Below are 288,358 nucleotides of genomic sequence, written 5' to 3' on the forward strand. Positions count from 1 at the left end.
TGAAGCATCCGCGCATGCGCATTGTGCAACCTAAGCTTCGGTTCACTTGTTTCTTGTCAGCTCAGCGAATGAACCAAAGATTCGATTCATGAATCGGTTCATTTGAATGAACTGATTCAAATGAACCGATTCATGTGAAAGATCCGAACTTCCCATCTCTAGTTTACTCACTCGCTGAGCCTGTGCGCACGCGCGGGATCTCAAAGCGGGAGGAGAGAGAGGGAGAGGCGGCAATGAGGAGTAGAAGGCGGCGCTGGGCACGAACCGTGATGTGTACGGCCTGGCACCATGCATCCACAGACCTCCCCTGCTTGGGCACCTTAATTCAATGATTGACAGGTTAGTAAAACCTGTTTTTCCACAGAATAAAGTCACAAATAGCTTTTATAAGGCCACCTTAGAAATCAGAATGCTACCCTGGACATGAGCATATGTTTAGCTCACAGGGCTTATTGGTGGTGACAGAATCCCTTTAATCATGTACATAAATAGGATAATTTGGGGCAGGGTAATGAGCCCAGTCCTCCACACCATAGAGAAAAGTGTGCAGATACTGCATATGTCTGGAAAATGTAATAAAAAGTTTGTGAAAGAAAAAAGAAGAAAACCTCCCTGAAATGAGTTTTTGCAGGTTGGGATATCTGCATTGATTTAACAGCTGTACTGTCTTCTCTTCAGTAGCCATTGCATCGTTTTTTGTTAGTGTTCATATGTGTGCCTACAGTGCCACCTAGTGACCTTTAGCTGTAAGCGCATTGTTGTTTGTTATAAGCTATGAATATTCATTAGGTCACCTGACTTCCTGCTCGCAGGGCTTTGTGGGAAAGATATGAAAGTGTGCCAAACTAGGGGGACTGGTGGGTAATGGTACCATCCCAGTTCTCGCCTGTTCTTGGATAAACCCTTTTTTGTGGGAAATTGACAGGCACCTTCTGCCATTTTCCTTCACCTCTTGGAAGGATCAGCTGCACATTGTGTGTCTCTTTACTCAAGCATCGTCGGTAAGGGATTAATTAATGTTTTCTTATGAGCTTTGTGTACATTGTGCTGTACATTCAGTTCTTTGTATGTTCCTTTTTTCTTATAGTTTACCTTATCTACTGCCGGTTAATAAAACCACAGATTACAGAAACAAGTCTCATCTTATTACCTAGTAGAATGGTGATATCTGCCTGTTGAACTGCATATAGACCCCGAGGGTACATGTTGTGAGAACAGGACAACAGCATAGCATCACACAAAATTAGTTACAATAGGTCAGTAGCACAGGATCACACAGATACGTGCCAGCAACCTAGTACCCCACAGAATTATATATAGGTTCAGCAGCATGTTATGCAGCAGGAGAAGCTGAGAAGATTGATATATATATATATTTATTGAAAAGATTCATTAATATTTGTAATTTATACATTTAAATCTCTGCTCTTTCTGAGCTCATTTGTACATGGGGCCGTATTATCAGTGACTGATACACACTCATTCCCTATGTGTGTATACACAGGTCGCTGCCACACCCAAACATTTTTCTAAATATATAAATGGCAAAAAGAAAATACTGGCCCTTTAAAAGATCATCATGAAAATGCAACGGTAGAGGGCAAAACGGAGGCAGAGATATTAATCTTGTACTTTTCATCTGTGTTCACCAGTGAGCCTTGGCGCCTATTACGTGTTTCTTTTTTCAACGGTTGCAAAGGGTTCTTCCCTTATCTTTCCTTTCCCCTTCTTATTTCCCGCACCGCCTCCTTCACCAGTGAGCTGCCAGTGTCATATCACTATCACAGGGGAATCAGTAATAGTTTCTCCCAAATATCACTACCTTTATGCAAGAAGTACAGCTATGTCTGAGCAAATTAACTATTGATAAGCCCCCAGTTCAGGCATTCGTCTATGGGTATATCATCCCAGCGAACCATCACTGATTTTCGTCCCTTCAAGAGCCCTGTCAAGGGCGCGGCTAGAGTAGAAAAGTGGGGAACAAACCTCATGTAATAGCCCACCATTCCCAGGAATGACTTTATTCGCCTAGTGGTGACAGGTCAGGGCCAATTCCGTATCACCTCTATTTTGTTCACTTGGGGCTTGATGACTCCGCGCCCAATGACATACCCCAGGTACTTAGTCTCTTCTAACCCTATCGCACATTTTTTCGGGTTAGGCTACTTTCACACTAGCGTTGTTTTAATCCGGCGTTCAATTCCGACACCGGAACTGCCCGCCGGATCCGGAAAAACGTGTGAAAACGGATTACATTTGAATCCTGATCAGGATTTTGATCACAATGAAAAAATGCATTGGAAAAAACGGATCCGGCATTTATGGACTTTAACTTTTTTTTCACATTTTTCGGGTTTAACATGCAAAAGCCGGATCCGTTTTGACTGAACACACAGTGCCAGATCAGGCGTTAATGCAAGTCAATGGGAAAAAGGCCTGATCCGGCGTTCAGTCAAAGTGTTCAGGCTTTTTGGCCGGAGGTAAAAATACTGCATGCTACGTTTTTCTGAAAAGCCTGATCAGTCAAAAAGACTGAACTGAAGACATCCTGATGCATCCTGAAGGACTGACTCTCCATTCAGAATGCATGGGGATAAAACTGATCAGTTCTTTTCCGGATTTGAGCCCCTAGGACGGAACTCAGCGCCGGAAAAGAAAAACGCTAGTGTGAAAGTACCCTTAGCGGTTAGGCTAGCTTTCCGAAGGGAGTCCACTACAGCCTGCACTTTGGGTAGGTCACTTTCCCAGTCGGTACTGTGGATGACAATATCATCCAGGTAAGCCGAAGCTTACCAACGATGTGGACAAAGCACAATGTCCATTAGTCGCTGAAAAGTGGCAGGGGCGCCATGCAGACCAAAGGGTAAGACCTTATATTGATAAGGCCCCTCAGGCGTGATGAAGGTAGTTTTCTCTTTGGCAGCCTCCGTTAAGGGCACCTGCCAGTACCCTTTTGTGAGGTCCAAAACAGCAAAATACCGGGCTTGTCCTAACCTCTCGATGGGCTCATCCACCCGTGGCATGGGATAAGCATCGAATTTGGAAACCTCATTAAGTTTTCAAAAGTCGTTACAAAACCGCACCGTCCCGTCCGGCTTGGGTATCAATACTATAGGACTGGCCCACACACTTTTTGACTCCTTAATGACGTCTAGCTGCACCTCATCCGATATGGCTTGTCGCCGAGCCTCGGGTACCCGGTATGGTTTTAATCAGACTTTTGCCTGAGGCTCAGTGACAATGTCATGCTGGATTATGGAAGTGCATCCAGGGAGGTCCGAGAACACATATGTGTTCCGACTAAGGAACTCCCTGGCCTCCTAAGTCTGTTTAGAGGAGAGGCTGTCGGCAATTTTTACTATGACAGCTGCCTCTCTTGCATCAGACAGAGGGGCCGGTACCTCTTCTCCTAGAAAACCCGGCCGCGGGCTGTCTTCTGTACAGGTTTCCCTATATTTCCATGGTTTGAGTAAATTCACATGGTAAACCTGCTCCGGCTTTCGCTGCCCTGGCTGGTGTACCTTGTAGTTTACATCTCCAATTTTCTCGAGTACCTCGTAGGGCCCCTGCCACCTAGCCAGGAACTTACTGTCCACGGTCAGCACCAGAACCAAAACCCGATCATCCGGGTTAAAGATCCGGACCCGAGCCTGCCAATTATAGATCCGACTCTGGGCTCGCTGAGCTGCCTCCATGTGCTCCCTAACAAGAGGCAACACTGTCTCTATCCGATCTTGCATCTGGGTAACGTACTCAATGACACTTTTATGCGGAGTGGGTTGTTGTTCCCACGCCTCTTTGGCCACGTCCAAGAGACCGCGAGGGTGTCTGCCATATAGCAGTTCGAAAGGCGAGAACCCAGTAGAGGCCTAGGGTACCTCTCGCACTGCGAACATGAGATAGGGAAGAAGAAGGTCCCAGTCCTTCCCATCTTTAGACACTACCTTTTTAAACATATTTTTTAATGTTTGGTTAAACCGTTCTACCAGATCGTCCGTTTGCGGATGGTAAACAGACTTCTGTAGTTGTTTTATGTGCAGCAACTTACAGAGTTCCCTTATCACCTTGGACATAAAAGGGGTCCCTTGGTCAGTCAGAACCTCTTTAGGTAGTCCTACTCGGGAAAACATCTCCATTAACTCCTTAGCTATGAGTTTGGCCGAGGTATGTCGCAGTGGCATCGCCTCCGGGTACCGAGTGGCGTAGTCTGGAATGACTAAGATGTGTTGATGCCCTCTGGCGGACTTCGGTACTGGGCCTATTAGGTCCATAGCTATTGGTCAAACGGTACTTTGATAATCGGGAGAGGTACTAGGGGACTACGGAAATGTGGCTAGGGGCTAGATATCTGGCAAGACTTACAAAACTCTTCCACTTCTTTGAATATGCTGGGCCAGTAAAACCGCTGTAGAATACGATCCTGAGTTTTCTGCAGCCCCAGGTGACCCCCGAGAACGTGTTGGTGGGCTAGATCTAACACAAATAAAGAAGTCGGATATCCAATCCAGTATATGTGAAATGCAGTGGAAACTATAAAGAGTAATTCCGAAACTCCACTTGTAAAACCACAGAAAAAAAGAGTAGTTACGCGCAGTCTCTACTTATTGTTAGTCAGTCACTGCAGTCCTCATATACGTCTGTGAGATTGCGCAGTTTTTATTTAGCCCTCGGGGTACTTCAGATCCAAATGTTATAGCCTTTCCTCAATGCCGAGTGATCCTCTAGGTGTTCAATACTTTTCTTCACTTCAGCAAGAGGTCAGGGTTTCGCCCAGTGGCGTATCTATCACGAGGCAAACAAGGCATTTGCCTAGGGCGGCACTTGCCAATGGGGCGGCAAAATGCCTTGTTTGCCCCTTGTCCCATCCGTCTTATACGCCGGTATACTCAGATCCGATGGTATATTCTAACCCCCAGGCGTTCCCATGGTGACGGGGACGCTTGCCTGGGGGTTAGAATATACCATCGGATCTGAGTTTTCACGATCTCAGTGAGATCGTGAAAACTCAAATCCGATGGTATATTCTAACCCCCAGGCGTTCCCATGGTGACAGGAACGCTTGCCTGGGGGTTAGAATATACAGGGCCACGCCGCTCACAGGAGTATATTTATAAACTGTAATCAGTAACTTTAACTTTAATCATCGCTGATCTCTTTACTTGGATACCTTACTCTTAGCTCCGGTAACAGCAGGCAGTGCGGGCGGCGCTCTCTCACTGACGTCATGCGCCTGCTCCTCCCACTAGGCGGTGCAGGCGCGTGACGTCAGTGAGTGAGCGCCGCCCGCACTGCCTGCTGTTACCAGAGCTAAGAGTAAGGTATCCAAGTAAAGAGATCAGCGATGATTAAAGTTACATAAATGTACTCCTGTGAGCGTCGGGGAGGGGGATCTGTGGATGGCACTGTTTAGGGGAGGGGGATCTGTGGATGTCACTGTTTAGGGGGGGATCTGTGGATGGCACTGTTTAGGGGAGGGGGATCAGCGGGTGGCACTGTTTAGGGGAGGAGGATCTGCGGATGGCACTGTTTAGGGGAGGGGGATCTGCGGATGGCACTGTTTAGGGGAGGGGGATCTGCGGATGGCACTGTTTAGGGGAGGGGGATCTGCGGATGGCACTGTTTAGGGGCGGGGGATCTGCGGATGGCACTGTTTAGGGGCGGGGGATCTGTGGATGGCACTGTTTAGGGGAGGGGGATCTGCGGATGGCACTGTTTAGGGGAGGGGGATCTGCGGATGGCACTGTTTAGGGGAGGGGGATCTGTGGATAGCACTGTTTAGGGGAGGGGTATCTGTGGCTGGCACTGTTTATGGGAGGAGGATCTGTGGATGGCATCGTTTAGGGGGGGATCTGTGGATGGCACATAGGAAGGGGTGGGGTTTAGAGAGGAAGGGGTTTGACCTTGACAGGAAGGGGTGGGTCAAATTTATATTAGGGGGGTGCCCGAGTTTAGTCTCGCCTAGGGCAGCACAAAACCAAGATACACCACTGGTTTCGCCCCTGATGAAGCGGTGCGAAACCCGGGTCGGGCTATGAGTTTTTATGAAATTTTATGTGAATGAAGAAAGTCTTAAATCTTGATCTCTTGCTGAAGTAAAGAAAAGTATTGAACACCTAGAGGATCACTCGGCATTGAGGAAAGGCTATAACATTTGGATCTGAAGTACCCGAGGGCATGGGCGTAGGAAGCGGGGGGGGACGGATCCCCCCCAGGAAATAATGCGGGGGGGGACAGGTATGGTCAAATCCCCCCCAGCGGCAGCGAGGCAATGTGTGCGGCAGCAGCTGGGCAGGCACTGAGATGAGCGCTTCCATTGTGGAAGCGAAGCGCTCATCTCCATAGTGATCTGTTTGTATCACCGTCCTCAGGACAGCGATACAAACAGAAGGCTGTGGAGGAGCAGGGCAGGGAGATGTGTCCCTTTCCTGTTCCTCTGATAGGCTGCCGGCAGCCTATCAGAGGCCGGCGTAGGCGGCGCGATGACGTCATCGCACCGCCTGAGCCGTACAGCGATGGAGTCAGGACACAGTGACAGGCCGGAAGAGGCCTGCATCACATCTCTCCAAAGAGGTAAGTATAATGCCTCATTCACACGTCAGTGTTCGGTCAGTGATTTCCATCAGTGATTTTGATCCAAAACCAGCTGCGGCTCTAAACACAGATCAGGTGCAGATCTTTCCCTTATACCTTATGTCTGTGGAGGCTCCAATCCTGGTTTTGGCTCACAGGCACTGATGGGAAAACACTGACGTGTGAATGAGGCTTAAGTGTTAAATTTTTTTTTTTATATATATACAATACTTTGTTTTACTGGCACATGATTGGGGGGGCTATTACTGGCACTTGATTGGGGGGACTATTACTGGCACTTTATTGGGGGGGCTATTACTGGCACTTGATTGGGGGGCTATTACTGGCACATGATTGGGGGCTATTACTGGCACATGATTGGGGGGGCTATTACTGGCACTTGATTGGGGGGGCTATTACTGGAACTTGATTGGGGGGCTATTACTGGCACATGATTGGGGGGGGCTATTGGCACTTGATTGGGGGGGGGGCTATTATTGGCACTTGATTGGGAGGGGCTGTTATTACTGGCACATGATTGGGGGGGCTGTTTTTACTGGCACATGATTGGGGGGCTGTTATTACAGGCACATGATTGGGGGGGGCTGTTATTACTGGCACATGATTGGGGGGAGGCTGTTATTACTGGCACATGATTGGGGGGAGGCTGTTATTACTGGCACATGATTGGGGGGCTGTTATTACTGGCACATGATTGGGGGGGGGCTGTTATTACTGGCAGATGATTGGGGGGGCTGTTATTAGTGGCTGATGAGAGGCACTGGGGGGCTGATGAGAGGCACTGGGGCTCTTATCTGAGGTCTGATTGGGGGTCATTCATATTGGGGTCTGAGCTGAGGTGTGATCTGAGGTCTTATTAACATTGGGGATCTTATTGGGGCTGTTAGCTGAGGTCTGATTAGCATTGGGGGTCTGATTGGTGGTCTGACCTGAGGTGTAATGAAAATTTTTTTTTTCTTATTGTGCCCACTTCCAGCCCGGAGCCCAGCTGCCCAGAGCACTGATCCGGAGCAGCTTGGAGAAAAAGGCCTCACAGTCTCCCACACTCCTTCTGCCCGGCCAAGCCAGCCAGCACCTCAGGCAAGCCAGCCAGCACCCCTGAGTCTTCAGAACTGTAAGTGTGTCACACACACACTTAAAATTTAACAATATAAACAACTCGCAGTTTACTAAATAAGAATATACCCGGCGAGCAAAAATGCTGTCCCCCCCAGATTTTTTGGGGTTCCTACACCCATGCCCGAGGGCTAAAGAAAAACTGCACAATCTCACAGATGTACATGAGGAAGGATTTCTGTGAGATTGCACATCACATGCAATGACTGACTAACCATAAGTAGAGATTGCGCGGAACTACTCTTTTTTTCTGTAGATCTAACACAAGCTTGCAATAAGCCTTGGGAAACACCAACTGTTCAATAGGTTCACCCCGTAGTTGGTTTACCCAATACAACATATCCTGATGAACCGGGCCACTCTGCTAGGGTTACCCCTGTCTCATGGGTATCAGTCACTCTCATAGCAGGCCACAGTGCCGGGAAGTCTCTCCTTATTATAAGTTCGTAGTGTAAATTTGGGGCAACTGCCACTTCGTGAGTCCATCTGCCATCCCCAGTGGTTAGAGACAGCAGGGTGGTGGGATAGTCTTTCAAGTCTCCATGGATGCACATGACCCCAACTTTCCGGCCAGTATACTCTGCTGACCGTACCAGGGGAGCCCTTACTAGGGACACCAGACTCCCTGAGTCCAGCAGAGCCTCCGCTGGAGTGTCTCTTACCTCCACCTGGCACAGGTGGTTTAGAGTTTTTGGGGTACAGTACCTGCTGCACACAGCTTCCTGGCATATAGCGACTGACGGTAGCCATAGTGAGTATCCATGGGTTCCACCTGATGGGGACAGTCAGCTCTTACATGGCCCGTCTCCTGACACCGCCAGCGGACTATCGGAGCCAGGTCCGTAAAGGGTACACCCCAGGTGGGTTTGGTTGGTACAAGTTGCCACGTCTGGGATGGAGATTTATGGGGTTTGACTGCCCCCTCCCAAAAGAACCCCCTGTAGCAGTCTTAGTAGCCTCGTAGCGCTCCACCAGGTCCACTATTTCTAGGGCATTGCCAGGAGACACCTGGCCGATTCAGTGCTGGAGAGGGGGTGGCAGAGCCCTCCAGAACATATCCAATAGTCTATCCAGCATAGCCGTGGGACTCAGCACATCAGGCTGTAGCCACTTTTGCAAGAGGTGGAGTAAGTCATAATACTGGGTCCTCGCAGGCTCAGCCGGCTTAAACCCCCACTGATGTACTCACTGGGCCCAGACCAACACATTCACCCCCAGTCTTGCCAAAATCCCACCCTTTGCTTTTTGGTAGTCGGCCGCTTGATCGTCCGGCAAGACGAAATACACCTGCTGGGAATCGGATGCCAGGAATGGAGCGACGGCCTCAGCCCACTGGTCACGGGGTAGCTTTTCCCTGATGGCCACTTTCTCGTACATCGCCAGGTAGGTTTCGATGTCGTCTGCGGGGGTCATCTTAGGATGGAAGTGCATGTCCATGTCATTATGTAGGCCAAAGGAAGTGCAAGCTAGAGTGAAACAGCTGTTGCCTGTTTGTGCCCCGTGTCCTGCTATCCCTTTTGTTTTTAAAATTATGGAATAAAGCATTGATTTTACATGTGAGTGCTGTATTTATGTTATATGCTCGTTTCTGGTGCTGTATTTACGCTATGTGCTTGGTTATTGTGCTGTATATACACACTTGGACAAAATTGTTGGTACCCTTCCATTAAAGAAAGAAAAAAAACACAAAGATCACTGAAATAACTTTAACTTGACAAAAGTAATAATAAATAAAACTTACTGAAATGCAGTTAATAAAAATCAGACATTGCTTTTGAATTGTGGTTTAACAGAATAATTTTTTAAAACAAACTAATGAAACTGGGCTGGACAAAAATGATGGTACTCTTAGGGCCCATTCACACGACAGTATTTTTCTGTCTGCATTTGTTCCACAATATTTGCGGATTGCATGCAGACCCATTCATTTCAATAGGGCCGCAAAAGATGTGGATAGCACACCGTGTGCCGTCTGCATCCGTACTTCCGTTACGCCGCTCAGCAAAAAAAATAGAACATGTTCGCGTTTTTGCAGACAAGATTAGGCGTTTCTATTATAGGGAAAGACGTTCCAATCTAATTGAAGCAGGAAATTTATTGGGTGATTCATGGATCACCTCTTGTGAATTTTGCTGTTAAGCTCCTTGTTAGAGAACAGCAAGTTGTGCAAAAAGTACTAAAACATTGAACAGCTGGACATGTGCATTGAAAAGTTTAGAGAAGGTCACATTAAGTTCACCTGTAAAGGTTAGAGTGCATTTTAGGTTCATCCTGAATTTTCAACCACAAGCCAAATATCCCTAACTTTTTGTGAGTAGTGTATTTGCAACTATAGTAGCAGGAACATCAAGATGTTTAGAGATGGTCTTATAGCATTTGCCTTTAACATGTTTATCTATTCTATAATTTTCTTTCTAATCTCCTGAGACAACTCTCTTTGGCGCATGTTCAGTGTGGTACACACCATGACACCAAACAGCACATGCCCCTATGGTCAAATTGTTTTCAATAGTTTCTAGGGTTACCATAATTTATGTCCAGGCCAGTTTCATTAGTTTTATAAATTATTTTGTAGAACCACAATTCAAAAGCAATTTCATTAGCTATTTTCAGTAAATTTGTATTATTACTTCTGTCAGTTTCCAGTTATTTCAGTGGCCATTGTAAGTTTTTTGTTCTTTAATGGAAGGGTACCAACAATTTTGTCCCCGTGTGTATGTGCCATGCTTGGATCTTGTGTTTTATTTATGTAATGAGCTTTGTATGGCACCATATTTATGCTATTACTGTATCTTTTTTTTTTTGTAAATTCTTTATTTAAGATTTTCCATTTTCATTTTCAATTACCACGAATCAAAACCAGTCATGAATCAGATATTGAACGGAGTTCACAGAATAAGGCGAAAATATAACAAATGGCAATTGTTAGGCAAAGAAGCACAGTACCCAATGGGATACCACACAGTCATATGTGGAATAATTTGAAGAAACTGGATCACAGACAGACGAATAAAGGAAAAGAAAGAAAGGGAAGGGATGAAAATATTAAAGAGAAAAGGAGGGGGGAGAGGGGAAAGAGGGAGAGGAAAGATAACAACGAACCTCGCTCTCACGTCTGGGATAAAAGTGTTCTACATTCTGCGGAATCATAGAATTCCAACCAATGACTCCAAGTTTTAGTAAACCTCTTCTCAGTGTGCCTTAATGACGAGGTGAGATCTTCCATTCTTATGGTCTCCTGGATTTTGTTGATCCACATGGATACAGAGGGAACAGATGGTTGCCTCCAGAGACACGGGATACAAGCTCTTGCAGCGTTTACTAGATGTCTTACAACTGATCTTTTATAGGAGGAGAGAGGAATCTCGCACTGATGGAGCAGGAAGAAAGCAGGCGTCTTAGGGAGGGTATATGAGGTGAATTTAGATGTAATCGACCACACAGAATCCCAAAAAACCGAAAGATGAGCACAGCTCCAGAATGTGTGTAGGATAGTGCCTCTCTCGGAGCCACAGCGCCAACATAAAGGCGAGGTTTGCGGAAAAATGGAGTGAAGTCTAGTAGGGACCCTATACCAACGGGACATAAGTTTGAATCCAGCTTCCTGGACATTGCTAGCAATAGATGTTTTGTGAATGCATGTATACAATCTTAATCTTTGTTCCGATGAAAGCGTAGTATCTAGATCAGCTTCCCATTGAGTGATATAGTTGGGAGGAGGTTGATTGGTCGGATTGAGTAGTAGGTTGTACATTCGAGAAAGGGTGGGTCTTGACACACCTGATTTGTCACATAGAAACTCAAAGTCTGTCTTGTCACGGACATAAGACTCTGCTGGAGGAAGAGTAGCCATGAAATGTTTAAGTTGACGAGACTGCCAGGGGTTAATGTTAGGGGTACCAGACATCTCTGAGATTTGTTGGGGGGTGAGCCACAAATTCGAGGCGATCAGATCATGGGCCCTGAATTTGTTGCAATTCACCAGAACATGAAAAGGTCCGCGTTCCATCCCAGGAGGGAACATAGGAGAGGGGGACGGAGAGATACTGGGGTGATTCTGAATAGTGGAGAAGACCTTCAGGGAGGGGCCTATGGTCGGGTGTAAACGAGCCTCTAGTGGTATGTGGGCGGCCAACCATGGAGTAGCAGGCAGTGGAGTAGACAGGAAAGATTGTTCGACCGAGATCCATTGTTTATAGGCTTTGTGGCGACACCAGTCTACAATTCTAAGGAGGTGTGATGCTCTGTGGTAGGAAATTAAGTCTGGCAGCCCTAGTCCTCCTTCCAGTTTGGGGCGAAAAAGTGTCGACCTGGCTATTCTGGACGGTTTGCCGGCCCAAATAAAATGAGACAACATTTTCAAAAGATTGTGAAAAAAGAGTCTAGGAATATGAACCGGAAGGGCTTGAAAGAAGTAAAGGATTTTTGTCTAATTTGTTCATTTTAAAAATAGAAATCCTACCAAACCATGAAACGTGTTTTTATGCCACCTGTCTAAGTCTGATTTTATAGTCTGGAGAAGAGGCGGGTAGTTAACCTGGTATAGGTCAGAGAGTGTAGGGGTCAGAAATATTCCAAGGTACTTTAAAGACGAGCGCGCCCATTTAAAGGGGAAGTTCTCTGAAATTGACATGACCGTGGCGGACGGGAGAGTAATGTTTAAGGCTTCAGATTTCTGATAGTTAATCTTAAAGTTTGAAAGGTGGGCATATACTTTAAGTTCCCGCATCAGGTTTGGGAGGGTAACCCTTGGGTTGGTAAGGAAAAATAGGAGATCATCAGCGTAGGCTGCGACTTTGTGTGAGGTCCCATGTACCTGTAATCCAGAAATATCGGTGTTCCCCCTTATGTGACACGGAAGTGGTTCTAGACATATCACAAATATTAGAGGGGAAAGGGGGCAACCCTGTCTCGTTCCATTGCTGATGGATAGGGGCGAGGAAAATTGGCCATTCACTTTGACAACTGCCGTAGGATTGGAATAAAGATTAATAATTCTAGACATCATCTTCTCACCTAGTCCTATATGACGTAGGGTCTCAAACATGAATTTCCAATTGACCCTATAAAATGCCTTTTCGGAGTCAGTTGATAGGAGTAATGTCGGGATCTTAGAGGTAACAGCTTGGTAAATCATGTTTATTGCTCTTGTTGTATTATCTCTGGCTTCTCTCAAGGGTAAGAACCCAGTTTGGTCTAAATGGATTAATTTTTGGAGATGAGGTAGGAGGCGTGTAGCAAGTATTTTAGAGAACAGTTTTAGGTCCACATTAATTAGTGAGATTGTAACGGTCACGTACACACACACACAGGGGGGAGGGAAGTGACCACTGCGCTCCACCCTTACCCCTGGCCCTGCCTACTTGCCTCGCGAGTCCTAATGACAGGGGACAACTGGACGGCAATCCCTTACTTGGAATAAGTGCAGGGATGACAGACAGACAAACAACAGGACGTGAACGGACCGAGTCAATACCAGGAAAGCTACAAAGTACAAATGGAGCAAGCAGAGAATTGTCAGGAGAAGCCGGGGTCATAAATACCAGGAGAGACGTGAAGTACCAAAGGAGTCAGCAGAGAAACGTCAGGAGGAGGCCGGGGTCAGAATACCAGGATAGCAGCAAAGTACACAAGGAGCAGGCAGAGGATCGTCAGGAATTCAGCAGGAGGTAAGTACGCCAGGAAAGACCAAATCACAGGTGGAACCTAAATTAACAGGCAACCTGTGGCCAGCAGGCTGCCTGTATTTATAGTGGGGAGTTAGGGTCATGTGACGTGGCCAGCGTCACATGACCGACAGACCAACCAGTCGAGCACTGAGTGATCAGCTCGGCGCTCAAAGCAGACTAGGAGCAGGGAGCCACCCAGCTAGTAAAGCCGCCCTGGGAATGAGGTCATACACAGATAGATCCTCATTCCCAAAGCTAAGCAACAGGTCTGCGGGTAATGGGGGACCGAGTGCACCTTCGGAACTCCGTTACAGAGATGGGACGGTAGCTTTGGCATTGTGAAAGGTCCTTCCCTTCCTTGGGGACGACCGTAATGTGTGCTTTAAGGGTATCGTTGGGGAGAGTACGGGACGTATCAAATGAGTTAAAGGCAGCTAAAAAATGAATAGATAAAATGTCCCCAAATTGTTTATAGTAGGGTAGCGTGAGTCCATCTGGACCAGGAGCCTTCCCCGTTTGGGAATCTTTAATAGCAGCCTGTAACTCAGATAATGATATGGGCGTCTCTAATACCGAAATCGCCTCTGGGGGGAGAGATGGAAGGCCCGCAGACTCAAGGTAAGTCCTCATTGAGGGCATTGATCCATGGGCAGTGGACTGATGGGAGTCATCTAAGTTATACAGTGTGTGATAGTAGGATCTGAATGCTTCTGTTATTTCCCGTGGAAGGGAGACCTTTGAACCGGAAAGGGTAGACACATGTGGAACATAAGAGCAAAGCCTAGTTTTCCGTAGAGCTCGGGCTAGGGTTCTGCCTGGTTTATTCCCATGTTCATAATAGTGTCTATGGCATTTGACTAAGGTCGCCTTCGCTTTTGAGAGGCAAAGTGAACGAACCTGAGTTGGGTGAGCTCTGCTCCCAGCTGCGAGTCCAGGGTCTGTTTGTGTTGCTGTTCTAATGCGTGAATGCGTGACAGAAGGGAAGTTATTTTTGCCGCTCTTTCTTTTTTCAACTGGGAACGTAATTTTATAAAGGAGCCTCGAATAAAGAATTTATGGGCCTCCCAAATAGTAAGGGGATCACTCTCTGGAGCCACATTAGTCACAAAATATTCAGTCAGGTCTTTCCGGATTTCAGAAGAGACCTGCAGGTCTTGTAGGAGTGAGTCATTTAATTGCCAATGCCAGGCCGTGGAGTGGGGATAAGAAACCTGACCCTTGGAGGAGTCCAAGCGAGGATCTAGAACGATGTTAAAGTCACCTCCAAGAATCAGGAGGCCCTCGGTGAAGTCCTCCAAGGCTCTAAGGGTCTTGGTCAGGAAACTAATCTGTCCCGTGTTAGGGGCATAAACAGACGCCAATGTAACTAAAGTACCAGCTATCCTTCCTTTTGCAAACAGGTACCTGACAGCAGGGCTGGGACAAGGTCCACCACCAACAGAGGCTGAGCTGCCCAAGTGCGCCCCCCCCCCCCCCCCCTTGCCTGCGCCCAGGGCCGGTGCAAGGTTTTTTACCAACACAAGCGAACCTACATTTTGGCGCCCCCGACCCCTTCAGCTCACCTGGGGGAAGGGGGGGGGGGGGGGTGCGCCAAAATGTAGGTTCGTCCCATAAGACGCACCTAGGTTTTAAAGGAGGATAATAGGAAACAATATTTTTCATTCCACCTCAGGTCAGACCAGCCATCAGACCCCAGCTCACAGGCACAGCCCCAATGCCTCAGATCAGACCCCAATGTCAGCCATCAGCCCTCCATGTCATATTTCTCCCCGTCCATGGCACAGACAGACTACAGACATTGTCTCCGGCCCATCATGTAACCCCATCCTCACCCATGTCACATTTCTCCCCCTCCATTTGATTGCTCTGACACCTAAAGAAATTTTTTTTTTTTAAAACCTGATGTTTCTCCAGACGATCTTATGCTAAAAGTCATGGTAATAGAGTCTCAAAGGTCTATAGAAGCAGGTACACTATTTTTACAAACCTTTGAGACTCTATTAACACTACTATCAACATCAGGTCATTTAGAAAAACAGCAGGTTTTTTTAATTATGTTTTTCCTTTAGGTGTTAAAACATAACTTTCATTTGATTGCTGTAACACCTAAAGGAAAAATCTTTTTAAAAACCTGCTGTGTCTCTAGATGACCTTATGTTGATAGTAGTGTTAATAGAGCCTCAAAGGTCTGTAAAAATAGGGTAACTGCTTCTATAGACCTTTCAGACTCTATTACCACTGCTATCGACATAAGGTCATCTTGAGAAACAGCAGGTTTTTAATTTGATTTCCTTTAGGTGTTCAAGCAATCAAATAAGTTAGGTTTTAACACCTAAAGGAAAAAGATAATTTAAAAAACTTGCTCTTTCTCTAGGTGACCTTATGTTTATAGTAGTGGTAATAGAGTCTCAAGGGTCTATATAAGCAGTTACCCTATTTTTACAGACCTTTGAGACTCTATTAACACTACTATCAGCATAAGGTCATCTTCTAGAGAAACAGCAGGCTTTAAAAAAATCCCTTTAGGTGTTAGAGTACACTGCAATCAAATGAACGTTATGTGTTAAGATTAGGGTCAGAAGCAGACAAGCAGGGCTTTGTTTAGCCTCTTGGCTATTAGTTTTTACATTCATAAAGCTCCACATTGAGCTTCCAGCAGCAGACAGATGCCAGGGCACTTCTGTGGTCACCTCACCTGGGCACATGGTCTTTGCTCAGCAGAGTCCTGCCATACATGCTGGGTAGAATCTAGAATGGATTTGTTAGAAGGAGGTCTGTGACATCACTGGTCACATGATCCACTGTGAGAACGCCTGCCTCCTGCTGTGTTCAGCTCCAGAGAGAAGGGGGTGTGAAAGGATGGACCAATGGCAGGGCAGCTAGCTAATACTGGCCAATCAGCAGCCTCCTGCTCAGGGGCGTAACTAGAAGTGACTGGGCCCCACAGCAAATTTTTGTATGGGCCCCCCCCCTTCCCCCAGAAAACTACTGATCGTTAAACAAAAACAAGCCCTCACATAGACCGAAATATAGAAAAGTAATTTTTTAAAGTAATTAAACGAAATAAAAACCATACAAGTTTAGTATCGTATTGAGCCGCAGAATAAAGACGGCATTTTTAGTGAACGCTGTGATGTGAAAACCTCAAAAATCTTGGTGGAATTGTGTGTGTTTTTTTTTTTTTTGTTTTTTTAACCCACAAATATATATTTTTCCTGCTTTCTGATACAAGACATGGTAAACTAATTGGCGGCATTTAAAAAATGCATCTTGTCCCACACAAAATAAGCCCTCATATAACTGTGAATGGAAAAATAAAAAGGTTATGGCTAATGTACAAATGAAAATGGGGCCGGTCTTTAAGGGGTAAAAGGTATCAAACTACAATGTTTTATATTGCTTGCTCTTTTTGAGAGCATCAGGGTTTTTGCACATTTTACATACACAGCTCTGCTACATGCGCACACACACACACAGCTCTGGGTGGCACATTATACATCACTGTATTGCACATTTTACATACACAGCTCCGCTGTGCACATTATACATTCCTCTGTCTCATACAGCTCTGCTACATACACCACACACACTACTGTGCTGGATTCACACTATACACCTATCTTTGCTGCATTATACACATGAAGCACCCTCAGCTCGGCTACATGCACCCCACACACAGCTCTGCTACATACACCACACACACTACTGTTCTGGATTCACACTATACACCTATCTTTGCTGCATTATACACATGAAGCACCCTCAGCTCTGCTACATGCACCCCACACACAGCTGCTCTGGGTAGGCAGACACACACAGCTCTGCTACATGCACCCCACACACAGCTGCTCTGGGTAGGCAGACACACACAGCTCTGCTACATACACCACACACACTACTGTTCTGGATTCACACTATACACCTATCTTTGCTGCATTATACACATGAAGCACCCTCAGCTCTGCTACATGCACCCCACACACAGCTGCTCTGGGTAGGCAGACACACACAGCTCTGCTACAAGCTCGCTGTACATCTTGTTTGCAGATTTGACTAAATCTGCAATGTGTGAATGAGGCCATACACATCATCCCTGCATTAACCCCTAAGTACCCGGAATTGTAAGTGCTAGGGTGCTAACCTCATATGTTCAACAGTTCAAGCCAAAGTCAGAGCAGATGAGGATCATAAAGGCGCTACCAGTCCACAGCCTGGCTCCTCCCACCCACATGACCGGTCACATGGTCATGACATCATCAAAGGTCCTGTAGCTTAGAAGGATCTCGCATCTACACTGAGCTGCAGGGCGCCGAGCCCCTATGTCTGGTATACTGGGAGGGGGGGCGCGGAGCTGAGGGATCCCCATATGTTTAGCTCTGCAGGGATAGACAGGGCACGCTGCCGGGGGAGGGGAGGGGAGGGCAGGGCGCCCGGCAGCAAGTAAGTGATAAAAAAAAAAGTTTGTTTTTCCGCCCACCCCAGGCTGCGCCCTGAGGCTGGAGCCTCCCCAGCCTCTGTGTCGGCCCGACCCTGCCTGACAGCTCCATCAGTGCGAGAATCAACCAGATCCCAGGAGATTGCGTTGGAGATAAGGATTGAGACTCCTTTCGTCTTAGAATCAGGGTCAGAACTGTGGTAGACATGAGGAAAACGTCTATCGGAGAGCCTCGGAGTAGAAGAGAAGCGGAAATGTGTTTCCTGGATAAATGCCACATGTGCTCGTTTTCTCCAGAGGAGACGCAGGAGAGAAGATCTCTTTTCCGGCAAGTTCAAACCCTGTACATTAAGGGAGACCAATAAAACGTCAGACATATTGAACAACAGGAGATAAAAAGTAAATGCGAACAAAGTACCTTTGTGAGAGAGAAGTGTGTTGTCAAGGGGAGGGGGGAGAAAGGGACTAGGGAAGGAGAAGGCGGAAAAGAGAGAAAAGTGGAGGGGGGGTTCTAGCTATAAGCAGGAACAGCTGCAAAAATAAAAGTAACTATGAGTAACCTGTCCAGAAGGGTATTAAGGAAAGGACTCACAGTGCCCTAGTAGGGGAGGTAGAACGGATAGCGTCTAGAAGAGAAGATGGAACCTAATCTCAAGGAGAACGCCTAGTGACCTAAAAGTGAGGTGGAACATTTTTGTATCTGGGAGACCCCTTCCTAAAATGTAGAGTGACATGGACAGTGAAGAGAGGAGAGGATAGATGTAGGGGATTATACCTACAAGACAGGAAAAATGGAGGTAGCACAGGAGGGTAACAGGAAACATAGAGGCTAAAATAAGAACAGAGTCATAAGACCATTAACGTCCTCGTGGGTTGAAGGGACGTGGAGAGAATCTCATCAAAGTCCCCTTCAGGAATGCAGGTGAAGAGTCTCATCAACAGAGACGAGGATGACGAATCAACGGGGAGACGGTGGAAGTCGTCTTGAAGGCTGGTAGTGAGGCCTGGATGAACGGCCACGGGAGAAGCTGAAACGACCAGGAGATGTGCGTCTCGAGGAAGGAGAAGATGATCGTCGAGGGAAATCCGGCCTTTGTGGTAACTCCTGCAGGAGTGGAGGCAATGTCCAATCAGGAACTGCAAATGGTTGGATATCCAGGAACTTGAAAAGATCCGAGAGATCAGCAGGAGAACGGACTAGCATTGACTGCCCGTTAGGATATCGGACAATGATGTGGAACTGATGACCCCAGCGGTAAGATGCTCCTGCTTCTTTAATAGCCTCTAGCAAAGGCCTAACCATTCTCCACATAGATAGGGTTAGGCGGGACACATCTGGCAAGATAGTAATCGGGGTGTCTTCAAAGAAAAGTTCCTTCTTTTCCCAGGCTTTGCGTAGAATTCGCTCTTTCACCGTGTAAAAATGGACTCGGCAGATGACATCACATGGCCTCTCCAAGTCACGATTTCTGGGTCCAGCGGTCCTATGAACTCTGTCCAGCTCAATTTTGGTCAAAGGTGGATTATCAAGGACCGAGTTGAATATTTCGACCACAATGGAATGTAACTGGTCGCTGGGGACAGACTCCGGAATGTTACGGAGCTTAAGGTTGTTCCGGAGGCCTCTATTTTCCACATCGTCAAGATGTAAAGAGAACTCCTGCAATTGAGAGGTATGAGCAGACAGGGTCGCGGAATGAGAATGGACCGTAGATGCTGTGGCCGCGTAATGGTGTTCTAGTGATGATAGCCGGATGTCTAGCTGATGTACATCGTCACGAACCGTCTGGAGAGCCTGGGCCTGTTTGGTCTCAATACGGGCCACTTGTGCCTCCAAATCGGATTTAGTGGGCAATGCTTTCACCATTTCCCAGAGTTCTGCCAGTGTGCGATCAATGGTAGATGGGGGTGGGGGGAGCCCTTGAGATTCCTCAGGGTACTGCGACAGTGAGGAGAAAATGGCAGGTATGCCCTGACTGGGAGAGTGAGCGTCAGGGGCAGGCAGTATGCGGGCCAGAGTAGGAGCAGGGTTCAGCAGGGCCTGCGGCGTCCCCCCAGTGAAACCCCTTGAGGGACTAGCAGTACTTGAGTGGCTCTGAGTTTTATCCCTCCCGGGAGTTTTCTGTGACTCATTTATTGCCAAGTGAGACGAAGAGGCGCAGGCTTGTAGGCCTTCGTTAGGCCCCGATCTCGCCTGAGTAGCGGTACCTGGCAGCTCCGGCTGGTATGGAGCTGTGTGGCGTAGCGGGGGACCCGGTCGGGTGTCCGTCTCGCTCAAGGAGGCTGGGGCTGAGTGGCAGGGATAAAGATCCCCCGGGTGCTGCTCACTTGGAAGCGGAATCTCCAAAGCTGGCGCTGGCAGAAACTGCTGTGCCGCGGGCCGCAATGAGGAGGAAGCGGCGGCCATTATAGGCGACTTTGAGCCTCCTTGCTGGGTGGATCGGAGAAAACGGCCGATGGAGTGCTCTGGAGGGACCGCGGGTTGGCTTTTCGACCTTCTCCCTTTAGTCATGGCCAGAAGGAGGTGAGTAGGAAGGTGGTCTCGCTTGTTTCCCTGAAGCAGGTCATGGAGCTCTCCTTACATGCGTCCTCACGTCGCCATGCCGAAGCCACGCCCCGCTATTACTGTATCTTAAATAGTAGATTAGCCATGCCCTCCCAGGTTGACATCTCTGCATACTGGATCTGCCAGAGCGGAATTCAGAGCATCTCTGTTCTGGCATATAGTGATGTATCCTGAGCAGGGTGAGGTCCATCTAGTACAATAAGGCTGCCTTCACTGCCTTAATGGAGCTTGCAGAAATCCATGTGCCTGCCGTCCCATTCAAACGAATGGAACCGATTTTCAGTCACTGAATTTTCTGCCACAAAATCTGATGCTGCACACCAAGGCATATACAGTCAGGTCCATAAATATTGGGACATCGACACAATTCTAAAATTTTTGGCTCTATACACCACCACAATGGATTTGAAATGAAACAAACAAGATGTACTTTAACTGCAGACTTTCAGCTTTAATTTGAGGGTAATTACATCCAAATCAGGTGAACGGTGTTTCATTTCAAATCCATTGTGGTGGTGTATAGAGCCAAAAATGTGAGAATTGTGTCGATGTCCCAATATTTATTGACCTGACTGTAGATAGTCACCCAGAGACAATCCTACTTGTGGTTTTTATGAAACTGTCAAAAAGAAAAACGGTCTTGGTTTCCCATAGCAACCAATCACAGTGCAGCTTTCATTCTTGGAGAACATAATACAAAATGAAAGTTGCATTGTGATTGGTTGCTGTGGGTAGACATTTTGGGGGTCATGTATTATGGCTGTTGCCTTTAGAATTGTTTTAGACCTGTTTTCTTAGCCTAAGGCCTCATGCACACGACCGTTGTTGTGTTCCGTTCCGCAAAATGGGGTTCCGTTGTTCCGTGATCCGTTTCTGTTTTTGTTTCCGTGTGTCTTCCTTTATTTTTGGAGGATCACCAGACATGAAGGAAAGTAAAAAAAAGTCAAGTCAAGTTTGCCATGCAAATGATAGGAAAAAAACGGACGCGGACGCGGATGACAATCTTGTGTGCCTCCGCGTTTTTTCACGGTCCCATTGACTTGAATGGGTTCGCTAACCGTTTTCAGTGAAAAAAATAGGACAGGTTATATTTTTTTGACGGACTGGAACCACGGATCACAGACGCGGATGACAAACGGTGCATTAGCCGAGTTTTCAACGGACCCATTGAAAGTCAATGGGTCCGCAGAAAATCATAACAAACTGAACAACGGACACGGAATAAAACAACGGTCGTGTGCATGAGGCCTTAGGGGCACATTTATTAAGACCGGCATTTTAGATGCTGGTCCTAATAACCGCCCTGTGCTGGCGGTGGATCCAGCAATGTTATGAAAAGGCGATGGCCTCTACATAACTTCGGCGGATCCACCACTACTTCTAAATGTAAGGCAGCTTGCGCCAAGTATGCGCTTGATTTCGTCAGTCGCAGATAATAAATATAACATTATTTGAGTCTAATCTGGGTTTCAAGGTCTAAACAGAGGTCCCATTATAGTAGTTCTAAAGTGGTTCTTGTGATTATTTTGGCGCAGTAAATGCCACAAAAAAGTGTGACACAAAAGCGCCACAAATAGATCAAAATTAGAACAAAAACAAGGATAATAAATTACCCACTTTGTCTTTTAGACACATTGGGGTAGATTTATCAAAACTGGTGCAAAAGAAAACTGACTGAATTGCCCTTAGCAACCAATCAGATTCCAATTTTCATTTATCAGAGCTCCTTTGGAAAATGAAAGTAGGGATCTGATTGGTTGCTATGGGTAATTAAGCCAGATTTCCTTTGCGTCAGTTTTCATAAATGCACCCAATTGTCAATCACAGTGCAACTTTAATTAGAAAGTAATCAGTAATAATAATGCAACAGGCCGGTCCACAGGGGAGAACGCGTGAGGTTCACGGTTGGCCGACGGCCGCAACAGTTCATCGGTACTCACGGTTAGAAGATGCCTCCCTGGGTCATCAGTGCAGTGAAGGGGAGAACAGCACCAAATTCTCCGGGGCACGCTCTATTACAGGGGACACCGGCCAGGTGGTGATTGAGGTGCCCTTGATGGTGATTGGATTTTCTGGGTGCTTGTGCGGCTGGGCCCCTGAATTAGATAATATTGTGACGCCAGCACCTTGGTGGTGCAAAATGATGAGAGTGGTTGTAGTATGGAGGTGGAAAAATGAGACAGGGTTCGAATCCAACTAAGAACTTTACTGTAAACAGGATCTTGACAGCAATTTACATCCAGCTATAAACAGTCTCTCATGAAGATGGAGGTTGAATGCTGAAAATCCAGGTAACAGGCTATATATGTGGCTATATCTCAGGCTATGGTAGGAGGTTGCGTACTCACTGGTATTTAGCTCCTTGCCTTGTTCTAATCTCAGTAAAGGTAGCTTAGATCCTTATCTTCTACACACAAGTGCTACAACAGATGGCCTGTCTGTCCTTGAAGTAATGGTGAGGCTGCCGGAAGTCTTTTTACATAGAAAATTGTAAAATCCACTTGGCATTCCAGAAGAGTAGACTGTAGAATAAAGATCTCACCTCTGCCAGTTTCTTAGCTTGACACTGAGACAAAGGAATTGGCTCCTCTGGGCCATGGATCCTAAGAGATCACTGAGAGGAGGGGGGTCCTCTTCTTTCCCCTACTCCTTACTCCAGCTACTCCCACTCCACACGACTTTCCCTCTAACTAGGCCTGAACTTTGGTATATATACTGTGGTGCTAAATCTGTGTAGTGCACCTAACAGCCTGTTAACAGGGATCTTTATACAAGTGTGCAATACAACATGATACAACATATAATATAACAACTTTGCAGTACCCATGTACACGAGTGGGACACTGCAGTAAATCTGCCCCGTTGTGTTCTCATCCTGTATGGCCAGAACTTGTAATGCTACATATGCAGGGGTTCACCGCCAATGAGGCAAGGTGATTGCCTCAGGCAGCGCCTGGTAGGGACAAGTGGGGGGCAGCAGAAGGGTCTTGGGCAATGAGCGCTTCCATTGTGGAAGTGCTTATCTCTGCATATCTAATTGCGTCGCTGTAATCAGGCCAGCGATACAGTTGAATGTTGCGGTGGAGCACGGGAGCGATGTCTCCCTGCCCCACCGCTACCTCTAATAGGCTTTAGTCCTAGTTCCTGTGGCCTTTCAGAGGCCAGTGTTATCCTCATCCCGCTGCCTGAGCCAGGCTGCATGACAGCAGAATGATAGTGGGCACAGAAGTTATACTGAATGCCCACCATGGTGCCATTGAGCATTAGTTTAAGGGTTAATTTATTTATGTCTTTACTATTTTCCCGCCTTTTGTATTTTAATATACGATTCCTTTTACATTTTCTGAGGTAATTGCTAAGTGAGGATTCTGATTGGTACCTGGTTGCTTACCTGTTGCTGAGGTACCTGTTTTCTGCCTGTTCCTGATTGGTTGTTGTTATTCTTGGGCGGGAAAATTGAATATTTAAAGAGGATCGCAGCAGGTCCGCAGCCTGTCCGCCGCGGAGCTTGGATGAAGAGGACGTCGTAGCCTGGATGCAGAGGTCGTCGTCTGAAGCCCTGGTATATTGCCGGCGTAGCTGCAAAAGAGCTATTTGCTTCGTCGGCATCTCCATGCAGAAGCGAGCGGCGGCGGGGCAGTAGCCGAATATAGCTGTAAAGAAGCGGTGGATTGAAGAATATAAAATAAAGCGGAGTCAAGTAGCAGTGTGGCGTTTGAAGGAGCGAAGCAGCGCCGAGGCAAGAGCTTCAAGTAGCCGAAGATTCTGAAGGAGAGTCCGCTTACAGTCCAGCTAGAAAGAAAGCCAGAACTCACCGTTCCTGATGGAAGAGCTCCTGCAGAGACTGATTCATCGCGCCGAGTCGAGAGGAGGGGAGGCGTGGCTTCAGCGATGTTTGGCGGACGGCTGTTCGGCTGAGGAAGAAGATGCGCATTCACGTGACGTCGCGCGGCGTGATGACGTCAAGGAAGAAGCGACGGCGTCTGTGATGTCATCAAGAAGCGTGTCCCAGTGCGCTGAATCGCATTCTTCAAAGCGGATCAAGCGGCCGAAGAGGGCTTATTCGCCACCAGAAGCAAGTTCCAGGAAAGGTAGCAGTGTGCGCTCCTCCTCCAGATGTGCGGTATCGCAACCTGGGGTTTTGAGTAGAGCGCAACTGCCGGCCTCCAGCGCTCCCAGCATGGACCAAGGACCGGAGACTGGTGAGGAGATATGTGGGCAGAGTTTTGCTTTGCCTACCAACATATAATGACAGTAAATTGTTAATTAGCTTAGCTAAATTGTTTTCTGAATGGGCTGCAGCTAGTGCGCCTGTTACAGTAGATCAGCCTGCATCAGTGTGGAAGGATATTTCAGCTGATGCAGGTGCTGATATTGTGATCAGTAATAAGTCAGCTAATACTTTAGTTTTAGATAATGGGGCTGGCATAAGTGAGACCTGTTTAAAGGAAGCGTTGACATGTGACGGCTCTCCTTTGGGGTTTCACTTGTCTCAGTCGGTAAAGGAGAAAATTTGGAGGAGGGAGTACATTGATATTTTATCGTTACTCCCTTCTGCAAAGGATTCATTTAAAATTGAGAAGAAATCATTTGAGAAGGAGGAAGATAGGAAGAGGGTTGCGCCAAGATCTTTTAATAATTGGCTGCAGGCCTTTTTATCTATTCTTCAGTATTTTGCGCAAAGCATCCTAATAGTAGTGTTGGTCTGTTTCAGCATATGGACTCTATTTTAGAAGCTTACCATAATTTTGGGGGCTTCGCATGGTTTACATATGATGAAACTTTTCGTCAGAAGTTAGCGGTACATAGTAACATAAGTTGGGGATCTAAGGACATGGGTCTTTGGCTTAGTTTAATGTTGCCGCAAAAAAGTGGTTTTCAGGTTAGGTCTAATTCAATGGTGTCTGGTGCTGTTGCGAAAAAAGGTGTTTGTTTCGCATACAATGAGTCAGCGTGCAGATGGCTGAACAATTGTAGATACAGGCACGAGTGTTCATTTTGCTCGGGCGCACACCCTGTTTTTCGGTGTTTTAAGAAATCTAACCAAACCGCTGTACAAAATCAATCAAACAGAGATTTTTCAAAAAGCGCAGACACCAGTGAAATGGTAAAAAATGCTTCCATGGCTAGATTTGTTTCCAGACCGTCTGAAGGCGGAGCTAATTCATAGAGGTTTTGTTAATGGTTTTTATGTACCTAAATTTACTGGGAAAGGTTGTTTAATAAATGATAATTTGCCATCAGTTAGGAAGCATTTAGATATTGTTGAGGATAAGATTGTGAAAGAGTTGAGAGAGGGTAGGATAGCTGGCCCTTTTAATTCCCCACCTTTTTCTGATTTTAGGGTTTCTCCTTTGGGAATTGTGCCAAAGAAAAATCCTAATGAGTTTAGATTGATCCACCATTTATCATATCCAGCTAAAGAGTCTTTGAATGATTCTTTGGACAAGGATATAGCGTCGGTAGCATATACTTCTTTTGATGATGCTGTTTCTCTTATACGTACAGTTGGAGAAGGGTGTTTTATGGCAAAGGCAGACATTAAGGCTGCTTTTCGTCTTTTGCCAGTAGATCCAATAGGTTTTAATTCGTTAGGTTTTCATTTTAACGGTCAATTTTTCTTTGATAAATGTTTGCCAATGGGGTTTTCTTGGTCTTGTTTTTACTTTGAGTCATTTTCTTCCTTTTTGAACTGGGTTGTTATTAAAGAGTTGGGTTCTATGAATGTTATACATTATTTAGATGTTTTTTTATTTGTTGGTAATTTTAATGATTGTTCTCATTTATGTGAAGGATTTTCACAAATTTGTCAGTATTTTGGTATTCCATTAGCACAAGAGAAATCAGTAGGGCCTGGTCAGGTGATCGAGTTTTTAGGTATTATAATTGATTCCGTTAATATGGAAGTCAGGTTGCCTATGGAGAAAATTGAGAAGGCGAGATTGTTAATTAAGAAAATCGTTTCAGTAAAGAAAGCTCAGCTGAAAGAAGTACAGAGCTTATTAGGTGTACTGGCTTTTGCGTCAAGAGTCATTCCAGTAGGTCGTGTCTTTTCCCGGAGGTTATATATGGCGACGAAAGGGTTAAAATCTCCATATGCTCATGTTAGGATCACCAGAGTTCTTAAAGACGATTTAGCAGTGTGGGATGATTTTCTAGTTCATTTTAATGGTCGTTGTGCTTGGCAAGAAGAATTCCGGGAGGCAGGCTCATTAGGTTTATTTACGGACGCCTCAGGTTCATGGGGGTACGGTGCATTTTTGAATGGCCAGTGGTCTGCTGAACCATGGCCGGATTGGTGGGTTGAGTTAGGTTTGAATAAAAATTTAGTGTTGTTAGAATTGTTCCCTGTAGTGGTTTCATTGGTAATTTGGGGTAATGTGTTTAGGAATAAGAGAGTTTTAATTTTTACTGATAATAAGGGTGTGCTATTTGCAATTAATTGCTTGTCTTCTCATTCAGAAGTAGTTGTTAGATTATTACGTTATTTGGTTTATTGTTGTTTAGAGCTTAATGTTTGGTTGAAAGCTAAATATATTCCTAGTAAAGATAATAAAATAGCTGATTCACTTTCCCGCGCGCAGTGGGAAAGATTCTTTTATCTAGTACCACAGGCAGAGAAAACTGGAATTCCGTGTCCAAAGCGAGTTTGGAATCTTATCCGGACGTAATCAACAGTTTTATTAAGAAGTCTGTAGCTCCGCGTACATGGGAAGTATACTCATTAGCGTGGAAGAGATGGTGTCAGTTTTGTATAGTTAGTAATGTTTCATGTTTTAATTTTGATTTGGATGTATTTTTTCAGTTTCTTTGTTCCCTGTTAGATAAAGGTTTCGGTTATTCAGTTTTACATTCATCAGTTGCAGGTGTGTCATTCTTTTATAAAGTAGCTGGTCATCAGTCGTTTTCGAATCAATTCATAGTGAGACAATTTTTGAAAGGTGTTAGAAGGTCGTTTATAAAAGCTGATGTTAGACGACCAATCACTTTTGAGTTACTCGGGTTTTTAGTGTCAGTATTAGAAGGGTGTACATATTCAATTTTTTAAGCGATTTTATTTAAAACTGCTTTTGTGGTGATATTTTTTGGGGCACTGCGGATAGGAGAGCTAGTAGCAGCCAATAGAAGGTCTGTGTCACCATTAGAGGTTAGCGATGTTAAATTATTTGTTAATTCAGTTGAAATTTTTATTAAAAAATCAAAAATGTATCAGCTGGCGAGAGGCACATGGATTAAGTTAGCTATGTTGAACGAATCACGGCTGTGCCCAGTTAAGGCAGTGGGTGATTTTCTCAGATTTAGACCTCAGAACAAAGGGTAATTTTTGATTCATGAGGATGGGTCAGTGTTAACAATTTATCAATTTAATGCGGTATTAAAGAAATGTTTGGAATTACTGAATCTAGGTAAAGAGAAGTATTCGTCTCATTCTTTCCGAATTGGCGCGGCAACAGTTGCTGCCGGCCTGGGATTAAATGAAGCGATAATTAAGAAAATTGGTCGATGGGAATCTAACAGATTTAAGTTGTATGTTAGGCCTAATCTGGTTCTTTAATGATTTTGATCTTTTTCAGGTCCAAAGGAGATGGTTATCTGGATTCTGGCCCATTCTTTTGTGTTCTGGGCAGAAAGAAGGGCTGCGGAGCGTAATTATTTGAAGAATAATTGTTTTGGTTCTTGTTTTATTTCCATTTTTTGGTTGGGTTTCAGGGGTTTAAAATGGTACCAAATCATTCCGATATTGAGGGGTGAGTTGGTTTCATTACCACATCCAGATGTTTTAATAATTCATGCTGGTGGTAATGATTTAGGCAAAATTAAGACCTTGGATTTGTTAGATCATATGAAATCGGATTTGTTAAGTATTAAATCTATGTTGCCTGATGTAACACTGATATTTTCTGAAATTATACCAAGATTGATTTGGAGAGGGGAGCAGTTTGGTTTTATGGAAAAAATTAGGAAGAGGATTAATAGAAACTTGGAAAAAAAATTTCCTAAACTGAATGGATGGTCTTTAAGACATACTGAACTGGAAGGTTTTGTTACAGGCCTTTATCGGAATGATTTGGTACATTTGTCTGATATAGGAAATGATATTTTTAATTCAGGTTTGCAGGACATGATAGAGAAGGCCGTGGTTTTTAGGGGGGGACATGTGGGATAAATCCCTCATGTCTGGTGGGTTAGTCACCCAGCTTTGCTGGGGGGATAATTTGTGGACTCAATGAATTTTTAAAATGAGTATTTATTTATTGGTTATTTATTTATTTAATTAATTATTATGGTTATGGTATTATATTGATGTAACCCTTAATAAAAGACCACGGACAATTTCTACCACAATTTTGGTTTGTGTTTATTTTATTAGTAAAAGGGTTATTGAGTAATTGTTATATTGAGATATATATATATATATATATATATATATATATATATATATATATACACGAGTATTGCTCATATGGCAACATGATAGTGGGCACAGAAGTTATACTGAATGCCCACCATGGTGTCATTGAGCATTAGTTTAAGGGTTAATTTATTTATGTCTTTACTATTTTCCTGCCTTTTGTATTTTAATATACGATTCCTTTTACATTTTCTGAGGTAATTGCTAAGTGAGGATTCTGATTGGTACCTGGTTGCTTACCTGTTGCTGAGGTACCTGTTTTCTGCCTGTTCCTGATTGGTTGTTGTTATTCTTGGGCGGGAAAATTGAATATTTAAAGAGGATCGCAGCAGGTCCGCAGCCTGTCCGCCGCGGAGCTTGGATGAAGAGGACGTCGTCCCGCCCGCCCTCCCTGTTTTTAAGAAGAAGAAGTCGTGGTCTGATATTGAAGGGGGGTTAGTCACCCAGCTTTGCTGGGGGGATAATTTGTGGACTCAATGAATTTTTAAAATGAGTATTTATTTATTGGTTATTTATTTATTTAATTAATTATTATGGTTATGGTATTATATTGATGTAACCCTTAATAAAAGACCACGGCCAATTTCTACCACAATTTTGGTTTGTGTTTATTTTATTAGTAAAAGAGTTATTGAGTAATTGTTATATTGATATATATATATACACACGAGTATTGCTCATATGGCAACATGAAAGTATTGGAGTTTATATTTATTTGGCAGCATGCTGTTGGGCTACAATGGGGTGATGGTCATTATTTTGTAACTGAGGGAAGCACCATGAGGACATTGGGAGCTCTAAAAAGGGGCCAGGAACTGCCTCTATGCACTGTCCTGAATCTACCTCTTGCTTTTGCTACTCCTTCTGCTAAGTAATGGTAGCCACTGGCTCTGCTCTGCTTTTCAGTGCCGATGAGCTTTGTGAGGACAGTCAGCAGTTACAGGCCACTACAGACTTTAGGTGTGCAATTGCCGATAATGACAGTTGGGTGGGAGCACATGTTACGAGAGGTATGGGACGTGCGCTAGAGACAGGTGAGGGTGACACAAGTGACAAGCAAATATATGTAGATGATGATGTGGCCAAATCGCACTTGGGAGTTGGGTAAAGAAGGGGTATCGTCACCATCAGGGAACGAGGGTGGCAGTGTGTCTGTGAGCCAGCAGGGTGGCAGTGTGCTCGTGAGCCAGCAGGGTGGCAGTGTGCTCATGAGCCAGCAGGGTGGAAGCAATGGGAGATCTGGAGCCAAACGCGGGAAGGGTACACCATCTGCTACTCGGGAGACTACCTGTGAGGAACACACTAGCAGTGCACAGGTTCATAAAAGCAGCGGTAGACAGGCATCACGCAGTGGTGGAGGGAAAATGCCATAGTTGGCAGTGTGAGAATTTTTTACCAAATCAATGGGGGACGTTAGTGTGGGGGTATGCAGGATGTGTTGGCAGAAGGTGATGTGCGGCTAGAGTGCTAATTTTGCCACAATGGCCCTGCGTCAACACATGGAGTGTCACCATAAAGTGGTGTGGAAAACCGTGCCACTCATTTAGTGTTACATCCTGATGCAACAACCACTGCATCTCCCACCGGCCCGCACCCTCTTCCAAGCAGTCAGGGCTCCTCAAAGTCAGCAGAAGGAAGCTGTTGTTCCTTCCCATTTACTTTAATGTCGTTTATTGATTGCTCCTAATGCTTTTCCTCCTCCTACTCCTCGCCACTTATTTTGACAGCAATCCATTACCGAGGAGATTGGAAAAATAAAACAGCAGTATGCATGCAGTCATCCAATGGCACAGAAATCGAACATGCACCTGGCCAAGTTGCTGGTTCTACAGTTCCTGCTCAGCGTCATCAATAAAGAACGGTCTATCTTGTCACCAACTGGAAATAGGAACCGCGGTTACTGATAACGGGAAGAACATTTAGTCTGCTCTGCAACAGGGAGGACTGACCCATGTGTCCTGATGGTACACGTCTTCAATCTCATTGTCACCCGGGTCCTCAAGTCTTCCACTGAACTGAAAGAGTAAAGAGGTGCACACCTCCTAATAAATTTGTGGGATCTTCTGCTGTTCTTGTGCCAGAACTGAAATCTACTCCAGTTTTCTGGTGGACGTTATTAAATCGATTGGTGTTACGCAACGGGTATTTCCCCCACTGTCACTTGAACTGAAGTGATTGGGCTTAGGGCTACTCTCAATGGCATCATCTAAATGCCCCCCCCCCCCCTGATATTCACCCTTTAACCTCTATACAGACACCTGGACTTTGCTGAAGGGGAACTACTAGGCAACTACCTGTTGGACAAATCTCTGTTTAAGATGACTAACAGGGGTCAAGAGACACTGATGCGGAGCACCGAGGGATCAGGCAAAACCATATTTAGAGACAGGCTGGCAAAGTAGATGCAAACCAATTAACAATCCAAGGTCAGGGGGGCATCTCATGGTTAGACTGAAGATTAGGCAGAGGTTAGATGAAGCAGCGAAAGGTCAAATACGGAAAATGGACAGAAGTCGGTACATGGGCAGACAGACGCAGAACAGCACAACTTTGCAGACAGTAGGTATTTAGAAAATCAGATATACTCTTTGGGGTGAATTTAAAACAAAAAAGAAACACATTTTAAAAGCACCACTTATGAAAAAAAAGTGCAACTTTTTGAAGGTTTGTGTATCCCATTTTGTAAAACAAAAGTAGGCAGGGAGGAGAATAGGTGACACAGGGCACCACAATTATTAAAAGGCATGCACCTTTTAATAATTGTGGTGCATCTGACATCAGAGGAACACATGTAAAGATCAGCCACAGTGATATCGTTATACCCCATGTTATTTATTACAGGCCAGCTGTTTATACACTGCTCAAAAAAATAAAGGGAACACTTAAACAACACAATGTAACTCCAAGTCAATCACACTTCTGTGAAATCAAACTGTCCACTTAGGAAGCAACACTGAGTGACAATCAATTTCACATGCTGTTGTGCAAATGGGATAGACAACAGGTGGAAATTATAGGCAATTAGCAAGACACCCCCAATAACGGAGTGGTTCTGCAGGTGGTGAGCACAGACCACTTCTCAGTTCCTATGCTTCCTGGCTGATGTTTTGGTCACTTTTGAATGCTGGCGGTGCTTTCACTCTAGTGGTAGCATGAGACGGAGTCTACAACCCACACAAGTGGCTCAGGTAGTGCAGCTTATCCAGGATGGCACATCAATGCGAGCTGTGGCAAGAAGGTTTGCTGTGTCTGTCAGCGTAGTGTCCAGAGCATGCAGGCGCTACCAGGAGACAGGCCAGTACATCAGGAGACGTGGAGGAGGCCGTAGGAGGGCAACAACCCAGCATCAGGACCACTACCTCCGCCTTTGTGCAAGGAGGAACAGGAGGAGCACTGCCAGAGCCCTGCAAAATGACCTCCAGCAGGCCACAAATGTGCATGTGTCTGCTCAAACGGTCAGAAACAGACTCCATGAGGGTGATATGAGGGCCCGACGTCCACAGGTGGGGGTTGTGCTTACAGCCCAACACCGTGCAGGATGTTTGGCATTTGCCAGAGAACACCAAGATTGGCAAATTCGCCACTGGCACCCTGTGCTCTTCACAGATGAAAGCAGGTTCACACTGAGCACGTGACAGACGTGACAGAGTCTGGAGACGCCGTGGAGAACGTTCTGCTGCCTGCAACATCCTCCAGCATGACCGGTTTGGCATTGGGTCAGTAATGGTGTGGGGTGGCATTTCTTTGGAGGGCCGCACAGCCCTCCATATGCTCGCCAGAGGTAGCCTGACTGCCATTAGGTACCGAGATGAGATCCTCAGACCCCTTGTGAGACCATATGCTGGTGCAGTTGGCCCTGGGTTCCTCCTAATGCAAGACAATGCTAGACCTCATGTGGCTGGAGTGTGTCAGCAGTTCCTGCAAGACGAAGGCATTGATGCTATGGACTGGCCCGCCCGTTCCCCAGACCTGAATCCAATTGAGCACATCTGGGACATCATGTCTCGCTCTATCCACCAACGTCACGTTGCACCACAGACTGTCCAGGAGTTGGCAGATGCTTTAGTCCAGGTCTGGGAGGAGATCCCTCAGGAGACCGTCTGCCACCTCATCAGGAGCAAGCACAGGCGTTGTAGGGAGGTCATACAGACACGTGGAGGCCACACACACTACTGAGCCTCATTTTGACTTGTTTTAAGGACATTACATCAAAGTTGGATCAGCCTGTAGTGTGTTTTTCCACTTTAATTTTGAGTGTGACTCCAAATCCAGACCTCCATGGGTTAAAAAATTTGATCTCCATTTTTTTTATTTTTGTGTGATTTTGTTGTCAGCACATTCAACTATGTAAAGAACAAAGTATTTCAGAATAATATTTAATTAATTCAGATCTAGGATGTGTTATTTTTGTGTTCCCTTTATTTTTTTGAGCAGTGTATATCCCTAATAATTTTTTTGAATCTTTCACAACCCCTTAAAGGGGTGTCCAGCTTTTACTAAGTGATCCGCAGGATAGGCCATCACTAGCTGATTGGCAGGGTTCCAACACCCTGTACCCCAGCTGATCAGCTGTTTAAGTGTAGCGCCGGGGGCAAAAGGTGGAACACAGCGCTGTCGACTGTGTAGTGAATTGAGCTGGTTACTACAGCGCGAATGACGAGCTAAGCCCACTACACAATGCACAGGGCTATGTGCTGACTTCTGGCACCGGAGCATTTGCCAAACAGCTGACTGGCGGGGGTGTCCCCGCTGATTAGCTAGTGTTGGTCTAAACTGAGGATAGGCCATCACTTCATACAAACTGGACAACCCCTCTAAACCTCCTTCAATAGCCCAGACCAAATTTTTTGCATTAACCCCTTCACTGTCCAACACCACTGTTCAGGTACCTATAATTGCGTGTTCCCTAAACGTAGCAGTTACTGACTTACTGTATATTGATAAAATGCATCATTTATTTAGGAATACACCCTATCCCCCCTGCATTGAGGATTTGTGAGCAGGGTCATTTACTGTATGCTCCATTTAATGGTGGGACATGTAAAGTGCAGGTAGCACACTGTACAGGTTCTTTGGATAGCATGGAATTAGATAGGTGGAGGCTTTTGTACACTTATACAAATGAATCTCTCCATCTGAGGTCACAAAACTTCATGTACATAACATATTCAGAGGGTGCACAGGCTCAGTGGCTATGTCACTGGGCATTGTACTCTTCGAGGCTCTTAAAGGGCACATAGACACCACTCTCTGCACTCTTTCTTTGGGTACAGAAGTCTCCATTTTCTCCAGGCTCCGATCCCTGTTCACTAGAGCAGCCGCTGCAGCAGGCCTCTGTTTATATCCCACCCCCAGCAGCTGGGGGAGAACACACCACAGCTCACCCTGCACTCATCTTCAAGATGACGATCTCATAGTGGCTGAACACAGGGGCTTCTGAGGCTGACAGCATGTCTGACAGAAGAGTTGTCCTAATATTTAAGGTGGGCTCTCACCTCATAGAATCATTTATCCAAAGCATGTTCTTTATATCAGCAGATTTCACCCTTAAAACCAGATTAGCGTCACTGAATTCCTGGGGTTTATCCACCACAGAAGTATTGTGTGAATACAGTTACAGCCCCACAGCGGGTTCGTCCACAAGACCCTGTTGATGAATATGGCGCAAGTTGCATGTAGGAGAGGGGGGGGGGGGGCGATCAGCATATACTTTATATATGTAACAATGCTATATGAATAAAACCTTAGTGTGTAAAACTCTTATACCTGCAGTCAGAACAAATTCCGAAATGAGGTGGCAGACCTCCATTTCCTCAGGCACTGGTTGCTAGAATAAAACATTGCGCAACAGAATAAATAGAGAGAAATGAAACCAAGATCCGCCTTCAGCATCTTGGAGAATCGAAAGTAACAGCATCCAGGAGGCAGCGGCTGCACCCAGGACTCCTCTACTACACCTGGGAGAAGAGGCTGCGGCTGCACCCAGGACTCCTCTACTACACCTGGGAGAAGAGGCTGCGGCTGCACCCAGGACTCCTCTACTACACCTGGGAGAAGAGGCTGCGGCTGCACACAGGACTCCTCCACTACACCTGGGAGAAGAGGCTGCGGCTGCACACAGGACTCCTCCACTACACCTGGGAGAAGAGGCTGCGGCTGCACACAGGACTCCTCTACTACACCTGGGAGAAGAGGCTGCGGCTGCACACAGGACTCCTCTACTACACCTGGGAGAAGAGGCTGCGGCTGCACACAGGACTCCTCTACTACACCTGGGAGAAGAGGCTGCGGCTGCACCCAGGACTCCTCTACTACACCTGGGAGAAGAGGCTGCGGCTGCACACAGGACTCCTCTACTACACCTGGGAGAAGAGGCTGCGGCTGCACCCAGGACTCCTCTACTACACCTGGGAGAAGAGGCTGCGGCTGCACACAGGACTCCTCTACTACACCTGGGAGAAGAGGCTGGGACTGCACACAGGACTCCTCAGCCATGTCCCCGCCGGACACCTGTGTCTTCTGCAAAATGTCAGGCGAGGATAAAATTACAGGAGAGATGCAGAGGACTCCGGACGGGACGATAGTGGCGCACTACAACTGCATGGTGAGCACAGGGCGCTGATGACACTGGGAGCTTCTGCTGGTGGGGATAGTGGGGTCCATTAGTACCAACGTTAGGGTATGTGGTAGACATGGCTCAGTAGGGAGCGTTGAGATGAGGGAAGGATCTATGTAGAAGTTTGGGCTGGGATATCTTTAAGTGTATGTCTGCAAATGACTTACTTGTCATCTCTCCCAGAATGTCCAAGAGAGCCCCAGACTCCCATAAGAGCTGACAGATCTCCAGGGTACCCCACTTCATAACCTCTAGCTTAACTTTACCTTGTGGCCAGACAGGACCTGATCTTGTAAAAGGCTCAGAAATGTATGGGTTTGGCACATGAGTTCTAGGGTTGCCACCTGGCCAGTAAACCACAGGACTAGCCAGTATTAGAGTACCAGCGCTGGAATGTCACGCCTGCAACGCGACCACGTAGAGGTCGAGCACTGTGCGATTGTACGAGCAGCAGCAGGCTCTTATTAGTCGGTCTGTATTGTTAATAGCCACGCAGCACCTGAATACCGCATGCCCATTACCAGTACAGACCCACTAAACAGTGCGGTCCTAATTAATTAGAGCCGACTGTGACCGTGCTACAGCAAAGTACTGCATGGCCGTGTCACAACCTCCCCTTCCAGACATAGCCATTTTTCACTTTCCTGACACAACCATTTTGCAAATGTGACTCAGATTACATGGTAATAACTTTGGAATGTTTTTACGTATCCAAGCCATTCTGAGAGTGTTTTCTGGTGACACATTGTACTTGTGGTGAATAGAACTTTTGTGACTTTTTGGGCTCACTTGCACTACAATTTTGCGTCTTTTTGCGTTTTTAGACCACTCACTTTCCCACTTTGAAATATTAGTGGGAAAGTGGGCATTGTTAACTATGTAAATGAGTTTCGCTCCAGATTTATCATTGAGACTTTTTCAAAAAGTGACAAGGTGGTCTCACTCCAGTAGTAGGGTGGAGAAGGAAAACTGGAGGATCTTCTCTAGACCAAAGGGGTTATCCAAAACTATAAAATGCACCCCCATTACGGCCGGGCCCCTCACACTGAATATACTTTCCTGGCTTCCGGCTCCCTGCGCCGCTCCTGGTCCCTGCTCGCCCCCGACCCCCCTCCCTCGCCCATCATTCGCTAAGAACCCCAACCCCCCCTTCCGACACGGATGTTTTCATCCATGCATGGGGAGATGCAGCGGCGGCGGTGTGGGGACCAGGAGCAGCGCGAGGAGACAGGTAAGTATTCTTTATTATTGCATTGTACTCCTTTTGAGCTAAAAATTATTTTTTGCAATTAGTCTTTATTACAAATATAGTGCCCTTTTTTCTGTACAGAGCTGAAATGCTCTAGTAGCACCCTTTGGATTTTCTGTCTTTTCTGTCAGACCAGGAGCGGACGGACTCCTTATCTCTGCTCTCTAACCTATCTTACTGATAAGAATGTGGCTTAAATGTCTACCTATGTGGATAACTATTACACGAGTGTAACCCTTTTTAAGTCTCTGAGTTCTAGAGGTACTGTAGCTTGCGGAACTCTACGCAAAAATCAGAGAGGCTTCCCTAGATTCCTTCTCGGGCAGCCACTCAGAAAGAGGCGAAAACAGGGCTCTCCTCTATGATGGTGGTTAATGACAAGAGGAATGTCTCCTCCAAGACATTCTCTTTTCCCATCTTCTACATTCAGACCAGACCACCATGACAAATTATTTCAGCCGCGTCTCATCTCTGCAGAGTTTGACAAACAAACATCTTAGATTCCTCATCATACTGCTTCTCCTGGTGCCCCATCATTGTCATCTTGCTGCTACCCCAATACTGTGCCCACTGTGTTCCCCGGTGCTCCCAAATACAATACTGCAGAAATAACTGCAATACAGATATTTCCCCCCATAGTAATAGTGCTCCGAGACTGCCCCCAGTAGTAATTGTACCCCCTACAGTACCGCAAATAGCAATCCCATTAGTAGCAATACCCTCCATATTGTGCTCAATAATAATGCTCCCAAAGTACGACCAATATTAATAATGCCCCCATAGGGCCAGTTGTTGAAATATTGCCCCCTATAGTGCCCCCAACAGTAACAAGGTCCCTCTATAAGGCACCACTATAGAGCTCACAGTAGTAATAAAGCCCCCAATAGTGCCCCAGTATTTATAAAGCCCTGCTGCAGTGTTCGCGTTACTTATAATGACCCCTTGTATTATAATACCCCCTGTAGTGCCACTACATATAATGCACTCTCTGTAGTGCCCATATGTATAATGCCCCTTGTAGTTCTAGTATTGTCGGGCAGTAATAATTCAATTAAGAATTATTAATTATGGTCATCAAAATAATGTTTTTATAAAATTTGTCAGAAATTCTTAAAATCATGACCTGGTGAATTGTAGACAACCTAATTGATACAATTCACATCTGAGTCCGACTATTTCCTCAGATAAAAAAGTTATTTTTGACGTGAGATGACGTTAATGATAAAAATGTAGTCCTACATTATACAATAATACACAGGTATTATAAAAATATGCAGATTTATTAGTTACAAGGTTATAAACATATATAAGTAAATAAAAACAATGATACATGCAAATGAATATATATAGCGTTAATATAAAGCATTACAAGCTTATGTAATACATGTGTGTGGAAATAACTTGTCACATTGTTAGGATTGTATATATACATATACACTGCTCAAAAAAATAAAGGGAACACAAAAATAACACATCCTAGATCTGAGTTAATTAAATATTCTTCTGAAATACTTTTTTCTTTACATAGTTGAATGTGCTGACAACACACAAAAATAAAAAAAAAGGAAATCAAATTTTGTCCTTAAAACAAGTCAAAATGAGGCTCAGTTGTGCGTGTGGCCTCCACGTGCCTGTATGACCTCCCTACAACGCCTGTGCATGCTCCTGATGAGGTGGCGGACGGTCTCCTGAGGGATCTCCTCCCAGACCTGGACTAAAGCATCTGCCAACTCCTGGACAGTCTGCGGTGCAACGTTGGTGGATAGAGCGAGACATGATGTCCCAGATGTGCTCAATTGGATTCAGGTCTGGGGAACGGGCGGGCCAGTCCATAGCATCAATGCCTTCGTCTTGCAGGAACTGCTGACACACTCCAGCCACATGAGGTCTAGCATTGTCTTGCATTAGGAGGAACCCAGGGCCAACCGCACCAGCATATGGTCTCACAAGGGGTCTGAGGATCTCATCTCGGTACCTAATGGCAGTCAGGCTACCTCTGGCGAGCACATGGAGGGCTGTGCGGCCCTCCAAAGAAATGCCACCCCACACCATTACTGACCCAATGCCAAATCGGTCATCCTGGAGGATGTTGCAGGCAGCAGAAGATTCTCCACGGCGTCTCAAAACTCTGTCACGTCCGTCACATGTGCTCAGTGTGAACCTGCTTTCATCTGTGAAGAGCACAGGGCGCCAGTGGAGAATTTGCCAATCTTGGTATTCTCTGGCAAATGCCAAACGTCCTGCACGGTGTTGGGCTGTAAGCACAACCCCCACCTGTGGATGTCGGGCCCTCATATCACCCTCATGGAGTCTGTTTCTGACCGTTTGAGCAGACACATGCACATTTGTGGCCTGCTGGAGGTCATTTTGCAGGGCTCTGGCAGTGCTCCTCCTGTTCCTCCTTGCACAAAGGCGGAGATAGCGGTCCTGCTGCTGGGTTGTTGCCCTCCTACGGCCTTCTCCACGTCTCCTGATGTACTGGCCTGTCTCCTGGTAGCGCCTCCATGCTCTGGACACTACGCTGACAGACACAGCAAACCTTCTTGCCACAGTTCGCATTGATGTGCCATCCTGGATAAGCTGCACTACCTGAGCCACTTGTGTGGGTTGTAGACTCCGTCTCATGCTACCACTAGAGTGAAAGCACCGCCAGCATTCAAAAGTGACCAAAACATCAGGCAGGAAGCATAGGAACTGAGAAGTGGTCTGGGGTCACCACCTGCAGAACCACTACTTTATTGGGGGTGTCTTGCTAATTGCCTATAATTTCCACCTGTTGTCTATCCCATTTGCACAACAGCATGTGAAATTGATTGTCACTCAATGTTGCTTCCTAAGTGGACAGTTTGATTTCACAGAAGTGTGATTGACTTGGAGTTACATTGTGTTGTTTAAGTGTTCCCTTTATTTTTTTGAGCAGTGTATATATATATATATATATATATATATATATATAAGCGATGAAAAGAAGGGCAGCACTCTAATAATTAAAAATGAAAAAACTTTATTTACCCATAAGGCTGTAGCGACGTTTCGGCTCTTACACAGGAGCCTTCCTCAAGCAGCTTGAGGAAGGCTCCTGTGTAAGAGCCGAAACGTCGCTACAGCCTTATGGGTAAATAAAGTTTTTTCATTTTTAATTATTGGAGTGCTGCCCTTCTTTTCATCGCTTACAATTGATTGGATTGGCTTATATCCATACTGGGCTTTTTGCACCCTTCATCCATTTTTATCTGTGACGGTGCTGCCATCTCTCTCTTCTCTCTTTTTTCTTTTTATATATATATATATATATATATATATATATATATATATATGCAATCATTTAATGCTTTGCTAGATTATGAGTCTTGATTCTTCTGCAGGGAGAATGAAGCATCACAATATCCTAAGACTACGTTTCAATATGAAGATGATCAATTAATTAATAAATTTCTTTGCCAATCTAGATGGTATAATTTCACCCACACTATCAAATTAGTCTTAATAAAATGAAATATCATTTTCTGTGTCTCTTACCAAGTCCTAGTAGGAATCTCACTTCTGCTCCTAAAGAAAGCTGAGTGGTCCATTATAGCTCATCTCACCATGGCTTTCATCTTGATAGACCCCTCTAGAGAGCTCCACTCTTTTTTTTTCTCCTCTCTCTTTGTGTGGTTTATGACCACAAACTTATCAGTTAGACACACCTTCCTAGTTTGGAACTTTCCAATCATTGTCGGATGGGCGTGACTATTGATAAGAAATGTGACATCATAACCTTACCCAGAACGCACTTTTGCTACTGTTGTAATGTCACCTACTCATACCTAGGTGGCACTGCTGTATAAGCTATTTGCATCATAGTATAAAGGGTTAACTTCTGTAATGCACACATACTTTATCCAGCTCACCTCTCTGGTCTTGTATTGCTCACGACTCCTGAAGCCTTGGGTGAGTCCCAGTTTAAGGCAGCGCAGAAAATATGAAGAAAGACGGCTTCAGATTCAATGAATGTCCTCTAAAACTTCTCCTTTATTTTCATAATGAATAATACAGCAGACACATCCACCTTGTATACAGTGATTGTTAACACGTTTCAGACACCTCGTTCTTAGTCGTAACAAAGTATCACAATGGAGAGCATGTTTTTAAGTGTGCACTAATCCCTCCTCTCCAAAGTCAAGGGGAGGGAAAGGCCTCCACCATTGGTCACTCCATCATGATTTTCACCTGTTACCTAAACACACATAATCAAGTCATAGATGCTTATCACACCATGCTGAGATCTTCTCCCCAGATTAACCCTTATTCGCCTCAGATCATGGGACAAAAACATAGTCTCCACCCCTAGGCTTCCAAATTCTGGCTGGACAGAAACCGCATCGTGTGAATAGCATGCTATCTAATAAAACATTTGGTAACTATCACTTATATGGCCTAAACCCTTCACTATAAAGAACCTCCATATAGAGATCCATATGACCAGCTTGAAAAAGACATCTATTCACTAACCTTCACCACATATTATTGATAGATATACATAAGCTCTTATTTTAGGTTCAGACCCGCAGGAACTCTACTGTTGAGCCTGAATATCCAGTATGCCTCACGCAGGAGGAGTTTTTTACGGTGGTCACCACCTCGCAAAGGTGCAAAGCCCTTTCCACTGCAAAGGCACAAAAGCCCTTTGTCCTGCGGGCATGGACCTGCACAAAATGTCTCGCTACATTTGAGATATTTACAGCATTGGGATTACTGATATAATTAAGATGTTCCAGTAACCTATTTTTAAATTTACGTATGGTACTTCCTATATAAATAAGGTCACATTCCGTGCAGCGAATAATATATACCACGGCAGTGGTATTACAGTATATGTAGCTCTTAATTGGAAAACTGCAAGTGTGGTCAGAATTCTCAAAGGTTTGTATTGGAACAATATAATTGCATGTTTTGCAAGGGCTACCTCCACATTTAGTGAAACCTCTATAGCTGAGCCAGTTATATCTCTTTTTGGCATTTGTGTTGGATGAGAATAATGACGGTGATAGGGAGCTGGACAGTATTGGAGCCCTCCTCGACACTATTTTACATCCAGATTTTAATGCATTATATAATATCTCATCGTAATATAGAATCGGCAAACAGCCATTTACAATATTTCGTATTTTGCTGAATTGTTTGCTATATGTTAGGGTCAAGGTGGGGACACACTCCAGCCCCCCATCACCGTGGTCATTCACATCCTTCACCCGGCTTTCGCCGTTATTTCGGCCATCCTTTGAGCCAAAGAGCATATGCGATCTAGTTTATTGTATTGCTATATTTTTACCTCTCTGGAGCATCCAGTCCAGATAATTCCTTGCCTTTAATCTTTTATCTATCGCAATACATTCATCTGCAAAAGTAAGAGGAGAGCTACAGTTCCTAACGGCTCGTATATATTCACCCACAGGGATCGCTTTAATGACATGCAATGGATGGTGGCTTTTTGCATTCAAGATGGAGTTCCCCGCTATTTCTTTTCTATAATTTCGTGTGTGTATGATCTCATCTGGATAGCCAGTAAGTGTCAAATCCAGAAAATGAATGCTGGATTTTTCCACTATGCACGTGAAGCGTAAGTTTATATGCGTTATCATTTAAATAACCCTGGAGGTCTGTGACGGCAGACACATCGCCCGCCCATATAAGGAGCAGGTCATCGATGTATTTGCCGTACCAGACCAATCCAGGGCCAAATGGGTTATTCAAGCTGGTCATACAGGGAGTGCAGAATTATTAGGCAAGTTGTATTTTTGAGGATTAATTTTATTATTGAACAACAACCATGTTCTCAATGAACCCAAAAAACTCATTAATATCAAAGCTGAATATTTTTGGAAGTAGTTTTTAGTTTGTTTTTAGTTTTAGCTATTTTAGGGGGATATCTGTGTGTGTGCAGGTGACTATTACTGTGCATAATTATTAGGCAACTTAACAAAAAACAAATATATACCCATTTCAATTATTTATTTTTACTAGTGAAACCAATATAACATCTCAACATTCACAAATATACATTTCTGACATTCAAAAACAAAACAAAAACAAATCAGTGACCAATATAGCCACCTTTCTTTGCAAGGACACTCAAAAGCCTGCCATCCATGGATTCTGTCAGTGTTTTGATCTGTTCACCATCAACATTGCGTGCAGCAGCAACCACAGCCTCCCAGACACTGTTCAGAGAGGTGTACTGTTTTCCCTCCTTGTAAATCTCACATTTGATGATGGACCACAGGTTCTCAATGGGGTTCAGATCAGGTGAACAAGGAGGCCATGTCATTAGATTTTCTTCTTTTATACCCTTTCTTGCCAGCCACGCTGTGGAGTACTTGGACGCGTGTGATGGAGCATTGTCCTGCATGAAAATCATGTTTTTCTTGAAGGATGCAGACTTCTTCCTGTACCACTGGTTGAAGAAGGTGTCTTCCAGAAACTGGCAGTAGGACTGGGAGTTGAGCTTGACTCCATCCTCAACCCGAAAAGGCCCCACAAGCTCATCTTTGATGATACCAGCCCAAACCAGTACTCCACCTCCACTTTGCTGGCGTCTGAGTCGGACTGGAGCTCTCTGCCCTTTACCAATCCAGCCACGGGCCCATCCATCTGGCCCATCAAGACTCACTCTCATTTCATCAGTCCATAAAACCTTAGAAAAATCAGTCTTGAGATATTTCTTGGCCCAGTCTTGACGTTTCAGCTTGTGTGTCTTGTTCAGTGGTGGTCGTCTTTCAGCCTTTCTTACCTTGGCCATGTCTCTGAGTATTGCACACCTTGTACTTTTGGGCACTCCAGTGATGTTGCAGCTCTGAAATATGGCCAAACTGGTGGCAAGTGGCATCTTGGCAGCTGCACGCTTGACTTTTCTCAGTTCATGGGCAGTTATTTTGCGCCTTGGTTTTTCCACACGCTTCTTGCGACCCTGTTGACTATTTTGAATGAAACGCTTGATTGTTCGATGATCACGCTTCAGAAGCTTTGCAATTTTAAGAGTGCTGCATCCCTCTGCAAGATATCTCACTATTTTTGACTTTTCTGAGCCTGTCAAGTCCTTCTTTTGACCCATTTTGCCAAAGGAAAGGAAGTTGCCTAATAATTATGCACACCTAATATAGGGTGTTGATGTCATTAGACCACACCCCTTCTCATTACAGAGATGCACATCACCTAATATGCTTAATTGGTAGTAGGCTTTCGAGCCTATACAGCTTGGAGTAAGACAACATGCATAAAGAGGATGATGTGGTCAAAATACTCATTTGCCTAATAATTCTGCACGCAGTGTATAGATCTCTATATGGAGGTTCTTTATAGTGTAAGTTTAGGCCATATAAGTGATAGTTACCAAATGTTTTATTAGATAGCATGCTATTCACACGATGCGGTTTCTGTCCAGACAGAATTTGGAAGCCTAGGGGTGGAGACCATGTTTTTGTCCCATGATCTGAGGCGAATAAGGGTTAATCTGGGGAGAAGATCTCAGCATGGTGTGATAAGCATCTATGACTTGATTATGTGTGTCTAGGCTTCCAAATTCTGGCTGGACAGAAACCGCATCGTGTGAATAGCATGCTATCTAATAAAACATTTGGTAACTATCACTTATATGGCTGCTCCCCCAATGAAAAACACGCTACAGTGTTAGGGGTTGAGCAGCTCCTCCAGTATTGCCACTATATTTCTGTGTTTTTGTCTTGTTTTATATGTAGTGTATGTGCCTTTACCTGGCATTTAAACACTCTTTTGCACCTGGTGACCTCCATCACAGGGTCTGATATGGGTGTGGCTTGCAGCCTGGCTTTGTTCACATTGCACTAGTTGTCCTGCTAGGCGTTTGTGTGGAAGCCTGGCTGCGAGCTGGATTGCATCACCTTCAGACCCTGTTCACACCTTAGTTAGAGTAGTGGTAGGACCCTTTGCCATGCTGAGTGACCCTGACGTGGTGCATGAAGGGCTCCGATATTTTCCTGACAGGAATATATTGGCGAAAGTCTCAGCTTTTAATATCTGTATTTATGACTAGCCAGTATAGTCAGTGGCATATCCGTTTGGTGCATTTTTTGATTTATAAAACTATCACTTATATGGCCTAAACCCTACACTATAAAGAACCTCCATATAGAGATCCATATGACCAGCTTGAAAAAGACATCTATTCACTAACCTTCACCACATATTATTGATAGATATACATAAGCTCCTTTTTTATTTGGTGTGTATTATCTCCAGATACGTGGGGTGTCAATGGGGGCGAAATTCTCGCCCTCATTGGCAAATTTGACCATGGCATATTGGGAGGAAAAATATATTTACAACTTGAATAACCCATTTGGCCCTGGATTGGTCTGGTACGGCAGATACATCGATGACCTGCTCCTTATATGGGCGGGCGATGTGTCTGCCGTCACAGACCTCCAGGGTTATTTAAATGATAACGCATATAAACTTACGCTTCACGTGCATAGTGGAAAAATCCAGCATTCATTTTCTGGATTTGACACTTACTGGCTATCCAGATGAGATCATACACACACGAACTTATTGAAAAGAAATAGCGGGGAACTCCATCTTGAATGCAAAAAGCCACCATCCATTGCATGTCATTAAAGCGATCCCTGTGGGTGAATATATACGAGCCGTTAGGAACTGTAGCTCTCCTCTTACTTTTGCAGATGAATGCATTGCGATAGATAAAAGATTAAAGGCGAGGAATTATCTGGACTGGATGCTCCAGAGAGGTAAGAATATAGCAATACAAAAAACTAGATCGCATATGCTCTTTGGCTCAAAGGATAGCCGAAATAACGGCGAAAGCCGGGTGAAGGATGTGAATGACCACGGTGATGGGGGGCTGGAGTGTGTCCCCACCTTGACCCTAACATATAGCAAACAATTCAGCAAAATACGAAATATTGTAAATGGCTGTTTTCCGATTCTATATGACGATGAGATATTATATAATGCATTCAAATCTGGATGTAAAATAGTGTGAAGGAGGGCTCCAATACTGTCCAGCTCCCTATCACCGTCATTATTCTCATCCAACACAAATGCCAAAAAGAGATATAACTGGCTCAGCTATAGAGGTTTCACTAAATGTGGAGGTAGCCCTTGCAAAACATGCAATTATGTTGTTCCAATACAAACCTTTGAGAATTCTGACCACACTTGCAGTTTTCCAATTAAGAGCTACATCAACTGTAATACCACTGCCGTGGTATATATTATTCGCTGCACGGAATGTGACCTTACTTATATAGGAAGTACCATACGTAAATTAAAAAATAGGTTACTGGAACATCTTAATTATATAAGTAATCCCAATGCTGTAAATATCTCAAATGTAGCGAGACATTTTGTGCAGGTCCATGCCCGCAGGACAAAGGGCTTTTGTGCCTTTGCAGTGGAAAGGGTCTTTGCACCTTTGAGAGGTGGTGACCACCGTAAAAAAAACTCCTCCTGCGTGAGGCATACTGGATATTTAGGCTCAACAGTAGAGTTCCTGCGGGTCTGAACCTAAAATAAGAGCTTATGTATATCTATCAATAATATGTGGTGAAGGTTAGTGAATAGATGTCTTTTTCAAGCTGGTCATATGGATCTCTATATGGAGGTTCTTTATAGTGTAGGGTTTAGGCCATATAAGTGATAGTTACCAAATGTTTTATTAGATAGCATGCTATTCACACGATGAGGTTTCTGTCCAGCCAGAATTTGGAAGCCTAGGGGTGGAGACTATGTTTTTGTCCCATGATCTGAGGCGAATAAGGGTTAATCTGGGGAGAAGATCTCAGCATGGTGTGATAAGCATCTATGACTTGATTATGTGTGTTTAGGTAACAGGTGAAAATCATGATGGAGTGACCAATGGTGGAGGCCTTTCCCTCCCCTTGACTTTGGAGAGGAGGGATTAGTGCACACTTAAAAACATGCTCTCCATTGTGATACTTTGTTACGACTAAGGACGAGGTGTCTGAAATGTGTTAACAATCACTGTATACAAGGTGGATGTGTCTGCTGTACTATTCATTATAAAAATAAAGGAGAAGTTTTAGAGGACATTCATTGAATCTGAAGCCGTCTTTCTTCATATTTCCTTAACTTATGTAAGTCTGAATAAAACGTATTCTATACATTTGACCTTAGAAGCTTTAATTCAAAGCTATAGGGATTAATTCTGACACTTGTAGCAATTAGAGACAGACCTCTAGGCGTCTCTCTGAATGTTTCTCACACTGTTGATCTATGGACCATAATAATATGAATGGCCTTGTATTCTCACAGAGATATCAGTACCTCCTGTCATACCAAAGATGTGATTAATTGTTACAAAACACACATCTTTACAGACACTCTTTTAGGGCTGGTTCAGACCTGAGCGTTTTACAGCACGTTCCTACGCGCTGTAAAACGCTCAACAAGGAGAAACCAATGCTTCCCTATCGGCATGATTCTCACCTGGGCGTTTTACAGCACGTACGATCGCGCTGTAAAACGCCCGACGCCCCAAGAAGTTCAGGAGCTTCTTTGTGGCATAGTGCCGCGCGTTCCCGTACATAGACTTCCGGGAACGCGCGACAATGGGTGTTCGCATACTTCCGGAGCCGCGTATGTCAGACGCCCGGGTCTCAGGTCAGTACGCTCAGGTCTGAACCAGCCCTTAGAGACGAATATTCTCCTAATGAAAAATATATATAATATACTGGATACATGTTGTCTTCATAACATACAACCATATAATATAAACAATATATATATATATGTCCTACTGATTGTCTTATGCTAAGGACTAACTAAGGCTCATTAAATGAATACATGAATATTATATATTTTGCTTCATTAATACCTACAGTTGTGTTCCAAATTATTCAACCCCCAATGCTGTAAAGGGTTTTAGGGAATTTAGTGTACATTTGTAATTGTGTTCAGAATGAAATCTTACAAGGACTTTTTAAAGAACCAAATGCAACTAAAATGACATCAATTGTTTTTGTAATACAGCATTAAATGTTTTTTTTTGTGATTTCTTCATTGACACAATTATTCAACCCCTTAAAGACTACCACTCTTAAGAACAGAGGTTCATTCAAGTGTTTTCGATCAGGTATTGAAAACACCTGTGGATGTCAAGGAGCAGCAATCAAGCATAATAAGCACCAATTAGGCAGATTTAAAGGGAACCTGTCACCAGGATTTTGGGTATAGAGCTGAGGACATGGATTGCTAGATGGCCACTAGCACATCAGCAATATCCAGTCCCCATAGCTCTGTGTGCTTTTATTGTGTAAAAAAAACTTTGATACATATGCAAATTAACATAAAAGAGTCATATCTTACTTGTGTGACCAGAGAAGAGTCATATTTTCAAGCTCTGACTCATCTCAGGTTAATTTGCATATGTATCAAATCTTTTTTTTAAACAATAAAAGCACAAAGAGCTATGAGGACTGGGTATTGCGGATGTGCTAGTGGCCATCTAGCAGCCCATGTCCTCAGCTCTATACCCAAAATCCTGGTGACAGGTTCCCTTTAAAAGGACTGTGATACTCAGCTCCTTCTAGACATTTACTGGTGTGTTTACAAACATGGTGAAGTCAAGAGAATGGTCCAGGAAGACAAGAGAAGAGGTGATTTCTCTTCACAGGAAGGGCAATGGCTATAAGAAGATTGCAAAGTTGTTAAACATACCAAGAGACACCATAGGAAGCATCATTCGCAAATTCAAGGCAAAGGGCACTGTTGAAACGCTACCTGGTCGTGGCAGAAAGAAGATGCGGACTTCGACTGCTGTGCGCTACCTGAAGCGCAAAGTGGAGAAAAGTCCCTGTGTGACTGCTGAGGAACTGAAAAAAGATTTGTCAGATGTGGGTACTGAAGTTTCAGCTCAGACAATAAGGCGCACACTGCGTAATGAAGGCCTCTATGCCAGAACTCCCAGACGCGCACCCCCTTGCTGTCTCCAAAGAATAAGAAGAGTCGACTGCAGTATGCCAAAAGTCATGTGGACAAACCACAAAAGTTTTGGGATAGGGTTCTGTGGACTGATGAAACAAAATTAGAACTGTTTGGGCCCATGGATCAACGCTATGTTTGGAGGAGGAAGAACAAGGCCTATGAAGAAAAGAACACCTTGCCTACTGTGAAGCATGGCGGGGGGTCAATCATGCTTTGGGGCTGTTTTTCTTCTACAGGTACAGGGAAGCTTCAGCGTGTGCAAGGTATCATGAATTCTCTTCAGTACCAGGAGATATTGGATGAAAATGTGATGCAGTCCGTCACAAACCTGAGGCTTGGGAGACGTTGGGCCTTTCACCAGGACAATGATCCCAAGCATACCTCCAAGTCCACTAGAGCATGGTTGCAGATTAAAGGCTGGAACATTTTGAAGTGGCCATCGCAGTCACCAGACTTAAATCCGATTGAGAACCTCTGGTGGGACCTAAAGAAAGCAGTTGCAGCGCACAAGCCTAAGAATGTGACTGAACTGGAGGCTTTTGCCCATGAAGAATGGGCGAAGATACCCGTAGATCGCTGCAAGACACTTGTGTCAAGCTATGCTTCACTTTCAAAAGCTGTTATAACTGGAAAAGGATGTTGTACTAAGTACTAAGATTGAATGTCACTTGGGGGTTGAATAAAACTGATAATGATGTGAGCACAGAAAAGACATTTGTGGTTATTTCATTATAAATGTTATGTTATATTTGTCTGACTTACAAGTGCCTCTTTGATTTAATTGTAAACAAGATGACTGAAATGATCAAAATCAATGTCAAACTGGCCAAAACACTCAATTTCAGTGGGGGTTGAATAATTTTTAACACAACTGTATAGGTAATTATCACCAGCTGCATAGAGCTTATCTTTATCTCCCGTCATAAATTTATAAGTAGACAAGGAGGCCTCTTCTCAGACTGGTACATTCATGAGAAGAACAACACTAAAGAGGGGGGAGGGGTTTGCCTAGGGCACACTGTCCTCTTTATAATAAGCATCAGCAGCAAGCAGAGCAGTTCTGTGTAAGAAGAGACATCCCTCTTGTAGGGAGCTATCTGTTACTGTGGGAGCCGGCACAGGGACGTATGTTTGGTGGAAGGTGGCCCTGGGAAAGCAGGGCCTGCTGGAGCCCCAGGAAGGGACTCAAGACAGGAGTAGCAGAGGTAATAGAAGTAGAACAAACAAGAACAAAGCTGTCTACGCCCTTCTTCAGAAAGTGGCAGCCCTTTATGGAAGCTTTCATGTCAGACGAGGAGATTCAGAAAACTGTAAAACCATTCACAGACACAGAATGGTATCTCAAGGGGTTAGTTTCAAGCTCATTGGGGAGGCTGGATTTGAGAAGAGGAGATAGATAGGGGTACAGCTCGTTGTAAAGTATAACGAGGTTAGTTGCAAACCATGGAGATAAATGACAGTTGCAATATCTGACGCATGCTGAGAGGAAGGGAAATGAGGGAGGGGGGAAATGTTTTGGGGACCCTTTCTAGAAAGATGTTAGTAAACGAATGTGAAGATAAATACCATTCAGACATTGGACAATATCATGATCACAAATGGTAGATGTAATCAATGTCAACTATATTGTTGTATTTTACCTTTTCTTTTATTATGTCAAGACATCTAAAAATGTTTGAAAAGACATGTTATATGATTAATTCTGTATGTTAAACATGCAGTGAAAATTAATAAGCAGATTTTACAAAAAAAAAAGAAAGACAGGAGTAGCGGTGGCTGCACCCCAGCAGACATTGTTGTAATAGTGTAATTAGGGGGCGGAGCCTCTATCCATTCCAGACCCCCCTCCCACGGGCCCCATAGCAACCGGATAGTCTGCCTCTATTGGCGGTACACCACTGCTGGCCGTGCAAATTGTACAGATGGCACTGTTTCATGCTTACTAGTGTTGAGTGAGCATCGCTATGCTCGGCACATGGAGGTACTCGAGCCATCCTCGAGTCTCCTCCCCGCACGTTTCTTGGCTGCTATTCAGCCAATAAACACGCAGGTAAGTACTGCCATCACTGTAATGCTGTAGCCTTGTTGGTTACTGGCATTACAGTAATTGGCTGGCCGGAACACGTGATCGGGTGCTATAGGCTGCTCTGTGCACGCGCAAGCTACCGGCCGGAGCTGCGCTCGCATCACAAAGCAAGCTGAAGACATACCAGGACAAGACAAGAGGATCATCATCAACAAGACTGAACTTCCGGGAACGGACCGAGCGGGGCACATAACAGTAAGTGTACAGTACCACCGCAATACACCGCAACAGTTTCATACTTTGTTGCCACATGTACCGCATGTACCCTTGATAGAAACAAGTTAAACCACCAACAGCAAACAATAACTATATGGTGCTACATGCTACAATTAGGGTGACATTATCAACAAACTTACAGGGAGGAATCTAGTCAGCGCGGGTTCTCCTTCTTTTCTGCTATATAGCGCGTGTTCAGCTCATTTTTAGTCAGGGAGAGCTGCACTTAGGAAGGGACAGATAGTGTAGGTAGTGTGATCGCAATCTATTTAGTTTAAAAACGTTTCAAAGACCCAAAAGTCCTTTTAAGGACTATTGTGTGTGGTGGCAGCAATATAATATAGCCATCAAAAAAATGTTTCCATACTTTTCAATAATTTTTCTAGAGAGGGTGTCTGCAGTGATTTGTGACATCTTTGTAATACCTTTTGTGTGTCAGGGCCCAGATAGGAAAAATATAAGTGAAAACTAGTATATTGTTTTCCATACTTTTTCTATAGAGGGTGTCTGCAGTGACTTGTGACATCTGTGCAATACCTTCTGTGTGTGAGGGCCAGAGATAGGAAAAAAATAAGTGAAAACTAGTATATTTTTTCCATACTTTTTCTAGAGGGTGTCTGCAGTGACTTGTGACATCTGTGCAATACCTTCTGTGTGTCAGGGCCAGAGATAGGAAAAATATAAGTGAAAACTAGTATATTTTTTCCATACTTTTTCTATAGAGTGTGTCTACAGTGACTTGTGACATCTGTGCAATACCTTCTGTGTGTCAGGACACGAGATAGGTAAAATATAAGTGAAAACTAGTATATTTCTTCTATACTTTTCCATACTTTTTCTATAGAGGGTGTCTGCAGTGACTTGTGACATCTGTGCTATACCTTCTGTGTGTCAGGGCCCAGATAGGAAAAATATAAGTGAAAACTAGTATATTTTTTCCATACTTTTTCTACAGAGTGTGTCTGCAGTGACTTGTGACATCTGTGTAATATCTTCTGTGTGTCAGGGCCAGAGATAGGTAAAATATAAGTGAAAACTAGTATATTTTTTCCATACTTTTCCATACTTTTTCTATAGAGGGTGTCTGCAGTGACTTGTGACTTCTGCGCAATACCTTCTGTGTGTCAGGACAAGAGATAGGTAAAATATAAGTGAAACTGAGTATTTTTTTTCCATACTTTTCAATACTTTTTCTATAGAGGGTGTCTGCAGTGACTTGTGACATCTGTGCAATACATTCTGTGTGTCAGGGCCAGAGATAGGAAAAATATAAGTGAAATCTATTTTCCTTTTTCCATACTTTTACGTACTTTTTCCATATACTGTGCTTGCTGTGAACTGTGACATCCGTGCCACATATTGTGTGTCAAGCGTGCATATAACATTTAATATGAAGAAGGCGAGCATTAAGGGACGGGGAAGTGGCCGTGATGCTGATGGTTAATGCAGAGGCCGTTGCCCTGGGCGCATTGAAACTGTGCCTGCTGCCAGAGCACAAGAAAAACAACCATCCATGATACCTAGCTTCATGCCCCAGTTTCCAGGGCGTCGCAGGACAAAACTCTTGAAGTCAGACCAGTGCGACCAGGTGGTTGGTTGGATTTCAGAAGATAATGATTCCAGTCGGTTAACCACCACCCTGTCTTCCACCAAGTCCAGTCTCAGTAGCCAAGAGTCTGGTCAACAGAATCCTCACCCTGATTCTCCTTCCTCCCACCATAGAGAGTCTGGACAAACAAGTGATCCCACACTCGGATATTCCGAGGACCTCTTTTCATCGCCATTACTTGATTTGGCCCTCTCGCCAAGCACGCTTGAAGAGGGACATGAAATCTTGTGCCCCGATTCCCAACCTCTTGAGCATCCAGAGTCACAACAATATGACGGTGGGGAACAGCAATTAGTGTTTAATGAGGTGGATGATGATGAGACACAGTTGCCAATGAGTCAACAGCAATTACTGTCTCAAGAGGTTGATGAAGAGGATGAGACGCAGTTGTCAATCACTGAGGTTGTGATTAGGTCAACAAATCAGGAGGATGATCAAAGTGAGGAAGTCTAAGAGGAGATGATGGACGATAAGGTCACTGACCCAACCTGGGAAGGTGGAAAGCCGAGTGAGGACAGCAGTACAGAGGGGGAGGGATCTGCAGCACCGCAACAGGGTGGAAGAGGCAGTGGGATGGCAAATGGGAGAACCGGGTCACACCAAACAGGCCTGCAACTGTTCCACGGAGCACCCCCTTGCGTAAATCTCCCTTGCCAAGGGGTAGGTGTTCCACAGTATGGCGCTTTTTTAAGGAAAGTGCGGACGACAAAAGAATAGTAGTTTGCAACCTGTGCCACACCAAAATGAGCCGGGGCGTGAACACTAGCAACCTCACCACCACCAGCATGATCCGCCACATGGCATCCAAGCACCGTAATAAGTGAGACGAATGCCTGGGTCCACAATCTGTGTCTGCGGATCACACCAATGCCTCCTCTTCCCCTACGGTACGTGCTGGCCAATCGCCTGTCAAAGGTGCAGGCGAGGATGCCTCCCGCCCTGCACTTGGACCTTCGCAAGCACCATCAGCGACCACATCCACTTCCTTGTCCCAGCGCAGCGTTCAAATGTCCTTACCCCAGGCATTTTAACGACAGCGAAAATACCCAGCGACCCACAAGCCATAGCACTAAATGCGCAGCTTTCAAAATTACTGGCCCTGGAAATGTTACCATTTAGGCTTGTGGACACTGAGGCCTTCCACAGCCTGATGTCGGCGGCCATCCCGCGGTACTCTGTTCCCAGCCGCCACTATTTTTTAAGGTGTGTCGTGCCTGCCTTACACCAACATGTGTCCCGAAACGTCACATGTGCCCTGACCAACGCAGTTACTGGGAAGGTGCACTTAACCACGGACACATGGACAAGTGCCTTCGGGCAGGGACGCTACATTTCCCTGACGACACACTGGGTGAACGATGTGGAGGCCTGGAGCGAGTCATACCCTGGGATGGCACAGGTGCTACCGACGCCGAGGATTGCGGGCCCTACGTCGATCAGGGTTTCCGCCAGCACCTACGTTAGTGGCTCCAACCCCCACTTCTGCTCCGCCTCCTCCTCCACTTCCGAATTATCCGTGTGCAGCACCAGTCAGCCATCAGCTGGAAGCAGTGTAGCACTGCAGTGGGGAAGCGTCAACAGGCCATGCTGAAGCTGATATGCTTATGGGACAAACAGAACACTGCCGCAGAGCTGTTGCAGGGGATAAGAGACCAGACTGCGCTGTGGCTCTCGCCACTCAACCTACAACCAGGCATGGTTGTGTGTGATAATGGGCGTAACTTGGTGGCGGCTTTAGAGCTCGGCAAGCTCACACACATCCCATGCCTAGTCCATGTCTTAAACTTAGTGGTTCAGCTGTTTCTCAAAACCTACCCCAATTTGCCTAAGCTACTGGTGAAGGTGTGCCGCATGTGTGCACATTTCCGCAAGTCATCGACAGTGTCACGACCCTTGGTCATGGTTGTGACTCCTGTGGCCGCATGCAGTTGCCTGCGGTCTTGGTGTTGTTGTCAATCACAGGTGAGGGCTATAGAATGTTGTCTCATCTGTGGTTGCTGCTGGCAACATTGTGTGTGTGGCAGCTGAGCAGCCTGGGCGGTGCTAGGCAGCTTGCTGCAATAGGCATGCGGTTGCACCTGGCAACCTCTCTTTATAGGTGTGCCTTTTATCGGTGTGCACGGGGTGTTATATGCACTTCCCCTTTAAGTTTATGTCTTCCCTTCCCTGGTGTTGGAAGGGTTAACTTCCTTCCTAGTGTGTGTGTGCACTGGGTGTGTCTCACTGTGGGTGTGGCTACTTGGCCCTATAAAGCCTCAGTGAATAGCAGTAGTCAGTGGGGGTGCTTCAGCCATGCTTGCTGGAGACATCTTCCTGGTTACTTACCATCTGCCAGTGAGGGCCACCCTGGTGGTCATAAACATTATGTCTGGTGTTAGTTTATGGTTTATCTGTTATTGCAGCATATGGTTTACTGGGTTCCCGTGTGATGTCTGTTGTGTGCTGTGTCCTTTATGTTGGTTGTTGATAGCAGCACTTGCACGTGGGTTCCAGGTTGTGTGTCTGTGGCAGGTAAGTGTGGAACTATTCTCACTTACCTGTCATTGCCATATGTCTGTTTATGTTCCCCCTTTCTATGTAGCTTGGCCAGTGAGACTCCTGTTCCTCCGTGTCTAGGAGGAACGGGTCGTCTTACCCTGCTCCTAGTCCAGGGCCACCCTGAGGGCGAGCAGGAATATCAGGTTCCGGTGTATGAGCCCTCCTACCTTCAGGGTTGGCTCATACGGATAGGAGACAGGGTCAGAGTTAGGGATGTGTAGGAGGTGACCAGCTCCCTAATTCTCTGTCCTGGCCTTGCAGCGACTCCATCTGCTGATACCGCACGGCTGAGGGTTTTCCCCATCCTCAGCCGTGACAGACAGCTTCAGCCGGTCTGTCAATGCTGCAGCAGAGCTTGAAATTGCCAGCTCACCGGCTGTTGTGGACGTGAGCATACGCTGGAACTCCACGTTCCACATGTTGGCCAGGCTTTGTGAGCAGCAGAGGGCAGTAGTGGAATACCAGTTGCTACATGGTCGTCGCATTTCCAGTCAGCTTCCGGTAATCAGAAGCGAGGAGTGGGCATGGATGTCTGACCTCTGTGAGGTTTTAAGAAATTTTGAGGAATCAAGACAGATGGTGAGCGGCAATAACGCTATTATCAGTGTAACCATCCCACTTCTGTGTCTACTCAAACGCTTGCTGCTCACAATTAAGGCCGACGCTTTGCATGTGGAAGAGGTGGAAATGGGGGAAGAAGACATTACACAGGGTGATAGCCAGACTACCCTCCGTCTGTCTTCTCAGCGCTAATTGGATGATGAAGAGGAGGAGCAGGAGATGGTTGCCTCTGCTACAGAGGGTAGTACCCATGGAAGTTTAATTCCATCTGTTAAGCGTGGGTGAGCAGAAGAGTAGGAAGAGGATGAGGCGATTGAGAGTCATCCTCCTGATGACGACAGTGAAGTCTTGCCTGTTGGTACTCTGGCGCACATGGCTGACTTCATGTTAGGCTGCCTTTCCCGCGACCCGCGTGTTATACGCATTTTAGACAACACGGATTACTGGGTGTTCACCCTTCTTGACCCCCGCTACAAAGAGAACTTGTCATCTCTCATTTCTCAGGTGGAGGATGAGCAAAACGGTGCACTACCAGAAGGTCCTTGTTGAAAAATTGCTTCAAAAATTTCCATCTGACAACGCTGGAGGCAGAGTCTGTACTTCCTTGGGAAACCGAGGAGGGGAGACAAGGGGAACACACAGCAGTTCCAACAGAGGCAGGGCAACACTCTCCAAGGCCTGGGACAGTTTCATGACACCCCGCCAGCACAAGGTGTCACAAGGAGGGAAATGTTTTGGAAGATGGTGAAGGAGTACGCAGCAGACCGTGTCAGCGTCCTTAGTGATCCCTCAGTGCCTTACAACTACTGGGTGTCCAAGCTGGACATGTGGCATGAACTGGCGCTCTACACCTTGGAGGTGCTGGCCTGCCCTGCCGCCATCGTTTTGTCTGAGTGGGTATTTAGTGCTTCTGGTGGCATTATAACAGATAAGCGTATCCACCTGTCAACTGAAAATGCTGACAGGTTGACTCTTATAAAAATGAACAAGGCCTGGATTGCCCCTGACTTCTTAACTCCACCAGAGGAAAGCGGATGAACAAAGGCACTTTAAATGTGTTGTTTAATGTACTCAATACACTGTATTCCCATGCACCCCTTCCACCACAAAAAAGGGTATATGTTTAAATCTTCCTTTTCTCATCCTCCTCCTCCTCTTCCATCATACCAACATGCTTATTCGTCGCATATAATGCCCTCGAATATATGCCTTGGCATATAATGTTTTACAGGGTCAGCTCACCTGCAGGCCCTCGCATATGTTTTACAGGGTCAGCTCAACTGCAGGCCCTCGCATATAATATTTTACAGGGTCATCTTACCTTCAGGCAGTCACCTACAATCTTTTACAGGGTCAGCTCACCTGCAGGCCCTCGCATATAATGTTTTACAGGGTCAGCTCACCTGCAGGCCCTCACCTACAATATTTTACAGGGTCAGCTCACCTTCTGATGATGACAGCGAAGTCTTGCCTGTTGGTACTCTGGCACACATGGCTGACTTCATGTTAGGCTGCCTTTCCCACGACCCGTGCATTATACGCATTTTAGACAACACGGATTACTGGTTGTTCACCCTTCTCGACCTCCGCTACAAAGAGAACTTCTCATCTCTCATTCCTCTGGTGGAGAAGACAAGCAAAACGGTACTATACCAGAAGGTCCTTGTTGAAAAATTGCTCCAAAGTTGATAGGGCAGACATCCAAATGGATCGCCGCCGTCACGGGGACGCGCGATTGCCTAGAAGTTATCTAGAGTCAACAAAGCGGCAGCAGGCCCTCACCTACAAGTCCAGTATCAGTAGTCAAGAGTCTGTTCAACACAATCCTCACCATGACGGCACACTGGGTGAATGTTGTGGAGGCCAGCAGCAAGTCGGCTGCTGGCACCAGATTTCCCTCCAATAGATCCTCGTTAACGGAAAGTGTACTCATTCCAATAACAGGGCCTCTTGTTATTTATCGTCACTACCTCCCCGAGTCAGGAGTGGGTAATTGCTGCGCGCCTGCTGCCTTTCTTGGACGCTTGTGCTTTAATAACTTGACCCACCCTCTCTGGATCGTCGCCGTCATGGGGACGTGCAATCGTCCAGAGGTTATCTAGAGTCACAAATGCGGCAGCAGGCCGTCCCTCCTAATGTTTTAGATGGTCAGATCAGCAGGCCCTTGCGCCAAATGTTTTTGAGAATCACTAGCAGGCCATCAATCATACTTTTTCAAGGGTGTGTATGATGCCCTCTTTTATGTGTAATAAAGGGTGTTTTGGAGTGCCGGTTCCTTGTAATTTTTGGCAGCCCTTTCACTTAGTGCATAGGCTTTATGAGTGTAGGAGTCCCACTACCTGAACCACAATGTGAATTAGGCCCTCCATTATGTGATATACAGGTTGTATCGGATTACCTCTTCCTTGTAACTTCCTGGCAATTTATATATACAAGTAAATATACAAGAAAGAATGTTTCTTAACTTAATTTTATTTATTTTTTGGTTTTGTGCTTATTATTGTCAGTCTGTAAAAGTGGCGTACTACTCGGACAACATGGTTCCCAGCAGCGACCTGGAAGTCCAAGATGCATCGAGACATCCTCTCCATGCTGTTCCTGAACCATTTAGGTGGTGTTTCCATCTTTTTTTGCCCTTTTCCTATGAACCAGGCACCCTCCATTCTTCAGAGCAGGGGGTGCATGGTTTAATGCTCGGGTTCTCCCATTGACTTCCATTATACTCGGGTGCTTTTTGGTGCTCGATCAACACTAATGCTTACGTGTTATTTTGATCTGCAGAGAACATTCCCTGGGAGGGCCCCAGTACTTTTAGAAGTGATGGTGCCCATGTTACCAGGGCAACATATCCCTGGTGAAGTTCCCCATACAGCAAGGAAGGGAAGGATCCCAAAATGAGGCAGTGTGTGTTCCAAGAGGGGGATACGAAAGGACACCATTTATCACTTCGAAACCTGCACTGAAAAACCTGGCCTGTGCATAAAGGATTGCTTCACAGTGTACCACACATCCATGGATGATTAATTTTATCCTTTATGTATCATGTAATTTTGCCACCTTACTACACTCTTATATACTCCCCACATCTTACATATTCACTTTTCACCATGCACTACACAATCAATTCTAGAAAACACCTGTGGGGTCAGAATGTTCACTACACCACTTGAAAAATCACTTGAGGGGGTTAGTTTCTAAAATGGTGTCACTTCATGGCAGTATCTATTCTAGGGATACCTCAGGGTTTTTTCAAATGCGACATGGCACTTGAAAACTATTTTAGCGAAATCTGTTTTCTAAAATCCATATGGCGCTCCTTGTCTTCTGAGTCTGGCGTTGTGCCCATATAGCAGTTTACCGGCACGTATTGGGTGTTGCCATATTCAGAAGAAAATGAGTGACAATTTAATTGAAAAAATTAAATTTTTCATTTTCATGGGCAGGTGTTTCTAAATGCTCTAAAACTCCTGTTTGTTCAACGTTCTCACTACACCCCTTGAAAAATTCTTTGGGGGGTGTAAATTCCAAAACTGGGTCAATTTTTTTATGTTTCCACTGTAGGGGTACATCAGGGTCTCTTCAAATGCCAAAGCAGCAAAATCTGCCCTCCAAGCAACCATGTGACGCTCCCTCCCTTCTAAACCATGCAGTGTGCTCATGCAAAAGTTTATGCCCACATATGGGGTGTTTCTGTAAACTGCAGAATCAGGGGTTTGCTGTAAAATGAGTTAAAATGGAAAATCTGCAAAAAAAATTAAATTTTTACATTTTACCTCGATTTTGCGTTAATTCCTGTGGAACACCTAAAAGGTTACCAAAGCATTTATCAGGTAGTGAAAGTTAATACAAGCCACTTATAAATGCATTGTTATATCCATATTGCTTCCTTTGCTGGCTGGATTCATTTTTCTATTACATTTTACACAGCTTGTTTCCATGGTTACGAACACTCTGCAATCCAGCAGAAGTGCTTGCACACTATGGAAAAAAGGACTAGCCTATGTGAACTTCCACAGACCCTGCCACCAGAGAGGCTGGCACTTAGTGTGCAAGCAGGGCCACTACTGATAGATTGCAGGGTGGTCATAACCATGGAAACGGGCAGTGTATAATATGATGGAAAAATGAATCAAGCCAGCAAAGAAAGCAATATGGACAATCACAATACATTAGTTAGTGGATTCTATTAACTTTCAGTGCATGATAAATGCCATTGGCTGAAGTAACAACCCCTTTATTTTTGAATAACATCATTTATGGGTCGTTTCTATTATGTAAACCCATCAAGGTCACTTAAAATCTGAATTTGTCCTTAAAAAAGTAAGTTTTGGAAATTTTCATGAAAATTTAAAAAATTGCTTTTAAAATTCTAATGTTAAAAAATAATATGACATTTAGACAATGATGCCAACATAAAGTCGACATATGGGGTATGTTAACTATTTTATGAGGTATCACTATTTGTCTTAAAAGCTGAAAGAAATCTAATAAAAGAACAAAAAGAAACCAATGTGGATAAATAGAACTGTAAAGAAAGCAATAAATGACAAAAAGAAAGCATATAAATCACTAAAACAGGAGGGTACCACGGAAGCACTGAAAACTATAAGGAAAAAAATAGAACATGTAAAAAACAAATAAAAGCGGCCAAACTAGAGACCGAGAGATTAATTGCCAAAGAGAGTAAAACTAACCCTAAAATGTTCTTTAATTATATAAATGTTAAAAAGTATAAATCTGAAGGTGTCGGCCCTTTAAAGAGTAATGAGGGGGGAGTCGCAGAGAGCAACGAGTAGAAAGCAAAGCTGTTAAATATTTTTTTCTCCAATGTATTCACTGAGGAAAATAAACTGTCAGATGACATGCAGAATGTAAAAATAAATTCCCCATTAAAAGGGTCCTGTCTGACCCAGGAAGAAGTACATCAGTGACTTAAAAAGATTAAAATAGACAAATCGACCAGGACCGGATGGCATACACCACCGTATCCTAAGGGAATTAAGTAATGTCATAGCCAGACCCTTATTTCTGATATTTGCGGACTGACAGGGAATGTCCCACAGGATTGGCGCATGGCAAATGTGGTGCCAATATTCAAAAACGGTCTAAAAACAGAGCCTGGAAACTATAGGCCGGTAAGTTTAAGATCTGTTGTGGGTAAACTGTTTGAAGGTTTTCTGAGAGATGCTATCTTAGAGCATCTCAACGGAAATAAGCAAATAACGCCATATCAGCATGGCTTCGTGAGGGATCGGTCATGTTAAACTAATTTAATCAGTTTCTATGAGGAGGTAAGTTCTAGACTTGACAGTGGCGAATCAATGGATGTCGTATATCTGGACTTCTCCAAAGCATTTGACACTGTACCACATAAAAGGTTAGTATATAAAATGAGAATGCTTGGACTGGGAGAAAACGTCTGTATGTGGGTAAGTAACTGGCTCAATGATAGAAAACAGAGGGTGGTTATTAACGGTACACACTCAGATTGGGTCACGGTCACTAGTGGGGTACCTCAGGGGTCAGTATTGGGCCCTATTCTCTTCAATATATTTATTAATGATCTTGTAGAAGGCTTGCATAGTAAAGTATAAATTTTCGCAGATGACATTAAACTGTGTAAAGTAATTTACACTGAAGAGGACCGTATACTACTACAGAGGGATCTGGATAGATTGGAGGCTTGGGCAGATAAGTGGCAGATGAGGTTTAACACTGACAAATGTAAAGTTATGCACATGGGAAGGAATAATGCAAGTCACCCGTACATACTAAATGGTAAAACACTCGGTAACACTGACATGGAAAAGGATCTAGGAATTTTAATAAACAGCAAACTAAGCTGCAAAAACCAGTGTCAGGCAGCTGCTGCCAAGGCCAATAAGATAATGGGTTGCATCATAAGGGGCATAGATGCCCGTGATAAGAACATAGTCCTGCCACTTTACAAATCGCTAGTCAGACCACACATGGAGTACTGTGTACAGTTCTGGGCTCCTGTAAACAAGGCAGACATAGCAGAGCTGGAGAAGGTCCAGAGGAGGGCAACTAAAGTAATAACTGGAATGGGGCAACTACAGTACCCTGAAAGATTATCAAAATTAGGGTTATTCACTTTAGAAAAAAGATAATTAATATGTATAAATATATCAGGGGTCAGTACAGAGATCTATCCCATCATCTATTTATCCCCAGGACTGTGACGAGGGGACATCCTCTGCGTCTGGAGGAAAGAAGGTTTGTACACAAACATAGAAAAGGATTCTTTACGGTAAGAGCAGTGAGACTATGGAACTCTCTGCCTGAGGAGGTGGTGATGGTGAGTACAATAAAGGAATTCCAGAGGGGCCTGGATGTATTTCTGGAGCTTAATAATATTACAGGATATAGCTACTAGAGAGGGGTCGTTGATCCAGGGAGTTATTCTGATTGCCTGATTGGAGTCGGGAAGGAATTTTTTATTCCCCTAAAGTGAGGAAAATTGGCTTCTACCTCACAGGGTTTTTTTTTTGCCTTCCTCTGGATCAACTTGCAGGATAACAGGCCGAACTGGATGGACAAATGTCTTTTTTCGGCCTTATGTACTATGTAATAGGGAATTGTGTATTTAAAAAAAAATAATAAAAGGTAAAACATATTGACTCAAATTGTATCACGTGTCACTAGAAAACAGTCTCAGATTCTTTTGCATAAGTGAAAGCACATGTCAGATTAGAAAAAATAGGCTATGTCAGGAAAGTGAAAAATGTCTGTCAGGAAATGAACAGCTCAGAACCAGAGCAAACATGCGCAGAAAAGACACTGCACATAGATAAGTGGGTATTGAAAGAAAGGAAAAGAAGCGATGTGCATCCTGTGCAGGAAGTAACAGCGACTGAATATCAAAACGGATTTGGCACAAGGTACAATGGTAGAGGATACTATATCTCCTTATGGAGAGTGCCTAACTGGCAGGAGAAGTCTTATAGGCCAGGCAATGCTCCTCTGGAATTCTGGGAAGAGGGTATGCAAATCAGCCCTTAGCAAGCTGCCTCTGATGCCACCAGATGTAAGGTAGCTATCCTATAAAATCAGTGTTTTACCTTTCAAACAGGCCTTGAGACATGACTTGGATAACATGACTTGCCTAAGGCTATGTTCACAGTAGCATTTTGAATCCGGTAGCCTGATACGACCGTGTACCACCGGAACCCCCTTGACTATAATGGGATCTGGGGGTAATCCGTCTGCTTTTCAGGCATAAGTGCTGGGTTTTGACCAGACAAAAAAAAACATTTAAAAAGTCATAAAAAGGGGTTTTGAGGCCTTTTTATGACCTCCAGAGTATCCCCATAACAGTGAGCTCCACAGTGTCCCCATAACAGTGATCTCCACAGTGTCCCCATAACAGTGATCTCCACAGTGTCCCCATAACAGTGAGCTCCATAGCGTCCCCATAACACGGCTCTCCACAGCGTTCCCATAACAGTGAGCTCCATAGCGTCCCCATAACAGTGAGTTCCACAGAGTCTTTATAACAGTGAGCTCTGCAGTGCCCCCATAACAGTGACATCCATAGTGCTCCCATTAGAGTGACATCACCAGCACCCCATAACAGTTACATCCACAGTGCCCCTATAACAGTGACATCCACAGCACCCCCATAACAGTGACATCCCTAGTGTTCCCACAAGAATGAAATCCACAGTGTCCCCATAACATTGACATGCATTTGCGGACAAGAATAGGACATGTTCTATTTTTTTCGGGAACAGAATTGCGGACCTGGAAGTGCGGATCCGGAAATGCGGATCCGGACAGCACATAGTGTGTGGCCCCATAGAAATGAATGGGTCCGCTATTTCGTTTCCGCAAAATGCGGAACAGAATTACGGACGTGTGAATGGACCCTAACTGAGAAATAACTGATCAGATAACTGAAGTGTGAACTCAGTTATTAGAGTGAAGGACCTGCGAGCTTCTGTGGTGGCATATTTTGTATTATATGAAGAACGGTTCTAGAGAGAAACCTGGCCTAAAACCTTTATATCTAATTATTAAAAGGGAAAAGCAAAGGAGGAGGGAGAGTTAGGGAGGAACAGAGAATGAGTTAAAAAAAAGGAGGTGAGGAGAAAAGGAGGAGGAGGAGGTGCGGAGAAAAGGAGGAGGAGGTGCGGGGAAGTTGAACTCATTGTTCAAGGTGCTTGTCTCCAGCAGCTAAATCCTGCAGAAAGCTCCATGGAAGCATTGTAGGGATTTGTGGAGAGGGATGGGAGAACTTGAGAGGCCTGTGCTGTAGTGTTCATTAGCTGACAGTTGCAGGAAATGAAGGAGGGAATTGCTTGAGGAACGTATGGAGTTATTTATCAAACTGGTGTAACGTAGAATTGGCTTATATGCAACCAATCAGATTCCACCTTTCATTTTTAACAGCTCCTTTGGGAAATGAAAGGTGTAATCTGATTGGTTGCTATGAGCAACTAAGCCAATTCTACTTTACTCCAGTTTGATAAATGACACCATAGTGATCTTTAGGGAATCTGGCACCCCTACAGTGTGCAAGGGTAATACACCCTGTGACACCGCACACCCTTAGGCCTAATTCACAGTTCAGGGATTTGGTCAGTTATTTCCATAACTGATTGTGAGCCAAAACCAGGTGCTGTCAAAAACGTAGGCTCCACTAGTAGGCTCCACTTCTGCTTTTGGCTCCGAATTACTGATGAAAATAACCGACCAAATCACGGAAATGTGAACTAGGCCTTAAAGGGGTTGTATCATCTTGGACATTGCCGGCATATCGCTAGGAGAACTTTGCGGGCTCCGTTCTAAAGATCGGTGCGGGTCCCAGAGATGGGACCCACACCTATCAGAAATTGGGGGCATGTCCTAGCAATATGTCCCCAATGTCCAAGATGATACAACCCCTTTAAGGCCAGCCCTGTGTGGGGTACGCATGATGGGCCTCAGGTGTCTGATTGAAGAGTTAGGCTACTTTCACACTAGCGTTCGGGGCTCCGCTTGTGAGCTCCGTTTGAAGGGTCTCACAAGCGGCCCCGAACGGATCCGTCCAGCTACCAATGCATTCTGAGTGGATGCGGATCCGCTCAGAATGCATCAGTCTGGCAGCGTTCAGCAGGCGGACACCTGAATGCTGCTTGCAGCGTTCGGGTGTCCGCCTGGCCGCGCGGAGGCAAACGGATCTGTCCAGACTTACAATGTAAGTCAAAGGGGACGGATCCGTTTGAAGATGACACAATATGGCTCAATTTTCAAACGGATCCGTCCCCATTGACTTTCAATGTAATTTTTTCTAAACTATAATGCAGACGGATCCTCTCTGAACGCTAGTGTGAAAGTAGCCTTAGAGTCTGGTCCTTGATATCTCAGTAAGTTCCCTTTAACTTGCACTGCATATCTAAGCACGACTTGTGGCCCCTTTCTTACTAAGGGGCCCTCCGGCAGTGCCCTTCATTCTGCTGCTGCTGTGTTCACCTGTAATTAAAAGGTTACTCCAGCGCTATAATTGTAATTAAAAAAAATGGATAATAAAAAATGCTGCTGTTCAGCCATTGGGACTGGTTTCTAAGCCAATCACCGGACACAGCTGTGACCCGCCTCACCCAATAATTGGCTAAATGGACAGTCCAAGCCATTTCTGGCATGTCAAGCCTGAGAAAAGGAAATAGAGAGGAGCGGGGTTTAGAGCAGTTGCCAAAAAGAAATGACGGGTAAGGTGTGTACTGCCTGTTTATTATTTTACACCACTCTGACCCTATTTTTATTTAAAATGATGCCACCGGAATATCCCTTTAATAATAGGCAACACTTTTTCAGTTGTGTGATAAAGTGATATGGAAGTAAGGGCCACTTTTTGCAACTACAGTTGGGCACAATATTGTTTTGCCATGCTATTTTGAAACACTGTACTTTCACACAATTTTATTTCATTTAATAAAGAATGGTGTAACTAGCAAATTTCAAAATCACTTCATTTAAAAATATGTCTGCATCCACCTAAAAAAAAGCTGTAAAGTCATGGCTACTAGGGGTCTCACTTTCACCTAAGTTGCAGTCCACTGCATGCTGTCAGGCAAGATACATCCCTGGTAACAGTGACTCAGAAGACGGCAAAGAGGAACTGGGGGAGGGGGGTTGTCAGAGCTAGCTGGGATTGTGAGCCTGATTAAAGAACTGCTTCTACAAAGTTTGAACATCACATGAGCCTCCTTATGTGTCTGTAAGTGTGATTTATCCATCCTTATTTTTTCTGTCAGCTCCGGAGCTGAAAACAAACATAGTGGGAAGTAAGGGAAAGGACGTCACAGCCGTACAGTGCTAGCAGACATCCATAGAAGGGATACGGCCCCCGCTTCTGAGTGAAATGCATCTAGCTGTGCAGCTAAAACTTGGAATAATATGACTGAAAAAAAACATTAGGGAAGCCCAAACATAAGTGTTCCTTTCCAGTTATGATTGTACAAAGAAGCAGAGCCATTATGCAAACTTTTTTTTAAAATTCAAGTACACTGAGTATTGAAATACTAATTTCTTACATTAAAAATATGGCTCAGTTTCAGCTGGGTAAAGGCAGAGCCTAGCAGGAGAAGCTACAGATTATACATCAGAGTATGTAGGGTTGGCCAAGCCACAACACCTATCTGTCAAAAATCCAGTTTTTTGAAGGGTGGGGGTTATATAAGTTTGGATAAATGAAAGTTTTCTCAAATGTTTAGGGGTGTTCTTAAGCATCGTTGAGGCCAAAAGTATCCCATGGATTGGGATTCAAATGTTGGGATGTACATTGCATGTACCTGCACCACTACTATTGACCAGGCTAGTAGTCTCACCCTCTGTATTGCTAGACACAATGTGATAAATCATTTATCACTTTGACAAAAGCTCTTTAATGTTGTTTTTTTCTTCAGTTGTATTCCCCTCGGGTCTTGTCGATAGATTCAGAAGAGGATGAAGAAGAATTTGAATTTGATATTGAATCTGTTCAATCGGAAATAGAGAGAGGGAAAAAACTGGTAAGCTTTTACCAATTGCAAATGACATCTACAAATTTATCATTATGTGAAACAGAAAATGAAATAGAAAATGTTGTAAATGTGTACCTACCCTTTACGGCCTGTTTTACACTGCTGGATCCGTAACTACTGTGTGCAACCGTGCACTAGAATGGGTCCGGATGGATTTCAGGCAGTGCACGGTGCAGATGGTAGTTATGGATCCAGCAGGCTGTTCTTCTGCCAGAACCATTAACGCCATGTGGTTCAGCATCTGTCAGTGGAGGGTCAGTAAAGTGCCATAGTACTTTTTACGCTGGTCTTAATTTGCCCCTTGTGCTGCCGTAAGATTTGTCGAATTTATCGTAGGTGCATCTATTGCAGTCTTTGCACCTGGCGAAAAAATTTCACCGGCCCCTGAGTGGTGTAATTTTTTGCCAACATTTACACCTGTCTCCCTACCGCTCAGCTGCCGAAAACTGTGTGACTAAATATTGTGACATTGTTAAAAAGGGACCTGCAACTATTTTAGTCAAAAAAATAGTCACAAGACCCTTAGTAAATGACCCCCACAGACTTCTTCTTGCTACTCTTGTCTCCATTGAGCAGCAATAATTTATCCCACATGTTGAATGCGAGCACCGATGCCTTCTAAAACAGCTGTTCAGCCTTTATCCTGGGTGTCGGAACCCCACCAATCAGATACCGATGACCTATCCAGAGGATTATTGATAAAATATCTAGGACAACCCCTTTAATTACAGATTTTACCCTTTGCAATGCATAGGGTAAAATTCTGAGAAAATCCACAACAAAATCCGCATTCAAAGTGGTGAAGTGAGTCTTTTTGTGCATTAAAAAGTATTTATTGAAAGCTGCACAGCAGTTGATGAATTAGAGTAGGCATATTGTTATTTGTTCATATTCACTTAGACTGGTCTAATTTCTTTGCGCATAAAAAAAGTTGTATGTCTCCAAGAAAGTGCGGCCTTTAACGCACAAAAAGTCGCACTTCACTACAAAAAAAAAGACTAAGGGCTCATGCACACGGCCGTTGCCTGGTCGTGGCTGTATTGCGGCCCGCATACAGCGGGTCCGCAATACACGGGCACCGGCCGTGTGCACCCCTCATCAAGGATGCGTACCCATTCACTTGAATGGGTCCGCAATCCAGGAGATGCGGTACGGAATGGAAGCATGGATCATAAGCCCACGGAAGCACTACACAGTGCATCCGTGGTGTTTCTGTCTGTGCTTCCACACCGCAAAAAAATAGAACATGTTTTATTTTTTTACGGTGCGGACGGATCATGGACCCATTCAAGTTGAATGGGTCTCGATCCGTCCTGGCCGCCGCATGGATGTTGCCCGTGCATTGCAGACCGCAAATTGTGGTCCCCAATGCACAGAACGGCCGCACAACGAAAAGTATGCCAGTCCTGGGGTTGAGTAGAAATTAGACTGTTTTTGTGCAAAAAAAGGCACACCTACATAAATAGGTTGGAAAAAAGTACAAAATTTTGAAAACTTATGAATTAGTCTAAAAAGTCAAAATAGTCGAACGAGGTGCAAAAGCCTCCAAAACAGAAGCAATTTCAGTAGTAAATGCAACAAAAAAATTTTTTGGTCTAAAACGCCATTTATTTTAGACAAAAAACAGGCACAAACACTTTAGTAAATGTGCCCCAGAATTTTTTTTTTGGGCCAATAAAGTTATCACTGCATTATAGTTTTGTCTTTTTTAACACAAAAGTATTTAACATCACTAACATTTTCTGTAATAACAATTGGATTTATTTGCAGCGATGTAACATTTGTAGGAAATCCGGAGCAACTGCCGGCTGTGACGTCAGATCCTGCCCGAGAAGATATCACTATCCATGTGTACAAAAAGCTTACGGTTCTTCTAATCCAAATGGATATGTGTAAGTTATGCTTTTTTAACTGCATATTCATGGATGTGTGCACAGTATGGCAGACTAAGGGCTCATGCACATGACCGTTGGCTGTTTTGCAATCCGCATTTTTGAGAACCGGAACAGTCAGCCCATAATAGCCCGGAACAGTCCTATCATTGTCCATAATGGAGATAATGCAGACAATAATACAACATGATTTTTTTTTTTTGTTTTTTTTTTCGGAACCACCATGGAGACATATGTACACGGAATGCACACAGAGTCATTTCTGGAACGGACACAGAAAAAAAAAAATATAATACATTCATGTGCATGAGCCATAAACGTTTTGATAATGCATATGTTTTAACTAATTGCAATTGTTGCTTATAATCTTGTCAAAATGTATATACTCGTAAAGATTTCGGTGTTATATTTGTGTATTTTGACAATATGGCGCTTAACGATATTTCATTGTTTTGAAAGCTCTATAGTCCTATTGTTCTACTGAATAAACTTTCCTTTAAAAAAAAAACCTTAGATACTTGTACAGAACCACTTTACATCAAAATTCTGATCTCAGACCTGCAGGTTTGCTGAAATCTTTGATTGTAATATCTGCAAATCACAGCACACGAACGTATTATCTTTCCGTGTCCGTTCCGTTTTTTTTGCAGACCGTATACGGAACCATTTGTTTCAATCGGTCCGCAAAAAAAACGGAAGGTACTCCGTGTGCATTCCGTTTCTGTATTTCTGTTCCGCAAAAAAATAGAACATGTCCTATTCTTGTCGGCATTACTGACAAGGATAGTACTGTTCTATTAGGGGCCAGCTCTTCCGTTCCGCAAAATACGGAATGCACACGGATGTCATCTGTATTTTTTGCAGATCTGTTTTTTTGCGGATCGCAAAATACATGCAGTCGTGTGCAAGAGGCGTAAGGGTACACTCACACATTGTGGAATTTACAGCAACAAAATCCGTAGGTGCAGATTTTTTCAAAGTTGCATTTTTTTGTTGCGGATTATGCTGTGATTTGGTGTGAATGATGTTGCGGATCTCTGTGCAGATTACATCTCATTGAGATGAAGGGAGATATTCAGCTACAGGAAATCCGCAACAAAACTTTATTTGCGTTCTGTTCCAAATGTTAGTTCTGCGGCAGAACAGAAGGCAGGTAATGACGCTTTTCATCCCCTTAGGTCTCATGCACACGACCGCTGTGTGTTTTGCAGTCCGCAAAACACGGATGGCGTCCGTGTGCTATCCGCAATTTGCGGAACGGCACGGACAGCCATTAATATAACTTCCTGTTCTTGTCCGCAAAACGCGGACAAGAATAGGACAGGTTATATATTTTTTTGCGGACCATGGAACGGAGCAACGGATGCGGACAGCACATGGAGTGCTCTCCGCATCTTTTGCGGCCCCATTAAAGTGAACGAGTCCGCATCCGAGCCGCCACAACTGCTGCTCGGATGCGGACCAAAACAACGGCCGTGTGCATGAGGCCTTAGGCTAATATGAGGGATGTCTTTATAGTGCGGATTTTGTTGCGGAAAATTCCACAATGTGTGAGTGTGCCGTAAATGTAGTCTAGCAATCAAAAGACCCACAAAAACTTTGGTGCCTCACCTCTGTACCATCAATAGAAATAAAATACAGGTAGGTGGAGGGTAAAGACTAATTGTAAATGACAATTTTTTTTGACTGGGGCAAAATAATACCTGATTCCAACACTACTTGTTATCTCAGTATCTCATACTAACATATTGATGCATACAGATAAAATAAAATAAAATAAAAAATTCACTTTGATTTAACCATGTAAAAAGCCTGAAAAGAGTTAGACCTTGTTCAAATGTATTTTTTTTTCATTCAAAAGTTTTATAATTTTTTTAATATAATGCAATACAGAAAAAAGGAAAGGGGAAAGTAGTACTAGGTACTTCAATCCAAATGTGACATAAAAATATGAAATAGCTAGTCTTCAATCCAAATACATTTAGCTTGGTGAGCACGTATTGATCAGAAAAGATACAATTATGTCAAAAACAATCACAGGTGTGAAGACGTCTTAAAGGGGTTATCCAATTTCACAGCCCCCCCCCATGTGCCAGGCCCCTCACAGGTAGTATACTTATGTGCGGGGACCAGGAGCGGCGCGGGGGGCGGGGTAAGTATATTACCTGTGAGGGGCCTGGCACATGGGGGAACTGTTTGTGAAATTGGATAACCCCTTTAAGGAATATAGTAGAATAAAAGGAAAGAGAGAAACAAATAAAGGGAAAGGGGAGAGAAGAGAGAAAAAGAAAATGAAAGGTCCAAAGTGGTGCATCCCTCAAGTTTGGATGGAGAGATAGCGGGCAAAAGAACGGAATAAATCCCAAGTAGCTCAAGTTCGTATAAAGTTAGAATTGTCTTCATGGGTGTGTGCAATGAGCTCCTTCATCCGCTGAATGAAAGTTATTTCCTCAAACCACTCCTCTAAACGTGGGGGAACTGTTGAGCAGCAGAATGTCTGTTTTAGTTGCCTGCAGTAAGTGACGACATGTTAAAAATAAAGAGCAGGACTGTCTCAGGGTGCTTAGGAATAAGTGCAGTGTTCCAAAAATGTAAGAGACGGGAAACTCCACCCGATGAGAGATGGTGCCTTCTGCTGCGCCAACTTTTTCTGTCAAAGAGATCCGATTGCCTGATCCGGCACAGATGCCGGCTGTCAGCTGAACAAAAAACTTTGTATGCTATGGTTTCTGTTCATCCGAAACTCAGGATTTATGCCGGAAAGCGGCCAGATCACCGCCGGACTTCATTACAGTCAATAGGGATCTGCCAGGCTGCTCTGTGCCGTAGCGGCCAGCAGTATCTGCTTGACAGATGTGAACGAGGCATTAAAGGAATTCTGTCACCGGGATTTTGGATTATTATCTGCAATCATAAATGAGTAGTATTACAGATAGGCCTCTTTCACACTTGCGTTGTTGGGATCTGGCGTGCACTTCCGTTGCCGGAGGTGCCCGCCGGATCCGGAAAAACGCAAGTGTACTGAAAGCATTTGAAGACGGAGCCGTCTTCAAAATGCTTTCAGTGTTACTATGGCACCCAGGACGCTATTAAAGTCCTGGTTGCTATAGTAGGAGCGGGGAGCGGGGGAGCGGTATACTTACAGTCCGTGCGGCTCCCGGGGCGCTCCAGAGTGACGTCAGAGCGCCCCATGCGCATGGATGACGTGTCCAATGCGATCACATGATCCATGCGCTTGGGGCGCCCTGACGTCACTCTGGAGCGCCCGGGGAGCCGCACGGACGCTAAGTATGCTGCTCCCCCGCTCCCCGTTACACTTTACCATGGCTGCCAGGACTTTAGCGTCCCGGCAGCCATGGTAACCACTCTGAAAAAGCTAAATGTCGGGTCCGGCAATGCGCCGAAACGACGTTTAGCTTAAGGCCGGATCCGGATCAATGCCTTTCAATGGGCATTAATTCCGGATCCGGCCTTGCGGCAAGTGTTCCGGATTTTTGGCCGGAGCAAAAAGCGCAGCATGCTGCGGTATTTTCTCCGGCCAAAAAACGTTCCGTTCCGGAACTGAAGACATCCTGATGCATCCTGAACGGATTTCTCTCCATTCAGAATGCATTAGGATAAAACTGATCAGGATTCTTCCGGCATAGAGCCCCGACGACGGAACTCTATGCCGGAAGAAAAGAACGCAGGTGTGAAAGAGCCCTTAAGATGCGAGGATCACAATTTTTTTTTTTTTTCCTACTGGCCCCCAGTCTCCTGCCGTCAGTGTTTTTATAGCTGCACTGAAATACACAGTCCAGACTGCTGCCCCATGCTGACATAATGGAAAGGACTCGTGCGCATGCACAGCAGTCCTGACAACATACAGTATTTTTGCACCTCTTTGGCCATTTTCACGCATGAGTGTTTTGATCAGTGATCCTGAGCCAAAACCAGGAGTGGGGGCTACACAGAGAACAGGTATAATGGAAAGATACTCTCCTGGTTTTGGCTCAAAATCACTGACCGAAAACTGGCTGTGTGATTAAGGCCTCATGCACACGACCGTTATTCAGGTCTGAATCCGAGCCGCAGTTTTTGCGGCTCGGGTGCGGACCCATTCACTTCAACGGGGCCGCAAAAGATGTTGACAGCACTCCGTGTGCTGTCCTCATCCTTTGCTCCATTCCGTGGCCCCGCAAAAAAATATAGCATGTCCTATTCTTGTCCGTTTTGCGGACAAGAATAGGCATTTCTACAATGGGCAGCCCGTTCTGTTCTGCAAATTGCAGAAGGCACACGGGCGTCTTCCGTTTTTTGCGGATCCGCGGTTTGCGGACCGCAAAAATAGGCACGGTCGTGTGCATGAGGCCTAAGTCCTTCAAATGCTGACAGTGGAAGTACAGGGGGCAGTAGGAAAAAAAAAATTGATTTCCTTATCTGCAGTGCTGCTCTTGTATTGCAACAGATAATAACCCAAAATTATGTTGATAATAATACACACTTCAGCTGCTGCAGAACCTCATAATACACACCTTAGCTGCTGCAGAACCGCATAATACACACCTCAGCTGTTGCAAAATCTCAAAATACATGCTTCACCTGCTGCAGAACATAATGCACACCTCAGCTGCTGCAGAACATCATAATTCACACCTCACCTGTGAAGTAACATGATAATGCACACCTCAGCTGCGAAATAATATGATAATCTGAAGCTACAGAACACATAAGGCTCTGATCACATATGCCAGGCTCCATGATGTAAATCCATGAGATCTCATCAAAGTCAAAAGGATCCATCAGATGTTGTCATCAGTGATGTGATAGATTCGGCACCACTGGATCTACTATTATCAGTTACTCTGTGTGCATTCTGTTTCCATATGTCCGTATTTCGGTTCCGCAAAAAAATAGAACTTGTCCTATTATTGTGTCATTCTTTGGTGTGGGAGGGAAACACCACACTGAGCATAAGAGGGAAGGGGGAATCAGGAAATCAGGCCTGAGAACTAGGGAAGGAAGATGGACACCTCCTAGTAAAACCCTAACCAAAATCCTGACTTCACTACCAGTATCAACAGACCCCAGAGGTAGGTGAGTTCATACACAGGAATACCTAAAGTCCTATCTAGCCGTATAGAACCCTGGTACTAATGGCAGGGACGAGACTATCTGTTCCTCCAAAAGGAAGGACGAACAGGAGTCTCCTTCAGGCCTAATACAAACAATAGGAAAATGCAACACATAGAACCCAAACAAAATACAAAAAGGGAAAGGAAAGACTTAACTTCAAAAAAGCAATGGAAGCACCAGGAACTCAGCCGAGATCCACACACCAGCAATGCACAACTGAAACTGAAGCTATAAACCTCAGAGCATTGTGGGAGAAGGAAGAATAAATAAGGATGGTTAAATGACCACATTAGCAACACCTGGAGGCAAGGGGTGTGGCCATTACCAGAAACAACACAGACGCCTATTGATCCACAAGTAAAACCTGTCAGATTAAACCACGTGTTGCCAGTCTCACCGATCTCCTGCCACCTGTCACGGGAACGTCCATGACATATTGTCCGCATTGCGGACAAGGATAGTACAGTTCTATGAAGGGCCAGCTGTTACGTTCCGAAAAATACGGAATGCACATGGATGTCATCTGTATTCTTTGCGGATCTGTTTTTTGCGGACCACAAAACACACATACTGTCGTGTGCATGAGACCTTAAGCTCGACATAAAAAAAAAATGGGAAAAGTTCAAGGGGTATGAATACTTTTTCAAGGCACAGGATAGGGTTCGACCACTGGGACCCTCAACGATCACAAGAACGAGTTTCCCATGTTCGCCTTTCGAATGGAGTGTCAGTTGAGGACAAGCCCTGCTGCACTGTTCAAGTGCTTTGGTACGGCTGGTGGTCTATTAAGTTATCTTTGGCACTCTCATAGCCTTTGAATGGAGAGGGAGTGCACATGCTTGACCACTGATCGATTCAAACTGTGATACAGGACCCCCATTCTCATAATCGGTGAGGTCCCAGCAGAGAGACCCCCACCAATAAAGCACTTATCGCCTATCTTTTGGATAGGTGATAAATCGTCATTCTAGGACCCTTTAATTGACACAAATTTGTCTTAAGACCCTTTAAACACAACAGAGCTATGTAGAGTATGGAGGCTTATGCGTAATAGAGAATAGTAAGGCCTCAGTGCAGCCATAGAGGTTCCATATGGTACCGTATGTATGGAGCTATTATCCCAGCCTCTACAGTGGCACATCGAGTATCCACAAGTTTATACCTAACTCTTAAAAGTAAACTAGCTCTTGCCCATTGATAAATAACTAATAAACAGTGTCATTAATTAATAAAACAAAAGGGTGTGCACTGCTGTTTGCAACAATCTCAGTGTGAACAAGGTGATATATTTCTCACTGGCAGATTTCTGGGTGGGTGGTGGAGCGCTCATAGTGTGAACTCCCTGCAAGACTTTTTTTTTAACCATTTGAGTAATAAATTAGACTCATTACAATAAATCTGTTTTACAGTGTATATTGTAAAGACCATAAAAGTAAGAATACTGCTGATGGTAAGTCATTTTGTTGCAGTTTCTATCTGTCTTTTTGTCTGTTTCTGTATCTGACATTTAGTTACAGTATAAGTGTGTGTTCACACCATATACAAAGTTTATGGTAGGTAAAGTGTATACAGTAAACGGATGCCTTAGGCTCATACCATACAGTGGCATCCATTCACCACAGAGTTCCATTGTAAAAGAAAAAAAATTATATATATATAGTTTTTTTTACCGGACTGTGCAGGATACACGAACGTGGTGTTCTGCGTTTTTAAATCTTTTTTTTTTTCTAACATATACGTCAAACAGAGGCATAATACATGATGTGATCCCCCCCTTATATGTCGGAAAAATCTGTACATCACCCACAACATATGCAGCTGCATGCCAACCATATGCATATATCATCTATAGCCTGCCATGTAGTAAGTTGCACTTACCTATAGAGTAAGAAGAAAAAATATCAATAAGTTCTATTAAGGTCAATGGAGCCAGTCAGAATTTGTGATGGGAGTTTTTACCAGCTCGTATTCTGAATGAACATACGAAATATGGTTCAATAGACCCTAGCTAACCTGCATGTCTTATAACGGATAGATAAGAAGTAGGGTTGTCCCGATACCGATACTAGTATCGGTATCGGGACCGATTCCGAGTTTTCTCGGCGGTACTCAGCCGCCGATACCCCGCCCCGATACATAAATAGAATACTATGGGCGTAACTATGGGCGGGGCCCGGTGCAGTCACTGTACTCTTACACCGGGCCCCGCCGCTCACCGAAGTATTTATAAACGTGAATCCTTATCCTGTTGTTAAGTTGAACTAACGCTGCCCTCTCCCATGTTCCCCTGTATCCCCACAGCACTTACTTAAGCTTCCATAGCAGGCAGAGCAGACGGCAGCAGTAACGTCACTCACTGACGTCGCGCGTCTGCTCCGCCCACTTTATGAGTGAAGCAGGCGGAGCAGGCGCGCGACGTCAGTGAGTGACGTTACTGGTGCCGTCCGCTCTGCCTGCTATGGAAGCTTAAGTAAGTGCTGTGGGGATACAGGGGAACATGGGAGAGGGCAGCGTTAGTTCAACTTAACAACAGGATAAGGATTCACGTTTATAAATACTTCGGTGAGCGGCGGGGCCCGGTGTATTGGGGGACACTGTTATGAGGGGGATCTGTGGATGACATATAGCAGTGTCATCCACAGATCCTCCCCATAACAATGCCATCCTCAGATCCCCCCCCCCATAACAATGCCATCCACAGATATCCCACCCCATAGCAGTACCATCCACAGATCCCCATAACAGTGCCATCCACAGATCCCCCATAACAGTGCCATCCACAGATCCCCCATAACAGTGCCATCCACAGATCCCCATAACAGTGCCATCCACAGATCCCCCATAACAGTGCCATCCACAGATCCCCATAACAGTGCCATCCACAGATCCCCCATAACAGCACCATCCACAGATCCCCATAACAGTGCCATCCACAGATCCCCCATAACAGTGCCATCCACAGATCCCCCATAACAGTGCCATCCACAGATCCCCATAACAGTGCCATCCACAGATCCCCATAACAGTGCCATCCACAGATCCCCCATAACAGCACCATCCACAGATCCCCATAACAGCGCCATCCACAGATCCCCCATAACAGTGCCATCCACAGATCCCCCATAACAGTGCCATCCACAGATCCCCCATAACAGTGCCATCCACAGATCCCCCATAACAGTGCCATCCACAGATCCCCATAACAGTGCCATCCACAGATCCCCCATAACAGTGCCATCCACAGGTCCCCCATAACAGTGCCATCCACAGATCCCCCACATGACAGTGCGTCATCCACAGATCCCCCAAAACGGTCACATGACATTTAAAAAAAGTATCGGTATTCGGTATCGGTGACTACTTGAAAAAAAGTATCGGTACTTGTACTCGGTCCTAAAAAAGTGGTATCGGGACAACCCTAATAAGAAGTATAGCTAACAAAAGGTATGATCACCCATATTACACACAAAGTTACGACCAGGTATAGTACACATATATAAAGATACCATCAGGAATATGACACATATATAAAAGTATTACCAGGCTTGTTATACATATATAAAACTATGGTCTGTCATATTACACAAATATAATTGAACGACCTGCCGCAACAGCCAGGGGCAGTTTACCCCCTTAGATACCTCCATCAGTAGCAGCTACAGCATCTACAGTGTTTGAATGAGGGAGTGGGTGACCTGTATCAGCCCAACAGTGCTGTTGAGTTACCATTGCAGCAGGATACCAGGTCTGCCATCAGTAACTGCCTATTAGGCCAGTTGAATTAAAATAAGACAAAATAGCGCAAATTACGGTATATATATTTTTTCTCCATTTCACTAAATTAAACAGAAAAAAGATACAGCTCTGGAATTGGGAATATAGCTCTTAAATAACTTAACTTTTCAACTACCATTCATTATCCGTTTTGTCACCTACCTGAGCGCTGAACATTAAGTTGTGTTTATATTTTACAGGCTCAAAGGACACGGATGGAAAACCTAAAAAGCGCACATCGGTAAATATAAGAATTCTAATTATTGCATGTCAAACGTCTTGTGAACTTATTCCTCCTTAAAGAGGACCTGTCACAATTCAATGCAGTGTAATCTGCAGGCAGCATGTTATAGAGCAGGAGGAGCTGAGCAGACTGATATATTGTTTAATGGGAAAAGATTCAGTAAAACTTGTGATTTGTATACTGTATTTATATTTCTTACCTTTCTAACTTCAGTTGTAAACATATCACTGACTGATGACATTCCCTGTGTAAGTGTGTACACAGAGACAGCGGATAGTCACTGATGGACACGGGGCAGAGATATAAATGTATAAATTACAGGTTTTATTGGATTTTTTCCCGTACGACTATATACACTGCTCAAAAAAATAAAGGGAACACTTAAACAACACAATGTAACTCCAAGTCAATCACACTTCTGTGAAATCAAACTGTCCACTTAGGAAGCAACACTGAGTGACAATCAATTTCACATGTTGTTGTGCAAATGGGATAGACAACAGGTGGAAATTATAGGCAATTAGCAAGACACCCCCAATAAAGGAGTGGTTCTGCAGGTGGTGACCACAGACCACATCTCAGTTCCTATGCTTCCTGGCTGATGTTTTGGTCACTTTTGAAATCTGGCGGTGCTTTCACTCTAGTGGTAGCATGAGACGGAGTCTACAACCCACACAAGTGGCTCAGGTAGTGCAGCTTATCCAGGATGGCACATCAATGCGAGCTGTGGCAAGAAGGTTTGCTGTGTCTGTCAGCGTAGTGTCCAGAGCATGGAGGCGCTACCAGGAGACAGGCCAGTACATCAGGAGACGTGGAGGAGGCCGTAGGAGGGCAACAACCCAGCAGCAGGACCGCTACCTCTGCCTTTGTGCAAAAAGGAACAGGAGGAGCACTGCCAGAGCCCTGCAAAATGACCTCCAGCAGGCCACAATTGTGCATGTGTCTGCTCAAACGGTCAGAAACAGACTCCATGAGGGTGATATGAGGGCCCGACGTCCACAGGTGGGGGTTGTACTTACAGCCCAACACCGTGCAGGACGTTTGGCATTTGCCAGAGAACACCAAGATTGGCAAATTCGCCACTGGCGCCCTGTGCTCTTCACAGATGAAAGCAGGTTCACACTGAGCACATGTGACAGACGTGACAGAGTCTGGAGACACCGTGGAGAACGTTCTGCTGCCTGCAACATCCTCCAGCATGACCAGTTTGGCATTGGGTCAGTAATGGTGTGGGGTGGCATTTCTTTGGAGGGCCGCACAGCCCTCCATGTGCTCGCCAGAGGTAGCCTGACTGCCATTAGGTACTGAGATGAGATCCTCAGACCCCTTGTGAGGCCATATGCTGGTGCGGTTGGCCCTGGGTTCCTCCTAATGCAAGACAATGCTAGACCTCATGTGGCTGGAGTGTGTCAGCAGTTCCTGCAAGACGAAGGCATTGATGCTATGGACTGGCCCGCCCGTTCCCCAGACCTGAATCCAATTGAGCACATCTGGGACATCATGTCTCGCTCTATCCACCAACGTCACGTTGCACCACAGACTGTCCAGGAGTTGGCAGATGCTTTAGTCCAGGTCTGGGAGGAGATCCCTTCAGGAGACCGTCCACCACCTCATCAGGAGCATGCACAGGCGTTGTAGGGAGGTCATACAGGCACGTGGAGGCCACACACACTACTGAGCCTCATTTTGACTTGTTTTAAGGACATTACATCAAAGTTGGATCAGCCTGTAATGTGTTTTTGCACTTTAATTTTGAGTGTGACTCCAAATCCAGACCTCCATGGGTTGAAAAATTTGATTTCCATTTTCTATGTGTGATTTTGTTGTCAGCACATTCAACTATGTAAAGAACAAAGTATTTCAGAAGAATATTTAATTAACTCAGATTTAGGATGTGTTATTTTTGTGTTCCCTTTATTTTTTTGAGCAGTGTATATATATATATATATATATATATATATATATATATATATTTCCTATGCTAAGGACTAACTAAGGCTCATTAAATGAATACATGAATATTATATATTTTGCTTCATTAATAAATGCCTAATTGTATAGGTAATCATTACCAGCTGCATAGAGCTTATCTTTATCTCCCGTCATAAATTTATAAGTAGACAAGGAGGATTCTTCTCAGACTGGTACATTCATGAGAAGAATAACACTAAAGAGTAGAAACCTTTGTGCGACCTTACTTTGGCTTACTCAAGACATACAAAATTATAACTATAGTCGAGCATGGCTCTTAAAGGCAATGAACATCCATCTTGACTAGAATAATTGGATATCAATGTATATACCTATGAAAAGGCACAACAGCATGAACACTTCTACCTAGGGCCGTCTTTACCAAGGGGCAAAAGGGGCAGCTGCCCCGGGCCCAGTTGCTCCTGGGGGGCCCAAGGCAGCTGCCTCTTGAGCCCTGCTAGCCACTGCCCCGGGTGTCAAGCTGTCAGCTACACAGGGGTGCTGCCATGCCTGCACTGAGTCCAGGCATCATGATCATACTGTGTTAAAGTTGTGATCACTTCAGGACCTTAATGACATCATCACCATGTGACCAGTAACCTAGCAATTACTGGTCACATGGCTATGAGGTCATCACAGGTCCTACCAGGAGTGTTGCTGTGGAGCTTTTTTGTGTGAACATTACATCAGAAAAAGGTGACAGGGGCTGTTATGTTAATATACTGTAAACTACTGTATAGTGGTGGGCTGTATACTGTGTGGTGGGCTGTATACTGTGGGGGGCTGTATACTGTGGGGGGGGGCTGTATAGTGTGGGGTGCTATACTGCTTTACTATATACTGTGGGGTACTGTATACTGTGGGGGGCTGTATACTGTGGGGGGGGCTGTATACTGTGTGGGGGGCTGTATACTGTGTGGGGGGCTGTATACTGTGTGGGGGGCTGTATACTGTGTGGGGGGCCTGTATACTGTGGGGGGCGGTATACTGTGGGGGCTGTATACTGTGTGGGGGCCTGTATACTGTGGGGGGGCCTGTATACTATGGGGGGGGGCCTGTATAGTGTGGGGGGCAGACTGTATAGTGTGGGGGGCCTGTATAGTGGGGGGGCCTATATAGTGTGGGGGGCTATACTGCTGTACTGTATACTGTGGGGGTCTGTATACTGTGGGTGCAGTATAGTGTGGAGTGCTATACTGCTGTACTGTATAGTGTGGGGGGCTGTATCGTATATAGTTTGGGGTGCTGTATACAGTGAGGTGTTGTATACTGTGAGGTGCTGTATACTGTGGGCTGCTATACTGCTCTACTATATACTGTGGGGTACTGTATAGTGTGGGGTGCTATACTGCTCTACTATATACTGTGGGGTACTGTATAGTGTGGGGTGCTATACTGCTCTACTATATACTGTGGTGTACTGTATAGTGTGGGGTGCTATACTGCTCTACTATATACTGTGGTGTACTGTATAGTGTGGGGTGCTATACTGCTCTACTATATACTGTGGGGTACTGTATAGTGTGGGGTGCTAAACTGCATACTGTGTGGTGCTGTATACTATAGGGTGATATACTGCATACTGTAGGTTGCTGTATACTATAGGGTGCTATACTGCATACTGTGGGGTGCTGGGGAGCACTGTAACACTAGGGTGAGCCGAGCCCTGGTCTCCTTCCTACAGAGCGGTGCCCACTTCCAGCCTGAGCCCAGCTGCCCAGAGCACTGATCCTGACCCGCTGGAGTTTTCAGAACTGTGAGTATTTACAGTCATTCACTGTACTCTACCAGATGTGTGGATTTTTTTTGTGTGTGTTGTGGTGGAGGGCGTGATTGCCTAAGGTGTGGGAAGGCGGGATCCAGGGGGCCCAAGTAAATTTTTGCCCAGGGTCCAATCAATATTAAAGACGGCCCTGCTTCTACCATTGGGATTTGTTCATGTTAGCAGTGAGGGAAAGGCTTACGGTTTGTCAGGTGGTGACCATTTCCTGTTTCTTAGCTGTGGGGCCTAGCCTGGTATTTTGTTACCTGTTAGGTGTCTTTGGTTTGCTTTCCTTCCCTCACCTTCCGTGACATTATAACCGCCCATACCGTCTGGAAGCTGTCTGGTTTATCGCATGCAGGAATTATCTTGGGAGGTAGCAGACCTCCGTAATCCAGTTGCATTGTGTCAGAGATATCTGGCGGCTGGCGCCGCTGGTGGGAACCAGGTCAACCTTGAACCAAAGGTCGCTCTCCCAGATAGGTTTTCCAGGGAAAGTGATAACTTTGTTCGGTTCAGGGAGTCCTGTAAATTATATTTTCGTCTGCGTCCGATTTAATCTGGAGACGAAAATCAAAGAGTGGGGATTATCATTTCTCTGCTAAAAGGTGATGCTCAGTCCTGGGCTTTTTCTCTGCCGATCGGTTCGCAGGCCCCTCCGATCGGTGGATGAATTTTTCAGAGCCCTTCGGCTGATTTATGATGACCCAGACTGGGTCTCTTTAGCTGAATGTAAGCTGCGTAGCTTCGGTCAGGGAGAACGTTCTGCTGAGTCATATTGTGCTGAATTCATAAACTGGGCGACTGACTCGGAGTGGAATGATCCTGCACTCCGTAGTCAGTTCTGTCAGGGGCTGTCTGAGAGACTAAAAGACGCCCTCGCGTTTCATGAAAACCCAGATTCATTGGAGACGGCCAGGGAGAGGAGCAAGGTTCCCCTCAGGCAGGAGGCACTGTCGTATGGGGAATCTGTCCCTCGGGGTACAGTGACACTGGAACCAGGGACTGGAGATGAGCCTATGCAGTTAGGTCAGGTCTCTTCTTACCCTGGTTATAGGAATTCTAGAGGGCAGAAAAGACTGTTATTTCTGTGGTAAAGAAGGACATTTCATTAATGTGTGTCCTTTTATTAAGCCTCAAAGTGGTAATAAAAAAAAAAAGGGGGGTTCTTTTAAAGGAAAAACTAGTTCCCTTACTCTTTGTAATGTGAATGGGGAGTCAGAACAGGTACATTTGTATTCTACCTGCAGTACCAGTTTTATCCTGCCTGCCATAGTGGCGCTAGACTCTGAAAATATTGAATGAAAGGATGGACCTCCTTGCGCTCTTAATGTTTAGGTATGTATAATCCCTGACTAAGGAGCCCGATAGGCCCCAAAACGCGTAGGGGGGTTTTTGTTCCACGGAGGCTACGGTATCTTCAGAGGTGACGTCACCGAAGCGGTTTCCCGGGCAACCGAAACAAGCTCCCTCGCACCACGCGTGCTTCCGGCCGGGGCAGCGTTCGTGCTAGTAGGTGAGCCAGGAGGACGTTCTTATTTAAAGATACACATAGGAATAAAGATAAAGAAAAAGAAAAAAGAAAAAACAAGTGACAAGAAAACCAATCAATAAAGAAAGTAAAGCAGAAATATATCAGGTACAGATTGCATTGTTATCACTGAACACTTACCATTTGTGCTTGCAATCACTATATATATATATATATATATATATATATATATATATATATCCTTTTAACAAAGATAGCTGGTTCACATATCACAACATCATACAGCTCTTTGCACCATTCCCTTTTTTTTCTAAATGTCACCTACCTATGCATCCAACAAACTTAGAGGGAAGTAGCCGTTTAGTCTGTTACCCCAGCGCTGATGTCTTACATCACTCACGGGTAATATATTAGTAATCTGAAAATATTGAGTTAGAAGTATTTGTTGACAGTGGCGCAGGGGTTAATCTTATTGATTATCAATTTGTTCAGAGTCATGGTTTTATAACTAGCGCATTAAACAAAGAGATATCAGTGTTTGCTATTGATTCCGCTCCTCTCTCGCAAAAATGTCTAACTCGTGTTGTGCAGGATATTCATTTGAGGGTGGGTGATTCTCATGTTGAATCCATTTCTTGTTTTGTTCTGAAGGGTTTGCCTGCTCCTCTGGTTCTGGGTTTACCATGGTTGATCAAACATAACCCTACCATTGATTGGCAAACTAGACAAATCAGTAATTGGAGTGATTTTTGTATGGACGCATCTATTTCCGTGGTATTTACTAAGGTGTTACCTCCGTTTCTACATGATTTTTCAGACGTATTCTCGTTGGGTGGAGATCAGGAGTTATTCCCGGAGCTAAATTGCCAAAATCTTGGTTATATAATCTTTCCCAACCCGAAAGAGTAGCTATGTGAGAGTATATTGCCGAGAGTTTGACAAAAGGTCATATTAGACCATCTAAATCACCTATGGCAGCGGGCTTCTTTTTGTAAAGAAAAAAAAAGGGTCCCTGAGACAGTGTTTAGATTTCCTGGAACTGAATCTCATTACTGTCCGTGACCCCTATACCCTTCCCTTGATTCCGGATCTATTTGATCAGATTGTTGGTGCCAAGGTGTTTTCTAAGTTGGATTTAAGAGGAGCTTATAATCTGATCAAAATCAAGGAAGGGATGAATGGAAGACGGCCTTCAACACCCCTGAGGGTCACTTTGAAAACCTGGTTATGCCCTTTGGTTTGACTAATGTCCCGGCAGTCTTCCAGCAGTTTATCAATGACATTTTTTATCATTTGGTGGGGAGGTTCGTTGTTATTTACCTCAATGACATACTAATTTACTCACCCGATATGGAGACTCATCAGGATAATTTAAGACAAGTATTATCGATCCTTCGGGAGAATAAATTGTATGCTAAGTTGGAGAAATGTGTGTTTGCTGTCCAGGAGCTGCAGTTTCTGGGTTACTTACTTTCTGCCTCAGGTTTTCGCATGGATCCCGAAAAGGTCCGTGCGGTACTGGAATGGGATCGGCCAGAGAATCATAAAGCTCTAATGCGGTTTTTGGGATTTACTAATTACTACAGAAAGTTCATTCCTGAATTATTCCACGGTTGTCAAACCTTTGACTGATATGACTAGGAAGGGCGCTGACTTCTCTGTCTGGTCGGAAGAGGCATTACAGGCTTTTTCCACCATAAAGGAATCTTTTGCTTCCGCTACCATTCTGACGCAATACGATGTGTCAACCCCTTATTGTGGAGGTTGACGCCTCAGAAGTGGGTGTCGGAGCAGTTTTGGCGCAGGGTCCCTCTCCTAGAAAATGGCGCCCGTGTGCTTTTTTTCTCAAAGAAACTCTTTGCTGCCGAAAGAAATTATGATGTTGGGAATAGAGAGTTGCTGGCCATCAAATTGGCCTTTGAGAAATGGCGTCATTGGCTAGAAGGAGCGGTTCATCCGATTACGGTAATTACTGACCATAAGAATCTGGCTTACCTGCAATCAGCAAAGCGTCTGAACCTTAGGCAGGCCAGGTGGTCATTGTTTTTTACCAGATTTAATTTTGTGGTCACTGGGATCAAAAACGTCAAAGCAGATGCTTTGTCATGTAGCTTTCCTGGGGAGGATCCCGCTTCAATTTTGGCTGATAGGCTGGTGGTATCTGCTCTTTATCCTGAGCTGGAGGCGGAAGTGTTGGAGGCTCAAGGTGAGGCACCCGATTCCTGTCCTCCAGGGAAGTTGTTTATTCCTTCAGAACTGCGACACAAGGTGTTCAAGGAACATCATGATACTGTCCTTGCGGGACACCCTGGGGGTAGATTCACGGGTGGATCTTATTTCCTGGAGATTTTTGTAGCCAGGTTTGCATAAATGTGTTGAGGGCTATGTAGCAGCTTGTGAGACCTGTGCATGCTCTAAGGTGGCTCACACTCGGCCATTAGGATCTCTTCTTCCTTTGTCCATTCCATCTTGTCCTTGGATGCATTTTTCCATGGACTTCATCACTGATTTACCAAGTTCCTCTGGGAAGACTGTGATTTTGGTGGTGGTGGACCGCTTCAGTAAGATGGCTCACTTTGTACCATTATCTGGTTTGCCCAATGCTAAAACTCCCGCTCAGGTGTTTATTGATAACATCGTAAAATTACACGGCATTCCCTCTGATGTGGTGTCTGATAGGTGGACACAACTTGTTTCCAGGTTTTGGAAGGCGTTTTGTACTCATTTGGGTATTCAATTGTCTTTCTCTTCGGCTTTCCATCCTCAGGTCGAATGGACAAAATGAGCGCACTAACCAGAACCTGGAGACTTATTTGAGGTGTTTCGTCGCTGAAAATCAGGAAGAGTGGTCCTCGTTTTTGTCCTTGGCTGAGTTTGCTTTGAATAACCGTAGACAGGAGTTAACTGATAAGTCACCATTTTTTGCCTGCATATGGTTTTCACCCTCAGTTTGGTACTTTTTCTGGGACTGAAGCTTCTGGTCTACCTGAAGAGGATAGATTCTCTTCTTCGTTGTCTTCTATCTGTCGGAAGATTCAAATTAATTTGCGAAAGATATAAATGTATTGCTGACAAGAGACGTATGACGGGTCCGGACCTGTGTGTGGGTGATTTGGTGTGGTTGTCCACTGAGAACATCAAGTTAAAAGTACCCTCTTGGAAGTTGGGCCCAAGATTTATTGGTCCTTACAAAATCTCGGCCATTGTTAATCCGGTTGCGTTTCGTCTGGAACTTCCGCAGGTCTGGAAGATCCATAATGTGTTTCACAGATCCCTGTTGAAGAAGTATGTTGAACCTGTTGAAACATCTCCTTTGCCTCCTCCTCCGGTTTTGGTAGTTTTAAAACAGAACAACGCTAGGCTGCATGTTGCTTGTGCAATTGTGAGCAGCCTGCGTGACCTAAAAGTGCTACCATGGCCTGCGGCATCTTCCCAGACTTGTCTTCCCTTGATCATTTCTGGGAAATCATTGGTCGGCAATTGCAAAGGGAGCTGCCAGCAGCGGATCTTGATGATTTGTGTGCCCAAGTGCATTCAGTGTGGAAGAACATTCCTCAGTCAACCATTAATAACCTCTGTGATAGCATGCCAAGGCATGTCATTGTGTGTGTTTCTGTGTGTGATGCCCATACTCGATACAGAATAAATCTTTTTTTCATATATTTTGTATACTTACCTCTTACTCTAGCACCGTTTTCAGCGCCACTGGTCCGGTTCCCCTGCTGCTGTTTGTTTACAAACTGCAGTTGCGCTTTATACGATACATTGCCGCTGCAGCCAGTCACTGTCCTCAATGGTCTACCACAGAAGACAGTGATTGGCTGCATTACAATTTGTATACCCCATGTCACTATTGCAGTCTTGTATATAAACACCAAGAGGAAGATCGGAGCTAATTCTTTGTTTTACAGCATTTAGTGGCATGGGTCAAATATTTAGCTAAGGCTGAGTTCACATCACCGTTTAGGCTACTTTCACATTAGTGTTTTCAATTCTGCAATTGAGATCCATTATAAAATATGGATAAAGTACTGATATAACTGTTGAGCTCTGTATTTTCAGAATATTTAACAGCTCTTTTGCGCATGAGGCTTTATAACTAGAGGCCTAGGTGCCTTTGTGTCGTCACTCACCACTGTAGCTGCATTTATAATATACCACATACTATTTGTGCTCCGTTGTAGAGGTCATCGGCCAACCAGCCCCTGATCTGGGAAGACTGTCCTGAAGTGGGTGATGGTTGTAAACGAGGGATAGTTATTCGTACCTCCGGGAAATGTATTGGACATAAAGACGTGTATTATTTGAGGTATTATTTAATAACTGTTGCTGGTAGATTTCTTTTATGTATAAATTTGAGGGTAGATTTATCAAAACTGTTGTAAAGGTAAACTGGCTTAGTTGCCCATAGCAACCAATCAGATTCCACCTTTTATTTTTCAGAGCTCCTTTGTAAAATAAGAGGTGGAATCTGATTGGTTGCTATGGGTGACTAAGCCAGTTTTCCTTTACACCAGGTTGATTAATCTGTCCTTTACTGTTGACACACCAGGGGGCAGATTTACTAATACTGTGTAAAAGATTTATCACAGTAACTGATGCTGAAGGATAAATCTGGCGCACCTTTATAGACTGTTTAGTCTATAAAGGTCTGGTCTGGAGGCGCATTGCCACATCACTCTATTTCAAGGGGCTGCAAAAAAAAAAAAAAATGTCGATTTGTGCTTGTTTGTATTTGTCTATTACACAGGCCAATACAAAATGAATGGGGAGGAATGATCGCTACCACTACCAGTCATTCCTCCCACAGTTCCCTCATTATCGGCAGCACACCCCTGATTACACAGGGAGATGTGCTGCTAATAATCGGGCATCTTTCATCCTGATAAAATATGCAGATCAGGCGACAAACGAGTGATTACTAGGGCTGAGGGAACTTGTGTTTTCAAGTTCGGTGTCCAAGGTTCGGGTTATCTAAGGAGTCCATTATGGATTCCGCTACCACGGTAGTAGAATCCATAACGGAATTCTTAGATAACCTGAACCTTGTACGCCTAACTTGAAAACACACGTTCGCTCAACACTAGTGATTGCATATCGGCTGATCAACAGCACGATTATACAGCCAGATATTAGGAATGAGCATCCCTATGAGGACTTGTTCCCAGTAATTGGCTGAATATCATGTAGTGTAATAGGGCTAAGTGATATTTTTTTTTAACAATTTCGTGCAGCATGGCCCCTGAAACAGAAGAATTATACTCACCTGCTCTCCACCACTCTGGTCCTCCACGTTGCCCCCGCTGTCTCCATATTCCGGTCCCTACGCTGTTTACACCTGGCAGTGCATGGACATGGTCACATGTATTGCTTCAGCGGTGATGTGGCCACAAGCAGCATGTCAACACTGAAGCCAGTCATTGGCTGGAGCAATACATGTGACCATGTCCATGCACTGCCAGGTGTAAACAGCGAAGGAACCGAATGCGGAGATAGCGGGGCAGCATGGAGTAGGAAAATATGAATCTTCTGTTTCAGGGGCCATGCTGCAGGAACTTTTTAAAAAATTTTTTTTTTTACCAAAAAGACCCTTTAAATGGCGACATTTCCTTCCATTCTGCCTCCTATTCATAAATCTGAGCTTTCCCCCACTGCAGCGGACGGCGCTCACTGGTTATTACTGCCTCCTGCCCCCCAATTATAGGTGCCCTGCAATAACCAGTAAGCACTTTCCTTTACTAGCGTGGAGGGCGCTTATTGGTTAACTCTTTAATAACCAGACACTTTGTGATTTAGAGCAAATAGTTCAAACTAACAAAATAACTATAGCTCCTAAGGCTACTTTCACATTAGTGGCAAAGAACTCCGGCAGGCTATTCCGGTGGGTGAACAGCCTGTCGGATCCGTGCACGTATGCCCCTAAACTGCCGCTCCGGCCCCATTGACTATAATGAGGGCGGGCCGGAGTTCCAGCGGCAGCACGGCAAATATGCCGAGACGCAGCCGGAATAAAACTACGACAGCACGGTTTCGACAGGCTGTTAACCCACCGGAACAGCCTGCCGGAGTTCCTTGCCGCTAGTGTGAAACTAGCCTTATTCTTAAAATATGCAAACTGACACCAAAATAAATAATTATAATTAGTTCCCTACTTTGTGTCAGTCGTTCTGTTATATAATACATATAGTTTCACTTGAATAGGACGATAATGGGGACGGTTTTGGTTGGTGGCGTCTATGTATTTTATTATTTATTTATTTTTAAATTTAACTTATTTTTTTAATATACAGGGTGAGTCAAAAGTTACAGGACATATTTTTTTTCCAGAAAATAAGGGGAAAATTAAATATCTGAATACCACAGCAATTAATGAGTGAGGGAGCCTATCTTTTAGGCTATGTCTGGAACATGTCCACCATCTTGAAAGCCGCCATATTGGATCAATGGCAAATGTTTCCAATGGGAAGTGAGCCATGTAGCATGTAAAAAAAGACCAAGTTATTAACACAGAGAGTTGCAACATCAAATGGGAACGCTCCCTTTGATGCACACCTATTTGACGTGTTCAATGTGCTGTCCCTGGTGCTGAACACAGAACTTTGGACTCTGAAGTTTTGAACTTTCTTTGTTGACAATTTTTGAACCACAAGAGATATTGCGAATCTGATTGCTGCAAACGATTTCTGAGAAAATTATGGTCTTCTTTGATACTGTATGCTATATTACCCCCCTTCCCATTGGAAAAATTTGCCCCTGGTCCAATATAGCGGCTTTCAATATGACCGCCATGTTCTGGACATAGCTTAAAATATAGGCCCTCTCACCCATTACTTGCTGCAGTATTTTCCTTTTTGTTTCTAAAATAAAAGGGTATCCTGTAACTTTTGACTCGCCATGTATTTCCGCTACATATGACCTCCAAGATGTAATAAAAAGACCTTTGGGGACACTGACACTTTTTTTATTTTTTATTTTTTATTTTATTTGTATTTTATATATATTTTTATTTTATTTTTATTTTTTTATAATTGCTTTATTACTTATTTAGGTGCATCTACCTGAACAGATGCACCACAATTATAAAGAGGTATGCACCTCTTAATAATTTTGGCACATCTGATGCCAGCTTGGGACTCATTAAGACTGGACATAATAAATCTCCCCTTTAATCAGTTTTCATTAGTACATCTTCCCCTTTGTTTTTTTTTACGTTTTAATCAGTTGCTTACAGAAAATCAACATATCCCTTTCTGTTGGGGTTATGATTGTCTTCTTTTTGTAAGTTGATTTTAATTTCTGTTAGTCCGAAAGGAGAAAAGTTCAGAAGCAAGAAAGAATTACAAAGACTTATGGACAAGTCTATGGACCCATCATCATCCAAGTCTAAAGACAGAAGAACACAATCACCAGCTGAAAAGGTGAAACAAATTTACAAAGTGTACCTACCTGAGGTGACTTGGGAGAACATGGGCTTGTTCACATCTGTGTTGACTTTTTTATTATTCTGTTCTGTCAGAGGAACAGAAAAAAACAATCTGTTAGGGCTCATGCATATGAATGTATTTTTTTCCGTGTCTGTTTCGTTTTTTTGCTGCCTATATGCGGAACCATTCACTTCAATGGGGTCGCAAAAACACAGGAAATGACTCTGTGTGTATTCCGTATCTGTATGTCCGTGTGGGCATGCCTCAAAAAAATAGAACACGTCCTATTATTGTCCGCATTACATACAAGGATAGGACTGTTCTGTTATTGGACAAACGTTCCATTTTGCGGAATGCAGAACAGCCAACGGTCTTGTGCATGAGCCCTTAACTGGACTGAATGACTGATACAAATGGAACACTTTTCCATTTCTGTCTGTCATCCATTGTCTACAAAGTTAAAATAAAAAAACAAAATGAAAGAAAAACAGAACACTCCAGTCCATCGTGTATCAGTTATTTATGGTGTAAAGATAAGACTTTTTCTTCCTCGAAAAAACCCCTGAAACCTAGGAAACAAGCTGGAATTAAAATGGACACCTTTTACCCATTTTTCTGTTTCTTTGAAGTAACAGAATAAAGGAAAATTCAACGCAGATGTCAACTCAGGCCAAACTACTGTGTGTGCTTGTATACGGCATTAAAGTTTACCCATCTCTTTTTCTCCCGTCAAAAATAACTGATCAGTGACTGAAGTGATCTGATGCAAACTCATCAGAACTGATGCTCAAAAAAGACGGATCAGTTATTTTTAGTGCAAACTGATGCTAACTGAGCTAGACTCATGCTTAACCCTTTTGCTACCAGCGCAATAATGGCGATCACAGACATTAGAACCTTCAGGTGCCGTGATCAAGTGTGATCACTGCATCTAAACGGTAAAAAACCCAGATGCGTGTCCTTCCGGGTTAATACCAGCATTCCCGATCACTGCACGGGGATGCCGATAATTAATTCTAATAGGCTGGGTCTCACTGAAGAGACCCAGCGTATTAGAGCTGCAATGTCTATGTTGGCAGGCCAACATAAGAAATCAGCAATCTAAGGTTTTCTATATTCCCTGTGTGTGTGTATAGAAATATTCAATAAAAAACAAAGTATTAGAGATTGTAGCCTCCTAAGGAGGCAAAAAAAAAAAGTTAAATAATATATAAAAAATATAAGTCACTGCATCATCATATTTTTTCTAAAATGGCTGCTGCACATGTTAGAAAGATGAAGTAAGAAGCCCGGGAATGAGGGGTCATCCATAATGCCGTGCAGCCAGCTAATCAGCAGATGGCCAGCCCCTGTGATGTCACAGCCCTATAAAAAGTTTCTTCCTGCTCCATTTCCACCATTTTCCAGTGAAATAGTGCAAGGAGAGAAGTGACAGGCACTAGGGACAGTGATTAGTAACCACTTTATTTATAAAATATTACTTTTGAGGAATTCAGGGAATGCTAAATGATTGTATAGGGATATAATAGTGAGGCTTTATCCATACTATAGGTAGAGAGCATGGGTCAATTGAACAGTGTAAAGCCTGGCTAATAGGAGCTATTCCATTACACCTTGCTGCACTAATTGGGGTTAAAACGTGTTCTAATACTTCTAATTTTAGGTTGTTCACATTCTTTTATACGTAAGTAATTCCATTAATCCTTGATTCTGTTATTTGGATGAAATTACAGTCTGATACTACAGATGTTGGGGTGTTCATATTCTTTTATATATAATTAAATCTGTTAATGCTTGATTGTATAATTGGGGTGAAATTGCAGCTTGATACTACAGATTTTAGGGTGTTTATGTTCTTTTATACATAATTCAATCCTCCTTCATTGTGTAATTAGGTTGAAATGGCAGTCGGATACTACACATTTTGGGGTGTTCACGTTCTTTTATAGATAAGTAAATCCGTCAATCCTTAATTGTATAATTGGGGTGAGATGGCGGCTACACATTTTGGGGTGTTCACATTCTTTTATATATAAGTACATCCATTCATCCTTAATTCTGGGGTGAAATTGCAGCCTTATACTAGAGATTTTAGGGTGTTTACATTGTTTTATACATAAGTAAATCCATTAATACTTAATTGTGTAATTGGGGCGTAATTGCGACCTGATACTACAAATTTTGGGGTGTTTATTTTCTTTTATATATAAGTACATCCATTCATCTTTGATTCTGGGGTGAAATTGCGGCCTGATACTACAAGTTTTAAGGTGTTCACATTCTTTTTCATATAATTCAATCCTTTAATCTCTAATTGTCTAATTGAGGCCTGATACTACACATTTTGGGGTATTCACATTCTGTTATCCATTAGTACATTTGTTCATCCTTGTTTCAGGGATGAAATTGCGCCCTGACACTACTGCTATTTTACACTTACAGTGACTGATTGTCACGGCTGTATGTGAGCAACAAGGGCATACATAGTAAATAGAGCTACTGACCGGACCCAAACTAGGGAGGATAAAGAGTGACCCCTGTCAGACCCTCAAAGCTCTCCCTATGCTGCTAAAGCACATGCCCGGATCCAAATGGTGGAACGAGGCATGCCCGCGTACCTAAGACTGTGTAACGCACCTAGTTGATCAGTTAGGATCTCAACTGCGGAAGCAATGGACATCCACTATTATCCCACCGCCCTTGTTTTTGGCTGTGGGATTCGCGGTTACTCAGTATGTACCCCAGGCGTCTCTCTCAGTCTTGGGCGGAGAGTTTGGGGTAACAAAATCATTTACCGCTATCCATCTAATTAGTTACTGCTGGAAAGGAAGGTCCCCCAGTATTACAGGAGTCACAAGTTAGTATAAGCTTGTGCACAGTTCAGAGTTAGTATATAGTATGCCTTCAGTTTAGTATATAGTATGCCATAGGTTCAGGGTTAGTATATAGCATGTCCTCAGTTTAGTATGTAGTATGCAGTAGGTTCAGAGTTAGTATAGCATGTCCTCAGTTTTAGTATATAATATGCAGTAGGTTCAGAGTGAGTATAGCATGTCCTCCGTTTAGTATATAATATGCAGCAGGTTCAGAGTTAGTATAGCATGTCCTCAGTTTACTATATAATATGCAGCAGGTTCAGAGTTAGTATAGCATGTCCTCAGTTTAGTATATAATATGCAGCAGGTTCAGAGTTAGTATAGCATGTCCTCAGTTTAGTATATAATATGCAGCAGGTTCAGAGTTAGTATAGCATGTCCTCAGTTTAGTATATAATATGCAGCAGGTTCAGAGTTAGTATAGCATGTCCTCAGTTTAGTACATAATATGCATCAGGTTCAGAGTTAGTATAGCATGTCCTCAGTTTAGTATATAATATGCAGTAGGTTCAGAGTTTGTATAGCATGTCCTGAGTTCAGAGTTGGTTTGGGAATATCGCCTCACACCAGCAGGAACCACCCCACACTGAGTTCCAGGACCTTGATCAGAGCAGGTAACAGGCATATACTTGCGGTTAGTTGGTCCTGGCTAGGAAGCCAGCAGTGGGGAAGCCAGTGGCAAGAAGGTAGGCAGTCCTTCACAATGTTGTTAGGGATCCAGGTCTGGATATGTGGACAGAGTCCTCAGATGCAATGGAGCTAGCAGGGTGCGCACTCCATTAGTGGAACACCCTGCTTAGCACCTGTCTTCTATTTAAGGCCCGGAGGTAAGTGGGCGGAGTCACAGGGAGCCGCTGCGATCCAGGCTGTACTGTTACAGTACCCCCCCCTTAAGGGACCCCTCCGGGGTACCCCACTAGGAGAGGGTCGGTTGGGAAATCTTCTATGGAACAATCTTTAGAGTCTGGGAGCATGAACGTTTTGCACATCTTCCCAAGAGTCATCCTGGGGACCATACCCCTTCCATCTAACAAGTTACTGGATCTTCCCCCGTCTTCTTCTGGAATCAATGAGCTGCTCAACTACAAATTCTTCTTCTCCTTGGACCTCTATCGGCGGCAAGGGTCGAGGATCATTTGATGGGAACGGCCTAGGTCTAAACGGCTTCAGTAGTGACACGTGGAATGTGGGATGTACCTGTAATCGAGGAGGAAGGGTGAGTCTCACCGTGTTGGGGTTAATAATCTATCGGAAAAGGACCCAGGAATTGTCTTCCCAATTTCTTGGAAGGTACCCCCAACTGAAGGTTTCTTGTTGATAACCAAACCGAGTCTCCGACCTGGTAGGGAGGATTTTCTCTCCTACGACGGTCGTAGTAAAACTTCTGTCTTTCCTTTGCCCGTTGAAGGTTGTCTTTTAGCGTCTTAAGGGTAGTTTGCAAAGTGGTCAGATAATCGTCTGTGGCTGGAACGTTTGTGGGAAGGCTGGTTTGAGGAAGAGACCTAGGGTGAAATCCGTAATTAGCAAAGAATGGAGTATGTAATGTGGAGGAATTCGTAGAATTATTATAGGCGAATTCAGCGAGAGGAAGTAGGCCCTCCCAGTCATCCTGGAGAAAGGAGCAGTGACATCTGAGAAACTGTTCCAGACACTGATTCACCCTTTCAGTCTGCCCATTAGTTTGGGGGTGATAGGCGGTAGACATTCTGTGGTCGATTTGAAGTCTGGAACAAAGTGCTCTCCAGAATTTGGATTTGGATACGAATTGCGAACCCCTGTCTGATATGACCTGGCTAGGAATTCCATGTAACTTAATAATATTAGACAGGAATACCATGGCCGTTTCCTTGGAGGAGGGTAACTTCTTGAGGGGCACGAAGTGTGCCATCTTAGTCAGCAAATCCACTACCACCATGATGGTATTGTTTCCTCTGGAAAGGGGAAGTTCAACTATGAAATCCATCGAGACCCATTCCCAGGGTCTGTTGGCGATGGGAAGACACATTAGGAGACCATAAGGTCGGTTCCTGTCAGTTTTACATGAGGCACAGGTCTCGCACGTGGAAACGTATTCCTCAATTTGTTTGGTCATCTTTGGCCACCAGAAGTTCCTGCGTATCAGGGTTGTGGTTTTAGCAATGCCGGGATGTCCCGCGAGGGGTAAATCATGGCAAAGTTTGATCACCTGATTGGTGAGGGAGGGTGGTATATACAGTTGGCTGTCCTTGTAAAGGAGACCCTGTTGGTTCTGCGAAAGACCAGGGGGGGTATTAGCATGGTCATTAATTAGAGCATCCTTGAGCTGGGTTTCCAACGTTATGGTGGCAAGGACGAGTTTCTTCGGTGGAATGATCCATGTGGGGGCCGTGTCTGAGGTGCGAATTTCAGCCAGTCGTGACAAGGCGTCGGCCTTCCCATTTTTTGAGCCTGGTCGGTATGTAATTTGGAAGTTAAACCTGTCGAAAAAAAAAACTTTACCGTACTTGGCGGCCTGATAGTGTTTTATTGGTTTTCAGGTATTGTAGATTACGGTGATCCGTATAAATTGTGATGGGGTGTATTGATCCTTCAAGTAAATGCCTCCAATTTTCCAGGGAGCATTTTATGGCGAGGAGTTCCTTTTCGCCTATGGGGTAATTGAATTCGGCGGTATTTAGCGTCCGGGAGTAGAACCCGATAGGATGTAACGGAGTTGAAAAAGAGCTTCGCTGGGACAGAACGGCTCCTATGGCTGCCTGGGATGCGTCTACTTCCAGCACGTAGTGATGGCTCGGATTTGGGAGAGTCAGTATCGGTGCCGTAGTGAACCTGTTCTTTAATAACTCAAACGCTGATTGGGCGTCCTTGGACCAAACAAACTTCGTGTTGACACTAGTTAAGCGGGTTAGTGGTTTAGTGGTAGCGGAGAAATCTTTAATACATTTCCTATAGAAGTTTGAGAACCCCAGGAACCGTTGAAGAGCTTTCCTGGAATCCGGGATCGGCCAATTTTGGATGCAAGTGATTTTTGAGTGATCCATCTGGATACCCTTGGGTGAAATTATGTATCCGAGGAAGGGAAGAGAAGTAGTCTCGAACACACATTTTTCCTGTTTGACGTATAAGCGATGAACACTTAACCGTGCAAGAACCCAACGGACATGTTTCCTGTGATCGTGTAAGTTATCGGAATACACTAGTATATCATCAAGATAGATGATTACACATATGTCCAGTAGATCCCTAAAGATGTCGTTAATAAAATTTTGGAATGTGGCAGGGGCGTTGCACAACCCGAAGGGCATCACTGTATACTCGAAGAGTCCATACCGAGTGCGGAAGGCTGTCTTCCATTCATCACCTTTTCTGATCCTAATTAAGTTGTATGCGCCTCTCAAATCCAGCTTGGTGTAGATTGTTGCTGTTTGTAATCTTTCTATGAGTTCGGATATTAGCGGCAAGGGGTACCGATTTTTGATTGTTACTTTGTTCAAGGCTCTGTAATCTATGATGGGCCTTAGGCTTGAGTCTTTGTTTCTCACGAAGAACATCCCTGCTGCTGCCGGGGAGGTTGAAGGCTGAATAAAACCTTTTCGTAAATTCTCTTCTAGGTACTGTTTGAGGTGAACAAGTTCTGGTTGTGCCAATGGATAAATTCTACCCGTGGGTATCTCACTACCCGGCAGCAAGTCTATGGGGCAATCGTAAGATCTATGGGGCGGAAGAGATTCCGCCTTCTTTGCGCTGAATACCTCAGCAAAGTCTGCGTATTGGCTGGGAACCTGGTTCACTCCCACGTGCATGAGAGATTTGAGAGGAAAGCAGGTCTCCATACAATAAGGTGACGTAAACTGAACTCTCCCCTGTTTCCATAGGAGGGTTGGCTGGTGTATTTGCAACCATGGCAACCCAAGAATCACGGGAAACAATGGAGAGTGTATGATATCAAGGGATAAGAATTCTGTGTGGTTATTTTCACATGTCACCATGAGGGGTTGAGTCTGACTGTGGATAGGACTAGAAGTGGTACCATCAATGAAACTCACGGATATCGGAACGTTTTTTCTCATGTGGGGAATTTTATTTCGCTCAACCAGATGCATGTTGATAAAATTCCCCGAAGCTCCCGTGTCCACCATGGCTTCAACGATAATCCGGTTTTGGTCCCACTGTAAGGTGAGAGACGTGTATATGTAACCACCAGTACTATTTTTTGTACTGCCTAAGGTACAAAACGTGCCGCTCTTACCTTCGCACTTCTTACGTATCGCGGGGCATCCGTCAACGGTATGGTCAGCAGACGCACAGTATAAACAGAGGTTGAGGTTACGTCTCCTGGCTTTCTCTCTCGGTCAGAGGTCCTCGGATCGCCCCAATCTCCATCATCTCTACAGCAGGACCCTGGCTGGACGGTCTTGGGTTGGGTGTGAAGCCTGAGACTCTCTCGGCTCTGCGTTCCCTCAGCCGTCTGTCAATGGTGGTGGCCTTCTGCATCAAGGCATTAAGTGTAAGTGGTAATTCTCCTCGGGCTAATTCGTCCTTCAGGGCCTCGGAAAGACCTAGGCGGAACTGATTCCTAAGGGTGAGGTCATTCCATTCAGTCTCCCGGGCCCAGCGAGTGTATTCCGCAATAAAGTCCTCTACAGGTCGTCTCCCTTGTTTAAGGCTGCGTATAGCGGTCTCAACGGTCAGCTGTTTACTATGGTCCTCGTAGAGAAGGGCCATTTTTTCAAGGAACAGAGGGAAGGAATCCAGGACTGGGTCTTCCTTTTCTAAATAAGTATTGGCCCATGCTCTGGGCTCCCCCCTGAGGTAAGAGATCATGGTAAGTACTTTTGTTCTGTCAGTTGGGTAAGTCCGGGGCTGCAGCTCAAACATTAGTTTGCACGCGTTCAGGAAATCCCTGAACTGCCTTCGGTCACCCGAGAATATCTCAGGTGGGCTGACCTTGGGTTCTGGTCCATCACGGGGGTGTCCTGGCCCCTGAGTGACAAGTTGCCGTAGTGCCTGGTTTTCTAGCTGGAGATGTTGTACAGTCACGTTGAGGGTCTCCACCCTCTTAGTGAGGGTGACGAGGTGACCTGCAACCTCCGCTGGATCCATGTGGGTTCCACTAATATGTAACGCACCTAGTTGATCAGTTAGGATCTCAACTGCGGAAGCAATGGACATCCACTATTATCCCACCGCCCTTGTTTTTGGCTGTGGGATTCGCGGTTACTCAGTATGTACCCCAGGCGTCTCTCTCAGTCTTGGGCAGAGAGTTTGGGGTAACAAAATCATTTACCGCTATCCATCTAATTAGTTACTGCTGGAAAGGAAGGTCCCCCAGAATTACAGGAGTCACAAGTTAGTATAAGCTTGTGCACAGTTCAGAGTTAGTATATAGTATGCCCTCAGTTTAGTATATAGTATGCCATAGGTTCAGGGTTAGTATATAGCATGTCCTCAGTGTAGTATGCAGTAGGTTCAGAGTTAGTATAGCATGTCCTCAGTTTTAGTATATAATATGCAGTAGGTTCAGAGTGAGTATAGCATGTCCTCCGTTTAGTATATAATATGCAGCAGGTTCAGAGTTAGTATAGCATGTCCTCAGTTTAGTATATAATATGCAGCAGGTTCAGAGTTAGTATAGCATGTCCTCAGTTTAGTATATAATATGCAGCAGGTTCAGAGTTAGTATAATCAGGGTAAAGGACGGCTCTGCCTCCTGATTTGGGACGGTCAGGTGCACCTATCTGGTGTCGCACTCCAAGCACCGTATAATATTTATAAAAGTAAAGATGGGCACTCTAATATCCGGAACCACCGGGTAATATATTTAATCAAAATAGCATCAATTACATAAATAATATCAATATCATAAAATACAAGCAATAAATCCAATATTTAAAATAGGCCTGCTAACACTAAAATCAATCTAAATATCTAATACATATTAAATAGCCGCTGTGGATAAACGTTAAATAAAGTAGATAGGACTAATAGTAAGCTGCTGGTAAGACAAACTCTGATTGCAATAGTAGAATACGTCGAGTGAATATTCAGTAAGCACCTGCTAATGTTATTCTTAAGTGATGTGTTTCACAAAAAGAAAATATGTATCGTGACAAATCTTTCAAATAGAATATAATCCAAACAAGTCCAAGGATAAATATAAAAATAAAAAATGAAAGAAAAAATAAAATGCTAGTGATCGCTTTGAAATCGTGCAAAAAAGAAAAATCAATTTAGGCTGTGAAGTGTTACTATGTTTCAAGTAGGTGATAGTCAAAGTATATATAGGGGTAATTCCACAACTGTAGCAGATACCTCTGAGTATCAATGTTTGCTCCAATGATAGTCACTTTCCGCGGTCAACCATAGATTTAAAGCAAAAACAGCTAGTTTAGCAGTCACTTCTGTTTATAGTAGTACTCACGCTTGATGCTATGATCCGGTCTGTAGCGTGGCTGCAAGAGAGGCTTACCTCATATATGGAATAGAGAGGACAGCTGATTTAATTATTCCAGCTGGTTTTCTGCTGTCCGTGAGTTCCCAGACTGTGGCCAGTAGATCTGGTATTTATTCGATGGAAGCGCTTTTCCTAGATAACAATCATCATATTGAAAATCTAGTTCTGCCGGTTTTCTGCCAGGATTAGTATCTTATCCGTCCACGCCAGACGCGTTTCGAAGGTTGGGCTACCTTCTTCCTCAGTGGCTTTGATAAGAACTACCTGGATATCCGGCTTTTATACCTCTGGCTATCAGGAGAGTTCTTCATTAACCCTGAAATGGATCTTGTGGATCCGGTAGTCTTTTAATCATATAGCTTTTTTACTGCGGTTCTTATGCGGTTTTATAGTAAATATAACTATCAAGAGAGCTCTAAATTGACCCTGAGATAAATCTTGTAGGTCTGATAGTCTTTTAGTCATATAGTCTTTTATCACAGTCCCCATGCGTTTTTTTGGTGCGGTTTTTTGCTGCGTTTTTTTTTGAGAAATTCATATATTCTTTTATGACCACACTTATTTTACCTTGTCTCTAGTATTTGCAATAGATTGCTTTTATGGGAACTGGTTATATTCTCACATTAACTAGCTTTTCCTTTCACAATAGAAAGTCACTTAGCGGCATCTAGATGATTATTAATAAATTATGAGTATATATATCAATGGTCATGCATACAATAGACCCATATCATACTCTATCATATCACTAAACAGCATGGATTCACTTATAAAGTTTCCATATCTAGTATGGTGGGTTGCTCATAGTATGCAGTACTTGATATCCATCTCATAAAAATATATATAAGCAATATATAAATACAATTTGTTATTTTATTAAATATAAAAAATATTCAATGTAAAATATAGAAAATTTAAAAAGTTTTTTATTCAAGAGAGAGACATTCATATAAATAAATTGAAGAGGTCTGTAGAGATTTATGTAGGGGGATCTCGATTGGAGAACTGGATAAAGGTTTATTAACCCCATATGGTTCATTTATAGTAGGCTCTAATCTAGTGTGTAGTAGTAATCAAGGAGATGGTGAATAATTTCATAACAGGTGAGCACTCATGATGTATTTGGGTTGGGAGCCTCCCGACCAGGGGGGGTCACAGTGCTGATAATCAGCCAGACTGGTACCCCTCGTGATCTGAGGGCATCCAACCCCTTAGAGGAATCCGAAGATCTCGAGTTCGGCATTTAATCCGGCCGGTGCTAGACTGCCGAACTCGAAAATTCTTCTTGACTCGGTCCTTGACATTCGGGCAATGTGGTTGCCTCCCCTCCAATGCCGGTCTAGTTGTTCAAAAGCTGCAAATTTCAGGGTTTTTGGATCCTGGTTATGGACCAGTTTAAAGTGTCTGGACAATACATGTTTGTCATAGCCCTTTTTAATATTATTTACATGTTCCGCTATTCTTACTTTTAATGGTCTTTTAGTTCTACCTATGTATTGTTTGCCACACATACATTCTATTATATATATGACATTCGAACTGTTGCATGTTAAAAGTTGTTTAATCTCAACGGAGAAGGTATTTTGAGTTGAGGTCACTCGTGTGGTTTTTCTAGCAAAGGATGTAGTTTTGCAGTTCACACAGCGTCCACATCTGTGAAATCCGCTGCTTTTAAGCCAATTATTAGTGGGTCCTTTAATTACTGATTTCTGTTTGATTGATGGCGCTATTTTCAAACCCAAATTATGATTGATCCACCAGGCCGCCCGATAATCTCTGGTATAGAGTCGTTGACATCCAACTTATCCCATTACATTGACAGACTGATTCAACCTACTGTCAAGAAGACCCCTACATACATTAAAGACACCACACAAGTTGTCCAATTATTGGAGAACTTGAAAGTGGAGCCACATTGGCGTATGGGGACTTTGGATGTCCAATCGCTCTATACTGCTATTAACCATGACCAGGGCATAAATAATATGAGATTGCAACTTAAAAATCATGGAAATCTTAAGAATAGACAAATAGAATATCTGGCGGAGGGTGTTGAACATATACTCACGCATAATTATTTTTTCTTTGAGGGGGCATACTACCTCCAGACCCGGGGCACTGCCATGGGCACCAGATTCGCCCCCAGCTATGCCAATTTATTTATGGCTCAATGGGAACAAGAAACCATACTACCCAGGCTGGGGTCGGATCTGGTGCTCTGGCAGCGCTTTATTGACGATGTTATTTTTATTTGGCAGGGCGATGAAGGGGAGTTATCTACTTTCCTAGAAGAGATTAATACTAATAATTATAACCTTAAGTTTACATCGAACATTAATCAAGATAGTACTGAATTCCTAGACTTACTGATTACTACTGAAGTGGACCACTATGTGTGTACCACCTATCAGAAAAAAGTGGCGAAAAATAGTTTTATCCTCTACTCCAGTTGTCATCTACCCTCCTGGTTGATGAACATACCGACAGGCCAATTCCGGAGGATTAAGAGGAATTGTACTAGTGAGGGTAAATTTGAAGAAGAAGCCACTATTATGAAGAACCAATTTTTGGCCAAAAATTATCCAGATGAAGTAGTGGATAAAGCTTTGCAAAAAGTCAGAGAAATGGATAGAAATCAGTTTTTTGTGCCTAAACAGACTGACACTGAGATAAAAACCAGTGAAGAAAAATTCCGTATTATTTTACCTTATAATATACAATATAAAAAAATTGAGCGGATTATTAAAAACCACTAGCATTTGATCCAGAAGGACAAAATCATAGGCCCCCTTGTTCCATTAATACCGGAGATAGTATACACGAAAGCATCTAATTTGGGTTTGAAAATAGCGCCATCAATCAAACAGAAATCAGTAATTAAAGGACCCACTAATAATTGGCTTAAAAGCAGCGGATTTCACAGATGTGGACGCTGTGTGAACTGCAAAACTACATCCTTTGCTAGAAAAACCACACGAGTGACCTCAACCCAAAATACCTTCTCCGTTGAGATTAAACAACTTTTAACATGCAACAGTTCGAATGTCATATATATAATAGAATGTATGTGTGGCAAACAATACATAGGTAGAACTAAAAGACCATTAAAAGTAAGAATAGCGGAACATGTAAATAATATTAAAAAGGGCTATGACAAACATGTATTGTCCAGACACTTTAAACTGGTCCATAACCAGGATCCAAAAACCCTGAAATTTGCAGCTTTTGAACAACTAGACCGGCATTGGAGGGGAGGCAACCACATTGCCCGAATGTCAAGGACCGAGTCAAGAAGAATTTTCGAGTTCGGCAGTCTAGCACCGGCCGGATTAAATGCCGAACTCGAGATCTTCGGATTCCTCTAAGGGGTTGGATGCCCTCAGATCACGAGGGGTACCAGTCTGGCTGATTATCAGCACTGTGACCCCCCCTGGTCGGGAGGCTCCCAACCCAAATACATCATGAGTGCTCACCTGTTATGAAATTATTCACCATCTCCTTGATTACTACTACACACTAGATTAGAGCCTACTATAAATGAACCATATGGGGTTAATAAACCTTTATCCAGTTCTCCAATCGAGATCCCCCTACATAAATCTCCTCTACAGACCTCTTCAATTTATTTATATGAATGTCTCTCTCTTGAATAAAAAACTTTTAAAATTTTCTATATTTTACATTGAATATTTTTTATGATATTTAATAAAATAACAAATTGTATTTATATATTGCTTATATATATTTTTATGAGATGGATATCAAGTACTGCATACTATGAGCAACCCACCATACTAGATATGGAAACTTTATAAGTGAATCCATGCTGTTTAGTGATATGATAGAGTATGATATGGGTCTATTGTATGCATGACCATTGATATATATACTCATAATTTATTAATAATCATCTAAATGCCGCTAAGTGACTTTCTATTGTGAAAGGAAAAGCTAGTTAATGTGAGAATATAACCAGTTCCCATAAAAGCAATCTATTGCAAATACTAGAGACAAGGTAAAATAAGTGTGGTCATAAAAGAATATCTGAATTTCTCAAAAAAAAAACGCAGCAAAAAACCGCACCAAAAAAACGCATGGGGACTGTGATAAAAGACTATATGACTAAAAGACTATCAGACCTACAAGATTTATCTCAGGGTCAATTTAGAGCTCTCTTGATAGTTATATTTACTATAAAACCGCATAAGAACCGCAGTAAAAAAGCTATATGATTAAAAGACTACCGGATCCACAAGATCCCTTTCAGGGTTAATGAAGAACTCTCCTGATAGCCAGAGGTATAAAAGCCGGATATCCAGGTAGTTCTTATCAAAGCCACTGAGGAAGAAGGTAGCCCAACCTTCGAAACGCGTCTGGCGTGGACGGATAAGATACTAATCCTGGCAGAAAACCGGCAGAACTAGATTTTCAATATGATGATTGTTAGCGCTTCCATCGAATAAATACCAGATCTACTGGCCACAGTCTGGGAACTCACGGACAGCAGAAAACCAGCTGGAATAATTAAATCAGCTGTCTGGAGCAGGGAGAAAACGCCCATTGCAGACGAATCGAGACTCTGCCTATGATTCAAACAGAGTGAGACCTGTGAACCACGGACGGCTCTGGACAATTGCAGCTAACATTGAAAGCGGACCATAGAGTCTAGGTATACCAGCAAGGCACCTCTCTATTCCATATATGAGGTAAGCCTCTCTTGCAGCCACGCTACAGACCGGATCATAGCATCAAGCGTGAGTACTACTATAAACAGAAGTGACTGCTAAACTAGCTGTTTTTGCTTAAATCTATGGTTGACCGCGGAAAGTGACTATCATTGGAGCAAACATTGATACTCAGAGGTATCTGCTACAGTTGTGGAATTACCACTATATATACTTTGACTATCACCTACTTGAAACATAGTAACACTTCACAGCCTAAATTGATTTTTCTTTTTTGCACGATTTCAAAGCGATCACTAGCATTTTATTTTTTCTTTCATTTTTTATTTTTATATTTATCCTTTTCCTTGGACTTGTTTGGATTATATTCTATTTGAAAGATTTGTCACGATACATATTTTCTTTTTGTGAAACACATCACTTAAGAATAACATTTGCAGGTGCTTATTGAATATTCACTCGACGTATTCTACTATTGCAATCAGAGTTTGTCTTACCAGCAGCTTACTATTAGTCCTATCTACTTTATTTAACGTTTATCCACAGCGGCTATTTAATATGTATTAGATATTTAGATTGATTTTAGTGTTAGCAGGCCTATTTTAAATATTGGATTTATTGCTTGTATTTTATGATATTGATATTATTTATGTAATTGATGCTATTTTGATTAAATATATTACCCGGTGGTTCCGGATATTAGAGTGCCCATCTTTACTTTTATAAATCAGAGTTAGTATAGCATGTCCTCAGTTTAGTATATAATATGCAGCAGGTTCAGAGTTAGTATAGCATGTCCAAAGTTTAGTATATAATATGCAGCAGGTTCAGAGTTAGTATAGCATGTCCTCAGTTTAGTACATAATATGCATCAGGTTCAGAGTTAGTATAGCATGTCCTCAGTTTAGTATATAATATGCAGTAGGTTCAGAGTTTGTATAGAATGTCCTGAGTTCAGAGTTGGTTTGGGAATATCGCCTCACACCAGCAGGAACCACCCCACTCTGAGCTCCAGGACCTTAATCAGAGCAGGTAACAGGCATATACTTGCGGTTAGTTGGTCCTGGCTAGGAAGCCAGCAGTGGGGAAGCCAGTGGCAAGAAGGTAGGCAGTCCTTCATAATGTTGTTAGGGATCCAGGTCTGGATATGTGGACAGAGTCCTCAGATGCAATGGAGCTAGCAGGGTGCGCACTCCATTAAAGGAACACCCTGCTTAGCACCTGTCTTCTATTTAAGGCCCGGAGGTAAGTGGGCGGAGTCACAGGGAGCCGCTGCGATCCAGGCTGTACTGTTACAGACTGATGACCACTGTAACCCCTACAATAGTGGAAGGGGCACGGCCACCGGTGCCCTGCTCAGTATATGGAGGGAACCGTGGTCGCCTCAGATCCAGTCAGAAAATAAACAGATACACTACAATGTCTGCACACTTAGCTGAAGGAGCTGCAGCAGCAGAGAAGACGGATCCAAAGACAGCTGGCAATATCCGGAGTACTTGCTGCAGCAGAACACAGGTCCAGTGAAATTATAGCTTACAAGTGAAGATACTAAAGCAAGAGCTACAACTCAAATGAGAAATATAATCCACACCCTACAAAAGGAGGAGGGGTGATTTAAAGGCAGGGAAATCAAACGCAGGAGGAACAGCTGGGAGGAAGGAAACAGAAAGTAAAAACCTCATCACAGGGGCGGAGAAACAGAGCAGTGAGAACTCCTCCAAGCTCTAGTAGTGACATCATCACAGGGGTGGAGAAACAGAGCTGTGAGAACGTCTCAAAGCTCTGGTAGTGACAGTACCCCCCCCCCCCTCTACGGGTGGACTCCGGACACCCAGGACCCACCTTCTCAGGATGAGCCCTATGAAATGCCCTGATGAGGCGAATGGCTTTAATGTCCGACACCGGAACCCACATCCTCTCCTCAGGACCATAACCCTTCCAATGAACGAGGTACTGAAGAGAACCGCGGACCATGCGAGAGTCCACAATTCTGGAAACCTCAAACTCCAGATTGCCATCAACCAAAATCGGAGGAGGAGGCAAAGAGGAGGGTACCGTGGGCTGGATATATGGTTTTAAGAGAGATCTGTGAAATACATTATGTATCTTCCAAACCCGTGGAAGATCAAGACGGAAGGCAACAGGATTGATGGCTGACAAGATTTTATAAGGCCCAATAAACTTAGGACCCAATTTCCAGGAGGGAACCTTCAGTTTAATAATTCTTGTAGACAACCACACCAGATCACCCACATTCAGGTCCGGACCAGCCACACGCTTATACTTCTCACTCATCTTTCTAAGATTACTCTGAATCTTTTGCCAAATGGTAGACAAAGATGAGGAAAATCTCTCCTCCTCAGGTAAACCAGAAAGAGCCCCTCCCGAGAATGTCCCAAACTGCGGATGGAACCCATATGCACCAAAGAATGGTGACTTATCAGAAGATTCCTGACGACGGTTGTTCAGAGCAAACTCAGCAAGAGGGAGAAAAGTACACCAATCCTCCTGGTTCTCTGCCACAAAACAGCGCAAATATGTCTCCAGATTCTGATTGAGGCGCTCAGTCTGACCATTCGACTGCGGGTGAAAAGCAGAAGAGAAGGACAGCCGAACCCCCAGGCGAGAACAGAAAGCCTTCCAGAACCTGGACACAAACTGCGTGCCTCTATCGGAAACAATATCAGATGGAATGCCATGCATTTTAACAATATGGTCGACAAAAGCTTGCGCCAACGTTTTAGCATTGGGTAAACCAGGGAAAGGTACGAAATGAGCCATCTTGCTAAAACGGTCCACCACCACCAGGATCACCGACTTCCCTGAGGAACGAGGAAGATCCGTGATAAAGTCCATGGACAGGTGTGTCCAAGGACGGGAAGGTATGGGTAACGGGAGAAGGGAACCTGAAGGTCGTGAACGAGGGACCTTAGCGCGAGCGCACGTCTCACAAGCAGCCACAAAACCCTCCACCGACTTACGAAGAGCCGGCCACCAAAATCTCCAAGCAATGAGATCTACCGTGGCTCTACTCCCGGGGTGACCAGCAAGAACAGTATCATGATGCTCCTTGAAGAGTTTGTGACGTAGCTCAGGAGGCACAAACAACTTCCCAGAAGGACAACGGGCAGGTGCCTCAGTCTGGGCAGCCTGGACCTCGGCCTCCAAATCAGAATATAGAGCAGAAACAACTACCCCCTCCGCCAAAATGGGACCCGGGTCCTCGGAGTTTCCTCCTCCCGGAAAACAGCGAGAGAGAGCATCAGCCTTCACATTTTTGATCCCAGGGCGGAATGTAACAACAAAATTGAATCTGGAGAAGAACAGAGACCATCTGGCCTGTCTCGGATTCATACGCCTGGCCGACTCCAAGTATGCCAGATTCTTATGGTCGGTAAAAACGATGATAGGGTGCCTGGCCCCCTCCAACCAATGGCGCCATTCCTCGAAAGCCAACTTGATGGCCAACAACTCCCTATCTCCCACATCATAGTTTTTCTCTGCCGGGGAGAGTTTTTTAGAGAAAAAGGCACAGGGTCGCCATTTGGCAGGAGAAGGGCCCTGGGACAAAACCGCACCCACACCCACCTCGGAAGCATCCACCTCAACAATAAAAGGTAAGGAAACATCGGGATGCACCAAGACGGGAGCAGACGCAAAACTCTCTTTAATCTTAGAAAAAGCTGCAAGCGCCTCCTCCGACCAAGAGGAAAAATCCGCCCCCTTTTTTGTCATGTCAGTGAGGGGTTTGACAACAGAGGAATAATTCAAAATGAACTTTCTGTAATAGTTCGCAAAACCCAGAAAGCGCATCAATGCCTTCTGATTCTCAGGAAGCTCCCACTCAAGTACAGCACGGACCTTCTCCGGATCCATGCGAAAACCAGAAGCAGAGAGGAGAAAACCCAGAAATTGAATCTCCGATACCATAAAAAGACATTTCTCCAGCTTGGCGTACAATTTATTTTCCAGCAGAATCTGCAGAACCTGAAAAAGATGATCCTGATGGGTCTGAACATCAGGGGAAAAAATCAAAATATCATCAAGATACACCAATACAAATTTCCCCATTAAATGGTAGAAAATACTATTAACAAAATGCTGAAAGACGGCCGGAGCATTCATCATGCCGAAAGGCATAACGAGATTCTCGAAATGCCCGTTAGGGGTATTAAAGGCCGTTTTCCATTCATCCCCCTCTCTGACCCTGACCAGGTTGTACGCGCCTCTCAAATCCAATTTGGAAAAAACCTTGGCCCCAACAATTTGGTTGAAGAGGTCCAGGATCAGAGGAAGGGGATAGGGATCGCGAATCGTGATACGGTTCAGCTCCCTAAAATCTAGGCAAGGTCTCAGAGAGCCATCTTTTTTTTTAACAAAAAAAAAACCCTGCGGCAACAGGTGATTTTGAGGGACGAATATGCCCCTTATCGAGACTCTCGGAGATATAGGTTCGCATTGCGATTCTTTCCGGTTGTGAGAGATTGTAGAGGCGTGCTTTTGGCAGCTTGGCGCCGGGAATGAGGTTAATGGGACAGTCAAACTCCCGGTGAGGAGGTAGCTCCTGAACACCGGTCTCAGAAAACACGTCCGAGAAATCAGAGAGAAATGATGGCACAGTTTTAGTAAACACCTCTGCAAAAGTCGCTGTGAGACAATTCTCTCTACAAAAGTCACTCCACTCATTTATTTGCCTTCCTTGCCAATCAATAGTGGGGTTATGTCTAGTGAGCCAGGGTAACCCCAAAACTAGAGGAGAAGGCAATCCGTTAAGGACAAAACAAGATATATCCTCCACATGAGTGTCACCTACAGCTAGCCGGATATTGTGAACAATGCCCTTCAGAGATCTCTGTGAGAGTGGAGCAGAGTCAATAGCAAAAACAGGTATATCCTTTTCTAATGTGCAAACCTGAAAACCATGCATGGCTACAAATTGAGTGTCAATAAGATTGACGGCCGCTCCACTATCGACAAAAATCTCACAAGAAATGACTTTGCTCTCTAGCGCCACCCTGGCAGACAGGAGAAAACAGGAACTGCAGGTCAGAGGAAAAGCATCAATTCCTACATCAACTTTGCCCAAAGTAGCAGATGAAGCAGAATTTGATGATGATTTACCTTTTGAGGTTTTTCTCTTATTATCGCTCTTAGTACAGTTCAAGAATCTCCTAGACGGACAAACATTTGCCAAATGACCTATGCCCCCACAACAAAAACACACTATACTCTGAGGACTAAATCCTCTTTTATCAGGGGCAAGTCGACCTAGCTGCATAGGCTTCTCCTCAGAGGGGAGCGAGACAGGATGAGGCCCCTGCACACTGAAAGAGTCCGCACCACTGCCCCTAGACTGACAATGGCTGAACAGAGAGGTCTCGTTTCTTTCTCTTAGACGCCTGTCAAGGCGTACCGCCAATGACATGGCAGACTCTAAGGACGTTGGTCTCTCATGGAAAGCAAACTCATCTTTCAATCTCTCTGAGAGACCATGACAGAACTGATTCCGGAGTGCAGCATCATTCCAACCTGAATCAGCTGCCCATCTCTGAAATTCAGAACAATAAAGCTCCGCAGACAGTTTGCTCTGGCATAAAAAACGTAAGTTAGATTCGGCCAGAGCAACACGATCCGGGTCATCATATATCTGCCCCAGGGCCACAAAAAATCCTCACCCTCTGCTCCTCATTACCAGAGGAGTGGGGACACAAGCAAAAATGGAGTTTGCATGCCTCTCTGAAGCGAACAAAATTCTCACTGCCCCCGGGGAACGTTTCCGGAAGTGAGACCTTTGGCTCGCAACAGACTCCATGGGCCGGAGCAGAGCCCAATGCTTGAAGCTGAGTCATAGATTGACGGAGATCCGCTACCTCCAAAGAAAGACCCTGCATGCGGTCAACCAGGCCAGAAAGCGGATCCATGTCAAAAAGGACGGTTTTGGTGGATTATAATGTCACGGCTGTATGTGAGCAACAAGGGCATACACAGTAAATAGAGCTACTGACCAGACCCAAACTAGGGAGGATAAAGGGTGACCCCTGTCAGACCCTTAAAGCTCTCCCTATGCTGCTAAAGCACATGCCCGGATCCAAATGGTGGAACGAGGCATGCCCGCGTACCTAAGACTGATGACCACTGTAACCCCTACAATAGTGGAAGGGGCATGGCCACCGGTGCCCTGCTCAGTATATGGAGGGAACCGTGGTCGCCTCAGATCCAGTCAGAAAATAAACAGATACACTACAATGTCTGCACACTTAGCTGAAGGAGCTGCAGCAGCAGAGAAGACGGATCCAAAGACAGCTGGCAATATCCGGAGTACTTGCTGCAGCAGAACACAGGTCCAGTGAAATTATAGCTTACAAGTGAAGATACTAAAGCAAGAGCTACAACTCAAATGAGAAATATAATCCACACCCTACAAAAGGAGGAGGGGTGATTTAAAGGCAGGGAAATCAAACGCAGGAGGAACAGCTGGGAGGAAGGAAACAGAAAGTAAAAACCTCATCACAGGGGCGGAGAAACAGAGCAGTGAGAACTCCTCCAAGCTCTAGTAGTGACATCATCACAGGGGTGGAGAAACAGAGCTGTGAGAACGTCTCAAAGCTCTGGTAGTGACACTGATACAGTACACTATGTCCGACAGACAGGTGCCAGGCCCTTCTAAGGGAACAGGTAGTGGCCAAAATGTTTCTGGAGCTGGCAGAAGTAGCACCAGAAATAGGGAAGGGGGGGTGGTAGCAGTAGTTGCAGTGACAGGCCAGAGCTGCCAGTGTCATCAACGGTTGTGTTTTGACCAGCAACCCAGCTGTCCTTGAATGGTTGACTTGGTCTTCGACATAATCTCAACTGACATTAGACACCCCCAGCCAGGAGTCGGTGGGTTTCTCTGACACCATGCTTAGTTGGCATGGCCCAGAAACAAGCTCTGTGCCCCATCTGTCCTGAACTTGCTTCTCATTTTCTGTTCCTTCTGCTCAGGAAGTATTGTATGCTGTCGGCTCTGCTTTTCAGTGAGGACAAGCTTATTGAGGACAGTCAGCAGCTACTGCCCAGCCAAGATGTGGAGGAGAGATCCGCTTCTTCCTCCGGTAGGCGGGCAAGTAGCAACGATGAGAGTCGCGTGGGAGCAGGTTTTGCGAGTGGTTAGGCATGCGGCCATGAGACTGGTGAGGGTGACATCAGTGACGTGCAGATGTGGTACGCAGACCTGCAGGGTATTGCGATTGTGAGTTCACGGTTACTTAGGCAAACGAGGGTTGCTATGGGTTACTCACAGTTTGTAGGATGACCCTGGGCAGCGTACAGCAGTGATGGATAGGCTGGCACAATAGTCCTCTGGGGCACTCTCTGTATAGGGACCTGGCCTGATGGTGGGTGAGGTGCCCTGGGTGTTGGAGATGTTTAATGTGCCTAGGGCAAGGTCCCTTTAAGGTTCGTGACGCCAGTGCCTGTAACGGTGGCACACCGATTTATAGTTGTAGTAAATGAGGAACACAGTGTTATGGTGAACCAAACTTTGCTTTACTGACAACAGTTCAACTTTGTACAGATGGTAATCAATACAGTTCCACATAGCAGGTTCTCATCACAAGCAGGCTTTCATCAATGGCAGGCAATGTTGTTTGCAAGATACTCAGAGGGTAACAACAACACACACAGACCAGGCTGTACCTTCTCCTCAGAAATAGTGTACACTGTTCCTTAGAACTCCTGTCTGGTTCTATCCCAAGGCCCGAATGCCCTAATACTGGCTTATATCCTTAGTAAACAATCTTCCTCTCGTATTTATCCTTGCTTCACATTAATAATCCTTCTGCCCTTCAGCTTACTTGTACTAGCTGGAAACACTGGCTCTGCTTGGCTTGTGGGAACTGCAGGTTTCTCCCAGGAGGCAAATTCTTCTCTTGGGGTGAATCTTCTGAGCTAACTATGGCTCATGAAACTTCAGGCAGGCTATGCTCCTTCACTAGCCTCCTGGTGGCAACTAGAAGCCTGGACTGTCTAGCTGCATGTCAGGAGGAGGCCCTCAGCTTGTCTCTGGCTGGTGCCCTCTCACTTCTGTCTCCACAGACTCCTGACTACAGACCTAACTCCTCCCTGTCTGGGCCTGAATATATATACTAGGGGCTCCCTATCTCCCTCTAGTGTCTAGGATGTTAAACTACACCATAATAGGCCTGCTGCACATATCACAGGAAAAATACACATTAAATACACATTAAAAATGCATTAAAATGTACTGTGAAATACACTGCCACTGTCCCTCAGGAGTAAGAGTACCACGTGGCCCAATTGACCCTTGTATAGTGCCCACATTTACCTAGTGGGACACTACACAGACAGTAGCGGATGATGATGTAGCCAATGGTACATGGGAGCTGGGTGAAGAGGGAGCTTCATCATCAGGGGATGAGGGTGGCAACTTGCGCTTAAGGCAGTGGCTGAGCGAGCAGGGTGGTAGAGTGGCTGCGAGTCAGCAGGGTGGCAGCATTGTAAGGTCTGGAGCCAAACGTGCCCGGACAGACCGTCTGCTGCTCAGAAGCTTACCTGTCTGGAAAGAAATAGCGGTGCACGGGTTCACGGAAGCACCGTCAGCAGACAGTCAGGAGGGAGTGGTGGGGTGAAAATGCTATACTCACCAGTGTGGGAATTTTTCATCAAGTCGCCGCAGATGTCAGTGTGGCTCCACCACCTTAGCAGAAAGGAGCTAAAGTTTATGGCAGTGCCGACGTGTGGAGCTGTAACTACGGTCAAGGACAATATATCTCTTTTACATCCCACTGAGTAAATATGGTTCCTGCCCAGCCACACCAGAAACTTGGCCAGGTGACGGCACTGCCACCTCCATGTTATCAAGCTGTGAGTCCTGCACCAATGTCCTCCTCAACCTTGTCCTCAGCCTCCTGCAGGCACAATTCGGAGTAGTCCTCCAGCATACCACCTATGCAGAGAACAGCGGTGCCTGAGCGAACAGAGTCACATCAGGGAGGAACTGCTCCATGTCCTTCAAGAGTAAATCGAATCCTGGCATTCTACTCAACAAGGGGAAGAACATCGTGTCAGTGCTGCGTCAAGGAGGGCTGACCCATGCACCCTGCATGTCACACATCTTGTAAAGCGGTTCCTGAAGTCTTCCACCCAACTGCAAGACATCCTAAAAATGGCCAAGAAACTGTGCATTAACTTCAGCCACTCTTACACTGCAAAACACGCCTTCCTTGAGCTGCAAAGGCAGAATAGCGTTCCACAACATCGCCTGATATGCAATGTTTCCACCTGTTGTAACTCCACCCTCCACCTGTTGGACCGACTATATGAGCAGAGGAAAGCCGTAAACGATTTCTTGATGCAGGCAGACAGGAGCACTCCCCTGTGTAACTTTGACATTAGCCAGTGGCAAATCATGTATGACACCTGCCGTTTGCTCAGGCCCTCAGAGGGGGCCACTTTCGCCAGGACTGTGGGATAAACAACGTAATTTCATTCCTTCACGTCCTGGAGCAGATGCTGAAAAATCTCGCTGTAGAAGGAGGGCAGACACGCACAGGCAATGTATACAGAAATGGGTGTTTTTTCTGCACAAGTGACAGGAGAGGAGCAGGAGGAATTAGAGGGCAGATGACCCAGACACACCGTGGCAGTATGCAGTGGAGATGGAAGCAGGGAGTCCCTCCGAGTCCCTTGTGCAAATGGCCAGAGTTGCTTGTGTAGTGACAGCCATATTATCAGGCACTGCGTCACGCGCAAGCTGCCACCCTCATCCCCTGTTGATGATGAAGCCCCCTCTTCACTCGGGTCCCATGTGTGATCGGCTACATCACCATTTATTTTACCCTTCTTCTGATCTGTCAGAAGGACGGAAAAATTATAAACACAACAGATCCTGTCTTTGAAGCATACATAATGCCTCTGTCACACGGTCCCTATTTTGCATCAAGATATGCTCATGATTTGGAAGCCAAAAGCAGGAGTGGGTACAAAACACAGAAGATATGCAAATATTCCCATCACATGTCATCTCTGTTTTGGATCCACTCCTGTTTTTTTGGCCTTAGCAATACTGATGGATTACTGACCAAATGCTGACCGTGTGAAGACGGATGCTCAAAACACAGGATCCATTTTTGGAGGGTTGTTCTTGTGACAGGTCAGAAGCAGGTAAAAATAAAGAGTGACATCAACACAAACTTACTACTGACACCCTTTCCACTCTGTCAGGGGGACACTACTTGTCTCAGCGTGTAACAGAACAGGTTCTGTAGAAATCTATGTGGAATCAGCTGACAACTGGGTAAAAAGAGTGCGCTCTTTCATTCTATAGTAGAATCTTTGGCCTCTGCACGGTTCTTTAAACCTGACGCTAACATTAACCTGTAAGGCTGAGTTCACACTTGAGTTATTTGGTCAGTTGTGGCCCCATAACTGACCAAATAAGTGAAGTGTGAACTGATGCTAAGAGTGACTCTTGTCAATTGCCTGTCATACTGACGCACAGTAACTGTTTTTCTACCTCAGTGAACTACCTTTGCATGTTTCCGCAATGCACAGTGTTGTACACTGATATACAGGCTCTCTGCAGCAAACAAAAAAACTTATGGTATTTTAAGGGTTAAAATAATGGATCAGGTTTTTTTTTCTTTTATATTTATTTTTCTGTTCCTTTGACGGATCAGAAAAACAAAAAGCTAAATGCTAATGTAAAAATAAGCCTAACACGTGATGTTCCACCAATCCACAGGGAGAAGGCATACAGACCAGGAGAAGGATGCTACCTCCCCGTACTGCCTTAAAGGATTCTCGACAGTCAAAAACTCTTATTCATCAGGTAAGCTATAGACTGGTGAGATATCAAGATGCATCCCTTCCTGATTATATGTAAACAGTTAGATATGTACCATAAATAAATAAATAAATAATTGGACACCAGGAAACAATATGTGGGTAAAAGGGGGTCAGACACAGCTTTATTAATAATATCCAATCAGTTAGGGAACCTTGTCAGCAGCATTGAACCATTAATATTACATACATCACCACCTGAATGCCATAACATCGCAGTTGCCTTGAACATGTGGTCCACTATTTTCTGGGTGACATCACAAAATGATCGGGACAATATCATCCTAACCACTGCACTGGCCACCGATGCTTTTAATACTGGGGAGAGAGGGAGGGGGGGGGCCGCACTAGCCACCAATGCATTTAATACTGGGGAGGGAGGGAGGGAGGGGGGGCCGCACTGGCCACCGATGCTTTTAATACTGGGGAGAGAGGGGGGGGGCGCACTGGCCACCAATGCTTTTAATACTGGAGCAGGAGGGGGGCCGCACTGGCCACCAATGCTTTTAATACTGGGGAGAGAGGGAGGGGGGGGCCGCACTTGCCACCAATGCTTTTAATACTGGGGAGGGAGGGAGGGCCGCACTGGCCACCAATGCTTTTAATACTGGGGAGGGAGGGAGGGGGGGGCCGCACTGGCCACCAATGCTTTTAATACTGGGGAAGGAGGGGTACATGGCCCCTGCTGCCTGGCAGCACCCGATCTCTTACAGGGGGCTGAGATCCACACAATTAACCCCTCAGGTGCGGCACCTGAGGGGTTAATTGTGCGGATCACAGCCCCCTGTAAGAGATCGGGTGCTGCCAGGCAGCAGGGGGCAGTTATGTACACAGTTCTTAGTATATTCTAACTTGAAGCGTCCCCATCACCATGGGAATGCCTCTGTGTAGAATATACTGTCGGATCTGAGTTTTAACGATCTAACTCAAATCCGATGGTATATTCTAACATAGAGGCGTTCCCATGGTGACGGGGACGCTTCAAGTTAAAATATACCATCGGATTGGAGAAAACTCCGATCCGATGGTATATTAATAGGGACTCCTGACTTTACATTGAAAGTCAATGGGGGACGGAGCCGTTTACAATTGCACCAATATTGTGTCAATGTAAACGGATCCGTCCCCATTGACTTACATTGTAAGTCAGAACGGATCCGTCCGGCTCCGCACCGCCGGGCGGACACCAAAACGCTGCAAGCAGCGTTTTGGTGTCCGCCTCCAGAGCGGAATGGAAGCGGAACGGAGCCAAACTGATGCATTCTGAATGGATCCGCATCCATTCAGAATGCATTGGGGCTAAACTGATCAGTTTGGGGACGCTTGTGAGAGCCTTGAAACGGATCTCACAGGCGGACCCTGAAACGCCAGTGTGAAAGTAGCCTTAGTGAAGTGCGCATGCGCGGCGCACAAACCAATCAGCACACACTCCACACACACACAGCAGGGACCGCCCAAAGCACCGCGCCGCCGGCCAATAAAAACACGGCGCATCACATGCAGCCCGGACAGCCCACAGCAGCGCGGCCGTCCAATCAAAGTCGCCGCCCAGACCGCCCACAATTGCGCCAGCCAATAAACACACGGCGCACCACACGCTGTACGGACCGCCCACAGCATGGAGCCGTCCAATCACACCATCCCCACAACTGCGCCGCTGGCCAATAACCGCCTCTTATGGTGTGTGGTGTCAGTTGGAGCAGAGTGCATAAGAAGCAGAGTGCATAAGAAGCGCCGCCATTACATGCACAGTGACAGAAATTGCTCTCAGATACACACTGCAGCTGCTGCCAGCAGTATTAGCCAGCACCACCAATCAGTGCCAGCAATAATTGCCAGCCATCAAATATTGCCACCAGTCACAGTAACAGCAGTCAGTGCCAGCCCTATCAGCCACGAGTCACAGTGCCAGTGGTCTCAGCACCACCAGTTAGTGCCAGCTCTATCAGCCACCAGTCACAGTGTCCGCCGTCTCAGCGCCAGCAGTCAGTGCAAGCTGTATCAGCCACCAGTCACAGTGCCAGTGGTCTCAGCACCACCAGTCAGTGCCAGCAGTCAGTGCCAGCCGTATCACCTACCAGTCACAGTGACAGCAGTCTCAGCATCAACAGTCAGTGCCAAGCGTATTAGCCACCAGTCACAGTGACAGTAGTTTCTGCACCATCAGTTAGTGCCAACTCTATCAGCCACCAGTCACAGTGCCCGCTGTATTAGCACCAACAATCAGTGCCAGCTGTATCAGCCACCAGTCACAGTGCCAGTGGTCTCAGCACCACCAGTCAGTTCCAGCCGTCTCTGCCACCAGTCACAGTGCAAGTGGTCTCAGCACTACCAGTCAGTGGCAGTCATATCAGCCACCAGTCACAGTGCCTGCAGTCTCAGCCAAAAGTCAGTGCCAGAGACGCATATTACAGATACATATAAGTCAGTATTACAGTAAGAGAAAATATTATAAAATTATAAAAGTACAAGCCTATATTACTTGGACTTTTTACTAACATGCCACCCAAAAAAAAGGACACATCAAGTAGGACAAAAGACACAGACAATGAAACCCTACATAACTAAATTCTCCTGGAGAAACAGTCAAGTCAGCAAGTAAAAATCAAAAAAAGAAAGGCTGAAAAACAAAGAAAAAAACAAGCAAATAGATCAATTCAAGAAAAAGAAAATGAGTGTCACAAAAATGCTAAAAGAGAAAGATTCAGAAGAGCAAATAGATCTATAGAAGAACAGGAAAATCAGCGTAAAAAACAATCTCTAAGAGAAAGACAAAGACGAGCAAATAGATCTATTGAAGAAAAGGAAAACGAGCGTCAGAAAAATGTGAAAGCACACAGAGCTAGGAGAGCAACACTACGTCAGCAACAAGCAATAAAAAGAGGCAGGATAACAGATCTACAAACAGACACAACACATTTATCAGCAGCCACACAGGAGAGGATAAATGATATAAGAGAAAGACAAAAACGTAAGAGACATGCTGAAAGAGAAAAAGCTAGGAGAGCAAGTATTACATAAGAAGAACGACAATTACAATGTTTGCGGCAAGCACAATTACAGAGACTGTCCCGAAGTAAACGAGTGGAAAATAACGAATCCCGGGCAACAATAGAAAGAATGGCAATGATATAGTTAATATTAATGAGGGTAACATTATACCCCACACATGTGGAGATGTAAATCAGATATGCAATTTTTGTCAAGCAAAACATTTTGAACAAACCATTTTGAAAGACCATCTGATCAAAAATTTAGACAGTGTTGCTCAAAAGGAAAAGTAAATCTTCAACCAATTCGAACAAATCCATTTATACAGCAGCTCATGATGGGTCAGCATCATTACAGCAAAAATTTCATGCAAAATATAAGGTCAATAAATAGTGCTCTAGCATTTGCATCTATGGGAGCTAACATTAGTCCGCCTTCTGGCAATGGGCCATACTGTTTTCGAATCCATGGTTCGATTTGTCACAGAGCAGGAACACTGCATCCTCAACAGGGTGAAAACAGACAGTTTGCACAATTATACATTTTAGATCCCTCTGAAGCTGCAGAACAAAGAATGCAAATTTCTGCCAACTCAGGAATAAATACAGAGCTTATGCAAACATTAAGTACATTCATGGCACAATTCAATCCTTTTGCCGAGGCCTGCAAAATGTTGTACCAAGTTGAAAAAGAATATGAAGAGAATGCCGCCAAAAATGACAATGTTATTAAGGAAGTGTCCATGACAATAGTACAAGATCGCAAAAATGACCAAAGGCGCTGTAACGCACCAAAATATAATGAGGTTGCTTTTATTTTTCAAAATGATGATGTAGAACCACCACTTGAAAGAGATCTTCTTATACACTGCAAACCAAGTGAAGATTATACAAATAAAAAAACAACACAAAGAATTAGTGTCCTTGATCCTAATTTGGAACCCATGGTTTATCCATTGTTATTCCCCTATGGGGATCAAAGCTGGGGAATTGACATTCCATTGCAAAACAGACCACAAGCTTTAATAAATTTACCAAACCAGTCACACAATCCTAGAGTTAGAGTCACTCAAATGCAATACTACGGTTATCGTCTTTCCATTAGAGAGGATTTTAATCCCTTTTTAAATGCAGGCCGCCTTACACAGCAATATTTAGTTGATGCATATGTAAAAACAGAATCCAACAGACTCAATTATATACGTCAAAATCAGCCTAAATTGCGTGTAGAAAAATACTCTGGATTAATAGATCATTTGTTTAATGAAGCCAATGAAGCAGGCCTGAGTCCTGGAAAAATTTATATTTTGCCTTCTTCATTTGCAGGGAGCCCCAGAAACCTGCAACAAAATTATCAAGATGCTATGGCAATTGTCAGAAAATATGGAAAACCAGATCTTTTTATTACAATGACATGCAATCCCAAATGGGAAGAGATTGTACATAACCTACAACATGGACAAACTGTTGATGGACAACCACATTTAGTTGCAAGAGTATTTCACCTAAAACTCAAAGCTCTAATTGATGACATCAGTAAAAAACATATTTTTGGAGTCCCAAAAGCAATGGTCTACGTGATAGAATTTCAAAAGAGAGTTTTACCACATGCTCACATACTTCTCATTCTTAAAGAAAGCTGTAAACCAAAAAATGAAGAACTGATAGATAAAATTGTCTCCCTGAAATCCCTAACATAGAAATCACTCCTCGCTTACATGCAATTGTAACAAAGCATATGATTCATGGACCATGCGGAGCACTCAATCCTAATTCTCCATGTATGACAAATGACAAATGCTGTAAGGATTTTCCGAAGGAATTCCAACAAAAAACTATTGCTAATAGCAATGGCTATCCAAAGTACAAGAGAAGAAATACAGGCCAAATTATAATTCTTAACGGAAAGAATATTGATAATTCTTGGGTTGTACCATATAATCCTTACTTAGCGTTGAAGTACAATTGCCACATTAATGTGGAAGTTTGTGCATCAGTCAAAAGTGTCAAATACCTTTTTAAATATGTGTACAAAGGTCATGATTGTGCAAATGTTGTCATTCAAGAACAAGGTACTTTGAATCATGATGAAATAAACACCTTTATTAATTCTAGGTATGTCAGTGCTCCAGAAGCAGCATGGCGTTTGCATGGGTTTGAAATGCATTATCAATCCCATACCATCCATAGATTAGCGGTGCATCTGCCTGAAGAACAATCTTTTTTTTTTCAACCCAAATTACATTACCACAGCGGTACAGAGAGCTTTAAACCGTGATACTCAATTGACAGCTTGGTTCAAATTGAATCAACAAAAAGAGGAAGCAAAGAATATATTATATTCGGACATTCCTTTGCATTATGTGCTTGACTCTCAAAATTGTTGTTGGAAATTGCGTCAACGTGGTGCAGAAAAAATTATTGGACGAATGTATTCTGTCAACTTAATATCAGATGCAGAGTGTTACTGTCTGCGTCTACTATTGCTGCATGTGGCTGGTGCAGTATCCTTTGAAGATCTGAGGACAGTACATGGTAATGTCTATCCCACTTTCCAAGAGGCTGCAAAAGCAAAAGGACTTATTAATGATGACGATGTGTGGGAGAACACTCTGGAATATGCTGTCCACTTTACAATGCCTAAACAACTTAGGGAATTATTTGCATATATCTGCGTTTTTGCATCATTACAAAATATGAATGCACTTTTTCTAAAATATGAGCAATATCTCATTGAAAATTTAGTTCACAAACATAAACAACACAATGATTGTACAATTTGTCGTAAGATCGCACTTAAAGAAATAGCCAACATTCTGGTACTACATGGCAAAAACTGTGATTTTGGATTGCCTTCCACAATGCCAAATACTGATCAACTTTGGAATATGTATGATAAGGAATTACAAAAATACAGAGCTGAAGAAATGGAGAAAACATTAAACAGAGAACAAAAAAGAGCTTCATAAAAAAATATTTTCTGCAAGCAAAAATGACAACCTTTGCAACCGTTGTTTTTTTTTGGATGGTTCAGGAGGTAGTGGTAAAACGTATCTTTACAAATCCCTTCTCAGCACAGTTCGTGAAGAAGGTAACATTGCACTCCCTGTAGCCTCAACAGGTATAGCAGCCAATCTTCTTGAGGGTGGAAGAACATACCACTCAGTTCAAATTACCTGTTCCGATAGTTGAGAACTCAATATCAAATATGCGTCTCAATTCTGCTGATGCTGAAAATTTGAGATCATCTACAGTGCTCATTTGGGATGAGTGTACAATGGCCCCGTCTATTGCTCTTACAGTGGTTGACAAACTACTAAAAGAAATAATGGATAACCAGAAACCCTTTGGAGGAAAAGTTTTATTACTTGGTGGAGATTTTCGGCAAACACTTCCAGTGGTTCCTCATGGTGACCGGACAAAAATTGTTGAAGCATGTATAAAGTATAATAAACTGTGGCAGAACTTCCAAATACTTAACCTTACAAACAATATCCGTTCAGTTGATACTGAATTCAGCAATTGGTTGATCCAAGTTGGCAATGGTGATACACCACACATTGACGGTTTGCCTGAAGACATAATTGAAATCCCTTCAAAAATTTTATGTACAGGAAATATTGTCAACAACTTTTTTGGAGAAAGAATTTTAGTTGCTGATGTCTCAAAGATAACAAAAAAATTTATTCTTTGCCCAAAGAACTCTGATGTTGATAGCATAAATGAAGAGGTGCTAAACATTTTGGAAGGAGATACTGTGACATTCCTTAGCTCAAACTCAATTGATGACTCAACTGAGGAAGATATGCAGAACTATCCTATTGAGTTTCTTAATGAGTTAACTCCAACAGGAATGCCGAGGCATAAACTGAACCTTAAAAAGGGAGCAATAATTATGCTCCTCAGAAATATAAACACTAAAAGAGGATTGTGCAATGGAACCCGCCTCTATGTTAAAGACTTGAAAAAGAAACCTCATTATTGCTCAAGTAATAACAGGTTCAGTCTTTATTCCATGTATTGATTTAGCTCCATCCTCTACTAATTTGTCATTTACCTTAAGAAGACGACAATTTCCAGTTGCATTAGCCTTTGCCATGACAATTAATAAAGCTCAGGGGCAAACCTTAGAAAAAGTTGGCATTTACTTGCCAGAACCAGTATTCTGCCACGGTCAGTTATATGTGGCATTATCTAGAGTTAGAACTTTTTCAGATGTGCTTGTAAAGGTTGTAGATGGTCCTGAACAAGGCAAACTGTTGCCAAATTAAGATAGAATATTTACAAGAAATGTTGTGTATAAAGAAATTTTATAGAAAAATTTCAAGAGGTTAAAAAATACCTTTCTCCTGAATATCTGATTCAGGTATTGTACAGGGTGGGCCATTTATATGGATACACCTTAATAAAATGGGAATGGTTGGTGATATTAACTTCCTGTTTGTGGCACATTAGTATATGTGAGGGGGGAAACTTTTCAAGATGGGTGGTGACCATGGCGGCCATTGCCATTTTGAATCCAACTTTTCTTTTTTCAATAGGAAGAAGGTCATATGACACATCAAACTTATTGGGAATTTCACAAGAAAAACAATGGTGTGCTTGGTTTTAACGTAACTTTATTCTTTCATGAGTTATTTACAAGTTTCTGACCACTTATAAAATGTGTTCAATGTGCTGCCCATTGTGTTGGATTGTCAATGCAACCCTCTCCTCCCACTCTTCACACACTGATAGCAACACCGCAGGAGAAATTCTAGCACAGGCTTCCAGTGTCCGTAGTTTTAGGTGCTGCGCATCTCGTATCTTCACAGCATAGACAATTGCCTTCAGATGACCCCAAAGATAAAAGTCTAAGGGGGTCAGATCGGGAGACCTTGGGGGCCATTCAACTGGCCCACGACGACCAATCCACTTTCCAGGAAACTGTTCATCTAGGAATGCTCGGATCTGACACCCATAATGTGGTGGTGCACCATCTTGCTGGAAAAACTCAGGGAACGTGCCAGCTAGATGAACAGTTTCCTAGAAAGTGGATTGGTCGTCGTGGGCCAGTTGAATGGCCCCCAAGGTCTCCCGATCTGACCCCCTTCTAGGGAGCAGATATAGATAAGTAAATCCGTCAATCCTTAATTGTGTAATTGGGGTGAGATTGCGGCTACACATTTTGGGGTGTTCACATTCTTTTATATATAAGTACATCCATTCATCCTTAATTCTGGGGTGAAATTGCAGCCTTATACTAGAAATTTTAGGGTGTTCACATTGTTTTATACATAAGTAAATCCGTTAATACTTAATTGTGTAATTGGGGCGTAATTGTGACCTGATACTACAAATTTTGGGGTGTTCATTTTCTTTTATATATAAGTACATCCATTCATCCTTGATTCTGGGGTGAAATTGAGGCCTGATACTACATATTTTGGGGTATTCACATTCTGTTATCCATTAGTACATTTGTTCATCCTTGTTTCAGGGATGAAATTGCGCCCTGACACTACTGCTATTTTACACTTACAGTGACTGTTACAGTACACTATGTCCAACAGACAGGTGCCAGGCTCTTCTAAGGGAACGGGTAGTGGCCAAAATGTTTCTGGAGCTGGCAGAAGTAGCCCCAGAAATAGCAGTAGTTGCAGCGACAGGCCAGAGCTGCCAGTGTCATCCAACGGTCGTGTTTTGACCAGCAACCCAGCTGTCCTTGAATGGTTGACTTGGTCTTCAACATCACCTCAACTGACATTAGACACCCCCAGCCAGGAGTCGGTGGGTTTCTCTGACACCATGCTTAGTTGGCATGGCCCAGAAACAAGCTCTGTGCCCCATCTGTCCTGAACTTGCCTCTCATTTTCTGTTCCTTCTCCTCGGGAAGTATTGTATGCTGTCGGCTCAGTGAGGACAAGCTTATTGAGGACAGTTAGCAGCTACTGCCCAGCCAAGATATGGAGGAGAGATCCGCTTCTTGCTTCTTCCTCCGGTAGGCGGGCAAGTAGCAACAATGAGAGTCACGTGGGAGCAGGTTTTGCGAGTGGTTAGGCATGCGGCCATGAGACTGGTGAGGGTGATATCAGTGACGTGCAGACGGTAGCGGATGATGATGTAGCCGATGGCACATGGGAGCTGGGTGAAGAGGGGGCTTCATCATCATCAGGGGATAAAGGTGGCAACTTGCGCTTGAGGCAGTGGCTGAGCCAGCAGGGTGGCAGCATTGTGATGTCTGGAGCCAAACATGCCCGGACAGACCGTCTGCTACTCAGAAGCTTACCTGTCAGGAGGGAGTGGTGGTCAGCAGACAGTCAGGAGGGAGTGGTGGGGGGAAAATGCTATACTCACCAATGTGGGAATTTTTCATCAAGTCGCCGCAGATGTCAGTGTGGCCGTTTGTAGAATCTGTGTGCAGAAGGTGAAGCATGGCCAGGTTGCCAATGTTGGCACCAAGGCCCTGCATCAACACATACAGTGTCACCATAAAGTGGCCTGGGAAAACTGTGGCGCTAATGTAGCAATCAAGGATCCACCACCTCAGCAGAAAGGAGCTAAAGTTTATGGCAGTGCCAACGTGTGGAGCTGTAACTACGGTCAAGGACAATATGTCTCTTTTACATCCCACTGAGTAAATATGGTTCCTGCCCAGCCACACCAGAAACTTGGCCAGGTGACGACACTGCCACCTCCATGTTATCAAGCTGTGAGTCCTGCACCAATGTCCTCCTCATCCTCTACCTCCTGCAGGCACAATTTGGAGTAGTCCTCCAGCATACCACCTATGCAGAGCACAGCGGTGCCTGAGCGAACAGAGTCACATCAGGGAGGAACTGCTCCATGTCCTTCAAGAGTAAATCGAATCCTGGCATTCTACTCAACAACGGGAAGAACATCATGTCAGTGCTGCGTCAAGGAGGGCTGACCCATGCGCCCTGCATGGCGCACGTCTTGTAAATCGGTTCCTGAAGTCTTCCACCCAACTGCAAGACATCCTGAAAATGGCCAAGAAACTGTACATTAACTTCAGCCACTCTTACACTGCAAAACACGCCTTCCTTGAGCTGCAAAGGCAGAATAGTGTTCCACCACATCGCCTGATATGACATGTTTACACCTGTTGTAACTCCACCCTCCACCTGTTGGACCGACTATATGAGCAGAGGAAGGCCGTAAACGATTTCTTGATGATGCAGGCAGACAGGAGCACACCCCTGTGTAACTTCGACATTAGCCAGTGGCAAATCATGCCTGACACCTGCCGTTTGCTCAGGCCCTTTGAGGGGGCCACTTTATTTGTCAGTCGCCAGGACTGTGGTATAAACAACGTAATTTCATTCCTTCACGTCCTGGAGCAGATGCTGAAAAATCTGTCTGGAGGAGGAGGACATTCACGCATAGGCAATGTATACAGAAATAGTTTTTTTCTGCACAAGTGACAGGAGAGGAGCAGGAGGAATTAGAAGGCAGATGACCCAGACACACCGTGGCAGTATGCAGTGGAGATGTAAGCAGGGAGTCCCTCCGAGTCCCTTGTGCAAATGGCCAGAAGCATACTGAGTTGCTTGTGTAGAGACAGCCATATTTTGAGGCACTGCATCACGCGCAAGCTGCCACCCATACCCTGATGATGCTGAAGCCCCCTCTTCACTCGGCTCCCATGTGTGATCGTCTACATCACCATTTATTTTACCCTTCTTCTGATCTGTCAGAAGGACGGAAAAATTAAAAACACAACAGATCCTGTCTTTGAAGCATACATAAAGCCTCTGTCACACGGTCCCTATTTTGCATCAGGATATGCTCATGATTTGGAAGCCAAAAGCAGGAGTGGGTACAAAACACAGAAGATATGCAAATATTCCCATCACATGTCATCTCTGTTTTGGACCCTCTCCTGTGATTTTGGCCTTAGCAATACTGATGGATTACTGACTAAATGCTGACCGTGTGAAGACGGACGCTCAAAACAAAGGATCCATTTTTTGAGGGTTGTTCTTGTGACAGGTCAGAAGCAGGTAAAAAATAAAGAGTGACATCAACACAAACTTACTACTGACACCCTTTGCACTCTGTCAGGGGGACACTACATGTCTCAGCATGTAACAGACCAAGTTCTGTGGAAATCTATGTGGAATCAGCTGACAACGGCGTAAAAAGAGTGCGCTCTTTCACTCTATAGTAGAATCTTTGGCCTCTGCACGGTTCTTTAAACCTGACGCTAACATTAACCTGTAAGGCTGAGTTCACACTTGAGTTATTTGGTCAGTTGTGGCCCCATAACTGACCAAATAAGTGAAGTGTGAACTGATGCTAAGAGTGACGCTTGTCAATTGCCTGTCGGACTGATGCACAGTAACTGTTTTTCTACCACAGTGAACTACCTTTTGCATGTTTCTGCAATGCACAGTGTTGTACACCGATATACAGGCTCTCTGCAGCCAGGAAATAGCAGATTTTTAACACGCTTCATCACAAATAAATTCATATCGAATGTATTTTTTTTGTAAAATTCACTCATCTCTAGACATAAGGTATGGAGGTCAGAATATGGTAATGTAAAAAAAAACACATTTTTTATTTTAAGTTTTAATTTATTTTTTCAGTATTTTGACATATAAAACCTATACATATGTGGTATCGTTGTAATCGTACTGACCCAGAGAATAAAGGGCTCAGTTTTGCCGCAAAGGGAATGCCGTAGGGACAAAACCTGTAAAACTCTGGAGGAATTGCGTTTTTTCTAATTCCACCCCATTTGGCTCTTCTCTTGCTTTCCATTACATTGTATGTCATAATAAATGGTGGCCATAGAAAATACAACTTGTCCTTCAAAAAACAAACCTTTATATGGATATGTGAACAGAAAAATAAAGAAGTTATGGTTCCAGAAAGACAGGGAAGAAAACAGTGGCGTACATACAGGGGTCGCAGTTGCGACCGGGCCCGGCACTCCAGGGGGCCCGGCCGCCTGTGGACCCCCCCCCCAGGCCGCTGGCAGGGGCTCTGCTGTACTCACATGTCATGGAGCGCTCTGATGGGGCCCGGCATGAAGTACAGTGTCAATTTTGGGCCCCATCAGAGCGTTCCATGCCTCCATTACAAGTATAATATGGGGGTGGGAGGGGCCGGAGGGTCAAGTAAGGGGGGGGGGGAGCACGCACTCACTCACACACACCCGGCCAGGCAGTTCCGTTTCCATAGTGAAGCAGTGAAGCCTCTCTGCTCCCTGCTTCACTGATCTTCAGAGCTCAGGAGCTCCCCCTGCTGGTCCCACATCGCGCTGCTGGCTGTGGGAGGAGAGCTGAAAGCCCGGCAATTTGCCTCCTGTCACCAGGGAAGAAGGTAAGTATGTGTTTTTATTTTTTTCTAACGCTGCAGACTGGGGGCAGGGGGGATGTTTGATGGGCACAACTAGAGTGAGGGGGCACAAAAGTTGGCATCTCTACTGAGGGGCACCTAATCTGCCATAACTAATTTGAGGGGGCACCTAATCTGGCATAACTACTGTGAGGCGGGCACATATAAAGGCATAACTATGAGGGGGGCACATATGAAGGCATAACTACTGTGACAGGGCACGTAATCTGGCATAACCACTGTGAGGGGCACATATGTGGGCATATCTAATGTGAGGTGCATATAATCTGGCATAACCACTCTGAGGGGGCACATATATCTGGGCATATCTACTTTGAGGGGGCACATAACTGGGCATAAATACTGTGAAGGGGCAAATAATCTGCCATAACTACTGTGAGGGGCACATAATCTGGCATTACTGATGTGAGGGGCACATAATCTGGCGTTACTAGGTGAGGGGACACATAATCTGGCATAACCACTCTGAGGGGGCACATATCTGGGCATATCTACTGTCACAGGAACAAAGGTGGGCATTAGTACAGTGTGGTTGCACTTAGGCGAAATGATTACCCTGCTATACATTGGCATGGCTCAGTCTTACAGGCCAGCTCAGCGCCCCCTGCTGGTAATTTCACAGGGGCAGTCAGCATCCCTTCCTTATGTGGTTATTCATTTTTTCTCACCACAGGGACCTTGTTCTGGATCCAGCGGACATCACGCCGATGCCAGCGACACCCTGGATGAGGTAGGACCAGATTTTATTAGGACTGGGTGAGTGTAGCCATGCATTGGGCTTAGGGCTCTTTCACACGAGCGGATCCCATGCGGGTAATTCGCTGCGTGAATGACAGCCAAGCCCCGCTCCGGACAGCAGAGACACGGAGCATTAACATGACTGATAATGCTCCGTGCCTCTCTGTGATCTTTTTACTACAAAATCACAGTGAGATAAAGTTGTCACCGTGATTTTGTAGTAAAAGGATCACAGTCAATCATGTTACTGCTCTGTGTCTCTGCTGTCCAGTATGGGGCTTGGCACTCAGTCACGCAGCGGATTAGCCGCACAGAAAGAGCCCTTAGTAAAAATGTTTGCACTGTGGCCCATTACACTATAGTTACACAACTGGTAGGGAAGGTGGGGGGGGGGGGCTTGGAGGCAGGTTGGGGGAGGGCGACGGGGAGGGGGCCCCATAGATCAGTTTCGCACCGGGGCCCCATGGATTGTGTGTACGCCACTGGAAGAAAAATGAAAAAGCAAAAACAAAAAAAATTCCCGATATTCTAAGGGTTAAAATAATGGATCCGTTTTTTGATTCTATTATATTTATTTTTCTGTTCCTTTGACGGATCAGAAAAACAAAAAGCTAAATGCTAATGTAAAAATAAGCCTAACACGTGATGTTCCACCAATCCACAGGGAGAAGGCATACAGACCAGGAGAAGGATGCTACCTCCCCGTACTGCCTTAAAGGATTCTCGACAGTCAAAAACTCTTATTCATCAGGTAAGCTATAGACTGGTGAGATATCAAGATGCATCCCTTCCTGATTATATGTAAACAGTTAGATATGTACCATAAATAAATAAAAAATTGGACACCAGGAAACAATATGTGGGTAAAAGGGGGTTGGCCACAGCTTTATTAATAATATCCAATCAGTTAGGGAACCTTGTCAGCAGCATTGAACCATTAATATTACATACATCACCCCCTGAATGCCATAACATCGCAGTTGCCTTGAACATGTGGTCCACTATTTTCTGGGTGACATCACAAAATGATCGGGACAATATCATCCTAACCACCACAGGAACAAAGTGTACCCACTACATCTCGGTCTAACCCCCACTCAACAAAAGAAACAATAACCTCTCAACTGCATCCTGAATAACAGACAAAAATATATCCAAGTCAACGTCGTTCAGATGAACCCCATAACAGCAACCCCAGGAGTAGGTTGCTGTTATCATCTTCAAACAGCCTGTGCCTAAGGAGTACTCCAACAAAAGCCCAAACATCCAAAGAAACCCGCACCCTGAATAAGTGCCATGTTCACTTAAAGGGGTTCTCCGGGAATTAAGAAAATGAAAATACTTAAATATTACTTCGTTATAAATACATTCCCAAATACCTCTCATTAGTTATAATGGCTTGTTTTGTCTAGGAAGCAATCATTAGGAGAAATTTTGAGATTACTTACATAAGCGATTCAATTTTCTAAATTTGAATTTCTCTGGTTCTCTGACAGACAGTGGTAACTTACAAAATAGTTTACTTTACATTTACCATATGTCTACTTCATGTTTGCATCATTTTGTAAATGTTATTTTATTTTTTTGGGTTGTTAGAAAGCTTAGAAGCAAATTTAAAAAAATTTGCAAACATTTACAGAAACACCCCATATGTGGTCATAAAGTGCTATATGGGGGCACAGCGGGGCTCAGAATGAGAGGAACACTGTGTGGCTTTTGTAAGGCAGACCGCTGGAATAATTTTCAAGCACCATGTCGCATTTGAAGACACCCTGAGGCACTCCAACAGTGGAAAAAAAAACAAAAGTGACCCCATTATTAAAAATACACCCCTCAAGGAATTTTTCAAGGGGTGCACTGAGCTTTTTGGCCCAATAGCCGTTTCATAGAATTTAGAAAGACTTGGCAGTGAAAATGAAAAATTTCATATTTTACAAGAATATCTCGCTTTAGGCCCAAATTTATCATTTTAACATAGGGTATCAGGAGAAAATGCACCCCATAATCTGTTACCCATTTTCTCCAGAATACGTCAACACCCCATATGTGGTTGTAAAGTGCTGTATGAGCACACAGCGGGACTCAGAATGGGAGGAACACTGTGTGGCTTTTGGAAGGCAGATTTTGCTGGAATAATTTTCAGGCACCATGTCGCATTTGAAGACACTCTGACGCACCCCAACAGTGAAAACCGCAAAAACAAGGCTCTAGGGGTGCCAGAACATAAAAGGAAATTGAAAAATTGCCTCATTTAATAAAATGACACCTTTCAATGTACTGTATTTTTCGCCCTATAAGACGCACCGGCCCATAAGACGCACCTAGGTTTTTGAGGAGGAAAATAAGAAAAAAAATATTTTGAACCAAAAGGTGTGCTTTTGGTGGGTTTTGAACTAATTGTGGTCTGTGGATTGCGCACTGTTATGGGGGATCTGTGGATGGCGCACTGTTATGGGGGATCTGTGGGTGACGCACTGTTATGGGGGATCTGTGGATGACGCACTGTTATTGGGGATCTGTGGGTGACGCACTGTTATTGGGGATCTGTGGGTGACGCACTGTTATGGGGGATCTGTGGGTGACACTTATGGGGGATCTGTAAGTGACACTTATGGGGGATCTGTGGGTGGCTCTTATTGGGGTCTCTGGATGGCACTGTTATGGGGATCTGTGTATGACAGTTATGGGGGGGATCTGTGGATGACACATATATAGCATCTTATGCTATGTGTCATCCACAGATCCCCTCCATAAGTGTCCCTGTAGTGAATGACCCTCAATACAGGGGGTGGGGGTCGCATCTGCTTTTATAATGACAGCGGGGGCCGTGCAGTGACTGTATTCTACTACACGGGCCCCGCTCACTGTATATTATCGTATCTGTAATAGTTAATTGTTATGTATATAATCGGGTAATCAGCGCCTGTATACTTACAACTACAATCGCTCGGTAGCAGAGAGGAGGAAGGAGGCAGGCCGGGAGGACGGGCGCTTGTAGCGTGAGTCACTACGTCATGCGCCCACGCTGCCTGCTTCATTCATTAAGTGGGCGGCACAGGCACATGACGTAGTGACTCACGCTGCCAGCGCCCGACCTCCCGGCCTGCCTCCTCCCTCCTCTCTGCTACCGAGCGCTTGTAGTTGTAATTATATCACTGTTCCAGCATAGAAAAGAACCCCTAAAATCACAACTTTAATGATATACAGTACAGACCAAAAGTTTGGACACACCTTCTCATTCAAAGAGTTTTCTTTATTTTCATGACTATGAAGGCATCAAAACTATGAATTAACACATGTGGAATTATATACATAACAAACAAGTGTGAAACAACTGAAAATGTGTCATATTCTAGGTTCTTCAAAGTAGCCACCTTTTGCTTTGATTAATCCTTTGCACACTCTTGGCATTCTCTTGATGAGCTTCAAGAGGTAGTCCCCTGAAATGGTCTTCCAACAGTCTTGAAGGAGTTCCCAGAGATGCTTAGCACTTGTTGGCGCTTTTACCTTCACTCTGCGGTCCAGCTCACCCCAAACCATCTCGATTGGGTTCAGGTCCGGTGACTGTGGAGGCCAGGTCATCTGGCGCAGCACCCCATCACTCTCCTTCATGGTCAAATAGCCCTTACTTTCAAAGTTTTCCCAATTTTTCGGCTGACTGACTGACCTTCATTTCTTAAAGTAATGATGGCCACTCGTTTTTCTTTACTTAGCTGCTTTTTTCTTGCCATAATACAAATTCTAACAGTCTATTCAGTAGGACTATCAGCTGTGTATCCACCTGACTTCTCCTCAACGCAACTGATGGTCCCAACCCCATTTATAAGGCAAGTAATCCCACTTATTAAACCTGACAGGGCACACCTGTGAAGTGAAAACCATTTCAGGGGACTACCTCTTGAAGCTCATCAAGAGAATGCCAAGAGTGTGCAAAGCAGTAATCAAAGCAAAAGGTGGCTACTTTGAAGAACCTAGAATATGACATATTTTCAGTTGTTTCACACTTGTTTGTTATGTATATAATTCCACATGTGTTAATTCATAGTTTTGATGCCTTCAGTGTGAATCTACAATTTTCATAGTCATGAAAATAAAGAAAACTCTTTGAATGAGAAGGTGTGTCCAAACTTTTGGTCTGTACTGTACCTTAAAAAGATCCCAATTGGATACACTATACAAAACACAAAAAATACATACAGGATATGTGACCGATAATTACATCCAGCATTAGATAGTAACCTGGGGTACGGGAATAATTATCCCTATGTCTACCCGTATCCTATAACCTCAGCCCAGGGAAGGCTCCTGATGGTGGAGGCCCCCTGTCCGCGTGCCTAGACTACTATCCCTAAAAAGTCCCTAGAGGGGAACTGCAGGGATTGTTCTAGAGTGCCCCAGGTATGAGGTGAGAATAATGAAGTACCGTTAGTACACCAATTAGCTGGATGAAAGAAAAACAGAAAACAAAACACATAGTACAGACATATACAAAACATATACAGTCGTGGCCAAAAGTTTTGAGAATTACATAAATATTGGAAATTGGAAAAGTTGCTGCTCAAGTTTTTATAATAGCAATTTGCATATACTCCAGAATGTTATGAAGAGTGATCAGATGAACTGCATAGTCCTTTCCACTGCATTTCATTGCTGTCATTAAAGGACCTGCTGAGATCATTTCAGTAATCGTCTTGTTAACTCAGGTGAGAATGTTGACGAGCACAAGGCTGGAGATCATTATGTCAGGCTGATTGGGTTAAAATGGCAGACTTGACATGTTAAAAGGAGGGTGATGCTTGAAATCATTGTTCTTCCATTGTTAACCATGGTGACCTGCAAAGAAATGCGTGCAGCCATCATTGCGTTGCATAAAAATGGCTTCACAGGCAAGGATATTGTGGCTACTAAGATTGTACCTCAATCAACAATTTATAGGATCATCAAGAACTTCAAGGAAAGAGGTTCAATTCTTGTTAAGAAGGCTTCAGGGCGTCCAAGAAAGTCCAGCAAGCGCCAGGATCGTCTCCTAAAGAGGATTCAGCTGTGGGATCGGAGTGCCACCAGTGCAGAGCTTGCTCAGGAATGGCAGCAGGCAGGTGTGAGCGCATCTGCACGCACAGTGAGGCGAAGACTTTTGGAAGATGGCCTGGTGTCAAGAAGGGCAGCAAAGAAGCCACTTCTCTCCAAAAAAAACATCAGGGACAGATTGAACTTCTGCAGAAAGTATGGTGAATGGATTGCTGAGGACTGGGGCAAAGTCATATTCTCCGATGAAGCCTCTTTCCGATTGTTTGGGGCATCTGGAAAAAGGCTTGTCCGGAGAAGAAAAGGTGAGCGCTACCATCAGTCCTGTGTCATGCCAACAGTAAAGCATCCTGAGACCATTCATGTGTGGGGTTGCTTGTCATCCAAGGGAGTGGGCTCATTCACAATTTTGCCCAAAAACACAGCCATGAATAAAGAATGGTACCAAAACACCCTCCAACAGCAACTTCTTCCAACAATCCAACAACAGTTTGGTGAAGAACAATGCATTTTTCAGTACGATGGAGCACCGTGCCATAAGGCAAAAGTGCTAACTAAGTGGCTCGGGGACCAAAACGTTGACATTTTGGGTCCATGGCCTGGAAAATCCCCAGATCTTAATCCCATTGAGAACTTGTGGTCAATCCTCAAGAGGCGGGTGGACAAACAAAAACCCACTAATTCTGACAAACTCCAAGAAGTGATTATGAAAGAATGGGTTGCTATCAGTCAGGAATTGGCCCAGAAGTTTATTGAGAGCATGCCCAGTCGAATTGCAGAGGTCATGAAAAAGAAGGGCCAACACTGCAAATACTGACTCTTTGCATAAATGGCATGTAATTGTCGATAAAAGCCTTTGAAACGTATGAAGTGCGTGTAATTATATTTCACTACATCACAGAAACAACTGAAACAAAGATCTAAAAGCAGTTTAGCAGCAAACTTTGTGAAAACTAATATTTGTGTCATTCTCAAAACTTTTGGCCACGACTGTAGATAGTCAGGGTTGACTTTATAGTCATACGCCTGGGTTACCTCAACGCGTTTCCCCCTAGACAATGCTATGGGATCATCAGGAGGTTCAGTAAAACACTGTTAGTCTATACAATGTTAGTGCAACAAGATAAGTACTGGCATATAGCCAGGTCACACAGACAAAATCAGATGGTCGCTCTACATATAGTTGATACAGGGGGTTGTATTCGGGCCAATATACATGCTTTATAGCACCATTCCAGGCTAGTCACAGACAGACATTGGTTATGGTGTCTGGGTCAGAATCCCTTAAGACCAACAGGTGTGTTCCGCATCCTATAGGGCAAAAGATAGTCATATACCCAAATCAGTACATTATCCACCGCTAATATAAGCAAGATTATTGTTCAGTGTAAACTCACAGTTCAGATGATATGATACACCCCAGCAGGATATCGTCCCTGTTGTCTCACTATGACAGAGTCTTAATAAGACCCACATTGAAATCAAAGAATACAGTCACGACAGGTGCTTACACCAGAAACACACCAAAGAGTCAAGGACCTATAATTACATTGACCAAGATATATTAAACTTACATGATGAAGGCCTCCCCTCGGTCACCGTTCCCCCTGGTAGGCGATCTATTAGTCAGTGCTGCAGCTGTATTTAAGGCGCTGCCAATTAGCGCCAGTCGCCCCATTGGTGGATAACACTATTCCTGGACTAGCCCCACTTTCTGTTGCTAGAACGCACATGCGTTCCACCCAGCGGATGTTCCGGTTACTTAGGAGCATCGGTATAGTCCGGTCAGTGTGGCTACACCATTCCGGTCTTTGGAACGCATAAGCGTTCCAACAGACAGCTTCCAATCTAGAGGCCTATTTCCGGTTCCTGTCTTAGCGATCTGTGGAACGCAAATGTGTTCCACAGGATACTACCGTCCCCAGTCAATCGATTCAATTTAGATGTCAATGCATATCGGTCCAAGAGATGCCGTACAATGCAGAAGGATTTTGTTTAGATCTATACTTCATTATAATATATCCCTACCTATGTAATGCACTTTGATGTTTATCCTCAGGCATACATCGACTTCCAGTAGAAACACACCTGCCGTACTCAGGTATATTAATGCCGCCCATTTCATAGCGACAGGTTAATTGGGAGGTAGAGGGGGGGAAAAAACATAGTATTGGGGAGGAGGGGGCACAGGGTACTAGGTGCTAGTCAGTATAATATAGCAGCAGTTATGTGGATAAAAGTTCCATACACGGTCACAAGATACCTCAAATACATTGCAGCAAGAATCACAATTATCCCGGGTGTATATATTTTCAAGGAGAATGTCCACAGTCCGTGGTCATCTCAAGACAGTGACCAGATGGCGGATCACTAATGTCCATCATGATAATAATAATATTTCATGCTTTACACATGTGGTCTAATTTTCGGTACATTCTAAAAAATCACATAGAGCTTGGCTTATGGAAGAGTAGGGACATCCTAGACATAGCCACACTCATAGAAAACAGGTGAACGTCAGAGGGGAACCGGATGGTGGCTATCCCAGTGCAAGAGGGAATTGGTAGCAGTCGTCTTTCTATATATGTCAGCAATCAATTTGTCACCGGTCATCGTGACACTGACATCCAGAAAGGCGATTGTCTTCGGGTCACTTTCAGATGTAAAGCGAAGACCAATATTATTTACGTTAAGCTCGGTGACAAACCTATTGAATTCGTCTGACCCACCCTTCCAGACCAGAAACACATCGTCGGTATAACGTGTCCAGACTATGATTTTGTCTGTCCACCACATGTTCTGGTCTGGAAAGATATGGGTGTCCTCCCACCAGCCCAGGAAGAGGTTGGCATAAGAAGGGGCACAGGGACTCCCCATTGCCGTCCCCTGAACTGGTGGAAGAAACGCCCATTAAATAGAATTTTTTTTTGGGTCAGTACGAACTCCAGAAGCCTCAGAACAAAGCCACTGTGTGTCCTGCAGTGTATCCCCCTAGTCTTTAAAAAATACTCCACCGCACAGAGCCCTTTATCATGTGGTATGGAACTATAAAGGGACTCCACGTCAATGCTCGCAAGGAGACATCCAGGGTCCAAACTGATAGTGTCGATTTTATTGAGAAAGTCCATCGTGTCCCTTGTGTACTCAGGTAGGGACACGACGAACTGACTCAAGACACGATCAATATAGATGCCACTGTTTTGAGTAAGGGAATCCACCCCTGAGATAATTGGTCTACCCCTCAGTGGGCTGGTCCCCTTATGGACTTTGGGAAGTCCGTAAAAAGTAGCGGTACAAGGAAAATTCGGCAGAAGGAAGTCATATCCCGCAGGGGAGATGACCTTATCGCAGATGCCCCCATCAAGTATATTCTTCAATTCTGCCTTGAACTGAATGGTAGGGTTAGTAGATAGGACACCATATCCCCCCCTATCTTCGAGTAGGTCCATGCACATCTGTATATACAGTGACTGGTCCAGGATCACCAAATTTCCTCCCTTATCGGAGGGCTTTATGATTATTGATTTGTCCCGTTCCAGTGACTGTAGTGCCGACACCTCCACCCGTGATAGGTTATATTTTTCAGGCCGCATATGCTCGAACTTCTCCAGATCCGATATTACCATCTGAAGAAAAATATCTATGCATTCATAATTGAAAGGAGGCGGCAACCTCTTGCTCCTTTGTTTGAGATCCGTATATGGGCCCTGACCTGGATGTCATCCTCCCTCTTCTTCAAGGTCCATCAGTGTCTGAAAGTCAGCGTAGTCTGAAACATCAAGTCCCAGGCTATCGCAGATTTGCTTATTAGACTGTTTAAAGAACTTCTGCCATTTCAGGCGCCTACCAAATAATTGCAGGTCCTTGGTCCAACTGAAAAGGCAGAAGTTCGTAGTTGGTACGAATGACAAGCCCTTTCTCAGAACATCAGTCTCAACCATACTCAATTCACGGGAGGTAAGATTAATGATCTGTAGGCCATCCACTACATTTTGTCTGCTCGTCCCCGTTCCCGTAATTGATAAGGAGCCTGGGCCTTCTCTAAAAAAGGAGGTTGGGATGGAGACGAGGGCACGGCAGAGTATTGAGACCCTCTCGGTGCCCCACGTCTCCCGCCCCCTTCATGTGGCCATCTTTTGCCACGTCTCTTTGCACCGAAGGAGTTTCCTCTACCGTAGGTGCGATATTGGGGCTCAGTATCTGATGATTCAATGTCAGAGGAGGAGATTTCAGAGACTACAGGAGGATTATTAGTAATGGGCTGTTTGTACGCCCTATTTTCCTTAAACTCAGTGAGGTCACGGACAAACTGCCTGTGTTTCCTCTCCTTCAGTAGATTTTGAAATCTCTCCACTAGGATTTGTAGAGATGACTCGGGTCTACCGAAGTCAGGATCCTCCCTGAGTTTAAGGGCTAGATCTATTTGCTCCTGCAACTTAATAGAGGTACGTTCAAATAGCAGTTTTTCTTCCTCCAAGAGGATGTTCATTAAATTAAGAGAGCTCCGAGTCAATTCTTCCTCCCATTTGACAGTCAGATCTGCTGATACAATACGGTCGGCCGGTTTAACCTGATGGCGAAGGCCCTTGGGAACTATTTTATGCTCCAAGTAGCTCTCAATTTACTTAATTTCCCACCAGGATTTGATATTGTCCTTATATCTAATATATAATTCATGAAACACCTGTTTGCAGAATGAGGATGTGACCAGTCCCGGGATGTCCCTATCTGAAAAAATTTCCTTCGCCTCACTGATAAGAGCTTCAGTGAAAAGGGTACCAGAAAGAAAATTTGCCATAACAATAAGGGAATACTAAGTTCCAGCAAAATCAATATACATAGATATCATGGGGTTTATAGAATATATATCACTGTTCCAGCATAGAAAAGAACCCCTAAAATCACAACTTTAATGATATACCTTAAAAATATCCCAATTGGATCCACTATACAAAACACAAAAAATACATACAGGATATGTGACCGATAATTACATCCAGCATTAGATAGTAACCTGGGGTACGGGAATAATTATCCCTATGTCTACCCCTATCCTATAACCTCAGCCCAGGGAAGTATACAGGCGCTTATTACCCGATTATATACATAACAATGAACTATTACAGATACGATTATACAGTGAGCGGGGCCCGTGTAGTAGAATACAGTCACTGCACGGGCCCCGCTGTCATTATAAAAGCAGATGCCGGCCCCCAGCCCCTCCTCCCTCACAGCTGATACACCCGCCGCGCGGCATCGCGGCGGGTGTATCATTGAAAATTCTGCAAAATCAGCAGCATTCGCCCCATAAGACGCACTGCTATTTCCCCCCCACTTTTGGGGGGGAAAAGTGCGTCTTATAGGGCGAAAAATACGGTATTCATCTAGGAGTATAATGGGAATTTTTAAGGTTTTTATTTTATTTTAATTTTTTTGGGGGGGGGAAGCTATTATTGGATTGCCAAATAGAAAAATGCTCAACTGAAAATGTCTTGCCATGAATTAAGAAATTTGTGAAATGGATATCAGTGGAGGTGTGATAAACTTGAAAGCACTCTCCAATGCAGAGGCCCGGTTTAGAGGGGCAGGTCTGACAGTAGTGAGTGGTGTCTTTCCTAATCCCTTTAACCGAGCAAACTCAACACCTTTTTTGGGGTCGCCTTTTTTTTTCTGTGGGGGGAAGTACTCCAGGGAAATGCTGCCCACGTATTATTCTTGATACCCCAGAAGCATTGCTGGATGAAAAACTGCCCTCTCCTTCCTGAACACCAAAAATCTTTTTTTTTTATTATTTTTTCCTGAAATTCCAAGAAGGTCCCCCCATGACCAGCTGTTCTGTGGATGACAAAGGCATTATATAGTGACACTTGGGTTAGGTACACAGCTAATTTTTTGTACCACACCTTAGATTTTCTTAAGGCACTGTAGGGCTGTAGTACCTGGTCTGAAAGATCCACTCCGCCCATGAACTGGTTGTAATTCTGGATACACACAGGCTTTGTGTTCTGCTCTGCGGTTCCTCGGACTAGGACTGGGGTGGACTGATCTGCATGGATGGTAGTCAACACAAGAACATCCCGTTTATCCTTGTATTTTAGCAGAATCAAATTTTCTGAGCAAACAGCCCTGCTTTCCCCACGACGCACTGTCTGATCTATAAAGAATTGTGCCACATGTGCCTATGCCTCTGGCAGCAAGGCACTTTAGGAGAGGGACACTATTGTAAAAGTTGTCCAAATACAGATGGTATCTGTGGTCCAGCAGGGGGTGGACTAAATCCCATACTATCTCCCCACTTATACCCAGAACCGGGGGACAATCGGGTGGCTCAATTTTGGAATCTTTTCCCTCGTAAATACGAAAGCGCAGTGTATACCCGGATACACTTTCACAGGTCTTATACAACTTCACACCATACCTAGCCCTTTTATTGGGCAGGTACTGGCGGAAATGTAATCAGCCTTTGAAGTGGACCAATGATTCATCCACTGAGAGACATTTTGGGGGGGATATATACTTGACCAAATTTGGAATTGTAGTGGTCAACCACTGGCCTAATTTTAAAGAGTCTGTCATAACTGGGGTCGCTTGGGGGTGGGCATTCATTATTATTGCTGAAGTGTAGGAATCTTAGAAGAGCTTCGAAACGGGCCCGGGGCATGGCAAGACAGTGAAGAGGGGTGTGATATAAAATATCTTTGTTCCAATACAAACGTATTGTTGTTTTTTTTATCATGCCCATGCTTAAGAGAAGTCCCCAAAACCTTTGCATTTCAGTCCTGTTAGTAGGGGTCTATTTGCGGGGCCTTGAGAGATAACTGTCTGGATGGGAGGCAATAAATTGCTCTGCATATATATTTGTTTTTTCCACCAACAAGTTAATTAGGTCATCAGTGAAGAATAATTAGAAAAAATTCATTTCACTGAAACCTGTTGTATCTACATTGATGCCTGGAGTGGCTGTAAATTCAGGCACCTGGGGCACATGGTTATCTGCGGGGATCCATGAAGAGTCATTTGTACGGGGCTGCGACTGCGCACTACCCCTAGGACGCCTACGAAGGGGTTCATCATTAGATAAATCATCTGAGGAAGATGAAACTAAAAATGTCACTTCATCTCCACTGTTGGAGTCAGTGTCCTCAAAAAGTACGGCCTATGCATCTTCGGCAGTGAAAAGTCGTTTAGTCATTTTAAACTGTAAACTAATGTGGATTATTTTTTATATATATATATATATATATATATATATATATTTTAAAATAGAACAGCAGACTAAAATACTGTATATCCTTTAGGATAGGATAAGCCTACGTGCCGAAAACATTAACACGAAACTGCCACATGTCTCTCTAATGCATTCAAGTAAATAAAAACATTCCAATTGAAGCTCATTTTGCTGTGATCTTTAATCAAAAGGTATTAATGTACAGCAGCTTTTCACACTCTCTCCTTCTCTAATCGCTTCCCTGACAGGAAATGGGGGCGATCAGAGAAGGAGAAGCACATAGTCCCTCCCTAACCCCCCCTTACCTGCCCCGATCCGCTGCGATTGGTCCCTCTGCAGTATTGGACCAATCACAGCGATCGCGGGCGGGTCAGAGCTCCGATGCAGTTCCCGCCGGCGTCTCTGGTTGCCTAGCAACCCCAGCACACCAGCTTCACTGAACCTTCAGCGCTTCGCTCCCTGCACTGACAGAGAAAGCCGATCACGTACATGCACATGGGGATGCGGTGAGGCACCACATTCCCCCACGTACATGTACGTGATGTTGCGTGAAGGGGTTAAGGAAGCATAATCAGAAGCAGATAATGATAAAGCATAAAAGGTGAGAAAGTGTAATAGTCAGATACGACTTCTCCTCTTTTTTTTAATTCACTCCTGATTTTGGCTTCCAAAACTTCATCAGGAAACCTGACTGTGTGGCCGTACCCTTGATCTAAGACTTTCATAGAATGCTGGATTTTCTTTCAGGATAATGGAACAAGATCAGGAGATGCAGTGATTGGACGTACAGATGTCAATGTCACTGATGAAGCAACAGGTTCAAACAATTCTGAAATAGAAAAAACTCCAGAGACAGAGCCCCACATGTGTGTACATGTCAATCTGCAAAGATTACGTGCTGGAGAACATTACACAAGTGAACAACCTGCTATCCCTCAAGGTAGGAGAATACTAGCCAAAAAGAATATACAAATGCCTTGCCTTTAACATTTGTGTCATCAACAGTAATAAGGCTACGTGCACACGATAGTGAAAAATGGCCATCACACGGGCATTTTTAGCACCAGTGAAAGTCTGTGGGGCTATACACATGGCCGTTTTTTTAACCGCCAGTGAACAGTGGCCTTCAAAAAAATTGGATATGAAATAGGACATGTCCTGACAGACAAACCCCATTGAAGTCAATGGGACAGTTTTTAACAGCCCCTTAGACTGGAGTGCACCTGTCTAACGGCTATTAAAGACTGATACACTAGGACAATGTGGCCTTTTATGGGTTAAAAAAAAAAAGTCATCCACTTGCATGCGCAAGTCGTTCCTGTCTTCATTGAAAAGGGCCTGCGCTCAGCGTGATGACGTCACCACACGCTCATGCTAGGAGTGCGCGATCCCGTCATCAAGCTGAGCGCAGGCCCTTTTCAATAAAGAGAGGAACAACTGCCTCTGCGCATAGTTTTTTACAGGAACGGCAAAGTGGATGCAATTTGAAGAAATCATATCTATGGGCTGCAACAAAATAAATAATCTGCAGCGTAGATTGACCTGCATTCAGTGGCACAACTAAAAAAGTTTAAATGGGCCCTTACACCTTAGACATGCACATTATAAGCTGCAATGCACACCAAAGTTGTGAGACCATTTTTTCAATTCCATTTTTTTCATATAGAAAAGTCTATGGAAAGACGCCGGAAAAATGACATACCAGAGTGTGCTGCAATTTGAAAAAATGCCAAGGAACAGAAAAATATCAGGAAACCATCTTAAAGGGACTCTGTCACCACTTTCTAACCCCCCCTTTTAAAAGTATTGTTCTCTCCATGGCGCCCTTGTGATTACAAAGATGTTGTTATAACATAAATTCGCCGTCTCGTTTTGATAAAAATACCTTTTATCTAACCTGTCAATCTTGTGGATAAGGTGCCCAGGGCGTTTCTGAAGGTCTGAAGCTGCCGCCCGCCGCCGCCGCCGTTGGTGCCCAGCTCCTCCCCTGATCCTTTCAGCGCCGCCTGAATGTAAAGAAATCCGCCTCCGGCTCTCGCTCAGTGCCCCCTCCTCCTTTTCAAAGATCCCGCGCGTGCGCACAGGCCTGTGCCTGATGCGCCCGTGCGGACATTTAGAATCAGCCTCATTAAGCGAAGTGCGCATGCGCGCACTTCGCTCAACCTCCTCATCAGACGAGCACTGCAGCCAGCCACTCAGAGCCTGCGGCTCCATACAGCGCTTGGCAGGCTCTGAGTGGCTGGCTGCAGTGCTCGTCTTATGAGGAGGTTGAGCGAAGTGCGCGCATGCGCACTTCGCTCAATGAGGCTGATTCTAAATGTCCACACGGGCGCATCAGGCACAGGCCTGTGCGCACGCGCGGGATCTTTGAAAAGGAGGAGGGGGCACTGAGCGAGAGCCGGAGGCGGATTTCTTTACATTCAGGCGGCGCTGAAAGGATCAGGGGAGGAGCTGGGCACCAACGGCGGCGGCGGCGGGCGGCAGCTTCAGACCTTCAGAAACGCCCTGGGCACCTTATCCACAAGATTGACAGGTTAGATAAAAGGTATTTTTATCAAAACGAGACGGCGAATTTATGTTGTAACAACACCTTTGTAATCACAAGGGCGCCATGGAGAGAACAATACTTTTAAAAGGGGGGGTTAGAAAGTGGTGACAGAGTCCCTTTAAAATGCCACTACAAAAAAAGCACTGTATATTTAATGGCGTTTTAAAATTCCCCATGAAACATCTGACCGCTCTATTTTTGCATAAGGTGTGTTTTTAAAAACACGCTATTCCATACAACAGTATCCAGTATAAGGGTCCATTCACACGTCCGCAAACGATGTGCTGCCCGGATCCGGAATTGCGGATCCGCACCTCCGGGTCCGCAATTCCGATTCCGAAAAAAAATAGAACATGTCCTATTCTTGTCCGCAATTGCAGACAAAAATAGGCTTTTTTCTATTAAGCGCCGGCGATGTGCCGTGGATCTGCAAAACACACACGGACGGGTGAATGGACCCTAAGAAATATGGTCTATGGGATAAGCAATCAGAAGATCCCAGGTTCTAGCCCTCTATGGGGGTTAAAGGTTTTTGTATTTTTAAAAAAACCATTAAAATATAAAAAATTCAAGTCCCCTCCTTTCCCAATTTTGCATATAAAAATAAACGATAAAAAAATAAACATAACAGGTACAGCCATGTGCAAAAATGCCCAAACTAACGTGCATTCCCCATTTTTTGGTCACCTTGTCCACCACAAAAAAATTAAATAAGGGCTCGTTCACACAAACGTGTGAAGCCCGAGCCCGTGCCCGTGCTGCGGACCGCAAATTGTGGTCCGAAATGCACGGGCACCGTCCGTGGGGCAGGCGCATGGGGATCGCAGACCCATTCACTTGAATGGGTCCACTATCCTTCCGTTCCGCAAAAAGATAGAGCAAGTTCTATCATTTTGCGGTGCGGAAGCACGGAACGGAACCCCAGAAAGCACTCCTTAGTGCTTCCGTAGTGTTCCGTTCTTCCATTCCTCATCTCCGGATTTGCGGACCCATTGAAATGAATGGGTCCGCATCTGTGATGCGGAATGGCCACGGAACGGTGCCCGTGTATTGCGGGTCCGCAATACGGCAACGGGCATCACACGTTCGTGTGAACGAGCCCTAACAGTGATTAAAAGGTCATAGGTACCCCAAAAATGGTACCAATTAGAGATGAGCGAACTTCATATTTTGAAGTTCGTGTTCAGTTTGGGGTATATGGGGAATTGCGTTATGGATTCCGTTACCACGGACCATAACGCAATTCCATGACGGAATGCACAACGGAATGCCTTTAGAGGCATTCCATTATTAATTCCGTCATAAAGTCTATGGCCAGCATAACGGATCCGTCCGGTTTTCCTTATGCTGGAGTCCTCTCCTGCATAACGTCATGGAATTGCTCTATGGTCCGTGGTAACGGAATCCATAACGCAATTCAGCATATAGCCGGACACGAACTCGAACTTCAAAATATTAAGTTCGCTCATCGCTAGTACCAATAAATATTACTGTTAATGATCCTGCAAAAAATAAGCCCTCATACAGCTCTTTAAAAAAAATATTTAAAAAGTGACAACCTGCTCTATAAAAATATCACATGATCTAACCTGTCAGATGAATGTTGTTAATAACAAAAAATAAAAACGGTGCCAAAACTGCTATTTCTTGTTACCTTGCCTCACAAAAAGTGTAATATAGAGCAACCAAAAATCATATGTACCCTAAAATAGCACCAACAGAACTGCCACCCTATCCCGTAGTTTCCAAAATGGGGTAACTTTTTTGGAGTTTCTACTCTAGGGGTGCATCAGGGGGGCTTCAAATGGGACATGGCAGCTTAAAATTATCCCAGTGAAATCTGCTTTCCAAAAAACCATATGGCGTTCCTTTCCTTCTGCGCAATGCCGTGTGCCCATACAGCAGTTTACGACCACATATGGGGTGTTTCTGTAAACTACAGAATCAGGGTCATAAATATTGAGTTTTGTTTGGCTGTTAACCCTTGCTTTGTAACTGGAAAAAAATTATTAAAATGGAAAATCTGCCCAAAAAAGTGAAATTTTTAAATTTCATCTCTATTTTCCATTAATTCTTGTGGAACACCTAAAGGGTTAACAAAGTTTCTAAAATCAGTTTTGAATACCTTGAGGGGTTTTGTTTCTAAAATGTGGTAATTTTTTGGGAGTTTCTACTCTAGGGGTGCATCAGGGGGGCTTCAAATGGGATATGGTGGCAAAAAAACAGTCCAGCAAAATCTGCCTTCCAAAAACTGTATGGCATTCCTTTCCTTCTGCGCCCTGCCGTGTGCCTGTACAGCGGTTTACGACCACATATGGGGTGTTTCTGTAAACTACAGAATCAGGGTCATAAATATTGAGGTTTTTTTTTGGCTGTTAACCCTTGCTTTGTAACTGGAAAAAATGGATTCAAATGGAAAATCTGCCAAAAAAGTGAGATTTTATCTCTATTTTCCATTAATTTTTGTGGAACACCTAAAGGGTTAACAAAGTTTGTAAAATCAGTTTTGAATACTTTGAGGGGTGTAGTTTGTAAAATGGGGTCATTTTTGGTTTATATTATGAAAGCCTCACAAAGTGACTTCAGACCTGAACTGGTCCTGAAAAAGTGGGTATTTAGAAATTTTCAGAAAAATTTCAAGATTTGCTTCTAAACTTCTAAGCCTTGTAACGTCCCCAAAAAATAAAATGGCATTCCCAAAATGATCCAAACATGAAATAGACATCTGGGGAACAGGGCTGTGGAGTCGGAGGCAATTTTGGGTACCTGGAGTCGGAGTCGGCAAAAAATTGTTACGGGGGCATCTGTGGATGGCACTGTTACGGGGAATCTGTGGATGGCACTGTTATGGGGGATCATTGTGGGGGCATCTGTGGATGGCACTGTTATGGGGGCATCTATGGATGACACATATATAGCATCTTATCTTATGTGTCATCCACAGATCCCCCCCATAACAGTGTCCCTGTGTAGTGAATGGGGGACGGCATCTGTTTCTGTAATGGCAGCGGGGCCCGGTGCCTGCTTCATTCATAAAGTGGGCGGAGCAGGCGCGTGACGTAGTGAGCTACGCTATGAACGCCCACCCGGCCTCCTGACTGCCAAGAAGTTAATAGTAAGTAGTACAGCGCTAGATTTAAGATGATTGGAATACTTTATTATACCCACAAGTTAGATATGATTACCGTATACTACAGTGAGCGGGGCCCAGTGTAGTAGAATACAGTGACTGCAACGGCCCCCGCTGCCATTACAGAAACAGATGCCGGCCCCCAGACCCTCCTCCCTCTCAGCCTATTCATCGGACAGTCGCAGCATTCGCCCCATAAGACGCACTGCTATTTTTTCCCCACTTTTGCGAGAAATACGGTACTTCTCTACTGTAAGAATAAAGGCCAATGCATGCAGTGCGTCACGTTACCGCAAAACGAACACGAGTGACCATGAAGAAGCATGCTTTTCATATGCTTCACTATATGGCACGCAACGCACAGTTAACCACCTCCGGACCACCTAACGCAGATTCGCGTTCCGGAGGTGGCAGCCCTGCGCAGAGTCACGCATATATGCGTCATCTCGCGATGGCCGAGATTTCCTGTGAACGCGCGCACACAGGCGCGCGCGCTCACAGGAACGGAAGGTAAGAGAGTAGATCTCCAGCCTGCCAGCGGCGATCGTTCGCTGGCAGGCTGGAGATGTGATTTTTTTTAACCCCTAACAGGTATATTAGATGCTGTTTTGATAACAGCGTCTAATATACCTGCTACCTTGTCCTCTGGTGGTCCCCTTTGTTTGGATCGACCACCAGAGGACACAGGCAGCTCAGTAATATGTTGCACCAAGCACCACTACACTACACCCCCCCCCTGTCACTTATTAACCCCTTATTCACCCTTGATCACCCCTGATCACCCCATATAGACTCCCTGATCACCCCCTGTCATTGATTACCCCCCTGTCATTGATCACCCCCCTGTAAAGCTCCATTCAGATGTCCGCATGATTTTTACGGATCCACTGATAGATGGATCGGATCCGCAAAACGCATACGGACATCTGAATGGAGCCTTACAGGGGAGTGATCAATGACTGTGGTGATCACCCCATATAGACTCCCTGATCACCCCCCTGTCATTGATTACCCCCCTGTAAGATCCATTCAGATGTCCGCATGATTTTTACGGATCCACTGATAGATGGATCGGATCCGCGAAACGCATACGGACGTCTGAATAAAGCCTTACAGGGGCGTGATCAATGACTGTGGTGATCACCCTATATAGACTCCCTGATCACCCCCCTGTCATTGATTACCCCCCTGTCATTGATCACACCCCTGTAAAGCTCCATTCAGATGTCCGTATGATTTTTACGGATCCACTGATAGATGGATCGGATCCGCAAAACGCATACGGACGTCTGAATAAAGCCTTACAGGGGCGTGATCAATGACTGTGGTGATCACCCCATATAGACTCCCTGATCACCCCCCTGTCATTGATTACCCCCCTGTAAGATCCATTCAGATGTCCGCATGATTTTTACGGATCCACTGATAGATGGATCGGATCCGCAAAACGCATACGGACATCTGAATAAAGCCTTACAGGGGCGTGATCAATGACTGTGGTGATCACCCCATATAGACTCCCTGATCACCCCCCTGTCATTGATTACCCCCCTGTAAGATCCATTCAGATGTCCGCATGATTTTTACGGATCCACTGATAGATGGATCGGATCCGCAAAACACATACGGACGTCTGAATAAAGCCTTACAGGGGCGTGATCAATGACTGTGGTGATCACCCCATATAGACTCCCTGATCACCCCCCTGTCATTGATTACCCCCCTGTCATTGATCACACCCCTGTAAAGCTCCATTCAGATGTCCGCATGATTTTTACGGATCCACTGATAGATGGATCGGATCCGCAAAACACATACGGACGTCTGAATAAAGCCTTACAGGGGCGTGATCAATGACTGTGGTGATCACCCCATATAGACTCCCTGATCACCCCCCTGTCATTGATTACCCCCCTGTCATTGATCACACCCCTGTAAAGCTCCATTCAGATGTCCGCATGATTTTTACGGATCCACTGATAGATGGATCGGATCCGCAAAACACATACGGACATCTGAATGGAGCCTTATAGGGGGTGATCAATGACAGGGGGGTGATCACCCCATATAGACTCCTTGATCACCCCCTTGTCATTGATCACCCCCCTGTCATTGATCACCCCCCTGTCATTGATCACCCCTCTGTAAGGCTCCATTCAGACATTTTTTTGGCCCAAGTTAGCGGAAATTATTATTTTTTTCTTACAAAGTCTCATATTCCACTAACTTGTGTCAAAAAATAAAATCTCACATGAACTCACCATACCCCTCACGGAATCCAAATGCGTAAAAATTTTTAGACATTTATATTCCAGACTTCTTCTCACGCTTTAGGGCCCCTAGAATGCCAGGGCAGTATAAATACCCCACATGTGACCCCATTTCGGAAAGAAGACACCCCCAGGTATTCCGTGAGGGGCATATTGAGTCCATGAAAGATTGAAATTTTTGTCCCAAGTTAGCGGAAAGGGAGACTTTGTGAGAAAAAAATAAATAAAATCAATTTCCGCTAACTTGTGCCAAAAAAAAAAAAAATTCTATGAACTCGCCATGCCCCTCATTGAATACCTTGGGGTGTCTTCTTTCCAAAATGGGGTCACATGTGGGGTATTTATACTGCCCTGGCATTCTAGGGGCCCTAAAGCGTGAGAAGAAGTCTGGGATCCAAATGTCTAAAAATGCCCTCATAAAAGGAATGTGGGCCCCTTTGCGCATCTAGGCTGCAAAAAAGTGTCACACATCTGGTATCGCCGTACTCAGGAGAAGTTGGGGAATGTGTTTTGGGGTGTCATTTTACATATACCCATGCTGGGTGAGATAAATATCTTGGTCAAATGCCAACTTTGTATAAAAAAAATGGGAAAAGTTGTCTTTTGCCAAGATATTTCTCTCACCCAGCATGGGTATATGTAAAATGACACCCCAAAACACATTCACCAACTTCTCCTGAATACGGAGATACCACATGTGTGGCACTTTTTTGCAGCCTAGGTGGGCAAAGGGGCCCACATTCCAAAGAGCACCTTTCGGATTTCACTGGTCATGTTTTACAGAATTTGATTTCAAACTCCTTACCACACATTTGGGCCCCTAGAATGCCAGGGCAGTATAACTACCCCACAAGTGACCCCATTTTGGAAAGAAGACACCCCAAGGTATTCGCTGATGGGCATAGTGAGTTCATGGAAGTATTTATTTTTTGTCACAAGTTAGTGGAATATGAGACTTTGTAAGAAAAAAATAAATAAAATAAAAATCATCATTTTCCACTAACTTGTGACAAAAAATAAAAAATTCTAGGAACTCGCCATGCCCCTCACGGAATACCTTGGGGTGTCTTCTTTCCAAAATGGGGTCACTTGTGGGGTAGTTATACTGCCCTGGCATTCTAGGGGCCCAAATGTGTGGTAAGGAGTTTGAAATCAAATTCTGTAAAAAATGACCAGTGAAATCCGAAAGGTGCTCTTTGGAATATGGGCCCCTTTGCCCACCTAGGCTGCAAAAAAGTGTCACACATCTGGTATCTCCGTATTCAGGAGAAGTTGGGGAATGTGTTTTGGGGTGTCATTTTACATATACCCATGCTGGGTGAGAGAAATATCTTGGCAAAAGACAACTTTTCCCATTTTTTTATACAAAGTTGGCATTTGACCAAGATATTTATCTCACCCAGCATGGGTATATGTAAAATGACACCCCAAAACACATTCCCCAACTTCTCCTGAATACGGAGATACCAGATGTGTGACACTTTTTTGCAGCCTAGGTGGGCAAAGGGGCCCATATTCCAAAGAGCACCTTTCGGATTTCACTGGTCATTTTTTACAGAATTTGATTTCAAACTCCTTACCACACATTTGGGCCCCTAGAATGCCAGGGCAATATAACTACCCCACAAGTGACCCCATTTTGGAAAGAAGACACCCCAAGGTATTCGCTGATGGGCATAGTGAGTTCATGGAAGTTTTTATTTTTTGTCACAAGTTAGTGGAATATGAGACTTTGTAAGAAAAAAAAAAAAAAATCATCATTTTCCGCTAACTTGTGACAAAAAATAAAAAGTTCTATGAACTTACTATGCCCATCAGCGAATACCTTAGGGTGTCTACTTTCCGAAATGGGGTAATTTGTGGGGTGTTTGTACTGTCTGGCCATTGTAGAACCTCAGGAAACATGACAGGTGCTCAGAAAGTCAGAGCTGCTTCAAAAAGCGGAAATTCACATTTTTGTACCATAGTTTGTAAACACTATAACTTTTACCCAAACCATTTTTTTTTTACCCAAACATTTTTTTTTATCAAAGACATGTAGAACAATAAATTTAGAGCAAAATTTATATATGGATCTCGTTTTTTTTGCAAAATTTTACAACTGAAAGTGAAAAATGTCATTTTTTTGCAAAAAAATCATTAAATTTCGATTAATAACAAAAAAAATAAAAATGTCAGCAGCAATGAAATACCACCAAATGAAAGCTCTATTAGTGAGAAGAAAAGTAGGTAAAATTCATTTGGGTGGTAAGTTGCATGACCGAGCAGTAAACGGTGAAAGTAGTGTAGGTCAGAAGTGTAAAAAGTGGCCTGGTCTTTCAGGGTGTTTAAGCACTGGGGGCTGAGGTGGTTAAGGAGCGGCAATACCTATACTTTCCATTGTGTTGTGTTCCGCTGTTACAGGGAAGTAAATATGTTTTTTGCAGGACTAGAGACACTTGTATAAGTGAAGGGAATGGATAGTCAATAGCTCAAGACTGAAGCTGTAAACCATTTGAAAAACTGCTGTCATTCAGCTAAGGCTATAAAAACTTGTAAACTCAGATTGTTCGCTTAAACTTTAAACATGACTATGGCATTCTACTAGGGAAATCATGTTTTACAATAAATGCCCCTTCCCCTGCCCCTTCCTGGATCCCCCCACTGCCCGATCTTCAGCAGAAGATCAGCACACAAATGAGAAGGCAGCAGCTTCTCAGCCAGTAGTTCTGTGGTAATGACATGTATGTTGCCTTTCTTTCCTTCAAGGAATGTATAAAATACATTTGCATATTAAATACAGAGGAGTCGGAGTCAGGGAGTCAGAGTCAGAAGTACCAAAAACTGAGGACTCCACAGCCCTGATGGGGAATGTAAAATAATAACTATTTTTGGAGGTATTATTTTCTATTATAAAAGTAGAGAAATTAAAATTTGCAAATTTGCAAATTTTTCCAAGTTTTTGGTAAATTTGGTATTTTTTTATAAATAAAAATGATTTTTTTTTTACTCCATTTTACCAGTGTCATGAAGTACAATATGTGACGAAAAAACAATCTCAGAATGGCCTGGATAAGTAAAAGCGTTATTCACACATAAAGTGACACTGGTCAGATTTGCAAAAAATGGCGTGGTCCTTAAGGTGAAAATGAGCCTGGTCCTTAAGGGGTTAATCACTGAATTCAGATGTTGCATGCAGTCTGCCATTACAAACATTTGTGAAAGAATAGGTCGTTCTTAAGAGCTCAATATTGTAGTGTTTTTTTCATGCCTGTTTACTTTGTACAGGTGGTTTTAACGCCATCCCTAGAGCAAGTTCCACTTTGGCTAAATACAGAAACCGAACATGAAAACACCATGAAAAAACACTGAGTTGTTTTCTGGCACACTGACAGGCCAAATAAATGCCAAATGTATTGAGTGACGTGTATGCTGCAGTGTTACATACAGGGGAATAGCAAAACAACAATTACACCATACCCCTTTTGCATTTTTTTTCTCACGCCATACAAAATGTGTTATAAATGATGCATTATCTCTTTTGCTACAGGTCGTTACCATTGTGGTGGCTCCATGTACCTAATTTTTAATGCTGTTTTAATGAAAATATTTTTATATTTATTTCCCCCCCCCTTCCCCCCACAGTCTTTTTTCAGTGAACTTACATTAACTTTTAATTTTTGGGGTCTAGAAGCAGAAATCATAATTTGATCACCGCAATTAGTGCTTAATGGTATGTCCATTTGTTGGAAGCAGTTAATTGTTCTGTATGTTTGTGTATCTTTATGTGCATATTCTTTTTTCAGAAGCTCCTTCTACACAGTTGAATGCTGTTCCACAGGTAATTATCACATTACTGAGGTTATCTTATTGTATTTAACACTTTATAGGGAACCTGCCAGGGGATTTATACTGCCCTTAGGGCTGCATGGGATAGAGGGAAAGAAGCTGAGCTCTGAAATGAAGAAACCACTCCAATGTTTTTCTTAAATCAGCGTCTCCTCATGTACCGTATAGCAGCCATTACATTCCAGTGTTGAATTCCATCACAGGCACACCTCATTTTACTTATTGAGGTGCTGATTAGATGATTACCAGTAAATACACATCAAAAGGAAAAACAACATCTCGGTGTCGGCACTGCTGCCATATCGTGGGCGGTGCTCAGCACTTGTAAAAGCATCCAAACGTGTAAAGAATAGAAAATAGGACTTGCGGCACTCACCCTATTTTCTTGCAGCATTTATTCAAAGTCATAAAAACATAATTGCGGGTGCGGGCACTCACCCAGTCACAGGCGGTGACGCCGTTTTGCGCGATCTGCGCTTCGTCTGGCCATTTACGTGATCATGACTCACCAGTGGCGTCTCTAGCTTTCAAATTTTGGGGGGGAGGGCACACTGGGGGCCAGGACAAAAGTAGGGGGGGCAGCTATAACAACGATACATTTACACAAGTACGCTTAGAAATGCTGCAATACTTTACCCAATACCTAAAACCGCAACAGGGAAGAAAAGTCCAGCTGTCTGTGGATGACACTTTTATAGAGAGGGGGATCTGTGGATGACACTGCTATGGGGGGGATCTGTGGATGCCACATACCGTATATAGCATCTTATGCTATATGTGTCATCCACAGATCCACCCCATGACAGTGTCATCCCCATTTCCCCCTCCATAACAGTGTCATCCACAGATCTCCCTCCCCACCTCTCACAGGAGTGTACATATATAAAATAAACATATTTCACATGAACACTTACAGTTACTTGGCTTGGCTCTTGGGGATCTCGGACGCCACTTCAACACTTTGGCCGGGGGCTCGGCGGAGCTGATGTTGTGTTTTATCCTAATGAGAAATATTTCATAATAAGGATTTGGAGAAGGGGCAGAGGAATAGCAGAGCAGGGGGAGGCTGGTGCTGCTACTAGGGGGTCATACCATGGGGGAGTAATAAAACCCACCATAATGCCCCCCAGTAGAAATAATTCTCCTTATAATGTGCAAAACATACCCCCTTATGCCCCCAGTTGAGCTAATGTCCCCCATAATGCCAGTATAAAATACCCCTATATAGTGCCCCAGTAAATGCCTCCATAGTGCTCCTCTCCCCCCTCCCTGCTAGTGCCCCCCATAATGTACCAGTATAAAATGCCCCATATATCGTGCCCCAGTAGATGCCCTCAGTGTCCCCCATAATTTGCAAGTATAAAATACCCCTTCTTAGTGCCCCCCGTAGATGACTCCATAGTACTCCTGTCTCCCCTTCTCCATAGTACCCACCATAATGCGTCCCAGTATAAAATGCTACTGTACAGAGCCCCCCATATAAAACACCCCTTCTTTCTGGCCTCAGTAGATGCCCCTATAGTGCCCACCAATAATGTGCCAGTAATAAGTGCCCTCAATAACGTGCCACTGCCAGTAACAAGAGCCCCCCAATGTGCCAGTAATAAGCCCCCATCACGTGCCAGTAACAAGAGCCCCCATCACGTGCCAGTAATAAGCCCCCCATCACGTGCAAGTAACAAGAGCCCCCATCACGTGCCAGTAATAAGCCCCCATCACGTGCCAGTAATAAGCCCCCATCACGTGCCAGTAATAAGCCCCCCATCACGTGCCAGTAATAAGCCCCAATCACGTGCCAGTAATAAGCCCCCCATCACGTGCCAGTAATAAGCCCCCCATTACGTGCTAGTAATAAGCCCCCCATTACGTGCCAGTAGTAAGCCCCCCCATTACGTGCCAGTATTAAGCCCCCCCATTACGTGCCAGTATTAAGCCCCCCATCATGTGCCAGTATTAAGCCCCCCCATGTTCCAGTATTAAGCCCCCCATCATGTGCCAGTATTAAGCCCCCCATCGTGCCAGTATTAAGCCCCCCCATCATGTGCCAGTATTAAGCGTCCCCATCATGTGCCAGTATTAAGTGTCCCCCCATCATGTGCTAGTATTAAGTCCCCCCCATTGTAATAAGCCCCCCCAATGTGCCAGTAACACTATTGTAAAAAAACTAACAAAAAAAAAACACTTATACTTACCTCAGTGTCTGCGATGCGATGCAGACTCTTCCTGTGTCCCGCGCTGTAAGGCTCAGGCGGCGCAATGACGTCATCGCTCCGCCTGCGCCGGCCTCTGATAGGCTGCCGGCCTAGTGCCTGCAGCCTATCAGAGGAAGGGGAAGGGACACGCCTCTCCCTCCCCTGCACCTCCTCTGGCACAGGCAGGTTACAATGGAGATGAGCGCAATGGAAGCGCTCATCTCCCTGTGCCCGGCGGCGGCGGCGGCTCACTTAGGGGGGGGGGGCATTTTAGTTGGGGGGGGGGCACAGCATGATGTAGGGGGGGCCGTGGCCCCCTCTGCCCCCCCCCCTGGCGACGCCACTGTCACTCACACAACGATATGTATATATATCTAAAAAACAAAACTCATTCATCTACATTACTAAATGAAAACAGCTAGATCATTTTTATCATTTAAACCCAAAGGTCCTATAGCATTTGTTTTCATTATCCAAGAGGCCTCCCTTGGAAGCAAATGGCGATGTCTATCGCCTCCATTCTTTAACATTCCCACTACTTCTATACCTGCACATGTGATGACATTACTGTCCCCCCATGTGCTTCTTTGACATGTTCAATCAATCTTGGTGAGCCTATCCCTGTTCTTATAGATTTCTTATGTTCTCTGAACCTTACATAAAGAGATCTTAAAGTTTTCCCTATATAAAACCTTCCACATGGACATAATCCAGGAACTGTGTTTCACGTGAGATAAATTGTCTTACTACATGTTTCACTCCTCCTATATTCAAATTCCTAGATTTTATTATAAACCTACAGGCTGTACATTGACCACATTTATAATTTCCCTCTGGGATTCCCTTTTCTAGCCAGTTCTCATTTTTACTCTCAAAAGTGCTACACACTTCTAAAACTTACTAATGGTGGATTTCTTGTTTTCTCCTTCAGATCCTCATCATATGCAAGGAGATGCCAGTTATTCATAATTGCTTTTTTTATGCGCATTGCCATTGGTGTATATTTAAAAGTGAACACTGCTCTCCCTATCTTCTCTTTTTTATTATTATCTCTCCTATCTTTTTCTTCACTCTCCTTCACGGTTCTCAAAAAGGATTAATCAATTATTTTCTCAGGGTACCCTCTCTCTAATAATCTCCTTTTCCAATCTTTAGATTCTATAAAGTCTTCATCTTCACTAGCTATTCTTCTCAATCGTGTAAACTGTCCAAATGGTACTGCTGTTTTTACATATGGGGGATGGAAGCTCCTGAAGTGCAAGAGGGAATTTGTGGCAGTCGATTTTCTATATACTTTTGTTTTGATTGTCTCCCCTTCTACTTTAACCTTTACTTCTAAAAATTCCATCTCTTTCGAGTCAATCTTACTAGTAAACGTCATATTCATATAATTTTGAGTGTTCAAAAACTCCTCAAATTGCACTTCAGTTCCTCTCCATATAATAAACACATCATCAATAAATCTCAAGAATAGTTTTATGTTGCTCACATACTTGTTTCTGGTGGTGAACACATGTTTGTCCTCAAAAGCTGACAGGTATAGATTTGCAAAAGTGCAGGAGACTGGGGTCCCCATGGCCATTCCTGTTTTTTGGCAGTACCGTTTATTGTCAAATGTAAAGGCGTTGTGTGTCAAGACAAAACTCAAGGCCTCCCTTACAAATTCCACATATTCCTTACTTTTCTGCTGACACGCCAATATTTTTCCTATTACTTGTACTCCAAGATTGTGTGGTATTCTTGTGTACAAGCTCTCCACATCTATAGATGCTAGAAGATCTCCTTCTTGCCACTGTATGTCTCTGATCACTTAAAAAAAATCATTGGTATCTTTCAAATATGATGGTATTCCTTTCAATAATGGGCGAAGTAACCAATCTAAATATTGTGATAGGGGTTCTGTAATTGACCCTATTCCTGACACTATGGGTTGCCCAGGTGGATTTTTCACTGATTTATGTACCTCAGGTACAAAATACCACTTTGGTTTTTTAGGATATTTGGGATACAATTTTTCTACTATTTTTTCCATTACCATCCCTTTCTCCATATATTTGCATAATAATGACTTCAGATGCCTCTGATACTGTGGAATTGGATTGTTCTTCAATTGTTCATACACCTCCTTATCTTCTAATTGTCTCATGGCCTCTTTTATATAGTACTCTTTCTTCATCAACACTATGTTGCCTTCCTTGTAGGCTGGTTTCACTATTATGTCCTCCTGTTCCATGAGCCAGTGTAAGGCTCGTTCTTCTCCTTTTCTTATATTTTTCATACTTTTTGGATACATTAAACATTTCACTTCTTTGAGGACCTGCTTCTGAAATATATCTAAGTTACTACCAGCCGACAAGGGAGGATTAAATGTTGATCTAACGCCTTTCATGAATGGCTGTATCTCTTCTCCCCCTCTTATTTTTATTGATTCTGTCTCTTCCTGCAGGGCCAACAATGTGTTCACCACTGCTGTGTCAATTGGATCCTGCACTTTACTCATGCTGAATCCAAACTCACTAATAACACTTGGTTTTTCTCCTTCTTTTCTCCCCCCCCCCCCCCCTAAGTCTTTTGTCATTTTTATAGATCTTATACAGATTCAACTTTCTAACAGCCTTAAATAAGTCTACTTCAAACTCAATTGGATCAAACTCTTCCACTAAACTAAAGTTCACCCTCATCAGACCCTCCCCAGCCTTAGATCAGACCCCCAGCCTCAGATCACGCCCCCATCAGACCCTCCCTAGCCTCAGATCAGACCCCCCAGCCTCAGATCAGACCCTCATCAGAACTCCCAGCCTCAGATCAGGACCCCCAGCCTCAGATCAGACCCCCCAGCCTCAGATCAGACCCCCAATAGGCCCCCAGCCTCAGATCAGCCCCCATCAGACCGCCCAGCCTCAGATCAGACCCCCAATAGGCCCCCCAGCCTCAGATCAACCCCATCAGACCAACCCAGCTTCAGATCAGCCCCATCAGCACCCTTCAGACCCCCCAGCCTCAGATCAGACCCCCCCAGCCTCAGATGATCCCAACTGGGTCCCCTCTTACCCTGGGCCCCATAGCAGTCACATGATCTGCCGCTATGGTAGTTACTCCCCTGAGGGGAGGGTTGTTTTCTCCTCTTCCAATAATCTTTAGGGTACGACCACACAGAGTTTTTTTTGATGAGGTTTTGAGGCAGATCTGCCTGCAGGATTTTCAGCCAAAGACCTTATGCACACAGCCGTTACCCGGCCATGGCCGTATTGCGGCCCGCGAACATCACTTGAATGGGCCCGCAATCCGGAGCTGCGGTGCGGAATGGAGGCACATGTTCTATTTTTCGCGGTGTGGATGGATCACGGACCCATTCAAATTGCTGTCCCCAATGCACGGAACGGCCGCGGAACGGCCGCACAACGGCCGTGTGCATGAGGCCAAAGTCAGAAGTGGATTCTCTAGTAAAGAAGTATAAATCCTTACCTTTATATTTCCGATGCCTTTTGAATCCACTTCCACCTTTGACAAAAAAAACTCTCCAGGCAGATCTGCCTCAGAACCTCGTGTCCCTACCTTTATGGTTTAATTAACTTGCAGCCTGTTTGACTGGTTCTTCTGGTCACTGCTGTGGTATCTTCTGTTGCCCCTTTCAGTGTATTTTTTTGTGCATTTTTGTTTCTTATGATATATATATATATATTATTTATCATGTTGTTTCAGATGTCCAGTCAGCAATATGAGGATTCTAGAAGACGCAGTTTAAGCAGTGACAAGGCTGTGTCTAAAAGAAAACATCGGACCTGTCGAAACTGCAGTGAACCTTTACCTGACGATTATGAGGGCATACTATGTAGAGATTGCCTTCAGGAGGAATCAGGTACTTTGGTCCCTATGTCTCAAGAGATAAGGTTGTTTATTAGGAAATGTGTCATGGAATCTTTTCATGAACATCTGGTATGTTTGCTCTCTGACCCCAATACTAGATTCACAGCTACACTGCTGTATAATGTCCTCCATGCTCCTTCTGCTAATGAGGAAGTGTAAAAGAGAAAACAAGTGAGCAGGATCTCCTCTTCTCTTCTGTGTATGAGAGACATTATCTATTCTGCACCCACCAGCTCAGGGACAGTTAGAGCTAAAGCCTGCAGAAGGGAAACTGGTGATGAATGCAGAATACAAGTAATGTAATGGACAGATATAGTGTTAAAGGGGTGGTTCAGTTTACAATATTGATGACATATGCTAAGGATAGGTCATCAATATCAGTTCGGTGGTGGTCCGACTGCCTGCAACCCCCCCCCCCCCCCCCCCCCGATCAGCTGTTTGAAGAGACCACAGCTGTCATATGAGTACTGCCTTCTCTTCGCTGTTTACCTTCTCGCCGTCAGCATTGTATTGGCGAGCAGGTTGTCAAAACTATATCTTTTATATAAAATATAAATATCTTATATAAGAGATAAAATGTCCAAATATGGAAATCATTTAGGAAATCCACTAGGCGGACATAAAAACGCCTTTTCTTTTATCTTGAGACTCTAAATTTAATTTATGCAATTAATAAAAAAAGGGGCTTGGGGGGGGGGGGGTGTTTGGTTTAATGATTGGATTTTATTATGATGTATGTACGCCCTGGATACATTGTGATTAATGTGTACTCCTTGGAAACAATAAGAGGACACAACAACATTGTATTTATATTTAAAAAGGGGCACAAATTTCTTTTATTATACATGATTTTGGAGGCTGACTTATACAGTATGTGTCAATGTCGTACAATGTGGTTTACTTTTTCAATAAAAACTATCTTGATTTAAAAATAAAAAAGGGCAATCAATTATGCAAAAATATAAAATTCATTTACAGAATGCATATAAATCCAATAAAATACTGATAATTTTCGGACATACAGGTTTTAAACTGTGATACCACTCACCACCAGTAGATGGTGCTGTAACCAAACATCATCACCACCAATACAGAACGACTTAAAATTACATATAATGAAATGCAAATGCTATATTTTTAGCAAACAGACCAATAATTAATATATCAAGAGAAGCTCAGGATCTTCTGTTTACCAGACAGGTTATAACATGACAAAACACAGATTAATACAGGAACAATAATTGTTGTCCCTTGACTCTGTCTCAGCCTATGACAATCAAAAATATATATGATATTAATATGATAATTTATTCAATTCATACTACGGAATATAACTTTCCAAAGGTTTAGTCCTCTTTTCAAATAATGCCAGATTTTCCATTAGCAATATGCATCTTTGCTAATAGAACACTAAACATTATGGAGGCGCATAACACTATATATTCCCACAATATGGGAATTTTTATATCTATATACCGATAGAAGTATCTTATTAATATCACAAGCAATAAATATAACATACGTTACCAAGACAAGGATGGGTAGAGTCTCGGATGGGACCAGTTCTCAGGAGTTTTCTAATAGTCAAAATATAATTCAAGTTTCTTCTGGTATTTTTTCTTATGATCAGCTTCCTTTATGGATCTTTTCTTTCTTGTAAGGACCCTGTTCCTTGAGATGATTTGAATCAGATCTGATGGTTTGCTGATCTTGTGAAGATCTGATCCTCCTCCTGTTCCTCCTCAGCAGTACTTATCCTCCTCCTGGATTGTGATCTCCCAATCAACTGAGGAGGGTGTAACATATGTTAATACTACTATGATGTCATCTTAACCCTTGATATGCTATAGAAAACAAGTTATAAAATAATATAATATTGTCCATCTGCCTCTAGATGGCACTGTGGTATTGCAGATGAATATAACAACCTTAAACATTAATTCTAAATACCTAATATGTTCACATGACCTTCTTAACCTCTCCAATATACATCAGTAATAAGGGTCTCTTTCTGACACTTTTAATTACCCATAATCTAGACATGTTGGAGTCACTATTTTCTACTGTCTTTTCAAATTCATGATAATGGACAACGGGACAATGGGCCTTCTTACTTGGCATCCGGGTTTATATATTTAACTTGTCCACATGGCTGACTAATAACATTCAGCTCTCCTCAGGAAATCCAATTAGTAGGAAGACAACTTCAATACTTTCTAGACCTTCTAAGGCTATATTCAGTCAGTGAGATACACACGGCATAAAATATACACTCACCTAAAGAATTATTAGGAACACCATACTAATACGGTGTTGGACCCCCTTTTGCCTTCAGAACTGCCTTAATTCTACGTGGCATTGATTCAACAAGGTGCTGATAGCAGTCTTTAGAAATGTTGGCCCATATTGATAGGATAGCATCTTGCAGTTGATGGAGATTTGAGGGATGCACATCCAGGGCACGAAGCTCCCGTTCCACCACATCCCAAAGATGCTCTATTGGGTTGAGACCTGGTGACTGTTGGGGCCATTTTAGTACAGTGAACTCATTGTCATGTTCAAGAAACCAATTTGAAATGATTCGAGCTTTGTGACATGGTGCATTATCCTGCTGGAAGTAGCCATCAGAGGATGGGTACATGGTGGTCATGAAGGGATGGACATGGTCAGAAACAATGCTCAGGTAGCCCGTGGCATTTAAACGATGCCCAATTGGCACTAAGGGGCCTAAAGTGTGCCCTGAAAACATCCCCCACACCATTACACCACCACCACCAGCCTGCACAATGGTAACAAGGCATGATGAATACATGTTCTCATTCTGTTTACGCCAAATTCGGACCCTACCATTTGAATGTCTCAACAGAAATCGAGACTCATCAGACCAGGCAACATTTTTCCAGTCTTCAACAGTCCAATTTTGGTGAGCTCGTGCAAATTGTAGCCTCTTTTTCCTATTTGTAGTGGAGATGAGTGGTACCCGGTGGGGTCTTCTGCTGTTGTAGCCCATCCGCCTCAAGGTTGTGTGTGTTGTGGCTTCACAAATGCTTTACTGCATACCTCGGTTGTAACGAGTGGTTATTTCAGTCAACGTTGCTCTTCTATCAGCTTGAATTAGTCGGCCCATTCTCCTCTGACCTCTAGCATCCACAAGGCATTTTTGCCCACAGGACTGCCGCATACTGGATGTTTTTCCCTTTTCACACCATTCTTTGTAAACCCTAGAAATGGTTGTGCGTGAAAATCACAGTAACTGAGCAGATTGTGAAATACTCAGACCGGCCCGTCTGGCACCAACAACCATGCCACGCTCAAAATTGCTTAAATCACCTTTCTTTCCCATTCTGACATTCAGTTTGGAGTTCAGGAGATTGTCTTGACCAGGACCACCCCCCTAAATGCATTGAAGCAACTGCCATGTGATTGGTTGACTAGATAATTGCATTAATGAGAAATAGAACAGGTGTTCCTAATAATTCTTTAGGTGAGTGTATATTCTAAATGACACATACATGGTACTATATATACAGGGTGGGCCATTTATATGGATACACCTTAATAAAATGGGAATGGTTGGTGATATTAACTTCCTATTTGTGGCACATTAGTATATGTGAGGGGGGAAACTTTTCAAGATGGGTGGTGACCATGGCGGCCATTTTGAAGTCGGCCATTTTGAATCCAACTTTAGTTTTTTCAATAGGAAGAGGGTCATGTGACACATCAAACTTATTGGGAATTGACGATTGCCTTCAGATGATACGAGATGTGCAGCACCTGAAACTACGGATACTGGAAGCCTGTGCTAGCATTTCTCCTGCGGTGTTGCTATCAGTGTGTGAAGAGTGGGAGAAAAGGGTTGCATTGACAATCCAACACAATGGGCAGCACATTGAACACATTTTGTAAGTGGTCAGAAACTTGTAAATAACTCATGAAAGAATAAAGTTACGTTAAAACCAAGCACACCATTGTTTTTCTTGTGAAATTCCCAATAAGTTTGATGTGTCAAATGACCCTCTTCCTATTGAAAAAACAAAAGTTGGATTCAAAATGGCCGACTTCAAAATGGCCGCCATGGTCACCACCCATCTTGAAAAGTTTCCCCCCTCACATATACTAATGTGCCACAAACAGGAAGTTAATATCACCAACCATTCCCATTTTATTAAGGTGTATCCATATAAATGGCCCACCCTGTATGTATATGTATGTATATATATATATATATATATATATATATATATAATCTATCGGCACACTGGTTAAGGTATGTTGCAAATCTAAATATACCACACAGAGATATATAGAGTATAATTATGAATACATGAATTGGACATCACACACCAAATGTTTCCCATAAGGCATGACTTCCTTAATGACCTTCTAATGAAGTTAAAGGGAACCTGTTACCGGGATTTTATGTATAGAGCTGAGCACATGGGTCGCTAGATTGCCGCTAGCACATCTGCCATACCCAGGCCCCATATATCTGTGTGCTTTTATTGTGTAAAAAACCTGATTTGATACATATGCAAATTAACCCGAGATGAGTCCTGACCATGACTCATCTCACGTACAGGACTCCTCTCAGGTTAATTTGCATATGTATCAAATCAGTTTTTTTACACAATAAAAGCACACAGAGCTATGTGGACTGGGTATTGCGGATGTGCTAGTGGTCATCTAGCAACCCATGTCCTCAGCTCTACACACAAAATCCCAGTGACAGGTTCCCTTTAAATAATACATTGCTATGTAAATGTTATCTCTCATAGACACATGTCTGTAGGACCCATTATAGTATTAACAGATACAGTACATCTGCTCACAATAATTTTTAAGAGACAATACACTCTGTTTGCTACAAACATTTTACCCAAACTGAACTCAGCATGAACTCATCTCGGCCTATTTCAATCCTACAGAAAGATTTTTAGACTCTGGTTCAGTCTGTTTTTACATTTAAAGGCAATGAGCATTGATATTTAGACTATAATATCTTCAGATAAGACTGTATACTTATGAAAACGCATGACAAGGTGTAATTACATCTCCTCCGTCCCATTCACTTGAATGGGAAGAAGCAGTTGTAGTTACACTCCATCCCTCTCACTTGAATGGAACGAAGGAGCTGTAATTACACTGCTTGCTGATACAATGTTGACAGCGAGCTGGCAAATAGTGAAGAGAAGACAGCGCTCACAGGAGCTGACTGGTGGGGTGCTAGGAGTCGGACCTCTGCGCTCCTTCCCTCCTCCAGGAAAGCTGCTTCACCATTCAGCAATGCAGGCACAGATCGTGCTGCCAGACTGTGTAGGGGGAGCCCAGGGATCTGCCTGTGCACTCCTCCCACACAGTGCTGCAGCACGATCTGTGCCTGCAGGGGAGTGCTGGATCTGATCATCAGGAATGGGACAAGGTAAGTAGTGAGTAGATTGTATTAACACTGAGAAGCACACAGAGGGCATTACTGCTGTGAAGGGAACACAGAGAGGGGATTACTATTGCGAAGGGGCACAGAGAGGGTATTACTAATGTGAAGGGGCATAACAATTGTTATGGGGACATAGAGAGGAAATATCTACTGAGAAAGGGGCACAATGAGGGTATAACTACTGTGAAGGGGGAGACATTGTGGGCATAACTACTGTGAAGGGGCGTAATGAGTGCATAACTACTGTGAAGGGGTGCATTGAGGGAATAACTACTGTGAAAGGCCACAATATGGGCATAACTACTGTGAAGTGGTGCAAATACGTCATTACTTCTGTGAGGGGGCACAATGTGAGCATAACTGCTGTGAAGGGGTGCAATAAGGACATTACTACTGTGAGGTGGCACAATGTTTTAAAGTATGGGGGTGGGTGCCAGAGAAATGACCCATCCCGGATTCCAAACACCTTATGCACACCACTGGCAACACTCTGTTTCAAGGGGTGAGGCTTATATGCCCCAAATTTACCAACTGTAGTGTTGGTAAGTATGTTACTGCAGCCTGTACTACTAGAGTTTATGAACACTTTTATGGGCTGGTATGAGGAACAGAAGAAGGAAAGTGAGGAGCCATCTATCCAGAATATTTTGGCATTCCTGCAAAGAGGGTTTTACAGAGGTTTAAAGATTTGTGAAAGTCAAAATAAGGTTTGGACCTAGAACATTAAAACTCTGTCCTAGTTACATACCTTTCTTTGGCTCTGAGGAACTCAGTGGTTTCCCTGTTGAAATGTGAGAATCTGCAGGGATCAAACTGCTGACCTATGTAGTCTTGTTCCTGGTTGCAGTCACATCAGCTAACAGTTTCAGTGATATACCGGGTCTAGCGGCCAAATAACCTTATAAATTATTCCTTCCCAGAAGGGTACTGCTGCGGATACTACCATCTTTCTTTACCACTTTTTTCCAACATAAACCAGGAAGTCCACTGACCAATTCTGTTCTTTGAGCACCAGATCTCGTCAGAAGTCTGCTCATGGGCATTGAAAGAACAAAGGTTTCAGATGTCTAAGGAATCTTGTTGTCACATTAAAGGGATTAATGCACATGACCATATTTTTCTTCAGTTCTTTGTTGTTGTTTTCTTTTTTAGTTCACTCTAGTTCACGTATTCCTTTTTTTTTTATAGCCCACTGCCACATTCATTTCGGTGAGCCCATGCACACACCTGTACCTTGTCCTAGTTTTGTCCATTTTTGCAGATCCATCTCTCACATTCAAGTATATTGGACAGTGAAACCAACAGCACATGGGAGCCATCCATATGTGGTCCATTTTTTTGTGGATCCGTTGCTAGGCTATGCCTGGGATATCCCCTCCATACCAGCAGAAACCAGGTAGACAGAGTACACACCTTTTGCAGCTTCTCTGTTGGATTTTACCAGCATTCCCCAAGTACATGGATGCTGAAAAGCTGATAACCTGATAACCTTGTTGCAGGACTGTCCCAAGTGTGGCACACACAGTCAGAGTCCTATTGCAATTGTTTTAAAATGGACACGGCTTAGCCGGCCGATGGGGGCAAGCAAACTGAAACTTAGTAAATGCAGCCATATTTGCTCCTTATCATCTTTTAGCATGTGACTCTGCTAGTTTTTGTGTGCCTTTTATGCTTGTCACATGACCCTCTTTCTCTCTGTCACCCTATATATACAGTGCATTTGGAAAGTCTTCAGACTTTTTCTTATGTTGTGCCCTATCATTAACAAACTCTGCAGATAGCAAAAGAGCTATACAGAGAGCGCGGAAAATGAAACAGAGATCTGCACGAGACACTGTAGTGCAGATAATGGTCATTAAAGGGGTATTCTGGTTACCATAAATATAGCTTATGTTTTAGACTAATTCATCATCAATAATTACCTAATATAATGTCAATTTCACATATTTACTGTTCAGTAGTTATAAAAGTAGTTTTCTTCCTCTGCTACCCATAAGTTACCATGGCATCGACCTGTAGTTCGGAGCCTTTGTTAGGTCGAGCATGCTCAGTGTGTTGCTATCAATTCTCTAGCTAAATGTCTTGTGAAACAAAGGGCGTGTCAGTGTGCTGGAGATTACTGGGTAGAGGGGGCGTGACCGAACTGTTATATCAGGCAGCCAATCAGTAACCATCAACACTCAAAGCAGGAAAGGTGGGGATTGTAGTTATGTGAGGGAAGATCAGGCGCCATGACACTGTGTGTTGCAGGCTCACACAGGAGCTAGACAAATGGACTGCAAGGTAAATTGAAGCTCTGGTTATATGTATAGGTATGGGTCCTGGTTGGGTCACAGCTTGCAGCCTTGATGCAGTTTTTAAAAAATTAAGTTACTTTACTGGAATATCCCTTTAAGCAGACAAGATCAGTGATTTAAACATTTGGTGAAGAAGTGCCTTATATGGGCAAAGGTGCAAAACAATATTTTTGAGAGAAAAAAGAAAAAATCGCCAGACACAAAAGTTTGCCAATTTATTTAAAGTATTTATTGAAATGACCTTGTCTCACAGTGAATGGGTGTATATAGCGACATGAGTGAAAAGAGATAGAAAACAGAACAGAATAATAGAATCAGACGCTATGAAGATAAAATAGCTTCTGGTGTTACACACACGGTCCCCTCCTCTCTCCCCACTCCCTGCTAAAATTGTTTCAGTTTCTCTGCTTTTAAAACAGAAAGTGATACCTCATAAAATAGTTACTACTTTACATTCCCCATATGTCTACTTTATGTTGGCATAGTTTTGTAAATGTCATTTTATTTTTTTAGGACGTAAGAAGGCTTAGAATTTTAGAAGCAATTCTTAAAATTTATAAGAAAATTTCCAAAACCCACTTTTTAAGTACCAGTTCAGGTCTGAAGTCACTTTGTGGGGCTTACATAGTGGAAACCCCCCATAAATGACCCCATTGTAGAAACTACACCCCTCAAGTTCCTTAAAACTGATTTTACAAGCGTTGTTAACCCTTTTTTAGGTGTTCCGCAAGAATTAAAGGAATATGGCGATGAAATTTCTAAATTTCACTTTTTTGGCAGATTTTCCATTTTATTATATTTTTTTCTTTAACACATTGAGGGTTAACAGCTAAACAAAACTCAATATTTTTTTACCCTGATTCTGCGGTTTACAGAAACACCCCACATGTGGTCATAAACTGATGTACGGACACATGGCAGGGGGCAGAAGAAAAGGAGCGCCATATGGTTTTTGGAAGGCAGATTTTGCTAGACTGGTTTTTAGATGCCATGTCCCATTTAAAGCCCCCCTGATGCACCCTTACAGTAGAAATTCCCAAAAAGTGACCCAATTTTGGAAACTAGGGGATAAGGTGCCAGTTTTATTGGTACTATTTTGGGGTACATATGATTTTTAATTGCTTTATATTACGTTTTTTGTGAGGCAAGGTAACCAAAAAAATGGCTGTTTTGGCACCGTTTTGTTATTTTAAATTTTTTACAAGATTCATCTGACAGGGTAGATCATGTGCTATTTTTATAGAGCAGGTTGTTAGGGACGCAATGATATCAAATATGTCTACTTTCTTTGTTTGTTTCAGTTTTACATAATACAGCATTTTAGAAAAAGCAATTGTTTTTGTGTGTCCATTTTCTGAACGCCATATTTATTTTTTTTTTTCTGCCGATCGTCTTGTGCAGGGGCTGTTTTTTTGAAGAAAGAGTTGAGGTTTTTATTGGTACCATTTTTGGGTACATAGGATTTTTTGATCATTCATTATTGCACTTTATGGGGCAAGATAACCAAAAAATTGCCTGTTTTGGAACAGTTTTTATTTATTTATATTTACACAGTTCATCTGAGGGGTTAGGTCATGTGACCGTTTTATAGAGCAGATCGTTACAGACGTGGCAATACCTAATATGTATACTTTTCCTTATTTATTTAAGTTTTACACAATAATAGCATTTTTTAAACAAAAAAAAAAGATGTTTTAGTGTCTCCATAGTCTGAGAGCCATAGCTTTTTTATTTTCTGGGTGATTGTCTTTTTTTGCGGGATGAGGTGACAGTTTGATTGGTACTATACAAAAATGGCTTTTTTGGCACAGTTTTTATTTTTAATTTTTTACGGTGTTCATCTGAGGGGGTTAGGTCATGTGATATTTTTAGCGAGCATGTTGTCACGGACGCGGCGATACCTAATATGTACCGTACACTTTTTTAAATTTATTTCACACAGTAATAGCATATTTGAAATAAAAAAATGATGTTTGTTTTTTTAGTTTTTGAGCGATTTTCTTATGTAGGGTCTCATTTTTTGCACGATGAGGTGGCGGTTTTATTGGTACCATTTTGTTTGACATACACCTTTTTGATCGTTCAGTGTTTTGACAGTTTTTATTTAATTTTTTTATGGTGTTTATCGGATGGGGTGGATCATGTAATATATTTCTAGAGACGGTCGTTACGGACGCGGTTATACCTAATATGTCTATTTTTTATTTGTTTTTTTCATAGGAAAAGGCTATTTATTTTTTTTATTTACATTTTTATTTATTTATTTTTACTTTTATTATTTTCACTTTTTTTTTTATTAAGTCTCACTTGGATCTTGAAGATCCAGTGGGGCTGATGGCTGTACTATACTTTGCAATGCTCTTGCATTGCAAAGTATAATACTGTCAGATTTCCTGTAGATGGCAACACCGGACGCTTTTGCAAAGCGTCTGTTTGCCATGGCAACCATCGGGCGCTGCTATCGCAGTACGGCAGCCCTGATGGTTGAGAGAGGGAACCCCTCCCTCTATTAACCCCTTAGATGCCGCTGCCGTGGCATCTAAGGGGTTACAGCAGAGTGTCAGCAGACAGCTGACACTCGCTGCTGATGGCGGCAGCTCAGGAACAGGGCAGCCGCCATCAAATCCAGCAGGGGGACCGCATTGGGGTCAGGGGGCACAGATGGAGGCAGGATGCATGTATGGGGGGGGAGCGCATCAGGGGCACAGTTGGGGGCAGGATACATGGATGGGGGGGACCGCATCAGGGGCAGGCGGGGACAGATGGCGGAGGCAGGGCTCATGGGGGGGGGGGGGTTGGAGGCACACAGGGGGGGCACAGATGGGGCTCACAGATCGGCGGGCACGGGGACACATTACCTGATTTCAGGCTCTGATCTGCAGAGCTCAGATCAGAGCCTGGAACAGGCACTTTTACACTGCCGCGATCCAATTGGTTAGTCTGCACAGACTAACCACTCGGATCGATTGCCGGCATTACTGAACTGTATGCTGTCGGTGACAGCAGCAGGGCTGGGGCAGAAGCTTTAATCCAAGCGTTTTGCAGCGCTTGGATTAAAGAGCTGCCATGATGTCTATACACGTGCTAGCTATACACGTATATAGCCGTATGGCAGTCGGGAAGGGGTTAAACATAGCCCTGAGTTCTACTGTCTTTCTTTGATTTGATTTTACTAAACATTTAAGTGATCGCCGATCACGATCATTCAGGATTTTTGACCCTTCTGAAACAGACTAACATCTTTTCCACGAGATGTGTCTTACGACATGGTTGTTTAAGAAATGAGAAGCAACTCATTGCACCAGTTGGGGTTAAATAACTTGTTGCCAGCTGAAAGATGATCGCCCATGCAGTAATTATCCAATAGGAGGCTCATAACTATTTGCTTAGTTAAATCCAGGTGGCAACTTTTTTTTTGGACAGGCAGTGTAATATATATTATATATATATATATATATATATAAAAATAATGGTTATTGTGTGAGGGACATGAGGTAATAGTGGTTGTATCTGTGTGCAGTACTATATACAGTGGGGGAAATAATTATTTGACCCCTCACTGATTTTGTAAGTTTGTCCAATGACAAAGAAATGAAAAGTCTCAGAACAGTATCATTTCAATGGTAGGTTTATTGTAACAGTGGCAGATAGCACATCAAAAGGAAAATCGAAAAAATAACTTTAAATAAAAGATAGCAACTGATTTGCATTTCATTGAGTGAAATAAGTATTTGAACCCTCTAACAAAAAAAGACTTAATACTTGGTGGAAAAACCCTTGTTTGCAAGCACAGAGGTCAAACGTTTCTTGTAATTGATGACCAAGTTTGCGCACATTTTAGGAGGAATGTTGGTCCACTCCTCTTTGCAGATCATCTCTAAATCCCTAAGGTTTCGAGGCTGTCTCTGTGCAACTCTGAGCTTGAGCTCCCTCCATAGGTTTTCGATTGGATTAAGGTCCGGAGACTGACTAGGCCACTCCATGACCTTAATGTGCTTCTTCTTGAGCCACTCCTTTGTTGCCTTTGCTGTATGTTTTGGGTCATTGTCGTGCTGGAACACCCATCCACGACCCATTTTCAGTTTCCTGGCAGAGGGAAGGAGGTTGTCGCTCAGGATTTCACGATACATGGCTCCGTCCATTTTCCCGTTTATGCGAATAAGTTGTCCTGTGCCCTTAGCAGAAAAACACCCCCAAAGCAAAATGTTTCCACCCCCATGCTTGACGGTGGGGACGGTGTTTTGGGGGTCATAGGCAGCATTTTTCTTCCTCCAAACACAGCGAGTTGAGTTAATGCCAAAGAGCTCTATTTTGGTCTCATCAGACCACAGCACCTTCTCCCAGTCACTCTCTGAATCATTCAGGTGTTCATTGGCAAACTTCAGACGGGCCTGCACATGTGCCTTCCTGAGCAGGGGGACCTTGCGAGCCCTGCAGGATTTTAATCCATTGCGGTGTAATGTGTTTCCAATGGTTTTCTTGGTGACTGTGGTCCCTGCTAATTTGAGGTCATTAACTAACTCCTCCCGTGTAGTTCTAGGATGCTTTTTCACCTTTCTCAGAACCATTGACACCCCACGAGGTGAGATCTTGCGTGGAGCCCCAGAGCGAGGTCGATTGATGGTCATTTTGTGCTCCTTCCATTTTCGAACAATCGCACCAACAGTTGTCACCTTCTCTCCCAGCTTCTTGCTAATGGTTTTGTAGCCCATTCCAGCCTTGTGCAGGTCTACAATTTTGTCTCTGACATCCTTGGACAGCTCTTTGGTCTTTCCCATGTTGGAGAGTTTGGAGTCTGCTTGATTGATTGATTCTGTGGACAGGTGTCTTTTATACAGGTGACTAGTTAAGACAGGTGTCCTTAATGAGGGTGACTAATTGAGTAGAAGTGTCTAACCACTCTGTGGGAGCCAGAACTCTTAATGGTTGGTAGGGGTTCAAATACTTATTTCACTCAATGAAATGAAAATCAGTTGCTATCTTTTATTTAAAGTTATTTTTTCGATTTTCCTTTTGATGTGCTATCTGCCACTGTTACAATAAACCTACCATTGAAATGATACTGTTCTGAGACTTTTCATTTCTTTGTCATTGGACAAACTTACAAAATCAGTGAGGGGTCAAATAATTATTTCCCCCACTGTATATGAGTGAGATATGAGTAAAAAAAATAGGGAGCAAATAAAGAGAAAGGAGGAGGACCTCCTCTTACCAGTCCATTCTAGTCTCACTGTAGAGCTCATCCTGCAGTTCTTCTCAATGATGTTGGGGGTTGAAGGACCTGTGATGTTCTGTGCAGTTCCTTTACTAGATGTACAGGACCTGTGATGATGTCATCACAGGTCCTGGCAGATGCTCCTATCTAACCTGAGAATTATATCATGCTCTGTGTAGTTCCTTTACTAGATGTACAGGACCTGTGATGCTGAAGATGTCATTAAAGGTCCTGGCAGATGTTTCTATCTAACCTGGGAACTACACCATTCTTTGTGGCGTTCCTTTAATCGATGTGTAACATCCCAAAGTGGTGTTACCACTCCTGCACCCTGCTACTGTCTTTTATGGTCTAACCTGTATGTCATCTTATGTTTTTTGTTCCAGGTCCTCACCACAATGTGCATCTATAATATTGTTATGCAACTGTTATACATGTAATATGCCTGGTTCACCAGCAAGTGGCAGCGTTTCTGGCAGAGCTATCTTAGACAGAATGAAACTCACCATTCCATTCTCCCCCCTTTTGGGCAGAAGTGGGCCAGTCCTGCTTGCTACCAGAAGGAGGTGTGGCAGTTCTAGATGATTCCGGTTCAGACTCCATGTTGGAGCTGACAGGACACTAACCTATTCCTTGGATAAAACTATGTCAGACTAACCTATTCCTTGGATAAAACTATGTCAGACTAAAGAGTGGAGTGCAGCATAAAGAAGGAATAAAAGTTACTAAGCAAGTCTGTCAGTACAGCAGAGAGAAAGAAATAAAGCAGAGTTTAGTTTGCCTGCCAGTTTATACTAAAGCCTGCTAGAACCAAGACAAAGCCTGAAAACTGTGTGAAGAAACGTTTATTTAAGTAAAGCTGCCATTGAACTTCATCTCAAGGTCTGGACCAAAGTTATTCTTTCAAATCCCTCAATTATTCCCCCTTTTTATTGCTTCGGAGCCAAAACCTGCGGTCCAGCGGTATCCAGGTAGAAGCACCGTGACACACATAAAGAGACATTTAGGCCGCACTACACCACTCAGAATTCCTACTAAACCTGGGACGCGATATAGAGGGCCCTGGGGGGAGGCATGTAGTACCTGCGATGACATCATCACAGGCCCTTTAGCTTTCTCCACTGATGATAGGGATACTATACTGGAGCTGGACAGTAATGAATGTAATTAGTGGGGGGGGGGGGGCCTTTGGTTCACTGTGGGCCATTTTTCCCAGGGGCCCCATTGCAGCTGTGTGGTCTGCCTCTATTGGAGGTACACCACTGCGTATTGAAATGAATACACATTTGTGAAATGTATATGTTAAGGCTACTTTCACAGCTGCGTTTTTGCTGGATCCATCATGGATCAGCAAAAACGCTTCCATTAGGATAATACAACCAGCTGCATTTGTTATGAACGGATCCGGTTGTAATATCTCTAAAATAGCCATCTGCTTTCTTTTGTGTCCTAGAAAACGAATACGGCACCATTGACTTACATTGTGTTTCATGCCGGATCCGTCTTGCTCCGCATCCCATGACACACTCAAAAATTCTGCTTGATCGGTTCTGTGTCCGGCGTGGGAACGCAACCAGACGGAACAGAATGCGTTTTGGTGCATTTCGTTCTGTTCAGTTCAGCTTTGTCTCCATTGACAATGAATAGGAACAAAACTGTGCTCAATACCAGAGGAAAACGCTTCAAACATAAACAAAGTGGTGGAATAGGGGTGTGGACTGAAATATCTAACCCCTCTATCATGTATAAGGCCTGTCACTGCCTCACTATATATATATTTATTCTTTATTTTTAGTGAAAACTGTCAACACCCAGCAGAATTCTTGTCGGGATCAATACCCAATCAATACCGGATCAATACAGAAATTGACTGACCAGGGGAATAGCCATGATGTTCCCCCGAAGAAGCGGCCATACATCTTGCAAGATCAAGATGTAACAGATCTTCCAGCGTAAGCATATATTTTTTGAATTTGCCTATATTGGTATGCCAGTACTATTAAAAACTTTAAATATACTGCTGAAGGCAATGAAAGTCTAGTACGTAATAACAATATGACTGCATGGTCATCACCATATTTCATTATGACATTTTGAAGAAAAAGACAGTGGTGTTGTGAAAATCCTATATTATTTAACAAGTTTTGGTTTAAAACTTAGTCATTTGTTTTAGTTCTATAGATAGTCTGGATGATTTGCAGGAGGAAGGAGAAGGTGATGGTGGTAACTCTGCTGATGGGGTGTCTGCAGTTCGATGCCAGCCAAATAGATCATCCGGCAGCACATACTCACCTCAGGCAACACCTGATCAGACCTCCGAACCAGCAACTTCAAGTATGGTCCCAATCAATGCACAAGCAGGAACTTGTAATGGCAACGATGCTGCCGCTGCTCCTGGACCAAACAACGATTCTCAAGTCCTGCAACATTTGAACAGGAGTGCACATGTAGAGCCAGAAGAAAGCTTCCTACAAAGCCTAGTCCCATATCTTCACAAGATCCCAATCACATGTCGGCTGAAGGTGAAAGGGGCCATTATTGCTCTGTTGCAGGCTGCAATGTCTCAAAATGACTCACAAAGCATTTTTCATGCAATTAACCTGTGGCAACTGAAGAATGAGGGCCCAGCAGATGTTGGGGCTCCGTAACTAACACCTGTGACTCCAGGATCACCAACTCCAGGGGCACCACAGTACCAACACATGACTTATGTGTTGTCCCAATACAGCCAGAATAGTATAAATACTTTAGGCAAGCATATTACAGCCATTCTACCACAGGCCATCATATCTGAGGCAAATGACACACATCTACAGCCAGGTTCACATCACCGTTTAGCTTTCCGTTCTACTGATCCGTCAGAAGAATAGAAAAAAAAAAAAAAAATTATCCTTAAAGGGAACCTGTCACCAGGATTTTGTGCATAGAGCTGGGGACATGGGCTGCTAGATGGCCGCTAGCTCATCTGCAATACCCAGTCCCCATAGCTCTGTGTGCTTTTATTGTGTTAAAAAACAGTTTTGATCCATATGCAAATGACCTGATATGTGTTCTGTGTCCGGAGATGAGTCCAGCGGAAAGGAGCCCAGCACCGCCCAGCGTCCTCCGAATCTCCTCCTTGTTGGCTGACGTCACAGAGCTGGAGCGCCGAAATCTCGCAATGCGCGAGCTAGCGCATGCGCAGTGTCGGCATCATGTTTATTCCCTGTGCTGGCATCAGAGAACGAACTACGCATGCGCTAGCTCGCGCATCGCGAGATTTCGTCGCTCCAGCTCTGTGACGTCAGCCAGCAAGGAGGAGATTCGGAGGACGCGGGGCGGTGCTGGGCTCCTTTCCGCTGGACTCCTCTCCGGACACAGAACACATATCAGGTTCATTTGCATATGGATCAAAACGTTTTTTTAACACAATAAAAGCACAGAGAGCTGTGGGGACTGGATATTGCGGATGTGCTAGCGGCCATCTAGCAGCCCATGTCCCCAGCTCTATGCACAAAATCCTGGCGACAGGTTCCCTTTAAGGCCGTTTCTGTGATCTGTCTGCCAGATCCAGCACAAATGTTGGATGCTGGCAGGGCAAAAAACAAAAACAAAACGGTGCACGCAATGTTTTTTGTCCGGCTGAAACCTGGCATTTATGACGGAAATCGGCCGCATCAGTGCAGGACTCCATTGCAGTCAATTGGGATCCAGCGGTGAAGTAGAACAATGGAACAGCCTGCCGGATCTGAGAACGGAGATATGAACGAGCCTTATTTTGAGCATCAGTTGTGCTCAGTTACGATTAGTTTGCACTTAAAATAACTGATCTGTCTTTTTTTGAGCCTCAATTATTATCAGTTTGTGTCAGTTCTGTGAGAGCTTAGTTTTTTTGACAGTTGAAAAAGTACTGCATGCTGGACTTTTCTCCCATCAAAAATAGCTGATCTCTGACAGAACTGATGTAAACTGATCATAACTGATGCTCAAAGAAACGAGATCCGTTTTTTTTTTTCCGTTCTGACACATCAGAAGAATGGAAAGCTAAACGGTGATGTGAACTCAGCCTACCTTGGACATCAGGGACCTGAGCCAGTGGTTTTCATCAAGATGATTGTCAGCATATTTGCCAGATTGCGGCCAGATCTCTGCTGGTCACCATTATAGTTAATGGGGCCAGAAGGAGATTTTTAAGCTTCCGGCAATGCCAGAAGGCAGAGAGATCCTGCTGGAACAGCCTGCCGGATTACTAGCGCTATTCTGAAGCTAGCCTTAATGTGTTTTTTTTTTATATTCATTCCCGATCCTCAGGAAATGTAATTAAAGAGAATCTGTCAGTACATACCAGTTAATGAAGCCAACCGACTTTGTACATGTGCTCTTTCATCCTGAATACAGTTTTCTTTCTCCCATCCTGATCCATGGTCCCGATTTTGAGAACAGGGGACATTTATTAAAGGCTGTGTACACCTTTGGGGGCAATTATTATTTTTTGTTCATTTTTTTCAATTGGTCTTGATTAAAAATATGGAGTCCGTTTCTCTGTACAGAGCTGAGATGCTCTACTAGCAGGATCTGAATTTTCTCTCTGCTCTCAGAAAGGGAGCTGAGGGGCTCCTCATCTCTGCAATCAGACCTTATAAACACTCATCGAAGCTCAATCCTTAGGGATGAGCAAACTTTTAAAGTTCGGGATCGGATATATGGTGGACCATAACACAATTCAAGAACAGAATGCATAACGGAAACTGGATGGATCCATTATGCTGGCCATAGACTTTTATTATGACAGAATGCATAACGGAATACCTCTAAAGGCATTCCGTCCTTGAATTGCGTTATGGTCTGTGCTAACAGAATCCATAACGCTTTTACCATATACCCGAACTCTAACTTCAAAACTGAAGTTCGCTCATCCTTATTTATGACCTCTTAGTAATTTAGAGATAAGGGTTATTAGATGACAGGCACAAAGTGAAAGTAGGATGCCCACAGCTAGAAAAAGTTAACCCTTTGTGACAGAACGGGTCAATAATTTTAATAAAGACCAATTGAAAAAAAGATTTTAAGCCCCAAATGAGTAAAAATTGTCCCCAAAGGTGTACATAGTCTTTAAGCTAATTATGTCACTATTGTAAAAAAAAAAAAAAAAAAAGTTGCATATTATGATACACGCCATGAGTGCACCATAATTTTTTACTTTTTGAGCTTCTCAGCACTTTTCTGAAGTACTGAAAAAAGGGGTGGGGCTTCACACCACCCTTCGCATGTACTATAACTGTCGCCAAAAAGTGGCAGAAGCTATAGCTGAAGTCTGTGCCAGCCTGTAGCTGGTGTAGACTTCAGTTTCTGGCACACGGCAGGGCAGAGATGCACCTGATTTGTTAAGAGGTGGATGCCTCTTAATAAATTAGGATCATTTCACACCAGTGCAGGGAGATAAAGACTGGCACATGGATACTCCAGTTTTGATAATTGCCCCTCATGGTGTTTTTATGATGCTATTGAGCTCTTTGGTGCAACAAGGGCTTTGCCGTTGCACCCAGAGGCTCTGGTCATCCTCACTGCTGCCTGCACTCTCAGAATTCTGACTTACAGGTCCAGGCAGTGTAGATGTAATTGCGTCTGGCTCAGAAGTCACGTGACATCGCGTTCAGCGTTGCCACAATACAGAGCTGGAGATCTCCGGGCAGATCTCCAGCTCTGTACTGCGAAAAAACATAATCTTATACATTGAAATTGTTAGCGCTTGTGATAAGGACAATAATCATATATAGCTTTTCTAATAATCAGTTGGCAATATTATACTCTGTGCAAGTGTGTGAATGTAACTTTAGCCTACTTAACACCTTCCTTAGGGCTCGTTCACACGACCGTTGGTGTCCCGTTCCCATATTGCGGACCGCATTTGCGGATCCGCAATACACGGGCTCCGTTCCGTTGTCATTCCGCATTACGGATACGGACCCATTCATTTCAATGGGTCCGCAAATCCGGAGATGCGGAACGGAACACTACGGAAGCACTACGGAGTGCTTTCAGGGGTTCCGTTCCATGCCTCCGCACCGCAAAAAGATAGAACATGCTCTATCTTTTTGCGGAAGGTGCCCCGCAATTTGCAGTTTACAGCATGGGCATGGGACACCAACGGTCGTGTGAACGAGCCCTTATTCTGCAAGTTTCTATTTTTTGTTTTTTACACACTGCCTTCCATAACTTTTTTATTTTTCCATTCACATATCCATATGAGGGCTTATTTTTTGCAGGGCTAAAAGCACCATATAAAATTGCATACAATTTAGTGGGAAGCTGGAGAATTCTAACTAGGATGGAATTGAAAAATACGTTTTATGGGTTTCATTTTTACAACGTTACCCGTGCGGTAAAAATGATATGTTAGGTTCAGTGCGATTGCAGTGATATCACATTTTATAGTTTTTATTTTGTTTAAATACAAAAAAATTTAAACTCAGAAAATAATTTTTTGCCTTCTATCATCATATTCTGAACCCCCTAAATATTTTTATATTTAAACTGTATCTACAGAGCTGTGTAAGGGCTAGTTTTTGTGGGGTGATGTGTAGTTTTTATTGATGCAATTTCTGTATGTGTATGACTTTTTGATGACTTTTTTAATGCAGTTTATTTAGGGGGGTGGTGAAGGGACCAAAAAACTTCAAATCAGCCATTTATATTTTTTTCTGTTATGCTGTTCATAGTACGGGATAAATATGGGGGCTGATAGGAACTTCAGAAGGCCGGAGACTAAATGGCTCCCATGAAATTGTTGCGGGGGAGTAAAGTGTCCCATAGTTTTGTTCACGCAAGTAGTCTTGGTAGTTCCCAGGATGTCAGTGACCATCTTAACAGGTCAGTCCCATTGGTAACTCACAGGGTCTCAGTGTCAAGGTTTGATTTTTCTCTCTCATATTTTTGAAGTTGGCACAGCAGACTTTGTGTTGCTATAGTCTTTGGAAGGTCATTACTCCACAAATTGGGTGAAGTTCTCTCATTTTAATGCACACAAATTAGGCTACTTTCACACTATTGTTTTCAATTCCGCTATTGAGATCAGTCATAGGATCTCAATAGCAGAAGAAAATGCTTCAGTTTTGTCCCCATTCATTGTCAACGGGAACACAACTGAACTGAATGCAACGGAATGCATTCCGTTCCGTTTGGTTGCGTCCCCATCGCGGACAGGCAGCCTTCCTTCAGTGATACAGTTCTGTGCAATAACTGGGTAGACCTCTGCGAAACACTCGTTCATCAGGTAATCGCATCTTTCATGTGGTCACCTTGTTGTTTGCCGGCAGCAGATCCTGCCATCTCAACAGCACTCTGCTGTCAGCAAACAATGGTTATGTATGGGGACAAGCGGTGGCATTAGTGATCGCTCCTCCCCATACTGTGGAGAAGATCGCTGCATGTGTGTAAATGCAGTGGTCTCCTACAATGGCGAGCAGGTGCTTGCCGGGAAGAAATGCTTCCTTCCCGACAATTGCCTGCTAAATTGTCCGGTGTAAATGGGCCTTTAGTTCCAGCAGAGATGAAGAATTGCATAAATACAAATCTGTCGAAACATTAAGATAAGTTGGATTATTGCTAAAATTCTAGAAGAGAGCAGCCAACTGTCGGGAAGGAACGCTTCCATCTCGACAATCGGCTGCTCCGTTGCCTTATCTAAACCTGCCTTTATTCTGTTTTGCTATCTTTGTAAAATCTCTTACAATCAATAAACTCTCTACTTTAAAACATTGCTGTCTGTGAGACAATAGACTTATTAAAAATACTTGTAGTGCCATATGGATCAGTATCAGCCTGGATCATAGCTCCAGCAACAGGTATCAGCCTTTGTCCACTGAGCTGGTCACTGCATTGCTGCTTCCGTTCAAGTGAATGGGGGCAGCACTGTGGTAACCATACCCAGCCACTTGACATAGGATGGAAATATTCTAGTACTTGTATCCACTGCCAAAACAGCTGATCTGTAGGGTTGTTGGTAGTCTGAGCCCTTTCGGTCTTTATTTTGATAGGTCATCAGTAAATTTCCCTTGCGCCAGGGGCGTTTTGCATTCTGGTCCAATTAATGGAAGGCAGGAGCAGCAATACCTACCCCAACAAATACCACAGTCCATCACAAAATACTTGTAAAATATAAGAAAAAGAACTGGATCGCACATCCTCAATACTATGCTTTTATCTAACTGCTTCTCAGCATAATTAACATCGCTTTTCAGCGTAATTTATCGTATACCTACCCCTATGCTGCATGCTGTACATGAGTAGAGATGGCCTTGCGTTTTGCCCGGCGGTCGTTTCGCGGCGAACTTTGCGTGTTCGCGATTCGCCGAACATGCGAACATATGGAGAAATTCGCGCCCGCCATATTCTTTTACATTGTGAAGAACTTTGACCGATGACACATCCATCAGGTGCTACAGGGCAGCCAATTGAGACGTTTCAGCACATGGACATACCCCCTACCTTATAAATAGACCTGATCTGGCCGCCATTTTACATTCAATGTTTTGCCAGTGTAGGGAGAGGTTGCTGTGTGGAGCAGGGACAGGCTGTTAGGGACACCAAACGCTAGCTAATAGGGCCACAAAAGTCATTTTAAGGACTGGTATAGGTGTGCCATCGATAGGTGTGATACACAGAGAGGTGCGATATACTTATATAATGAGTCAAAAACACATAGATCTATATAGTGATCACCTGGAAGTCAGGGGCCAAGGGGCTAGGGGCTTACTAAGGGCATTTTTATATAGGGTAAGGTTCCAGACGAGGTCGCTCTTATCAGGGCGGGTGGTCTGTGGTTAGGCTATCAGGGCCAGAATAGCACCCCCCTGTAGGGAAATATCAGGGACAGTTCTTTGGCCACCCTGTCCTTCAATACCACATCATCATCTAGCCCAGGGATGGATGTTTTTTTGCTTTCCCTCCTGGATTCATCGATGTGCACTGGAACCCCCCGGATTGTGGTAGGACATATGGTTTCTGATTTGGTGCCGCCGAGCACTTGTTATTGCCTACCACATCTATGCTTTTTGGTTAACTTTAATAATTTAATATATTTTCATTTTGAGGGATATCTTTTACATTCACACGTCCGCAAAATGGGTCCGCATCTGTTCCGCAATTTTGCGGAACGGGTGCAGACCCATTCATTTTCAATAGGGCCGGAATGTGCTGTCCGCATTTGCGGATCCGCACTTCCACATCTGTGCTTCCGTTTCCGCAAAAAAATAGAACATGTCCTATTCTTGTCCGGAATTGCAGACAAGATTAGGCATTTTCCATTATAGTGCCGGCGATGTGCGGTCCACAAATTGCGGCATGCACATTGCCGGTGTCCGTGTTTTGCGGATCCGCAAAACACTTACGGACGTGCGAATGGACCCTCATAGTAAAATGATTAAAGGTTACGTTTTATCTTTATGTATATTCTAATGGATTGCCTTCCTTGTACAATGTTATAATATACTTTCTATGTTAGAAAGTATATTATAGTGCATTTGTATTGTGCGGCAGTTGTGTGCGGTTCTGGAATTTGGAGATCGCAAATTCGAATAATACATCTGGTATGTCACTGTCCATGTTGTGGGACTATTTGTGCACTTCTAGTAATTATTTCTTGGCTGCAAATATGAGCTGAAGGTTTTTCAGGTTCGCCTGCCATTAAAATGAATGGGACCCGCAGCGAACTTGCGGTTCGCGAACATTTGACACCCCGGCAGATGTTCGTCCATCACTATACATGAGGCTTAGTATAAAATTTGATCAAAAGGCATAGGCCCACTCACCGCGACAAGGTTGCCTCCTTGAATGGGACCCTGTTCTAAATTTGGCGCAGCACTGCACGGCGACTGCATAAGGGTATATATTCCTACCTCTCAGTTGGAGTTCCTGAGAGTATGTGATGGGGTGAGTTCCACACCTGTCCACATGGTGAGAGTATGTGATGGGGTTGGTTCTACACCTGTTCACATGGTGCAGTACTGCACGGCGGCCATTGTTGCTTTGGTGCTGTCCTGGTGGGCCCCAGTGCCAGGGTGGCTTTGTCATACAGCGGGGGCGCTGTTTGACTGCTGGGTCCCGCTGCCTGCATGGGTGCTGCGTCAAATTTAGAATAGGGTCCCATTCAAAGAGGCAACCTTGTCGCGGTGAGTAAGCCTATGCTTTTCGATCAAATTGTATACTAATACCTCATGTTAGCATGCAGCATAGGGGTACGCTGAGAAGCGATGTTTATTATGCTGAGAAGCAGTTAGATAAAAGCATAGTATTGAGGATGTGCGATCCAGTTCTGTTTCTGGTTTATACATCCATCACACAATACTGCCAGCAGCACAAAATACATCCCCAAAAACTTCCACTGGCTGGCTGTGAGGAGGGCCCAGGCAGCCCTCTGGGCATCAGCCCATCAGGAAATTTCCCTGTAAGGTCTATGGCCTGCCTTGCGCACCTGCTTACCTCAATGTGCTTATCACATGTTAAAAGGGCTTGTGCCAAGAAAGGGCTGTCGTGAGACCACAGCACCTTGGAGGCTGACTCCACCACCTAGGCTTTGCATTCAAAGTACAACTATGGCAAAGCAGAGTGCCATCGGCTCCCTGCCCCGTCATTTACTAGTCTCAAAGACCACAGGCTAGTTTGAACCTACAATCTATGAGACGCATGCTGATGATTTCTCTGGTCAGACGCAGGATATTGCCTGCACCAGGCATTTGATGCAGAAAAAGAATTCCCTTGTTGTGGAAATCAGGTTAGGTGAGTAGAAGTACTGCAGTGGGAGACATACAAGGGGGGGTATTGTCCTGAGTAGGGGCATAAAAGGGAGCATTATTACTGAAAGCTGCAGCTGCACAAAAACGAGATTTTTGTGAAACTCACCTGTAAAATCTCTTTCTCGCGTGGTTCATTGGGGGACACAGAACCGTGGGTATAGCTTGCTGCTGCCACTAGGAGGCCACACTAGGCTGAAAAAAGACTTGGCTCCTCCCCTGCAGGCTATACCCCCTCCAGCCTGGAGAGAGCATGTCCGTTTGTGCTCAAGCAGTAGGAGCAGTAGAAACATGTGCCAAGTAAAAAGAGAATGCAACAAACGCCGGCGGAAGCGAACCCGCTAAACACCCGACCGGCAACTAGACATCACTATCAACAATAATAAATACTGGGTGGGTGCTGTGTCCCCCAATGAACCACGCGAGAAAGAGATTTTACAGGTGAGTTTCACAAAAATCTCGTTTTCTCGCTGGTATCATTGGGGGACACAGGACCGTGGGACGTCCTAAAGCAGTCCATGGGGAGGGAAAAAAAATCTACGCCCAAGGAAATAGCACTCTCAAGAAAGCTTAATGCATTGCTGCCTGCGAGACCCTGCGGCCCGGAGCAGCACTGGCGATGCCTAGGAAGCACCTGGCAAAAAAACTTGGTGAACATGCGCCAGGAAGACCAAGGCGCTGCTTTATACATCCGCGAAGCTGATGTGAAATATGTATCTCACGAAGAGCTGACCGCTGGTCAGATGTCTCGAACTCCACTGGGCGGTGCCTTGCCCCGGGATCGGAATGCCTAAGCAGCCGCCAATGGATCCACCTGGAACACCCCTTGGAGACCATCGAGCCCTTCCAAGGACCTCCGGGAATGACCAGGTAAAAATCCGCACGGCGGAAAGAGCTAGTCATGGACAAGCAAACCTCCGAACTCGAATTCATTCTGATGGAGAGCTCTCACTCTCGAGTGCGAGGGAGAAGTAAAAAGAAGGGAAAACAATGTCCTGTCGACGTGGAAGGCGGCGACTACCTTCAGCAAAAAAGAAGGTAATGGGCGGAGCACTGCCTTATGCGAGTACCTGACAAGAAAAACGTAAGTACAAGAAAGGCGCTCCCAACTCCCAAATTCAGTGGGTGGAAAAGCCCGCCCTCAGGACTGCCACCTTCCCAAAAAATAAAAAGAGGGGAAGAAGATTTGCAAAGAGGGGTCCTGTTCCTCAATGAAACGCCAAACGACCCATCAGCCGTCTGGACGAAACCAGGTACCTGGCCCTAACTCTGGATGCAGAATCAAAATCCCAGACCACAGGATACCCCTCTGCTAAAGAGAGACGCTCCACAGAAGCGGTCGATTGGCAGACCGATGCCCCCAGAGCCGAAGAGGTTTGCAGGTAGACTGAAAAGCTGGTTGATAACCCACAGAGAAAAACGCCTGAATCAAAACACACCCAACCGCAGGCTAGGGAACCAATACATGTGAGATAGGTAGAGTAAAGCCGGAACGAGAACCGCTGACGGTGAGGAGCTCCGTCAGTGACCATATATTGACAGCAAGGCAACGCCGCTCGACGAAAAATTCGACCAGGCCAAGATAAGAGAAATACCCCTTGCTGGATGGAGTGCGATGACGACGTCCAACGCCCCACCCGTACCAGAGAACACTGGTCAGATAGGAAAAAAATGATGAGGGGAGTCCAGAGCAGTGCCACACATGGCTACTGGTCAGGTAGATAGAAGGGAGAGACAAGCAACCAGCGGCTTGAGGAGGAAGAAGAAATAGAAAAGGTGTTCCGTTCCATCAGCGGTGGTAAGGCATGACAGGACCCCTGCTCCGCCTGGCGTGGTAAGTCTCGTAGTCTACCCACGGAATGGGTAGTGAAAAGGTATGATCACCATCGGACTGACATGACAGACATTACTCATGCCGTAAGAGATAATTGTAGATACAGGTAGCACACCCAGAATCAATAGGAAGGATTCACCTGTAGGAGAGTGTGGAGGCGTCACAGGCCACAGTCCACCGTCCGGGACCGGAACCAATACCCCGTGCCAATGCAGATGAGGGGAAAGTAGTAACGTAGGAGCCACGAAGGCTTGCGGGGTGGCCGTGAACCCAGAGCCAGAGAAGGAAAAAGATGGAAGGAGAGAAAAAGTCAGGGCAAAGCTCATTCCCCATCTGGGACTGGCACTATACAGAAGAAGCCACAGGATGATAGTGGCGGTGCCATCCTCCGCCTAAGAAGGAACCCATGCAAGGGGAACCACAAGTATAGAGCTAGCATCACATTCCAGCTGAGGAGGGGGCTACACAGCAGAGGCCATCGAATGCGGTGCTAGAAGAATCAACCACCAAACGAAGGAGCTGTGGAGGGAGAACCCTAGTATGTAGTGACAACGTAAAGACCCCTCGTGTCATTGTAGTCACAGCATGTCCCGTCAATGCTGAGGGAAAGGTCTGAGGACTTGCAGTATAAGTCATGGAACCCTACTGCCCCAGTTAAGTAGAGATAGCCTAAAACACCCCATCAGACAAGGGCGCCGAATAGGAGCATCCGTCAAGCTAGCGTCGGGGAAGAAGCTCTACCTGAGGGGGGACGCTCCACTGCAACAGCTACGACCCTTAGCACCAGCGTAAAAGGTGCACATGCGGAGGAGAACACACTGTAAAACTTAAACCAGAGTGTCAGCATAACCACTTTCCCAGATAAGGAGGAGTGGAGCTAGAGAATACAGAGTCAGTGCGACCCTCGACTCGCTGGAGCGGAATCACAATATTATGTGCAATGGCGTACGCCCTTCACCTTGTTGAGAACAAATACCATGACCAAATGAGATGTGGGTCTCTAGGATACTGAAGTGTTGCCGGGTAACTCCCTGAGAGGACAGAGGGTGACATATTCAAGCCCCAAACCAGTACCGGCAAGAAAAAGGGCCACAACGGGGAAATAGCCCCGGTATCCACTGTAGGCATCCATAGTTACCAGGTGAATAGTCCAGGGCCCAAAAGAAGCTAAGGCATCTATAACCCTGGCACAGTGAAGGTGCAGCATCTCAAGATGCTTAGTTATCCACCTGTTAGCGATCACTAACGAAAGGGTAAAATAACAGTAAGCATGGAGATGTCGATGTGACTGAAGAAATAACCTCCAGTGGTAGTGCAATATTCCGCTTAAGGAAGGGGGTAGCGCAACCTTCAGAACCGTATCAAACGGTACTGGAAGTACCCCATCAATGGAGTTTGACAATGCCCACGTTGAGCACTGCCTCAGTGGTAGTGCAAAAATTCCACCCTAAAGTGGGAAAAACGCATACGGCAAGAACTGTATCCTGAGGAAGTGAAAGCACCCCGCCTAAGGAAAGGGGTGATGCATACTGCAGGAACTGAATCCAATGGCAGAGAGATTATGCCACATAAGGAAAAGGGTATGCATATCGCGAGTCCTATACCCGGTGAGAGTGCAATTATTTCACCTAGAGAGGGGTAATGCATACAGGAAACACTGTGCTATAACGCCACCTATGGACAAGGCTAATGCATATGGTAAGTATTGTACCCATGGAAATGCAATTCCGCAACCTACAGAAGGGGGAACGCCTACCGCCGGCACTGAAGCCCGTGCTAGCGCCGTTAGTCCACCTATGGAAGGAGGTAATGTCTAAGGCAAGTACTGTATCCAGTAACAGTGCAAATACTCCGCCTAAGGAAGGGAGCAATGCATATGACAAATACTGCTGCCTACCATGAACGCAAACTTGGAAGATTGTGCTGGGTAATGACAGTCCGAATCAGTGATCCCCCCCCCCCCCCTCCTCGGACAGAACCTCTCCAGGGAGGAAGGGTGCGTTTGAGCGTGACCCTGGGGAGGAAGGTTGGGGGTGCGGGAGTGATGGAGGAGGAAATACATCCTGCTCTGGTCTGCTTGTGTGCAATCTTGACTCTCAGAGTCTTGTCCATGGCAGCCGCAGACTGCCCTGGTGGGATTTATCATCCAAACTACCCGGAGGTGGAATGGGAACTTCCAGAGGTTCACTCACCGGACTGCATAGGCGGTGTCTTATCAACCAAACGACCCCGGAGGGTGGATTGGGACGGTCCGGAGATCCTCCATTGGACTGAGCAGGCGGAGTGGGAAGGTCTGGAGATGCTCCACTGGAGTGCACAGGCAGTGCTTATCAACCAAGAAACCCCGGAGGGTGATTGGGAAGGTCTGGGGGTCCACCATTGGATTGCGCCGGAGGTGCTCATTAACCAAACGACCCCTGAGGGTGATTGGGAAGGTCCAGAGATGAGTGGGAAGGTCCTGCCCAGTCGGTGCTCATCAATCAAACAACTCAGGATGGTGGATTGGGAAACCACAGGAGGTCCTCCTCTATCTAGGATGCACTTTAGTTTTTATTTTATTTATTTATTTTAAAATGGATGCCCAGCCTCAAGTAGGCAAGAGGCACGGAGGGGTTAAAATGCACAGCGATAAAACCCCTTGCACCGCAGATAGTATAATACTGTGCCAGCCTCGAAGCGGTGGCTGGCCAGGAAGGGTTAACCTACTGGAGGACCGGGGGCAGGACTCAGTGAGCTACTGGGGGAGAGGGAGGCTAGGCAGGGAGGATTCACGCTAGACCGCACGCGCGCGCCCCCCCAAAGCCCCCCCCCCGCCCAAACCCACATAACCGGATGAGAGCTGCGGCCTAGTAGGCCGTGAAGCCGGGGCCTAAAGTTGTGGAGCACGTAAGGGAGGTAGGCTCAAGTAAAGCCAGGGTCCAGTTGTCCTGTGCGGGTTTTAACCCTTCCGGAGCGGCGTGCATGGCACCTGCTGCCTGGAAGGGTGGATAATAGCTCTGGGGAGCGGGAAGCCTCCTCCACTCCCCTCCCTGCATGACTGCTGGCAGTAAAGGTCCGGACCGCAGCAGCGCGGACGGCCGCCTGCTGTGTGTGGACAGTGTCTGTGGGACGTGGCCATTAACCCCCTATGCACCATGAGGGGTAGTGGAGGGATGCCCTCAGAAATCCTGGGCACAAAAAATTGGAGCCCGGTGTCTGCCAAAGAAAAAGTGGGGGGAGAGTGGAGCCCGGTGTCCTGGCTGAAGAGAGAGAGGGAAGAGGGAGTCCGGTACTTGTCCAAAGAGGGAGGGAGGCAGGGAGAGGGTTAAACCTACTTACCTAGTCCCGTGTACTCACCACATCTTCCTCCTCTTTTCCAGCATGGTCACCTCCTCAGCTGCTCACACCGGAGTGGCAGGAGTCTGGCATGGCGAGAGGGTCTTCTTCTTTGGTGGACCTAGGTGACCCCTTGGCTGGCGGGAAGCAGGGGAGGGAGGCTGCCCTGGTCCTACTTTTGCTTCTGTGGGGAGGTAAGCGGTGGATTTTCTCACCGGTCTTGATCCCTGGGATAACAGAGGCTGGGCAACTCTGTTTCCCAACCTAAAAGGGAAAATATTAAATAAAAAAAAGAAAGCCACCCTGCATAAAGCAGGGAGGTCTGCCTCCTACGACACTAAGCTAAAAACTGACATGCTCTCTCCAGGCTGGAGGGGGTATAGCTTGCAGGGGAAGAGATAAGTCTTTATGCAGCCTAGTGTTGACTCCTAGTGGCAGCAGCAAGATATACCCACGGTCCTGTGTCCCCCAATGATACCAGCGAGAAAGGGGGCACTGTTACTGAGTGGGTGCATAAAAGTGTGCATTATTACATAAAAGGGAGCAATATTTCTGAGAGGGAAACAAAAGGAGCCACAATTAGGGGTATAAAAGGTGGCATTCTTATTGAGAAGTCCACAAAAGGGGTACTGTTCCTAAGAGGGGCACAAAGGGGGACACTGTTACTGATTGGGGACATAATGTCATTCTATTTAAATTGGTGATGGGATTTACTATTGCACGCTATGGATAAAAGAAGATTTTTATATTTTCGTGGACCTAATTGCTGGGCTGGTTTTATGCTACATTGCTCACATGTGACTGACACGGAGTCTGTGCAAGGAGGCTAGAAATGGTGAGTAGATACATGTTAACCCAGTTCCCCGTACCTGCGATTCTCTCCCCACACGCAGGTACAGGCACCAGGCTTCTTCACGCCATGCTGACAGGCACCAGCAACGGGGTTCTTAGCTGTGGTCTGCATCCCTGCCACCAGCATTTCCCTCCTGGCTCTGAGCAGAGCTTGCACTCTGGCTCAGAGTTCCTTGTGTGTATTTAGGGTGTGTTTGGGCATGTCTCTCCTCCTTTTGTAAGGAAGCCTGTGCATGCCCTCTATCCTCTAGGGTAGGTCATCAGTATCAAAATCCTGGAAAAAAAAAACTTTAATCCAAGAATTCTCAAATAGAATGTGCAGTGTAAGAGCTGACCAACCACTGGGCTCCTTAGGGTAGCTTACATCCGGCAGACTGTTCTGGCAGGGAACAGCATGCTAGATCTCTCTGTATCAAGCACTGCCGGAAGCTACAGCGTTGCCGTCCGGCCCCATAAACTCTAATGGGGACCAGTGGAGATCCAGCCGCAACTCTCCTGTCCCTGGTCCTACCAGTGCTCTGGTAGTGGCTGTTTCTAGTCACTACAGGACCAGGAAGTTCCTTGGCCCCATGTCCACTGCACCCAATCACAGGACTCAGTTGTCACAGCGGCTTGAACAGTACATTACTGCTACGACCGAGGACCAAGCTGCTTCCTGGTTATACAGGGACTGAAGCGGCCAAGAACAGGGCAGTGTACGTGGAATGTGGATGACACACGAAAGTTAAAAACCAGATACAAGGACCAAATACAGATCCTTCACTGACCATCTTGTCACCGATGTCATCAAGATGTGTGAAAGATAATCCAGGATAGCACAAGAGTAGGCTTAAAGAGGTTATCCAAGAGTATAAAAAAGTGTCCCCCATGTGCCGGGCCCTCCACATGGAATATACTTACCCCGCTCACCGCGGCGCTGCTGCTTCTCCCCGTACACGTATGAAAATATCACACGCATCGCGGGTGACGCTAGAAAGGCTCATCCCCCCCCCCCCCGACACCAGATGTTTTCATCCGTGTACTGGGAGAAGCAGCAGTGCAGGGAGCAGGAGCGCCACAAGGAGCGGGGTAAGTATATTCCATGTGGGGGGCACACTTTATACTCTTGGATAACACCTACATGTAATGTGCCTGGTTGTCCAGCAGGTGGCAGTGCATCTGGAAGAGATCTTTAGTCAAAATGGAACTTACCATTCCATTCTACCCTTTTTTGGGCAGAAGTGGGGTAGTCCTGCTTCCCACCAAGGGAGGGGTTACAGGAAGCTGTGGTTAGTTGAGAGTTGGAGTTACACTGTGAAGGAGACCAGACAAGTGCAGTGAGGGAGCGTTTTCCCCTCACGCTGCAGGAGCCCCGGGAAGTAGCTTGTAAAGCACCCGACTCCTTTTTAGTTCATAGACTGTGTGTTACGACGGGGTCAACGGCCAAAGGCACCCCACTCAATGGTACCAGAACCTCTAAAAAGTCTAGTAACCTGACAGACTTCAGTGATTAGAACAGGAGAGAGAGAAAGCAAAGTATTCAAGTTCACCTGCTAGTTTACCTTGAGCCTGCTGGAGACAAGAGAAAGATGAAATATTGTTTGGATGACACCAGTTTATTGCAAATAAGTAAAACCGTTAAACTTCACCAAGTCTGGATTCTACTTATTCCACCAACTTTAACTCCTTTGTTGCTAAGAAGCCTAACCCAGGGAGTGACAGAATCCAGGTAGGAGCACCGTGACAACTATCAGGCCACATCACCACTTGGCATTCCTAAACACTGATACTCGATCGCTCTGGGGGGCCGCCCATTGCAGTATGCAATTGAAACCAGATTTTAACCCTTTCGATGGCAGGATTTTTCAGATTTTTTATTTTTTTTGCTACAAAAAAATTTAGACTAGCGCATTCATAATCACAGGTGCATATCCATCAAGCAAACATGGTTGATAAAAATAAATAAAGGGCTGCACAACATTTCACATGCAAATAGAATTGAGAAATGGGGATCATTTTAGATTAAAGTGCTATTATACCTACTATAAATGAAAAAATGAATGTGCTAGTCTAAATTTTCTTGATAGAGATAGAGCTATCTCTCTATCGATTTAGACTGAGCAACGCCCATCTGCCTGTGGCTTCTGAGCAGAGTAGAAATGTAGATGGTTCCTGCACTGCCCTGAACTTTGTAGGCCTAGGTAAGTCCAAGAGAGGTGGTATATTAGTGTTAGGTACCCATCTGCGGAAGCCACCTTGACGCCTGGTAGATGGGCCCGACACACGTTTGATCAAAAATGTGCGCAAAGAGCTTCTATTTTTTCATTTATAGTAATCAAGAATGATCCCCATTTCTCAATTCTATTGTTTGCATGTGAAATGTGCGTTTTTTGGGACATTACACTTCTGGTAGTCAGGACAGGACATAAAACCTAAGTTACATAATAAGAATAAAAAAATAAAATAAAATCATACAACTCCTCAGCCCCATATACACTGCTCAAAAAAATAAAGGGAACACAAAAATAACACATCCTAGATCTGAATTAATTAAATATTCTTCTGAAATACTTTCTTCTTTACATAGTTGAATGTGCTGACAACAAAATCACACAAAAATAAAAAAAATGGAAATCAATTTTTTTAGGTCTGGATTTGGAGTCACACTCAAAATTAAAGTGGAAAAACACACTACAGGCTGATCCAACTTTGATGTAATGTCCTTAAAACAAGTCAAAATGAGGCTCAGTAGTGTGTGTGGCCTCCACGTGCCTGTATGACCTCCCTACAACGCCTGTGCATGCTCCTGATGAGGTGGTGGACGGTCTCCTGAGGGATCTCCTCCAGACCTTGACTAAAGCATCTGCCAACTCCTGGACAGTCTGTGGTGCAACGTGACGTTGGTGGATAGAGCGAGACATGATGTCCCAGATGTGCTCAATTGGATTCAGGTCTGGGGAACGGGCGGGCCAGTCCATAGCATCAATGCCTTCGTCTTGCAGGAACTGCTGACACACTCCAGCCACATGAGGTCTAGCATTGTCTTGCATTAGGAGGAACCCAGGGCCAACCGCACCAGCATATGGTCTCACAAGGGGTCTGAGGATCTCATCTCGGTACCTAATGGCAGTCAGGCTACCTCTGGCGAGCACATGAAGGGCTGTGCGGCACTCCAAAGAAATGCCACCCCACACCATTACTGACCCAATGCCAAACCGGTCATGCTGGAGGATGTTGCAGGCAGCAGAACGTTCTCCACGGAATCTCTAGACTCTGTCACATGTGCTCAGTGTGAACCTGCTTTCATCTGTGAAGAGCACAGGGCGCCAGTGGCGACTTTGCCAATCTTGGTGTTCTCTGGCAAATGCAAAACGTCCTGCACATTGTTGGGCTGTAAGCACAACCCCCACCTGTGGACGTCGGGCCCTAATATCACCCTCATGGAGTCTGTTTCTGACCGTTTGAGCAGACACATGCACATTTGTGGCCTGCTGGAGGTCATTTTGCAGGGCTCTGGCAGTGCTCCTCCTGTTCCTCCTTGCACAAAGGCGGCGGTAGCGGTCCTGCTGCTGGGTTGTTGGCCTCCTCCACGTCTCCTGATGTACTGGCCTGTCTCCTGGTAGCGCCTCCATGCTCTGGACACTACGCTGACAGACACAGCAAACCTTCTTGCCACAGCTCGCATTGATGTGCCATCCTGGATAAGCTGCACTACCTGAGCCACTTGTGTGGGTTGTAGACTCCGTCTCATGCTACCACTAGAGTGAAAGCACCGCCAGCATTCAAAAGTGACCAAAACATCAGCCAGGAAGCATAGGAACTGAGAAGTGGTCTGTGGTCAGCACCTGCAGAACCACTCCTTTATTGGGGGTGTCTTGCTAATTGCCTATAATTTCCACCTGTTGTCTATCCCATTTGCACAACAGCATGTGAAATTGATTGTCACTCAGCGTTGCTTCCTAAGTGGACAGTTTGATTTCACAGAAGTGTGATTGACTTGGAGTTACATTGTGTTGTTTAAGTGTTCCCTTTATTTTTTTGAGCAGTGTATTTTCTTAAAGTAGACACCTAGCACATTGTCAGAATGCCACTTACCACTTTATAAGCACACATACCTTTATGCAACTTTGAGTCCATGTTTTTTTTCATGAAAAAATAAATAAATTGTATAATAGTTGATGTTAGCAGGTAAACGTGTAACCCAAGTAGAAAGTTATATGTACCACACTTCTTAAAAATAAACTTTCATCATGTGTACAGTTCATACATACCTCTTATGCCTTATTCCCACAGTCAGTGTTTGATGAGACAAAACTAGTACTAGTCTAAACACAAGTTCAGCTCTTTCCCTTATGCTACATGCACACAACCGTTGTTTTGGTCCACATCCGAGCCGCAGTTTGCAGACCGCAAAACACACAACGATCGTGTGCATGTAGCCTTATACCTTATCGCTGTGTAGGCTCCACTCCTAATTTTGGCTCACTATGGCCTCATGCACACGACTGTTCTGTTTTTTGCTGTCCGCAAATTGCGGATCCGCTAAAACACGGAAGCCGCCCGTGTGCCTTCCGCAATTTGCAGAACGGAACAGGCGGCCCATTGTAGAAATGCCTATTCTTGTCCTCAAAACAGACAAGAATAGGACAGGTTATATTTTTTTTCAGACCACGGAACAGAGCAACGGATGTGAACAGCACATGGAGTGCTGTCCGCATCTTTTGCGGCCCCATTGAAGTGAATGGGTCCGCATCAGAGCCGCAAAAAATGCAGCTCGAATGCGGACCAGAACAACGGTGATGTGCATGAGGCCCATCACTGATGGAAATCACTGACATGTGAATAAGGCTTTAGGGCCTAAATTCACATGCACATACACTATTCACAAAAAGTTAGGGATATTTGGCTTGTGGGTGAAATTTTGTGATGAACCTAAAATTCACTCTTAGGCCTCTTTCACACGGGCGTTGCGGGAAAATGTGCGGGTGCGTTGCGGGAACACCTGCGATTTTTCCGCACGAGTGCAAAACATTGTAATGCGTTTTGCACTCGCGTGAGAAAAATCGCGCGTGTTTGGTACCCGAACTTCTTCACAGAAGTTCGGGCTTGGGATAGGTGTTCTGTAGATTGTATTATTTTCCCTTATAACATGGTTATAAGGGAAAATAATAGCATTCTGAATACAGAATGCATAGTAAACTAGTGCTGGAGGGGTTAAAAAAATAAAATAAAAAAAAATTTAACTCACCTTAATCCACTTGCTGGCTCTGCCGGCATCTCGTCTGTCTCTTTCTGTGCTGAGCATTCATTCCAGGACCTTTGATGACGTCACTCCGGTCATCACATGATCCATCACCATGGTAAAAAGATCATGTGATGACCGGAGTGACGTCATCAAAGGTCCTGGAATGAATGCTCAGCACAGAAGGAGACAGACGAGATGCCGGCAGCGCCAGCAAGTGGATTAAGGAGAGTTAAATGATTTTATTTATTTTTTAACCCCTCCAGCGCTGTTTTACTTTGCATTCTGTATTCAGAATGCTATTATTTTCCCTTATAACCATGTTATAAGGGAAAATAATACAGATCGGGTCTCCATCCCGATAGTCTAGCAACCATGCGTGAAAATCACACCGCATCCGCACTTGCTTGTGGATGCTTGCGATTTTCACGCAACCCCATTCATTTCTATGGGGGCTTGCGTTACGTGAAAAACGCACAAAGAGGAGCATGCTGCGATTTTCACGCAACGCACAAGTGATGCGTGAAAATCACCGCTCATGTGAACAGCCCCATAGAAATGAATGGGTCAGGATTCCGTGCGGATGCAATGCGTTCACCTCCCGCAACGCATCCGCGCGGAAAAATCGCTCGTGTGAAAGGGGCCTTAGGCTCTATTCACACGTCCGCAAAATGGGTCCGCATCCTTTCCGCAATTTTGCGGAATGGGTGCGGACCCATTCATTCTCTATGGGGACGGAATGGACGCGGACAGCACACAGTGTGCTGTCTGCAGCCGCAATTGCGGAGCACGGCCCCGATTTTGGGTCTGCAGCTCCGCAAAAAGATAGAGCATGTCCTATTCTTGTCCGCAGCTTGCGGACAAGAATAGGCATTTCTTTGGGGGTGACGGGCTGGTGTGTTGCGGGTCCGCAACACACCACGGACGTGTGAATGTAGCCTAAGGCTACTTTCACACTTGCGTTAGGTGCGGATCCGTCTGGTATCTGCACAGACGGATCCGCACCTATAAATGCAAACAATGGTATCCGTTCAGTGCGGATACGTCTGCATAACTCAGATCTGAAAAAGCTGTTTTTACCATCGTGAAAACTCAGATCCGACAGTATATTCTAACATAGAGGCGTTCCCATGGTGATGGGACGCTTCAATTTAGCATATACTAAGAACTGTGTACATAACTGCCCCCTGCTGCCTGGCAGCACCTGATCTCTTACAGGGGGCTGTGATCCGCACAATTAACGGCACCTGAGGGGTTAATTGTGCGTATCATAGCCCCCTGTAAGGCTACTTTCACACCTTCGTTAGGTGCGGATCCGTCTGGTATCTGCACAGACGGATCCGCACCTATAATGCAAACGCTTAGATCCGTTCAGAACGGATCCGTTTGCATTAATAATGCAAACGGATCCGTTTTGACTTTACATTGAAAGTCAATGGGGGACGGATCCGTTTGAAAATTGAGCCATATTGTGTCAACTTCAAACGGATCCGTCCCCATTGACTTACATTGTAAGTCTGGACGGATCCGTTTGCCTCCGCACGGCCAGGCGGACACCCGAACGCTGCAAGCTGCGTTCAGGGGTCCGCCTGCTGAGCGGAACGGAGGACAAACTGTGCCAAACTGATGCATTCTGAGAGGATCCGCATCCACTCAGAATGCATTAGGGCAGTACGGATCCGTTCGGGGCTGCTTGTGAGAGCCTTCAAACGGAACTCACAAGCGGAGCCCCGAACGCTAGTGTGAAAGTAGCCTAAGAGATCAGGTGCTGCCAGGCAGCAGGGGGCCAGACCCCCTCCCTCACACTGGCCACCAATGAATTTAAAACTGGGGAGGGAGGGGGGTCTGGCCCCTGCTGCCTGGCAGCAACCGATCTCTTACAGGGGGCTATGATACGCACAATTAACCCCTCAGGTGCGGCACCTGAGGGGTTAATTGTGCGGATCACAGCCCCTTGTAAGAGATCGGGTGCTGCCAGGCAGCAGGGGGCAGTCATGTACACAGTTCTTAGTATATTCTAACTTGAAGCGTCCCCATCACCATGGGAACGCCTCTATGTTAGAATATACCATCGGATTTGAGTTAGATCGTCAAAACTCATATCCGACAGTATATTCTAACTCAAATCCAATGGTATATTCTAACAGAGGCGTTCCCATGGTGATGGGGACGCTTCAAGTTAGAATATACCATCGGATTGGAGAAAACTCTGATCCGATGGTATACAGGTCCTTCTCAAAAAATTAGCATATTGTGCTAAAGTTCATTATTTTCTGTAATGTACTGATAAACATTAGACTTTCATATATTTTAGATTCATTACACACAACTGAAGTAGTTCAAGCCTTTTCTTGTTTTATTAGCATATCATGAAAAGGTTCTCTAAACGAGCTATTAACCTAATCATCTGAATCAACTAATTAACTCTAAACACCTGCAAAAGATTCCTGAGGCTTTTAAAAACTCCCAGCCTGGTTCATTACTCAAAACCGCAATCATGGGTAACACTGCCGACCTGACTGCTGTCCAGAAGGCCATCATTGACACCCTCAAGCAAGAGGGTAAGACACAAAGAAATTTCTGAACGAATAGGCTGTTCCCAGAGTGCTGTATCAAGGCACCTCAGTGGGAAGTCTGTGTGAAGGAAAAAGTGTGGCAGAAAACGCTGCACAACGAGAAGAGGTGACCAGACCCTGGGGAAGATTGTGGAGAAGGACCGATTCCAGACCTTGGGGGACCTGCGGAAGCAGTGGACTGAGTCTGGAGTAGAAACATCCAGAGCCACCGTGTACAGGCGTGTGCAGGAAATGGGCTACAGGTGCCGCATTCCCCAGGTCAAGCCACTTTTGAACCAGAAACAGCGGCAGAAGCGCCTGACCTGGGCTACAGAGAAGCAGCACTGGACTGTTGCTCAGTGGTCCAAAGTACTTTTTTCGGATGAAAGCAAATTTCGCATGTCATTCGGAAATCAAGGTGCCAGAGTCTGGAGGAAGACTGGGGAGAGGGAAATTCCAAAATGCCTGAAGTCCAGTGTCAAGTACCCACAGTCAGTGATGGTCCACTGTGTTTTATCAAGGGCAGGGTCAATGCAGCTAGCTATCAGGAGATTTTGGAGAACTTCATGCTTCCATCTGCTGAAAAGCTTTATGGAGATGAAGATTTCATTTTTCAGCACGACCTGGCACCTGCTCACAGTGCCAAAACCACTGGTAAATGGTTTACTGACCATGGTATTACTGTGCTCAATTGGCCTGCCAACTCTCCTGACCTGAACCCCATAGAGAATCTGTGGGATATTGGGAAGAGAAAGTTGAGCGACGCAAGACCCAACACTCTGGATGAGCTTAAGGCCGCCATCGAAGCATCCTGGGCCTCCATAACACCTCAGCAGTGCCATAGGCTGATTGCCTCCATGCCACGCCGCATTGAAGCAGTCATTTCTGCAAAAGGATTCCCGACCAAGTATTGAGTGCATAACTGAACTTAATTATTTGAAGGTTGACTTTTTTTGTATTAAAAACGCTTTTCTTTTATTGGTCGGATGAAATATGCTAATTTTTTGAGATAGGAATTTTGGGTTTTCATGAGCTGTATGCCAAAATCATCAATATTAAAACAAGAAAAGGCTTGAACTACTTCAGTTGTGTGTAATGAATCTAAAATATATGAAAGTCTAATGTTTATCAGTACATTACAGAAAATAATGAACTTTATCCCAATATGCTAATTTTTTGAGAAGGACCTGTATTAATAGGGACTCCTGACATTACATTGAAAGTCAATGGGGGACGGATCCGTTTGCAATTGTACCATATGGTCAACGTCAAACGGATCCGTCCCCATTGACTTGCATTGTAAGTCAGGACGGATCCGTTTGGCTCCGCACGGCCAGACGGACACCAAAACGATGCAAGCTGCGTTTTGGTGTCCGCCTCCAGAGCGGAATGGAGCCAAACTGATGCATTCTGAACAGATCCTTATCCATTCAGAATGCATTGGGGATGAACGGATCCGTTCGGGGCCGCTTGTGAGAGCCCTCAAACGGATCTCACAAGTGGAACCCCAAACGCAAGTGTGAAAGTAGCCTAACCTTTACAGGTGAACTGAAAAAAAAAAAAATTCCTGGTTCAATTAGAATTGGTATTTAAATAGTCCTCCTCATTAGTGATGGCCAGTTTGCATTGTTTGCCCGCGAACAAATGCAGGCTGCCATCTTTTTTCACAAGTCCGCCGAGGCACAGGTAAGACCTTACCTGTGCGCGAGCCGGTCTGAAAACAAATGCGGTCAGCGGGAGCAGGCAGTTCCGAGAACAGCCCGATGAAGGCCCCCGGTGGCTGTTCTGCCTGCTCCCGCTGACCGCATTTGTTTTCAGACCGGCTCGCGCACAGGCAAGGGCTTACCTGTGCCTCGCCGGACTTGTGAAAAAAGATGGCAGCCCACATATGTTCGCGGGCGAACAATGCGAACTGACCATCACTGCTCATAATGCTCACATTTTGACATTGTGAGACCAAGACCATACCCAACAATTGATTGACAGTGACTCACCATTGCGAGGCTTCAAGCAGGATGTTCTCAGATGGAAGTGGCCACTGAGCTTAGAGTGTCACAGTGTCATCAGCAGGTTGTAGCAGAGATACAGAGACTGAGTCACAGAAAGGCATAGAGGTGGACGTCCTTTGGCCACATCCCACACTGATGACCGCTTCATTGTGAAAAATGCCCTGCGGAACCGGATGATGAATGCCACACACCAGGCACATTTAAGGGAGTTGAGAGGCACCCAACTGTCACGTCAGACCATTCAAAACCATTTACATCAGTGTGGTTTGCGTGCTAGACGACCTGCAAGGGTACTGACCACAGGAGTCATAGTCTTGCATGGGCCAGGGAGCATCTACACTGGACGAAGGACCAGTGGGTCTCAGTGCTGTTCACTGATTAAAGTTGATTCATGCTGAGCAGAAATAATGGCCGCCAATGATGTTTGAGACGTCAAGGGAAGCGCTATGCATCAGCCACTGTTTGCCTTTGCTGGTGGTGGTGTTAACAGTGTGGGCAGGTGTGTCTAGTCCATACAGAACTGCCCTACACACTATGAATGGTACAGTGACAAGCCGATACTACTTGAATATCATTAATACAGTCATTGTACCTTTGCATCAGGCATATGTCTCTGCATAGCATCATATGTTTTGTTCGAAGTCGATTCGCTCATCCCTAGTGCAGACATCTCCTAAATTGTCCACAGTTGGTGCAGACATCTCCTACATTGTCCACAGTCGGTGCACATACTAACATTAGCTTTAAGGGATTCTGTGCAGAGTTCTTTAATTGTAACATATTAATTCGCTCACACATATGCCATTCTAGGAAACCGGATCCTTAAAGCTGCTGCAGTAAGATCTCACCTGTGCAGAGTCATAAATGTAGCGGAGCTAAAACGACTCCGATAACACATGGCACAGAATTATCTCATACCATTTTGTGACAAACTATTGAAATACATTGAAAGACTTAGTGAACCTTTTGTGCAATTTTTTTACTCAACATGCTACCCATCAAGTTTAGCTCAGCTGCATCTGTATACTTCTACTCCAAAATGGCTCCTGAGATGGAGACAATGCCTGCAGGCCTGAAGGTAATAACTGTGCTTGTAACAGCCGAACCAGCATGCACAGGGACACACCTGCTGCATATGAGAAACTTACCAGGAGCCCTCCAGGATAAATCTCAGCTCAGTCATCCCATGGAACACACAATGGGGAAATAAACTCTGGAAACCACTTCCAGTTCAGTCATGTCATGCAGATCATTCCTCCAGCTCTAGAACATGCATACAGGTAACTCTGGACACACTTCTAGCAACCTCCTATGATGCATGAAACCACTTCCAGCTATATATCAGGCTTTGCAACCATACTGGCCTTCACAGCAGGGGTCCGCATCCGTTACGCAATATTGGGAACAGGTGCGGACCCATTCATTCGCAATGGGGCAGGAATGCGTGGCCCCGAACTTCCAGGCTGCGGCTCCGCAAAATAAATAGACCATGTCCTATTCTTGTCCGCAATTGCGGACAAGAATAGGCAGTTCTATAGGGGGGGGGTGCCGGCCAGGTGTATTGCGGATCCACAATACACCACAGACGTGTGAATGGACCCCAAGTGTGAGCTTCATTGTCCTACACAGAAGAAAAAAAAACACGTCTGCCTAGTGGGTGTGCACTACTTCATAGGGGGGTAAATTAGTCCGATTTACTAATGATTTATCTTCTGTCCTAGACAGGAGGAGCAAGACATTAACCCTTTGTGTGTGCTGCCTGAAGGACGATAAGGCTAGGTCTACACGACGACATTTGTCGCGCGACAATTTTTATAATGGCAGTCTATGGTGTCGCACTGCAACATGCTGCGATGCAACAGTCGCAGAAAATACATTCAAGATGGATTTTTCTGCGACTGTTGTGTCGCAGCATGTTGCAGTGCGACACTATAGACTACCATTATAAAAATTGTCGCGCGACATTAGTGCTACAAATGTTGCAGTGTAGTTGTACCCTATCTGTCGCGCGACAAATGTCGTTGTGTAGACCTAGCCTAAGGCTTCATTCACATCACCGTTCAGCCTTTGCATTCTCCTGCTCTATTTAGGAGCAGGAAAACAGAAATTACAGATTCGGCACATAACTGAGCTGACCCTAAGGACCCCATAGACTATAATGGGGTCCGTTACGTTTCCGCTCAGAAGAAGATGTTGGAGCGGAGACAAAAGTTGTGCATGCAGGACTTCTCTCCGCTTCAAAAACTTCTGAGCGGAAACCTAACGGACCCTATTATAGTCTATAGGGTCCTTAGGTTCAGCTCAGTTATGTGCTGAATCTGTCCTAAGGATGCCATAGACTATAATGGGGTCCGGTAGGTTTCCCCTCAGAAGTTTTTAAAGCGGAGAGAAAAGTCCTGCATGCACAACTTTTGTCTCCGCTCCAACATCTTCTTCTGAGCGGAAACCTAACGGACCCCATTATAGTCTATGGGGTCCTCTGTCCTTTCCGTTTTCCTGCTCCGAACGGAAAGGCAGAATGGTGATGTGAACGAAGCCTAAGGAAAGTCAAAGTTTGGAATAACCAAGTTTAAAGTCCTGACCATAATCCAATAGAAACGTTGCAGAAGGAGCTCAAGCAAGCCATTCATGAGAGGAAACTCACCAGAAAGTTGAAGCCATCTTGTATGGAGGAATGGGCTAAAAATTAATCCACAATTACCTTTAGGCCTCTTTCACACGAGCATGATGGATTAGGTCCGGATGTGTTCAGGGTGCCCTCAGTGAAACTCACACCATTTTGTAAGCAAGTTCAGTCAGTTTTGTCTGCAATTGCATTCAGTTTTTCCAGCACGGGTGCAATGCGTTTTGATGCGTTTTTCACGCGTGTGAAAAAAAAAAAAAGGGAAGGTTTACAGACATCTAGCAACTATCAGTGAAAAACACATTGCATCCGCACTTGCTTCTGGATGCAATGAGTTTTTCACTAAAGCCCCATTCACTTCTATGGGGCAGGGCTGCATGAAAAACGCAGAATATAGAACATGCTGCGTTTTTCACCCAGCATACAAGTGATGCATGAAAAAAAAAAAAAACGCTTATGTACACAGACCCAGTGAAATGAAATGGTCCGGATTTAGTGCGGGTGCTATGCGTCCACGTCACGCATTGCACCCGCGCAGAAAGGGGCCTTAGTCGTAATTATTGCTGCACAAGGAAGGGTTACACCAGGTCATAATTTCCCTCAAATAAATAAGCAGGTCTAATATTTGACTATTCGATTTGGTTATCTTTATCTACTTGAATGACTTGTGTAAAAATCTGATGTAATTTTAGGTGAAATGTAGAAAATCCTGAAGGGTTCACAAACTTTCAAGCACCATAGTAATTCTATAATTCTTCGATTTTTTTTTTTTGTGTGTGTAGATTTCAACTTGTGCAACACAAGGGTTGGAGCTATGGCAAATCTGCAACAAAAACTGCAGGTAACGTGTACGGTAAACGCACAGAAATCCACATTGAAATATATGCAATTTTCTCTCCCCTTCTCTCAGTTTTAAACACTCAGATGCAGTGACCGATATTGAATGCAACACCTAAGGAGTTAAACGGGGTAATCATCCTGTACATTCCTTATGCACCTACAACGTACAGTTACAATGTGGTGCGCACAGGGGTTAAATCTTATCCGACAATACACAGATAACAGAGAATTATAACAGAAACTGATAGTTTATTGCACTGAGCATTGGAAAGGCTAAAACAGTCCTGGGCACATTGGAAAGTCTTGAGGGAAAGTTCTGTAACAGAACACAAACATGAAAAGCAAACAAAACAGTGATAAAAGAAGAATAGAAGAGATAGAATCAAATCTAGAAACTAAAATCGTGCAGAGTAATTGCCATTAACATAGATGATGGCAATTTCCCATAGATTTGTCTGGTCAAAATAATTATGCAATTTTCTCTTTTTTTATCTGAGCATTTTTCTAGCCACTTGCATCTGTTTTTTAAAGTATGGGCAATGGTATAATATTACATTTGATCACATTTGCCACTCCAGAGAAAGGCCTCATGCACACGACCGTTGTTTTATTCTGTGTATCAGTTGTTCCGTTTTTGTGATTTTCTGCGGACCCATTGACTTTCAATGGGTCCGTTGAAAACTCGTCTAATGCACCGCTTGTCATCCGCGTCCGTGATTCCAGTCCGTCCAAAAAATATAACCCGTCCTATTTTTTTCACGGAAAACGGTTCGCGGACCCATTCGAGTCAATGGGACAGTGAAAAAACGCAGAGGCACACAAGATTGTCGTCCGCATCCGTGTCAGTTTTTTTCCTATCATTTGCATGGCAAACTTGACTTAGATTTTTTTTTTTTACTTTCCTTCATGTCTGGTGATCCTCCAAAAATAAAGGAAGACACATGGAAACAAAAACGGAAACGGATCACGGAACAATGGAATCCCATTTTGCGGAACGGAACACAACGGTCGTGTGTATGAGGCCAAACTCAGTGTACTCCAGACAGTCAAAGTGCAAATAAAGACAATACCTAGACTAAAGATAAAAAAAAAGACTGCCTCTATAGAATTAACTGTCAGAACACTGATTTAGCATATTTTCTGTGAATTGTGAACAGAACCACATCACCATGCGGCTTGTGCAATATCCAGCAGGTACTTGGTATTAAATTAAAACTGCCATCATACATTTCTACACAGAAAAATTGAGGAAGCTATAAAAAGACCTAAAATGCAAGTTTTAGTCTGTTCCTTCATTTAAATAGTTAACATACTTCTGCTACGCATTTACTTTTGATATGGTCAATTTAATGCCCAATATAGGATTTAAAATAGGTATACAACTATGCCCCCATAGAGAAGCAGTGACGTCAGTTCTTGAATCCCCCACATTGTCCGGCCTTCACAATGAAGTCCTTAAGCAGCATGCCATCCATTTGCCAAAATGCCATAGTCTGCGTCACTCCCGTTAGGTGGTTCACACAAAATTTGAAGCAAAAATCTTCCAAATCCTGAAGGAGAAAAAGAAATAATTAAAATAAATGTTAAAATCAATTCACACTTCCTTGCTTTACATAAAATTTCTCCATAGCAAAAATCAAACATGGATAACATTAACTAACAGGAGACAGAATCTGGTACGCTCCGACTTACTTGCAACGATGAATGTGCTGCTTTACAACCAAAAGTAGTTAGGGTGCATTCACACGAACTGATGTATTTTGCGGTCTGCAAAAACGCAGATCCGCAAAAAATACAGATGTCATCCGTGTTGCATCCGTTTGTTTTGAGGACCCTTTGTACCAATGCCTATGTTTTAATGTGACTATTAAGAGACTAAAACAAATAATTACTGATTTTATGTAACGCAGGGCTTGTCTATGGTTAGCTGTATGTGATGCTCTGGGGTAGTGGGGGAAGTCATCTGCATTCTGATTGGCCCTGCTAGTTCATGTAAAGGAGAGCAAGGGGAAAAATTAACTGAAAAATAAAGCTTCATGAATAGCTTCCCTTCAGCATCACATATTTTAGGGATTTCATTCTTAGTAGTGAAATGGCAGTTACACTTTAAAGGAAACCTGTCATTACTTTCTAAGCCTATTTATCTACTCACTTTTCTATAAATACTTTTCAATACATTAATAGGCCTCATGCACACGACAGCACTCCGTGTGCTGTCCGCATCCGTTGCACCATTCCATGGCCCCGAAAAAAATAAAATAAATAGCATGTCCTATTCTTCTCAATCTTGCGGACAAGAATAGGCATTTCTACAATAGGCCGCCCGTTCTGTAAATTGCGGAAGGCACATGGGTGGCTTCCGTTTTTTGCAGAGCCGCAGTTTGCGGACTGCAAAAAACAGAACGGTCGTGTGCATGAGGCCATAATGATAATAAAATCTATTCTGAATGATCAGTTCAGAGAAAAACCTAAAATAAATGTTCCCGCCATATATGTAAATGCACCTTAGAGGAGTCCCGTCTCCTCCATGCTTCAGAGATGAGTCCAGCCATGCCCACAAACAAATAAGACCCAATCTCTGCGATTGCTCCTCTCCACCCCTTCTCTCCCAAGTCTCGCAGCTGCGCAGTATACATTATATGATCAGTGTGAGGAGGAGTGAGGTGACTGGTTCTGCACATGCGCAGGATTTAAGACGCAAGTTTGGGAGGAGGGTAGGATCTTTAGATTCTGTCACTCATGTAACGGGAGGTGGGGTTAGGAATGGGAAGTGATGAGGTAAGCATTTAATTTACCTAACTTGAAAAAAGCGAATCAGTGACCGGTTCCCTTTAAGAGGCAGAAGCCTTAAACCAGGGGTGGCCAACCTTACAGACACAGAGCCCCAAAAAAAAAAAAAAAAAAAATCGTATGACTACAAGGAGCCACAAGCTATACATTTACACACGAGTCACCGTATTTTTCACCCTACAAGATGCACCTAGGTTTTAACAAAAAAAATGAAAAAAAAAAAAATACTCATCTGATCTGAGGTCTGATAAAAATATTTGTTATTTTTCATTAGCAGAGAAAAAAAATGTATATTTTTCATCAGACCTCAGATCAGACTCCTAAATAAGAACCCCAATCCTCATCTGACCCCCCCCATGCTCGGATCAGACAAAACAGATCAGACCCCCCCCCCCCCCCATTTATGCTCAGATCAGACCCCCCCCCCCCCCATTTATGCTCAGATCAGACCCCCCCCCCCCCATTTATGCTCAGATCAGACCCCCCCCCCCATTTATGCTCAGATCAGACCCCCCCCCCCCATTTATGCTCAGATCAGACCCCCCCCCCATTTATGCTCAGATCAGACCCCCCCCCCCATTTATGCTCAGATCAGACCCCCCCCCCCATTTATGCTCAGATCAGACCCCCCCCCCCCATTTATGCTCAGATCAGACCCCCCCCCCCCTTTATGCTCAGAGCAGACCCCCCCCCCCCCATTTATGCTCAGATCAGACCCCCCCCCATATGCTCAGATCAGACCCCCCCATATGCTCAGATCAGACCCCCCCCCATATGCTCAGATCAGACCCCCCCCCCATATGCTCAGATCAGACCCCCCCCCCATATGCTCAGATAAGACCCCCCCCCCATATGCTCAGATAAGACCCCCCCCCCATATGCTCAGATCAGACCCCCCCCCCATATGCTCAGATAAGCCCCCCCCCCCATATGCTCAGATCAGACCCCCCCCCCCATATGCTCAGATCAGACCCCCCCCCATATGCTCAGATCAGACCCCCCCCCCCCCATATGCTCAGATCAGACCCCCCCCCCCCATATGCTCAGATCAGACCCCCCCCCCCATATGCTCAGATCAGACCCCCCCCCCCCCCATTGCTCAGATCAGGACCTCCCTTGCTCAGATCAGGACCTCCCTTGCTCAGATCAGGACCTCCCTTGCTCAGATCAGACCCCCATGCTCAGCTCTATAATTTAAAACAATCTCTTCCCTCTCCTGATCAGGCACTGGGCTCCTGCTACTCTGCAGGTCTGACTCGCTCTCCACTGTTACCCGATGAGCACAACATCAGGTCATAGTGCGTGTCTCCACGTACTACGTTCTCACACTGTGCATCAGGACGTAGTGGAGAGTGAGCTGGAACTGCAAAGTAGCAATGGTGCCCGATCAGGAAAAGAGATCTGAGCATGGGGTGGAGAGTGAGCCGGCCTGACTGCTTCCCGGCTCCACAGCTAGAGCCGCACTTGAAGCAAAGAGCCGCATGTGGCTCAAGAGCCACAGGTTGGCAACCCCTGCCATAGACTATCATAGAAATTGTCGTGCGACATCAATGCCGCGCGACACATGTTGCAGTGTAGTTGTGCCCTATGTGTCACGCGACATGTCAATGTGTAGCCCTGGCCTTCTAGTAAATGCAGCGGGCTGCATGAAGCCCTGCCCACTCCCACAAAACATGTGCCATAAGGTGCAACTTTTGTATGCCACAATACCAATTGGTGAAATGTCCCTCAATGTTCATACCTGATCTTCCACAACGGAACACATTATGGACAGAGCACCCACTACAGGAGCAGCTCTCTTCCCGTCAGTGTTGCAGAGAACTGCCAGCTAGTTTAACCTATTAACCCCTTCTATACCTGGTGATTTCCCATTTTTCACTCACTGCCTTCTTAGAGCCAGAACTTTTTTTTGCAGGAGAGGTACTTTCTAATGCCACCATTTACAATTTCATACCACATTGGTGGAAACTGGAAAAAAAATAAAAATTAAAAAAAAATTTGAGAGATTGGTCGAAAAACAAAAACCTATTCCAACAGTTTTAGGCTAGTTGCACACTAGTGGAGACGATCTGGCAGGGAACAGCCTACTCTATCTCTAGCGCACTTTGGCATTGCCAAGGGTTTGTAAGGCTCTGCCCGGTCCCACCAACTATAAGGGGGACCGGCAGAGATCCAGGCGCATTCTGGCAAGTATGCCGAGAATTGACTGGCAGAAAACTGGTGCACGCCGCAGCTAGTGTGCAACTAGCCTTATGGGTTGTTTCTATGGCATTCCCTATGCAGTAAAACTGACCCAATAACATTCTCTTGGTCAGTACAATTCCGGCGATGCCACATTTGTATACTTTGTTTTAATTATTAACCACTTCCTGGCCGCTTATTGACTAAAAAAGTCCTGGGCGGTCAGGTTCCTCTCTGATCGGACATTTCTGAACGTCCTTTCAGAGATGGCAGCTGCACGCCAATCGTGCAGCTGCCAAGCGGGGGGCCCGCTGTCAGTGACAGCAGGGCACCTCAGAGAGAAGGCAGGGACCGTTCTTGGGTGTCCCTGCCTTCTAGATCGCTGAGTATATAGCTGAGGAAGCAATCTGCCACTTCTTGTCCGGGGGAGTGCAGGAGCTGCCGGGTCTTCACATTTAAAAAAAATAAATAAATAAATAATAATTTCCCCCCCAAATCAGTTATTTAAAAGGGAGTCTCATTTAATCTGAGTGTTTTAGACCGCTCAGATCAGGTTATAGACTCTGGCACTAATTACAATGGTACCTTTCTTTTCTGTGTCCCTCGTCCAGATCATGAATTATTATTTTTTTTTTTAAAAGGTATGCAAAAGAGCTTCTGAAGGTGCCCAGGGGCGGAGTTACTGGGCGATGTGCCCAGATAAATGCACCGCTTTCAGCCCTCTGGCCCGCCCTTCTATCCTATAACCACCTCCGCCTCCAGCCGGCAAAAGTCACGAGTGGCATGGCACCAGAGGACAGCGGGCCGGCTGTCTTTAGTTGGCTGGCGCATGCGCAATATGAAAAGCTGTTCCTCTGCCCAAAATGGGCAGAGCAGTGCACAGGTGCAGGCCAGTTCCCGGCCTGACTTCTCTTGCCGCTTGTGACTTCCGCCGGCTGGAGGCAGAGGTGGAGGTAATAGGACAGAAGGGCGGGCCAGAGGGTTGAAAGGGGTGTGTTTTTCTGGGCACATCGCCCAGTAACGCTGCACCTGGGCACCTTCAGAAGCTCATTTGCATACGTTTGTCATTTGTCAGCAGTCAGGGAGAGGCTCAGGGATTGTTAGGTTACCATTCCCTCCTCCCTAGCTTTGGGGCCTAGTCTGTTTACCTGTTGCGGTTTACTTGGTAGTTCCTCTTAACCCCACCTGCTGTGACATCTGCCCTACAAAAACCATATGGCGCTCCTTGCCTTCTGTGCCCTGTCGTGTTTCTGCTAACTTCAGAATCAAGGTAATAAATATTGATGTTTGTTTTGTTGTTAACCCTTGATGTGTTCCAGGAAAAAATTTATTAAAATGGAAAATCTGCAAAAAGTGACATTTTGAAATTTCACCTCCATTTTGCTTAAATTCCTGTGGAATACCTGAAGGGTTAACATTACTAAAACCAGTTTTGAATAGCTTTAGGGGTGTCGTTTCTAAAATGGGGTCATTTATGGGTTGACTAAGTGACTTCAGAACTGAACTGGTCCTTAAAAAAATACTTTGGAAATTCTTAAAAAAAAATAAAAAAAATTGCTTTTTAAAATTCTAAGCCCAACATCATAAATTTAATTAAATTACCAAAATGATGCCAACATAAAGTAGACATATGGGGGAATGATAATGAATATTTTATGAGGCATCACTGTCTTAAAAGCAGAGATATTCAAATTTGGAAAACAGTGAATTTTTCAAGTTTTTGTTAACTCTTATTTTTAAATAAAAGGTAACATATTGACTCAAATTTACCATTAACATGAAGTACAATGTTTCATGAGAAAACAATCTCTGAATGACTTGGATAAGTAAAAGCCTTCCAAAGTTATTACCACATAAAAGGGACACATCAGATTTGCAAAATTAGGCCTGGTCAGGAAAAGGGTAAATGGCCTGGTCTGGAAGTGATAAAAAAAAAAAAAAAAAAAAAAAAAAGGAAAAAACCATCATATTCTGACTCCCATAACTTTTATGGATATGTCTACAGAGCTGTATGAGAGCTAATTTTTTGAGGGCAATCTGTATTTTTTTTTATTTAAGCCATTTTGGAGGTATGTATCGGTATTTATTCAATTTTTGGAGGGAGGTGAAGTTAAAAAAAAAAAAAAAAAAAAGTGGCAAACCGGCCATTTGGATTTTTTTTTCTGTTATGTGGTTCGCCATATGGGATAAACATTTTTATATTTTAACTGTATGCCTATGATGTTTATTTTTCTTAATTTATATTCTGGGGGGGGGGGGGGTTAACTTTTTTAATACTTTCTTTAAGGGCCTACATAATGTGATGGAAATATAAATCAAGCCATGCATAATGCATTCTTAGATTGCTACTTCTATATATCAATGAAAATAAATCCATTGACAAACAGAAGTTTCAGTATATTGCTATGTAGTGCTGCCTCCTACAGACCTACATTGGATTATACCTGTAAAAGTCATTGAGCCTCAGAAGTCTCCGGCCTTTCACAAACAAAATACTCACCTGACCACTGTGTGGGGGTGCCATTCCAGGCCCGAAATGCAGCACTTTTAGGTTTTGCGCTCTGAGATGCCGTGGTCATATTTGACTGACATCTGAGGGGTTAAATGTCTCAGATTCTCACTGATCACAGACATTTTCCCTGGGTGTGAATCAGGCTTAAGGCACTACTGATTAATATCAGACCGTTAGCTGCAGCTCTGGCTGCAAGCTGCAGAATATAACAGGGTACCAAAAGGGACCTCACAGATTCCCATTAAAGTTTACCTCCAATTATATGGAGAAACAATTGTAGTGCCGTGGCTAAATATCACGGAATTAGAACCAGATTTATCATCTGTCAGCATGATTAGTTCTATTAAACCAGACGTGCTGCCTGTAAGGCCCCTTGCAGACGAGAGAGTGTCTTGCTGCGGACTCGCAGTGAGGCACCCGGCCTGAACTCCCAGCACTGCCGGGGTCACATAGTATTATATTGATTTATGCTATGCAACCCTTAGAGGTCTGGAATGTATTAGATGACAGTGACAATGCTGTCAGTGTTATCCAATACATTCCAGAACTGTAAGGGTTACATAGCATTATATTGATTTATGATGCTATGTGACCCAGCAGTGCTGGGAGTTTAGGACAGGAGCTGCACTGCGAGTCCGCACAGACACTCGCTCATCTGCAAGGGGCCTAAAGGCATTCAGAGTAAATCAATGACCAAGGATGCATTCACACGAATGCACAGTGTTTTGCGGTCTGAAAATTGCAGATCCACAAAACACAGATGCCGCCCGTGTGCATTCTGCAATTTGCCCATTATAGAAATGCCTATTTTTGCGAACGGAACAATGGATGCTGACAGTACATTGTGTGCCGACAGTACATCTTTTGCAGCCCCATTGAAATGCATGGGTTCGCACTCATTCCACAAAATTGCGGACCAGATGCGGACCCATTCATACAGTCGTGTGAATGAGCCCTTAGTAGTAGAAATTAGTGGCCCTGTTGTAGAAATATCCACTTTAATTATTCATGCTAGTTAGATGTTCAGAGCACTGAGGGACAGGCCTAACCCGTCAGGAATACTTCCTTCTTAGGCCTCATGCACACGGCCGTTGTTTGGGTCCGCATCCGAGCCGCAGTTTTGGCGGCTCAGATGCGGACCCATTCACTTCAAACCGTTGCTCCGTTACGGGGCCCCGCTAAAAAAATATAACATGTCCTATTCTTGTCCGTGCTTTGCGGACAAGAATAGGCATTTATATTGACGGCCGCCCGCAAAAAAAAGCAATGGCCGTGTGCATGAGGCCTTAACCAGACATCCTCACTGTCCGTCTGACCCCATAATCCCGAACAAGCAACGGTGAAAGCTGAATTGGCGGAACTCATCATCATAATACATGACAATCTTCCCAGCAAAGCTAGAATCAGCCCTGCCCCTCACATGGATCCAGAGATCTCCTAGAGTTATTCCAACTTGGCATCTCAAGGAACACATTCTTTCTGATGAAACTCTACCCATCAGACACTTCCCCTAGCAAGTTCAATTTTAATTTACTATTCTTTGTGGGGACAGATGGGTTTGGGTTCTAAGAATGTGGGTGGTTTAGAGGCCCCAAACCAGATGACCTGTTCAAGTTTAAGGCCTTATCCACAGACTGAATAGTAGTAGTCCTTAGACATTCCCTCTGCCTACAACCAAATGCTTGTTTCAGTAAAAGAAAAGCCGATTGAAAGACTCACCTTTGCCTCATACCGGACTGCGGCAGAGTGTAATAGGAAGGCGTTTTCCACAGTTATCCCTCTCTTGATGATATGCTGGCACAGTGTCTTTAGTCTGTTTTCACAGTAGGATGTTGCAAGATCTAGAAGTCCTGGATATAAAAAGCAGAACATTAACGTTATATAGCACTAAAATCCACACATCATCCCAAAGCATGTAACAAATCGCCTGCTCGTCAGGAGACCTGATTGAGACCTCCGCTATTACATCCAGTGATCTCCTCCATAGTATGGGGAGGAGTGATCAGTAATGCCATTGCTCATCCCCTTACAGAATCATTTACGGGCAGCAGAGCTTGTTCAGATGGCACAATCTGCTGTTGGCAAAAAATATTTTTTAGCATGCATAAAAATTGCGATTGCCCGTCAAATGAGCAATTGTTCAGTAGTCAGTGGCACTTTTAGGGCTGTATGACAAAGGCAAATCATCGCTAACGAGCATTCGTAGTAATGCTCGGGAGCGATGATCTGCAGGTGTAATACAGCCCTTAATCCTCCATTTCGGCTAATAAAGTCAGTTCCCGATAGACCAACTGTAATGCCTAGGGCACCTCTGATGACGCCAAGAGTCATGTCGGAGGTCTACTCCACAAAATAGTGCATATACAATACCTATAGCATCTTCTGGCGGCAGGTCCACAGTATCCGTATACAAGTACTGTAAGAAGGCATAGTATACTGGATATGAAAACTGGTTAATTTCTATGACTTCCTTGGAATTTTCATCCCAGTGAGACTGGAACATTGTGCGGAAGTGTTCACACCTGTAAAAAGAAAAAAAGTGCCGTCATATCCACACACCTTTCATAGTACATCCAGAAGGCCTTTCTGAGCTCTGCATTGAGTGGTTTTAACAAGGGATTCAATCACAATCATGAATCCATTGAACTAAGTAACATCTACTGACAATTAAGATGTAGCTAAAATACACAGTGTGTATTACACAGCAGTGAAACTGAAGACATTGATTACAATCTGCAATGAGCAGGACACTGGGTCATTGGGGCTGCTATGCAGTGGGTCAGATTTAGATGCAACTAAGTTTGTGACGCCAGTTGCAGCTTGCGCAGGTACTGTAAAAGGGCCCTTTAAGATGGTATGAGCTCATGTACTAGGTTAGGAATGCCAGAGGGGGATATTGTCTCTGTATTGTGTCAACGGTGTCTCCTACCTTAGTACGGCTGGACTCCTGTATCCTGGCTCACATGCAACAAATTGAGTGTTGTAAATAGGAGTAATGGAGGAATGAAGGAATTCCACTCAGAGAATAGGGTCCAACTTGTCTTTACTTGGTTATCTTATGCAGCTCTAGATCCATACAATGTTACAGCAATAGTCTAGGCTCCCAGCAGGTGTTGGCAATATGGCAATATGTGGCATATATATATATATATATATATATATAAAGAATTCCACAGCACATCCAGGTAGTAAAGTAGTAGAAAAAAGGCTTTATTCACCAGACATGTGACGTTTCAATCCTCTCAATGGGATTGAAACGTCACATGTCTGGTGAATAAAGCCTTTTTTCTACTACTTTACTACCTGGATGTGCTGCGGAATTCTTTATTTTTATATTTTGGAGGTGGATCGCCTCAGCCGCTGGCACTCCGACTGTACCCCACAGACAGTGGTGCTGCCCACACTCATATATATATATATATATATATATATATATATATATATATATATATATATATATATATATATATATATATATATATATATATTCTGCATCTAGTACATAAGCCTATAGATCTGGCAGGTATCTCTGTCTTCTTCTCTTTCTTGGGTTCTGCTTTGTTTGGGCCTGACTGGCTATGGAGGTACTTATCTTCTCCTTGTATTTGGAATCTGTACTTACAGGACTGCTCGCAGGGAATGGTGGTGGCGTCCTGGAGATCTGATAGTTCTGAAGCTTGCTGCTTTCTTTGTCTTTCAGCTGAGGTAAGGAACTCTGGCTGGGAAGGTTGCTTTGGGCCTAAAGGAGGCCTAAATCCTTGGTTGGGATCCCTGTTTCTGGGAGCTCCTATTCACACAGCCTACCCCAACAGGGGGTGGCTGGTACACTGCCTAGAACTTTCTATCCTCCCTCTGAAGTAGGATGTGGGAACATTCCACTCCTCCTCAGATGGGGGAAGCTAGCCTGGAATGGTCTATTCCAGTCAAGGTATACTAAACTGTCCTACAGACTATCTGCATATTGCTGCCACCTGCTGGTGTACATGGATATTACAGCATAATATATTCAATACAGATAAATACAATGTCAGAATACACAAGATATTAACACATTCCCATCTTAACATCATGAAGCTGGGTGACAGTTTTAGTGACATACTCTGGGATGTTACATATCCAGCAGGAGAAGCCTAGAGTACAGTTTGTAAGCTTTTTACATGAAAATGCTGAATCCCTGAGCTGAGCGTCTCCTTAGAGAGAATTGTAATAAGTAGTGAGTGCCAGAGGACATACAGAAAGCATTTGGTGTGGTGCATTTTCACCAAAAATTGAAGGCTATTTACACCATTGGGGGACAAATTTTATTATTGCATTATACTTATTTTGAGCTAAAAATCTTTTTTTTCAATTGGTCTTTATTAACATATGGAATCCTTTTTTGTGTACAGAGCGGAGATGCTCGACTAGCTGCCTGTGGATTTTTTCATCTTTTCAGTCATCTGAGGAACAGACAGACTCCTTATCTCTGCTCTGACACTATAAACACTCATTAAAGCTCAATCCTTACCTTACTGATAAGAATGTGGCTTCAATAAGTGTTTATGGCCTCTTAGTAGTTTAGAGATAAGGGTAATTAGATGACTGGCACAAAGTGAAGGTGAAAGTACCAGTCACATACTTAGAAAAACAGTTAACCCTTTGTGACTGAACAGCTCAATATTTTTAATAAAGGCCAATTAAAACTATTTTAATCCTAAATAAGTTAAATGCGATAAAAAAAATAATTTGGACTCCAAAAGGTGTACATAGCATTTAAAGCTTTAAAAAGGGTTGTCTCACTTTATCATAAATTGTATTCATCATGTAGAAAAAGTTAATACAAGCCACTTACTAATGTATTGTGATTGTCCATATTGCTTTCTTTGCTGGCTTGATTCATATTTCCATCACATTATACACTGCTGGTTTCCAGAGGTTATAACCACTGCTGCAGCACAGATACGCAGGGGCCCGAGATGGGAGCTGCTGCGCAAGCGTGCCTATGTGCTCCCCCAGGGTCCCAGCCCCCTGAGGGGGTCAGTGCTTTTACCTATAGCGTGTAAGCACAACCACCGCTGCTGGATTGCAGGGTGGTCGTAACCCCTGGAAACGAGCAGTGTATAATGTGATGGCAAGATGAATCCAGGCAGCAAAGGAAGCAATATAAACAAACAATCACAATACATTAGTAATTGCCTTCTATTAACTTTGTATACATGATAAATGCCATCTGCTCAATGAGCCAACCCCTTTAACATTACTGTATGCAAGGTTATAGCAACTTAAGCAATACTGAGCAGACACTTCTAGTTATTGAGATGTACTAGAGACAAGTTCAGTATTAAAATCTGCGACCTTTGGAGGACATGATTGTATGCTGAGCACAGAACTTCCCATAGCAGTCCAGTTTTTCAAGAATGAGCAAGCCTACATTCACATAACAGTAAGCAGTCCGTGCCAATATTGCGAACTGTAAACGGAGGGTACGCAATATACTGGCACCAGCTCATTGACTTGAATTTAAATTAAAATCTGGAAAGTGTGGCGTCGATTTGTATTCAATCCCCGAGTCAGTACTTTGTAGGACCACCTTTCGCTACAGTTACAGCTGCAAGTCTTTTGGGATATGTCTCAACCAGCTTTGCACATGTAGAGGCTGACATTTTTGACCATTCTTCTTTGCAAAATATCTCAAGCTTAGGCTACTTTCACATAAACTGATCTGGTGCATTTATTACATCCAGATGGCTCCATTTCAGCTGGATCAGGTTGTATTAAGTCAAAACGCAACCAGCCGGATCCGGTATGAAAATCAATACAAGTCAATGCGTGCCGGACCAGTTTCTTTTCCTCGGTAACGAAGAAAAAAATAAAAAATTGATTTTTATGCAGTTTGAGGTTTTGCAAACCAGACAAATGCTGCTTGCAGCAGTTTTGTTTCGGGCCCAAAAAGCTACTGAAATGAACCGATTCATACTGATCAGTTTTGTCCCCATTGACAATGAATGGGGACAAAACTGATCCTCTGCCGGATCTCAAAACCTGAATTAAAAACAGATATGAAAGTAGCCTTAGTCAGATTCTATGGAGAGCGTCTAAAAAGCAATTTTCAAGTCTTGCCACAGATTCTCAAATGATATTTAGGTCTTGACTGTGACTGGGCCATTCTAACACATGAATATGCTTTGATGTAAACCATTCCATTGTAGCTCTGGCTGTATGTTTAGGGTCATTGACCTGCTGGAAGGTGAACCTTCGATCCACTTAAGGCTTTTGCAACCTCTAACGGTTTTCCTCCAGGATTTCCCTGTACATGGGTCCATCCATCTCCCCATCAACTCTGACCAGTTTCCCTGCCCCTGCTGAAGAAAATCATCCCCACAGCATGATGCTGCCACCACCATGTTTCATGGTAGGGATGGTGTGTTCAGGGTGATGTGTAGTGTTTGTTTTCAGTCACATAGAGTTTTACAATTAGGCCAAAAAGTTCTACTTTGGTGTCATCTGACCAGAGCAACGTCTTCCACATGATTGCTGTGTCCCCTACATTGCTTGTGGCAAACTGCACTTATGGCTTGCTTTCAAATATGGCTTTCTTTTTGCCACTCTTCCATAAAGGCCAGATTTCTGGAGTACACAACTAATCGTTGTCCTGTGGACAGATTCTCTCACCTGAGCTGTAGATTCCTGCAGCTCTTCCAGATACAGAGTGACCATGGGCCTCTTGGCTGCTTCTCTAATTAGTGATCCACATGCCTGGACTGTCAGTTTAGGTGGACGGCCATGTCTTGGTAGGTTTGCAGTTGCGCCATACTCCTATTTTCAGATGATGGATTGAACAGTGCTCAGTGAGATGTTCAGAGCTTGGGATATTTTTTTTTTCATAACATAACCCTGTTTGACACTCCACAACTTTATTATCCCTGACCTGTCTGGTGTGTTCCTTGGTTCTCATGATGCTGTATGATCACTAATGTTCACTAACAAACCTTGAGGCCTTCACAGAACAGCTGTAGTTCTACTAAGAAATTACACACAGGTGGACTATTAATTGGGTGACTTCTGAAGGCAATTGGTCACACTGGATTTTATTTAGGGGTATGAGAGTACAGAGGGCTGAATACAAATGCACGCCACACTTTTCAGATTTTTATTACATTTTTTTAAAACCGGGTAGCATTTTCTTTTCACTTCACACATACTTGCTACTTTGTGTTGGTCTATCACTAAATCCCAATAAAATACATTTAACTTTGTGGGTGCAATGTGAAAAAAAATGGAAAAGTTCAAGAGGTATGAATACTTTTTCAACGAACTGTTTATTAGATCTAATAAAGTTACCTGATTTTCAAGACTGCCTTGTGGACGTGAATATCTTTTCCTTCCACACGGAATTTCAAGTCTGCCGTTTCTTCACCATCAAACTCTCTCCTCAGTGACTCAGCAACTGTTAGAAAGTCTTCAGGTTCTAGAGTCAACAAGAAGCAGAAGACTGGTGACACCAGACACCTACTCCATCCTCCCGTGATCACAGAAGATGCAATGATTCTAGTGTTTAAATGAAGGCCATGGCACATCAGCCAGTTGGTGGAACAAAACTGAACCTCCCCATAACTGTCAAATATCAGTAAGACTGTAAGCTCTTACACAGATCTTGTCAAATTATCTAGATGACCGTTTATGGGGAAAAATCAGCAGCCATGACTTACCTACAGAAAGCAAGCGCCACATGACTGGTGGGTTCGAAAAACAAGCAAACACATCATCTGTACAAGTAAAGTTTGTGAGGTGAGGGGCAAGAATAATCTGGCCCCGACATGGGCCCCACATAAAAACTTGTCCGCTTTGTGACTTGGCAGCAGAGGTATGGGATGAGTGGCAGGCTGCAATTTCCACTATCCTGTAAAAACAATATATAGAGGTCAGTGCTGGTTGGTTATATTAAGCACTAAAACCAATACAAGGTGAATAAAGTGGAGGAGACATTTGAAGACTGCAGGCCACTGAGGAGGGAGCTCCAAAATGCATCTGGTGCCTTGTAGAGCATTGTATCCTACAGCCTGCATACGGCCATCTGGATAGATGTGCCTATTCATCAACATAACATCGGCCTCAAAAGGAACATTTGACTTGTAGATCTGTGTCCATTTTGTTGTCCGAGTGACCTGCTAGCTAAGTGGAAGGGTCAGAAACATTACTGGGCAGCTTCATCAGGATCACACACATATATATATATATATATATATATATATATATATATATATATATATATATATACATACACACACACACACACACACACACAGACACACACACATATACACACACACACACACGCGCAGGGGGGGGGGGGCAGGGGGGGGGGGGGGAAGTACGACTACAGTGCTCCAAACAAAAAATCAAATGTAGTCGCCAAATTTTTGTTGTAACATAAGGGTCAGAAACAGGGTTTTCTTTAGGCTCTTGGCTATTTAGTTTTTCCTTTCATAAACCTCCACATTGAGCTCCCAGCAGCAGATAGAAGCCTGCGGGGCTCGCTGGCACTTCTGGTGACATCACCTGGGCACATGGTCTTTACTCAGCAGAGGCTCCGTTCCCGCCATGCTGTCCCTGGCACTTCATGAGCAGTCGGCAGTGGCGCGTGCTCCCCTGTTCCATGAATGGCAGTTAAATCGTGCCTATTCATACGCATTAGACATTTTTTAGGGAGAAATACTGTCTGTACAGGCGTCCATGACGCTTGTACAGTGGTTATTGCGACTAGGGCTTCGGATGAAACATCCAAAGTCAATTCGCATAAAACTTTGTTCCCTAATTGCGACCTCTCCCGCTTACCATGTCTGTGGTGCTGCTGTTCTGATGAGACTCCACTCCAGGTAACAGCCATATTTTAATGAGGAGCGCCGTTGGACCTCTCCTGCACATCAGCCGTACTGTGCATACAAAAAGGATGGACTAAGTGCAAAAAAAAAGTGTAAAGTGGTTGTCCCAAATGGCCATTTATTACATAACCACAGGTTAGATAAGCCTGGGGGCTACATGGTGACACTGGCCCCTTGCAGATGAGCTTTACTCCCGCAGTGAGTCCGCAACACAGCACCCGGTCTGACCAGAATAACATAGCATTATATTGATTTATGATGCTATGTAATCCTTACAGTTCTGGAATGTATTGGATAACACGGACATAATGCTGTGTGATTCCCGTCAGTGCTGGGAGGTCAGGCCGGGTGCTGTGTTGCGGACTCGCTGCGGTAGTAAAGCTAGTCTGCAAGGGGCCAAAGTCACCATGTAGCCCCCAGGCTTATCTAACCCGTGGTTATGTAATAAATGGCCATTTGGGACAACCACTTTACACACCTTTTTTTGCACTTGGCCCAGGCCGGGAGCTACGTTGCGGACTCTGCGGGAGGAACGCTAGTCTGCAAGGGGCTTTTGGCTGTGACAAACATCACATGGCCAGAGATCACAGTGTAGCAATGCAGCATTGCAACTAGTGAGGGGTCATTTTGGGACCTGCACATCGTCATGACAGCCCCAATAATTCTCACAACTGTAGGGTTGCAATGCGACCCCATTCACTGTCACGATTTGAAACCCTGCACTACATTACGATGATTGGTCGTGCTGGCAACAGTGCATTCCTTTCTTTCTATTTAGCACACAAAGTGCACCAGGCCCTGTGACCGTAAACCAGCTATGGAATCTGTTTCATCTGCTAGTGTGAGGAGACAAAGCCCAGCGTTACTCTGCATTCTGTGTGTGGCTGAGCGCACTGCAGCGGTCCACCATCATTGCCCTCTCTTCTCCACCACTTACATGGGGGGCACAAGAACCCTCAGCACATGGCGCAGTGCACGCAGAACGCTCACCTCCGTGCGTCGCATGACTGAAAAAACTAGTCTACTTTAGCTGCCCCTTGTCTATGGAGCAGTCGGCAGTGAGCTGCCCCTTGTCTATGGAGCAGTCAGCAGTGAGCTGCCCCTTGTCTATGGAGCAGTCGGCAGAGAGCGCACTCCCCGTCTTCATAACTGAAAAGCAAGCTGCTGTGTTCAGCGCAGGAGAAGGGGGTGTGAGAGGAGCAGCCAATGGCACGGCACCACGCTGATACTGACCAATCAGCAGCCTCCTCACTAATAACAGAGCTTGTACTGTACGGAGCTCTGTTATTAGATTGCTGTGTGTCTTTCTTCTTAAAGCGGCAGAGCAGTGGAGGGTCTAGGCGCAAATGGCGACAAGACTACAAAGTCTTGTCGCCATTTTCAATTCCAAGTCGCATTAGCGACCATTTTGGTCACCATCTGGAGCCTTGCGCTACCCTGCAATCCACCAGCGGTGGCCGTAAACTGTAGGAAAAGAGACAGCCTATGCATGCTCCCGCAGTGCCAGCCAACAAAGAGTCCAGCCTTTTTTCCTATAGTGTGCAAGCACAGCCACCACTGCTGGATTACAGGGTGGTCGTAACCCCTGGATAAGAGCAGTGTATAATGTGATGGAAAAATTAATCCAGCCAGCAAATGACGCAATATGGATAATACATCAACTTTGTATACAAATGCCATTTGCTGAAGTAAGACAACCCCTTCAAAGGGGTTATCAGATCTCTGAAATGATGTAGATTTGTTTATGTAGCCATACGTGTCAAGTAGTTTTTTTTACCAGGTGGTTTAAATAGAGTAATTATTATATTTGTTGATACACATTTGGTATTTCCGCAGAGGTATTTTTTTTTAAACCAACTGGCAGGCAATCTATAAAGGCCCCTGGTCTTACAAACAAAATGTCAGGATGGCTACTGATTCTGGCATGTAAGGGCTTATGCACATGACCGTAATCGCCCCAAAAACCATGATCCATGTGTCAGCAGCATCTCCTGGGCCGACTGCGGCTGCCCTCACCCATATACAATCATATGAGTGTATTATACTAATTTATGATACAGTAACTTTGTATCTTATCACAGGGCTATGGTAGTGTACTCACACCACTGTACAGCCAGTTGTGGGAAGGGGTTAAAATTTGAAGACTAACTTCAAATATGGATTATTAGCAAAACAGGTTTCTCGTTTCAGCAGAGTGAAAATCTAAACCTGGTGAGATGCCCCTCTCCTCTGGTAGGGACTCCGTATACAATCTGACAAGGCCCCCTGAACAGTGTCTAAATGGTGAAATGCAGCTTCATGCCCAGATCTGGTCAGGAGTCACTTTTCGTTAAACTGCTGCTCCACAGAACATCACACTGGTGTGGCTGTGACTGAGTTAATGGTCTGGGAAATAAAAGTGTCGGCTATGATTTTCTTATGCAGCAAGGACAGTGAAATGCACCCCATGTACTATACCTTTCACTTGTCTCCACTCTGACTGGAGAAAGCTGGTTACTTTTGTTGCCAATACCCAGTTGGCCATTGGTGTTGGCTCCCCAGGAGTAGAGATAACCTTGATCAGTCAGCCCCATGGTATGACTGTAGCCACATGCAATCTGCAGACAATATGAAAACATTTATTAAAAGGGGTTCTCTGGGAATTAAGAAAATTAAAATACTTAATTACTTTATTATAAATACCTTTCATTATTTATAAAAGGCTCGTTTTGTCTGGGGAGCAATCATGGGAAACAAAATGGCCGCTCTCCCATTAGTTCACACAAAACCTGTCCTAGTCACACAGGAGGACAAGTTACTTTACAACACTAAGGTAAAGAGCTGCCTCATCCTCCTCTCTACTTATCAGGGATTTTGATCCTGAATACAGATAAGAACTTTAGCTGAATCTCTGGGGAATTTAGTTCATGAGGAGACATGAAGTACAGAGAGGACGGACAGGACAGACTGTGGTAATGGAGACTGCACACAAGTCCAGCTGCTCATTAGCCACAACCCCACCTCCTCTCATGTCTCCCCATCATCTGCATTCCCAGAGATTCACCTGTATTCAGGATCATGATTCATGACAAGCAGAGCAGAGAGGAGGATGAGGAGGAGGCAGCTCTTTACCTCAATGTTGTGATTAGGACAGGTTGTGTGTGTACTGATAGGTCAGCGGCCATTTTATTTCTTCTAATGATTGCTCCTTAGACAAAACAAGGCATTCTAAGTAATGAAAGGTATTTGTGAATATATCATAAAATATTTAAGCATTTTCATTTTTTTTTATTCCTGTAGAACCCCTTTAAAGCTAGAATGGCCCTTGTAGATCTGAAATGGGAAAAAGAGGGGCAGAAAATGGGTCCTGGAAAACCCAGCATTTCGCATCGCAATAAATGTGCTATGGTACCCTTTACATGTTTGGATACATTTGGAACAGGCAGAAAGATAAAAGTTCTCAGGAAGCCTGTAGATTGAGGGGACATCACTTTTACCATTACAATAAACCTATTCTGGGGCATGCCATTTTCACCACACTTCCTTGCGTTTTGGTGAAGTTATATTATAGTAAACTGCTGTAATCACTACAATAGCGCATCAATTCTGGCACACGTGAATTCAGCCTTACCCGCCTATACATGTTGTGGCCAAGCCATGGTGGTAACCGCATGTGGATGACCTCTTAATTGCCTTTGTTTCAAGCTAAATGCATAGATTAATTTACTTTGTTAATGCAGCACGATTGCAATGTGTACGGGCACCCTTAGGCCACCTGCACAAGTCAACTGCACCTAAGATCCACAAAAATTTCCGTGTGGATTTATGTGCGTTTATGCTGCAAATCCACACCAAAATCCACAATGTCTAATTGCTGATTTTGGTGCAGTTTAGCCACAAATCTCAACCTTCCATTGAAATCTGCCGCTAAAACCACAAAAATAATTGACCCCCACGATCAGATACTGATGACCTAGCCTCTGGTTAGGTAAACCCTTTTAATGTAGCTATTCTTGTAATAAATGTAACTCCGTTTTGCTGTGTGAGACTTGCTTCTCCCCCCCCCCCCCCCCCTTTGCTGGAAGAAAACGTAGGTATGTTACAAAAAAAATGCTTTTTTTGCCTTACCCAAAACATGTGGCAGCACCTTTAATCTTTCATAATGACCTAAAAGCATTGCTTAATATGCATTCATCTCACCTGAACTATACACACTTGCTGAACAAATACTACTTTACAGGGAATGAGTTGGTTTCCAGTCCCTCCAACTCCAAGTTGACCAGTACCATTATATCCCCAGCCATAAACCTGGAGAGGGAGGAAAAAAAGAAAAAACTTCCTTTAATGCATTCAGTGATAAAGTCCTTGAACAGATGCCCCCCTTCCGAGACTTAAAAGGGTTGTCAGGTTACAGAGCTCAACCCGGACATACCTCCATTTTCACCCAGGCAGCCCTCCTGACTTGAGCATCGGAGCAGTTCATGCTCAGATGCTCTCCTTTGCCCTGCACTAAATTGCGCAGGGCAAAGGCATTTTTTGAGAACCGCTGACGTACCGGGGCTCTCCATGGGGCTGCCAGGAAGCCCGGTGATGTCACCGGCACTGATGGGCGGTATTTAGCGCTGCCCTAGCCAGTAAAATGGCTAGGGCAGCGCTAAAGCCCGTCCATCAGAGCCGGTGACGTCACCGAACACACTGCCGGGCGGAAGTTTCTGCCCGGCAGTGTGTTATGATAAACAAAAGAGCCCTTGCCCTGCGCAGGGCAAGGGAGCGCATCGGAGCATGAGATGCTACAATGCTAGCCTCAGGGGGGCTGCCTGGGTGAAAATAAGGGAATGTCCGGGTTCAGCTCTGAACTCGCACAACCCCTTTAATATGGTTCATGTACACAGTCATATCATGCTTTGTAGGCATGGAGTGTCACATGTCTAGTGTCGCTGTACACAGGAAGAAAGGTGTCAATCAGCAGGAGGACCTGCTTCATGGTGCCTTTCTATAAGAATGGAGCCCTGAAACAGACTGATCGCTCCAAGCCTGATTAGACTAGCATGGCATCCATTGATTATATTAGGCTTTTGTAAAGAGGACCACCTGCATAACATAAGCACACCTAAAGCCTGTACTACAGTAATGCTAGTTAGCGATCTGACGGTGTAATACTGCCACGATTACCCAATGAATGAGCAAACGCTCGTTCAGGCAATCATGGTCTGTCAGCATGCTGAAAGATCACGATTTGCCGGCGGTAGATCGTGCAGTCTAATCACGATCTGCTGCCGGCAAGTAATAAGACAGCATGGGGATGAGCGGTGGCATAATGATCGCTGCATGTAATAGCAGCAGTCTCCTCCGGTAGCGAGCAGGAGATTGCTGGGAAGCAACGCTTCCCTCCTGACAATCGCATGCAGAATCAGGCTGTGTAATACAGCCTCAAGTATGGGAGGATCAGGAGAGAGCTGTGCGCTAGCGCTTGTGTACGGGCCAGCTTTAGTTTAGAGCACTGGGTATTAACAATACTTTTTAAAACTCCAATAAGTAGTTTTCACTATGAGTTCAAGGAATTACTGAAGACAGCCATACAGATAAGGCTACTTTCACATCTGTGCTTTCCCTTTCCGCTATTGAGATCCACAGGATCTCAATAATGGGGGGAAAACACTTCCGTTTTGTCCCAATTCATTGTCAATGGGGACAAAACTGAACTGAATGAAACAGAGTCACTAGAATGCATTCAGTTCCATTTGGTTGTGTCCCCATCGCTGACCTGGTAACGCTGCAAGCAGCGTTTTTCTGTCCGCGATGTGGTGCAGAGCAAGGTGGATCAGTCATGACTCACAATGTAAGTCAATAGGGACGGATCCGTTTTCTCGGACACAATAGAAAATGGATCCGTCCCCCCATTGACTTTCAATGGTGTTCATCACGGATCCATTTTGGCCATTTTAAAAATACAACCGGATCCGTTCATATTGGATGCAGACGGTTGTATTATGATGGAAGCGTTTTTGCTGATCCATGATGGATTCAGCAAAAACACTGGTGTAAAAGTAGCCTGACTCCGAAAATTGTAAGTTTCTGCGATATTTAATGACTGTTACACACAATGGGGGACATCGATGACTTTACTCCACAACAGTGGCGTAAAAAAAAAAAAGAAGTCACAAATGAAGGCGCACAGCATCTGTGCACCATAATTTGCGACTTTAAAAAAAAAAAAAAAAAAAAAGGTTCTGAGAAAAGGCGTGTGGCTTAACTTTGCACTACCAGCCGCATTTACTACAACTTTCGCCAGAAAGTTATAGCTGAAGTAGACTTCAGTTTCTGGCGCACAGCAGGGCAGAGGTGTGCCTGATTAACAGGCTTCTGTCTCTTAGCAAATCAGGCACATCTCACGCCAGTGCAGGGAGATCAAGAATGACGGATCCATCGGCCAGCCTTGATATACCGTATTTTTCGCCCTATAAGACGCACCTAGGTTTTTGAGGATGAAAATAAGAAAAAAATATTTAACCAAAAGGTGTGCTTTTGGTGGGTTTTGAATTAATGGTGGTCTGTGCATGACACTATTATGGGGGATCTGTGGATGACGTACTGTCATGTGGGGGATCTGTGGATGGCACTGTTATGGGGGATCTGTGGATGGCACTGTTATGGGGGATCTGTGGATGGTACTGCTATGGGGTGGGAGATCTGTGGATGGCATTGTTATGGGGAGGGGGATCTGTGGATGGCATTGTTATGGGGAGGGGGATCTGTGGATGGCATTGTTATGGGGAGGGGGATCTGTGGATGGCATTGTTATGGGGTGGGGGGGATCTGTGGATGGCATTGTTATGGAGTGGGGGATCTGTGGATGGCATTGAATGGGGTGGGGGATCTGTGGATGGCATTGTTATGGGGAGGGGGATCTGTGGATGGCATTGTTATGGGGTGGGGGGGATCTGTGGATGGCATTGTTATGGAGTGGGGGATCTGTGGATGGCATTGAATGGGGTGGGGGATCTGTGGATGGCATTGAATGGGGTGGGGGATCTGTGGATGGAACTGTTATGGGGGGGGGGGGGGGGGATCTGTGGATGACACTGCTATATGTCATCCACAGATCCCCCTCATAACAGTGTCCCCCAAAATACACCAGCCCTCTGCTCACCGAATTATAAACATGAATCCTCATCCTGTTAAGTTTAACTAACGCTGCGCTCTCCCATGTCCCCTGTATCCCCACAGCACTTACGAACAAGCTCCCATAGCAGGCAGCCCGAACGGCAGCAGTAACGTCGCGCGCCTGCTTCATTCATAAAGTGGGCGGAGCAGGCGCTCAATGTCAGTGAGTGACGTTACTGCTGCCGTCCGCTCTGCCTGCTATGGGAGCTTGTTCGTAAGTGCTGTGGGGATACAGGGGACATGGGAACATGGGAGAGCGCAGCGTTAGTTACAGGATGAGGATTCATGTTTATAAATACTGCGGTGAGCGGCGGGGCCCGGTGTAAGAGTACAGTGACTGCACCGGGCCCCGCCCCTAGTTCCGGACTCCACCCCTTCCTCTCTCCCGGCTCATACATCGCAGTCCGCGATGCTGCAGCGTTGCAGACTGCGATGTAAAATGGAAGCATTCGCCCCATAAGACGCAGGGGCATTTTCCCCCCACTTTTTGGGGGGGAAAAAGTGCATCTTATGGGGCGAAAAATACGGTATCTCCAATATGTAAGTAAAATTTACAGATCACTACTGACACTTTTACCTCACCTGTCCATTGTCTGTTATTGCCATAGAGCAAGTGGGTCCAGCAGCAACTGCAATAACCACCTTTGTGTTTAACTGGGCGCATACTCTGCGAGGAACTGGCTGATTCGCAGTGGTCCCAGAACCAATTTGCCCACAGTTATTGTATCCCCAGGCAAACACCTAAATAGGGGGGGAAAAAAAGTTGGCTAATCACAGGACAGAAACTTATGTGGCAAGACCACGTGATAGGTTGGCTAATATACAAGGCAGATCTGGAATGAACTACTAACAACGTCCCTGCACAATCACACTACACCTATGGTGACCCCATCAGTAGTTTTTAGAGTTGGTGCCCTAGGCATCTTACATCCACCTTTAAAGATGTTGTCAGAGAATCACCAAAAAGATCAATTACACTCATCCCACTCTTCACAGCCAAACACAAGCATGCAGCCTATGTATGCGCTTACACTATTTTAAAGGGGTCCTCTAGTTTACAAATCCATTTTAAAACACCCCCTTAAGGAATTCAGGACATTTACCTTTAAGCCAGAGCATAGCCCTACTACAACAGGGCATATCTTGCTCTGGAGGACACAGAGCATTAAAGGGGTTTTCCCACTAAAAACAGCTATCTGCTTCTATAGTCTGTCAGACAGTGGGGGGGACCCAACCTGCCCTGCCTAGAGTGCCGGAGCTTGTGGCGCTGTGCTCAGAAACACAGCTGATCGCACAGGCAATTAATTAAGGATTGATTAAGGATATAATAAATGCGGCTTGTATTTAGCCAGTATTTTGACAACCGTTACCTCTCCATCGGCCGTTAAAACCATAGAATGATGGGAGCCGCAAGCCACTTGCATCACCTTCTTTGTCAGCACATCCACACAGATCTGAACAGGGACTGTTCCTTGTACAGTGTTGCCGTTCCCAAGCTGGTTGTAACCATTGTGCCCCCAAGCATAAAGCTCGCCATCTGCAGATAATAAAACGGTCAGCATTACTTCTACTGCTGCACAGACAAAGAATGGTAAAGGAGAGAAACAAAAGTACTTTTTTTAGTAGAGGAATATATTTTTAGATTGGACAGAACCAGGTATCATCCAAAAGTTAGCTGGTAGGAGCACTCAAATCTGGAACTTAACGAAAAAAAGAAAAATGACAGTTTCAAGTAACGACTACTGTTACTATTGTAGGGAATGGAGGCAGGCATGTGCTGTGACCACCTGGGGGGGGGGGGGGGGGGGGGAGTGGGGCTTATGTAGCTCTAAACAGGGTCGATTATATTGTGAATGGAGAGATTAAAGTGGCGTCTGCGGTTACATTTAAAAAGGGAATGTCACCAGAAAATAACCTTGTTTAAATCATGTTTTTATAAAAAAAATAATATTATTTTATGTCAATATCGATATTTAAACAAAAACCATAAAATCCTGCACTTGTCGCACTGGCCACTAAGCCTAATAGACGCCACTTGGTCTGTACAGATCACTTTACTGCATTTATCTGTCGTTCTAATCCTGCCTGTAATGATATCACCTCTGTATAGCTAGGATCCTGAATTCACAGTAGGTGATTGTCACAGCTGATCTATTCTTTCCTTGTACAGTGACCTCTTCACAGGGCACAGAACAGGCCTAGAAATCCCTCCCATAAAAGTCAATGAGGTCCTCTTCTGACCATTGGGTCTATGGCCCATGAGGCTGCCGTAGAGCAATTTTCTTAATGCTTTCTAAATGCTTAGGAAAGAGGGCCACCTCCAAAATCAAACTCAAAAATAGAACAAATAAATGTGCCCATATAAACATGTTTGCTGCAGCCAGTGACTTCCTGCAGTGGTCATGTGTGTAGACATGAAGGGAGCCCTGAAGCAATGGAACGACTGGGGATTTACTAAGCAAGTACTGGGTTGTTCGTGTTTTTATAATGACAATTTCTCACCATGGTTAGATTTTGTCTGGTCTTAGGTTTTACTAAGTCTCTAGGAAAAGTCTTCTTTCACCAAGACACATGCGCTAAAATTATAATCCTCATTAGGTACTAAATAAACAAAAATGGGGATGTGTGTATTGGAAACCCTCAAAAAGTGCATAGAGCTTGATAGCTAAATTAGTAAGTGCCCAGCTATAGCTGAGGTAAGTACAGCTCTGAGAGCACCGACATCAATGTGGAATGGACTCTCTGGGAACAGTCACATGGGAACTGTGCTTGACCCGAGACACCAAACCACCCAAACCCTAACCACCTGCCCCACTTAGCTGGAACTCCCACATATGGTCTAGGCAAAGGCTCACCGCATTTCATCAGCCTTTGCTAGACCCTATATGTGGGAGTTCCAGCTAAGTGGGGCAGGTAGTTAGGGTTTGGGATGTTTGGAGTCTCGGGTCAAGCACAGTTCCCATGTGACTGTTATTCCCGGAGAGTCCATTCCACATTGAGGTCGGTGCTCTCAGAGCTGTACTTACCTCAGTTATAGCTGGGCACTTACTAATATCCCCATACCTCGGCATACTACCTACCCATTTTACAGTTGTGTCTGCACAGCTTATACCAGTTCTATGGTGGCACCTACCTAGTCACAATCTGGTCATTGGTCAATACTGGACCACCGTCTGATACATATGACACTTGATTGGCTTTATACCAATATAGTGGTCTCCAAATTTACAGGAAAGACATGACTTATGTGAGATGAGGAAACCGCTCTCATTGTCTGAACATTGTGTTTGTTTAACCACCTCCGGACCGCCTAACGCAGGATTGCGTTCCGGAGGTGGCAGCGCTGCGCAGAGTCACGCATATACGCGTCATCTCACGAGACGCGAGATTTCGCTCAAAGCCGGCCCGCGCATGCGCATCGCGGGCCGGCAAAATTAAAAGAAGTATTTCGTCACCAGCCTGCCAGCAACGATCATTGGCTGGCAGGCTGGCGATTTTCAAAAAATCCAATCCAAAGTCATATAACAGATCATATTAGTAAATATGATCTGTTATATGGCTTGTCTGCTCCTGTGCTGGTCCTTTTCGTCGGTTGGATCCAGCACAGGAGCAGACTGAACTGTGAGTACACCAACACTACACCTTAGCCCCAGATCACCCACCTGCACCCCAATTAACCCTTTGATCACCCCTTTGATCGCCCCTGTCAATCACTAGTGAAAGGAAAAAAAGTGATCAGTGTAAACTGTCACTTTTTTTTTCACTGGTATTGGCTGTTAGGTTTTAGGGATAGTTTAGGCCCCTTGGTTAGGTAGTTAGCGTCAGTTAGCGCCCACCCCACCGCACCGCAGTCACTTTTATTCGCTGTTTAGCGTATCGCTAATCAGCATTTGTACTTTTATAGTATCTGTAAGTGATCAAAACTGATCACGGTCAGATCTATAATTGTATTAGTGTCACCTTAGCTCGCCCTCCACCCAAAACGCAGTGTTTGCCCGATCAGGCCTGATCGGTCGCCCACACGTGCGTTCACCCACGCCCGCCCCACCGCAGTGACAAAAAAATATATATTTTTTGATCACTGCACATTCATTTTACACGCACTGCGGCGATAAAAAAATCAGTTTTGATATTTTTTATCAACCGCAGCAGCCTCCGGTACTTCGCTAGCCTCCCCTTTGTAAGACAGGTTTGCTTTTTTTCTTGGGTAGTCTCAGGGAATACCCCTAAATTTAGTAGTCCAAAATGTCAAACAGGGGGTATTCTTCTGAAGAGGCCTACAGGATTCTGACCCAGTCGGATGAGGAGTGGGAACCCTCATCTGATGAATCTAGCGGGTCAGAATATGAACCTGTGGAAAGCAGTGGCTCTCTGACCCAAAGTTCGGACGAGGAGGTGGAGGTCCCTGGCAGCACCAGGCGTACCCGGCCCCATGTCGCTAGACCACAGGTTACGCAGGATCCGCTTCAAGAGCAGCAGAGTGGGGCTGTCGCTGCCGGATCACGTGGTGAGGCATACACCAGCAGCGCAGCCCTTCCTGGACCTAGTACCAGCACTGCCGTACAACATGGTGAAGTAGCGAGCACCAGAAGGGCAGTTGAAGCTGGTACGGTGGCACGTGCAATAGTTACCCCGTCGCAGCCACCGCAAAGACGGGCCCGTAGAGCCCCTAGAGTCCCTGAGGTGCTGGCAAATCCTGATTGGCAGTCACCAACTTCAGCCGCACCTGTAGTTCCCCCTTTCACCGCCCAGTCTGGAGTTCGGGTTGAGACGGCTCAAATCGGTTCGGCCCTGGGATTTTTTGAGCTGTTCTTGACTGCGGAGCTCTTGGACTTAGTCGTGGCAGAGACCAACCAGTATGCCACACAATTTATAACCGCTAACCCGGGAAGCTATTATGCCCAGCCTTTCCGGTGGAAACCAGTCCAAGTTTCCGAACTTAAAATTTTTTTGGGCCTTCTCCTCAACATGGGCCTGACAAAAAAGCATGAATTGCGGTCATATTGGTCAACGCACCCAATTCATCACATGCCCATGTTCTCTGCTGCTATGTCCAGGACACGATTTGAGACCATCCTACGTTTTCTGCATTTTAGCGACAATACCACCTCCCGTCCCAGAGGCCACCCTGCTTTTGACCGGCTCCACAAAATTCGGCCCCTCATAGACCATTTCAACCTGAAATTTGCAGATTTGTATACCCCTGAGCAAAACATCTGCGTAGACGAGTCCCTAATACATTTTACCGGGCGCCTTGGCTTCAAACAATACATCCCAAGCAAGCGTGCCCGGTATGGGGTCAAATTGTATAAGCTCTGTGAAAGGGCCACAGGCTATACCCACAAATTTCGGATCTATGAGGGAAAAGATCAGACCCTGGAGCCGGTCGGTTGCCCTGACTACCTGGGGAGCAGTGGGAAGACAGTCTGGGACTTGGTGTCACCCTTATTCGGCAAGGGGTACCATCTTTATGTGGACAATTTCTACACAAGTGTGGCCCTCTTTAGGCATTTGTTTCTAGAACGGATTTGCGCCTGTGGCACCGCGCGAACTAGTCGCGTGGGCTTCCCCCAACGGCTTGTAACCACCCGTCTTGCAAGGGGGCAGAGGGCTGCCTTGTGTAACGAAGAACTGCTCGCGGTGAAATGGAGAGACAAGCGTGACGTTTACATGCTCTCCTCCATTCACGCAGACACGACAATCCAAATTGAGCGAGCAACCCGTGTCATTGAAAAGCCCCTCTGTGTCCACGACTATAATGCGCTCATGGGAGGGGTGGACTTCAATGACCAGATGTTGTCTCCGTATTTAGTTTCCCGCAGAACCAGACGCTGGTATAAGAAGGTGTCTGTATATTTAATTCAATTGGCGCTCTACAATAGTTTTGTTCTCTACAGTAAGGCTGGGAGAACACGATCCTTCCTCAAATTCCAGGAAGAGATCATCGAGAACCTCCTTTACCCAGGAGGTTCCGTGGCCCCATCCACCAGTGTAGTTAGCCGTCTACACGAGCGACATTTCCCCAGTGTCGTTCCTGGTACCTCAACCCAACCGTCACCCCGAAAAAGATGTCGTGTCTGTAGCAGGAGTGGAATAAGGCGTGACACCCGCTATTTCTGTCCTGACTGTGCTGACCACCCTGCCCTATGGAGAGTGTTTCCGGAAGTACCACACACAGGTACACCTAGCATAGGGATCACATCTCACCAGGACAGGCACACAGGGCTATTAGGGCCCATTCACTCACAGCTGCTGCAAACCTCTCCTTTCACCTGGGATAAAGTGCATAACGTACTTCGCCACATCTTTGGGCGATTTGCGCTTTGCACATTGTCCCATGGGGAAGGAGAGGTTTGTTCTATAAAAGGTAAAAAAAACTAAACACAAAAAAAAAATACCGGTAAGTAAAAAAGTTAAACGTTCAGTTAAAAAAGTTTAAAAAAAGTTTCTATGTTTTGTTCAACAGTTAATAAAGTTATTGCTTTGCGGCCTGGTTTTTTCTTTTTTGTTTTTTTTACCTTTCAGGTGGACCAACCGATCGACTAGCTGCAGCACTGATGTGCATTCGGACAGAAGCATTGCGCTGCTGTCAGATTACACGCAAGTCGGTGTATGCGGCGCTGCAAGACGAGATTTCTCCTCTGCAGTAAAAGATACGTTTGCCGAGGCATATGAGCTGAGGAGGTGGCGGTGTTCATATACTTTGGCAAACACTTTGTATATATAAAAAAAAAAATCCCGGCAATGATTTATTCATCCACATCGATTGATGTGAATGGAGAAATCTGGTTTGCCAGGGCATACGAGCTGAAGTGGGTATGGATGTTGGGCGGAGCTCCTATGTCCTGGCAGACGCCTTTCCCCTCCTTTTTCTTTTTTTGGCAGAGATTTTTTCATCCACATTGATCGATGCGAATGAAGAAATCTGTGCCGTTCATTTTTTTCTTTCAGCCCAGAGGCTGAACGGAAAAAAAAAATCTCATTACCCGTATGCTCAATATAAGGAGAATAGCAGAAACTCCTAATGCTGGCCATACATGTAATGATTGCGGAGACCCTCAAATGCCAGGGCAGTACAAACACCCCACAAATAACACCATTTTGGAAAGAAGACACCCCAAGGTATTCGCTGAGGGGCATATTGAGTCCATGAAAGATTGAAATTTTTGTCCCAAGTTAGCGGAAAGGGAGACTTTGTGAGAACAAAATCAAAAAAATCTATTTCCGCTAACTTGTGCCAAAATTTTTTTTTTCAATGAACTCGCCATGCCCCTCATTGAATACCTTGGGGTGTCTTCTTTCCAAAATGGGGTCACATGTGGGGTATTTATACTGCCCTGGCATTTTAGGGGCCCCAAAGCGTGAGAAGAAGTCTGGTATCCAAATGTCTAAAAATGCCCTCCTAAAAGGAATTTGGGCACCTTTGCCCACCTAGGCTGCAAAAAAGTGTCACACATGTGGTATCTCCGTATTCAGCAGAAGTTGGGGAATATGTTTTGGGGTGTCATTTTACATATACCCATGCTGGGTGAGATAAATATCTTGGTCAAATGCCAACTTTGTATAAAAAAAAATGGGAAAAGTTGTCTTTTGCCAAGATATTTCTCTCACCCAGCATGGGTATATGTAAAATGACACCCCAAAACACATTCCCCACCTTCTCCTGAGTACGGAGATACCAGATGTGTGACACTTTTTTGCAGCCTAGGTGGGCAAAGGGGCCCACATTCCAAAGAGCACCTTTCGGATTTCACAGGTCATTTACCTACTTACCAGACATTAGGGCCCCTGGAAAATGCCAGGGCAGTATAACTACCCCACAAGTGACCCCATTTTGGAAAGAAGACACCCCAAGGTATTCCGTGAGGGGCATGGCAAGTTCCTAGAATTTTTTTATTTTTTGTCACAAGTTAGTGGAAAATGATGATTTTTTTTTTTTTTTTTTTTTTTCATACAAAGTCTCATATTCCACTAACTTGTGACAAAAAATAAAAATTTCCATGAACTCACTATGCCCATCAGCAAATACCTTGGGGTCTCTTCTTTCCAAAATGGGGTCACTTGTGGGGTAGTTATACTGCCCTGGCATTCTAGGGGCCCAAATGTGTGGTAAGGAGTTTGAAATCAAATTCTGAAAAAAATGACCTGTCAAATCCGAAAGGTGCTCTTTGGAATATGGGCCCCTTTGCCCACCTAGGCTGCAAAAAAGTGTCACACATCTGGTATCTCCGTACTCAGGAGAAGGTGGGGAATGTGTTTTGGGGTGTCATTTTACATATACCCATGCTGGGTGAGAGAAATATCTTGGCAAAAGACAACTTTTCCCATTTTTTTATACAAAGTTGGCATTTGACCAAGATATTTATCTCACCCAGCATGGGTATATGTAAAAAGACACCCCAAAACACATTCCTCAACTTCTCCTGAGTACGGGGATACCAGATGTGTGACACTTTTTTGCAGCCTAGGTGGGCAAAGGGGCCCACATTCCAAAGAGCACCTTTTGGATTTCATAGGTCATTTTTTACTGAATTTGATTTCAAACTCCTTACCACACATTTGGGCCCCTAGAATGCCAGGGCAGTATAACTACCCCACAAGTGACCCCATTTTGGAAAGAAGAGACCCCAAGGTATTCGCTGATGGGCATAGTGAGTTCATGGAAGTTTTTATTTTTTGTCACAAGTTAGTGGAATATGAGACTTTGTATGAAAAAAAAAAAAAAAAAAAATCATCATTTTCCGCTAACTTGTGACAAAAAATAAAAAGTTCTATGAACTCACTATGCCCATCAGCGAATACCTTAGGGTGTGTACTTTCCGAAATGGGGTCATTTGTGGGGTGTTTGTACTGTCTGGCCATTGTAGAACCTCAGGAAACATGACAGGTGCTCAGAAAGTCAGAGCTGCTTCAAAAAGCGGAAATTCACATTTTTGTACCATAGTTTGTAAACGCTATAACTTTTACCCAAACCATTTTTTTTTTACCCAAACATTTTTTTTTTATCAAAGACATGTAGAACTATAAATTTAGAGCAAAATTTCTATATGGATGTCGTTTTTTTTTGCAAAATTTTAGAACTGAAAGTGAAAAATGTCATTTTTTTGCAAAAAAATCGTTAAATTTCGATTAATAACAAAAAAAGTAAAAATGTCAGCAGCAATGAAATACCACCAAATGAAAGCTCTATTAGTGAGAAGAAAAGGAGGTAAAATTCATTTGGGTGGTAAGTTGCATGACCGAGCAATAAACGGTGAAAGTAGTGTAGGTCAGAAGTGTAAAAAGTGGCCTGGTCTTTCAGGGTGTTTAAGCACTGGGGGCTGAAGTGGTTAAATGAAGTTAAATGATCTGGACTGACATTCTGCTGTTTGGCCACAAGATGCCGCTGTTTCCCAAGCACAGCTACAGACTGCTCTTCTATCTCCATATTCATGAGAGGGGTGGGGTTACACACACAGCCTGCAGAGGAAGGAGCAGCCATCTTAGAGTGAGGCTGTGAGAGTGACCAGGGCTGCAGCTAAGTGAAGCTGATCGTGTTCAAGACCCTGATCCTGTCCAGAGGAAGGAAGATTGCTGCCAAGAACGCTGATGAGAGCAGAGGAACAAAGCAACATACACTGATACCGCATGCTTGTTGGAAAGATGTTTGTTCTGTTCAGAGTCACCAGCGGATGCAAAGCAGACCTGGGTTGGTAAGATCGTGCAAGCACCTCAGTGTTGGCGCCTAGAGACTGAGACCAGGCCTGTAGTTAGGGTCTTTGTGTCAGGCCAAAAGTGTTACTATTGTTCATTGCAAAGGCTCCAAACTTAGTGACATTTCACATTGGAGAGCTGATAAAATTCCTGCAATCTCAAGCCAGGCTGGCGTTTTTCTCAGGAGGAATACGCAGGCACGTGCTACAGGACCAGTTATGGGAGGGGGGAATACTGTAGATCTGTGCAAGATTGTAAGCTGTTGTGCTGCAGCACAGGCTAGCCCGTACCACACCCATACAGTGATTCTTGTTCTTTTAGGGTAATAAAAGGTAAGGTGTGGCAGTTTATCGGTAGTTCTGCCGGCCAGTAGGTAAATTACTTCACTTTTCTCCATCGATCGGAGGGTGCCGTGCAGCACAAGGGTCTCAGCCTGCGGGCTGGGTGTATGTAAATTGATTGTATGTTCCCAGCATTTGTGGTTGTGTTTATTGCCACATTTAAGTAAAATTCTGTTTTGGCAAAAGCTGGTGTTGGGGTTGCTTTCCCTGTTAGTGACTTTACTGTATCCTGGGGAGCCCATGGCTAACACTTATATGGTCACAGTCCTCTGTCTTACTTTGGATGCCATTTAGCCATCAAGCGCCACGTTGTCCATTATACTTATTGCATTTTTCGAGGGTTCAGTGCTCCAGACAAAAAATAAATAAAAAAAAATACCTAGTAGCCATTGGCTGCTGAACTGAAAAATTTAGGAGCCAAATTAAATTTTTAGTTGCCAAATCGAAACCGAATGAAAATTTGGGTATCGTGACAACGCTACGCCGATCAGATCAGCGTAGGGTTGTTTCGATACCAAAATTTTGATTCACTTTCGTCAACATAAGTATTGCGATACTCAATACCACGCAAAAAAAACCAAAAACATGCATTTCGCATTTTCTGAAACGTTCGGCCCATAATAGAACAGTCCTATCCTATTTTTTTGGGTGACAAGGTGACTAGAAAATGGCGGATCGCATGGTTTTTATTTATTTATTTCTGTAACGGCGCTCACCGCATAAGATATTTTTTAATAATTTAATAGTTTGGACTTTTCGGACGCAGCGCTATGTAATATGTTTATTTATTTATATACTTTATATGTAAAATTGGGAAAGGGGGGATTTAAACTTAATATTATAGGGTACTTTCACACTAGCGTTTTTCATTTCCGGCATAGAGTTCGTCACAGGGGCTCTATATACCAGAAAATAACTGATCAGGCATAACCCCATGCATTCTGAATGGAGAGTAATCCGTTCAGGATGCATCAGTTCAGTCGTTTTGACTAATCAGGCAAAAGATAAAACCGCAGCATGCTACGGTTTTATCTCCGGCGAAAAAAAATTAATATTTGCCTGAATGCCGGCATTTTTCCCTATAGGAATGTATTAGTGCCAGATCCGGCATTCAAAATACTGGAATGCCGGATCCGTCCTTGTGTAAAAAGATACAAGACGGATCCGTCTGTCCGCATGACAAGCGGAGAGATGGATTCGTTCTTACAATGCATTTGTGAGATGGTGCGATTTTCACGCACGGTTGCTAGGTGACGATCGGGATGGGGACCTGATCATTATTATTTCCCCTTATAACTTGGTTATAAGGGAAAATAATAGCATTCTGAATACAGAATGCATAGTACAATAGGGCTGGAGGGGTTAAAAAAATAATTTAACTCACCTTAATCCACTTGTTCGCGCAGCCGGCATCTTTTCTGTCTTTATCTGTGAGCAATAGGACCTTTGATGACGTCACTACGCTCATCACATGATCCATCACCATGGTGATGGATCATGTGATGGACCATGTGATGAACGCAGTGACGTCAAAGGTCCTATTGCTCACAGATGAAGACAGAAGAGATGCCGGCTGCGCGAACAAGTGGATTAAGTAAAATTATAATTTATTTTTTTAACCCCTCCAGCCCTATTGTACTATGCATTCTGTATTCAGAATGATATTATTTTCCCTTATAACCATGTTATAAGGGGAAATAATACAATCTACACTACAACAAACCCAAACCTGAACTTCTGTAAAGAAGTTCGGCTCTGGTTACCACAGTCCGTTTTTTATCACGCGCGTGCAAAACACATTGCACCCGCGCGATAAAAACTGAACATCGGGACGCAATCGCAGCCAAAGCTGACTGCAATTGCGTTCCTACTCGCGCGGGTTTGCCGCAATGCACCGGGACGAATCCGGACCTTAATCTGGACACGCCCGTGTGAAAGAGGCCTTAGTGTTTGTGTTTTTTTTTACTTACTATTAGCCCCCTTAGGGGCTGGAACCCTTGTCCTATTCACCCTTAGGCCCCTTTCACATGGGCGAGATTTCTGCGCGGGTGCAATGCGTGAGGTGAACGCATTGCATCCGGACCCATTCACTTCTATGGGGCTGTGCACATGAGCGGTGATTTTCACGCATCACTTGTGCGTTGCGTGAAAATCGCAGCATGCTCTATGTTGTGTGTTTTTCACGCAACGCAGGTCCCATAGAAGTTAATGGGGCTGCGTGAAAATCGCAAGCATCCGCAAGCAAGTGCGGATGCGGTGCGATTTTCACGCATGGTTGCTAGGATGAAAGTCTATTCACTGTTATTTAAGGGAAAATAGCATTCTTTAATACAGAATGCTTAGTAGGTCGTCAATTGAGGGTTAAAAAAAAAATAAAAAAATAATGTACTCACCTCCTCCAATTGATTGCGTAGCTGCAGGTCTCCTGTTCTTTCTTCAGGACCTATCAAAGGACCTGTGGTGACATCACTGTGCTCATCACATGGTACATCACATGATCCATCACCATGGTAATGGACCATGTGATGAGCTCAGTGACGTCACCACAGGTCCTTTGACAGGTCCTGAAGAAAACAGGAGACCGGCAGCTACGCGATCAATTGGAGGTGGTATTGGGGGCGCACTGCGCCACCAATGAAGATAACTGACCTGTTAATACAAATACAGGAGGCGGGTGCCGGAATCAAATAGCCCGCACCCGACCTCTATGACAGGGAGCTGCGATCCGATGCAGTTACCCACATAAAGAAATGAGGGTGATATTGTGAACATAATGCCAGTAGTCGGATCGCAAATCCAGATTTTGTGTATTATCCAGTCTCGAAATCACCTGTGAGGAAATGATTGCTGACCCTATAAAAAGAACATTATCGCACTTACTGTCCACCACTGAGGAAGGGGCGTTTTGTTGACCCCGAAACGCGTTTGGTAAAGGACAGCAATCGCATTTACACTCCAAGATATACAGCTCAGATACAGGAGCGATTAACAATCATTCGAAGCTTAACAATCCATCTGATATAGCGGAGCGGAGAAGCTTACAAGATCTTTAAAACACTCCCTGCTTCCTGCACGAGAAGATGGCTGGATCATGTGGGATGCCGGGGAGGTCCTAGCAGGCTGAAAAGTTAGAAAGATATCGGAGAAGCTACATACGACGTGGAGTGGTAAAGTACACACAAAATGTGCAATATAACTCTGGATCAGAATATAGAATAGAGAAGGCTATTTAGATATCGATTCACTACATGGTTTTAATACAGATGGACATTGCACCTTAGCTATTGCTGGACAGTTTTTACTACGATTTTGTCTATATCACAATTTTTTTATATACGATTTTTTCATATTGGGACTTTGTTGCTGCTGGTTCTCCTATCTTGATGCACCTGAGACTGCCGTTGATCCATTGATATTGCTGCTGATCTATATGGCTGCTATTGCACATGGCACTTTTCCATTGCTGCTGATTTATTGCTGCTAATATATGTAGCATTGTTTGGGTGATATATTGCTGCCAATACATATAGCACTTTTTCTATTGTTGCTTGATATCTGCTGCTGATCTGGATTTATTGATTTTAGGGTTCATATATATAGTATAATTATTGCTGCTGATTTTTTAGTCTTTAGTATTTACCATCATAATAAATGAATTTTTATCAAATCAATGATTGATGGTCTATGTGGCCCTGATAACAGAGTGCCCCCCTCACACAATATTTTAATTTTTGATATATATACAGGCTGTGGGTGAGCCAGAGGGGTGTTGCACCTATTTCATCTCTACTTTGGTGGGTGAGCCGCTTGAAGCTTTTCCTATAATAAAAATGAAATCCATGCAATGCACAGTATATAAGAAATCTGCACTGTGCTGGAGGGGAAGGGCAGGTGAGATATTATACGACTACTGCATACCTTCAGTACAGACCAGAACATGTGGACCGCTACCATAACCGATACTGGTTATTTTCTTGCCACAAAAGACATCAAGTCTTCTTGGGGTCATAGTGCTTTGATTATCCCCCGTTCCCAGACAGTTGCTGCAATTCTGTCCAAATGCAAATACCTGGAACAAGATTAGTAAAGGGTTATGTGGTCTGAGGAACAGTTACAATTCTCAAATATTCTTGAGCAACTAGACTACAATGTGAAGGAAAAAAATGAACATGTGCATCCATTGGGTTGGTATATTTCGGCATACTTTCTATGCCTCCACAGTACACTTGTACAGGACATCCTGCAAGAAGACAACTCACAATTTACAGTAGATCCAAGCTCTTTGTATTCCAGGAATTTTGGGGGTTAATGTTCCTTGGGCTTTGTGTGTAGTGCTTCGCCAGGCCTTTGCATTATTTAGTGGAATCATAAAGTGTTAGAGATTTGTCATATTGTCAGACATGGCTCACCTGAACAATATTGTACCCAGGTCTCAGGTACACCACTGTCTTATGGATCACTTGTATGGATTTGCAATAAGGCATCAGTCTACTACGGCCCCATATAGCACCTCCATGTGCTGCAGATTTTACATGAAGGCACAACAGAGTAGCTTTACTATGGCAAATGCACAATAATGCTGGGTCAAACAGTGTGTGCCACATTTATCACATTTATCAAAGGGGCTTTTCAGGAGCACAGTATGAATTGTCCTCAGGATAGGTCATCAATATCAGATGGCTGGTGGTCCGACTCCCAGCACCATGCCAATCAGCTGTTTGAAGAGGCTGTGGTGCTCAGTTGAGCGATAACCTCTTCATGACCTATGTGCAGCTCAGTCACATTTAAGTGAATGGGCCGCAATACAAAGTACCACCACTATACAACGTACAGCGTTGTGCTTTGTAGGCTGTGAAGAGGCAAGTGCTAAACAGCTGATCGTGAGGGTACGAGGAATTGGACAGCCACCAAACTGACATGGATGACCTATCATAGATGTGCACTTAGGCTGTATTAGTTGTTGATACCCGAACATCTGGGAGCATTTGCTCAATGCACCAAGCTTCTTAATACTCATTCGTGTACTCCAGGAAAGATCCTGTTAGATGTCAAAATCCACCAGTACTCAAGACTTTAAGGCATTAGCTGGATTGACAGTCAGGAGCTACATAATGGTTATTTAAGCTCTTACTGTAATTGATATCATTGTATTACATTTTATGCATGTGTTTTATGGAGCACTGTTAAAGCAGTAAACCAGGTGTAGAAGACCTTCAGAATTACGGAAGTAATGGAGCAGTTTAAACTTTAAAGACCTATAAAACCAGTTTAAGTAATAGCAGAAATGGACATTTACAATTTGTCTACACCTTTAGTATATGAAAACTGAGATACACAAGCCTGGGGGCAGAAACTCCTCGGGGCAAACAGGGGGAAATGGTCAACAGATGAGTACTTGGGGGAGAGGTGAACGAACGGCAGCAGGAATAACATAAAAGGGATCACAAACAGGAAAGACAATGAAGTGTAACAGAGGAAATCAGTAAGAAGGAAGGAAAAGGTGGAAACAGAATAGAATTTGCAATGTTCACTACAGAAAAGAATTTGGAAGGAAAAGCTTTTCACATGTCAGATCCAAAAGCAGGAAACCTCCATGAGCGAGAAAACCCTTACCTCATCGTGGTCAGTGGTGTAGATGACTTCATTTGCACATGTACCAAATACACACGCCTGTCGGATGGAGGCCACCTCTTGGGGCGACAGCAAAGTGAATAAAGGCCACTTCCCGAAATCCACCATATTCTGAGTGAGTTTCACATCAATTGTAAGCAGTCTGAACGGCTACCAAACACAAAAGAGGAAGAAAAATAGAAATTAAGCCAAAAATTGTCAGTGGTGTCAGGTCTCCTCATGGAGAGGTCTTCATCTAACATCTATGTTTTTGTTAAGATATATAAAATTGTAGGCATACAAGGGTGCAGCAGAGCTCCGACGGCTTATAGGTACCGAATTATGGCTCCATACAAACCGGGGGGGAGCAGTCTTAGAAACCGCTAAGCAAGATGTGCTGCGCCATTTCTGTAACTCAGAAGCTACTTCCAACAGGCTCTACTTCTGTCTAGCTTAAAACGGCATTAAAAACTGCCATAAAATCACGTTTTCTACTACCATCAACAGTTGCACCATGACTTTAAAGAGGACCTTTCATGGGTCCAGACTTTATAAACTAAGTATCAAGGTATGTAGGGCAGAGATCTAATAGCGCTTATTTTTTTCTGGGCGTTGCCCTGTTCGCCCGCTGTGGCCCCCGTTAAATTATCGCTTCGGTACAGGGAGGAGGAGACTGCCCTTTTCTCAATGGGAGTCTCCTTCTCCCTGGCTGTAGCACTGTCCAATCACAGCAGAGAGTCACAGCCAGGGAGGTGGTGAGTTTTTTTTTTATCCCTGGCTGTGACGCTCTCCGCTGCAATTAGACAACTCAAAGCCAGGAAGAAGGAGACGCCCAACATCTAGCGACAGAACTTTTAGGCCTCTTGCACACAAAATTCCGTTTCCATTCAAAGATAGAACATGTCCCATTATTGTCCGCATAACAGACAAGGATAGAACTGTTCTATCAGGGGCCAGTTCCGTAAAAAAAAAAAAAAAAAAAAAAAACGGAATGCACACGGACGTCATCCGTATTTTTTGCGGACCGCAAAATACTGAAAGCCATACGGTCGTGTGCAAGAGGCCTTAGTGGCAGCCTTGCCCTTATTCGCTTCCTGAAAGAGTATAAAGAGTTAAGACGTTTGCCAACCTTCAGTGCGAGATAGATAACCGATTAAAGCTCTTGCATCTAAGCAATGAAGAGATTTTTCTTCCGACCTCGGATTCTTAAAAAAAAAAAAAAAAAAGTAGGGAGAACAATATCCTGGGACCTATGAAAACTGGAAGACCCCTTTGGAAGAAAAGCCAGATCAGCACCTTATTCGCCAAAATTGTGGTGTAAGGGGGATTAATGGATAGGGCATGAATCTCATTAACCCTGCAGACAATTTTAAGGCGAGACTGGATGCCAAAAGGTAGGTTGGGTTAAGGCTTTCAACACTACATTAAAGTCCCATGGGGCAGGGTTATGGGAGGTTATTGGTGTGGACCTGGCTATTGCTTTAAAGAACCACGACACCCACGGGCACCCTGCAAACTTGATTAAATAAAGGCAGAAAGACGAAACCTGTACCTTTAAAAAGGTACTTCCTGCCAGACCTAGTTCTAATCCTTTCTGTAGGAATTCTAAAACTGAACGAACGGGAACAGAAGAGGGGATTTGTTCAACCTGGATACCTTCAAGAACCTCTGCCAAACCCTAGCATAGATAGCCACGGTTACCTTCTTCCTACTCTTAAGGAGAGTGGAGATCAAGGCATCAGAGAATCCCTTACTACCTAGTAAGTACACTGCTCAAAAAAATAAAGGGAACACTTAAACAACACAATGTAAATCCAAGTCAATCACACTTCTGTGAAATCAAACTCTCCACTTAGGAGCCAACACTGAGTGACAATCAATTTCACATGCTGTTGTGCAAATGGGATAGACAACAGGTGGAAATTATAGGCAATTAGCAAGACACCCCCAATAAAGGAGTGGTTCTGAAGGTGGTAACCACAGACCACTTATCAGTTCCTATGCTTCCTGGCTGATGTTTTGGTCACTTTTGAATGCTGGCGGTGCTTTCACTCTAGTGGTAGCATGAGACAGAGTCTACAACCCACACAAGTGGCTCAGGTTGTGCAGCTTATCCAGGATGGCACATCAATGCGAGCTGTGGCAAGAAGGTTTGCCGTGTCTGTCAGCGTACTGTCCAGAGCATGGAGGCGCTACCATTAGACAGGCCAGTACATCAGGAGACGTGGAGGAGGCCGTAGGAGGGCAACAACCCAGCAGCAGGACCGCTATCTCCGCCTTTGTGCAAGAAGGAACAGGAGGAGCACTGCCAGAGCCCTGCAAAATGACCTACAGCAGGCCACAAATGTGCATGTGTCTGCTCAAATGGTCAGAAACAGACTCCATGAGGGCCCGACGTCCACAGGTGGGGGTTGTGCTTACAGCCCAACACCGTGCAGGACGTTTGGCATTTGCCAGAGAACACCAAGATTGGCAAATTCGCCACTGGCGCCCTGTGCTCTTCACAGATGAAAGCAGGTTCACACTGAGCACATGTGACAGACGTGACAGAGTCTGGAGACGCCGTGGAGAGCGTTCTGCTGCCTGCAACATCCTCCAGCATGACCGGTTTGGCATTGGGTCAGTAATGGTGTGGGGTGGCATTTCTTTGGAGGGCCGCACAGCCCTCCATGGGCTCCCCAGAGGTAGCCTGACTGCCATTAGGTACCGAGATGAGAACCTCAGACCCCTTGTGAGACCATATGCTGGTGCGGTTGGCCCTGGGTTCCTCCTAATGCAAGACAATGCTAGACCTCATGTGGCTGGAGTGTGTCAGCAGTTCCTGCAAGACGAAGGCATTGATGCTATGGACTGGTCCGCCCGTTCCCCAGACCTGAATTCAATTGAGCACATCTGGGACATCATGTTTCACTATCCACCAACGTCACGTTGCACCACAGACTGTCCAGGAGTTGGCAGATGCTTTAGTCCAGGTCTGGGAGGGGATCCGTCAGGAGACCGTCTGCCACCTCATCAAGAGCATGCACAGGCGTTGTAGGGAGGTCATACAGGCACGTGGAGGCCACACACACTACTGAGCCTCATTTTGACTTGTTTTAAAGGACATTACATCAAAGTTGGATCAGCCTGTAGTGTGTTTTTCCACTTTAATTTTGAGTGTGACTCCAAATCCAGACCTCCATGGGTTGAAAAATTTGATTTCCATTTTTTTATTTGTGTGTGATTTTGTTGTCAGCACATTCAACTATGTAAAGAACAAAGTATTTCAGAAGAATATTTAATTAACTCAGATCTAGGATGTGTTATTTTTGTGTTCCCTTTATTTTTTTGAGCAGTGTACCTTTCAAATTCCAGGCAGTTAGATGTAAATTTTTTATATCTGGATGTAATACTGGACCCTGCCTCAAAAAGTTCCAGACCTCCGGAAGCACCCAAGAATCTGAGACAGACATGATCCGGAGCCCTGTGAACCATGACCTCCTCGGCCAAAACGGGGCTATGAGTATAACCCTCGCTTGATCATCCCTGATCTTTATTAGAACTCTTGGATCAGAGGGAGGGGAGGAAAGGCATAGGCTAGGGGAAGTTCCAGGGCTGTAGGAAGGCATCTATCCCAAAAGGGAATCCCGCTTGATCTAGGGGAAATAAGTTTTGAACCTTCCTGTTCTGGGAGGTAGCAAAAAGGTATATTACTGGTTGGCCCCAGAGAGTCATTATTCTCTTGAAAATAGACTGATTCCGGCTCCATTCGCCCTGAGATAGGAAATGGCGACTTAGAAAGTCCACCTGTCCATTTTCCACCTCCCTGATATGTACTGCTGAAATCGAGGCACATTCTTTTTCCGCTAAAAAGGAGGATCCTCTGGGCCTGCTGCATCAGAATCCTGCTCCTTGTACCCCCTTGTCTGTTCAGATAATAAACCACCGTTTTGTTGGTCTGACATAACCCTGAGATTTTTTCCTCTTATTCTTGAAAGGACCGAACTCCTGGCTAGGCCGACCGCTGTAAGTTCCTTTAGGTTTGAGAATCCCCCCAACGACCCTGTACAGAGATTTCCTGAATATGAGCCCCCACCCCCAAGGGATTGCAGTGGTGGTTAAACAAACAAGGTCTTCCAACTTCCATGGGACTCCCTGAACCAAGTTCTTCTTTTCCAACCACCAAGCCAGGCTCAGGAGAGTCTGGTCCAAGATTAATTTTTTTTTTTTTTTTTTTTTATCTAGGGAACTGTTCTTCGTGACCCCAAAATAGACATTGCCTTCCTTATGGGGATTACTGGGTTCCTGGTTAAATCTCTGATTCTGTCCTGAATCTGAATGACCTTTTCCTCCAACATACATTTCTGGGAAGGGGAGTCTAGAATCAGACCCAGAAAGGTCTGAATTTTGTAGACAGTGATTTTAATTTTTCTAGATTAAAAAGACCCAGACTAATTTTTGTAAAGTTTGATACTGTTGAGACCGCTGTACCATAAGTTTCTTCTGTTTTTCCCACCATTAAAAAAATCATCCAGGTAGGGAATAAAAATAATCTTCTCTTATGCCGGCTGCCATTTCCGCTATTTTTGTAAAAACCCGTGGGGCCATAGTAAGGCCAAATGGAAGTGCTTGAAACTGATGTTGCAACTGTCCGCTTATTTTTACTGCGACTCAAGAATTTGATGACCGTAAAAAGTTGGGACATGATAGTATGAGTCTCTGAGATAGAGTACTGCCATGAAACACTGGAGGAAGGTTTATCACTGATCTTATAGCTTCCATTTTGAATTTCTTTATCTGGAGAAAAAGATAAAGAAAGGTTTATTATAGTTCTGAAGAAGCCGTCCATTTTTTTTTTTACTAAAAACAAGGGAGTGTAAAAAACCTTCACGTTCTTCTCCTTTTGTGACTGGGACTAGAACCAACTAATTAATTTTAGCACTTCTTCCATCATGGATTTTATTTTACAAAAAGTCACTTCAGGTCATCAAGCATCTTCCTGGAGGTGCTATGCGAAATTCTAGTTTTAACCATGTGTGATGGTGTCCAGAATCCAAGAGCTGGCAGAGATCTGGGATCAGGCGGGGAAATTTAAGATTACACTTACCGGTAATCACTTTTCCATGAGCCCATGACAGCACCCTTGATAATATATAATAATATGAGTTTGTGTTAGATGTTTTCTAGGACAAGTTCTGACAATTAACTGGTGGTATAGGGGCAGTGCCCCTCCTTAAGAGCTCTCCACGAAAGTTTGTTTCTTGTCCTGGATGGAGGCGGTCTCCCAAGGGTGCTGTCATGGGCTCATGGAAAACGGATTACTGGTAAGTGTAATCTTAAATTTCCCTTACGCCTATGACCGCACCCTTGAGACGACTAGAATAGTATTCGTTTGGGAAGGGGGGGGGGGGGAATACTACTGCCTGGAGGACTATTCTGCCAAAAGATAGCCAGTCTTTAGAGTCTAAATCTAACCTGTAGTGGCAAAAAAAGTACATGGAGACTTCCAGGTAGCAGCTCTACAAATTTGTTCTAGAGATGCATTAGCCCTCTCTGCCCACGAGGTAGAAATGGATCTGGTTGAGTGAGCCCCAAAACCCAAACGAGGAGTTTCCCCCGCTGAGGAATAGGCTAAGGTAATGGCACCCCCTATTAATCTAGAAAGTGTTCTAGAAGAAGCATTGAGACCTTTGTTTCTACCTCCAAATTGTACAAAAAGTCTAGAGGATTTGCTCCATTGACTAGTGGCTTTCAAGTATTCAGACAGGCATCGTTTTACGTCTAGACAATGGAGCCTCCTCTTTCTCGTTCTTTGGAGACTGACAAGGATGGAAGAACAATGTCTTGGGTTTTATGAAACAGGGAGACCACTTTTGGAAGAAAAGGATCTGGTTTAATGAGCACTCTATTCTCCAAGATGTTAGTATAAGGAGGGTCTTCCCTACGCGCCTGGCAGAGGTAAGTGCCACCGAAAAGGCGGTTTTAAAAACGACAAATTTTTAATAGTCAAGTCTTGTATTAGTTCAAAAGGAGGCTCCATCATTCTAGTCAAAACTAGATTAAGATCCCACGGGGGAACTGAGGGTCTGATCACAGGTTTAATCCTACTAATTGCTTTAAAAAAAAAAATCTCCTAATCCATGGATGATTTGCAATTTAAAAAAGCACTAAGGGCAGAAACTTACCTTAAGAGTGCTAGGTCTTAGGTTCTTAGAGATTCCTTTGCAAAAAATCTAATATTTTAGACATAGGAGGAGAACTACCAGGTTTTTAGAGAAGTTTAAGAAAGTCTTCCATATTCTGAGGTAAATGGTAGAGGTTACTTTTATCCATGATAATCGGGTAGATACAACTTCCTTAGATAAACCTCTGCACTCTAGGATTTCCCTTTCAAATACCAGACTGTTAGATGAAGGTGTCTCACTTCCGAATGAAAGACAGGACCCTAAAACAGATCCTGCCAATCTGGAAGAATCCAAGGAACTGTTAAAGAAAGCTTCTTCAACCAGGTGAATGTTTTCCTTGGCCAGAAGGGGGCAATCAAAATGATCCTTGTCTGTTCCTGCCTCAATTTTTGTAACACTCTCGGAAGAAGCCTCAGTGGAGGGAAGGCGTACTGAAGATGATTCGGCCATGGAAGGGAGAAGGAGTCTATCCCAGTCAGAGAATCTTCCGGATTTAGGGAAAATAGGTTGCATTTTTTGTTTTCCCTGGTTGAAAATAGGTCTACTTGAGGACAGCCCCAGATATTCGTTTTTTTTTTTACACAATAAAAGCACATAGAGCTATGGGGACTGGGTATTGCGGATGTGCTAGTGGTCATCTAGCAACCCATGTCCTCAGCTCTATACCCAAAATCCGCGCTCTCAGCCCGCATGTGCAGTAAAGGGCTGCTGTAGCACGATTCCGGCTCGTAAACTCAGCCGGCTTCAGTCTCACTACTGCGCATGCGCCCGCCTTACATACTCACGCCCGGCATCTTCTCTTCCTGCGCATACAGAGAGCGAGTATGTAAGGCGGGCGCATGCGCAGTAGTGAGACTGAAGCCGGCTGAGTGTACCAGCCGGAATCGCGCTACAGCAGCCCTTTACTGCGCATGCAGGCCGAGAGCGCGGTCCCGGCACTGAGATGCGGTGTGTCAATCAAGGCGGCGAGAGGCTGGAAAAGCAGGATTGGAGACGCCTAGGCCGCTGATTAAAACATCGATTTCTCAGTGACGATAAATGCAGGAAAAGGACGAAAAAGTGCTATAGGACACAACTATGTAGCACTATAAGGTACTCTTAACAGCTCAATAGGCGATTTTTTTTTTTTTTTTGGTGACCGGTTCCCTTTAAGGTGAAATAGGGCTGAGTCCTTAAGGGGTTAAATTTATCACAACCAAATTTTTTGCAGTGGTCATTATATACTTAGTGGCACATTTATTAAGACTACCGTTTTAGACACCGGTCTTAATAAGCCCCACAGCTGGCAGTGGAACTGCGGGAGTTAGGCTGTCGCCTCTACATAACTTCAGCGTATCCAGCACCGCTTCTAAATGCAAGAGAGCAAGCAAGCCGGGAAAAGTTACAGATTGCGGCACAAAGAACCGTTGCGCTGCGATTTACACCAGAAATACGCCTACTATAGGCGTAGTTCTGTTTAATAAAGGACCCTTTGGTGTTCCCCAGACGCAAAATGACGGTTTAGGGAAATCTCACAGCGGAGTTCAGCTGGACGCCGCGCATGCGCCGGAGAGCCTCACCAGCCTTAGGGTAGGGAAAAATTACGCCCCAGTGCGCAAGCGCGGCTAACTACAGAACATCCATCCGATCTCCGCGCCTGCGCAGTGTGGGGGCATTATATAGGGTGGTCTGCACAGTATAAGAACAATCAAGAACCAGCTCATATAAGAATAGCTCCAAAGGGTTAGCAGCGCTTGTGCAATGGTGAGTTATACTACCCTTGGCGCTTGCGCACTGGGCCGTAATTTTTCCCTACCCTAAGGCTGGTGAGGCTCTCCGACGCATGTGCAGTGTCCCGGTGTCCAGCTGAACTCCGCTGTGAGATTTCCCTAAACTGTCGTTTTGCGCATGCGCAGATCGGCACACCTCCTCACATCATTTCCGGTGTGACCAGAAGTGACGAGGTAGGGAAATGTCACTAAGTAGGGTAATGTAACGTTACACCCCCGTTACTAATTAGAAATCTAACTTTTATAATATGCTAATTAGCTGCTACTAGAGGCAGAACGGAGCCTCTAAGAACAGGAACAACGCGCCCCCCCCCCCCCCTGCTCCTAGAGGCTAATTAGCATATTATAAAAGTTACACTTCTGACGTAACGGGGGCATAGATAAAAGTAGGAATAGGCTAGTTAGGTTTAGCTGGCATTAGCACATGGCTAATGTCAGCTAGCTTAATAGGGTTAAATCTGGTGACAGAATCCCTTGTATGCCCTGCATTTTTTGCATACTGCTCTATAGACATAACTAGGGATCGACCGATATTGATTTTTTAGGGCCGATACCGATAATTTGTGAACTTTCAGGCCGATAGCCGATAATTTATACCGATATTCTGGGAATTTTCATTTTTGAGAAAAAAAAAAAATTCCTACACAAATCTGCTGAAAATTAATATGTTTATTGTTAATGTGTATTTTTTGTTTATTGTTAATGTGTATTTTTTTTTTATAAGTCTTTTTCATTTATACTTAATATTTTTGTGGGTTTTTTTTTTACTAACTTTTGGCCCCCTTAGAGACTAGAACCCTTGTCCTATTCCCCCTGATAGATCTCTATCAGGGTGAATAGGATCTCACACTGTCCCTGCTGCTCTGTGCTTTGTGCACACAGCAGCATGGAGCTTACCATGCCAGCCAGGGCTTCAATAGCGTCCTGGCTGCCATGGTAACCGATCGGAGCCCCAGGCTTACACAGCTGGGGCTCCGATCGGAGGAGCAGGGGAGAGGGGATCCTGTGGCCACTGCCACCAATGGGTGGGGGGGGGGGCGCACTGCGCCACCAATGTTTTTACTATTGGCCGGGATTGGGGTGGGGGCGCACTGCGCCACCAATAATTAATACTGGGGGGCTTGGGGGGGGCGCACTGCGCCACCAATGAAGATAAGTCTCTCAATCATTCATATACAGGAGGCGGGAGCTGGCTGCAGAACCACATAGCCGGCTCCCGACCTCTATGAGCGGTACCTGCGATCCGCGGCACCTGAGGAGTTAACTACCGCGGATCGCAGCTATCGCTCATAGAGGCCGGGAGCCGGCTATGTGATTCTGCAGCCAGCTCCTGCCTCCTGTATATGAATGAATGAAAGGCTTATCTTCATTGGTGGCGCAGCGGCCACAGCCCCTCCCCTCCTCTTGTCTTCTCTCCTCTCATTGGCGGCAGCGGCAGCAGCAGCACAGGGGGAGGAGACACTGCTTCCTTCTCCCCTGTGCTGCGGAGGGAACACAGAACGCGCTGAGAGCAGCGCGTTCTGTGTTCCCCATACGTTATCGGTATATCGGCAAAATAGATGCCGATACCGATAACGTTCAAAATCCTCAATATCGGCCGATAATATCGGCCAAACCGATAATCGGTCGATCCCTAGACATAACACGGGAGGGGGGCACATAGATCCTACATAAAATGCAAGCCCAAAAAAAAGTGCTCAAACATTTGGCCAAAAACAGCAAGAAAAGCCCTAAAAAGGACGACCCAAAAAAATAAAACAAGTCTGCTCGAGTTAGGCCTCTTTCACACTTGCGTTGTCCGGATCCGTCATGTACTCCATTTGCCTGAATTGCGTTCAGTGTTACTATGGCAGCCAGGACGCTATTAAAGTCCTGGTTGCCATAGTAGTAGTGGGGAGCGGGGGAGCAGTATACTTACCGTCCGTGCGGCTCCCGGGGCGCTCCAGAATGACGTCAGAGCGCCCCATGCGCATGGATGACGTGATCCATGCGACACGTCATCCATGCACGTGGGGCGCCCTGATGTCACTCTGAAGCGCCCCGGGAGCCGCACGGACGGTAAGTATACTGCTCCCCCGCTCCCCACTACACTTTACCATGGCAAACAGGACTTTAGCGTCCTTGCAGCCATGGTAACCATTCAGAAAAAGCTAAACGTCGGATCCGGCAATGCGCCGAAACGACGTTTAGCTTAAGGCCGGATCCGGATTAATGCCTTTCAATGGGCATTAATTCCGGATCCGGCCTTGCGGCAAGTGTTCAGGATTTTTGGCCGAAGCAAAAAGCGCAGCATGCTGCGGTATTTTCTCCGGCCAAAAAACGTTCCGGTCCGGAACTGAAGACATCCTGATGCATCCTGAACGGATTTCACTCCATTCAGAATGCATTGGGATAATCCTGATCAGGATTCTTCCGGCATAGAGCCCCGATGACGGAACTCTATGCCGGAACAGAACAACGCAAGTGTGAAAGAGCCCTTAAATGGTCTTGGATGCGCTCTTTTTGGGCAAGCAAAAAATAAATAAATAAATCCAGGCAGTATCTTTAATCTTTATGATTGATCTTCTGTGCATTTACATTAAGAAATAATTGCGAGATCACCACTAGTGATGAGTGAACTTGCGTTTCAGGTTCGGCGTACACGGTTCAGATTATCTAAAAATTCCGTTATGGATTCCGCTACCATAGACCATTAGTTACGGTTTGTGGTAGCGGAATCCATAACGGAATTCTTAGATAACCTGAGCCTTGTACGCAAAACCTGAAAACGCAAGATGGCTCTTCCCTAATCATGAAGCGTGCTAATGCTACATGTGAACAGAGCTCTAGCGCTGGCTGCAGCAGCTACATGTGAAAGTGCTAACTCGTGATGTGAAAACGCAGCCACTAAACCTGTGCAAGAAGCAAAAGTGAAAGTGCAAGAAAGCAGCACCCACCCTGTGCCCAGACATTTCTGCTTCCCCAGCATGCAGAATATAAAGCAGTGCAGCGGCCTGCACATCAGCACAATCAGCACCAGCCCAGAAACCCTGTAGCACTACAAGTCTCAGCATTTCCTGCCAATGTTCTGCAGGGTGGCTGCTGCTCTGCCCCTTGTGACCCTCTATCCATAAAGGGATTATAGCACACCCGCGCCTACCGCATGCTCAGGGGAGCCAGGCTCCGGTACCGTTTCCACCTCAGGAGACTGAACGCATCTTGCAGTCTGGCAACACCTACGCACCGGCTGCCGGGAGCTCTGCCTCTGACGGTACGCGAACACCAGCCGGGGCGGGGCAAAGGCCATGTCACGTGATGTCTTATCAGCCCAGAAGAGGAGGGAGGCGGGCTAAATAACGTTAGAGAATTGGTTCTCGAGCCCATGGAGGTCTCTGATTGGTAGCGGGGTTCCCGCCTCCTGGTATATAAGGCGCAGGCGGCAGCAGCTCTTCAGTGCTTGTGGGGAGGCAGTGGTGAGGGAGAAGCGATGCGGTGACAGAGAGCAACCGGTATGGAGGCAAAATGTGACCCGAAGAGCCCGGTTCTTGTGTGTTTGCTGCTTCTCAACCCTTGAAGCAGAGAGGAACCCATTTTTTTGAGGGCCTGGTGTTTATCCCAGTGATATTTGTAAATCACCTTTATTTATATGGGGCAACCATATTCCGCATTAAGGGTACCTTCCCACTAGCGTTATTCTTTTCCAGTATTGAAATCCGGTAAAGGATCTCAATACTGGGAAAAAAAATGCATCAGTTTTGTCCTTATGCATTCTGAATGGAAAGCAATCTGTTCCCTATGCAGCAGGATGTCTTCCGTTCTGTCCCTTGTACAGTATTCGACCGGACAAAATCCTGGAAAACTACCGCACTTGCTGGACCTGGCATTAATTTCCATAGAGATGTATTCATGCTGGATCCGGTACCAAGTGTTCTGGAAATTGCTGCGTTGCTGGATCTGGTTTTCCTGGGTGTGCATGCACCGGGACATAGGAAGAGCTAGTTTCGCCTTTGATCTTCAAAAAAATTTAAATACTGGATTCGTCTAACGGATCCGGAAAAAAAACAACATCCGTTCACATACGGTTTGCCGAATCCGGCAGGCAGTTCCGTTGCCGTAACTGCCTGCCGGATCCTTGCAACGGTAGTGTGAAAGTACCCTTACAATTCAGAGGGTTCGTGTACAAAACAAAGGACAGCACAAAATTACCAGTTAATATACAACTGATATACTAGGAGTGAGGATCCTGCTCCCAAGAGCTTGCAATCTATGAGGAAGGGGGGGGGGGGGAGAGTGTAAGTCCTTGCATTATTATTATTATTATTATTTATTATTAAAGCGACATTCATTCCATAGCGCTGTACATATGAGAAGAGGTATACATACATAATACAGACAATTGCACTAATCCTAAACAAGACTGGTACAGAAGGAGAGAGGGCCCTGCCCGTGAGGGCTTACAATCTACATGGTATGGGAGAAGGACACAGTAGGTGTGGGTGTTATACTATAGATGTGGACAGGAGCTTCTTCAGGGTCTTGTATGAAACATACTGTACCAGAAAACTAACATAGAGCCACTGTCCAAAATTATTTGAGCCCGTCCGCCGCACGTCAAGGCAATCTCTAGTTAGACGGGTTCCTAACACTAAATATACCTGTTATGTGCCATAGCGGCTATCATATAATTCAGAAAGTGCATGTTCCACTTACATGCTGGGCCCACCTGAATTTTCTGTCATTTTCAGTGCCAAAATGGCCTCCATTATATCCAGGGAAAGCAGTTACCAGCATGCACGCCGGGCCCACTTCACACCACCCCTGGCACAACATGGTCACCAAGGAATGCAATGAGAGTCCACACACTATCTCTCTCCTGGTGCCAGATGGCTTCAGTGAGTGAGGGGGAGCAGGCCAAGCTATATACTAACACTAATTAAAATCAACCTGTGGGACAGACGAGCTGGTCAGGAGTGCACGACTGGGGTGGCAGCCACACCTCCAGCACGAACACGCATTGCTTGTTTTGTTCAACAGTGTTCTCAGCCATAGCAACGTGCCCCTGCGCTTTGGGATGTGCTGACTGACCCCCTTTTTTCTCTGCAGTTCGTGCTGGAGGTGTGGCTGCCTCCCCAGTCGTGCACTCCTGACCAGCTCGTCTGTCCCACACCTTGAAAAAGACTTTAAGACGGGAATCAGAGTTTGGAATTATAGAGTATGTTAATCTTAGATCGTTGGCAGAATGGAGAGCATGAGTATGGTGGTAGACAGAAATGAGGGAGGAGCTGTATGGAGATCCAGCACTTTGGAGAGCTATGTGGGTGAGAAGTTTGATCTATATTCTGTGGTGGACGGGCAACCAGTGAAATGACTGCCATAGGCTAGAGGCATCAGTGTAGCAGCTGGACAGATAGATGAGCCTGGCTACTGCATTTAGGACAGACTGAAGGGGGGAGAGTAGTGAGAGGAAGACCAATTAGTAAAGAATTACAATGGTCAAGATGAGGGTGAATCAAAGTAACGAGTTTTGGCTTTCCACTGTGAGAAAGAGGCGGATTCTGGAGATGTTTTGGAGGTGCAGACGACAAAAGTGTGAAAGTGATTGAATATGGGGAACAAAGGAAAGATCTGAGTCAAACATGACCCCAAGACAGCTAGCGTGCTGTCCAGGGGTTATGATAGTACCACAGACCGAAATTCAAATTTCAAGTTTAGGTGAGTTAGTAGATGGAGGAAAGACAAGAAGTTCCGTTTCAGATAGAGGACATGATCTTAGAGTGATGTCATGGGATGAAGTGTACAGTTGGGTGTCTTCAGCATAGAGATAGTACTGAACACCAAATCAACTGATACTCTTTCCGATGGGGGCTGTGTAGAGAGAGGAGAGTAGAGGACCTAGAACTAAACCCTGAGGAACATCAAGAGGATGAGGAGAAGAAGCAGAGCCAGCAAATGATACCCTAACGGAGCAGCCAGAGAGATAGGAAGAGAACCAGGAGAGAGCAATGTCCTTAAGGCCAATTGAGTGGAGCATGGTGAGGAGGATGCTGGTCTACTGTATCAAATGCTGTAAAGAGATCCAGAAGAATCAGTAGAGAGTATTAGAGATGAAGGGGAGGTTAGAAACAGGTCGGTAATTTGCAGCACAGGTCGGGTCAAGAGATGTTTTTTTTTTTTTTAGTAGTGGGGTTATAACAAAATATTTTGAAACAGACTACTGACATCACAATTTTCTAAGGAGGCTGAAGTTAGTTTCTTCACATTTTTTTTATTGAATCATAAGGAGAACTTTTCGCCAGTAAAACATATGTTGCATTGAGCGGTCCTGAAGGGAAATCAGTTGAAAGCAGCATGAAAACAGAAATGACTGGCGCACAAATGAGCATCAAAGTTGCCACAAAACAATGTGATTTAAAGGGTTAAATTAATTTGGGCCACTGCACTAACATAAAGTGGTTGGTGCCCCACATCACACTTTTTTGTGGCAATCTTGATGCCCATTTGTGTGCCACAGGGGCGTAGCTAGAAATGACTGGGCCCGATAGCAAAAAAAATTTATGCTACCCCCCCACCCCGATCTCCCAACCCCACATACCTCTCGGACCTCGCCGCCACATCCGCAGCTCCTCATGCACTTGCGACGGTTACGCGTAGGACTGAGCACACACAGTTGGTCACTGGCAACGCATTTGTGCCAGTGTAGGAAATGTATGAATCTGAATCTAAATGTCTGTGTATTAAAGAAGATTGTTAAATTGTACAGGGGTCTGTAACACAAGAAAGTGAAAGTACATATCGTGGGGTGTGTATGTGTATTAGACAGAAGGTAGGCATATGTATCTTGTGTAGTTTGGGTATTAGGGAGAGTAAGGGTATATATTTAGTGCTGATACACGTGTAGGTGAGGAGTGGCTCTGACATAATTTGTTTCTTTCATATTATAAGCTCCCCTTATATATAATTTACTTACAGTTCTGAAGACTCGGGGGTGCTGGCTGGCTTGGCCGGGCAGAAGGAGTGTGGGAGATTGTGAGGCCTTTTTTCTCCAAGCTGCTCCGGAAAAAAAATAAAAATTCATTACACCTCAGACCACCAATCAGACCCCCAATGTTAATCAGACCTCAACTAACAGCCTCAATAAGATCCCCAATGTTAATAAGACCTCAGATCACACCTCAGCTCCCTATATGAATGACCCCCCTAATCAGACCTCAGATAAGAGCCCCATGCCTCATAGCAGCCCCCAGTAGCCCTCTCCGTCAGCCCCCAGTAGCCCTCTCCGTCAGCCCCCAGTAGCCCTCTCCGTCAGCCCCCAGTAGCCCTCTCCGTCAGCCCCCAGTGCGCCGTCCCCGGTATTAAAATCATTGATGTGCAGTGCGCCCTACACCCCCCCCTCTGTATTAAAATCATTGGTGGGCAGTGCGGACCCCCCCCCACATCATTGGCGGCACCGGCAGTTCCGATCGGAGTCCCAGCAGTGTAATGCTGGGGCTCCAATCAGTTACCATGGCAGCCAGGACGCTACTGAAGTCCTGTCTGCCATGGCCAGTTACTCTGCAGCATACTTACATGCGCTGTGGCCGCCTGGTGCTCCTTCTTGTAACTCGTCACAGGTCTGTGCGGCGCATTGATTATGCTTATAGAAATGCGCCGCACAAACCTGTGACTAGTTACAAGAAGGCGGAGCGCCCTGCGGCCACAGCGCATGTAAGTATGCTGCAGAGTAACTGGCCATGGCAGACAGTACTTCAGTAGCGTCCTGGCTGCCATGGTAACTGATTGGAGCCCCAGCATTACACTGCTGGGACTCCGATCGGAACTGCCACCAAAGAGGGGGGGGTACGGCTTTACTGTGGCTCCCCTGGATTGAGGGAGCCCCATGGGCCCCCTGACTTAAAGGCCCGGTCGCAATTGCGACCGCTGCGACCCCTATAGCTGCGCCAGTGGTGTGCCAGTCATTTCTGTTTTTATGCCGCTTTCAACTGATTTTACATTAGGACAGCTCATTGCAACTTATTTTTTACTGGCGAAAAGTACTCTTCAACATTCATTAGAAACATGAAAAATACAAATGATGTGAATAAGTATTTTAAAAAAATGATTTTGCATCACCACATCCCAAAAGCCAGACCTTTTTTAATTTTTTGTTCTGTGAAGCTATGTGAGGGCTTGATTTTGATTTTTGTTGGATGGGTTGTAGTTTTCACTGGTATCATTTTGTGTGCTACATTTATTTATTGTTTTTGTTTCCGTTTTTGGTTGACGAATAAGCAAAAAACAACAATTTTAGCTTTTTTTAACGGCATTCACTGTATGGGATAAATTACATAATTATTGTGTATTGTGGGTCATTGCGGATGCAGCCATACCAAATATGTGGTGGAAATTTTATTTTTGCAATTTTTTCCATTGAAAAAAATATGTATTTTTTAACTTGGGTTGTACAAGCAGGAAGTGTCTTGGAGTACCCTATGCACAATATGCATCAGGTAGTCCGAGAAGCATGAAGCTCCACCTAATTTTTTTTAATTTAATAACACTTTAATTTTCTTAACCAAATACCTCGGCACCCTGTGATCTTACTTGCGGGGTGCCAATTGGAGACAGGGGAAGCTTCCTCTCTGTAATCCACTTAGATGCCACAGTCACTATCGATCGCAGCATCTAAGGGGTAAAATGGCCTGGATCAGCAGATCTGCGATCTAGACCATTAAAGCAGGAGCCTGGTTCTCTGCTGCATGGGAGACCCCTGCATGGGAGACTAGGCCACCATAAAATGTATTATAAATCCTTATACTGTGAGCACCCTGTAGTGGTGGCAGGAATAATTTTATAAGGTGTTCTGCCAAGATATTAGTTACTCTCTGGCATAAGAAAAAAAAATTCACATGAGCTGGGGAATGAATAGAACACTTATCTGGTATTCTCCTTTTCAGCTGTAGATCCACCGAATTCCGGGCTCCTTTTCTGCCATCCAAGATGACCACATCACTTATTGGGCTACAGTTTGCATACCGTACATTTGGTAGCTTAAGACACTTCACATGAGCAGTGCTGGCCGATCCAAGAGCAGGGTAGTACAAGCAGAAAGTGTCTTGGAGTACCCTATGCACAGTATGCATCAGGTAGCCCGAGGAGCATGGAGCGCCACCTCCATCTTCAAACAGTCGACGGGGTGTCAAGTGTCCGATCCCCTCCAATCAGATATTGATGACCTATCCTTAAGATAGGTCATTGATATGTACTGGCTGCACAACCTCTTTAATTTAACCCCTTTTACCCTGGAGTTTTTTCTTGGCTTTGCTGTTTCGTTTTTCGTTCCCCGCCTTCCCAGAGCCATCATTTTTGGGTTTTTTTGTGCACATAGCTGTATGAGGGCTTTTTTTTTTGTGGGACAAGTTATACTTTCCAAGGCCACCATTTATTATTGTATAGAATGTAGTGGAAAGTGGGGAAAAAAATTCCAAAGGTGGTGGTGTTACGGGGAGCTGGCGACGCGCTCTTCCTTCGCAGCGCTGCCCGCATCCCGCACAGGTAGAGGAGCGAGGACGCGGCTGGCGTCCTCGTCTCCACAGTAACCAGGGGGCGGGGAGGACCCGGCCGCGCACGACTCCTCAGCGTGGCCGGCGTCCTCCATCCCCTAGACAATGAACAGATGGGGAGCTGAGTGCCGATAAGGATGAATCGGCGCTCAGCTGTGTTGAGATGTGTGATGCGAGTCACGTGACGCTGGCCACGTCACGTGACTCACCAGTCAGGGCTATTTAAACAGGCAGCCTGCTGGCCACAGGTTGCCTGTGATTGGTCTTGCTACCCTCACCAGCATTTTTGCATAATGTGTCTTTCGTGTGTTTAGACATCGGCTTTGCTTTTGACCTCGATCCTGAGACCTTCTTGGAATTGACGTTACATCTTGGCTTCTGACTTTGGATTGTTTTGACCTTGTTATTGTCTTGCTCCCTGTTTATATGCGTGACCTCCCGGCTTTGACTTTTGCTTTCTTGACTCTGTTACCGTACTCCTCTTATCTTCTTTAGGCCCCTGCGCGTATCTAAGCGAGGGACTGCTGCCAAGTTGTACCCTGTCGGTTAGGACAGGCTGTGCAAGTAGGTAGGGATAGAGGTGCGGGTGGATATCAGGGCTGCACTCTTCCCTTCCGTCTGTGACAGGTGGAATTGAAAAAAAAAAATTGCCACAGTTTTACGTTTGTTTTATTTGACGGTGTTCATTATGCGGCAAAAACGACTTCTCTTTATTCGTCAGGTCAGTACGATTCCTTCTGTTTTGATGCTGAAAAAACTATAAAAAAAAACTAAACAGCATAATTTTGTTTTTTTGCTGTCATCTTCTGACTCCTATAACTTTTATGTAGTTATGTGTACGGAGCTGTATAAGGGCTCATTTTTTGCAGGTCGATCTGTACTTTTTATTGATACAATTCTGGGGTGTGTATGGTGTTTTGATCACCTTTTATAAAAAAAATTTGTGGGAGGAGAAGCGACCAAAAAAATGGCAAATCGGCCATTTTGACCCCTTTTTTTTTGTTTCGCCTTTTTCTGTATGGGATTAATACTTTTATATTTTGGTAGTACGGTGTTTTCGCATGTGTATTTTTTTTTTTTTACATTCTTAATTCTCATTTTAGGGAAAGGGGGGGATATTTGAATTTTTAGATATTTTTTATTTGTTAACTTTATTTTTTACACTTTTTTATAGTTCCCATAGGGAACTATAACAAGCAATCATTAGATTACTATTGTCATAGACTCCAATTCACTTGCATTGGAGGCTATGATGATTTTACCACTGTCCTATGGAGCCCTGTTACAGGCAAGGTGTCATGGACGTTTCCCGTGGCAGGAGATCGGTGAGACTGACAACACGTGGTTTGATCTGACATGTTTTTCGTTTGGCTCAAACGACGTCTGTGTTGTTTCTGGTGCTTGCCACATCTTTCCCCAGGTGTGGCTATTAGCGTCACTTAACCATCTCTATTTGTAGTTGCTTCTCCCACAATGCTGTGCAGTTTATAGCTTCTGTTTGGACCTTTGGATAGATTGTGGTTGGATCTCGGCTGAGTACCTGGTGCTTCCATTGCTCCTTTGAAGTTGTCTTTCCTTTCCCTTTTGTATTTTGTTTGGGTTCTGTGTTGCATTTCCCTATTGTTTGTATTAGGTCTGAAGGAGACTCTTGTTCGTCCTTCTTTTTGGAGGAACAGTCTCGTCCCTGCCATTAGTACAAGGGTCCTATAGGACTCTAGGTATTCCTGCGTATGAACTCGCCTACATTTGGGGTCTGTTCATACTGGTAGTCAGTCAGGATTTTTGTTAAGGTTTTTATTAGGAGGTGTCCAACTTCCTTCCCTTGTTCTCAGGCCTGATTCCCTGTTTCCCCCTTCCCTCCTATGCTTGGTGTGGTGTTTCCCTCCCACACTGAAGCGTGACATTATAAACCGCCAAAACCGTCATTTTTTTGGTTTGTGTGCCGCCATGGATCCTATTGCTGCACTGGGAGGTCAGCTGCAAGGACTATCTCCGCATGACCGTCTCACAAATGCAGAGATCACAGGCTGTTGGTCCTGGTGGTAGTGGTGGAGACCAGGCCTAACTGGAGCCTAAAATTGACCTCATGGACAGATTTTCTGGGGGACGTAATAATTTCATTTTGTTTAGGGAGGCGTGCAAACTGTATTTTAGGCTATGTCCACACTCATCCGGGGATGAGAAACAGCGAGTCGGTGTGGTTATTTCCTTGCTTAAGGGGGATGCGCAGTCATGAGTTTTTTCTCTGCCGACCAGATCGCAGTCTCTCCAGTCAGTAGATTAATTTTTCAAAGCTTTGGGTCTTATCTACGATGATCCGGATCTGACCTCTCTAGCCAAAACCAAGGTGCGCGGCCTTCATCAGGGTGATCGTTCCACTGAGATTTATTGCTATGAGTTTAGGATATCGCATACGTAGTGGAACGATCTTGCCCTCCGTAGCTAGTTTTGTCAAGGGTTATCAGAGAGGCTGAAGGACTCTTTGGCCTTTCATGAAACCCTAGTGTCTCTGGAGGCTGCTATGTCTCTTGCTATACCATTGATAGACGCCTGAGAGAGTTCTAGGGTCCCCCACTCTCAGGACGTACTATCACATGTATCGTCCTCCTCTGACACTTTGGGTGAAGCTACTCCTGGGTTTATGTCTGGAGACGAACCCATGCAATTGGGGGGAGCTACTCCTGGATCTGCTTTTAAACATACTGGTAAAAAGAAGGGAGTGTTTTTTTCTGTGGACAGAAGGGACATTTTATCAGAGTATGTCCATACATTCAAAGGCAAAAAGAAAAGAGGGACATTTAATTCTCATCTGACTCTTGGAGGGGTGAGAGGAGAGTCAGTAAATGTGCATTTGTCTTTGACTGGTAGTACCCGATTTCTCCTGACTGCTGAGGTGGCGCTAGAGTCCAAAACAGAGTGGATGCCAGGATTTACCTCCGCATTGGGAATGATTGTCCTATCAACCTTATTCCCGAAGCTAAGTTGCCAAAATCTAGATTGTATAACCTTCCTGGACCTGAAAGACTGGCCATGAGTATATTGCCGAGAGTTTGGCTAAAGGACACATAAGACTTTCCAAATCTCCAGTGGCAGCAGGGTTCTTTTTTGTTAAAAAAAAAGATGGAGGTCTTTGGCCATGTCTGGATTTCCGTGAACTCAATTGGATTACTGTCCGTGATCCTTCCCCCTCTTCTTTTGATTCCCGATTTGTTTAACCAGATTGTTGGTGCCAAAGTGTTCTCCAAGTTAGACTTAAGGGGGGCAAATAATCTGGTTAGGATCAAGGAAGGGGATGAATGGAAGACTGCTTTTTATACTCCTGAGGGGCACTTTGAGAACCTGGTCATGCCTTTTGGGTTGACCAATGCTCCTGCGGTTTTCCAGCATCTTGTGAATTAAATTTTTCATCACCTTCTGGGGAGGTTTGTAGTCGTGTATTTGGATGACATTCTAATTTATTCTCCAGACGTGGAGATACATCAGGATCACGTTAGACAGGTGTTAAAAATCCTAAGAGATAATAAAATGTACACAAAATTAGAGAAGTGTGTTTTTGCTGTACAGGAGGTGCAGTTTTTGGGCTACCTGCTGTCATCTTCAGGTTTTTGAATTGATCCAGAGAAAGTCTGTGCTGTATTGGACTGGGATCGACCCAAAAATCTGAAGGCTCTTATTCGGTTTTTGGGGTTCACCAACTATTACCGAAAATGTATTCAGAACTATTCGACAATAGTAAAACCCTTAACTGACATGACTAAGAAAGGGACAGATGTTTTAGTGTGGTCTGATTTGGCGTTGCGAGCCTTTTCTGCGATTCAGGAATGCTTCTCATCTGCCCCTATATTGGTGCAGCCGGATGCATCACAACCTTTCATTGTGGAAGTGGAAGCGTCCGAGGTGGGGGTAGGAGCAGTTTTATCGCAGGGCCCGTCACCTGGTAAATGGCGTCCATGTGCCTTTTTCTCAAAAAAAAGAAGAGAAATTATGATGTGGGGAACGGACAGTTACTGGCCAGTAAGTTGGCTTTTGAGGAATGGCGTCATTGGTTGGAAGGGGTAATTTATCCGATCACGATGTTCACAGATCACAAAAACCTGTCTTACCTGGAGTCGGCTAAACAACTAAACCCGAGGCAGGCCAGATGGTCTTTTTTTTCCCACCAGATTCAATTTCACTGTCGCCTATCGTCCTGGGGTTAAGAATGTCAAGGCAGATGCCTTGTCAAGTAGTTTTCCTGGAGGTGGTGATTTTGAAAATCCGAGTCCTATACTGTCGGAAGGGGTGGAGATATCCGCTCTTTACCTTAAAGCGAACCTTTCACCTCATTTTCACTTCAAAAACCTTGTGATGCAATTTCGATTGCACAAACAGTTTCCCAGAGGGACAAGAATCTGGTGCATCTCCCTGGGCCTCTAACACCTTCACCTTAAAGCGAACCTTTCACCTCATTTTCACTTTATAAACTAGCAACAGTACCTTATAGATTATCTTGAGTGTGTTGTTATCCATGTTAGTGCCGCTTTCCTGCGCTTTTTATTCATAAAAAAATCGTCTTATAAAGTTCTCATTTCTGCTCCAACAGTCACGCAACAAGTCAAGGGGGTAGCCCTTCCCTCTCCTCTGGCCGTACCGCCCCTGCCCTAACGCCGCCTCTATGCTTTGTAATTAACAGCCGGCTCAGTCGCCGGGACGGCGCTTCTGAATCCTGCGCATGCGCCGTCCTCATTCGCCGCGCGATCCCGTCTTTCTGGCGGACACAAGTGCGACCATGTAACAGAATCGCGCATGCGCCGTACGCGATGCCTGCCTGTCTGCTCTCCCTCCCGTGCGCGCGCTCCACTATCTTCATAAAATACCTTCGGATTATTAGAACAATGCTCCGCTCACGATGATCACTGGCTTGCAATCTGCGGCAAGTCTACAGTGATCACGTGGGGCACTTGGAGCCTGAAGATAGTGGAGAGCAGACAGGCAGGCATCGCGTACGGCGCATGTGCGATTCTGTTACATGGTCGCGCTTGTGTCCGCCAGAAAGACGGGATCGCGCTGCGAATGAGGAGGACGGCGCATGCGCAGGATTCAGAAGCGCCGTCCCGGCGACTGAGCCGGCTGTCAATTACAAAGCATAGACGCGGCATTAGGGCAGGGGCGGTACGGCCAGAGGAGAGGGAAGGACTACCCCCTTGCCCTTGACTTGTTGCGTGACTGTTGGAGCAGAAATGAGAACTTTAAAAGACGATTTTTTTATGAATAAAAAGCGCAGGAAAGCGGCACTAACATGGATAACAACACACTCAAGATAATCTATAAGGTACTGTTGCTAGTTTATAAAGTGAAAATGAGGTGAAAGGTTCGCTTTAAGGTGAAGGTGTTAGAGGCCCAGGGAGATGCACCAGATTCTTGTCCCTCTGGGAAACTGTTTGTGCCATCGAAATTGCATCACAAGGTTTTTGAAGTACGGTTCTTATGGGACACCCTGGGAGAAGATTCACTGCTGACCTCCTCTCTCATAGATTCTGGTGGCCGGGGTTACATAAGTGTGTTGAGGACTAAGTGTCAGCCTATAGTACAGTACCTGTGCACACGCTAAGGTGACACATACTCGGCCTTTCGGATCTCTACTTCTGTTGCCCATCCTGTCCAGACAATGGACTCACTTATCCATGGATTTTATCACTGATCTACCTAATTCTTCAGGAAAGACAGTTATTCTGGTGGTAGTTGATCGCTTTTGTAAAATGGTGCACTTTATAGCGTTGCTGGGCCTACCTAATGCTAAAACACTTGCACAAGTGTTTGTTGACAACATTGTGAAACTCCATGGCATTCCCTCTGACGTGGTCTTGGATCATGGGACTCAGTTTGTTTCCAGGTTCTGGAAAGCGTTCTGTACTCTACTTGGGGTACAACTGTCCTTTTCTTCATCTTTTCATCCTCAGTCGAACGGACAGACGGAGCACACTAATCAGAGGCTGGAGACTTACTTGAGATGTTTTGTCTCTGAGAACCAGGAGGAGTGGTCTTCGTTTTTGTCTTTGGCAGAGTTTTCCATAAATAATCGTAGACCGGAATCCATGGGAAGTCACCGTTTTTTGGGGAATATGGGTTTCACCCGCAGCTTGGCACATTTTCTGGTTCAGATACTTCTGGTATCCCTGAGGAGGAACGTTTTTCGTCATCATTGTCATCTATATGGCGGAAAATTCAAGATAACTTGATGAATATGGGCACCTAAGAGTTGGTGATTCTGTGTGGCTGTCCACAAGAAACATTAAGTTTGAAGGTACCTTCTTGGAAGTTGGGACTTATTAGTCCATATAAGATCACTGCCATTATTAATCCTGTAGCTTTTCATCTTGAACTCCCTCAGGCCCTGAAAATTCATAATGTGTTTCATAAATCTTTTTTGAAGACATATGTTGAACCTTTGGAGCCGTCTTCCTTGCCACCCTCTCCTGTCATGGTGGATGGTAGTTTGGAATTTCAGATCTCCAAGATAATTGACTCTCGAGGTCTCCGTAGATCTCTTCAGTATCTTGTTCACTGGAAGAGTTATGGACCAGAGGAGAGGATGTGAATGCCAGTCGTTTGGTGAAAGCTTTTCACAGGTCTCACCCGGATAAGGTCGGTCATGGGTGTCCGGAGGTCACCCGTTAAAGGGGGGGTACTGTCATGTTTTCAGTTTGGATCAAATGACGTCTGTGTTTCTGCTGCTTGTCACACCTTCTTTCCCCAGGTCTGGCTATTAGGGTCATTTAACCTTCTCTATAGTTGTTTCTGCCAGAATGCTGTGCGGTTTTATAGCTTCTGTTTGGCCCTTTGGATAGATTGTGTTTGGATCTCGGCTGAGTTCCTGGTGCTTCCATTGCTCCTTTGAAGTTGTCGTTCCTTTCCCTTTTGTATTTTGTTTGGGTTCTGTGTGTTGCATTTCCCTATTGTTTGTATTAGTTCTGAAGGAGACTCCTGTTCTTTCTTCCTTTGGGAGGAACAGGTAGTCTCGTCTTTGCCATTTAGTACCAGGGTCCTATAGGGCTTGATAGGACTCTAGGTATTCCTGCGTATGAACCGACCTACCTTTGGGGTCTGTTCATACTGGTAGTCAGTCAGGATTTTGGTTAGGGTTTTCACTAGGAGATGTCCATTTTCCTTCCCTAGCTCTCAGGCCTGATTTCTTGTCCCCCCCCCCTTCCCTCCTATGCTCTGTGTGGTGTTTCCCTACCACACCGAAGCGTGACACAAGGGCTCCATAGGAAACACTGTGCAGCAGCCTCCTGTCATTCACAAAGACAGGGGCTGCCGCACACAAGCTCCGGCTCCTCCGGTCGCCGCACGGGTGAAATATTTATATTGATAAGTTCTGGATGATCTTATGTTTTGATACTACACTTTGCAGAGTAGTCCGGATAGTCAAGAGATGTTCATTGTGATTGTTTTATGTGCAGAACATACAGGATGCTGAGCTTCTACATCCTGTTTCCTCTGGTGATAACACTGTCTGAAAGGACACATCTGTTTATGACAGAAATTCATATCAGTAGTTAATATTATACAGAATTTTAGGAATGTGCCATATACTATTGGTGAGTTATAGGGCTAAGTTATTTATTGATGTTGTAATTGGAGACTATGCAGGGATCACTTGTAACATGGGGGGGGCTGGAATCTCTTAGCCATTGAGGTTCCCCTTAAGGGTACGACCACATGGTGTGGCCTTTTTGTGGTTGCAGCGGGCTCTGTTTAAATTAAGACTGCATTGTTAAGTCCGTCTGCATTGTTAATGACCACGCAGGACCTTCAATACTGCACAGTCATTAACAATGCAGACTGAATAAATAGTGTGATCTTCATTAGTTTAAATAGAGCCTGCTGCGGTCAGTAGGTCTGTGCGGGACTTGTCTGCAGCGACGCCTCATCGCAACCGTAACACGACCGTGCTGTGTGGTCAAACCCTTAAAAGCGTTTTCTGCGATTTCTATACTGATCACCTATCCTCAGAATAGGTCATCAGTATCTGAATAGTGGTTCGACACCCGGGACCCCCGCCGATCAGCTGTTTGAGAAGGCACTGGTGCTACTGTGAGTGTTGCGGCTAGGGTTGAGCGAAGTGCACTTCGGATTATAGATCCGAAGTTGCTTCAGTCAAAACTTGGTTTGGATGCTGTACTGAGATCAGTCTCCGTACAGCTTTCAAATGTATGGGCTTCGGCGAGGTAAAATTCATTATCTCTGAAGTCTCTCAAGGCTTCGGTGAATAACTTCAGACTTCGAATATTCAAGTTGAAAACGATTTTAAAACTGGGATCCGAAGTCAGCTTCGGTACCTACTGGTACCTGGGTACCGAAGCTGACTTTGGATCACAGTTTTAAAATTATTTTCAAAATGTCCGAAGTTATTCACCGAAGTCTTCAAGAGATAACGAATTTCACCTCGGCAGAGCCCATACATTTAAATGCTGTATAGACGGATCTCTGTACAGTATTCAAATAAAGTTTTGACCGAAACTGAAGCTCTCTTTGCCCAACACTAGTCGCGGCCTTCTCAGAGCTTACCAAGCACAGCGCCGTACATGGTATAGCGGGTGTGCTTGGTATCGCAACTCAGCCGCATTGACTGCACCTATACCATGTGACCGATGACACCACTGGCCTAGGGAAAGCAGCAAGAAAGGCCTCGGCGCTGCTGCTACAGCCGCTGCCTTCTCAAACAGCTGATCCTGGTGTCGGACCCCCCACCGATCAGATACTGATGACCTATCCAGTCATCACTACCTGGCCCTGTCAAACAAAGTGCAGAGGGTGCAGCAGTTGCAGAGAGAGCAGAGCCTCTAGGGGTAATGTCAATGCCCCAGTTGCTCCTAGAAGCTCATTTGCATATATTCAAATTTCATTTTTCTCAGCAATGCGAGCACATATGAACATGGGACCAACACAGATGCCTTCAACTGCCAAGTGCCGATACAACAGGTCATCCAGTTTCATAGGTACAAATCTGCTGACAGATGTCCTTTACGAAAGAAAACAATCACAGACCAGACAAAGTGTAAATGTATGGCGCTGGGCATCAAGTACATGTATGATTTTGCATCAAAGTCTTTAGGAGGTTATCCAGGTAAATATAATGATCATGATCACATCAGTGGGAATCCAAGTCCGACACCCCCGCCAATCGGCTGTTTCAGGGAGTCCTGCTTATTGGAGCTCTGGGGAGCGCAGCCGGCTCCCATAGCTTTTCAAGCACAGCGCTGTACATTGTATAGCAGCTGTGCTTGGTATTGCAGCTCAGCCCCATTCACTTCAATGGGGCTGAGCTGCAACTAGGCCACGTGAACGATGTATGGCGACATCACATGGCCTTGGAACAGGCTGCGGCATTTACTGAGCTCTGGCCCCTTCTAACAGCTGATTAAGGGGGGCTCGGCTGTCAGACCCCCGCCAATCTGATATTGATGACCTATCCCTCAATTGCAGCTGGATAACTGTAACGTGATATGAATTTGAAAGATTTAAGAATGAATAAGCTTACGCAGGCTAAGTGAATAAATATATTTAACTGATTAACCCCTTAACGACCTGTGCCATACATGTATGGCGCAACCGGACGTGACTTAACGCCCAGCACCGTACATGTACGGTGCGCTGATCGGGCGGGTGCAGGAGCTGTGCCCGCCAGATCCGTGGCAGGGATCCGGCAGCTAGATGCCTTCCTTAGGAATGGTGGCTGCCTTCCATGACAGCCTGTAAGATCCAGCCCCCTGGATCTCACAGGCAAGCAGGCTGAAGTGTATTATATTCAGTAATACACTTACAGCCAATGCTTTACAATACAGAAGTATTGTAAAGGGGATCAGACCCCCAAAAGTTGAAGACCCAGAGTGGGACAAAAACTAAAGTTAAAAAAGGTAAAAAAAATAAAGTTTTACAAAAAAATTCAAAGTTTCAAGTAAAAAATAAAATACGTCCTTTTCCCAAAATAAAGTAAAAAAAATAAGGAAAAAAGAACAGTAGACATATTAGGTATCGCCACGTCCGTATCGACCGATTCTATAAAATTATCACATGACCTAACCCATCAGGTGAAAACCATAAAAAATAAAAACTGTGCTAAAAAAAAAAAATTCTCACTTTACATCACTAAAAGTGCAACACAAAGCGATCAAAAATGCGTATGCCCCCCAAAATCTAACCATCACCTCATCCCGCAAAAAATGACCCCCTACCTAAGACAAAAGCCCAAAAAAAAAAAAAAAAAATTTTTTTGTTTCAAAAATGCTTTTGTGTTAAATGTAAAAATAAAAATTAAAAAGTTGACATATTAGGTATCGCTGCGTCTGTAACAACCTGCTTTATAAAAATACCACATAACCTAACCCCTCAGATGAACACCGTAAAAAAGATAAAATAAAAACTGTCAAAAAAGCAATTTTTTGTCACCTTACATCACAAAAAGTGTAATACCAAGTGATCAAAAAGTCATACGCACCCCAAAATCATACCAATCAAACAGTCATCTCATCCCGCAAAAAATGAGACCCTACCTAAGACAATATAGCACATAGCCCAAAATTTAAAAAAACTATGCCTCTCAGACTATGGAGACACTAAAACATGATTATATTTATTTTTTTGTTTAAAAAATATCATTGTGTAAAATGTACATAAATTTAAAAAAAGTATACATATTAGATATCGCCGCATCCATAAGAACCTGCTGTGTAAAAATATCACATGACCTAACCCCTTATGTAAACACACCTTAAAAAATAGTGTCAAAAAAGGCATTTTTTTTGTCACCTTACATCACAAAAAGTGTAATACAAAGCGATCAGTCATATGCACCCTAAAATAGTACCAATCAAACCGTCGTCTCATATCTAAAAAAATGACTGTACCTAAGACAATCGTCCAAAAAATAAAAAAACTATAGATCTCAAAATATGCAGACACTAAAACATGTATTTTTTCAAAAATGCTTTATTATGTAAAACTGAAACAACCAACCAAAAAAAGTATACATATGTGGTATTGTCCCATCCGTAACAACCTGCTCTATAAAAATACCACATGATCTAACCTGTGAAATGAACATTGTAAATAACAAAAAATAAAAACTGTGCCAAAACAGCTTTTTTGGGCTCTAGAGGAGAGGAATAACACCCTTCTGGGCACCTTGAAGGGTCATTAGCATAACCCAAAAAATAAAATCGTTTTGTTTTTTTCTAAATGACAACATCAAAAAAAGAAAGAAGACTCGCTCCTTCCACTGAACCGCAAGGCTGTAGATGAGGGTGGTGGAGTCCGGGTTCTATCTCCTAATGAAACACTGGACTATTTGGGGGTTAAGATTGGTGTCCCCATAAATAGGTTTTATGACCTTAATTTGGCCCCGGTTTTGAATAAAGTTAAATCTAAAATCTGCGCTTGCCAGAAGTTGACACTAGCACAGACTGATCGAATAGCACTGGTCAAAATGATTATTCTGCCTATTGTGTTGTACCCGATGTGTGCTTCCCCTATCTGGATCGATGATATCATCTTCCATAGATTGGAGGTTCTTATCAACGATCTAATATGGGGAAGGAAGAGGGTGCGTATAAAACAAAGATCTATGGCTGTTGGAATCGGAGGGCGGATTATCACTACCTTTTTTTCAAGGATACTTTTTATGTGCAAAAATTCAACAATGTAAGTTTAAGGAGAGTTTACTTGCACAATACTTGTCACACGTTATGGATAAACCAATAGATGATATTTTCACTTGCCTGGAAACTGGTTGTTTGGGTGTGAACAAGTCCCTATTGATACCTTGGTCCCTACAGAGGGTTTGGGAGAAGCTCAAGATGATACTTAAAGTTTCTCCTACTTTTGCCTTTACACCTCTGTGGGAGAATAGGAATCTGGCGGAATTCTTCAAAATCACAAACTTCACCTATTGGCTTCGTAAAGGTGTTTTTAATGTATGTCACCTTTTTTCTTCGGGACATTTCAAGTCTTTTTTGGAATAGAACTTCACTAATAGCTCACCATTAGATATGTTTATGTATTTAAGCTTAAAGGGAACCGGTCACCGGGATTTTGTGTATAGAGCCGAGGACATGGGTTGCTAGATGGCCGCTAGCACATCCGCAATACCCAGTCCCCATAGCTCTGTGTGCTTTTATTGTGTCAAAAAACCGATTTGATACATATGCAAATTAACCTGAGATGAGTCCTGTCCCTGACTCATCTCACGTTACAGGACTCATCTCAGGTTAATTTGCATATGTATTAGGGCTGCACGATATGGGAATTTTGTGCGATTGCGATTAGGGCCCTAAAAATTGCGATAACGATATGCGATATTTTAAGGGAATTGTGCTACAGGTCTATTTGCTTGGATTTTCCCATGTGAGCCGCTGAGCCATCTACAACAAGTCTTTAAAGACTAGAGTAATCACAATGCCTCTACACGATGTAGAAAAGTTGATTACTCTAGTGGAAGAGAGACCCGAATTATGGGACACGCGGTCAAGCCGTTATCATGACCGTCTGAAGAAGGATGCGGCCTGGGAGGAGGTGACCAAAGAGTTGTATGAAGGACAGTAGACATCAGCATCCACAAAGCAGCGTCAAAAATTCGGTTGGTACCTGCTTGTTTGTTGGTGTCAAAACGTTAAAAAAAAAAATGAATAAAAATGTTTAATGTATTCTGATCTCCCTATTGCCTCCTTTGCTTTTTGGAATTAGTTAACCACCACAAAACAGTTAATAATTCTCTTGTTATGACCACCCTGTAAACCAGCAGCAGTGGTGTGCATAAGCTGCTGTTTTTTCCATTTATGTGCAATAAAAGCCACCGCTGGTGGATTGCAGACTGGTCGTAACCATGGAAACGAGCATTTAATAATTACAGTACATTATTAAGTGTTGGTCCTTGTTTAAATGAGAAGCTTTTTAACCCCTTAAAAAAAACAGTATATACATGGCATTATGCATCTGCACGTGTATGGAGCAGGCCTTTGCAGCAGGGCCGCTCCATACACGGCAGGTGCTGGCTATATCATTATAGCCTGTAAAAATAATAAAATTATAACTGTATAAAAATAGCCACCTTAATTCACAAAGTGTAAACCAGCGGAAAAAAAAAATCATACACATCCCAAAATAGTACCAATCCAACAGTCACCTCATCCCGCAAATATGACCCTGCCTAAGATAATAGGTAAAAAAAATATATATATATATAACTCTCAGACAATGGAGACAATAAAATATGAGCATTTAGACTTCAAAAATGCTATCAATGTGTTCTAATGAAAAAAATTAGATATTAGCTATCGCTGTGTCTGTATCGACCGGCATTAATAAAATATCACATGACCTAACCCCTCACATGAACAGTGTAAACATTTTTTGAAAAAAATGGTGTAAAAAAACCCATTTTTTCTCACCTTGACAAAAAGTCTAATAACCAGCGGGAAAAAAATCATACGCATCCCAAAATAGTACCAATCCAACCGTCACCTCATCCCGCAAATAATATGACCCTACTTAACCCCCTTAAGGACTCAGGGCGTACCGGTACGTCCTAACTTTAAATCGTTATGCCGGCGCCGCAGGGGTTAATCGGAACAGGATGCCGGATGAAATCATTCAGCCGGCATCCTGTCACAACGCCAGGCGATCGCCGCAAACCGCAGGTCAATTCAGACCTGCGGTTTGATGCGCTTTTTGCAGTTTCTGATCCCCGGGGTCCCTGACCGCCGGGATCAGAAACTTTATAATGCCCAAAATATATATATTTCACCTCCCCCTGCACCCCTGAATGATTTTAGCCCGGTGGGAGGTGCAGGGGGAGGGGTGCGGGAGGCGGGATCGCGATCCCCCGCCCGCCTCCCCTTGAATAATCGTTGGTGGTTAGTGGGTATACCAGGGTGCCAGCACATTGCTGGCACCCTGGTATAAACGGCTGACATCTGTGCTGCGATGTCAGCCGTTTAACCCTTTCCATACCACGGACCGCGGTATGGAAAAGGTTAACAGCGCAGGGAGCTCTCTCCCATCGGGGGGCTGCTGTGCCTTTGCAGCACCCCGATGGAGAGGGAGAGAGCCCCGTACTTACCCTTCCCCGTCTGCGAAGTTCTGACCAGTACTGAGCAGACGGGGAAGGTTCCCATGGCAACAGGACGCCGTCTCAGGCATCCTGCTGTCGGTGGTGCTGAACAGATCTGTGCTAAAGGCAGAGATCTGTTCAGACAAAGTGTAAGTAAAATACAGTACAATATATATTGTACTGTACTGGATTATACAGACATCTGACCCATTGGATCTTCAAGAACCAAGTGGGTCTGGGTAAAAAAAAGTGAAAAAAAAGTAAAAATCAAACACATTTATCACTGATTAAAAATGAAAAAAATAAAATTCCCTACACATGTTTGGTATCGCCGCGTCCGTAACGACCTGATCTATAAAACGGTCATGTTACTTTCTCCGCACGGTGAACGCCATAAAAAAATAAACTATTAGGAAATTGAAATTTTGCCCACCTTACTTCCCAAAAAAAGTTATAAAAGTGATCAAAAAAGTCGCATGTACGCCAAAATAGTACCAATCAAACAGTCATCTCATCCCGCAAAAATCATACCCTACCCAAGATAATCGCCCAAAAACTGAAAAAACTATGGCTCTTAGACTATGGAAACACTAAAACGAAATCATTGTGTAAAACTTAAATTAAAAAAGTATACATATTAGGTATCGCCGCGTCCGTATCGACTGGCTCTATAAAAATATCACATGACCTAACCCCTCAGGTGACCACCGTATAAAAATAAACGGTGTAAAAAAAGCAATTTTGTCATCTTACGTCACAAAAAGTGTAATAGCAAGCGATCAAAAAGTCATATGCACCCCAAAATAGTGCCAATCAAACAGTCATCTCATCCCACAAAAAATGAGTCCCTACTTAAGATAATCGCCCAAAAACTGAAAAAAACTATGGCTCTTAGACTATGGAGACACAAACATTTTTTTTGTTTTAAAATTGAAATCATTGTGTAAAACTTACATAAATAAAAAAAAATTTATACATATTAGGTATCGCCGCGTCCGTGACAACCTGCTCTATAAAATGACCACATGATCTAACCTGTCAGATGAATGTTGTAAATAACAAAAAAAAAAACGTGCCAAAAAATCTATTTCTTGTTACCTTGCCGCACAAAAAAGTGTAATATAGAGCAACCAAAAATCATATGTACCCTAAACTAGTACCAACAAAACTGCCACCCTATCCCGTAGTTTCTAAAATGGGGTCACTTTTTTGGAGTTTCTACTCTAGGGGTGCATCAGGGGGGCTTCAAATGGGACATGGTGTCAAAAAAAACAGTCCAGCAAAATCTGCCTTCCAAAAACCGTATGGCATTCCTTTGCTTCTGCGCCCTGCCGTGTGCCCGTACAGTAGTTTACGACCACCTATGGGATGTTTCTGTAAACTACAGAATCAGGGCCATAAATAATGAGTTTTGTTTGGCTGTTAACCCTTGCTTTGTAACTGGAAAAAAAATATTAAAATGGAAAATCTGCTAAAAATGTGAAATTTTGAAATTGTATCTTTAATTTCCATTAAATCTTGTGCAACACCTAAAGGGTTAACAAAGTTTGTAAAATCAGTTTTGAATACCTTGAGGGGTGTAGTTTCTTAGATGGGGTCACTTTTATGGAGTTTCTACTCTAGGGGTGCATCAGGGGGGCTTCAAATGGGACATGGTGTAAAAAAAAAACAGTCCAGCAAAATCTGGCTTCCAAAAACCAAACGGCGCACCTTTCACTCTACGCCCCGCTGTGTGTCCGTACAGTAGTTTACGGCCACATATGGGGTGTTTCTGTAAACTGCAGAGTCAGGGCAATAAAGATAGTCTTGTTTGGCTGTTAACCCTTGCTTTGCTAGTGGAAAAAATGGGTTAAAATGGAATATTAGGCAAAAAAAGGAAATTTTTTAATTTCATCCCCATTTGCCAATAACTCTTGTGCAACACCTAAAGGGTTAACTAAGTTTGTAAAATTAGTTTTGAATACCTTGAGGGGTGTAGTTTATAGAATGGGGTCATTTTTGGGCGGTTTCTATTATGTAAGCCTCGCAAAGTGACTTTAGACCTGTAGTGGTCCCTAAAAATAGTTTTGTTTGTAAATTTCAGAAAAATTTCAAGATTTGCTTCTAAACTTCTAAGCCTTGTAACATCCCCAAAAAATAAAATATCATTCCCAAAATGCTGCAAACATGAAGTAGACATATGGGGAATGTAAAGTCATCACAATTTTTGGGGGTATTACTATGTATTACAGAAGTAGAGAAACTGAAACTTTGAAATTTGCAAATTTTTCTAAATTTTTGGTAAATATGGTATTTTTTATGCAAAAAAATTTACTTTTTTGACCCAATTTTAGCAGTGTCATGAAGTACAATATGTGACGAAAAAAGAATCTCAGAACGGCCTGGGTAAGTCAAAGCGTTTTAAAGTTATCAGCACTTAAAGTGACACTGGTCAGATTTGCAAAAAATGGCCAAGTCCTTAAGGTGAAATAGGGCTGAGTCCTTAAGGAATTAAGACAATCAGCCAACAAAAAAAATAAAATTATGGCTTTCAGAATGTGGAGACACTAAAATCTAGCTGAATGGTGGGGGTGCCATGCACCATGCACACATGGCGTCTCCGGTCTCTCTTTCTGCTAGTTGTTGATATAGCAACAGCAAACTGCTAGAGACAGGAGATCTTCATACAACTGATTGTCAGGGATACCGGGTGACAGATACACGCCAATCTGATAATGATGACCTTTGCAGAGGATAGGTCATCAATACAAAAAACTCAGAGAACCCCTTTAACCTCTTTGCTACCAGTGCCATACATGTACAGCGCTAGAGCAAAGTGCAAACATGGTGCCTGCTTATGCCAATTGAAAAACTCCAACACATCTCTGTAGATCTAACTATACAAAGGTTATTAGTGTAAGAATATGGAAATTACATATTTTATATAAATTATTTTAAAAAATTATATTATATTTTACTAACAAATTTTAATTATACATATCTGGTATTGTTATTTAAGTCCTCAAACAGATATGTGAACCGAAAATTAAATAAAGTTAAGTCTCAAGGAAGATAGGGGCAGAAAAAATTTCACCATCAAATAAAAATATGTATGGTATACTAATTAATCTATTTTTATTTTTAGTAAAGATAATCCAGACCAGATGGCAAAGCTGCAGAGACCAATTTAGGCGTGAGCTGAACGAGAAATCAAGAAGTGGTGATGCACCTCTATCCAAAAAGCCATACCTTTATACTTGGCAGCTCCAATTCCTAAAAGTTATTATGGATATGCGTCCGTAAGTAACTATAGTAAATTTTTGTAAAATAACATTTATTGATCTAAATCTTACACCAACAATTGGAGAAGGTAACGGTAAGTCAGTGTGTCCGGCTTCTAGTTGCCAATCAATCACTGTGCCATAATTTTATATAGCACAAGTGAATAATCAAGCTCCCAGTCCATGGATTATCCAATCTCTGAAATGCCATCCCATATGTCAGGTTCCCTCACACAGAGTACTTGTCTCACTCCCAGGCACCCCCATCACTTCAGATTCCCGTGGCCTGCTATTGGTATATTCATCGCTACAGGTAGATGCAAAATCGGCCGCGCGTGGTTCTGAAGTTTTGCGGGTGCCGTAGAGCCAGGCAAGTAGTATCTGTCAGATTTGTTTCGGGCATATAGAGGGGCATATCAGGGTTTATATAAACACTTAATTATAAATGTTTTTCTATAGGAGAACAAAATTTGGCATAGCTGTGCACTCAATTATTTTCAAAAGTTCAATAGAAATGAATTTGAAAATGCTCTGCAGAAGCACATCCACAACTCAATTTCTATGGTGCAGATAAAATTAGACGAGCCACCACTTAGACTTTTGTGGAACTATCATTAACGACTTGCATATTAGTTGCAAACTCATTGAGGGCTCATGCACACGAAATTCTGCAGCCCATGCTACGGCACGCATACGACAGGTACGCAATATACACAGGCGCTGGCCGTGTGCAGCCCGCATCAAAGATCGCAGACCCATTCACTTGAATAGGTCCGCTATCACGAAAATGCGGTGCAGAATGGAGGTACGGAACCCCACTGAAGCACTACAGCACTGCAAAAATGTAGTGCATGCACAACTTTTTAGCATAACTGATTACGGACCAATTCAAGTAGAATGGTTCAGGGACGGAGGTTTTCTTTTACAGGCAATTGCCTGCTCACTAGCAGAGAATACCACTGCAATTACAAGCAGCAATATTCTCCACAGTATGAGAAGGAGTGACCGCTAATGGTAATGCTTATCCCCATATAAATTTATTTTAATCCTGCTGCATATTGATTTTATTTTTATTCTTCTATCTATTCCAAGGACTGTTGACAATCTGATGGATGAGGAAGAGGCACAACCTGGCGCTTCTGACAATCCTGAAATACCTATTAAAAAATTGATGTCACAGCCTCAAACTTCAAACAACGAAGAAGCAGGACCATCTACGCAGGTGGAAGTTTCTACATCACCGCATGTAAACCCACGCAGTGCTAGACCAAAGAAGAGCCAAAGTCAGCCTGCTTTTGTGTCAATTACACGGGAAATAATAGATGCTCAGGTCCTGGAGTACTTGAATAAAACCAGAGATGAAACTCCAGAAGACGGCATGATGAAGAGCCTTGGAAATTTTTTAAGCCGGTTTCCACGAGAACGTCAACCCCGTTGTATGTGTTCAATGAACTTATTGTTGGAGTTATACATGGGTGAAAATGACCCCTCAGAAGTGCACGAATATCTGGAGCAGGCACGGTCTCGGCTTATCCAGAAAACAAATTTGAGCCAAGCAACCTCCATGTCTTCTAACTATCCTCCTCCAACTAATTATCAATATCAAAATCCACCTCCAACTCGACATGGGCAACAATATTTTGTTCATTATCCGAGGCCTAATTATTCTGCCCAACGGCCACATCAACATGAGCAAGTTGATGTTCGCCCACCATCTAATCCACCTACTGGATCCTTCTCTCAGGATCTTTACGAACTTCAATTATAGTAAAATAAAGTTTAAGTTTAAAAGTTTACTTGTTGTAAATCTGAAAAGCTTTTGATGTTATTTAAAAAAAAATTGCTGTAAAAATTAATATTTTGTTATTTAAAAATCTTGATTTTTTTTTTATGTTGTATATAGGAACTAGAGATATGAAAGGTATAGGAGAATCAGCTGATGTACAGAGTAATGAAAGTGCAACGCCTCAACCTTGGTTGAAAGAAAGACCAGGGAAGGGTGAGTACCGGAAGCACTCGTAGCGCTTCACTCCCGGCACCTAATGCATACTAGTGAGCGCTTCCATAATGTAAGCGCTCACTAGGATTCACTTCATAAGACGCCCAGCAATTTTTCCACCACTTTATTTGGAAAAAGTGTGCCTTTATAAAATGAATAATTCTATATAGATAGAGATATATCGGGACCCTGAGTGTGGCACTGATGTGTTTTCGGTTAACATCTAAGTTGTTTTTTGTACGGTAAGCCATATTAAGCTCCCCAAAAAACAAGCTGTCACTTATTTGCCTTGTGGGTAACCAAAATCCATGAAACCTCCAGGATAGGTTTGGGAAGCTAAGAACTTAGGTTGTGCAAAGTTTCAAGGTAATTGATTAAGGTTTAGTCACATTATGGTACATTAAGCTCTTTTTACATTAAAGGGAATCTGTCATCAGGTTTTAGCATATTAAGCTGTTACCATTGCAATGTTCAATAAACTACCGGTACCTTCTTTCCAGCAAGGGTCTTTTTTTTATCACCCACTATCTCTTCAGCTTAAGGTCATGGATTGATCAATGATTAAATATACCTTAGTGTTCAATTAACCACCTCCCGTCCGCACGTTGACTATAAACGTCCGGGAGGTGGTTCTCCATTTCTGAATGGACGTTCCAGAACATCCGTTCAGAAACTGCAGCTGCACGCTAATCGTGCAGCTGCTGATCGGATTGCCCGCTGTCAGTGAGCGCTTCCATAATGGAAGCGCTCACTAGGATTCACTTTATAAGACGCCCAGCAATTTTTCCACCACTTTATTTGGTCTTCTAAAATGAATAATGCTATATAGATAGAGATATATACTGTATATACACCTGTATACAGCATCAGCCCTCCTAGGCGCACACAAACCAGACGTGGAGATCTAAGTATAAATCGTCTGGGGATGTAGGCTTGCTCTGATCCTCAGAAGTGTGTAATGTAAGAGAAAATATTACAGCCAGCAAGTGAATAAATATGGACTATATATTGAGTCAATAATGAGTCATACAAAAAAATAACAATTCTTTATTGATTTTATTTTCCCTAAAAAAATTATATACTTACCTTTATTTTTAATTAAATACAGCTCTCCTATTTTCTCTATAGATGTAAAACACTGGTCTCAACATAGTGCAGGTACAATTGCATCTTAATTTTTTTTTATTATTGACTATTTTTTTAAGATGTCATTTGTAATGAGATATTAGAAGGTATTAAAACCAAATTCCCCAAAAAATAGTTACAAAAAATAAAAAATTTTTTTTTTTACTATCAATATAATAATTCAACAAAGAGAATCGGTACAACGTGTTTACCTAATAAAGCAGAGACAGCTCACACGCACACCACTAGATATCGGGTAGGTGAAGGATTTAGATCGGTCTGATACATGGGCTTCAGTGCCTGATGATTAATGATTTGAACAGTCACGATCTCAGCATATATTTGCAACCTATGCCTGCCTACATTCATACCTATACCTGTTTCAAATTGGAGAAAGGAATGATTGCAGGGCTGGATATAGCTTCAAATAATATATGCTGATCCAGGCCCTGCACTCACAACACCCTCCAGGTGAATGCAGGCATTTAAACAATTTAGATCTGCTACTAGTGAATGCATTGTGAACTGCCTCTAGAGGCACACTGTATGGGCTCTACATGTATGTTTGTATGTTAGTTTTATGTCACAATAAAAATTCTACTTTATTAGGTAAACACGTTGTACCGATTCTCTTTGTTGAAACATATTAAGGAGGTACACCCTTGTTAACGCAAGGCTGTTTCGATCCAGTTGAAATTTATCAATATAATAATTGTAAATTGATAGTGGAATTTGGAATTTACAAAATACCTCAGCCCACAAGCCCACGTCAAGGGTCCTCATTCTCTTGCGAGTCCCTATTCTTAACTAAAAACAGGGGAACTAACTAAACTAAGAAAATTCAAACTTAATAGTAATTTAAATTCCAGAATCAAGCAGAAATCAACGAATTCCACGGATGGCTTCCAACTGCCACGGTAATGCCCCCTCTGGACTGCAGAAAAAGTCGGCATAGAGTTCCCGAACAGCAAGTCCTGCTGTTCCAGGTCGTCCAGTCTGGCTCTGTTCAAAAATGACAGAAGATGTCATATTTTGAACAATATCTGCATCTGAGGAGGCATCGTGAATCCTGGTGAAGTTGTGTAGCAGTACAAAAGCCTGTATCACCAGGGTGGCATTGTCCGGATTTATCTGTATGGATGACATGAATACCCTCCACTTTGTGGACAGTATTCCGAAAGCGCACTCAACATACCGATGGGCACGAGTCAATCGATAGTTGAAGATGCGCTTTCGGTCATCCAGATCTCGTCTAGGGAAGGGCCGCATCAGGTGGGGTGTCTTGGTTCTGGCAGGTCAAGCTGCTTTGCGCAAAGCCGTTGACCCATTCTGGAAACACTAAAGATGCGGCTGTCAGAAGTGCTCCCATAGGCCCCGATATCCACAATTACAAACCTGTAATTACTGTCAGCCAAGGCCATCAGCACTACAGAAAAATACTGCTTGTAATTGTAGTACCGGGACCCTGAGTGTGGCAGTGATGTGTTTTCGGTTAACATCTAAGTTGTTTTTTGTACGGTAAGCCATATTAAGATCCCCAAAAAACAAGCTTTGTGTCACTCATTTGCCTTGTGGGTAACCAAAATCCATGAAACCTGATGTGTTTTCCATCCAGTGCCCCAATGCAGTTAGGGAACTGCGCAGATTGTTGAAATCCCTCAGCGATACGAAGCCAATCTTCCACCTTGGGGGTGGGCATTACCGCTTCTCTGAGTTGCTGCCATATGACTTTACACGTATGACAGACGATCCCAGAGATTGTTGAGATCCTAAGCAAAAATTCAAAGTGCAGCGAAGAAAACAAATTTCCAGTTGCAAGGAATCTGTGGGAAGAATTTTTTTTTATATATATTATATTTTTTAAGCACATCACAAAATTTACATTTGAAATATTTTTTACCTCAACGTGACTATAAGCCTTTGCTCTGCAGAGATACTGCGCCTCATACTCGTGTCCACAAAGTTCAAGTCCGGAAGTAGAGACACCAGCAGATTATCAAACGCCTCTATGGACATACGGCAGTAACTCTGGAACTTTAAGGGGTCCTGACGCAGGTCGCTGTATATTGTGTGGAATTGTCCCTTCAGATGACGCTGAGCGACAATAGGATGAACCCAATGTCGCCTCCTCCCCTCCGGTTCTTTGTCCAGCATCGCTGCTTGCTGTCCAAATCGCCGAGAAAGGATCCAACGGAGGAGAACAACATTTATATCTTTCGGCATGATATAGTTTCAGAGAATGCTAGAAAAAATGCCTATCTCAAGCAAAGTTTTTCACACAGAGCTCTTAACGACACGATGAACCAAACATACTTTTATAATTTTTTTTTAAACCATTACAACTTTATTAGCATTTTTAATTTACATTGTGTTATCCGTTTTTGCGGATCCGAAAAACGGATCACATATGGATGATATATGGAAACATTTTTGCGGAACAACGGATCCGCAAAAAACGGACCGCAATCCCGGATATAAAAATGCGGACGTGTGAATGGACCCTAAGAGTCTGGGCAAATGGGAGCAGGAGTTGCACTGCCCTCCACTGCATTGGGCTAGTATTTACAGAAATGTTAGAAAGGCTACAATATCTAATGCCCATAGATTAATTCAATTTAAGATCTTACACCAAATGTATTATACGCCTAAAATCCAAGCGAAATTCCCTCAAAATAAAGTCCGCGAGTGCTGCTGTCCGAAGTGTGGATGCCCGAATGTGGATTTCGGCCATTTACTTTGGGACTTTAGCAAATTAAAATGGTTCTGGGACCAGGTCTTTGTAACCTTAAAAAAGGAGTCCTCCTCTTATAATCCTGGGGCCTTGACGGTGATGCTGGGATATTTTGCTCCAGACACTGTCATTTCAGCCCGGGTTAGACAGACCTGGATGAGGGGCCTAATGGCGGCAAAAGTTATTTTAATTAAAAACCTGGGGATCTGCCTCACTAAACGAATAGACCCAGTACTCCCGACAAATTAAAATATGAGGATATGGAAAAAAAAAACGGAGAGCAGCACGTGTGACCAATTAGATACAGTTTAATATCATTGTTTTTGATAAAGTTTCTGTGACGACAGCCAATAGGGGATGAAGGGGGGAGGATATAGGTCGTTTTCCAAATTAAATTGAAATATAATGTGATATGCAAAAGTTATGCAGGATATTGTTATTCTCCGACATGGCATTGATTATTTGCTATAATTTCCTGTTTTAGCTATTTTTCTACTGTAATGTGTATACTTTTTACTGTGAATTTTAAAAAGTAAAATAAAAAAAATTAAAATAAAAAAGCCATATCCCAACTGTGAAGAATGGTGGAGGGATTATCATGGTTGCTTTGCTCCCTCTGGGCTTGGACTTTTGGTGTCCATTAACCACTTCCCATCTGGGCCATTTGCCCCCTTCCTGACCAGGCCTAATTTTGCAAAACTGACATATCTCACTTTATGTGGTAATAACTTTGGAACGCCTTTACTTATCCAAGTCATTCAGAGATTGTTTTCTCGTGACACATTGTACTTCATGATAGTCATACATTTGAGTCAATATATTTCACCTTTATTTATGAAAAAATCCCAAATTTACCCAAAAATTTGAAAAATTTGCAATTTTCTAAATTTCTCTGCTTTTAAAACGGAAAGTGATACCTCATAAAATATTTATTGCTTAACATTCCCCATATGTCTACTTTATGTTGGCATAATTTTGGAAATGTCATTTTATTTTTTTAGGACGTTAGAAGGCTTAGAAGTTTAGAAGCAATTCTTCAAATTTTTAAGAAAATTGCCAAAACCCACTTTTTAAGGACCAGTTCAGCTCTGAAGTCACTGTCGGGGCTACATAGTGGATACCCCCATAAATGACCCCATTGTAGAAACGACACCCCTCAAGTTACTTAAAACCGATTATACAAACTTTGTTAAGCCTTTAGGCGTTCCACAAGAATTAAAGGAAAATGGAGATCAAATTTTAAAATTTCACTTTTTTGGCAGATTTTCCATTTTAATCCAATTTTTTCTTTAACACATCGATGGTTAACAGCCAAACAAAACTCAATATTTATTACCCTGATTCTGCAGTTTACAGAAACACCCCACATTTGGTCATAAACTGCTGTATAGGCACACGGCAGGGCGCAGAAGAAAAGGAACTCCACATGGTTTTTAGATGCAATGTCCCATTTGAAGCCCCCTTGAATCGCCCTTACAGTAGAAACTCCCAAGAAGTGATCCCATTTTGGAAACGAGGGGATAAGGTGCCAGTTTTATTGGTACTATTTTTGGGTACATATGATTTTTTTATCATTCATTATAACACTTTATGGGGCAAGGTGACCAAAAAATTGGTGGTTTTAGCACAGTTTTTATTTATTTTTACAGCGTTCACCTGAGGGGATCGGTCAAGTGACATTTTGATGGAGCAGATTGTTACGGACGTGGCGATACTTAATATGTATACTTTTTCTTATTTAAGCAATAATAGCATTTTTGAAACAAAAAAATTATGTTTTAATGTGTCCATGTTCTGAGAGCTATAGTTTTTTTAATTTTTTGAGAGAATTTCTTATGTAGGGGCTTATTTTTTGCAGGATGAGGTGACTGTTTTATTGGTACCATTTTATGGGACATACGCCTTTTTGATCACTTGGTGTTGCACTTTTTGTGATGTAAGGTGACAAAAATTGCTTGTTTTGATAGTTATTATTTTTTTTTACGGTGTTCACCCGAGGGGTTAGGTCATGTGATATTTTTATAGAGCTGGTTTTTACGGACGCGGCAATACCTAATATGTATACTTTTTTTTATTTATTTCACTTTAACACAATAATGGCATTTTTGAAACCCAAAAAATTATGTTTTAGTGTCTCCATGTTCTAAGAGCTATAGTTTTTTTTTATTTTTTGCGAGAATTTCTTATGTAGGGGCTCATTTTTTGCGGGATGAGGTGACTGTTTTATTGGTACAATTTTTTGGGACCTACACCTTTTTGATCCCTTGGTGTTGCACTTTTTGTGATGTAAGGTGACAAAAATTGCTTGTTTTGACAGTTATTTTTTTTATGTTATTTATCGGACTGGGTCGATTATGTGATATATTTATAGAGCCGACCGTCACGGACGTGGCAATACCAAATATGTCTTATTTTATTCTATTCTATTTTTTTTTTTATTCCTTACTTGGGGAATTTTTTTTTTTTACATGTGAAACCTTTTATTTTATTATTTTAACACTATTTTTTTATTTTACACTTTTCATCCCCCATAAGGTCATAAAAGACCTCTGGGGGACATTTACTTAACTTTTTTTTTTTTTTTCTTCACTGTTGATTTCTCCTGTAACTGGGGCTGACATAGTAGCTTTTAACTATCTTATTCCCATCCTAAAACATTTAATGTGAACAGCTTAATGTAAAAAGAGCTTAATGTACCATAATGTACATAAACCTTAATTAAGTGCAGTCAAAATTTTCACAACCTAAGTTCTCTTATTGAGTGACGTTAGCCTTGCATAGCCCCTACTACCTTTTGTGCAGCGGCTATTAGAAATCTAAAGGATTATTCACAAAGCTTGCCGCAGGATCAGCCATAGCTCCGGCTAAGGTCTTAGTCTATCTTGGATGTGGTAACGCATTGGGGATCCCAGCATGCATCTGTGGTTGCTGGGCCTCCAATGAGTCCCTGCACCTTGTGAGGAGGAGTAGGCTACCTCCAGGTACACCTGCATTTAATTTATAGACTGAATCAATATGCTCCCATATGGAGACTCATATAAATAGAGCTAGGACCACACTTTACAAAGGTGCCTTGACGGTGGCAGTGTGGCTTGTACATATTTTGGGGTAATTTTTGGGTATTTTAGGGTAATTTGTTTTGTTGCAGGCCAGCTGGCAGGTGTGCTGGTGATATTTTGTTTTCTATTGATGTATGCCTTCCCATGTGCACCCTGCTACCAAGGCTATAAATTTATGCGGTTACCATCTTTTACCAGGTCTTAGTTCAGTCTCTCTTCAGGTTTGGTCTGAGGGTGGGAATGCTCAAGTGTAGGAAAAGTTTGACTAGGACTGAAGCCTACTGGAGGCCTCACATGCTGATTGAGGAGGAGGACCAGAGAACCTGGATGCCTACCGAAGGTACATGGTACTGAAATGGACCTCAGGAGCAAGTCTGCTGTTTCTCCTACTGAAGATCCCATGCCTATCACTATTTAGCTGTTGCTCTAATACCCAGTGTCAGCCTGTGCTCCTATACATCTAAGTTGTTTTTTGTACGTTAAGCCACATTAAGTTCCCCAAAAAACAAGCTTAACCACTTGCCATCTGGGCCATTTGCCCCCTTCCTGACCAGGCCTAATTTTGCAAAACTGACATATCTCACTTTATGTGGTAATAACTTTGGAACGCCTTTACTTATCCAAGTCATTCAGAGATTGTTTTCTCGTGACACATTGTACTTCATGATAGTCATAAATTTGAGTCAAAATATTTCACCTTTATTTATGAAAAAATCCCAAATTTACCCAAAAATTTGAAAAATTTGCAATTTTCTAAATTTCTCTGCTTTTAAAACGGAAAGTGATACCTCATAAAATATTTATTGCTTAACATTCCCCATATGTCTACTTTATGTTGGCATAATTTTGGAAATGTCATTTTATTTTTTTAGGACGTTAGAAGGCTTAGAAGTTTAGAAGCAATTCTTCAAATTTTTAAGAAAATTGCCAAAACCCACTTTTTAAGGACCAGTTCAGGTCTGAAGTCAATTTGTGGGGCCTACATAGTGGATACCCCCATAAATGACCCCATTGTAGAAACGACACCTCTCAAGTTACTTAAAACCGATTTTACAAGCTTTGTTAACCCTTTAGGCGTTCCACAAGAATTAAGGGAAAATGGAGATCAAATTTTAAAATTTCACTTTTTTGGCAGATTTTCCATTTTAATAAAAAAAAATCTTTAACACATCGATGGTTAACAGCCAAACAAACCTCAATATTTATTACCCAGATTCTGCGGTTTACAGAAACACCCCACATGTGATCATAAACTGCTGTATGGGCACACGGCAGGGCGCAGAAGAAAAGGAACTCCACATGGTTTTTAGATGCCATGTCCCATTTGAAGCCCCCTGATGCACCCTTACAGTAGAAACTCCCAAGAAGTGATCCCATTTTGGAAACTAGGGGATAAGGTGCCAGTTTAATTGCTACTATTTTGGTACATATGATTTTTTGATCATTCATTATAACACTTTATGGGGCAAGGTGATCAAAAAATTGGTTGTTTTAGCACAGTTTCTATTTATTTATTTTTACAGCGTCAGTCAAGTGACATTTTTATAAAGTTTTACACAATAAAAGCATTTTTGAAACAAAAAAATTATGTTTTAATGTGTCCATGTTCTGAGAGCTATAGTTTTTTTTTATTTTTTGAGAGATTTTCTTATGTAGGGGCTCATTTTTTGCGGGATGAGGTGACGGTTTTATTGGTACCATTTTGTGGGACATACGCGTTTTTGATCACTTGGTGCTGCACTTTTTGTGATGTAAGGTGACAAAAATTGCTTGTTTTGACAGTTTTTTTTTTTGTTTGTTCTTTACGGTGTTCACCCGAGGGGTTAGGTCATGTGATATTTTTTCTATTTTTAAAATTTTTTTTTTATTCCTTACTTGGGGATTTTTTTTTTTTTTTTACATGTGAAACCTTTTTTTTATTTTATTTTTTCAACCCTTTATTTTTATTTTTATTTTACACTTTTCGTCCCCCATAAGGTCATACAAGACCTCTGGGGGACATTTACTTAACTTTTTCTTTTTTTTTTTCACTGTTGATTTCTCCTGTAACTGGGGCTGACATAGTAGCCCCAGTTACAGGAGAAATACACCCCCCAGAGAGGCTGTACAGCAGAATACTGCGCTGTACAGCCTCAGTGCAGGGCTGATCGAGGTCTCTGAAAGACCTCACACAGCTCCTGCACTCTCTGGTCACGGCGGTCACATGATCGCCGGGCCGGAACAGGAAGCGCATAGCGCTTGAGAGATGAGTCCAGCGTTCTCTGACTTTGAGCCCAGCCACACCCACTGTGAAGGAGCCCAGCACTGCCCCGAATCCTCCGAATCTCCTCCTTGCTCCCCGACGTCACAAAGCTAGAGCGCCGTAATCTCGCGATGCTAGCGCATGCGCAGTTTGTTCCCTGGGGCTGATGCCAGCATAGGGAAGGAACACTATGCCGACACTGCACATGCGCTAGCTCGCCCATCGCGAGATTACAGCTCTCTAGCTTTGTGACGTCAGGGAGCAAGAGGAGATTCGGAATATGAGGGGCGGTGCTGGGGTCTGGAAACTTTAGTAGCCTCATTTACATATCTATAAAATCATTTTTTTGACAAAATAAAAGCACAGAGCGCTATGGGGACTGGATATTGCGGATGTGCTAGCAGTGATCTAGCAGCCCATGTCCTCAGCTCTATACCTAAAATCCAGGTGACAGGTTCCCTTTAATGTCACTCATTTGCCTTGTGGGTAGCCAAAATCCATTAAAACTTCCAGGACAGGTTTGGGAAGCTGGGAACTTGGGTTGTGCAAAGTTTCAAGCAATTGATTGAGGTCTAGGCACATTATGGTACATTAAGCTACATTAAGCCATTTTCACATTAAATGTTTTAGGATGTGTCTATTTTTTGTTACCTTGCCTCACATAAAGTGTAATATAGAGCAACCAAAAATCATATGTACCCTAAAATAGTACCAAGAAAACTGCCGCCTTATCCCGTAGTTTCCAAAATGGGGTAATTTTTGGGGGAGTTTCTACTCTAGGGGTGCATCAGGGGGTCTTTAAATGTGACATGGCAGCTTAAAATTATCTCAGTGAAATCTGCCTTCCAAAAACCATATGGCTTTCTTTTCCTTCTGCGCCATGCCATGTGCCCGTACAGCAGTTTACGACCACTTATGGGGTGTTTCTGTAAACTACAGAATCAGGGAAATAAATATAGCATTTTGTTTGGCTGTTAACCCTTGCTTTGTTACTGGAAAAAATTGATTAAAATGGAAAATTTGCCAAAAAGTGGAATTCTGAAATTTCATCTCCATTTTCCATTAACTCTTGTGGAACACCTAAAGGGTTAACAAAGTTTGTAAAATTAGTTTTGAATACCTTGAGGGGTGTCGTTTCTAAAATGGGGTCACTTTTTTGGAGTTTCTACTCTAGGGATGCATCAGGGAGTCTTCAAATGTGACATGGCAGCTTAAAACTATCCCAATGAAATCTGCCTTCCAAAAACCATATGGTGTTCCTTTCCTTCTGCACCCTGCCGTGTGCCTGTACAGCAGTTTACGACCACATATGGGGTGTTTCTGTAAACTACAGAATCAGGGCAATAAATATTGTTTTGTTTGGCTGTTAGCCCTTGCTTTGTTAGCAGAAAAAAATTGTTTAAAATGTAAAATCTGCCAAAAAAGTGAAATTCTGAAATTTCATCTCCATTTTCCATTAATTCTTGTGGAACACCTACAGGGTTAACAAAGTTTGTAAATTCAGTTTTGAATACCTTCAGGGGTGTAGTTTCTAAACTACAGAATCAGGTCAATAAGGTCATTTTCCATTAATTCTTGTGGAACACCTACAGGGTTAAAAAATCTTGTAAAATCTGTTTTGAATACCTTCAGGGGTGTAGTTTTCATTTTTGGGTGGTTTCTATTATGTGAGCCTCACAAAGTGACTTCAGACCTGAACTGGTCATTAAAAAGTGGGTTTTGGAAATTTTCTGAAATTTCAAGATTTGCTTCTAAACTTCTAAGCCTTCTAACTTCCCCGAAAAATAAAATGGCATTCACAAAATGATCCAAACATGAAGTAGACATATGGGGAATGTAAAGTAATAACTATTTTAGGAGTTATTACTATCTATTATAAAAGCAGAGAAATTCAAATTTGCTCATTTTTGGTAAATTTGGTATTTTTTTAATATAAAAATG

The 288,358-nt window shown here is 44.2% G+C and overlaps 2 protein-coding genes across 2 annotated transcripts; one reads left to right on the forward strand and one right to left on the reverse strand.

The window, feature by feature from the left end:
- The first annotated feature begins 34,539 nt into the window (after positions 1 to 34,539).
- On the forward strand, positions 34,540 to 176,075 carry LOC120996236. The gene is made up of 11 exons (XM_040426024.1): positions 34,540 to 35,394; positions 66,555 to 66,659; positions 68,442 to 68,563; positions 75,088 to 75,128; positions 77,653 to 77,693; positions 87,106 to 87,230; positions 90,225 to 90,339; positions 158,199 to 158,355; positions 173,108 to 173,264; positions 173,486 to 174,217; positions 174,823 to 176,075. The coding sequence occupies exons 1-10, from the start codon at positions 35,284 to 35,286 to the stop codon at positions 173,958 to 173,960; spliced, it is 1,449 nt and encodes a 482-aa protein (XP_040281958.1). The 5' UTR covers positions 34,540 to 35,283; the 3' UTR covers positions 173,961 to 174,217; positions 174,823 to 176,075.
- Positions 176,076 to 202,455: 26,380 nt separating this feature from the next.
- RCBTB1 (RCC1 and BTB domain containing protein 1) lies at positions 202,456 to 251,689 on the reverse strand. The gene is made up of 12 exons (XM_040426025.1): positions 251,534 to 251,689; positions 240,465 to 240,632; positions 238,770 to 238,920; positions 226,188 to 226,354; positions 225,400 to 225,558; positions 221,854 to 221,961; positions 220,132 to 220,271; positions 216,502 to 216,692; positions 216,134 to 216,260; positions 211,184 to 211,335; positions 210,533 to 210,663; positions 202,456 to 202,880 (listed from the first exon to the last, which is right to left on the reverse strand). The coding sequence occupies exons 1-12, from the start codon at positions 251,678 to 251,680 to the stop codon at positions 202,740 to 202,742; spliced, it is 1,782 nt and encodes a 593-aa protein (XP_040281959.1). The 5' UTR covers positions 251,681 to 251,689; the 3' UTR covers positions 202,456 to 202,739.
- Positions 251,690 to 288,358: the final 36,669 nt, after the last annotated feature.

This window comes from Bufo bufo, chromosome 3, assembly GCF_905171765.1.
Source record: "Bufo bufo chromosome 3, aBufBuf1.1, whole genome shotgun sequence".
NCBI classification, from domain to species: domain Eukaryota; kingdom Metazoa; phylum Chordata; class Amphibia; order Anura; family Bufonidae; genus Bufo; species Bufo bufo.

What these genes read in the sequence shown, in the direction of transcription:
- LOC120996236 (XM_040426024.1), top strand. Translation starts at nt 35,284, where the DNA reads ATGTCCCCGCCGGACACCTGTGTCTTCTGCAAAATGTCAGGCGAGGAT. An exon ending in TGGCGCACTACAACTGCATG is followed by an intron (nt 35,395 to 66,554) that starts GTGAGCACAGGG and finishes TTTTTTCTTCAG; the next exon opens with TTGTATTCCCCTCGGGTCTT. An exon ending in AAGTAAGAATACTGCTGATG is followed by an intron (nt 75,129 to 77,652) that starts GTAAGTCATTTT and finishes TATATTTTACAG; the next exon opens with GCTCAAAGGACACGGATGGA.
- RCBTB1 (XM_040426025.1), bottom strand. Translation starts at nt 251,680, where the DNA reads ATGGCCTTTGCCCCGCCCCGGCTGGTGTTCGCGTACCGTCAGAGGCAG. An exon ending in GTGGCGCTTGCTTTCTGTAG is followed by an intron (nt 216,261 to 216,501) that starts GTAAGTCATGGC and finishes TGTTGACTCTAG; the next exon opens with AACCTGAAGACTTTCTAACA. An exon ending in AAGGCAGTCTTGAAAATCAG is followed by an intron (nt 211,336 to 216,133) that starts GTAACTTTATTA and finishes TTCTTTTTACAG; the next exon opens with GTGTGAACACTTCCGCACAA.